Here is a 249941-nt window from a genome sequence, read left to right on the forward strand (position 1 = left end):
TTTTCCCACCTGCGTGGCCTTCACTACCTCTTTCCTCATCTCTATCCAGCATCTTCCCATTTTCCTTCGCCCTTACCAACTTTGATCCTCATGGCTGACCTGTCCAAAGCTTCATTTTCTCAACAGAGGTCATTTCCAACCCATAACATAGTCCCTGTGAGAACGGGGATGGCCAGCACATGACAAACAGGCATCTTAATGAACGTTGAACCACAGCACATGTGAAATTGCTCTGCTCTGCAGGAGTTTAAACCGTAAATAAAACCTTAACGACAACCTTACGTTTTCTTCTGAGTCTATGTTTTTCCCTCTCCCTAAAGGGGGACAACCATAATGAATAATGCTCCTGCTCATACTCAACGTACACAAATTTCCCCCTCCTGGGCCCTGGGTCCCGGATAAAACAGACATAGTCTACAACCTTGCAGTTTCTAGTGCAGCTGCGGGGGGTGGGGGGCGGGTGGACACAGGGCGGGTCTTCCGCACTTTGTGAGAAGCATGGTTTACTGAGGGAGAAAACCCAGGGGGCCCAGGAAGCAGAAAAATGTTACCTGGAGGACGTGAGATTTGAAGGGTTGGGGGTCCGGGGAAGACATTCTTCATAGGTTTCCCAGCAATGAGGAAAGGTAGGGCAGGAGGGAAGGAGAAGGGGGCGAGTGTGGTGGCGGTGGGCGCTGAGGTGAGGTAGGAGAGGTTAGCCAGTGCCCAGTGTGGAAGGGGCCGGAAGCTAGGCCAAAGTGTTTGGCCTTAGGTCCTAGGCTACAGAGAAATTTTAAGCATGTGAATCCTATCCTGAGGACTGCATTTGAGGGAAATTTCTCTGACTGCGAGGTGGAGAACAGATTGGAGGGGAGTCAAAGGTCTGCAAATAGACCGCTGGTGTGGTTTTCACTCAGTGATGCATTCTCTGTCACCCCCGGTACCAGTCTCCGGGTGCACGGCATTCGAGGGCTGACTGTCACCCCTCGGGAAAACATGTCTACAGCCCAGGCCTCTTGATAACTCAGCTGGTTGAAACCAACACGCGCGCAGTTTCAACCTTCTTTCTGTAGCCAGGACTGGCTCTGCGGGCATACATGTGTATAGTTGCACACAGCCCCTATCAAAAGGGTCCTTGTATTTGGCTCTATGTTCTGCTGTCACTATCTTGAAATCCTTTTTTTAAGAGTTTATTTATTTATTTTTTTTTTGGGGGGGGGGTACAAGCAGGGGAGGGTCAGAGAGAGACAGAGAGGGAGAGAGAGAATCCCAAGCAGCCTCTGCGCCGTCAGGGGAGAGAGAGCCCGACATGGGCTCTCGAATCATGAACCATGAGATCACGACCTGAGCCAAAGTCAAGAGTCAGATACTTAACGAACCGAGCCACCCAGGTGCCCCACCGTCTTGAAACCCTTAATTTTTGGATAAATGGCCTTGCGGTTTCATTTTTGCATTGAGCCCCTCAAATTATAGAGGGTGTTCTGCTTCCAGCAGTCTGGGGATGGCAGCCTTCAGATAATTCTTTAAACCCTGAGGTGAAACGGCCTGGGACTTTCGGAGTTGTCCCAAGATTAGACACAGAATGTCACCAGCATTTCCAAAGACAGAAAGGAGAGCGTCTTCCCCTATGCTGGCAAACAGACTCTTCCAGGCCTGCTCTGAACTGTCTTCCTTCAATGGCTCTGTAACACATCTGGACCGTGGCCAGAAAATGCTTCGGCTCACTGGGAGAGGATGAGGGCATTCTTGACTTTTTCAGAGTTAAACACTTGGAGAAACTTCAGGAAGAAAGCACTCGGTAAAAGGTAAAGCTAGGTGGCCCCTCAGCTCCCTGCCTGTCGCTCTGCTCGTTCACACTTTTCTTGGGTCTTAGCATGTTTATTCTCCTCTTCCCAGTGGCCAAAGGACAAGTTTAAATTTCTTATTTCCTCTAGGGAGCCTAGAGAAAGGCAACAGGCACCAAATACAGGAAATCATGTGGAGAGGATCTCTTATTTATTATGGTTCCCATATTACTTCCCCTCCCCCAGCCTCCGCCCCCACCTCCAGCCATACTCAGCCTTCCAGCTTTTTCCTGCAGCAGGAGGACAGAAGGCAGTTCACCTCTGCTCCCTAAAGTCTGTGTGAGTCCCGAGGATCTGAAGTCTGGTCTTGTGAAACCCCACCCTCCTGTGGTTGTGTGAACTCACCCTTGAGTTACACCTCACTTAAGAGGTTCCCAGGAAGATCTCCAGTACAGGGTCAAATTTCAGGAGCCTGCAAGCCACAGAAGAGAAAGGTAGGTCCCTGAATTATTTTGCTCTGTCTTGACATGAATCAAGGTGCTCTGAAGTAGATATGTATGTCCATATTGCTTCTCTAGCTGGCTGTGTGTTTTCAACATGTGGGTCTTGCTGAGACTGCCTGATGATTGGACCGTGAGAAAAAAATTGTGAGTGGGGAGATGACATTTGGGTTTCTTGGTTTTTGGTTTTTGTTTTGAATGTGAACATATTTGGATAAAAAATGCCAACTAGCATGATACAGAAAACATGAAGCTGATTCTTATTTTCTTTGGAGGGCAAATCTCATTAGAAGTTGCATTGTTTTGGCTTCTGCATAAAGGGGAAAAGCTTACCGCCTGCCTTTTCTTTTCAAATCATAGACCCTTACCATGTTTTGTTGTTGTTGTTGTTTTTACTTCTTTCTGAGTTTTGGGGGTTTTATTGGTGGGAGGGGGGGTGTTAAAAATGTACCAGAGTTTACAGAGGATTTTCTGACAGAAATAGAAATAGATGTTTCTAATTTAGGGTATCTGTAAGTCATGAGTAAATGAATAAGCATTTTGTTCAGATCTGGTGGACTTCCCTGTTATTTTCCAGATTTTGCTATGAAACAATTGCTCTCTCTGTGGTTTCCCGAAATTAGATGCAAGCAGTGACAATGTCTATCAAGTGATGGCTGACAGGCTGATTTTACTTTGTCCGTTTTGATAACTGTCTACAAGGATGATGCTCACCCCTTAACTGGTTGCTTTTGCTGGTCACTACTGAGAATCAAGATGATGTGTGAACTGAGACTTGGAGAAGGGTCAAGTTTTATTCAAATAACACTACATATTTCTCTGGATTTTTTTTTTTTTTTGCTTTTTGTTTTTAGTGTTTCATTTTTATCATCACAACCAGCCCTTCCTCTGGGAGAAATAAATTATGGTGACTTCACAGAATATCAGCCAATTTATCCCATTTATTGAACGTTAACTATTCTTCCCAAAGCTTCTTTCGTTCAGATGCTCGTAATTTCTTGCACTTAAGAATTCTACCTCAGCACGGTCTCTCTCCATTCCATCCTGCATATCCTGCCACAGAGGTCTTTGGGAAATGCAGTTCTGACAATGTCACTCTCCTCAGTGAAATGTTTCCTTTGCACCCCATTGCTTATCTCCTTGCTACCTAAGGGGTAGTCCATTCTGGGACCAGCTGCATCACACATCACTTGGGAGCTCGTTAGAGATGCAAATTCTCCATTCCCTCCCCAGACTTAGTGAATCTCTATTTTAACCAGGTTCCTGGGTGATTCATAGGCACATTACAGTCTGAGAAGCCCCGACGTAAGGAAGGCAGAGAAGACCTTCAAAGTTTGTTCCTTTTCATCCCGTCCATAAGTCTTTCTGGTTGTACTGAACACCTTCTGTTTCCCCAATATGTGAGAGCTCTAAAGCCTACTTACATTTCTGTGTGCTGTGTGTCCAGGAGGCTGCCATTAACCCCCTCTACCCAGCTACCATTGCGGCCTGATTAGTTACCCCTTCCTACCCCTCATCCAGTCCGCCGCAGACCGAGTGTCTCTCAAGTCTATGCCTTTATGGCACTTGGTGAAATGCTTCTGTCATAGCCCTTAGCACATTAAATTATGGTTGCTGTGCTTATTTTCATCCATGAGGGGTTATTGGTCTTTTATTTTTGAAGCTATAGCCCTTGAAACCATGCCAGGTGTATACCGTGTGTTCAATCAATGTTTACTGAATTCACGAACAAATGAATGAACAAATAAATGGATATATTGTTTGAAGAACCCAAATTAGTAACCAGACTGAGGTTTAAAGTGTGCGGTTTTCCAAGGAGATTGCCAAGCCCCGCAACATTTTGCCCTGCTATCTTTTACGAGATTTTGCTGAAATCGTTTTTTCCACCAAGGATTTTGAGTACCTACTATGTGCCATACCTTTCGGAATCTATTTCTTTATGTCTCTGTGGGCAGGCTCTCCCATTAGGTGTTTCTCTACCTGTGCCCCTCCTCCTCCACCACTCCAAGTCAGAGACTTACTCGGTTTTCAGCAACTATGTGCTGAGCACCTTCCACATATCAGGCACTGCGCCATGTGATAAGGATACGATGGCAAATGCAGATACAGATGCGAATACTGCCACCATGAAGCTCCCTGTACAGAGGACACGTTCTTTATTATTCTCTATTCCACTTCTTCCTGAAAGGGATTAAGAAAAACTGAAAGTCCGATCTGTAATAAATATTGGCATATGCAGGTGAAGGCATTGGGCACCAGAAGGCAGTGTGATTTAGCAGAAAGAAAGCTGGGCTGGCCTTTAGTTAGTCCTGATTTAGTCCTGCACCTGTAACTCACTTACCATATGAACTCGGGTGGGGCCACATCCATTCCCTGAAACTTGATTTTCTCAAACGGTGAACAGGGCACAGAGCTCTAAGGAGAAGTTCTTGCTTTCATGAGAGGCTCCAGGGAGTCTATGCAGTCACCTTCTCTCATGCTGCATGGTTATTTGAAGGACAATGCTGACAAAGAAGAGATCTTAAGGGAGTCATTGCATTACTGTGCCATGTGCTCAGCCATCAGGCACAGTGTGGCAATAGTTCCTAGGGAGCAGTGCCCTGCAGCTTAAAGAAACCCATTTGGCATTAGTTGCTGGGTATAGAGCTGGTTGAAGTAGGGCAGCTGAGGAAGGAGGCCATATCATCCTCAGGCAATCTCTCTTTTTGGAAAGCAGCCAGAAGAAGGGAAGACTGTAGCTCTATCAAGCAGTGAAGGAAAAATCTAAAAGCTTAAAGACAGATAGCCCATCCCTGACCCCCACTGTGGCACAGCTACAAGGATTCCCTTTTTCTTTTTTTCCACCCAAAGATGTATGTCTTAACCATATTTCACCTAGAATCAGATGTTGTGCAGGACATCGTAGCCTTTGTCCCCATAGTTTGCGCTTCCATGGGATGCGTGGACAGCTGGAAGGAAAGAAATACCTCCTCTTTGTGCCGCAGACACAACCACCGTCCGAAGCAAACCGCTTGGGTAATCTCGGGTAATGACTCTTTCCTTCTTCAAGCTTTCTTGTCTTGCTCCATCATCATCTGGAGCTTCCAAAGGAAATGCCGCCAGACTTTCTGAATTCCTTCTTGCTTCTTGTCACTCATGCACCTCTTTGCTTCCATACTCCCTGCACACACACACACACACACACACACACACGCACACGCACACACACCTTGTCTGCAGTTGCCTTTCAGGAGCCAGAGTGTTTTCTGCTGGTCATTTCCTAACCTCTCCAGGAAACTTTACTCTCTAGTAGTAAACACAAGTTACTTACTTGCAACAAAAGGGATATCAACCTACATACGAGATTCCTAATGACCTGTCAGCAGTCTTACAACGTACCTGAGATCAACCCTGGCCTGAGATCAATACCTGGTCAACATTTCTTGTTTAATCAGAGGCATGTGGTGGGCTAGAAAGAGGCGGCCCTGGTTTTGGGTCCCCCTTCTGCCACTTTTTAAAATAAGTGGCTGTATCTTGTCAAGGCTTAGTTTTGTTTCTGAAAATGCAGATAATCTTTGGCACACAAGGTTGTAGAGATTCATCGGCTTCAGTATCGAATATGTTGCCTCGAGAAATACATCAGATCTTGAAAGAGGAGGCTGGCCAAGATGGTGAAAATGAGAAAATTGTCATTTGCAGATTGGTTGAAGGAACCAGGAGATATTCGAAGTACAAAGTTGCCCTTGCAGCATGTGAAGGTTGCCTTCAAATCCTTAAAGATCGCTCTATGTGGGAAAAGAAGTCAACGGAAGACTGATGAGTGGAAATTATAGGGCCACGAGTTTTAGTTCCACGTGTGGAAGGGCTTACCCACCATCAGGACTGTCTGAAACTGGGTGGGCTGGCTGCCTTGCGGTGTGGTGAACGCCCTGTCCCAGGCAGTATGCCAGCACCCTGGAGGCCCACGGCCGGGGTGTTCCCAAAGGGATGCCCGCACTGGGTGGAGTCCGGGTGATGACCTCTCGGTCCTTCCTGCTCAAAGCCACCAGGAGTCTTGTGATGTCAGGGCCCCAGCCCAAACCACCAAAGGAGGGTTGCAAAAAAAAAAAAAAATCATCAGGCTGGAGAGTGATCTTAGCTGCATTTTCATTAGCTAGCTCTATACATCTGCAGCGATCGTTTCTAAATAGGTCCTTTGCCACAACAATAGAGCTACGGTGGACGTCCAGGAAAAAAAAAAAACAAAAGGAATGAGAACAATGAGGTGGGAAAAGTTCACCTCAAAGCGCTCTTCTTGGGTTACTCGCTAACTAGATTGTGGGTTACTTCTTGTGCTGCAAACACATTCTTATTTGATGGAAAATTGCCACATTCTGGTACTTTTCCCGCCAAACTAGAGTCAGGCAAGTAACAGCAAGACTCAGGGCTTTGTCTCCGATCTCTGCTTTATCTATAAAATAGAAACACTACTCTATGAATATGTATTCTTAGCTATTCAGAAATCTAATTTTAAGTGCAAACTAAGTGCTTCTACTCTCCTCTAAATTTCAGGGACCACAAGCAGAATACTCGACTCTTAGGAAGAGAGGAGAACTGGCTGGGGCTGTCTGCCTGCTCTGAGTTGAGGTCTTTAGCCCATCTTTCCATCCATCTTTCCTTTGCTAAATGAACCACAGCTGATAACAGCCTCTCTGCCAGTTAAGGACCTCGAGACTTAGGGCAGGGAGAATTTCGCTTAAGTGGGTCCTGTGTGTTTGCATCATCTATGGCTGGGTGGCCCTAGGCTTCTTTGCTAATACTTTATCCTTCCTGCACTCGGAAGAACTGGCTGACATGTGGTTTTGAACCCTCACATCTTCTGCAGTCACTTATGCAGCAACTCAGTATGCTATGCTTCTTCCGTCTTGTCGTGGAGTCACAGAACAAAAGGACAGTGGTCCTTCCAACAGAAATGGGTGTCAGAAAATGCTAACGTTTTGTCAAATCAAGATGAAACCGTGATATATTTTATTCTCCAGGTTTACCTAAAGGCTTGCTTTCTTAAAAGCCAAGTGAAAAATAAAACTCTTTGAAATATAATCAACTGTGCATGGCAAAATCATAGAAGCCCATGCAGACCAGTGTGTTTATTTTTAGATGCACATCAGCCTGGCCAGCATAGCAAAGCAACTGTCTAATGTCCAAGCTATGGCCCTGGGAATTTCCTCTAACAAGGCTGTGTTTCCGTGCATTGTTACAGTACAAAGGGCAGGAGGCCTGAGTGGAAGGCTCATGGTAACCCCGCCCAGAGAGAGATCTGGAACCTGTCATTCCCTTCGTCTACATGGTCCTGAATGCCGGGGTCAACATGGAGGTCGCCCGCCAGCTCTGGGCAGATGCAAATGAATAGACATGTATGATTATTTCATCTAAAAATACCCCAGAGATCAGTGATGGCATTTCAGAAATAAAGACTCAGCTTTCTATTGGCAGCTGAGGATCTAATCCTCACCCATGCCATGAAGTGGATTCTGGTCTAGCCCAGAAACAGGGATGTCATTCAAAGATCCTGCATTTGACTGCATTTAGTAAAGGGGTTGTCAAGCATATTATAGTAAAAAAAAGTTGGGGCACCTGGGTGGCTCAGCCGGTTAAGTGTCCGACTTTGGCTCAGGTCATGATCTCACACTTCGTGAGTTCAAGCCCCGCGTCAGGCTCTGTGCTGACAGCTCAGAGCCTGGAACCTGCTTTGGATTCCGCGTCTCTTTCTCTCTGCTCAGCTCCATCTACACTCTGTCTCCGTCTCTCTCTCTCTCTCTCTCTCTCTCTCTCTGTCTCTAAAATAAATAAACATTAAAAAAATTAAAAAAAGAAGATATTTTGAAAAAAAAGCATCCATGTACATACATACAGCTACATACACACATACACACACGTACAGAGAGCAGGTAATCAGAAATCTATCTGAATCACCGAGATCTTTGCTATTATCCTAGGGCCAGTTTCTGTTCCTTGATTTATTCATCTACAAAATGGATGCAACAAACCTCACGTCCTATTAGTTTGGGGAGGAATAAGGTGCAATATCACAAATAAACTGGCTCAAAGTAGACTCTGGCTCAAGGTTTTGCATTTGGGGCCTAATATGCTTTGAGCTTCTGACAAGAAATGACTAAAACTATTGACCATCAAGTCTGGAGGGCTTTTCGTTGTTGCTGTTTTGGAGGTCGCTGTTTAGTTTTTGTTTGTTTTATCCTTTATTATCTTTTTTGCCACTACAGAGAGAGAAGCCATTAGGTTTCTTACTTTATTGACACATTTTGCTAGTAGAGTTTTTATCTCTTGTCAGGCTGTCTCCACAGCTGGAGAAGGTCACTGCATTAGTACTCAAGGTTGCAACACTCAAAAGTTGTGTCTGGGGGTCACTAGGGAAGATGAAGGAGCAGGTCTCAGGTCTGTGCAGGGCGGTCCATAGCCACTCTGTGTGGGGTCTGTGACCTGCATGTTAGCAGCCCCGTGTGGGGACGAGGCCCCTGTACAATCAGGCCCGAGGGGCAAGGAGACCCGCACGTATGAATAGTAGTCCTGGGCAGGGATCCTTGGGCTCAGCTGGTAGGTGGATGTCCAGGCCCCCTCCAGGCCTGCAGATGCAGGAAAAGGTGTTCTAACTCTTTGGTGAAAATGCAAGAATGTTGTCAAAAACGCCTTTATGGATTGTTTTGTTTGCGAGTGTTTATTATCAGACACCCCCTCAGGGGTTCACAGGGCAGGTTGCGAATGTCCGAAGTGGGGCCTGGGAATTTCCTTCTACAAAGGCTGTGCTTCCTCTCTTTGTTAATCCTCAGAGAACAAGTGGAAGCATTACTAGAGATCCTTACTTAACCCTTTCTCCTGCCCACCACTCCTGTGTCCCCGCATCACAGAAGAATCACGTTTCCAGCCTTCTAAGAAGAAGAAAGATTTCATACTTGGGGTGTGTGTGTGCACCTGCAGGTTTATGTGTGTGTGTGTGTGCGTCAGTGTGCATGTGTGGGGGTGGAGGAAATGGGTGATAAAGCACAAAACATCTTATCTGAAAAGCTTTCATTCAGTATCACAGCATGCACCCAGTCGTTGTTCAGACCCGGGGAAATGTCTACTTTCTTTACCATATATGCCTTACAGAAAAATGCTGCCCCGATTTCAGTTCCCTGTCCCCAGGGTAGGACCCGCCTAGCATGACAGCTGCTGTTCTTGTTTGGAGTCTGCTTACTGGATCATGCAGGGCACCATGAGTTGAAATCATCCAATCAACTAAGTTATTTATTGAGCATTTACTACATACCTAAACCCTACTAGGCACGCAGGGAAAGCAGAAGTTCTGCCTGCAAGAAACTTCAAGAATATATGACAGTTACACATACACACACACACACACACACACACTCATATGTTATAAGTGAGGATGCAAAGAATCCATATAACTGTATAGTCTAAGTCTAGGGCAATCAAAAGAGACACATGAACCCTCGCCCAGCTGGAGACTCTAATTATCACTATTTTCACGGTGACTCCTCTGTCCACAAATCTCCAAGCCAAGTGCACGAGTGCAGGTAGACATAAATGGGTGCCTACACACACACACACACGCACATCACTCCCAGGGGACAGCTCGGCCTTCCCAAAGGAAATAACTCCCTTGCTTTCTCACCACTAATTCCATGAAAGGATCGTTTTCAACACTCAACTCTTCCTCCTCTTTTCCTGTCTCAAGAGAAGAGATGACCTTTCCCTGCATCCAGAGGCCAGCTCTCCTCTCCCTCCCAGGAACCTCCAGTGGCCTTGGTACTCTCCTCAGTGATTGGCTCTTTCCCATTATTATTGAGTTCTACTCAGGTCCTTCTTCTTTTTTTATTTATTTTTGAAGGAGAGAGAGACAAAGCACGAGTGGGGGAAGAGCAGGGAGAGAGAGGGAGACACAGAATCCGAAGTGGGCTCCGGGCTCTGAGCCGTCAGCACAGAGCCCGATGTGGGGCTCAAACTCATGAACTGAGCCACCGACCGAGCCACCCAGATGTCCCTACTCAGGTCCTTCTTAATTCAAAACTACAGGAACAGCAGATCTTCCCCACCCCACACTCCTCGTTCATCTTCCATTTCTCTCGCCAAATAAATTTTTGAAGAATTTTGGATGTGTCTGTCTTCAAGTCGTCACCAACCACGCACCTTGAAAACTGCTCTGTTCTGTCTTCCCATGTGCCCTCCCCCCGTGCACCTTGAGGAATGCTCTTGCCAGGATTCTCTCTGACCTCAGTGTCCCCGGACACATCTCGCTTTGTTGCCCACAGCAGTTGTTGACAACCACCTCCCTCAGTCTGGTCCCTGCCTGCTAGGACACTACGGTCTCACTCTTCCTTCCCTCGCTGGGCCTTCCCAGTCTTCTTTGTAGGTTCCTTTCGGTCTGCTCTCCCTACACCTTCCTGATGGCCATGATCTGGACCACCTTCTCCCCTCCATCTATACCACCTCCCTGCTGCCCTCCATTCCTCTGTCTAGAGTCCTCTTTTCTCCCTTCTCTGTCAAGTAAACTACTTGTCCTCCAGAACCCATTTTATTTATTTATTTATTTATTTATTTATTTATATTTTATTTGAGAGAGAGCACACATGCAAGCGGGGGAGAGGGGCAGAGGGAAAGAATCTTTTTTTTTTTTTTAATGTTTTTATTTATTTTTTGAGACAGAGAGAGACAAAGCATGAGTCGGGGAGGGGCATAGAGAGGGAGACACAGAATCTGAAGCAGGCTCCAGGCTCTGAGCTGTCAGCACAGAGCCCGACGTGGGGGCTCGAACTCGTGAACGGTGAGACCATGACCTGAGCCACAGTCGGACGCTCAGCCGACTGAGCCACCCAGGCCCCCAGAGGGAGAGAATCTTCAGCAGGCTCCACGCTCAGTGCAGAGCCTGATGGAGGGCTCAATCCCACGATGCCAGAATCATGATCTTGAGCTGAAATCAAGAGGTGGACACTTAACCGACTGAGCCACCCAGGCACCCCTCCAATCTATAGAGTTTTTCAAGAAGGCTTGGCAAATTGATTACCTTTTCTAAGCCTCCCTCTCTCAAATGGGAATCGCCAAGCAGTTCACAAATTGTGGTGAAAATTAAGTGACATTGTGCAGGAACAATTTCTTGAAAGGCACTCAGCACATAACCTGTGGTGGAGTTGCTTCCCTGCCAGAGCGGTGATTAATAATCACAAAATGTCATCAATGCCAACCCCTGAGGAACAGGGAGATTAAACTTACATAGCTAGTCAATGGTAGCGCTGGGACTTGAGCCTAGGTACTCTGGTGCCAGAGCCCCTGCTCTTAACCTCTTATAAGCACCTCTAATCATGTGCCGCCTGGAGGATTCATTCATAACAAACGCTGATTGAACACCAGCCTACTCTATGTGCAACACTGTGCTGGGTCCCAGGCGCACAACAGGAGACAGACAGGTCTGGCCTTGGGGGTGAGAGTCGGGGAAAGCGGGATCACAGGGCAGAGGAAGAACCCACAAATAGACCATTACAGTGCAGTTCAGGAAGTGCTTTGACAGAGTAGTGAGGGGCAGAGGTATACATGCAACCAGAGGGAGTCAGAGGCAGGTTCTTGGAGGGAATGACCTTGACTTGGGCCTTCAAGGACCACGTGGGGGCGTCAGGCAAGTGACACCTGTACCCCAGTGTTTCTCTGAATGTTTTGATACAACAGGCCTAGGCCTGGGAACCAGGCAACAGTATTTTTCTCAAAGTGAGAACTACTATGATAAAAAAAGAGAGAGAGAGAGAGAGAGAGAGATCATGCTGTATCTCAGTGGTTATTAAACTTTTGTGTGCCTGAAAATCACCTCTGGGGAGCTGATTGATCCACACCAATCTCTGGGCCTATCCCCCCGAATTTTAGAATCTGAAGGTCTGAGTAGTCTCAAGAATTGGCATTTCTAACAAAGTCCCGGGTGGTGTTCGTGCTGCTACTGGGAAGAATCTCTGATCATATAGCCAAGAACTTACACAAAATTATTTGGGTCATTCTTAAGCCGCATTAAAATTTGACAATTCCTGCCAGGATGCATGACTCTCTTACTTTCTTTGCTATAATGCTCCTTTAACTTCTAAATATTTCTGTAGTTGAAGCAAATTTAATCCAAATATTCCCCATATTCGGGCTCATTTTGCTCTGTAAGTGGTTCAAAATACGGTGACTTGTAGGTTTCTTTGGAATTTCAACAATCAACCCTTTGAAACTTCTGTTTGCAAAGCAGGAAGTCACTTGTTGCCCCAAGCAAACACTTAAGTCAAGGGTTTGTCCCTTTGGAGGGCTTTACAGCCTCAGCTTTTAAGCAAGTTTCTCTACCTTTGAAAACAGTTTGAATCTGAGTCTTTACGGAATGGCCTGTGAACAGTGGAAATAGGCGATTGGTTTCTTTGAGTATGGCCAGCTGGCTAAGGCCAACATATGTCCAAAGGTTGTTATTTCCTCCTCGAAAGATATGGCAGGAAGAGGCTGGGAAACTCAGAATCACCCCAAACAAAGGAGGGGTGAAAGGGTGGATGGAGAGGAAAGGATCCTGGAAGTTTAATGTTTCCTTTTACTTACAATAAAAAAAAAAGGTACATTTTTTACTGTCATGGTCACAAACTAAATTTTTACACCAAAGATCTAGAAGAAAAAGGTTGATGTGAACAATAGCCAGTGGCCAAATGAACAATCATTAACATAAATGAGTGATGAATCAAAGTGAGGCTCCCAAGAGCAGAAATAAAGACGAATCACAGAAAACCAAGTTTCTGTGAGGGTTTTATTACCAGTCCAGTAGCTTAAATTCCTCTATCTATAATATTAAAATGCAATTACCATTCTGAATATTTGGAAGCATCTGGACATCCTCATCCATCCAAAGTAGATTCAGTTCCATTGACAATCTCGGTTGCAAATGGAAGAAATGGGCTAAATACCCATTTTAAGATATTTTTTTTTATACTACCCCATTTTGCCCCTTCGTTTACCAGCGAAATTAGTTACCAGAGCTCTGCATTCTATATCCTCACAACAAAAGTCAGCATTCACTGAAAATCACTTTTGAGTTATAAACAATGAGCTCAAAGGGAAGTTACTAAAAATAATTGAAATTAACAGTAACTGTATAAAAAGGAAATAAGCAGAAAATGGCTTTCATTGAGCCCAAGAAACGATACGCTTGCACCAGAGTGCTCTATCCCCTCATTTATTTAATTTTCACATAAGGATTTTAGTCAAAGTCTCCCAAATATATCGATTTGGTTGTCTGCTTAGATAGTTGCCCTGAGCCTCCAGAAACTCACGGGGCAGCCAGTGCTCTCCCATTGCTCGATGTTGTCACACACCTTTGAGCTGCCTGAGTTCTAATCCCTGCCTAGACTCCATCCAGATACCTAGAGCTTGACCACTCAATTGCCCTGTTCAAGCAAGACTCCCACACCTACAGGCAGAAAAGATCCCTTAATTAAAGGAGGGAGCAATGAGTCCCTGAGACTTCTGCTTTGATGTGATCTGAAAAATGGAGAAAAATAAGGTGAACTTTGGGGAGAGGAGAGGGCTTACTATGGAGCTCTTTGTGGTTGAACATAGCTGGTTGTCCCTAGAACAGAAGTGTTCAGAGTTGATCTTATACGAGAGCCACCTAGAGAGCTTGTTAATGATGAAGATTCTGGACTCTATCCTGAGACACCGGACAAGGTCACATGCAGGGTCTGGAAGCCCTGGTCAGTAGACCCCCAAGAGCTTATCAAGCACTCTCCCTATGAGAATCACCAGGACCTAGTCTCAGGTGCTTGTTCACATCCACCAAGATGCTCCCTCTTATGGTGAGAAGAGCAGGTATGCTCCAAGGTTTCATCCATGGCTTGGGAATGTAGGGGAAAAATGGGTCCCTGGCTGAGTGTGAAAATTACACTGACAAAGACAACAGGACAAAGCATATACATTTATTTAACATAAGTTTTAGATGATATGGAAGCCTTTCTAAAGAAACGAGGGCCTGAAGAAACAGAACTGAGGGCCTTTGAGCCAGGTATGGTGGTGGATGGAGAGCCATGGAAAGATGTAGTAGGACAGAGTATGAGCCAAGTATAGTTAAAGGCGGAGACTCAGCAGGGCCTTCTTGCTCAGTCTTCTCAGTGTCCTTCCATCTTGGGTATGGGGGGTAGGGTGTACCTCTTCCATGAGGGTCTTTTCATCTGCTCCAGGGGAGAAGGGCTGGGGAAAATCAAGGGGATCTTCCTGCTTCTGCCATTTTCTCACATTCCTTCAGCTTAAAATATTCAATATGCCAAGATGCCATATTTGGAGGGTACTGAGTCCTGAACTCCATAGAAGAACAACTCCCCTCCCGTGGCCTCATCTACTTTGGCAGCAACCCCACAAGTTGCTCACTATCATCAGCCTCCTAGATGTTTGAAAGAACAAAAACTTACAGAAATACACAGAAATTATTTTCCAGTCAATAGTATTCATCAAGGGCTCTCAGAATGTGGGAGGGAGGGAAGCCATCAGGCTCAGCTCTGATTTTCTGCTCATGAAATGGCATGTGGGGGGTGGGATGAGGCCACCAGAAAGGCAGGGAAAGAGAGCACAGTGCTTTAGAAGGCACCCAGAGCATCATCATTCTTCCAGCAAGAACGTGCTGAAGAAACATTGGAACTTGTCCGGCAGGCTTTCCATGGTTAAAGAGCCTACATGCCTCCCAAACACACAAAACTATAAATTGTGTTAAATCATGTAAACTGTAAGTCATGTTTATTCAGAAACTACATGTTCTAGAAAACATTTACGGTTGTCAATACCTCCTAACATCACTTTGGAAGTAGGATGGTAACTGATGGAGGGCACTTTGCTTGGGAAGACTGGGACACACGCTGGGAAGTAGAAGCTGTGATTGGTCTGAACTGCTCTGTTTAAGACACATAAGGAAAAAGGACACAGCAGGAAACCCAAAAGCAAGAGGTCTGAGTCTCTGAGGCTAGGTAAGGGTGGGATAAGGGTCCGAAAAGGGATTTTCAATAACATGGAAGAAAGAGGGGCGTGATGCCACCCCCACCAACACACAAGCTCATGTGCATGTGCATACACGTGCGTGCACACACGCACATTTAAAAAAAATTTTTTTTATTGCTTATTATTTTTGAGAGAGAGAGAGAGAGAGACTGAGAGCAAGCAGGGAAGGAGCAGAGAGAGAGGGAGACACAGAATCAGAAAGCAGGCTCCAGGCTCTGAGCGCTCAGGACAGAGCCCGACGCGGGGCTCGAACTCACAAACCGTGAGATGATGACCTGAGCTGTAGTCAGCCGCCCAACCGACTGAGCCACCCAGGCGCCACCCCCCACCCCCCACCACACACACACTTTATTGCCCTTGCTGGGCTCTATGTTTCTACATAGCGTTTTTGCTCCTCTGATATATAACTTATTTTGTTTTTGGTCTATATTAAAAAGAAATGACATTGTCAAAAGCTACTTGAAAGAGGTAGAGGCAGTTAAGTCAACAGGGCACCAGCAGCATCAAGAAGACCTTGGTTGCCTCCCCTGGGGCACAAAGGGGCAAGAAGGTTGATGTTGGGGTGTCAGAGGAGACTGGCGCCATCTGTGGCTGGGGCGGAGGGAGCTCCCCAGAATTGGACTGAGGGTGGAGGAACACAGCCTCCTACCAAAACTGCAGCCCGGCAAGGAAAGGAGGGAGCAAGTAGCTGGCTCCCCTTTCTTTCCATCCTGCAGCCTTCTGCTGGGATTTCCCACCCTCCCGGTCCTGCCATCCCCTTCTGAGATGACAAGGCACCACGAGGTGTGGGGTCGGCCTCCTGGGCACACAGCAGGGCAGCAAAGGGCAGAGGGGGACCTGGAGGCTTGTCAGCACTCTTCCCCAACTAGAATGCGAACTCAGGGACAGCTGTTTTAGTTATCTGTTCTATGCTTGACTCCAGGGTCTAGGTTAGTGTCTGGTTTTCACACATATTTGCTGAATGAATGAATGAATGAACGAATGAATGAACGACGCACGACTTAGAAGAAGAGACATACGAAAAGAGGATTTCAGCCATGACGTAGAGTGCGTGATGCGAATCCACACAACGTCGCTATTACCATATTTAAATCCATCCTTGCATGTAATGCTTCCGTGGGAAGGGATATTCTGAGGAGCAGGTGCCACAGGCAGCAGACCCAGAAGAACAGAATGAGAAGGATACCTGGCATCTGATCCCACACGTATCATAGTAGTAAGTTATCCCGAAGTTCACTTCATGCGTTTCTAAATCTTGCTCTACGGGCAGCTAGGTTTGACTAACAACAGATGGGCCCCAGCGCTGTCCATCCAGCAGCACAACCACGATGTTCTGAGGGTCGTGCTCCAGGCCCCGCAGATGCTAGAGTCCCGGGAAGGCTCAACCCCACCCGAGGCAGGACACGGGGCCTCGGCCATGAGGCCGCTCTGCGTTCCATCCTCTCCAACTCAGCTCAGAGACTGAGTTTCTTGCCTCTAAAATAGGACAACAGTGGCTCCTCCCTTAGGCAGTTGTGAGGCTCCCTCGGGACTCGACCCACTGCCTGACAGGGCGTAAACACTTAGTAGTAACCAGAAGGATCGATTCTTGTGCAAGACGTGGTCTCTAATCTTGAGAGAGGTGTGGAAAGTGCTGCAGACGCTCTGCTCTCTGTGCGTGTTCTCGATTAGAGACAGGGGGTCAGGAGGTAATAGGACAGCCGGTCCCAGAGGACGGCTTCACCCCTGTCCTCAAGCAGGGCTTCCTGCTTCCTTCCTTTAAGTCAAGTGAAGCTGAAGCTGGTTTCCCTCTGACCCCTGATCAGAGCCACACACTACCTTTTTTTTTTTTTTTTTCAGGTGGCCTGGGGGCCTTAGAACTGTATTGAGAAAGAGGAGGGTGCAGCTCTTCCTTCCTCTGCTCGGGGAGAGGTTTCCAGATGGAGCTGAAGTGAGGAGCAGGTTGAGGCCTTGGGACAGGCAGCCTGGGATTCACATGGCTTTCCCTCTCCAGCTCTCTTCCACTTCCGTTCGCTCGTGGCTTCCTCCACCCCCTGTGGGTCTGTATCCCCGACAGAGCTGCTTCAAGTTCAAACAGATGAGGCTAGTGAACGAAGAGAGAACGGGCGACCCTCTGACGCCGGGTCTCCCAGGGCTTGCATGACGAACTTACAAGAAACCCTCTGGAATGGGTAGCCCCCGAGGGCGGGACGTGGTGACAGGCCCCCCTGGCTGTAGGCAGCAAGGTGGCACACTATCTGTAGAGAATTTAAAATCATTAACGAAACCAACAAAAAGCCTTTAAAAAAGCTATCAACACATACCAGCGATTTCAAACGATGTCAGTGACGAAATACTCTTCCTAAAAGGTCTTTTGTTGGTCTAAGTTCTGAACAATGGCCACCGTCCCTGGTGAATTTCAGTAATATAAGCTCCTAATTATATTTTCATTCCTTATTTTTCAATAAAGATTGTATTCTACATAGAACCTACTTTAGAAAACTCTGTAAGAGAGTGACTCCTGACACAAAGGGACTCAGCTGCATGTGCTTCTTTCAAAATAACTTCCTTGTAACTGTCTGAGCTTGTTTGAAGTGTCTCTGGCCCCTGGACATGACATGTCCTTGTCTTTGAACAGAGATTAAAAGTGAACAAGGTTGGGGCGCCTGGGTGGCTCAGTTGGTTGAGCGTCCGACTTTGGCTCAGGTCACGATCTCACAGCTCTTGGGTTCGAGCCCCGCGTCAGGCTTGGCTGACAGCTCAGAGCCTGGATCCTGCTTCAGATTCTGCATGTCCTTCTCTGCCCCTCCACTGCTTATCCTCTGTCTCTCTCTCTCTTTCAAAAATAAACCATGAACAAGGTTATGGGGCGCCTGGGTGGCTCATTCGGTTGAGCTTCCAACTTTAGCTCAGCTCATGATTTCACGGTTCTTGAGTTCGATCCCCACAGCAGGCTTTCTGCTGTCAGCACAGAGCCTGCTTTGGATCCTCTGCCCCCGTCTCTCTCTGCCTCCTCCCCTGCATTCACTCTCTCTCTCAAAAATAAACAAACCTTAAAAAAATGAACAAGGTTAATGGGGTGGTTGTATAGACAAAGAAACTGAATGGGAGTCGCTTCAATTCTGTTACTCTACGGGACCACACTGAGTTTTTATTCGTGTTTAAAATTTAAAACAGGGGCGCCTGGGTGGCTTGGTCGGTTAAGCGTCCGACTTCGGCTCAGGTCACGATCTCGCGGTCCGTGAGTTCGAGCCCCGCGTCCGGTTCTGTGCCGACAGCTCAGAGCCTGGAGCCTGTTTCAGATTCTGTGTCTCCCTCTCTCTGTGACCCTCCTCCGTTCATGCTCTGTCTCTCTCTGTCTCAAAAATAAATAAACGTTAAAAAAATAAATAAATAAAATAAATAAATAAATAAATAAAATTTAAAACAGTGAAGCCGAGTGCAGACTGCAGATTGCACTCTTTTCATCTGGCAGATACAAATTTTAGTTCCCCTTGAAATGTTGTATTGAATTTTAATATTTTCAAGTGAAACGTTTTCTTTTCTTAGTTGTTTTAAATCTGAATAATTTAATCAAGAAAGTACGGATTATTGCTGAAAATAATGTTCTCCTCTAAAAGAGGGAGGGGCTAGTGAAAGATCTGGTCCAGAAATCAAACATGCTGGATGTGCCCATGGTCCAAAATGCCCTGAGCTGGCTGCTACCTCTTCTCTCTGGTTTCGCAATGCGGAGAAGGAGGAGTGTGGCATGGGTATACGTGTGTGTGCGTGTGTGTTTGTGTATTAGTGGGTTTAGGGAACCAATTCTCTCTTGGTCATTTCTTGGTTCCTGGAAAATTTTGCTTTAAACATAGAAATATACTCAAATATTATTCCCGGTAGTGCACATAAATAATCCCGGGACAGGCACCTGATGTGTAAGGTGGCTCTGGCACTTAAGAAGGGACAGTGTGGGAGCATTTCCAACTTACTAGTAAGTGATCCAAAGACCAGAGGTCATTCATAAGAGGGCCCATATTTGGTGAGAGCCCAGCAGGTTCAACTAGAGAGTCCCAGACAGAAGTGCACCCTAACTGTGTATACATGCTGTCACGTAAAGCACAAAGCTCAGATCTCAATGGCCCTAAAAATGGAAAATTGAACATTAGAGGAATTCAGGAAAAGACTAAAAATAATATGTGGTTTTCCCTCTCTTAACGTTCCAAGTCAAATGAAGCAAATATAAGGGGTGAGGACCTGGAATAATCATGTCCTTGTTGATACGTAGCTGTGTTTTGTGTGCTATGTATGAGGTCTAAAAATAGTTTCGTGGTGCCTAGAGGCATAGTCTGACTTACAGAAGTAAGGTATTTAGGAGATGTCTTGAACTTGGAAACCTAGACCCCGCGTTGTCCTGGGATGGACCATGGAGCTGTGGAGAGATGGGCAGCTTCCATGAATCAGGGTGACCATGTGCCCGATGGTAGGCCACTTCAAAGGGCAGTAGCAGCCTCCATGAGCACCTTTCCCCTAATGTCTTACCCATCTATTTCTGAAAAAACTCAAAAAGTGCAGGCTGGAACCCAGAGCAACTCAACTACCGGGCCAACTAGAAGGTCAGACAGACTCTCGGTTTGCCATAATGGTATGAAACGGGAACAGATCGGTGAGTAAACAGGGTGCCAAAGCGATGCCATATCCGTGGCTTAGATTCGGGGACATGGGGAATTTAATAAATCTACTTTTAAGCCACTCGAAGTGAACCACTGATGGTTTCCCCAACATTAACACAAACAAGTTGTTTTGAACAGGAGCCATTTGACTGAGTAGTAGGGGTGATATCTGGAAATCATGTGTCCTTACCATTTTCGTTAAAAGTAATTCACTACAGGTGACATAAAACGTGGTGTTCTTGGTCTAACAAGATCTTGCTAACTATGGAATATTTGGGTTTCCCGGAGCTCATGAGCTCTGTCATTTTTCAGCGTTCTGCATCTCTGTGCTTTTAAAAGGCACATTCTTCCTTTCCCCAGGGAGTTTAACTTAAGAAGCTCTGATTAATTTTCATTTGTGATTCATTTTCCATTCTCAACACTGCTGCCCCCAATTTTATGCTTCTCCTCAACGGGGCTGAATTTCAGAGTCTTTGTTGTTCTTCACAGACACAGGCGTCGACCAGTCTCTTTCCGATTTCTTTCTCAAGCAAACACTGTCATTGTGCCTGACATATTATATATTCTTGAAAAGGCATTTAAAAAGGATGTGTTATTCTTTTGAAGAATTGAGAGAAGTGTTAGTTTAGAGCCATAACTGTTAGATGTGAAGCAGAAGCTGAGAGCAGTGACTCTGGAGGAGGTGAGATGTATACTTGGGGGGAGGGGTGGCAACTTTTGCCACAGAGTGGCCTTCTCTGGTTGACCAGAGCTGCTATTGGCCTATTAGTGTTACCTTCATATTGCGGGTCTTGGACATTTTATTGAGCATCTGTTATGTGCCAGGGATTTCTAGCCCTACCTCAGAAATTACTTCCACTGTTTGGCTAAGATGATGGAGTACCTTCCCTTTCGTGTAGATGGGCTCCTGTAACCCTAGTAACAAGCAGGGAGTCATGCAGGGGGCATTAGTGTGCACAGTGTATTAGCAAAACCATGCTGTGACCTTGCCTTTGGAAGTACTGAATCCCCTGATGGTGTGTATCTGGCCAGCTGAAAAAGACAGGATGATAAAACCAATCTCCTCTCGGTCGGTTTGTTCATTAAGCAAATATTAATTGAACACCTACCATGTTCCTTTTCACAGTTACCTAGTATTTTAGTTCATATTTTCTTTTATAATCCCCTCTGTAAGTTAGTCATTTTTAACTAATAATTTTTAAAACTAATAGTTTAAAGATAGTTCTTAAACTTTCAGTTCTTCAGTGTTCAATTTCCCTCTTTCTTAAATACATCCTTAACCTAGGTACATGGATGCCATATGAGTAAAATTGAGGGAGTCTGTGAACTTGAATGAGAAAGTACCTTTATTTTCACTAACCCCTGATTGAAATTTAGGACTTCCTTTAATTAGAAACGTAGACTGCACATCACTGTAGTATTCGCTGTACATACGACTTTGTCACCAATAAAAATTCCAGATAATTTTATATCACATCACTAGGTTGCAGATCCTTAAACTCCAGTTTATTTTCATTACCACCTAAAATTGTATAGTTATTAAATTTGCACCATTAAATCTTTTAATTGAATATATTAACAAAGAAGTCAGTGTATTACTAAGTCACATTATGTTTTAATATCTTGATAAGCACATTGCAAGGTAATTATTTTCCTTTGTAACCCTGTGTATTTTGTTTTATGCATTTATTTTTATTTTTGTAGTTGTTGTTTTAACGTATTTAAAAACATAATCCCAAGAAGGATCAATAGTCCTGACCAGATGCCCAAAGGAGTCCATGGCGCAAAAAATATTTTCACCCTATTTTTGTAGTACTTTCAGCCAGAGTCAGTGAGATGCAAACTTTTTCAGTCTTTATATGTCTAAAAAGATCTTTATTTTGCTCTTGTGCATGAACGTTCTTCCCAGTATGGAGCCAGATGAGGTTGCCTGGAAGAAAGCACAGGTGAGAAGGGACAGTGGGACCCTGGACCAAATCTGGGGCACGCCAACTTTTAAACGTCAGATAGAGGAAGAAAGGCCACGAAGGAGATTGAGAGGAGGAACCAATGAAGTAGGAGGAACGCCAGAAGACTGGGTGTCACAGAAGCCAGAATACTGGGTTTCAAGGAGGGAGTGGCCAACTCTGTCAAATGGTGTTGCGGGTCAAGGAAGGTGAGACCGGCCAATGGACCATTGACTATGGTGACGTGGAAGCCATGGTGAACACCGTGAAAGCCCCTTTGTGCAGTACAGTTGACCCTTGATCAACAGGGATTTGAACTGAACAAGTCCATTTATACATGGATTTTTTTTTTTTGAGAAATACAGTACATTACTATAAGTATATTTTCTTCTCCACATGACTTTTTAAAGAACATTTTCTTTTCTCTGGTTTACTTTATTGTAAGAACACAATAAATACTACATATAGCATACAGAATATGTGTTAACCACCTGTTTCTGTTACAGGAAGGCTTCCAGTCAAGAGTAGACTATTAGTAGTTAAATTCTGGGGGAGTCAGAAGTTATTTGCAGATTTTCAGCTGAGCAGGGGGTCAGTGCCCCTAAACCTCTACATTGTAAAAGGTCAGCTGTACCAGTGGAGGAAGATTGATTTGATTGAATTTGGGGCCAGAGAAGAAGAGTGAGAATGTGGAGACAAAATCTATGTACTCAGCTCTCTGCTCAAAATTTGCTATAATGGTGAGCAGGAAAACGTTGCAGTCAATGGCGACAGAGAGAGAGAGAGAGACATATGAAGAGAGATTCTGGAGCATGTTTGTGTGCTGTTGGGACTGATCCAGTGCTGAGGAAAAGGAAATGGGACCCAGAGCCAAGTGGAGGAAGAGGCAAGCCATCAGGAGGAGCAGGGACACATCCTCTCAACCCGGAGGGAGGGCCAGAGAGGGCAGTGCAGGTGCAAGAGGGTTGAAAGTTTGTGTGTGGGGGGATGAACATTCCCATTTGATTGATTCTGTTTTCTCAATGAAGTATAAGGCAAGGCTCCTGCAAAGAGTGAGGAGAGAAAAGAAGGTATGAAAAGCCATTTTGGGGATTGTCAAGCTATGTGATTGTAGCAATTCCACCAATAATTAGCAGAAGGTTGTCCTGATGTTATAGGTCTGCCCCCAGATGCAGATAAGAACCGCTGTCTGAAATACAACCTCCGTGTTCCCCACTTCTCTCTAGCTTCATCCCCCTCTGGTATCTTGAGTCTCTTCCATATGAAAGTTTCCTCTATGACCTACACTAATTCAAGCTTCTATACAACTCACTGGAGATTTTTCTGTTGCTTCTCAAATCCTGCCACAGTCGTGACAGCCTATACTACTGATGTCACCTGGCCCCATATATTCCAGACCACTACGGTGCCACTCACTACACTCTCAGTGCAGCTACGTTCCAGTTTGTTAAAAAGAACATTGAACTTTCAACATTGAACTTTCTTCCATGAAAGAATATAGGCGCTGGAAAAATTGGGCTGATTTATTTCAGGCACCATGTCAGGCACTCATTATGACGTGAACCAAACATCCTAAAGAAAAGTCTGCAAGTTTAACACAAGTTTAAGATCGTCTCTCTCTCTACTCAGGAATCATTACTCCATCCTGTATTGTGCAATTGTCCCAATTTAGGCGTAAGAGGAAAGATGTCTGTACAGTATCTAGCGGGGTCAGGGGAGGGGCAGGCACCAGGGCACAATGTTGAGAGTCCTGTATGGGGAGACAGAAGGCCTAAACTCCAGTTCCGGCTCTGACACTACTGGGTGTTATGACCTTGGTCGCCCCTCAATGTCCCTCTGACATCAGACAGCTGGAATAATGATCACTGGACTCCTTTTACTATGACATTCTTTGATTCTTACTTTTATCCTCACCTGGATAACTCTTCAACTCATATTTATCTAGTGGTTTTGGCATCATAGCTGTCTGCTAATCAACTTGATAAAATCTGAGGAAATTACCTCTGCCATCAGAGGCAAAAATGAGGGAAATTTTCTTTTGGGGTCAGGAGTGCCAAGACCCTGAAAACAGCAGAGAGCAATGGAATCTGGATAGGAGTTGCCCTTATGGGGACAAGATTTTGCAGGCCCAAACTTGGGCCTCCCACCTGTTTGCAGGTGGCCCTCTCTGTTACCTGAGGTCTACGCTGCCTGCTGATGCAGAGCAGAGCATGTGCCCCCCAGATACACAGTGAAGAAGCAGAGGTTAGAACAGGAGTGAGCGTGGACAGAACATGTGCACTTTCTAGTAAATGCAGCTGCTTTCTAAATAGATTCCTTCTAAGACCAATGGAAGAAAGAATCCCCGTGTCCTCAAATAACCTGTTCTTTGCCGTGATGCTGACAGAAGCGTTGAGGGAAGGACTGAAGGGAGAGGAGTCAATGACAAATTTGGTCAATCAATAACTGATGTCATGTGTATCACAGCTGCAGTATGTGGGTGACATATGTCATGCTGTGGGCATCTGCAAGGACTTTCTGCTCTATGAATCACATGTCACCTATGGGAACTGAAGGTGGAATCTGAAGGCTGGGGATGGCTCATCCTCTCCATTGATGGTCAACCCTCTCCAAGCAATGGTCAATAAAGGTCAAAGGAGGGCTGTTGATGACATCTCTATGGAGCCATGTCCTAAATCTGCCTCCACGTCTCCCATATGCTACCCTTCCCTCTTCTGGGAAAATGTAGGGAAAGTAATGATGGGTGTGGAGTGCAAAACAGGGTTCCATCTGGAGTGTGCCTTTGTGCTTTGCATTTCTGACAGAACCCAGAGCCATCACTGGAAGCATAAGAAGGTGGGTCCACTGGAGCTGTCAACCGTATCTAATTGGTTCAAAAGATGGAAGCTTTGGGATCTTCCATAGCAAACTAATCTAAGTATCTGAAAGACACGAACACAAAGAAGGTGTAATAACTCTATTGGTGGAATGGACCCAGTAACAGCACGTGCAGATTAAACCTGAGAGTCCCCAGCTGACTGTAAATCTGACCAACTTCAATTAGCAGAGACTTTGCCAAGATACACACACAAAAGATAAGAATAAGACCATTTGTATACTATAAAACTGACCGATTATTTGTTGGTTCCTTCCTTGCATAAGGACAGGTCAGTGCCAGAGGGGAATTTTCCTGGCCTTGATATAGAAACACCAAAAGAGAGCTGACCCCGGGCCGCACGGGGTCAAAAGGGTTACCAACATCTGGTTGTAGATTAAAAAACCAGGGCTTACCCTGCCAAGACATGAAGGTGGGAGTGTTTTGCAAGTTGAACCATTATGTACTTTTGGACGTACTTCTGCTGTGTATATAGTAATGCTGTGGCATTCATGACTTTGTGTGTGACCCTTTCAAGTACTCTGTTTTAATGAACAAAATAAGCATCCCTGCCCTCAAGGAGCTTACATGCTAGAGAGGGGGATGAAAGATGGAAACAGACAAGAAACACAACAAATAACTACGTTAGAATGCGCGAGAAGTGATATGTGATGCGGGAAAAAGTTGATCGGGGCGGGAGGATCGGAAAGGCTGAACTATGAACTATGACAATTGGCAGAGGCCCCACTACGAAAGCGCTGTTTGGACAAAGGTGGGAATGAGGTCGAGGAGGGAGATGTGAGGATATCTAGGCAAAGAGCATTCCTGGCAAAGAGTACAGCCAGTGCCAAGACTCTGAGACGGAATTGTGCCTGGCTCGCAAGGAGGAGCAATGTGACCAAGGGGAGAGAAGTAGGAGAGGAATTAAAGGAAGAAACAGTGGGAGGCCCACAGATGTGGGGGGTGTAGGCATTGCAGGCCACTGAAGGAACTTTCAGTTTGACCGTGAGAGATGGGAGCACAGGATTGCTGAGTGTAGCTGGGCATCACATAACGTACTTTTTGTGAGGATGATTCTAACTGCATTCTTGCACAGACACCAATTAAAGGCAGTGATAATAATGCGGTCAAGAGACAATGATGGCTCGATGAGAATGATAGTGATGCAAAAGGTAAGAAATGCCCAATCATGTGGATATTTGGAAGGTAGAGATGATAGGATTTGATGACAAATTATATAGAGTGTACGAGAGGGAGCTTAAGGATGACTCTTAGAGTTGTGGTCTGGACAACCTGGAAGGATGGCCATGTCCTTTACTACGATGGGAGAGACTGTTGGAAATGCTAGTTTGGGAGGGCAGATCAGGACTTTAGTTTGGTCATGTTCAGTTTGAGATCCTACTGGATATCCAGATACAAAGTAGGCAGTTGGATATATGGGTCCGGAAATCAGGAGAGAAGTCCGTGATAGAGATATGCATTTGAAAGTCATCAGCACAAAGATTTAAACCATAAAACTGCTGGAGATCACGTGGGGAATAAGTGTCAAAACAGAAGAGTTGCAAAGACAGGGTCAGGGAACACGCCAATGTTAACAGGGGCAACCAGCAATGGAAACCGAGGTGGGGAAGTTTCATTTTCCTTTTGCTTTTATTGATCATCTACTATATGCCAGCACTAGACTGGTTGCTAGGCATACAATAAATAATACTAGTCTCTGCCCTCAGGCTGCTTAAAGTCAATCCATCAAAATAATCATTTGGATGCAGTGAGGTAATTGCAAAAAGACATGTACCTGGTATTATGGGTCCAGGGAGAAGGAACATGTGTCCCAGGCTGGGAGGGCAAGGAGGGTCCTTGGAATAAATAACACCTATAACTTAAAAGGAAACTAGAAGTTACCCAGGTGAGCAAGAGGGAAGGGCAGAGCAGTGAAACTGCCTGGAGCCTGCTGGGAATGTGCATTAATTTGGGGCTGACATTTCTGCCTGAGAAAACAGCTCTGTATGGAATGAGGTTATACCCTCAAGTCCTAAGAGACATGTCATGCCAACAAACATATATAACATGACTGGTGAGTTAGTTACTCTGGCTGCACCACTGAAGAATGGTTGAAGAAGCTTGGGTTCATCTTTCCGCCAACTCCAACATCTTAGAATTCAGGAGAAGGGCTTCTGTCACAGCCGCTTGAATCCTTAGCTGTGACAGGGCAAAGTCTCCCCGTCGGCAGCTGATTCTGGGTTGCAGCCGAGACCATATGGTGGTTCCATTTTTTATTTGTCTTTGTTTTCATTGTAAAGTGAGTGGGGACAAGCACAGAGTGTTCCTAGCAACAAACGGGACTGTGGGTGAGAGAGGAATTGCTCCTCAGGGAAGCAAAGGAACAGCCACCTTGACAACGCCCCGTTCCATGTCAGAGAGCCAACTGTGCCCACAGCCCGCTCCCAACCCACCCAAAGCAGGAAGTCTTGGAGCATTTTAAAAGAAGCATTTACTGGGAGCTCACTCTGACAGCGGGTGTTTTTTAAATTTGTGTGTTGTTTTTAGTTTATTTATTTTGAGAGAGAGAGAGAGAGAGAGTGTGTATACACAAGCAATCACAGAGGGGCAGGGAGGGAGAAAGAGAGTCCCAAGCAGGGTCCACACTGCCAGCCTGAAGCCGAATGCAGGGCTCGAACTCATGAGCCATGAGGTCATGACCTGAGCCGAAGTCAAGAGTAGGATGTTTAACCGACTGAACCACCCAGGCGCCCCAACAGCAGGGTGTTTCTTAAGGTAAGATGGATGCAAGTCAAGCTCCCTGGTATCATTACTTGTTTTGTAAGTCTGAGGTCTGCAAACTTCCCTTTCCCCTGGAGTGGGCTAACGGGCCACCCGACATTTACTTCTAGCCTGCAATCCTTTTCCAAAGTGGTCAGCCAGTAAAATTCTTTCAGCATCCTTTATAACTACCACATCCACGTCCAGTTTCCTCCTATTGTTTCTTCATTCTTCTCCAACACACCTACATTCGTCCTAATCTACATTCAAGTCACCCCCAAAGGAACCAAATATCATGATGAAAACAAGATGTATACCAAAGTCCTCTTCAAAGTGCCAATCTCTGGGCACCTTGGGTGGCTCAGTCAGTTGAGTCTCTGACTCTTGATTTCTGCTCAGGTCATGATCCCAGGGTCGTAAGATCGAACATCACATTGGGCTCCGTGCTGAGTGTAGAGCTTGCTTAAGATTCTTTCTCCCTCTCCTTCTGCCTCTCTCCCCTGCTTGTGCTCTAGAAAGAAAGGAAAAAGAAAGAAAGAGAGAAAGAAAGAAAGAAAGAAAGAAAGAAAGAAAGAAAGAAAGAAAGAGAGAAAGAGAGAGAAAGAAAGGAAGGAAGGAAGAAAGAAGGAAAGAAAGAAAGAAAGAAAGAAAGAAAGAAAGAAAGAAAGGAAGGAAGAAAGAAAGAAATCAACGCTAGCAGAAAGCAAAGGAGAATACCAAATCCACATGCACAGCTATTATTACAACAAAAATTTCTTTTCAGTAGAGATAACAGTAGCCAACACTTACACCATCTCTCTATGCGCCAGGCACTCTTGCAAGCATTTTAATCTTCACGGCGACCCTTAGGTAGGTATTATTATTACTCCGATTCTATAAATGAGGAAACTGAGGTGCAGAAGGACTAATAACCTGTTGAGGTTGCACAGAGCTATTAGCAGATCTGGGGTCGGCACTCTCACCACCATCCTACTCTGGGCTTTCAAGACCTGGGCGCTTTTCCACTACGTACATTTAGTATTCTGGATTTTTAGTGTAATAAAGAATCTAGAGTATCTCTATCCATTCCTTACAGAAAAAGTCAATACTTCGAATATTTAGCATAGGAAATTAATTTGGAATATTTTAGGATATGATTTGAAGCTATTTGGCTCCATGTTTATGTGTTTTAATCCTCCTCCTAATATTTGCTTAGGCCAAGAGTAGTATTACAGATAGGCTCAAAAGATCTAGTCTTCATCGTGATTCACCAGGTTACGATTTTTAGCTTTTAGCTACAAATAACGGGAAACCCAACTGGAACCGGATTAAATAATAAGGGCTTTTATTGCCACACTAAGGGTGAATCCAGAGGTAATGTGCGTCCTCACTTGGCTTCGTGTCCAAGCATGCCCCAATGTCCGGCAAGGAGAATGAGATCCGCATGCTTTAGACCAATCACGATGCCCACCTGGCCCGAGACAGCCAGGTTGCCTTCCCTGAGTTCCCCAGCCAGCCTGGGCTGGCAGCAAGGAGGAAGTGGAGGGTCGACTGTGGCGGGCAAACGCCAAGTCCGCCCACGACGACGTGAAGCTAACTGGAGAATACAACTGAGAATCACTACCGAGAGGTAGAGTAATATTGTGACGGTTCATCTTTTGTTTTTGCAAGTGAGAGTCACAACTGTATTGGGATGTCCGATATTTCCTTGTTTGTTTGTTTTTAAGGTTTTATTGAAATTCCAGTTAGTTAACATACAATGTGATATTAGTTTCGGGGGCATGATTCAGTGATTCATCACTTCCACACAAGCCCCGGCGCTCATCATAGCAAGTCTATCCTCTTTTTTGGTCAAAATTGTTCACTTTTGTCTCAGGGCTGATTACTACTGGTAGTTGTCAACATGCCTACGGGTGATAGCTTTTTCTAAGCGTATTTACTTATTTTTTGAGAGAGACAGAGAGACCAAGCAGGGGAGGGGCAGAGAGAGAGAGGGGGAGAAAGAGAATCCCAAGCAGGCTCCACGCTGTCAGCACAGAGACTGATGCGGGGCTCAGACTCACACACCACGAAGTCATGACCTCAGCCGAGACCAAGAGTCGGATGCCCGACAGACTGAGCCACGCGGGCGCCCCAGGGATAGCTTTGACCAGATGGGAAGGTGGGCGAGAAGGAGAGAGAGATGGTGTGGGATAGGAAAAGAGTATGAGCTTGTAGGATTAGAGCCCGGGGCCCCAGATAGTAACAGTTCTCCTCCTCTATACCAGGCTCTCAACGGGAGCCTGTACGTTCAGCGGTGGTGTTAGCCACTTTCACACACAATAAAACCAAGTCTCAGCGACGTGCTGTCATGTGTACGAGGCCACATAAATAGAAACCCATGGGAATACAGTCTGAATCCCTACAGTCTGACACTGGCCGAGCCCAGCCCAGGCCTCGTGCTTCAGCCTTTCCACGGGAAGGGGTCCAGAGGAGGGCTACCTGAACAACATTCCCCACACTAAAGCATGAGAACAAGAGTGATAATCTATCACATCTCATCTGTGTTCTGACCGCGGGCAAGTCGCTGTTTCTCCCCGGCTCACAGGTGCCTGACTTGTAAAATGAGGATGGGTAGGTCACTTCCAGCTCAAAACTCTGATTATAATTCATCTTTAAACACAACAACCTGAATACAGCCTGCCAACCGGCCCTTTTCCATGTATCTCCTTATCTTTAAATATTAGTGCTGTTATCAAGATGATATTTGAAGCATCGCAGCATTGGATGCATAAGCATCCAGAGTGTTCCTGGAACTCCGAGAGAACTAGTTGTCCCCTTTTTTTAAATCTTTTTTTAAAATTAATGTATTTACTTTGAGAGAGAAGGAGAGCACAAGGAGGGGAGGGGAAGAGAGAAGGAGAGACAGAAACCCAAGCAGACTCCGCGCCATCAGCTTGGGGCCTGATGATGTGGGACTTGAACTCAGGAACTGTGAGATCACGACCTGCGCCGAGATCAAGAGTCGGACGCTTAGCCGACTGAGCCAGCCAGGTGCCCACAGTTGTCCCCTTAATGTGGCAGATTTGAAGTGCAGCTCTCCCAGCGCTGGGGCTAAGAGTATCTTTAGGTCTTTTCATATTCTGGGGATTTTTAAAAAAATTCTCTGACTTCTTGATGCTACCAGAAATAAGAACTCATCAATAATTCTACTTTCCTTCCACTCTGAAAACACAGTCTGATTTAGTGAACATCTTTCAAAGGTTGAAACAGTGCATCCTACACCGCTCCTCAGCTCTAACCCCTTTGGAGTTTGCTTTGGTTTCATTTTTCTGATTTTTTTCCTTTGGTGAAAGAAAAGCAAGAACTAGGGGCATTGGCCAAACAAGTCTGGCCACTCAGCGGAGAGGTTTCTAGATAAGAAGGATTTGAAGGACTTCCCATGGGCGTAAGGGAAATCGTGCACGCCATCCGGGGAAGAGGACCAGGAAATCGCTTCTTGTTTTTCAAACAGAAGTGAGCCTCTCAACGGATGGCTCTGTGAGCCTTGGAGGATCACTGCAGGGGAGGCACGGGAGAGGGGTGAGGCAGAGCTCGGCATGGAGCCCTCACAATGAATCCTGCTTGGCTTTCCCTTCATCGGGTGTAGATTTCCTTGGAGAGCATGGGGCCAATGGCCTCATAGTGGAAACCTGGATGATTTTAGACATCTGATCAGAGCAGAAGCCAGCCTGGGGACTGCGGTGCTGAACAGGTAACAGGCATTCTACTGTGGTTCATCTCCCTTTGTAGCAAGACCCTGGGGGTGCCTTGGTCCAGTTATGATCCTCTTTGCCTGACTTCCTTTTGTATAGCTGTCACATGTATGTTGCCAGCATAAAGCATATCTGCTCAAGAGCTTTGTTCAGGCTGTTGGCCAAGTTGACGAGGCTGTGCTTAGGAAGACTGAGTGTCGGCAATTAGATGGCATCTTTTAAGGGTTTCCTCTATAATGAAGAGAGTTTTCCTTTTTTTTTTTTTTCTTTTTTCTTCTTTCTTTTTAAAATGAATTTTCCCATCCCTGAGCCAGAAAATACCATAAAGACCAGAGCATGCATGAAGGCCGCCATGAGTATTTCCATGGCCGGGCATCCATGGGCCGTTGTGCTGCCAAGAGGCTGTACTGTGTCTAGGAGGGGGAGCACCAGGTAATCTCTCAGCTCCCAGGCAGTCCTTGGGGTAACGGGTGATCTCCAAAATGTTAAACTGTCACTTCCCGCCCATGATGGAGAGGAAAGCGTTTACAGTCAGCGCTGGGAAGGAAGTCAAGAAAAGTGCTGAGTTTAAGAGCTGGGCAGACTTGGCCTTGAGCATTCTAGAAGGAGGAAAAGCTCTTTGATGTGTGGCTTGCTTAAACCATGTTTTCTTACGCTTTGCAGAGAGCCAGGCCCTGCCATTTCACCGCCACTCCGTTTTTCCTTCCATAAAGGGCTGATGTTTTTGGTCTTTCATTTCTGAATTATATAAGTAGCACATGAATATATTCCTCCTGTAATAGAATATTTCTAACACCCTCCAGTACCCACTATGTCTTTCTCCTCCCCCAAATTATCCCATCAATAATTTGCTGTGTAACTTGTCAGTTGTTTTCTGTCTTCTCTGCTCTCAGGACAAGCCAAGGCACAGAGCACAATAAATTCTCATTGTCAGATTCATTTATCGATCTTTAACAACACCTTTTCTCACTGAAAGATAAAATGATACCTGGAGGTGTTGACAGCTCTTTTGACTCTCAGAAAAGTCCAAAAGAGTTTTTTTTCATTTTTGTCATTATTACCTTTGCGTTGATTTTGGCTTTGGCAATCACTATTAATAATGGCTTCCCATAGGCGGCTGGGCAGCTCAGTTGGTTAAGTGTCCAACCCTTGATTTCAGCTCAGATCTTGATTTCACGGTTGTGGGATTGACCCCCACACTGGGCTTCACACTGATTGTGGAGCCTGCTTAAGATTCTCTCTCCCTCTCTCTCTGTCCCTTTCCCCTGCTCATGTGTGCAATGCTCTCTCTCAAAATAAATAAATAAATAAATAATTTTTTAAAAAAATAAGAGCATCCCACAGATTAAACTCTGGATTTTCTGGAGGTTTGGCCTTCTTTCTTTGAAGGCCATCAAAGGCAGCCTTGTTTTAGAAATGAAAGGGGGAAGAAAAGGAAAGAAAAAAGAGGAAAGGAAAGGAAAGGAAAGGAAAGGAAAGGAAAGGAAAGGAAAGGAAAGGGAAGAAAGGAAAGGAAAGGAAAGGAAAGGAAAGGAAAGGAAAGGAAAGGAAAGGAAAGGAAAGGAAAGGAAGGAAAGGAAAGGAAAGGAAAGGAAAGGAAAGGAAAGGAAAGGAAAGGAAAGGAAAATGAACTTGGATAGATAGATGAATGATCAGCTAGCCAGCTAACTAGCTAGAAGCTAGTTAGATTAAGTGGTTGGTTCAGGGAAGATAGGATGAGGGTAGGAGAGATTCCCTTTTTATTTAATGGATAATAGATTAAAAAAAAAAACAGGTAAGTTCAGTTTCTACCTCTTTTGGCCCTCTGTGAAAAGGTAACCATCTATTTTCCCCCCCTGCACGATGTCATGAGACAAGTGAATAAGAAAAATTCCCTATGAACCAGTCGATATGGGTCATGGAGAGACCGTTTGGAAAGAAGTTACAATGTCAAACCCGAGAATAATTACAAAATACTTTCAGTTGCTATTTGGTATTTTCTTGGCCTTTCCAAAGTTTCCCTATCCAAAACTAGAAGGCCATTTGGCCCTGCTGATTTTGGACATTCTGCCGTGCGTCTTCAGCCTGGATCCCTTCTCCTGGGCTAATCAGAGTAATCACGTCACCGTGTCCCCATGCAGGGACTGCTGCTTCTTCCACCCCACCTCAGGGGAAACACATATCCTATCTCATTTTATGGAATACAAAAATGAAAGGTTCGGAGATTAAGCGGTTTGCCCAGCATCACATAATGGATCTTTTTGGGGCACCAAGATAAGAAAAAAACCCAGGTCTCCGGCTTCCCAGCCCCTCTTGGGGTCAGTAAGGTGAGAATAAAAGTCATGCAGAGGAGAGAATTAACGTGTGTGGCTGGATTCTGTCAGCTTCCTAGCAACATGCGTTCCCAGTTTTGCTGGGAATCTACAGACAGATCAAGCTATTGCCTGGGCCAGATTTTAGCAGATTCCAACACTTGTCCATTAGCATCACCATCGAAACTTAACAAAAAGACAACAATGCCCAGGTACTTCCCTGGAACAGCTAGATCAGAATCTCTGGGAAAGAGATCTGGGCAGGGCCTTTTTTTCTTTTCTCTCTTTCTTTCTTTCTTTCTTTCTTTCTTTCTTTCTCTCCTTCCCTCCTTCCTTCTTTCTTCTTTCTTTCTTTCTTTCTTTCTTTCTTTCTTTCTTTCTTTCTTTTCTTCCTTCCTTTCTCTCTTTCTCTTTCTTTCTTTCTTTCTTTCCTTCCTTCCTTCTTTCTTCTTTCTTTCTTTCCTTCCTTCCTTCCTTCTTTCTTCTTTATTTCTTTCCTTCCTTCTTTCCTCTTTCTTTCCTTCCTTCCTTTCTTCTTTCTTTCTTTCTTTTCTTCCTTCCTTTCTCTCTCTTTCCTTCTTTTTTTCCTTCCTTCCTTCTTTCTTTTTTCTTTCTTTCTTTCTTTCTTTCCTTCCTTCCTTCTTTTTTTCTTTCTTTCCTTCCTTCTTTCTTCTTTCTTTCTTTCCTTCCTTCCTTCTTTCTTCTTTCTTTCTTTCTTTCTTTCTTTCTTTTCTTCCTTCCTTTCTCTCTTTCTCTTTCTTTCTTTCTTTCTTTCTTTCCTCCTTCCTTCCTTCTTTTCTTTCTTTCTTTCTTTCTTTCTTTCTTTCTTTCTTTCTTTCTTTCTTTCTCTCCGAAACAATTCTTTTATATAGCTAGGGTTGGGAACCATGGAGTCCCAACTGTAAGAGAGAAAGTTGCCAGATGGAGAAGCAGAAGCAACACCTGTTCATGTGGCCAAGCATTTGGGGCCGGAAGGGCCAGCAGCTGTGAGCACATGAGCAATGTGCATTAGGATTCTGGCTGCTGCTGTCTGCCCGTGAGAGAAACGGACCCATCTCACACCCACGTGTGAGAATGCAGAGATTTCCAGTTCCCCCACCAAGGGCCCGGCCACACCCCTGACTTCACTGCAGATAGACTGGCTCCCTTGTTCCTTGCGAATTTTACGAACCCAGATTAAATGTTCGAGGTAAACAGGATGTGCTCTTCTGGTGCCAAATGATTATGGGGGTCATATATCTTATCCAACGGCACGTTGACGTGTGTGTCCCCACGTCCAGAAAAAAGGGAAGAAAGAAATACTAACTATCCTTTGCGTGATCTGCCGCTTTGTGGATTGAGCTAAGTATGGATAGACAATAAATCAGGGTTATTTTTTAATCATAAAATGTGCTCCTAGAACTATCCCTTCCAAGATCTCTCAATACAGTTCAAGCTAGAATCGCTCATGGCTGTCATGTGTGTGTATGAATGGAGAGCGTTAGGAGGGGCTCTGCCAGCTTTACGTCAGAGTCCAGGGTGCCCCTGGGTTTCGGCACAGAGTAAGTACCACCGGGCGGCTTGTTGACTGAAATGTCTGCATTGGCTGTGGGTACACTATGAATTCACAAGTAATTTACCAACACAGTATTTCAGCCCACATGGTGTGATTCTAGTCATAAAGGTTCAATAACTGAAATCTTGCCTATTTCCTAAAAATAATCCCCAAAGTGAAACCTTTGAAGTCACAGTTTGGTGAAAGCGTCTGTGCTGCATAGACTTGCTAAGTGCTATGGGGTTACCCAGGCAGAGAATCCTTTCCTTTAATTACCTTAGATTCTTAATAGAGGGCCAAACACAGGCATTGAGGGTTTTAATAGTACCTGACAATGTTTACTGAGTGTTTATTATGTGCCACTCTGCTCAGGGTTGTCCAAAGATTGTTAGCTCATGTAGTTATTCCAATAATCTTATACGTCTGGTGCTTTTATAATAGCCATTTTACTGATGAAGAAACACACAGTTTTAAGCAAGTTGCCTGAGGCACACAAAGCCAGCAATGGATGAAGTGGGGACTCCAGCCCAGGCAGTCTGACTTATGAGTCATGCCTAATTACTATGCGATGCTGCAAACCTCACAGGGCACTGCAGAAAGGTCCACACGGCAGATACATGCAGTGTATTCAGGAGAAAGATGCATCTCTGGAGGAGATAAGAAAAGAGGCAGGATGCTGTAAAGATTAAGAGCTCCAGCCTTGGCAACAGACTCGACTACTTTACCGTGTGACTGGGGTGTGTTATTTAATTTCCCCATGCCTCAGTTCCTTCATCTATTAAATGGGGATGATGATAGTTCTACCAAGGTAGGACCTAAGGATTAGATGAGCCTAGTTCATGCAGGGTGTTTAGTCTAATTCCTGGCATGTAGCCGAGTCTTGATAAATGATAGCAATTATTGCCATTACTAAGTGAATAGCGAAACCCCAAAAGACAGCTCAGAAAGGAGGAATGGGACATTTCAGCGGCCAGGAATGGTTTGAGAAGAAACTGAGAGGCAGCCATTCATTCAACCAAGACTTACTGTTAGTATTTATGACACATTTTGCCAAAGAAAGTACGGTGAAAACTTGTGAGTGGTCAGCCTATTTTGCAGGCAAGTTTTATGGAAGAAAAACATGGCAGAGCTGGGTTTATATTTAGGTTGTGTGTGCCAGGTGAAGTAGCCCAAATATTGCCTGGTCACTTGAGAACGTTTGAAGAATTTGAATGCGGTAGACAGCAATCTATGAGAAATCGCGTTCTAGGCAAATGAATCTGCCGATGGTGCGTTGGGTTATTGAGCAGGGCAGTGGGGGTGGGGTGGGGAGGAAGCCCATCCAGGAGATTGCTGCAATCATCCAGGTGCGAGGTGATCGTGTCCAAACCAGGTGGCAGCCGAGGGAAAGAAAACAGCAGCGGAGGCAGTGACAGGACTTGGTGGCTGGTCGCATTGAGTCTCCCTCTCCTGCCCTGGATTCTTGTGTGAGGAATACCTGTGCGGTGGTGAGCCTGGGGAACTGGACGATGAAGCCAGCTGTTGGGAAATCTTGAAAGGGATGGGTTATGAGGTAGCAGTGGGAGAGAAGAATGACATTCAGTCTTTGGGGAGCTGAATTTTCCACCCAGAGGGAAAGAGTGTGGTTGGGGAGATGCGCCTAATACGTAGCAGAGAGATCAGGGTGGAAATAAAGTTTTGGAATTCTCATGTAACTTGATAATGAAAACTATGGAAGTGGACAAGCTCTCTAAGAGAAAGGGTGTCGGGGGGATGAGCCAAGGACCCAGGTCCACAGTGGGGCAGTTGGGAGGAGGAGGGAAAGGAGCAAAAGCTGGAGTGATGGGAGAGGAAGGGGAGAGTGATGGAAGAGGAAAGGGGGCCCCGTGAACGAGGAGGCACTAAGGGCATCAGAAACCAAGAAACCAGGGAGGACGAGGACTAGTGAAGAATGGCACTGGCTAATATCAGACGCTCCAGATTAAAGAAATCTTGGAATATTCATGACTTCTCAGGGAACTGTATTTGGGGGGAAATAATACTTTTTTTTTTTTTCATTTTGAGTAGTACACACACCTTATTCTTAAAGTTTAACAAAATCCCTAGAAGGGAAAATGAAAATTTCAGAGAAATGAAGTCATGGGCCAAGGACAGCCATGCATGGTCTCAGGAGACAGAGACGATGAGGTCTCTGAAAGCGGGAGACACAGAGGGCTAAAGTGGCCCTGACAATCATTAAAATGTTGGAATAATTTTTTAAATGTTTGTTTGTTTGTTTTGAGAAAGAGAGCATGGGAAGGGCAGAGAAAGAGAGGGAGAGAGAGAATCCCAAGCAGGCTCCACAGTGCGCCAATCCCGACACAGGGCTCCAACTGACGAACCATGAGATCATGACCTGAGCAAAAACTAAGAGCCGGCCGCTCAACCGACCGAGCCACACAGGCACCCCTAAAATGTTGGAATATTTTAAACCATGTTGTAAATAACTGCTGCCCCTCAAGCCCCTGGAGTGTCCAAATGCCCTCCACCCACCTCTGCCTCAGCCACCCAGCCTTCGGACCCTCCCGCAGACCTCCGTACCATCCAGAATGAGGGCCCCTGGCCCCTGCTCCTGCATAGTGACCAGAGACTGCTCCAAATGGTCCATTACTTTTATGATTAACACTCCAGTATTCTTTTGAATACCTGATGGAGGGTAGGACCACAGATCTGTAAGGCTTGGCCCCACACCCAAGCCCTCTGCTGCTCAGTGCATCCCTACAGCCAACCACAGGGCTACCCTCCATCATAGCTGGAGCACAGCCCCGGCATTGTTTTGCTGAGACTTAGGGAACCCCTTCCACACAGTAAATGAAAGTAGGAAGATCGATGAGATAAGAGCAGAGTGAGGAACTTAATGTTTTCATAAAGATGGCAATCTCTTGCTTAAAGGCTCAAATTCTCCAGGGATTTACAACAGGGAAAGAAGTGTAAAAGGTTATCAATGCTGCACACACGGGCAGTGTGTTTTGGAAAACTTGACCCCATTGTGTACAAACAAATGTTCTTCTGTAATCTGATGGTACCGAGCCGCCCTGACACAATGCTGTTGCGGGACCTTATTTCAAGGCAAGGGAAAATTAAATAGAAAAAAAAAAAATGTTCAAGGCAGTCCTTTAATTGGTATTGTGTTTCGTGTTTGTGTTAAATAAATATTTAACTTATACTTCTGCATGTGTGAGGGATGAATCATCTAATTAAATAATGTCAGCAAAGATAAGTCTTGTCACCTCTGCCGTGGAAAATACAGATCTATGAAGGCAGGCTCTTAAGGTTATACGTGAGGATTTTTAATCCTCAAGTTCAGGAGGGAGGTTATGGCTGATACCCTGTGCCTCATGGAGATGAGTAATAATCACAGCAGGATTTGCAGTTGAAGCCCTCCTGGAATTTGGTGTTATAATTTAGCACCTGTCATCAAAAGGAATCTGCTCTGAATTATTTTCCAGGAGTAGAATGATGTATGTGCAGATCTATGTCCAGTCTCTCACCTGCTATTTTGATCAGAAGTACGTGTTTAAAAAATAACTACCTGAACATCTAGGCTGTTCCCCAGAACGTGCAAGGCAGGACACGGGAAGATATGCATGTGGCCTCTCTCAAAGGGGACGGTAACTTGTCTAGTTGGCCAGCCACAGGCCAAGGTCGAGTAAGAGGCATGGCTTCCCTTGATACAGTCCTCACGTGCAATACATTGAGTTCTTTTCTTAAAAAGAAAGTCACATGGGGCTCCTGGGTGGCTCAGTTGGTTGGGTGTCCAACTTGTCCAACTTCAGCTCGGGTCATGATCTCACCGTTCATGAGTTCAAGCCCCACGTGGGGCTCTGTGCTGGCAGCTCGGAGCCTGGAGCCTGCCTTGGGTTCTGTGTCTCCCTCTTTCTCTTCCTCTCTCCCACTGGCACTCTTTCTCTCTCTGTCTCAAAAATAAATAGACATTAAAAAAATTAATAAAAAAAAAAGAAAGTCATACATATAACATCACTACTCCATGCGACATGAGAGCCAAGCAGGTTACAAATGGGAGGAATCTCCACTCTGTCTTCCACCTTGCAAATCTCCTAAGTTGTATACACTCATTCGTCTTGCACATAGTCTACAGCTACCCCCAATGTGATTTCCTCCCTCCTCGCCCCAACGAGAGCTGAGCACATATCATGAGTACATTGCCCTTGCTGAGAACATATCATGTCTCCAAATCCCATGGGCAAAACCGGCCCCCTCCGTGTGGGCCTTTCAGCACCACTGGACACAGTTGTGACAGTCTGCTTCTTGAAACCTGGCTTTCCCTGGTTCCAGACTCTCTTCTAACCTTGTTTCCTTCCTGCCTCTCTGGTCTCTCATTCGCAAACATCTTCGCTCCATCATCTTCCTTGACAGGACCTCTGGTTGCTGGAATTTTCTGGGCCTCTGTTCTTGGCTGTCATCTCTACTCTCTCTACTGTCTTCCTAATCAATCTTAACACTCCTGTGGTGGCAATTACCCCGCCTGTCCTGGCTCCTGCTCACCTCACAAGCCCTCCCGTATACATCCCCTGCTCCTTTTGGTGTTCCAGCCACTCTGGCCCATTTGCAGCTCCTTGAATGTACCGTGCATTTTTTCTGCCTCAGGGCCTTTGCACATGATCTTTGTCCTACCTGGAACTCTCAACCTCCTCCCCCTCTGAACTCCCTTTTGTTTTTAGCTAATTCCAACTCACACTTCAGATTTCAGCTCAACTAAATACTTCCTTCAGGATACCTTCCACAGATCCCCAGGACTAGGTCATGTCCCTCTGTTAATAGATTTTATTAGAAAACTCAGCACAGTGGTGAAAAATACCGGCTCTGGAATTAGGCTTTTTCGGTTCACATTCTGGCTCTGCCACTTACCGTCTTGTGTAATTTGGGGAAAATTATTTAACCATTCTGTGGCTCAGTTCATTTGATATCATACTGTTAAGTAGATACTATACTAAAATCCCTATACTGGAATTGCAATGAGGATTAAAAGATTTAATACAGTCAATGCTCAGCTCTGCACCTGGCACATAGTAAGTGCTCAACAACATATTAGTGTCATGATTATTTTCCTTGGTCACACTTTCACGGTCATGGTCAAACAGTGAATTGAGTGACTGATCCTTTAATGATGCTCATCTACTCCATTAGACTCTAAGCTCCATGGAGACAGGGATCATTTGCTTGTTTTCTGCTCCTTTCTCTGCACCTAGCAGAGCACCTGGCACTTAGCAGGACTTAATAAATGTTTTCCCAGTGAATGAATACAGAAATGGATACATGAGTAAGGGAATAAATAGATTTGCTTCATGCTATGCTTACGACAACAAATATAATACAAGGAGGAAGGTTAAGGACCTCGATTAAGAGGAAGTAGAGACTATTTATAGCTAGGCAGATCAAGGAACCTCCAGCCAGGAGGCAGCCTTTTGCCTTGTCATTGAAGGATGGATTGAACTGGAGTATGCAGTGATTATCCCGAGGCCAAGGGGCAGGGAAAGACGGAGATTAACAAACCAAGTAAATGGTAGGATTCGTTTGGTTTTACCAAACATTCAAAAATAGTTTGACAATAATAACTGCTCCTCTCCACCGCCAGGATTGATTCTCAAAGATTAGGTTTTGCATTTTTACTTTGGCATGAACCCCAGAAAACCTCTCATTCTATTTTCAATTATGAAAAATCAGCCACCGTCAGTGATGAAAATCTAATAGATGCTTATTACATATACTTGCTCTGGAATATACAATCTAGGTCATGGAAGGCCTTGAGTATCAATGAAAGCAACTGCCTTTACTCAAAAAGCAATGGGGAGCTGAACAGGGAATAACATGTGAGAAGGGCACTTCTGGAAGGTTAATCTTGCGTCCATGTAGACAATGGGGTGGAGAGGGAAAGAATACAAGCCATTGCAATGGTGCACGAGAGAGGCGGTGAAGGCCTGAACTGCCTAGTAAGTCAGAGGTGGGTTGGATAAATACAAGAGGTCATCATGGTTAGGCTCAGAAGCCTACGTGAGGTTTACCTTGGATTTGAAATAAATGTGAGAAATTTTAGACTCTTTGAATAGTAATGGGACTTCAGAGGCAAACTTCAGTGAGCACCTAATAAATTACAGAGATCTATACTTCTCATCATCATCTTTGATGACAGTCACTATCCACAATTCTATCATAAATGGTTTGCCCGACTGTAGGACAATATTGTCATCTAGAATGTAAGAATGCTTGGTGGGGTCTCCTGAGGCACATAGTCCTTTCTAGGCCTTAGTTTTCTCATCTGAAAAACTAAGGGGAGCCCACACTTCCATGGAGGCAGTGCTGGAACTAGAGATAAATTCTAATTTGTCTTCTAATTCAGATTGTGTGTGTTCTTATGCTCTGTTCAGACACACCGATAATCCATTTTTCAATGTTCATCAAAAACATACTCAAAATAAACACTCAATAAATATTAAGCAACAGACCAGAGGGCCACACTTACCCTTTTTAAATAAAAAACGAATGGTATCATTTTTACTGAATTCGAATCAGTTTTCCAGGGCTGCCATAACAAAGTCCCACAGACGGGGTGGTTTACACAACAGAAATCTCTTTTCTCACAGTTCTGGAGCTTAGAATTGGAGATCAACATGTCAGCAGGGTTGATTTCTTCAGAGGCCTCTCTCCTGGGCTGGTAGATGGTCATCATCTTTCGGGGTCTTCACGTGGTCTTTCCTCTGTGTCTGTTTGTGTCCTAATCTCCTCTTCTCATAAAGCCACTGGCCGTACTGGATGAGGACCCACTCTAATGACCTCGTTTTAACTAAGTTACCTTTTTAAAGACCCTACCTTCAATTAAAGGTCACATTCCGAGGGACTGGGGGTTAGACTTCAACATATTAATTTTGGAGGGATACAACGCAGCCCAGAACAAGTTGCAATGAAGACCAGGCCCTTTCGTGCTTTGTGGGCATGATCTCTAATCTCCTCAGCAGCGGTGCCGCAAGGCGAGCGCTGGGATCCTTGCCATTCATATCAGCAAACTGAGGCTCGGTGGGGGTGAGTGTCTCACCATGGTTACCGAGCGGTGGAGCTTGAGTCAGAATACAACCCTGTTTCACTTCCAAAGTGGTGCTCTTTCCACTGTAGTCTACTACAGGAAAAAGGGAATCGCCTGAACTGTAATGCCACCAAATTCTCCTTCCAAGTCAGAGCAAAAATAGATCTGCCTTCTTTGGTGCCAGTAATTGTTCAGGAGAACAAAGCCCTCCTAAGGACCGTGGCTGAGCCTACTGCACAGCGGCCAGGCAAGCTGCTCAAGGGAACCTCCAGGAGGGGCTCAAGGGACTACTAAATCTCCCCCTTTGGGCTCTTGTTTCCTCTGCGTATGCTGTTCTCCTTCACCTGAGACTCTCTTTTCTTCCCTTGTTACACATGAAAGCATCACCCATCCTTCAAAGTCTGGCCACTGACCCTAATCACTCCCAAACTCGCCCAGCTTTCCCCCATCTTCAGTTCCAGGCATGCTTATCACTCGCACAGTGCAGCTCACTTGGGAGATAGGCCCTCGTGGGGGTGGATCTGGCTCTGTTACTCAACTAGCTGGGTGGCCTGGGTGAATTCTGCAGCCTCTCTGGGCCTTCATTTTCTCATCTATGAATTAGGATAAAAGTACCTACCTCACAGGGTCATCGTGACAGGGAAACTAAGTGCACTAACCTATTTACTGCACTTAGCAGTGTGCCTGGAACATAGTAGACCTTCAGTACATAGTGGTTTTTATGTTGATATTCTTTCAGTGTATGTTGTGTGACTTCCCAATGAGACTGGGAGCTTCCTGGGGGCAAGGACCATGGCTCACTTCAATTTATGCAGGCACAGCACAATTTGGGGACTGCAGAAAACACTCTGTATTTGCCAGTGCACAAGTGTGCAACACATTTGATAACTGTATGAGATGTTGAACACAGTCTCAATTAACGACCTTGGCTATTGGATTGTATCAAAAACTGGTGGGAAGATCACCTTGGAGCCCACACTTCCATTCGTTCGTTCATTCATTCATTCATTCATTCATTCATTCATAATTGACTGCTTCCTAAATGCATCCCCTCAAACTTCTGTTTCTATGTAAGTTCTTTAGTAGAGAGCGCTATAGGCTGGTGATAGAAGGTACCAACGTGCAAGGAAATGTAGAAAGGGCAATAGGTGGCCGAAAATATGGATCTGTAGACCTCAAACCTCCCTTGCATCAGAAACAGCTCTGGTAGATGGAGAATTTCAGCTTCCACCCCTTAGACATTCCAACTCAAGTGGTCTAGGGTGATTTTAAAATAACGAACAAACAAATGGAAAAAGGAAAATAAGAAACTCCCCAGGTGATGCTTCCGATGCACAGCCAGGGCGAAGAACCACTGAAGCAGATGATGTACAAATACTCCAGGGAACTTTTTCCCCTAGGCAATGCTAAGGGAGGCAATGTGTGTGGGACTAGAGCGGGGAGCAGAGCCCTGGTCACAGAGGCTGAGCAAGTGTGGGCTCACATTGTCATCTTACCTTCCTCCTCTCCAGAAGGAACCAGGAGAGTATCTGGGCTAGGGTCCCCAGAGGACAGGGGTTGAGGATACCAGAGAGCCTGAAAAGGGAGAGCTGTGTAGGACTTAGGAAATAAATCATTTCCAGAATGAATCTCACTCTTGCCCTACTTAGACGGAGTGTGGAAACACAACTTGGTGACATTGGGGCATCGAGCCTCACAGATGTGGCCATTTCGTGAACATGCTTCTAACCTTGCAAAGGCGTGCAAGGCCATTTACTTCTCCTCCCACTCCCCCGATAAAGTATGGGCCAGTCAGGGCTGATGAAGGGTTTCCAGGAAAGTGGGTGATTTTCAGATTTGGGAGAATAATTCCCTAATGTGTTTCAGGCCAGTCTCACAGTGGCAGTTCCTGATGCATAATCACTCTGCAAGAGAATGTCATTATAGACCGCTTCAAGGAAGCCAGACCCTCATCCTGCAAGTGCAGGGCTTCTGGGAATCCTGAGGACCTATTCCTGGCATATGATGTCAGGGTGCTTGATTTCCCTGTCCCTGTTCTTTAACTTCACAGACAGGAAAATAGGTCCAGAGAAGATCTGGAAGTTGCTCATCACCCCAGGGTTTGTACTGAGTATGAGATCATAGTTCCCAGTTGGTTCTGAGACACAGCCAGCTCATTCAGGTTGGTGAGTTTTAGTAGACAGTATCCCAGATTTATAATTTCAAAAGAGAATGAAATTGAGAACATCAGATAATTTTCTTTCTTCTCTGCCTCTGTTTGTCTCTGTGTTTCTTGGTTGTTGTCCGCCATTTAATCCAGGAATATAGAATGCATAAGAACCTCTAGGGGATTTACAATTAAAGAGATTCTGCTGAAGATATATTGCCTTGAATCTGGGGTTCTACTTCTTGCTTTTGATTGGGTGAATTTGGATTTTTCTGCCCATTAGCCGTGCTAAGTAACCCCCACAGTCTCCACTGGCCTCCTCACAGATGAAAACCAGCTGTGAGCTGGAGAGTTACTGAAAAATTATTGATATAGGTAAAGGAAGTTTGTCTTCAGATATCTCCCAAAATGTAGGACCCCCAAAAGCTGAACTGATCTTCAGCTGGTATCACTGTTCTGATTGGCCAGGCCCATACAAAACTGGTTGTCAAATACTTTTAACGTTACCTCTCCCTCAAGGTGGTGGCATTCTTCTCTTAAGTGGAGAACCCACCTCTCACCCTTACTGGGTAAGCAATGGCTATGTACCTGTTCTCATGCCCCTGCATCCAGGGAACATTCCCTTCCCCACGGTGGGGTCCTTTCGACATCTCTATTGACTTGTGATTTTGTTGTCACCAAATAGGTCAATAGATTGTTAATTTAATCAATACCTGTCTCTAGGGAGCTGGGAGAAGATGGGGACAATAGGCAGTATTGGCCAGTGGCCTATACAAAAGGACCAGATATGACCACTTGGAGACATTATAATTCTTGCTAATTCTGACAGAAAAGCCACCTCTGGGGAATGGTAAAAAGGATATAGAGTCAGCTCCAGTCCCTCTAACACCTGGGTCCCTCCCTGGCTGTCATGAGTCAAGGGAGGTTCATTAACCGTTCAGTGACTAAATCTCATCCTTTTGATTAACTGTCTCAATCCAGAACCAGCTAGCACAGTGCACGAAGGTGGGGCACGAAAAGGTTACATCACCTCCTGAATACCCAATTCATCCCGGGAGCAGTTGTTATCACCCCACTCAGTCTGCTCAATACCCACAAAAGCCTGTTCCCTTTGAACAAAGAATCAGTTGCTACAATTGCCCTACAGCAGATGCATCTGGTTTAGATATCTATTCTCGCAACCTAAATTGCAAAGCATTTTCCAAAAGCCATTGAGCTGCAGAATTTTAGAAATGTATTTGATTGCCAGATCTGCAAATTGGGTCACTTTTCCAGGGCCTTCTGCTTCCCCCTTTTCCACGGGGGAAAAGGAAAAGGAGGCAGTCAGCAGCTGGTGATTGAAACACAATTCTCCCTGGCATGTAGGTCTTGGCTATCATCTGTGTGTTATCCTGGCCACGATCCCCTGGCACTCCCTCGAACGCCTGGGCCAAGGCCTCCCCTTCCTGATGACTGCCCTCTGGATTCCACTAACAATCAGGGTGAAACCACGGCAGCCTGCACCCCTGCTGCTCTTCATGGCTTTTAACAGATTAACTTTAAAAAAAAAAAAAAGTTTATTTATTTTTGAGAGACAGAAGAGACAGAGAAGCAGAGAAGCTGAGGGAAAGAGAAAATCCCAGACAGGTTCCTTGCTGTCAGCACATAGCCCGACATGGGGCTCAACCATGAGACTGTGACCTGAGCCAAAGTCAGATGCTTAACTGACAGAGCCACCCAGGCGCCCCCAAACTTTTATTTAGCTTATTTATTTTTAGAGGGAGAGAGAATGGGAGAGGGGCGGAGAGAGGGAGGGAGAGAATCCCAAGCAGGCTGGGCACTGTTAACACCTAGCCTGGCTCGGGGCTCGATCCTATGAACCGTGAGTTCATGACCTGAACTGAAACCAAGAATCAGATGCTTAACTGACTGAGCCACTGAGACACCCCATGGCTTTTAATCATCTGAGCCTCAGGAAAGTCTGTGAGAAAATTAGAGGAGGTATAATTATCCCCATTTCATAGATGGGGAATATTGGGCTCAGTGAAAGTGAGTGACTTTACTCAAGGATACACAGTTTATGGTGATTCTGCATCTTAACACATATCTTCTGTCTCTTGGTCTAGTGTTCTTTTCATGAAAATACATGGCTGTAAAAAAGTTGGTAAGGAAAGGAATCTGTACGAAGTGGTTTGTCTGGGTCCACTTCATTGGACTGGGATTACGCAATGTGATATTCTTCTTTAAAAAAATTTTTTTAATGTTTATTTATTTTTGAGAGACAGAGAGCGCGCACAAGTGAGGGAGGGGCAGAGAGAGAGGGAGACACAGAATCTGAAGCAGGTTCCAGGCTCTGAGCTGTCGGCACAGAGCCCGACGTGGGGCTCGAACTCACAGCCTGCGAGATCGTGACCCAAGCTGAAGTCAGATGCTTAACCGACTGAGCCACCCAGGTGCCCCTGTGTATTCTACCTTTTAAATGCAGAGATGATTAATCTGGTCACCAAAAACTTCATCTTAATCACCAGCATTATAAAGAGGTTGATATCAAAAATCAATCCATAAGATGGGACATATTATATTAATATTCTGTGTTATTTACTGTAATACCATAAAAGACTATAAATTACAGATTATATTTTTATGGCTAAATCCAAGATTTTTTGTACTAATGGGTCCCACGCCCATTATTATGCATCATGAAATCAATTTAATGGGTTGCTACCAGAATTAAAAGGAAAAATAGGGTAAGGTAGGATAGAATACAATTGGAAATATCACAGTGTGTTGTATGTGGCAAAGGCAAGTAGTGTTCTCTGAATCCTTTTGTTCGTATGTTAGGTATACTGGATTACGATGTTTAAAGTATTTCTTGCTGAGAAGTCTTTCCTTTTTTCTTGCTTTGTTCCCTCCCTCGCCTGTTTCTCCTTTCTCCTTCATTCTCTGTCTCCTTCTCTATGTATATAGGAAGGGTACCCAAACATCCGCTCTCTGTCCTATGTACAGGTCCCTCCACAACCCGCCCAACCCTCATCCATCCTGACATGATCATATCCTCAGCCCTGGGTCTGAAGCAAAGACTCTCCTCTATAGTTGATATTTTCATGCTCCTTCTGTTCTCTTGTCTGTTTGCAAAGGTCCTTTGGTAGTGTGATGCTCGAAACAGGGTTTGCTAGTTCTTTCTATGTGTAATAAACAAATTCTTCCATCTCTAAACCATCATATTTACATTTCAGGCAAAGCACTTCAAACGTAAAGAAATGAAATCCCCAAGGAGAACCACGCTGTGCTGTATGATTATTGTGATTTATTTTTCCCAAGCTACACCGAACTTGAATTTAGAGTCTATTGTTCATCCCTTGGTGAGTACATCCATGTGTGCTATATTTTTCCCTGTCAAATTTTTCTGACTTCCTGGGACTGTTGCAGATGGAAATTGCTTTTAAAAATGTTTTTTGGGGCCTTTGAGAAAATGTTGCAAATGCGAGGAGGGGGTGGCGGACATACATGGATGTTCGTTTGTCTACCTGGCTACAACTTACCATACTCCGCGATTAGTGGTGATCAAGGGAACATCCCTCAGGCTTCCCTCCTTAAGTAAATGGCCACTTTGAGTCCTGAAACTCTACTCTGAAACTGACAACAATGACCAGAAGGCAGATTTTGAGGACTGGGGGCAGGACACGTTCTCAAAGCATTTATTTTAACGTGAGCATCAGACTAGAACACATTTCAAAATGTGTGTGTGTGTGTGTGTGTGTGTGTGTGTGTGTGTGAGAATCACAGATTGATATAGCTGAAGGGGCCGTCGATGTCATTTAAACTCTTTGCTGACAAATTATCCAGGTGGTTTCGTCTTGTCTTTGGGAAGACAAGACAGAGGATAATAAATACTCCCTCCTTCCTTATGGAAATTATTAGTTATTCCTTCCTTAGGCCACTTCGTGCACCAGAGACAGGGCACGTCACTGGTTTTGAAACCTTGGGCAACCGATGTAATTCTCTGTGTGGTTCAATTTCTTCACCTGTCTCATAATGAGAATAGTACCAATTTCCTGCTTGCTACGAGAATTAGGTCAGTTAATATGTGCGAGATGCCTTAGAACAGTGCCTGGCACACAGTAAAAGCTGTGGTGTTGTTTACTGCTGCTATTTCTCTACTGTGATGGCATTTTTTGCTACTGATTTTTTTAAAAGGTATTTTAGCACTGTTGTATTCAGTCCGTCACTATTGTTAAGAGTTTCACTGGTACTTTGTGGCATTATAGACTGTCTCGTTCGGTCTTCTTAGTACTTAAAAAAAATGATGTATTTATTTTTGAGAGAGACAGAGACAGCATAAGCAGGGAAGGGACAGAGAGAGAGGGAGAGAAAGAGTCCCAAGCAGGCTCTGTGCTGTCAGCACAAGCCTGACATGGGGCTTGACCGCACGAACCGTGAGATCATGACCTGAGCCGAGATTGAGAGTCAGGCACTCAACCAGTTGAGCCACCCAGGCACCCCTCTGCTTGGTACTTTTTAATTTTAATTCTTTGTCCCCTGTTTCCGTTATCAAATTTGTTTTTATATTCATGTTTGCCCAATCTTTGTTCTTTGTTTTTTGTTTAGCCTTTAACGGACCACTTTGTGTTGGAAGTCCTCTTATAAACAACATGTGTTTGAAGTTTCATCTTGTTTTTCCTTTTCAACAAAATCTGAGTAAATCTGACTTTGCTTGGGGGAGCATAGTTTATTCACATTTAATGTCATATAGAAGATGCTTGATCTTACTTTCAGGGTTGTGTTTTAGAACTTGATGCACTTAATTCCTCTTTTCTGTTTTTGTGTCTTTCATTTGACCTAGGTTTGCTTTGTCTTTTTCATTATTTCTGTCATGACTTGGGAGGTGTGCATTATGTGTCTCTTCTCCCAAACTCCAGTGTGAGGTTCCCCTTGTGTGATCATAGGCAGCAGCTTGCCCAGGTAAATGGGAGAGAAACATTCACACCTCCTATGACTTCATGGGGTCAGTGCAGAGTTCTAGTTACTCAGACGTGTGGGCAGAAAGCCCGAGGGTGAGGTGATCTCAGCAATACAGTCAGCTTGACCTTTATTCCAGAATTTCCTAGCACTCCTGGCCTCCTGGCTTCAGCTGTGCCCTCCCCCTAGACCAGGATGGCCCCCGTTGCTGTGGCCCCAATAATGCCCCTCCATCCATCTGGGGGCATTGGCTGGTCAAAGGATAAGCCAGTGACTTCCCAAGGCTTCTGGTTGGGTTCGAATTCCATCTTTCTAGAAACTCCCACCACTATCCCAGAGGTGTCCACTTTTCCTCTCTAGATCTGCCTTTGAGATATAATATCTTCACACAACCCAAAGGCCACAGACCCTCTCATTGGAGAGATACACCTGAACCTGCCTCATCAGCCTGTACTGCCCTAAGCTGCCCATCCATTCCCAAGGCTGACCTTCTACCATTTCAAATGCAACCCTGTGCTGATGGGCTTTAAAAAAATATTGTGGTAACATACATACCATTTACCATCTTAACCATTTAAAAAAATCTAATGTTTATTTTTTTAAATTTTTTTTAATGTTTATTTATTTTTGAGAGAGACAGAGACAGAGCTTGAGCGGGGGAGGGGCAGAGAGAGAGGGAGACACAGAATCCGAAGCAGGCTCCAGGCTCTGAGCTGTCAGCACAGAGCCCCACGCGGGGCTCGAACCCACGGACCGTGAGATCATGACCTGAGCCGAAGTCGGACGCCCAACCAACTGAGCCACCCAGGCGCCCGTGATGTTTATTTTTGAGAGAAAGACAGAGCACAAGAGGGGGAGGGGCAGAAAGAGAGGGAGACACAGAATCCCAAGCAGGCTCCAGGCCCTGAGCTCTCAGCACAGAGCCCGACGTGGGGCTCGAACTCACGAACTGCGAGATTATGACCCGCGCCAAGTCAGACGCTCAACCGACTGAGCCACCCAGGCGCCCTACCTTACCCATTTTTAAGTTCAGTGGCGTTAAATAGATCCACATTGCCATGCAACAAGTGTGCAGAACTTTTTCACCTTGCAAAACTGAAGATCTAACCCCGTTAGACAAGAACTTCCCATTCCCCCCTTTCGTCCAGCTCCTGACAATCACTATTATTACTTTCTTTTTATGATTTCCACTACTTTAGGTACCTCACGTAAGTGGAGTCATCCAGTATTTGCCTTTTCGTGACTAACTTATTTCACTTAGCATAATGTCCTCAAAATTTACCTACGTTGTGACATGCGTCAGAATTTCCTTCCTTGCTTAAGTCTGAATAATGATCCGTTGGACGTATATCCCACATTTTGTTTATCCGTCTACCCATTCATGGACACTTGGGCTGCTTTTATGTCTAGCCTATTCTGAGTAATGCCGCAGTGAGCCTGCGTGTGCAAAGGTGGGGTGGTGGGCTTTCAAAGTGTGGCAACGGAGCCCCTCAAACTTCAACGTGTGTATGAACCCACCGGCGCACCTGGTCAAAGTGCAGATCTCAACTCAGGAAGTCTGGGGTGGGGTCCGGATGTTGCATTTCTGACAAGTTGACATCGTGCCTGCTCCGGTGGCTGTGCTTTGAGCCGCAAGACTGTAGACACTCAGTCCCCGCATTGTTGCTGAGTGTGAAACCCAGCTCTGGTCAGCCTGGGAAATTTCGTCTTTTCTCCGTCTCCCTGAACCTGTTTCCTTTACATAGCATGAGAAGAAATGGCATCTCCTCCATCGCTTTGTTGTGAGGGTCAGACGCTCTCATACCAGCACAGGGCCAACACTTAAGATTTGGTGCAGAGTTGTTTACTTTTACTTTGCTAGCACAAGTAAACCTGTGCTAGGATGCCTTTGTGGGGTGATAATTATCTAACTGGAGGCAAAGATGTCAAGCTGGGGAGTCCAGCTCAAGAAAAAGAGGAGTGAGGGACAGGGCTTTGGCGAGGAGGAGAGAGATCTGACGACCCTGGAGCCTTTAGTCACCACCTTATTGTCATCCTGTTCCCTGGGATTTTTTTTTTTTTCACATAAAATGCCACCTCTCATTCCTGACTGATCGCCCATGATCACTCCAGGCTACCCCTTCCCCCACCCAAACCCATACACAATTATTTTAAAGTCATCATGTCCAAGAGGTGGGGCATTTCCTGGATTTGGTGACCTTGTGTCTTCTGGCTGAGACTTGGCCATCAGGAAATCCCCTTTGGATGGGGATGGCCATTGTCCTCAGAGACTCATCTGGGTACCTCTATATGGACAAGCAGGAGGAAGTCCCCTGGAGGTTCTGTTTTCTTCTCCGAAGTAAAGACTCATCTGAGAAGATCTATGCTCCCCTAAGAGTTCTCTACAGTACCCCATGTTTAAGAGAAAAGGCAAGTGCCAGAGTCACAGCAGTCCCTGAATGGGGGTGACACGAGGACTCAGGAGGGCAAGTATGGCCTCTGGTGAGTCCCAAGCCAGCCTGACACACAGACACATTCCACTGCCAGAAACCGTACAAGCAGCTGGTGTGCCTGAGAACATTGCTTTCCACGACGTGAGAAACTGAGCCTCAGAATGAGCGAGTGACTTTTCCAACCAGGAAGAGGGGGAGGTGGTGGGATTCGGTGCTTGGTGCGATTCTAACGTTTGCCTTGTTGAAATCCAGGCCCCCCTGACCTTGCAACCCATCTCTTGCAACCCTTTCCTGACCTTGAGACCCATCTCTTTGTACCTTCTCAAATCTGGGAGAGCCAAGGGTATTCACCACCACCCCCGCAGGGGACTCCTCAAAGACTTTATTGCTTTCAGTATTTTTGCCGCATTTGCCCCAACGATTGCGGGACTTAAAACAAAAAATGGGTTATTCTCACAAGAGGCAGTGCATCCTTGCTGGAAGGACGACAGAGGCAGTAGGTGACAGAGCTACAGAGGCGGTGCTTTGCAGAGATGTCCCCTGACAGTTCCCGATACTCACCATAAGAATGCAGGAAATAGTTAAAAAGTAGTGTTTCTCAAAAGATGGCCTCATGTCCAGAGATGTGCCCATTAAAAAGACAGTTTTTGTCACCGCACCCCAGACCTGCTAACCCGGACTGGGGGAAGCCAAGGGAAGTGATCCTTACGGTCACAGATTGAAATGCTATCTACGAGGGAATTGACTGCACCTGAATTGTTTTAACCTCAAGTCTTTAGCCCCTCCAGAAAATGGAGCAAATGAAATCGAGACCTTGGAGAGCTTCCCGAAGGTGACTGCCAGGGATCACCTTCTCCTGGGCCGAGTCCCCCAACCACAGCCCATGAAGAGTGGACGGAGAAGCCTTCCTGGTGGCTCCCCACTCCCTGTCCCTAGCCCCCCAGAGAGGATGCAGGCAGGAATAGAGCAGAAGCCCCTTCCCTTCTGCCTGGGCACAGAGCCAAAGCAGTCTCCGGGAGAAGCTGGACAGGAACCAGCCCTAGGCACTGACTTTGCTCCCTCTTGGTTGCTGCGCATTTAGGTACAGCTAAGATAAGCCCGCTGCAAACAAAAGAGCATTTGGGCTTCTGACCTTCCAATCGTCATGCATCGTTCCTCTACTTGCTTCTTCAAGAACATTTATGAACTGTCAGGCACACCACTCCTGTACAGATCCTCATGGCTGTTAACACTGTCATCGAAAAGAAGGAGGGGATAGGAGGAGGTGACAGAGAAAGAAAGGGTGCTAGGTAAGAGAGCCGAGGTCACGGAGACAGACCCACCGTTTCCCGGGGTATCTTCTGATAAAATCATTCAATGCCCGTGTGGACACGTGCAGACTCTGGAGCCAGGCTAGCCCGGTTGGAGTCCTGGTTCTGCCCTTTAAAGGCTGTGTGACCTTAGGCAAGTCATTTGACCTCTCTGCGCCTGTGCTTTCTCATCAGGGAAATGTGAATAATCATAGTACCTGTGCCTTAGATTGTCGTGGGGGTTAAATACCTAAGCACACGTCAAGTACTCAACAGTGCCCGGCACAGGAGTGTTGGATATATTTTAGGCATTCATATTTTTATAATTGTTATGACGGGAGATAACTAGAAAATAATGAGAACTATAACTAGAAAATAACGAGAACCACAGATGGTAGAATGAGCTTTGCCTGGGGTGACGTTCATGGATGTGTTGAGCTCATGGGAAAGGACACACCACAGAGGGTAGGGGCCGTATGGCTCTCCTGTTGAGCCTTGAAGGGAGTCTGGATTGGGAGGCACAGCCTAGCAGGGATGAACTAGGAAACCCAGGTCAGGTCAAGGTGTGGTTACCAGCCGCAGAATTGGCAGTGATCCCAACAAAGCCAATCCAAGTCAACTCTTAAAGAAAGCTGCATGATGACAGGAGAAGAGCTTTATAGAGACGAAGCGAGTGTCAATGTGTGGATGAAAGGGTCCGTGGCAATGGTGCTTCTAGAAGAGCGTGACGCTTTGTCCCAGAATAGCTCTTACGACGTCACCAAACTATTCTCGGTGCCTTACATTTGTTAATCATTTGATCCTTATGACAACCTCACGAGGCAGACTATTTTTATTCCTATATTATATATGAGTACGGAGGCACAGAGAGGTTAAATAACTTGCCCACGTTCACACAGCCACTTAACAGCAGAGCTAGGATTTGAACTCAATGTCCGTAGGGTCCTTGCTCTTAACAATTATAGTCTATGGTATAATTCAACTTCATTAAGGGCTTACTATGTGTCACATGCAGTTGACTTAATTCTTATACCAGTTCTATGAGGTCGGAAATATTATTATTCCATTTTACAGAAAAGAAGACTGAGGCTCAGAGAGGGTAAGTAAGTTCCCCCAGGTCACATAACTAGTAAGCAGCACAACCTTGTGCCCGGGCAGTCTGACTCCAGAGCTAGCTCTCACAGCCCCCGCCACAGAAAGCAACAATAGAACCATCCAGGAGAAAAAGGAACAAAGGAGGAGAAGATGATTTCTAAGCATGCATAATGTAAACAGCCCTAACGCAGCAGAAAGATTGGGGTGGGGACAGGCTGAGTGCTGAGGAGAGGTCATGTCTCAGACTTGTCTAAGACTCGTCACCGGAATGACTCAGGGCTCAAGTCTTAGGCAGAGAGCACAAGTTAAAAACACCATAATTTGTATTTCTTGACCCGACTCAAACTACGGGGACTCGGAGAAACTCAGATGTGGTGATTGGTTCCGCTCCTGGGCCTAGAGACCGGTCTATGAAAAGTGAATGCCAGCTCACATTCATAGAGTTCCCGCCATGCACGGGGTACAAGGTGCTCACCCGGAATCCGCAGCTCTACGCTCAGCTCCTACGTTTCAGAGCACATGAGCAGGAAGCCAAGGAGATAAGACATCTCTAACCCTCACTGACAGTCTCCTAAAATGTTCTTTCAGATTCTCCGGGAACATGAACTAGCGGGGAAGGAGCCGCTAAGGCAAAAACGAGCAGGTACGTAAAGCCTTCGCTTGGCAGTCTCTTCTAGTAAGCCCGATCAAATGACATTTGCTGTGACTTTTCAAACCCTGTGATCCCTATAATGCAGTCTCCGAGTGTATCAGGGTTCAATTTCTAGAAGCAATTACAAGGGAACTCCATTCCCTCCTCTACCTAATGACATTAAATGGATTTTAGCAGCACGTTACAAGCCCCTCACCTCCCCCCTCTCTGCTCCCGAGATCCTGAAGAGTCTGTCCCCAGTGGCTCTCTCCTCAACTCCCACTTCCTAGCCTTTCAAAAACACCAATCTGATTCCCCATATAAAATCTTTCATGGGCTCCCAAATGCCTTGGATCTCTCCAAGGATTTTCTCAAATCCAATCACCTGCTGGATTGTTAGTAGACCCCACGTGATTTTCCCACTTACTCTCCTTCTGTTTCCTTTCACATGGTCGCTGCCCACCCACCACCCTCCTTTGTTTGTCGGAGAGACTCCATTCACATGGGCTCCTGCCACGTAAGGCTTTCCATTGATTCCCCAGACAGGGAGGGGCCGTTTTCCTGGGTTCCCACTGCTCTTGTCACATTCCCATAGCACAAGATGCGTCCCAATGCTTTGTAATAATTTTACTTCCCGTTTGTCATCCCCAGTAGACATGAGTTCCCTTGAACCCTCCTCATCTCTGTAGCCTGGCACTGAGCCCAGTTTCTCAGTAAATGAGTGAACAAATAGAGAGCGTATGTCCCTGTCGCAGCTGCCCCTGTGTGAGTCGAGGGTGGGTTCCTACCGCCAAAGCTGCTGGCCCAGTGTCTGTACCAATTCTGGAGAAGGTAGAACCTCTTAACCCTCAGGATTATGACTGAATCACACCCACACATGCCGTGGTTTGGTCTGTTTGGCCTTGTCATCTGCAGGAGTCATAAAGCCGCCAAAGAGGGCGGGCTTTCGCGGGGGCCAGGATAAAGGTGTCTGTTGCAGCTTCTCAGAGCACCAACCAGATCGACCTCTGCCCGGTGCTTGAAATGACAATTCGATCATATTTTATTAAGGACTCAAAATGTTCGCTGGAAGGTCATACCTTCATTTTTTCTTCCTTTGCCTTTCTTTCCTTCCTTTTCTGTTTCGGCTTTGTTTTATATCCTTATAGACCCTCACTCTCCCACTCCCCTCCTTCCCTGAAGCGGTCCGAAGCACACAGGTGGCACTTTCTGTGCGTTTAAACAAAGCATCAGTGCAGGCACTCCCATCCCCTGAGCCCCCTGGCACCCTGTGACAGGAGCGGAGCTGGAGATGTCCCCATTCGGTACTTTGAATGATTTTCTTTTTAAGAACCAAAGTACTTGCGGGTGAGTTCCAGCTCCAGGTTTCTCCCAGGCTCCTGGAAGGCCCAGGCTGCCAGCCTCCTCGGGGACAGTTGGTGACCATACAGCTGTAAAAGTAGCGTCTTCCTGCGCTCCCGGGCCTGGCTGTCTGTGACCCGTGGTGACATCGTGAGACGTTAGCCTTTTGGAAGGAAGCCACGTCTGCATCTAAGGATTTGACATTCCAAAATTTTCCAGATGTGCTTTCACTGAAAACAATCATGATGATAATAAATTACCATAAAAATATATTTTCCGTTTATTATACATGATCCTCTGTGCGCTTAGGCTTTTAGAGTCGTTTTGGAAGGTGATAATGACTCAACTCATCATCTGCAGAAGACGGTTTGACCTTGGGGCTTCTACAAAATCACCAAAGTAAGGAGTGGCTATGGAAAGACTCAGAGGCTAGACCTCAGAGAGCTGAAATATAAATTGCAATGGAGAGCACCATCCTCGAGGAAAACAATGAAAGAAACCAACAGGAGGCAAACAAAGTTTCCAAGAAAAGAGAATTGTCGACAGGCATTTCCTTTTGAGGCACTGGATCAAAGCTTTAGGGTTTGGGATAGATAGAATCATCTTTAAAAGTAGGATCAGCACTCACTTTTATGCTCAGAGCACTCTGGGCTTCTTCCTAAGTTACTCTGGTCAGTTATAGATCTTCACTGGGCCCTGATATGCACACACACGTACATATATGTGTATGTGTATGTATATTACATACATCATACAAACACAGACATACGATTGCATGCAAGTATATATATGAGTTATTACATTTCAGAGTTGTTGAGACGATTAAATAATATTAGGTACATTTTATTTAAATGTTACTAGGGTTATCTAGGGATTTATTCATGTGTTTTTTCATTAAAAACAAAGATTTATTTATAGAAATAATATTGCATTTGAAAGAGCCTGAAATCCCTGGTGCAAAGAAGTTCCCGTATAGCCACTGAAGGCAGGAGAAGGGAAGACATGGCACACAAGTAGTGTTTTAGGAAAACGAATTCAGAACCCTGTTGGGGAAGAGGAGTCTGCACAAACGCTTAGAGGCCAGAGGATCAGAAGAAGGGTGGATCTGCCAGTTAGAGCAGACAGGCTACTGGGGGGCAGGGGGAAAATCAGAATAGGACAGAGCATCCAGAGTTACGTCCCGACGAAACCAGGAAGTGGATTCTAGATCGGCTGAGAGGCTGGCACACAGAAGGGACTGATGGAAGCCACCTGAAGTGAAAATTAGCCAGATGGTTATGGCTGAACGAATTAGAGGAAGAAGTCAGTGCTCAGGAGACCAGCGAGGAGGCTCAGCAGCGTGGATCATCACTGGTCCTGGTTCCTCGAGTGAAACGGGGAAGGAGAAAGGGGAACATTTGTGAAAGACCTTACAAGGAGCGGGTCAAGAAGACTTGGAGACAGACTTGACATAGGGTGAAGGGTAGCGGTGATCCACGTGATATGGTAGGAGCACACAGACCTGGGTGTCTGAGGGATGTGGAGGTCACAGGGAGAACCACAGCTGGAATGGGAATCTTGTCTCGGAGGTTTGCCAGGAAGCTCCAAAGTTACTCTTAAGGGCAATCTTCTCAGGGGAGTGCGAGTGGACGTGTCTTTATTGGTTAGAAGTAACACGCATGTGTTCTCCGTGTCGGTGTGGAAGTGCTCTCTGCCAGGTTTCTGAGCCCGATTGGGGAATATTCTTGGGTCCTGGGCTGAAAAGTCCTCGTGGGTTCTTCTTTGGTTTCCGAAGGAATGACTGAGAATGGACACCTTTTCGAGAAAGGGAGACCCAGGGTGTCCTAGCCCCGAGCAGGAAGGGCTCACATTTACGTACCTACCTAGTGAGGAAATTGGGCTGTTGACTGCTGGTGTGGGAATGTCAATCTTTCTGCAGACCTGGAGGCCCCAGTGTGTGCTCGCCCTTCATCTGGGTCCAGGAAATGCTGTGCATTGTCTAGGTTGAGGAACGTATTTCGGGGAGCGGGGGTTATGTTTTCGTCTTTCTTAGGATAACACACGGCATTTAGTGCACTGAGCAAGCGGAGGTGGTGGCAGAGTGAGATGGCAAGAATGAGGCGCTCTCGGCCCAAGGTCTGGGGTTGGTTTTAGGGTTGATGTTCCATGTGTTGGGAATGCTTTTTTCTTTTCATTTCTTTTCTTTTTATTTTACATTTATTTATTTTTGAGAAACAGAGTGAGACAAAGCGTGAGCAGGGCGGGTGCAGGGGCAGAGAGAAGGAGACACAGAATCTGAAGCAGGCTCTAGGCTCCGAGCTGTCAGCACAGAGCCCGACACGGGGCTCGAACCCACGAACTGTGAGATCATGACCTGAGCCGAAGTCGGACGCTCAACCGACTGAGCCATCCAGGTGCCCCAATTTCTTTTTTTTTTTTTTAATTAAAATAATTTTTTTGAGAGAGAGAGAGAAAGAGCATGAGCGGGGGAGAAGAGCAAAGAGAGAGGGAGAGAGAATCTTCAACAGGCTCCACACTACACTCAGCATGGAGCCCGATGCACGGCTCGATCTCATCGTAACCTGAACCAAAATCAAGAGTCAGACGCTTAACTGACTGAGCCACCCAGGCACCCCCCCTTTTAATTTCTGATTAGTGTCGTTTGTTTGTGTAACAGTCTCAAAGGGGAGACCATTGGAGTAGCATTAGCTTTTCTTGACCTACCAGGGGGCATCTGCCTGTAATATCATCATCACACTTACTATCATTAATATTATTCTTTCTACCTGCTGTTTCAAAAGGGCTACTATAGGCCAGACAATTTGCTAGGGGCCCTCATACCAACTCCTTAGCAGCAATTCTGCAGAGAAGATATCACTCCTTTTTTTACACATGGCAAAGTGTGGCTCACAGAGGCTAAATGGCCTGTCCAGGTAAGAAGGTATTCCGGGGGCGCCTGAGTGGGTCAGTCGGTTAAGTGTCCGACTTTGGCTCAGGTCACGATCTCGCGGTTCGTGAGTTCGAGCCCCACGTCGGGCTCTGCGCTGACAGCTCGGAGCCCGGAGCCTGCTTTGGATTCTGTGTCTGCCTCTCTCTCTGCCCCTCCCCTGCTCACGCTCTGTCTCTCTCTGTCTCAGAAATAAATAAAACATTAAAAAAAATTTTTTTGGAAGGTATTCCGCTGCCCCTCTCACTGGCTCCACAGTCCATGCTCATAGTGCAGAGTTAATAATTTTCAACATGTGTTTCTGGCTCCTGCCCATTAGATTCCATTCCACGGTTATTAGAGCAGCTTCACAGGGTAAGGAGTACAGAGCACCGTCTTCAACTTTGCGGGAAAAGAGTTTTCTACGGGTCTGACCTGGGTATGTGACAAACTAGTAGAACGATTCATTTCTCCAGACTTTACAGCCCAGCGTTCTATGACATGCCGAGATGCTCACCCTCTCTCCCATCCACACCTGCCGGTGAGCCATAGCCTGGGGCTCTGGTGGTTTTCCCCTGCGTGAACAAACCTTTCTAAAATCCAACTGGAGAACAGGATCCTTGGTCTATCTGTTGACAATGGTGCAATCAGAGACAGATGTGTAGCCAAATTGCTACCTACTAGAACATAGTAAGAAACAAGCAGAAAGACAGGCGGCTGTTAATATTTACCTGCTCCAGGGTGAGAAACAAGGGAGCCAAGCCTTCAGTGATCACGAAGCATCCTCCCTTTTTGGTCAAGAGAAAGATTACACCAACCTCCTTTCTCTTGGGAGATTGATTTAGGCATACTCAGTCTCCACCTTCTGAGAAGCCACAATTCCCATTAGAGTTGCCAGGCAAAAATAATATTGTTTGCTTAAACAGCTGGGATTAAGACCCAGAACTACTTGTCGCACTTTGTGGCCAACGTTCCAGAAATGTCTCTTTAAGATAAGTGCTGCGTGTCGGGCAGCGATTTATGGGAAAGGAGAAGGGAAAATCCTGGTGGGGTCGTACCTCTGGGCCTGCCCGATAGACCTCCGTCTGTGACACTGATGACACCTGGAATGTGCTACCTTCCACTTGGGGCATCGGTTGAGTCAGAAAAGTTCAGGCAAACGGCAGGAGGCCACAGGAGCCCAAGAAAAAGCAAACACATTAAACTCTGGAATCAGATGGTCCAGAGGCAGCAGAGAAGAACTTAAGGGCCTCTAAAAGGACACACAATGACACAGAGGTGGGAAAACCATCCCCTGTTCCTCCTGAGCCCCCTTGCAGCCTGGGGCAGATCAAGGAACATCACTCCCCCCAGCTCCAAAGTCCTCAGATTTGGGAGAGGCGAGGCAAGCAGGAGTTGGCATTTCCATCCCAAACTGTGGGTCTGTCTCAGGGCTGTGAGTACAGTGTGCCTCTGGTCCCACCCACCTGTGGGTCACAATGACACCTGCACATCAAATCAGACACTCCCCCAGGGCCATACAGGGACAGGAATGACCCAGATCCCGAGGGCATCTTCTGTTCCTCAGGCAGGCCATGGAAATCACTCTCGAGGCTTTGGTCCTGATTTTCTCCTCCTGGAGTAAGAGGCCCCGAATATGCACATGGCAATCTCCTCCTCTCACTTGCATCTTTGCTCAACGTTTATGGCTTTAGAAAGGTCTTTTCTAACCATTCTAGATGGTTAAAATACCACTCTGCCCGCACTCTGCCTGCCACTCTTTTTTGACCCTGCTTTAGCATCTCCATGCCCTTCAGAACTGCCTGACATTGAAGTTTCAGCCTACTTTTACCTCCCGCACGGGTGCAGGAGACCCATGGAAGTAGGTAGAGCTTTGCCTCTCTTATTTACGCCAGGTCCCCAGCACCTAGCGTCGTGCCTGGGAAGTAGGCACTCAGCCAACAGTAAAGTTACTTATGAATCGATAAGTCAAGAAACTAGGGCACAAATGAATAAACCTAGCTAGACTTAAGATCAAAATCCATGAGTGTCAATGAGGGGTCACAGTGTGTTTTTCCTCAGTGTGGATTTCTAAGACATTTATGATGCTGAAACAAATAGAACGATGTTTTAGATAATTTTTCCATTTATTATTAATAATTTTGCTCTTGGATATGCTTTTATTTTGAAATTGACTTTGAGAATTGCACACTAGTTCTAAAGACACATTTCATAATAATGCCTTCTTTGTGTTTTAGAGTACATTAGGGTTCACAAAGTGGTCACTTTCATTATCTTCTTCCATTAGAGTTGTGACAAGGAGTGGTTAAAAGAAAATGGACTTGGGGTGCCTGGGTGGCTCAGTCAGTTAACTATCAGACTTCAGCTCGTGGTCCATGAGTTCGACCGTGCATTGGGCTCTGTGCTGACAGCTTGGAGACTGGAGCCTGCTGCAGATTCTGTGTCTCCCTCTCTCTCTGACCCTCCCCTCCTTGCACTCTGTCTCTCTCCCTCTCAAAAATAAATAAACATAAAAAAATTTTTTAAAAAGAAAAAATAGACTTTGGGGCGCCTGGATGACTCAGTGGGTTGAGCGTCTGACTTCAGCTCAGGTCATGATCTCACAGTTTGTGAGTTTCAGCCCCACAACAGGCTCTCTGCTGTCAGTGCTTAGCCCGCTTCAGATCCTCTGTCTCTCTCTCTCTCTCTCTCCCTGCCCCTCCCCCACTCAGGCTCTCTTTCTCTCTCTCTCTCTCTCTCTCTCTCTCTCAAAATTAAATAAAACATTTAAGGGGAAAAAAAATAAAATGAACTTTGGAGTTAAGAAAATATGGTTTCAAATCCCAGCTTTAAATTTGCTATTTATGTGGCTTTAACCCATCAAGCCTCAGTTTTATCATCTGCAAAATGGGTATATGCATACTCTCCTCATGACCTCAGACCCTACTGGCCAATGAATAAATGGCAGCTGCTATTATTATTGTTACTTTTGTTATGATCACTTTTGATCCATCTGGTATGACCGAAGAAAGACATGCACAAATGCACTTGGAGGCCACCTGACTGTCTCCATAGGACCAGAAGCAGGGGGTGTCTGAAAACAACAACAACAAACAAAGCAAAAGCAAAAACAAAACAAGACAAACAACAAAACACACACATGTAAAAAAAACAAGTTTAGGCGCTAATATTGGCTTTCCCGGATTACCTTCTTGGTTTCCTCACTTGGATTAGAACATTAAATCCTAAACCTGCCTGATCCAGAATCACCAGTAGGAATTGAAACACACACACACACACACACACACACACACACACATTTCTGGACCTAATCCATGAAGATTTTACTTTGACTCACCTGGGTTGAGACTCCAAAGTATTCATGTGTGTTGAATTCCCTAGATGTACATAATCATCAGTCAAGTGCAGACCACTGGCATAGATGACTTCCAAGGGCAAGCCCCTAGCCCTTTGAGTTACTATTGGATTGTTGAGCTTGTTTTAAAGAACTATTTCCATGCTGATGGCATTTCCTTCTCTAGTAGAGGTCCCCCATCTTTATCAGCCTCTAGGGAGAAGTGGCACTCAGGAGTTCTGAAACTCCTTTAGAAGTTGTTGAAGAACATAAAAAGCAGATGAGGGGAGAGGAACTTAGAGGCTAGTGCTTTAATTACAGTTGCACGAATCCCATGGAAGAGAATTTGCTAAAACCATAGGAACTTTCCTCTTCATATTTTAAGCTTGTGGCTCAGTTCCCTGTAAGATCTCACTGGAAGGACCACCTTGGTTTCAGTGGGGAATGATGCCATTGATGAATCACCATGTGCTTTCCAGGCATTCGCTTGTTCTGCAACTGTGTCTGGAAAGGGCACAGAGAGGTGGGCTCAGGGATGAGCGGGAGGAATGGTGAGCCGGCAGGCATTGAGGCTATGGTGGGGGTCAGACCCTGGGGTGCAACAATGCAGATGAGGAAGTGGGGGATGTGGGATTGTTATTGACTTCACTCTGCTAAAAAACCCTACCATCTAGGATATCCTGTTTACATTCAAGGGAGGAGATAGACTGCCTACAGACAAAGAGAATCCTGGAGCTAGGAATGCGCTGGAGGGTATAAACATTGCATTACTTTTCAGGAAAAAGAATATGCTCCAAGGCAGACTTTATAAATATTATGCAGCCACCCTCCTCTCAAATGTTCCCTGTGGACAACCCACCGTGTCTAGAGTTAGGCTCACACAGATTAAGGTTAGCAATTCTTCCGGGAAGCCTGTTTTCATCACAGAACCATCAGAGAATCAGAAAGAAAACAGGAAATTTTAGGCATCGCTGTGGTATCATGACAGCCTGTGACTCTGCGTCGGGTTTTAAAAGCCTTTTTGCTCTGCTTGTAAATACATTTTTATAAGGAGGAAATATACCTTAAGATGCAGTCTTAATTTTGAGAGATAGACAAAGACTTTTTTCACAGTTTGAGTTAATTACAGCAAGTTGCAGGACGGATGCCAAAATGAAATACTTCTCAACAAGGTTGATGAGTAAAACCCAACTTCTTCTTATTTGTTTGTTTGTTTGTTTGCCTATTTTCTTCCAAGATTTTGTGTAAATTCAAATTAGTTACATGTAGGGTAGCATTGGTTTTAGGAGTAGAATTTAGTGAGTGATTCTAAAATCAACCTTCTAAGGCATAGTTTATAACTATCAGTTTACAAATATTACAGCTTTCTGTAATAAAAACTTATTCTGTAATAAAAACTGTGGGAGTTTCCCACAATGAACTTAACTCATTTTTAGTCCTTCACATCAATATTCCTTGGAAAGTTTTAAACAAATCTGGCCATATTATGGGAAAATTTTTTGCCCTTTTAGAAAACATAGAATTGATTTTTTTGGCAAAATATACATCATGCAAAATATACATCAGATTTGACTTAAGTTTTCAAGTAATACTTTTGCAAGTATTCTCTAACCTTTTCCTTCTTTGACTGACAAGATCAAATAAGCCACAATTTGTCTTCTCGACGCATCTGTGTAAAAATTTCTCCTAATCTTTGAAGGTTCATCATTAGCTATGAAACTCGTCCTTGGCTTCTGCTCCTCTTATGTATTTCAGCCAAGAATGAACCAAAGATTCGGGCAGTGATGGGGAGGTGAATGTGTGGCTCTCTTAGAGGGTCACAATTTTAATAAGAGCTAATTGGGCACATGTTTATTATGGGGTGAGCTCCATGCCAGATAGAGTCAAGCCATACAAAGTGAAAGAAATAGTTCCTGCCCTTGAGAAGCTTACAACTGGTGAACCAGACATGCTGTAATACAGGAAATTATGAAATGACATTCCAGTTTATATATTGTCTGGCTTGCTGGTGGGTGGGTATGTGTTGGACCAAATACATCTAGGATGCCAGACACAGAAACAGCCTGGAGACCATTTGGAAGGGCGATGAAGAGCTGGAGATATCTCTGATTTTACGTTCTCCTGGGCAAATTTTACTTTTGTTGAGTACCCATCATGTTCAGGACACCAGAGGTACACAGCGAGAACTAAGAGCCCATGCTATGTGCGTAGGCTAAGGGCAAAGGAAATTAACAGGATGACTCTTCCTGGAGGACTTCAAGCCATGCGTAGTTCAGATCTCAAAATATACGCGTGTCAGTTGAATGGTGTTGGAAACACCCTGACTCATTTCTCTGAGTCAGGACCGTGGCTTTATTGTCTGGATGTTGCCAAGGCCCCCTGCTAGATCTCCCTGCTTCTGTTCTAGACAGGTCCTGAGCTTAGCCTGTGAATCTCTCAAATGGCCAGAGGCCACTGCACTTAGACCAGAAAGATCAGTTGCCTTCCTTCTTTAAATGGTAAAGTCATAGACAGGGAGCACCATAAATGGGGCAAGGCTGATGTGCCAGCATCCACATAGTCCTGTTATTGCCTGTAAATGTGGAACTGTCCGCCATGCTCCCTCTCTGCCCACCACCCTCCCCGCCCTCCCCCCCTGCCCCCCACCGTGGTGAATTCTCACAGGTTCCTGTGCTTTCCTTTCAGTTGCCTCAAGCAGAGTTGCAGCTGAAGAGTACACTGTTGATGTTGAGATCAGTTTTGAAAACGCCTCCTTCCTGGAGCCTAGCAAAACTTACTTGAACAGCCTCAGTTTCCCAATTCAAGGGAACAGCACTGACCAAGCCACCACCACCATTTTAAGCATTGAGGTGACCACAGGTGAGTCAAAGACCCGTTGCTATAGAATGGAGGGTCGGGAATATCAGGAGAGGAGCTGTCCGAGCTCCTTACTGTCACAGCAAATTGCAATTCGTAGGCAAGTGACGTGACTCAAAAAGGCCTGATGTGTGATTTTATGACTTCACGGCCTTCCAGAATGCAGCCCCTCTTGGCAGACTCCATAGCCAGTTCCTTATCTCAAATGGGAGCCAAATGTTTGCTTGGTGGTTTGTGTATTGGTTGTCACAAAATGGTCCCAAGATATTTCCAGGTCCTTCACAACAGGCTACTTGGTCCCATCCATCTGGGTAGTCAGTGGGTACGGCAAGGACTGGTTCAGGTATTAATAAAGAGCAAGTTCCCTTCATTTTGACAGCATAGGTCAGGAAATGGGAACCAGGTACACACCTGGATTTGGCCGTGCGACGGGATTTTCTGGTCACTGCCTCCCTTTTGAGATTATGCGAGCTGTCCTATTTCTCAGGCACCATCACCTGGGATGCTATGATATGGGAGTCCCCCTTGTCCCAAACAAAGTTATTGCCTTGCAAACACTAACAGATTTGGGGTTTCATGATTCTAAAATGGAGGCAAGAATAAAATTCTTATCTTTTAAGAATTTTTTGAATTATATTTCAAATAGTTCATCAGCATCAGTCTATGTATTCCAATGTTTATTCCTTTGATTTTGAGAGAGAGAGAGAGAGAGAGAGAGAGAGAGCATGTGAATGGGGGAGAGAGGCAGAGAGGGAGAGAGAGAGTTTTAAGCAAGCTCCACACTCGGTGGAGCCACCCAGGTCACCAAGTGAGCCACCAAGCACCCCAATCCAATTTTTTATTCTTTTTTTTTTTTTTAATTTTTTTTTTAAGTTTATTTATTTTTGAGACAGAGAGAGACAGAGCATGAACGGGGAAGGGTCAGAGAGAGGGAGACACAGAATCCGAAGCAGGCTCCAGGCTCTGAGCCGTCAGCCCAGAGCCCGACGTGGGGCTCGAACTCACGGACCGTGAGATCGTGACCTGAGCCGAAGTCGGACGCTCAACCGACTGAGCCACCCAGGCGCCCCACAATTTTTTATTCTTAATATATGCTAGCTGAACCCGAAATGGCTGCTTCCTAGCTCCCTCTGGATGCCCTTCCCACCCATGCTGTAGCAAAGGACTACATCAGTGTCCACAGATTTACTAGAGCTTGGGTGCCTCTCCTATTTCAGGAACAGTGATCTGATGACTTTCCTTTGGGTAGTCACTCTTAGAATAGACAGCTCCCCATGACATGACTTCGATCGAGTTTTAGAAATAAATTCAAAGCGCTCTGTTTTCAGAGCATTTTCCAATGTCCCCAGTGGGATTAGAAAGTATTTGGTTTGTTTACATGTGACTAGAAATGTAACAGGCACAATTTTATTTGTACTCTGTATTTGCTGTTTAACAAATTACCCCAAAACTTAGCATCCTAAAACAACAAACACTTATCGTACCATACAACTTCTGAGGGCTAAGAATTCCGAAGGAGCTTAGCTGGGTGGCCCCGGCTCAGGGTCTCTTATGAGGGCGCAGTCAAGCTTCGGGCAGAGTAGCAGTCCTCCGAAGGCTCCACTGCAGCTAGAAAATCCCCTCTGAAGCCCACTCACATGGTTGTTGGCAGGACTCAGCTCCTCACTAGCTGTTGACTGGAGACTTGCTTCTCACCATGTTGGCCTCTCCGTGACATGTCCTCATGCAATGGCAGCTGGCTTCCCCCCCGGAGCAAGTGGTGAGAGACAGACATCACCGAAGGAAGCCACAGCGTCTTATATCCTAATCTCACGAGTGATATATCATCACTTCTGCCATGTTCTGTTGGTCACACAGACTAAGTCTAGGGCAACATGAGAGTGAGTGACAAAACGGTGTTAATAGTCAGAAATAGGGGTGGTCAGGGGCTGCCTTGGAAGCTGGCTACCATACACTTTGTGTCCAGAAATCTGTCTATCACATTATTATTGTAGGCATCCACTGTAACAGTCAGAGCAGTCATCCTTCAGACGGCCATACCTAATAGCGTGGTGATGTGTACGGGAATCACACGAATCTCACGTAGTACTGTTGAACTTCCCAAAGGGCAATGTGGAGTCAAGTTAGAATTTTCTACAGAGTATAAATACTTACAGTCTATACATGTAAAGGTGGCGAGCACCTTCTCTCTCCTCACTGTTCTGGTTGTTGATAGTCTGCAGACCTACCGGAAATGAAATCTGGTGCTCGTGTGAGACAGGCTATAGGTGGCCTCAAGAAAGGTGTCTCCACAATCTCACTTGTCAAGAGCATGATGGCTTCCCTGCAGGGCATCGTTGCAGTTGCCTTAAAGGACTACCTCCCAAGGGACCTTTTTGCCAGCTCCAGGGAGGTAAGTAACTGTTGATTAAGTGTTTGTTTGTTGGTTTGTTTGTTTGTTTGTTTGTTGAGTGACCGATATCAACTCAAGCAAATGTTTCTCGGTCCTGTGTGTATTCAAATGCTAACATGAGATTTTGAAATACTGCCCTGTGATTATTTCAGCAGATGTTACCCTAAGAATGTCAGTCCGACTCAATGTGGGCTTTCAACAAGACCTCAAGAACTCTTCCTCTGCTCTCTATAGGTCCTACAAGACTGACTTGGAAACAGCGGTAGGTTTTGACCCCAAGAACCTCTTAGCCAACAAGTTCTTTGGGCTGGACTGAATCTGTTGCATTCACCAAGGATAAATTCTGTCAGAGTTTATAAATATGGGCATCAAAAATATTCCTAGATATCTGGGATGATGAATTACGGAGTGTTCAAATCCAACAGTGTGCAGGGGATGATTTTACGTCATCTCGACCTATAGGTGGAACTTCCTCCCAGGGTAGAATTGATTCAGAGAAGACTTGGTGTCATCAACCCACTGAATCCAATTCAGGTCTAGAAGCACCTGGTGGCGCATTTCTATTTGTCTTCCCACACTTCACGGATGAAGCCCTAACGTCTTTTGGGTAGATCAGCCCAAGGCTGGCACCGTGGTTTCAAATCATTCCACATTAAAGGTCATGAGGCATTCTCAAGACAGATTTCAATTTACTCATATAAAAATAGAGAATATTCCCGGAGTATTAACTGAGTGCCAGACACTACTCTAAGTGATTTACACTGGATTAATTCATCTGAACCTAAAGGCTTTGCTTGAGTGAACTCATTTGTGATAGAGCGTCCCAGTTGGTGTGGTACAAATTATTACAGGGGGGCTGAGATAATGACTTCCCTTAACTCTCTGGGCAGCCAAGCCCCTGCCTCAGGCCAGGAGCAGCCTCTGCTTACCCTTGGAAGCCACATGAATGAGGTTTCATTTTCTGTGGGTGCCATGTTGCAGCGCCGAAGGGCTCTTGGACATCTGATGTGCCTATCTGGCATGTGATAGCGCTACACAGCGTGAGAAGCTTCCGCACACGCTGCACCCTCAATTATATGCTTTTGAGGGAAGAGAGAGTTCCATATTCATCTTTGGATCCTACCAACCCAGCTTCCTGGCACGGTGCTCTGCACCCACAGTGCTTTGCATGTTGCATCTACTGGTAAATGTGACTTGAATCAAAATGAATTCCCTGGGGTGGGTATTCAGAGAAACCTCCCCATTTTCTCTGCCAGGCATTTCCCTGAGCGAGATTTTTGGCACATTAAATCTGGTGTCTGTTTGCTTCTTGGAGAACCCAGGCTGACATAGGTCAAGAGGAATTACTTCTTCAAAGTTCTGTCAGCGTTAGCCTTAACAAAATATACAGGAGAAAGTTTTACCTGGGATGATAAGAAAAAATAATGTGCTTTCTCTCTGCTTTCAACCTTTTGACTTATCTCTCACTGGACCTTGATACATGACACTTGTCTTTCTTTGTTTTCCAGTTCTGGAAAGGTTACAGTATTTTACCGGGCTTCAAATTGGTGACTGTGACAGGGTTCAGGTAAGAAGCTGTAATCGGGTCATTCCTGCCCAACGGCAGAGACCACTACGTTAGTGAAGAAGAAACAACCCATTAGAGGGGCATCATCTAGAGCAGTTTGGTAGAAGTGGAGACAATGCTCGATTGGTAGGGCGCAAAGAGGGAGGCAATACTGAGAACGGAAACTCACTCCTCACAGATATACCCACTTAAATGGAAAATGAGCCCAAGACTTCTGTTTATTCTGTGCCTGCAGGAGTTTTGCAAACAGATAAGGGATAAGTCCACAGACTAGGGAGTTCCAAAATATAAAAGTGAAAGAATGTCATGCATGATGCTTTATTCAAGAAAAGTTGTCCAGCCAGCCACGGGCACAGAGTTGCACGCTGCTGTGTAAATGGCTCCGCCTGGAGTTGGGCTCCACGGCAGCCCTAAGGAGGTATGCGCAGTGTTTCAAAAAGTTAGATGCCAATTTTAACAACGAAGAATGTTCACAGAAACATTCGGGATTCTGCTTCAGTTGACATTCAGCATATCTGGTAACCTCGGGCCAGCATGGCTGTGTGACAACAGTCTCTGCACTGTGGCTGTGACCCTATGACCAACTTGTGTGATTCACTTCACTCATTCCCGTCCAGCCGTTTTGCTCACTTACGTTACCTGCCTGCAGACATTTGAGTGTGCAAGCCTTTGTCGCAGGCTTTCAGCTAGAGCCTGAAACCGGGTTGATTTGAGTGAACCTTTGAAGATAAAAAGTACCCAGGCTGTGCTTGCCATTTTGTTTTCCCATGTAAATAAACCATAAGGATCTAGACTCTTCCAGGTCAGTTACTGCCTTACTGAACTGAGTGGTCTCCATCCAGGCCCGGAAGTGTGGTTGTGACATACGAGGTCAAGACTACAACACCATCACCTGAATTGATGCGTAAAGCAAATGATCAAGTAATGCGGAACCTTAATCAGACCTACAAAATGGACTACAATTCCTTTCAAGTAGTTACTAGCAGTAAGTAGGACATCTCCATGTTTTTCCTATACATGGATTCTATTTAGCTATAGCAATGGTATTTATCATTATGCTTAAAACCAGGAAATTACATTACAGTGTCCTCCATGGGGAGAGGCTGTCTGGTTCCTGGCACAGAGGCTTCCCATCTGAGGCACCGTTACAGATCCTGCCAACCAGGCTAATGTCACTGCAGTTGGGAAAGGGGTTGCAGGGGGGAGAGATTTTGCAAGAGGGTCCCAGAGCCATCTGGGTCGATGGAGGGCTTTGTTTCGTTTCGTTTCGTTTTTAGTCAGAAGTCTGGGGGTGCCTGGGTGGCTCAGTCGGTTGGGCGTCCCACTTCGGCTCAGGTCATGATCTCACGGTCTGTGAGTTCGAGCCCCGCGTCGGGCTCTGCGCTGACAGCTCGGAGCCCAGAGCCTGCTTGAGATGCTGTCTCTCCCTCTCTCTCTCTGCCCCTCCCCTACTCATGCTCTGTCTCTCAAAAATAAATAAATGTTTAAAAAAAATTAAAAATAAAAAAATAAACACATAATCGGAAGTCTCACATCATCCGGGCGCCTGCGTGGCTCAGTCAGTTAAGCAGCCAACTCTTGATTTAGGCTCAGGTTATGATCTCGTGGTGCATGTGATCAGGACAGAGCCCTGAAAGCATGGAGCCTGCTTGGGATTCTCTCTCTCCCTCTCTCTCTCTCTGCTCCTCCCCCACTCTCTCTCTTGCTCTCAAAAAAAAAAAAAAAAAAAAAAGTCCCAAAACATCCAAAAACTAACATTGGAGTGGGGTTGGGACATTCATGAAATGCATTGATATTAAACAATTGATACTGTTATTTTAGAGAAGTAGTTCTTGAAGTATACCCCCCCCCCCAAACCAGCAGCGTCAGCATCCCCTGGAACTTGTTAGAAATACAAATTCCTAGGGCCACCGCAACCAACCAGGGCGATCTGTGTTTCCACAAGCCCTTCAAGTGATTCTAATGTGTGAGAAAGTTTGAGAACCTCTGCTTTGGATCCCACAGAGCAGTAGTGAAAATCCTGGGATTTTTAAATGCTTTCCCCCATTTTACAAATGGGTACAGAGTTGTGTTCTGGTGTGTTACCAGGTGGGTGGACCTATTGTCACTTGGGAAATAGAAAGGAGAGAGCCAGCTGGGCAGAGATTCGGCAGGCAAGAATTTGGAGGCAGATGTTCTAGATAATTCTAGTACGTGGTTCCAGAATAAAGTCTATGCCTCTTCAGAACCACACTGCGTCCATTTGGGGAGGACTCTGAAAGGTCAGTTGCAGGCGCCTCTGGGAGACAGGGCACAGGGGTTAGGCCGTCCCCACGACAGATTTACACTGCTCGTCTTTACATTCTCCGGTAGTTTTAGATGCCAGGTCATTTTCAAAAACAAAATGTTAAAAGAGATATGCACAGTGGTAAGAAAGTGCTACAACCGAAGCAAGGAGAAAAGAAAAATAACAATTGGAATAAATAAGGCAGCAACAACACAGGTGAAAACTGGAAAACTGAAGGAAGAGGAGTGATTGGCCTAAAATTCAGACTCCCATGGAAGGCAGCCAGCCATGCCACCCCTGCCTGACCCCCAACACCACCCCCCCAACCCACACAGGTTTTGCCTTGAGCAAGTCCCTGTATTTATGGTTCTGAGGGCCGAGGACAATATCGGCCTCTCGCAGAGGTAAGCTTTGGTTATGATTACTCTCTCCTCCAAATTTCAGTTTTGTTGAGGTTAGCCAGCCACTTAAACGAGTTTTACTGGTTAGTGGCTGACTGCCGGTCCAGAAACATGGTGTTGACAATGCAGTTCACAAAGGCACTTTGGAGTTTGTGCCTTATTCTTCCAAAGAGCAATGAAGCCATTGCGAACGGCACTTGACCCTGCTTCTACAGAGGGTTTACATCCAGAATGATCCTGGGATGTGCACGGACTCAGACCAAGAAACACGAACTTATGTCATGTGCAACTCCACGGGAGAGCTCAGACATCATCCTGCTTTCCATAGTGTTGGTGGTATTTACCTAGAATATAAATATCCAGAAGGTCAAGTGACTGGGTGTTTGTTTTTAACTTATAGTTATATTTGGAGGCAGAGGAGAGGAACAGAACCAGAAAGAAAAAGAGCCGAATGAATGAGTTAGTATCAGGAACTTATTTTAAACCTTTATGAACTGCAAAGGGCACGGGGCAATGTTCAGAACATTTCCATTTATTTGGTGGTATATTAATCCTCAATATAATCAATGTTTGGTTAATTAGCAGGGTCACTTAACCAGAATGTTCCTTTAATCACTGCCGATAGATTTACGGTCAATTCCACATAACCACATTCTGCTGGCAGTCTTACTAATCATTATTATTGGCGACAATGATAATGAAGAGAGACATTGTTATTGTGTCTTTCCTGTGTTAAGCCCAGAGGGTTACACATATTTTGTCTTCATATATCCTGTGAGATAGGTACTATTATCTCCATTTTATAGGTGAGGAAATGGAAGCTGAGAGAGGGTAAAGAATGTGCTCAAGAACACATAGTAAGTAACATAAGTTTGTATGACTTCAGAGTCCGTTCACTACATTAAATATTCACAGAAGGCCTGGCTTCTTAACAGTTAAATGTGATATTTTAAAATCTTATTTAATTTGGGAGCCTAAAAAAAGAGATAAGAAATATTTAGATACCTTGATATTTTGACTGGAACATCATAGCTCCCCAAATTAATTTTACAGTGTTTTGGTCCCATGTTTACAATATGGAAAGGGTCTGGCCTGAGCCTGACGCCCATGTAAAAGAGGCCTCATACAGCTTCTTTATCCAGCCCCTCTGATTCCCTCAACACGTGGAATTCATGAAGGACATAGAATAAGAAACACGGCTTACAGGGCATAAACTGCATGTTGTGTGAGCAAAGGACAGCCATAAAAAACACGCACAAAAATAGTAAATGTTGTGTTTTATTTCTACCCGTAAAACGACTTCATGCCATCGTTCTCCAGAATTTTACTGTGAAAACAGTAATAGGTACCATTCCCCCAGATCACCTCCCATGATAGCTCTTGCTGCTACTGTTTCCCAGACAAGGGAGCTGCGGCTCAGAGAGGCTTAGTAAATTCCCTAGGGCCACACAGCTATGTGTGGCACAGAACCAAAATTCAAATCTGGACCTGTATGTCTAACAAGCTCTCCTTCTTACGGGCCTGTGGGTATTGAGTCTTTAAAAAAAAAAAATCTTAACAGACTATTGCAAGAAATTATTTTTTCCCTGTTTATAATTCATCGAAGACATAGGACAGAGCATTCAGTGGTGTGGGGTATTTGTTATCAGCAGGAAGCTGTTGATATTATTGAGTCAGTAGCAAAGAAGTTTGATGTTTAAATTAGCTGGGGTGGCTTTTTTAGCAGCAAACGAGCAATTTTCCACCAGACTCTTTGAAATATTGAAAAGAGCTTTGAAATTCCTGTTACTACCATTGAGGGTTCTTACTACCATTTCCATTACTACCATTGTGCAAAGATTCTGAACTGGAAGCCATGTCCCCGGTATCTGGTAACTGGTAAGTCTCTGGGCCTCAGACACCAGCAATCCGGGCAAGGAATGAGGAGGATGTGTTGCCTCATTCCAGACAGCACCATGGACCCATGTGGTGGGGGCGTCTGGTGGGTAGCGTGAATTACATTCATTTGCTTTGACATCTTACTACCTTTTCTTTGGGTTTCCAGATGAAACTAAGTTCACCATCGTGCCAGAAATCATTTTTGAAGGGGACACGGTAACTCTGATGTGTGAAACTGAAGTTTTGTCCTCTAACGTGTCCTGGCACCATGTCGAAAGGCACTCCGACATCCAGAACAAAAGCAGATTCTCGGTTTACACCTTCGTGCTCAACAACATGACCTCAATATCGCGCCTCACCATTTACAACATCACTCAGGGGGACGCAGGTGGGATTTCATCCAATAACTGGTGCAGGGAAAGGAACAAAAAACTCATAAAGAAACAAGCCGTGGAATGTGTATATGGTGTTTTCCTCTCTGAAAAGAAGTCACCAGGCTCAACTTTTCAAAATTAAAAATGAATCCCATGGCATATGCGTAAGCGAATATAGATAGCATTGGAGACAAAAACAGGTTTCCACATTTACCAAGGGCTTATGAGTTAGAAAGTGAGAGGAAAAGCTGACTTTTGTTTTTAATTTTCAAAAACTCTTAAAGAGCTTTGTTGAGACATAAAATAAGCTGTACATACTCAAAACTTGTACAGTTTAACAGTTTAACAAGTTTTGACATATGTATAGACCTGTGAAACTACCACCCTCGTCAGGACCATCGCCCTCCATCACCCCCTGCCCAGTTTTCTTGCATTCTGTTGTAATCTCTCCTTCCCCCAAAACAACAGAAGCAGAAGTTTGAAACCTGACATTCTAGAATTTAATAACCCCGTTGTAACCCAGATGTGAATGGGGCAGTGGGGGCGGGTACCTCTTTTTCTCTGACTGAGAAGTTGGGTTGCAGACCCACGGGTCCTGTTCCATCTTTATTGATTCTGATTTTGCCGCAGAGTTAAATAGAATGCCCAAATCATCCACAGTCTTCTAACTCTCCTTGCTACCTCTTCCATCCCCACACATTTTTTTTTCTTACCAGCAAAGACTGAGATTTCTGCTCCTTCCTTAGAACATCTCTCTACTCATTTAACTTGCGGCATCAGAAATGATCTGCATTGACTTTCTGCACTTCCTGAATGTGTCTTCAGGGTTGTTTAGAGCAAGTCTTGGATGCTTTTGCAAACGATGTTTGGTGAAATACTGTCATGACACACGAGATGAGGCTATCATTCTTCTAAGGAAATACATATACATGGCCATAAAAAATGCATTTGTATATTCTATGCAGGTGAATATATTTGCAAGCTGACATTAGATATTTTTGAATATGAGTCCAGAAAAAAAATGGATGTTATACCCATCCGAATTTTGGCAACTGAAGAAATGAAGGTGACGTGTGATAACAATCCTGTATCTTTGAACTGCTGCAGCGAGATTAACGTTAATTGGAGCATGGTAGAATGGAAGCAGCAGGGGAAAATAAACATTCCAGGTAAGGATGTTAGATGCCCTTTTGCATATACACTTTTGCCTCTTGGCCAAGTAAAAATGGGAGAGGCACTGGGTAGAAGAGGAAATGTCAGACGGCTGTTTTTTCCCAAACTTCACACTGTGAAAAAGTACTAGGATTAATGCCAGCTCCAGCTTCGCTATTCTAGAACATTCCAAAAATATATGCATATAACTGTCATGCTTGGGTTGTAGACAAGATCCTGGCAGAGAACACCTGATGACTTTGGACCATAGTATCTCCCACTTGTAAAAAAGTCTGTCCCACCTTTTTCTCCTCTTCATCTTAGCAAAGAACTAAGGATGAGGTCACTGGCTTTGCTTTGGAGCCTGACTTGGAATTTCTCTTTTCTGTGTCTCTTCTCCTGGTGTCTGTCCTTCTCATGCCTCCACCTCTGTATTCAGATCCTTCAGTATTACCTAATTCTCTCTCTCTCTCTCTCTCTCTCTTTTTAAAATCTCTCTGTGTAGACCTGTGTGTCTCTCAATTGTTCCACGTCAATTTCTGATCCCCTACACAGACCCTGTTTTGTATAACACTTTATGATTAACCAGTTTTGAAAATCTGTTATCACTTTTAATCGTATTTAACCTTGATCACACACTTGACACTGGCTTTTTTGGCCTCCAATTTGCAAATAAGGAAATTGAGGTCTACAATGACTTATTCAAGTTTGTCACAATAAGAAAGAAAGAAAGAAAGAAAGAAAGAAAGAAAGAAAGAAAGAAAGAGAAAGAAAAGGAAGAAAGAAAGAAAGAAAGAAAGAAAAGAAAGAAAAGAAAGAAAGAAAGAAGGAAAGAGAAAGAAAGAAAGAAAGAAAGGAAGGAAGGAAGGAAGAAAAAAGAAAGAGAGAAAGAAAGAAAGAAAGAAAGAAAGAAAGAAAGAAAGAAAGAGAAAGGAAAAGATTCACCTCAGGTCTGATTTCACAAGACCGGTGTTTGCCTTGGCAAAACTATTTTTCCCATGCCTGATGAGCCAGTGCTGGAGTCGGCTGATCTGGCAGAGTTTGTTCTGAAGCAGAAGATTGCTTTTTGTCTAGAAACTTCATGTAACAAGATCCAGTCCTTCCCTTAAGAAATGACAGTTTTATGTGTTCCTTTTTAAACTAAAAAAAATCATTAAAGTAAAATGTGGTTTTACCCATCAGCGTGGCAAGGCTCTATTTTACAAAGCCTTTGCTACCAGATGGTATTAAGTTATAAAAAAAAAAGACAAAACGATGATGAATTTCCATGCACCTTTTCCTGAGCACATCTATTTGCAAAGCACATTTCACCTGCCCCATTTGTATTTCACTTTAAATACTCCCAAGAATGGGAAAGGCATCTGGTAACTGCTGAAAATGTTGACACATGATACGTTTAGTCACTTCCTTGATTTTTCAGGAAGAGGAGGTGTAGGCAGGCACCCTGGAGGAATTGCCAGATGGGAGAAAGACCTTGCAAAGTTCCCTTGGTACTGACTTCATAAGCTTTCAACTCTGAGAGGTGAAAAACCTTGCCCTCTGGCAGAGGAACCAGGAAGCCTGTAGTACAGATGCACAGGGACCTCTCTGTGGCCGCCACTGCTTCAGACATTCCTAATACCCAGTGCCGGTCCTACTGCAGAACAATGGCTTTCCTGCCACGGGGCTGGCCACCTGGGGACCTGTACCGTCTGTTCTCTGATGAACTTAGCCTCTGCCCTCAGCACCTTGCCTTCCTCCCCATGCCCCACTCCTGAAGTGTTCTCTCTCTCTCTCTCTCTCCACGAGGTCGTCAGCACCCATCTGTCAAGGTCAGTAGGAAACAGGCAAGCAAAATAATTCACTGGAACGCAGGTGGGACTGAAAGTACTGCCTCACGTCAGAAACAGGTGCATTTCATTTTCAAAACCCAAGGGATAAGACAGCAAGACAGTGATCAGCCTGGTAGAATTTCTAGCGTTAAGAAGGTGGTCTTCGTAGAACGCGGAGGGCTTTTTGGAGCTTTTCAACTCATCAGGCAGCAACTGATGATATAAATGGTAACGGTACAGAGGTAAGAGCATCAGTACTGCTCCTGCCGCTGGTAATAGTAAAGGTACTCACAGTTATTATTATCAGTGCAGCGTCTAGTCTGCCTGTATGGCCTGCATGGAAACCGATTGACAGGCTGGGGGAAGTGACGAGCAACAGACTTGGTAGCCTCACTGTGGCTCTTATGTGGTGTGATGACAAAACACAACGGAGCCATGGGGCACGTGGGTGGCTCAGTCGGTTGAGCGTCCAACCTCGGCTCAGTCATGATCTCGCCGCTTGTGAGTTCGAGCCCCGCGTCGGACTCTGGGCTGACAGCTCGGAGCCTGGAGCCCCCCTTCCGATTCTGTGTCTCCCTCTGTCTCTGCCCCTCCCCTGCTCGCACTCTGTCTCTCCATCTCGCAAAAATAAATGAACATTAAAAAAAAAATGGGAGCCTTAATTCCCTCCTGGCTCACAAGTTACAGCCATTCCCAAATGAGTTCATAAACTTCTTCGTGGCCCTGCCTACCACATCCAGTGGCCCATCACCATGCGGAGTATTTAGAAAAAAACTGAATCTTTATAGGAGGGTGCCAGTTCCCTCTTGGCTGACAGACATTGGATGACATTAGAGGGAACAGCTTTAAACTCCACAGTCCCCTTTCTTGTGTCTTTTCTTCTGATTGTTCTGCTGAAATGTTTAAGCATGTATTATTCTGTGTGCTTGTGTGCTGTCCCAAATGGATTTTATTTGGGGTTGTGTGTTTTGTTTGTGTCGTTTTGTTTTGTTTTGTTTTCGCACCCAAACAGGGCATCAGTGAGAGAGAAAGAAGGGAGACTGGTTGTTTTTCTTTACTGAGTAGAAACCAGTCTTGTGGCTTTGGAGTCCCTTCATGACGTGCCACTGAAGGTAGGCTGGCTTCAGGGTCTGAGGCAAGACCTATGTAGAGAAGCAGCTGGAAGTAGCAGATAGCATCATGGGTGGCTGTGCTCTCCATTCCTCTGCACGTGGGGTCACCCCAGGTGCCTGTGAAAAAGACCAGCTGTCAGGGCTCTACCCTAGAGCAATCGTGTCAGGATCTCTGGGTTTGGGATCCAGAGAGTGGCATATTTTCTTGAATTTTGCAGGAACTTTTGTTGGGCATAGGGGAGTGAGAACCGTGTCTTTAGCCTAGTTCCTCATTTTGCACACGAGAAACGGAGGCTTTCTGTGTGCTGCCCTGTGTCTCCCCGAGAGTAGCAAGGGATGCCCCATCTCACCAACTACTCTTTCTCCTCCATGTTTCTCTATGTGTTCCTACGGATGCCATGGACCAATCCGATTTTATTTTATTTTATTTTATTTTATTTTATTTTATTTTTATTTTATTTATTTTACAAATATTTTATTTATTTTATTTTATTTTTTTTTTATTTTATTTTATTTTATTTTATTTTATTTTATTTTTAATTTTTTTCATGTTTTTTAAATTTATTTTTGAGACAGAGCATGAGCAGGAGAGGGGCAGAGAGAGAGAGGGAGACACAGAGTCCAAGGCAGGCTCCGGGCTCCGAGCTGTCAGCACAGAGCCCGACATGGGGCTCAAACTCACAAACCGGGAGATCATGACCTGAGCCGAAGTCGGACGCTTAACCGACTGAGCCCCTCAAATCCGATTTTCAATAGTGATTCCTCTGCTTGTGGGAAAGCCCACAGAATTGAGTACAAGAAAAAGGGAGAACTTGAGCCAAGCCATCTGTCCTGAAAAAATCCTCCTTATGACCCGTGCTCTCCAGGACGATTATAACCTACTCCCGAAAAGCTGCAATCCCGTCTCTGCCGCGTGCCCTCTTCCTGACGCCGGGCAAGTCGGGTCACCTCACTGATCGCACTTTCATCTGTTAAATGGTGATGACGCTACCCATTTTTACAAAACTTTGTGGATGTTTGCAGTATGTAAGACAGTTCTGAGATGTTTCAGAGGAATAAGCCAGAAGATGTTTACAACTGAGTGGGAGTGGAATGTGAGGAAATGCAAGTAATTAAAGATGGCTTTAAGACCTTTAATTCTGGGAGCTGCCAATGGCAAGAGAAGAAACAGAAAATGTGCAGGTTTTGTCCAGGAGAAGAAAGGTCAGCTCTTAACTGAACATGTTGAGTTGGTGGTACCTAAGATGTGAAATCGATGCTTGGGAATCTGTTTCTAGAGTTTCCAACAAGAGCGTTTCTCTTACAGATAGAGTCAGGAGCCATCCACATGTAGAATCTAAAATAGGAATCGTGGGCTTGCATAGATCTGAGGGTTGATGTGAAAGAACAGGAGGGAAAATTCAAGTCACAAGGGAGGGGGAAAAAGATAAAGGATGGAATGAGGTCCTGGGAGAGTTGGGAGAAGTGGGTTTTCAAGGGCCAAGTGGAAAGGTGAGCCTTAGAGCTGACGCTTGTGCCTCTGAGCTTGGAGCTAATCCAATCAAGTGGGGGAAGATGGAGATCGGTTTGGAGTTCGGAACATTTGGGGGACTGGGGGTGAAAGCTGGTTATGTATTAATCAGAGTATTTCAAACATCAGTGGTCATCCAACCAAGGCTGGAAAAGATGCATTTATGCCGGAGCTTATCAGAAAGCTTATCGTTTTCCTTGGTTGTTGGATGATTGGACAGTATTTGAAGAAGCCTGATGAGGGTGTGGTGGTAGGCAGGGTTGGAGGAGAGGGATGGAAGGAGGGAGGGAGTTAGAGAGTCGTTAACAGGAAGTAAAGATGGAGAGAGAGAGAGAGAGAGTGCAAACCAGGGAGGGACAGAGAGAGAAGGAGACACGGAATCCGAAGCAGGTTCCGACCTGTCAGCTGGACACAGGGCTCGAACCCACAAACCATGAGATCGTGACCTGAGCTGAAGTCAGACGCTTAACCAACTGAGCCACCCAGGTGCCTCAGGCAGAGGAGGTATTTTGAAGGGGAAACAGCTGGTAACCCGAGAAAGCATGAAGTCGCAACTTCCACGGAAACATACAGACTCCTAAGAGGGTACACGTCATGATGAAACATTTCTCCAATGAGACAAATATCACAGGCTCCAGGCTTCTTTCTCCTTTCAATAATAATAGTCTAAATAACCTGACATCTTTTTTCCTTGCCGTTGAAATCATATCCAAACACCTTGCTTCTCTCTCTCTGCCCAGAGCAGTCTAGTGACTTTCTCAACACTACCCTGCTAGTAAGTGGTCACCACCGTAACAATCCTCCTTCTCCAAAAAGAAGAAAGCTGACTTAAATAATAACTCCTCGGCACTGATTTGGCCTCTTTGCTCCTAAATCAAATAGTCGCCCAGCGATGATAGCAAAACAAACAAACAAACAAAATGCTTGTGTCGCTGCAGGAAACCCTGAAACAGACACAGATTCCGGCTGCAGCAGATACACCCTCAAGGCCGACGGGAGACAGTGTCCAAGCAGACTGGGTGGAACGAGGGTCACCTATGTGTGTGAGTTCATCAGCGAGCACGGAGCCAGAGGCAGTAAGAGCATAGAAGTGACATTCACCTCTGTGGGTAAGGACTCCTTCACTAGGATCTTTGGCTTTGCACCTCAAGCCAAGGGCCATCAATCCCCTGGGAATATCGAGGAGCAATCAAGCAGGGCCTCCCCTGGTAGTGGGGGTGTGGTTGGGGTAAATCACTAATGGGAGACAGAAGAGGATTTCCCTGCCTACCATTTAAATGCAGATGAAGTCATGTTTTCACTCTTACGTGAAAGTGAAACTTTGGAAACTTAACAAAGACCATGGGGAAAGGGAAGGGAAGGGGCAAAAACAGTTTCAAACAGAGAGGGAGGGAGGCAAACCATAAGAGATTCCTAAATACAGAGAACAAACTGAGGGTTGATGGGGGGGCGGGTATGGGGAGAAGGGAAAATGGGTGATGGGCGTTGGGGAGGGCACCTTGTTGGGATGAGCACTGGGTGTCGTACGTAAGCGATGAGTCATGGGAATCTCCTCCCGAAACCAAGAGCACGCCGTATACACCGTATGTTAGCTAACTTGACAATAAGTTATATTTAAAAAAAATAAAAACTAAATAAATTCAGATGGAGTCTTTAAAAGAAAGGAGGATGGGGCTGTGAAGACATGGCTGCAGGGAAGGCCAAGGCCTGCATCGTCCTGATAAAGCAGGAAGTGAACTGGGAATACAGTTTCAGGCTTGGATTAGTTCTGTTTAATCACTGAATTTCTAATGAGGGTAGCGCCCCTAATTTTCCCCTTTCCCCCCATAATCCTATCCTCCCTCCCTTCCAGTAGCCTGGCTCACTGCCTACCACCCTTCACCTGCTCTGGCATCCTTCTCTCCCACTCCACCTGTTCTAGAGAGGATGTTGCAGAAAGCTTTAAAAATCTGATACTTTGTGGTTGTTTTACAGTTGTCATGAGTTTTTAGCCTTTTCACTGAGTTAAGCCTCTTAAAAGTGTCATTTCTTCTCCCCATGCAATAAAACGTGATAACTTCACCCCTATCTGCAAAAAAAGGGGCGGTCAAACTTGTTTTTCCACCCATCTCACACACACACACACACACACACACACACGCAAACCCAAAAAACTACTTAGGTCAATCATCAGACCCCTTTGAACAATTTGGAGAAAGGTTCATATGAACAATACTTATTAGTCTCATTCACATTCTCTGCTCTTATGACTTAGCATTTTTACAAAGATCAAGACTATGTTTATCTGAAAACATTACTGCCATGGATGAGTTCGGGGGTCTTTTGAGCAATGATTTGCAATTGTCTATAGTGGAAGCAGTTATACACTTCCAGTTTTGACTCGGAGTTGTATTGATTATGTGGGGTTCAGGCTGTCTTAGAAACGTGTTTAGACTTCACGGAAAACCACTGGTCCGGTAGTTTGGACCTCACCTGAGAATCAAGAGGAACAGATTCATGGTTCCGTGGATCCATGGTTCCTACCTTTCCATTCTCAGAAACCGCCAAACTGTAGAAAAGCATCTCTACCTGAGATCCCTACAGCCAATGAGGGCAGGGGGAGGGACACAGCAATCCATACTTATGGAACTGAGGGACTGTACCTGAACGTTGGGATCCCAGCTTCTAAAGGGCACAATGGGGAGCCCTGATTTCTTTTGATTGTGACCAAGAGTAAGATTTTACACTGATTGAAAAAGGAAGCTGGCATCAGTGGGCTCAAGGCATGAAACTGTTCGCTTATGGAAGATCAAAGTGAATGGCATTTTGAAATGTCAATGACACGCTCAAAGAGGAGTGGAAAGAGAGAAGCAGGGGCAAACACAGTGGAATGTTCATGTAAGCTCTTACATTTGTTAAGGGTCCGGTTAACATTTTTGTTGAAGAATTCCTCATGAACACATGGGTTAAGTCAACACCCCTAAGTTTGCAACCTTTTGCCCTGCTGATCATCAGGAAATAATTCCAGCCACAATGGGAAAGTGCACGAGCTCCTAAGGCATGTGATGGAAATGAGTACAGTTCAGAGCACCACCGGGAACAGCCTAGAAACCAGTAAAGCCCAGGAACAGCAAGGTACCAGTCCCGCATTGACACAAGTAGAGTGAGGACGGCCCACACTTTCTGTCTCTGTCTGAAATTTCACTCGCGTGTCAATGTCACCAGCAAGACTAAACATTGTGCCTGTTGTTGGTTTTTCTTTTGTCTGTTTTGTTTGCATTCTTTCAGCCAACCTAACAATAACCCCGGACCCAATTTCTGTTTCTGAGGGGCAAAACTTTTCCATAAAATGCATCAGCGATGTGAGTAACTATGATGAGGTATACTGGAACACTTCTGCTGGAATTAAAATATACCCAAAGTTTTATACCACGAAGAGGTATGCTGGTGGAGCAGAGTCAGTACTCACAGTGAAGACCGTGACCCGGGAGTGGAATGGTGAGTGAAAGACCCTGGACCCCACTCTGCTGCCGGGACCCCCGGAAACACCCTATGAGAGGCCCCTGGAGGGCCTATGTCATCACATTTCATGCAAGAGCCCTTTAGGGGAAGATGTCACTATCTCCATTTTACAGATGTGGAAACTGAGGCTCAGAGAGATTCACAAATACACCTAGGCTTCTACATCTTAAGTTGCAGAGACAGGATTGGAACTCGTCTCCAATTCAAGAGCCTGTGCTCTTGCCATGAAGTTAAGAGGACTGCTTTTAAAAGTAGTTTCCCCAGACTTTTAGAGTTTTTCACCCAATCATGATGTAAAAAAAAAAAAAAAAAAAAAAAAATCTAGGTAAAGGATTTATATGCCTGGTTCCAAAGAAGGGAGCATTTTTATTTCCTATTTATCGCTACACATTATTCATGTTGGAAAGAAATGCAAATATTTGGAGGGGAAAAAAGAGAATTTGATAGAATGGATGTAATAATAGCTGACATTTAATGAGTCCTTAGTATGTGATAGGCACAGTGCTAAGTATTTAAGTGGGTTAGTTCAATTAAAACAATAAACCTAGAGGATAGTGGTATTAGTGTCCCCATTTTAAAGATGAAGGAACTGAGGCCCAGTGAGTATAAGTAAAATACCCAAGGTTATACCTCTGATAAATGGCAGATCCAGGGTGAAACTGAGACTGTCTGGCTCCAGTGGCCAACTCTTTGTTGACCGCTCTACTCTGAAGCCTTTCATTAACCATAAAGTTAATCAGTCCAGGTCCTCCAAGTCCCAGGTCATCTCTATTTGTCCATATAAGGCCTGGGCAACATCGTAGAAAGAGCTAGTCATTGTTTGGTTGGCCTTGGTAGAATACAGTCAGGAAATGGGAGTATTTTTCTCTCACGCTGGACTTATATCTACTCTGTCCAACTGCTCGTTCCTACTGAGAAGCCGTAACTGAGAAGAAGCTATAGCTTTTCCAGTCACATAAACTATTTAGCAGTCCTATACTCAGGTACTAAAAAAAAAAAAAATCTATTGTCGTCTGAACTGACTACACTTTTATTTTATGTTGAATTTAAGCTTCCCTTCCTCCCAACAGAAATTGAAAGGGGTTTGTTCTCGGTCTTTGTTCTAGCTGTTTTTCTTCTGGCTAGTTGCTGCTCTGGCCACCCCAGAGTTGGGGCAAAGAGAGGGAATGTAAAGAAAATCAAAGGGTCTTACTGAGCTATAGGTACTGTTATAATCTTCCTGCACTGTCTTCATGGCACCTGTTCAGGTGGTGGTTCATCCTCTGATGGGCTCTGCCATAAAGTCCACTGGGAAAAGATCCTCTCCAGAAGCTCAACCCAAGTACTGTGCACAGTCTATTCTGCCTCACCAAGCACAGGGTCACAGGCTACTCCTGCTGTAGCCTTCCTTCTGTACTCTGGCAAAGCCAGCCAGCCTCTCATCGTTAGACTTTTCTAGATAGGAGTCAGGCATCATACATCTAACTCCAGAGCCCACAGATGAAGCTCCCTCAAGAATTTTAGCCTACCCCTGCCCCTCCCACACTCTTTAGTGGTGTCATGGTGCCCTGGAACCTGAGGAAACCACTCACTCAGAGATGGGGAGAGGAGACATCACAACACCTCAGTGCTCCATCTGGCTGACAACTCCCCTCAAAGAACACCCCATCTCAGCACACACCAAAACTCCCATCTTTCCCCCTGGGTTAATAAAAGAACTTTGGGGGTAGGTATTGGGAAAGAACCTGGCTTCAAATGCAATTCCACAGCCAACAGGCTGTATAACTTTGGATAAGCCACTTAATTTTATTTGGAGTTTTATGTAGGCTATTGGTTGGTCCTTCAAATACATAGAGAACCCAGGAGGAGAGGTGATCAAACATTCCCTCGTCCAATGTCCAGAGGAAGGTATGATGTGCCCTTGCCCGTGCTTGACAGGGAAATTTAATCCTCTTCTTAACCTTCCCAGCAAACGCTATTTTGGAGCAGTGACTACACTCCATCTCATTTTTGTTTCCTTCTACTCAGGAACCTATCATTGCATATTTAGATATAAGAATTCATACAGTGTCGCTACAAAAGATGTGACTGTTTACCCGCTGCCTCTGGAGCCAAACATCATGGTTGATCCCTTGGAAGCTACAATTCCATGTAAAGGTTCCCATCACTTCAAGTGTTGCATTCAGGAGAATGAAGACTACAAAGTCACTTTCCAAATGGATTCCCTATCCTTTCTTGCAGGTAAGACAGTAATTGCTGCATTGTGAGGCACACCTCCTTCATGTGGAGTCTAAACATCTCATCTTAAAAGAGAGGTAAAGAGATATGAAGACTGCATCAGAGACAGAACGTAACAGAGAGAACCCCACAAAACTTTAATACCTTCTGTTTTGCTGTGTGACCCATGGCTTGTTGGTTTGTGGCAAAATCTTTAGGGTCTGTGAGGGTGAATGAAGCCCATTGGTTTTACTGGGAGCTGTCGCAGACAGTGCTAGAATACTTTCACAGGCCTTCTACTTCCTCAGTACATCAGACTAGAAATTCTGGTAGTCCCTCCCCCCACGCTATGAATCAGCATGCTTCAAAAGTACCTCAAAAATCCTTTTAACTATGCACAGTTGAGCATTCAAGAAAGTAAGAGGCCAAGAGCATAAAGAAAAAAAAAATAGAAATGTTTTAGTACTTCTGGGCCTTCTCTGAAGGCATCTGCCAGTGTCAGAAATGCAGCACCTTGGGTTTTAAGGCTCTGAAGGACATTCCGGAAAAGGCCTTACTCTCTAGGCAGTATCTTAAGGCACCCTATATCACCAGCACAATGTCAGAACCCTCAAAGGGTGAGATGCTCACTCAGTAAGAGGATAAGCAGAAAAACAAAATTTGTCTGCCAGAGTTAAGAGCTTAGCCTCATTTCTGGGTGGGCAAAAATTTCCCCTAAGAATTATAACTGTCTTGCCCCCACTCAGGTTTGGGGTTTGAATTTATACTACCTATGGGGTCCAGGAATTCCACACTGAAGAGTGACTAATTTAAAGTGGCCTACTGGTAGCACCCAATGGTACCTGCCAAAAAAATGCAAATCTTCTAAGGTAGGATGTACCCTCAATCCATGGACCTCAGGATTCCTACAGATTAAGGTCAACCAAATCCAACCCCAAATCTCAACCCCAAATCTCACAACCCCAAATCTCAAAACACAGACACCTTCTTGAAGGATTTACAAGCTCAATTCATTCATTCGTTGAACAACTATTCATAGAGACATGCCCAATGCAAAACACTATAGTAGTCAATTAAAAGAAGACAAAAGAAGGTGGGGCACATATATTAACATCTAGCTGGAAGTGTTCATGTCAAAAAAGACAATGGATATAGCATTACATTTCTAAAATGAGCAACTCAGATCAAAAGAACACTAGAAGTTCAGAAAAGCAGGACCCAATTAAGATGAGAATTTAGAGAAGGCTGTATGGTAGGAGGGTCTAGAATCAATCTGCATACTGAAGTATTTAAACATTTCAACATTCTATGTTTAACATGCGTGCATTCAAGGCTCTCTGTGTGCCAAATACTCAGCTAGGCATTGGGAGATGCAATGATAAGTAAGACCAGATACCTTCTCTCCAAGACTTTATGGTCTAATGGAGGAGACTGGTCCATAAAGAGGTGATTCTAAACCAATGTGGTAAAGGCAAGACAGAATAAATGCACAGGAAATGCTGGGATTTGGACAGGCAGAAGGAGGAGAGAGAAGCTGAAAGGCATTCTGATTGTCCAAACTGTATGGGCACAGATTTGGAGTCATGAATGGTAGAGGTAAAGGTGAGGTGAACACAGTGTAAATATGGGCTGACTTACTTCTATGCTAGAGGCATTTTTAAACCCATATCAAAAAATGAATGTGGCACATTCCTTGGAAAAGTCTGGACACACATATCCATATTGGATTACCTGAAAAAAAAAATGTGTGCTTTGGAGACCCATCTTGTGACTTAATTCTTTCTATAATTCTATCTCAGAAAAAGAAGTTAATGGAAAGCAAGTGTGCTACAAATATAATTTCATGGCAAGCTCAGTTTCCCGGTGTCCAAAAAAGTTCAACATATTTTGTCACTTTACCAATGCTGCTAATAATTCAGTCCAGAGCCCCTCTATGAAGCTTAACCTGGTTCCTGGTAAGAGCATTTTAAATTATTTTAAAACATTATAGTCATGAGCAAGGTATTCATTTAGTCATTCATTCCTTCATTCATCCATTCAATAAATATGTATTAAGCACCTTCATGGGGCAGGCCTTGGGCTAAGGGTGGGGGATTTGAAAAGAACTAAGCCATGTTGACTGGCCTCAGGCATAGGGAAAAGATGGATGTGATAAAAAATGTTATTACATCTAACGCAGTAAGGGCTGAACTCGAGATGCTGTGGGCAGTCCAAAGAGGCTTCCAGGTTTAACTCTCCTAGTGATGGTAGGGAGCAAACAATCAAGAAAACCTTGTGGACGAAGCCCTATTTCAGTGGAGTCTGGGAGGCTAAGCACTGTACTGGGAAGTACACAGTATCTTTGAACTTTCAGCAAAGGAAAAGTGTCCCTATTAGGGCTACATGAAAAGAATCAATCTAAAAAATAGGCAACGATCTTTGTCATCCTTTGTCATCACTGGGCCAATATCACCCCACGTATTTTCAAGGTTGAAGGTCATGGTTTGTGGCCATTTCTGTAATGGCCCATGACCAAGAGCTCTCCTCAGGAGCATCAGAGAGGCAAGTGAATAAAGGATGGTCCTGGGCTTCTGCAAGAAGCAATCCCCTCCCCCAGAACCCTTCTCTGTAATAGCACCTCTGATATCCAAGGGATTCATAGCTCTATCACGAATCATGTTTGGGTTTACTTAGTGATTTGTGGTCATTTTCACGTGTATTGGTGACTGAGCCCTGGACATCAAAGTAGGAATTTAGAATTCCCCATCTCTCTGAGTCACTGTCCCCTGACCCTACTAAGCACACCTCTTCTTGGGGGGGTAACCAAGGCCACTTCTTCACTGTCCCCCATGCCGCATCTTCACCCAGGCATTGACGTTTTATTGACTTATCTTTGTTCTTCTCCTCTTTCCTCATCCCAGGTGTGATTCCACTTCCTTTTCCTAGTAGAAACTACTTAGTATTTCAAGATTTTATACAATGACTGAGAACTTAATGCTAAATTTGTAAGTTCGTGAGAAAGGGATCTGCTCATCAGAGAATCAAGGTCCCCTGGAGATTAGAGGTTCTTCAACAAATGTCATTTTCCCATGCAAGTCTGGTCTTAAGTAGACACGAAATGGAGTCACCACTAAGGGAAGCCAGAAGGAACAAATGTTTACAAATATTGCTTAGAATATTCAGGTCACGGGTGCCTGGAATTCCGACCATTAATTACATATTTGAATTAAGACAGTGCCTCTCAACCTTGACTGCACACTGGAATCACCGGGGAAAGTTAAAAAACTGCGAATGTCTAAATCCCAGCCCAAGAGCTTCCTATATTTGAGCAGGAGTAAGACTGGACATTGGTATTTTCCAAGATCCCCAGGTGATTCTAATATGCCAAAGTTGAGAATCCCTTGGATTAGGCATTATGTTCTTGAAGATTCCTAGTAACTTGATTATCTCTTATCTAGATGAGCACACATTAAGCTCTCATTTTTCCATGCTTTAGATTTTACAGGCAGCGGAGAGAAGATTCCTGCGGACTGGAGATGGTGATGAGGCACAGAGGAAATAAGTTCTGTTAGGAAAAGCAAGTGCAGATTAAAGTCAGATTTGTGTTGAAAGCACAAAGAGGGGTTTTGAAAAGTCAGGTGCAAAATAAAAAAGTGGGTAACTCTGAAAAGGTCATTGAAAGCAAAGAAAAAAATGAATTCCAACATCAATATTCTACCTAGGCCTGACCCTATTTCGGCTATCTTTTCTCCTCCTTTTCAAACAGTCCCTTTTATTTCCATGTTCCTAATGCAGGAGAGAACATCATGTGCCAAGATCCAATAATAGGTGTTGGGGAGCCTGGGAAAGTCATCCAGAAACTGTGCCAGTTCTCAAGTGTTCCCAGCAGCCCTGGAAGTCCCACTGGTGGGATCATAACGTACAAATGTGTAGGCTCCCAGTGGAAGGTGAAGAAGAATGACTGCATCTCTGCCCCAATAAATAGTCTTCTCCAGCTGGCCAAGGTGATCCTTAAATATTTGACTCCGAGCTCTTGTTGGGGAGATATTTCTAGCTTATCTTATTTCTCAGCAAATGGGCCTTGGGCTGGTTTGTGTTGCTCCCAAAGCGACTTTTACTTGTTTATTTCCAAAGAAGATGCAAACCTAGAAATGCTTTACATTTTTCTTACACACAAATATGGAGACAACAAAATATGCATTCTGCCCTAGGACCAACTGTATACCTTTTTACCTTGACTTCTCAGTGCTTTGTTTCTATTACCTCCGAGGTGCAGGTAGAATTATCCTCTCTTACCGATCCCCTTTGAATAATCTTGATATCAAGCAAGTAGCTCTAATCTTATCAGAAAAAGGAGAAACTTAAAAAATAAGGTTCATTGGCGCAAAAAATATATATACTTGGGCTTTATGCTTTTACAGGTCTGAGATTTTCTCAATCATAGAGGGAACCCTATAGTAATGGGAGATGTAACTAGCCTGCCTCTCTTACCTAGAAGAGAGGTTACTGCCATATGGTAGGGAAAAATTTCTTTTCATCAAAATAAATGTGACCTCATACTGAAGTTGCTTAGAGACTCCTAAAATGCAAATCCTAATGAATTACAATAAGTCAACATTGATGAGGCTACTCGTAGTTATACTTAGTGGTTATAATTAATGATATCATCAACCAAGTGGTTCCAAATGCTCTCACCATTGGAAGATGAATTAAGGAAAAGGGGTAATATTGATTTGTGTCTCCTCTGACCATCTTCTGTCTCTTTTCTTGCCTGACACTAAATTCATTAAAATACCTACTAGGCGCAAAGCATTATTGTAGGTGCTATCAGGGTAAAGAGACCAAATCAGAACTTGGTCTCTGATTTTCTAGAGAACATAATCCAGTTGAGTAGTTATATACACACTAATTTTGCTTAGGATAATCGGGAAAGGTCTGCTTGAAAAACTTGGCATCTGATTTGGGCCTTGATGAAGGATACATCAGCGATATAAATTTTCCTAATCAAGAAAGATAGAAACTCCCTGTTGGGCCCTGGTCCCAATTCTAGATACCTAGATACACTTTCAATGGAAAAGGGGCATGTTCGTCTATCATGCTTTATTTGATTTATCCATTCAATATATATTTATGGAATACCTACTATGCGCCAATCTATATGGCTTATGCTATGTGAGGCATTATAGGATATCAGAAGGAATATAACACATTTCATAATATTAAGGAGCTTATAATTTAATTGGAGAGATATTGAAATTAAAACACAAGATGACATTGTCACAAACAGAAATGTCACAAATGTAAAGTATGTAAAATAACAAACACTTTTGCATTCAGAGGAAGAAACTCCCTTAGTTTGGAAAACTCATCAAAGTTCTTTCTGGAGGAGGTAGAATTTGAAATCTTTAATTATAAGTAGTTTAATTAATTGTGTCATTATAATATAGGTAGTTGGCTAATTAGAAAACAGAAGTGTGATCACTATAGATAGGGTGACCATATAATTTATCATCCGAACCAGGATGCATTTTGAAAACAAAAGAGGGCACTAGTAATCACTACACTGGGACAGCAGATATAAAACAGAACTGTCCCAGGAAAATTGGGATGGACAGTCACCCCTCCAATGGCCAGCAAGGTAAGCGATGAGAAAAAGCAGAGTGGCAACGTGGCTTCCATACAGACCACCAAGTGACGATTTACTCAATTTTAATCTAGTTGTCTAGCAATCACATCTACTCTCCTTTTTTAAAAAAAACTAGCCATCAGATTAACATGCGTTTTACTGTTCCCTTTCTATGTGTGAGGACTTACGTGATATTCTAGTCTGAATGGCACACAGATTAAATTAAGAGATAAGTAAATTACCTTATAGGATGTACTTCTAGGAATGGAGAAAAGGAAACCACGGATGTAAGAGATTTTCATCATGGATGATAGATCAGCAGGATTTGATGACCAGACCAACCGGCAAGTTTTCCCTTTGTCTGTGTTGGCTTTTGTTTTACTAGGCTTTGATCAAGAGCCCCTATCAGGATGCGAAACTCCCGACGTACCTAAAGGATCTTTCTGTTAGCACAGGCAAGGTGAAACACGAAGTCAGCTCATTTCCTGGGAGCCTGGGAGCCATCATTAACATCCTTGATTTGCTCTCAACGGTTCCAACCCAAGTGAATTCAGAAATGATGACGGTGAGTTTGTCTGGGGCCTTACAGGAGCTTTGGGTCTCATCTTTTCACCCCCTGGGACGTGTAGTCAAGAAACATAACTAGCCCTCCCCCACTGCAGCCCCTTCTTTGTCTTCTCCAGAGAAATACACTGGATATTAGGGTCAGGTAGCATGCTCTGCCAGCCGTGGCTGTTAGGGTCACAGGGAGTGTTTCTAGTATTCATTTGGGGCACTTAAGAAGATTTCTTTAGTGAATCCCCATCTTAGTTTCTTCATGATGAATCCGTATCTGCTTCCTAAGAAAACCAGTCATTAAAGGTTTTCAGACTATGTACAAAGTGGGCGTCTCAGCGCTCTAGCACTGAACATGAACTTTGAAGCAGTCAAGGTTCCGAGAGGAAAGAAAATTCACCCAGGATTCAAGTGAAGAGTTCAAATGAAGAGGCTTTAATGAAAAAAAATACTTAAAGAGGTAAAACCAGGGATACAAAAAGGAAAGAATGGAAGACAGTACTACCCTGAGGACTAAAGGGGAAAGGAGGGGAAAGAGCGTAGCTACAGCAGAGGGAGAACTAAGCCTTAGAGGAGGAATCACGAGCGGTAGCAACAGAACCAGTACCACAGATGTGTTGAGGACAGCATGTATGTAGGGGCGAGGGCGTGGCTGCGGTGGGTAGTGGGAAAATACATTTCCGCCTCTTTCTTCTCCCACCATCCCATCTCCTGCCAGTGCTCCGTGATGTGCAACCCAGCCGGAGGCATCTGGAAAGCAGCTTGGGTAACAAGGGTCCAAGGAGGTCATGTGGACCTCCTGGGGCTACAAGGAGCCCCAGGAGTTGCCACAAACTGGGTGGCTCACCATGACAGGAACTTATTCTCTCACAGATCTCAAAGCTAGCAGTCCGAAATCAAGGTGTCTGCCAGACCACGTTCTTTCTGAAGTCTCCAGTGGGGAGTCTTTCCCTGCCTCCTCCAGCTCCGTGTAGTTCCAGCATTCTTTGGCTTGCAGCTGCCTCATTACACCCTCCGAGTTTGTCTTCACATGGCCTTCTCCTCTTCCCTATTTGTCTTCTCCTCTTCTGTGTCTCAAAAGGATACTTGACATTGGAGTTAGGGCCCACCTAGCTACTCTGGGATGATTTCCTCTCAAGATCCTTAGTTACATCTGCAAAGACCCTTCCCCCACAGAAGGTCACATTCACAGGGTCTGGGTATTGGGACAGATTATTCGGGGGGCCACCATTCGACGAACTACAAGGCTCATAGTTTCAGATTGAATGGAACGAGGCAAAGAAGGGCAAAGAAATTATATTGAGAGAAAGCACAAATGGAAAATGACAAGCCCGAGTTCATGGGAGAGAAAATCAAAATGTTCAGGGAAAAAAAAAAAAAAAAAAAAAAAGAATGATGCCTTTGCCAACAATTTGGTGCTCAGCATTGGAGAGGGTTTTTTGAAACTACTTTGCCCTTGCCGGTAAACTATCACCCTTTACAGGCTTGGGATTTAAAGGAAAATAAAACCACTAATAAATCTCTCCCAGCCTGCTAAATTGGTCTCAGTGGGTGTGTGTTGGGGCTGACTCTTGGTAAATATTTAACAAAGTCTCACAGCCTTGGGGACACATCCTCTGCTAACTCCCTGCCGTAAGAAGGTGGGACACAGGTCCCTACAGCCTGCGAGGCCTCATTTTTCTCTTCTCTTTTCCTCTTACCTGTACCCATGCAACCAGTTTCCAGGGAGATGTTCTTTTTCCTCCCTTTTATGATTGAAAGAATTTGATTGGTCTGACCCCATGCCATGTCAATTACAGCACGTTCTGTCTACGGTTAACACAATTCTCAGCAAGCCCATCTTGAGTACGTGGAAGGTGGTACAACAGCAACAGACCAACCAGAGCTCACAGCTATTGGATTCAGTGGAAAGATTTTCCCGAGCATTACGGCCAGAAGATAGCACTGTTTTGTCCATCAACCAAACTAATGTGCAGATGAGGAGCGTGGTGATAAAACCTGGCCATCCAAAAGCCTACAAACAGAGCTTTGTTTTCTCAGACTCAGACCTGTGGGGTAACGTGGCCATTGAAAACTGCCAGCTGGGAAACCTGCAGCGAGATTCATCTATTGTCACTGTGGCTTTTCCAACTCTCAAAACCATCCTCGCCCAAGATGTTCCAGGAAAGAATTTTGCGAACAGCTTAGTGATGACAACCACCGTCAGCCACAATATAACTTTGCCATTCAGTATCTCAATGACTTTTAAGAACATCAACCCTTCAGGTGCGGTACCGCGATGTGTCTTCTGGAATTTCGACCTTGCCAACCACACAGGGGGGTGGGACAGCAGTGGGTGTTACGTGAACAAAGTCGATGAGGACAGCGTCTCCTGCGTCTGTGACCACCTAACGTCATTCTCCATCCTCATGTCCCCTGACTCTCCGTACCCTGGTTCTCTCCTGGAAATACTACTGGACATCATTTCCTACATTGGTTTGTGCTTTTCCATCTTGAGTTTGGCAGCCTGTCTAGTCGTGGAAGCCGTGGTGTGGAAATCAGTGACCAAGAACCGGACTTCCTATATGCGCCACATCTGCATAGTGAACATCGCCGCCTCCCTTCTGGTGGCTGACAGCTGGTTCATTGTAGCCGCTGCCATTCATAACCATTATCACCCACTCAACGAGACAGCCTGTGTGGCCGCCACCTTCTTTATCCACTTTTTCTACCTCAGTGTCTTTTTCTGGATGCTGACTCTGGGCCTCATGCTCTTTTACCGCCTGGTTTTCATCCTGCATGACACAAGCAAGTCCATTCAGAAGACTATTGCCTTTTCTCTTGGCTATGGCTGCCCTCTGGTCATCTCGGTCATCACAGTGGGGGCCACCCAGCCCCAAGAAGTCTACACGAGGAAGAATGCCTGCTGGCTCAACTGGGAGGATACTAAGGCCCTGCTGGCCTTCGTCATCCCAGCACTGATCATCGTGGTGGTGAACATGACCATCACGATTGTGGTCATCTCCAAGATCCTGAGACCTTCCATAGGGGACAAGCCAAGCAAGCAGGAGAAGAGTAGTCTATTTCAGATCAGCAAGAGCATTGGGGTCCTCACGCCACTCTTGGGGCTCACCTGGGGATTTGGTCTTGCCACTGTGTTCCAAGGAAGCAATGCTGTGTTCCATATCATATTCACTCTCCTCAATGCCTTTCAGGTAAGTTCCACTCTACAGGGCTCTCAGGAAGTATCTGTCCTGGTGGGACAAATTAATGATAGCAACACAAACAGGGGTAGGAATGGGGAAGGATTTTAGTTCAGAGCCCTAAAGAGAAGTAATTACAAGCACTCGGTGATATAGAATGGACACATTCCTCAGCTCCCATGGAACCTCATACCTCTTATCACTGGTATTATAATTTAGTTGCATGCATGACTCTCTTTGAAAAGCCCTGATAAAACACGTAAGAGGAAAGTCCCTTCCCTACACAGGATTTTGCTATTTATCCAACATTATCAGGATGCCACCTATGATCTCCTAATTGAAAATACCACTATAAAACCAAGTAATCTCGCCAGTTAAATTTCTACAAGCATTAAATGAACTCTATCTTTGTGGGGTCAGGGATAACATCTATCTCACTTATTGCTGTATCCCTAGTAGTACCTAAAAAAGAACTTGACCCAGAGTAGGTGCTCGATAACCATCTGCTAAATAAAATGAGTGCTATGTACCACATAGTAAGTTCCCTAGAAACATTTGCTGAAGAAGGAAGAATGAATGTCCTATGTAAGGTAAACATTCTGCTGTATTATACTAAAATGAAAAAGACACACTCTTGGGGTGCCTGGGTGGCTCAGTCGGTTAGACGTCCAACTCTTGGTTTCAGCTCAGGTCACGATCTCACAGTTTCGTAAGTTCGAGCCCCACATTGGGCTCTGCACTGTCAGTGCAGAGCCCGCTTGGGATTCCCTGTCTCCCTCTCTCTCTGCCCCTCCCCCCACTCGTGCTGTCTCTGTCTCTCCCAAAATAAATAAATAAACTTAAAAAAAAAAAGACACACTCTTTGCTTTCCCATAGCACATAGCACATAAATAACTATAATATAAGTCCAATTGTTAGAAGAACTTTAGCAGAGGTACAGACAACAAGCGTTTGGAGCACAAGGAAGGCAATGCTTAATTCTGATTCAACCAGTAGATGGGTGGTAAGCATAGGTCCTCACGAGCTGGTGAGGGGGCAGTGGGTCTGGAGGTGAAGTTGAGACATTGCCCCGATGCTCATGCCAGATCCTAACTTCTGCTAGGCCCGTGGCCTCAAACTATATGGCTCATATCTAATGAAGTTTATAGTATGGCTTGACTACAAGGGATTGATAATGTCACCCCATGCTCCAGGTCCTCATCACAATTATGTGAACCCTACGGAGACGTAAGAGATGTACTTAACAGCATAGCCAATAGGACCTCCAGTTCACAAAGGGGCGGGGATAAGGAAATAGAATGATATCCTTATAACATTATAACATTTAAGGTCTCTTGGTGTGGACCTACTGAATCCCTTTGAACATTATTATCTACCAGACCCATTCCATAAACACAGAAGTGGGAAGACGTAGTACGAATTCATTGCCAGGGTAACAATACTTCCTATGTTGCCGGACAATAGAACACGATTAAAATCGTACTGAATTATAATCATAATTTTAAACCATAAAATCATAAGATTAAAATGTACTTCCTGCCAATTCTTTTTTCAGGGGCTATTCATTTTACTCTTTGGGTGCCTCTGGGATCAGAAGGTAAGCACAATCACAGTTTCGTGCTCCCAGAAAAGTCCAGTGTTTGTGGCATGTTGAACTTACCAGGGCTTCCTTTAAACAATTGCAGGTGCAGGAAGCCTTGCTGAAGAAGTTTTCACTGTCAAGATGGTCTTCACAGCACTCAAAGGCAAGTCCTTCCTTTGCAGGGACTTTGGCAAACCCTTCCCTCTCCACAGCCTGATTCACCATAGATCATTCCACTGCTTGTGCATCTCACCTGATTCTGCCTATTAAAGTCAGCCACGGAGCTTTCACTAAGATGCTGTCCCACATCTTTAAGTAGGGATCAGGTAGCACAGACAATACCAGCTGGAGGTCAAAAATCCAAGTTCAGTGAGAAACAAGAAGTTTTCTGGGGACATTGAAGACAATAGAGAACAGAATGTGAGGAATAACGCAGAGATTGTTGGTAGTTCGTTTTGGAAAATAACGATTGCGCTCAGGGTTGACTGTTTTCCCACGTCAGAAGACACTAAACCCTATAGAACAGTAAAACACATATTTGAAAGTTATTTTCCTAATTCTGGTGAGAGTCCGATGTTTCAAGGTGGCCCTCCTACTTGATTTGCTTGAACTTGAAACTCATGCTCTTTCAGGCTCACTTTCAAGCGGAATGAGAGATGCAGGCAGTGACCACTAGAGGGCAGCAAACAAACCATCAGAGAGAATCAAAAGAGGGCTTTGGTGGAGCGCCTGGGTGGCCCAGTCAGTTGAGCGTCAGGCTTTGGCTCGGGTCATGATCTGTCACAGTTTGTGAGTTCGAGCCCCGCGTCCGGCTCCGTGCTGACAGCGCGGAGCCTGGAGCCTGCTTCGGAGTCTGTGCCTCCCTCACTCTCCCCAACTCATGCTATACCTCTTTCTCTCTCAGGAATAAATAAACGTTAAAAAAAAAAAAAATTAAAAAAAAGAGGAATCAAAACAGGGCTTTGGTTTAACATTTGCTTGCTAATTGCCTTTTTTTCTTTTTCAGTCAACATCCCTCGGTTCATCTACACCAGTATTTTCTATGAGTTCTCCGATATCAAGAAGATTTAACAATTTGTTTGGTAAAACAGGTACGTAGTGACTTCTAGCTCATTCCCTGGGGTACTTAGTTTGGGTTGACTTGAGCAAATTTGCCCTGATGCGGACTCTCACACCCCTACTTTCCCATTTCATGGCGTTTACCATGAACAGCCTCATTTGGGCCGGAGGTTAAATACAGGAACTCGCTTCTATTTCCCAAACCACCAGCAGGTTGTAGAGAGAGCAACTGCCTTCAGCGGGCAACTGATAATAACTTAAAAAGGATAAGATTTGGAGAATCTAGACAAGCCTGTGGAGAGCTGTCAAAACTGTATCCACCACAAAAGTGGGAACTGTAAATTGCTAGCCTTGTCAAATGCGGAGTTCATTGCTATTCGCGTTAAATAAGAATAGGCAGGTCATGTTTATGGGTTAAGGTACGGCAAAAAAATATATTTAGAAAACTACTACAGGATCACATGCTGTGGATTTCTTTTCCCTTTTTTTTCTTTTTTTTGGGGGTGGGGGGAGTGTGGTTGTTTTACATGTGGGCATGTATAAAACCGTGCATGCATAGAGGAGGAATCACCCAAGTTAGCTATTCTATTAGAAACATGCACAGTTAAATTGCTACCTTGGAGGTATAAAATCAATAATGTGAATGACTTTAAGCAATGGGTCTCAGCTAGTCTGGCAAGTTGAAACCTCTGCCCGCTATGCCCCTACCCCCAGGAAAATAAGCACCAAAACTCCTTCCAGCTTCTTGAAACTGAACAGATCTCACAAATGCCGAATCTAGAAAAGCGTCATTATTCCAGACTAAGGCTCTTCCTATATAATCAATTGAGAATGCCTACCATTTGTTAAAACTCCGGAGGACTTGGTGTTTTTTTGCTTCGACCTGATGCGTTACTCATGAAACCGGAGGACCTTCACTTGCGATTTTGCAAGTCACCGATGGCACCTGGTGTGAAATTATCAAATCTTCAGGGTGTAGTACAACCACTGCACATGGCCAGCACTGTCGCTGGAACGTGTTGACTATTCGCGCTCGGGTTAAAACTCTGAGAAATGATTCTACCGAATCAGAATGACACAATATGCAAGGCCGATAAAATGTGCTCTTTGATTTTGAATCAGTCAGGTCAAAGGTGGAGTTGGGGCTCTGCTCCTGAGGTCCCAGGGCCTGAGATTTCCAGTCACTGCCATTCAATGACCCCTCGAAGGTCATTAACGCAGCGCCCTACTGGCCTACCTGAGGGTCCCGTAATCACTGTAACTTTGGTTTATGTTGTCAGCAGCCCCGCAGGGCCCCCCAGGCAGTGATGGAAACCTTGTTAGCAGTGGCAGCTCACCAGTCTGATGGTAGGGTGGGCACCGTGTCCCCTCCTTGCCCAACACCACTCTCACTCGTCCTGTGCTCAGTCCCCGCCTCCCGCTGACACCAGCCCCTGTGGTTGCTCCGTGGCTGCCCCCTCAGCTGCACTTTCATTAGCATCCCCTGACTTCTGCTTCTTTCCCAGTCCTGTCTTTTCTTCCCTTGTAATTTTCCCCTTTCTTTTCTTGTTCCCCTTCCCCACACCCAACCACCACCCTCACCTTTCAGCTCAGCCTCTGGCTCCCTCCCAAGTCACTCCCAAGACCTTCCCAAGTCACTCCAACCCCAGGGGGCCAGGGAGGTTCCCTCACACAGATGTCCCCAGGCCCGTGCATGTGGTGGCATGTGGAGGGCTGCCCAGAGTTCGTATCTCCCTGGCCTTTGTAGAAATCTGGCTGCTGGTTTGATGTGAAGCAGTTAGCGCTTGTCTCGTGGGCTGCCGCGCATGCTTGAGAACAACAGCTTTGTTCTCTGGCACTTCTGGGTCCTGGGAGGAGGGCAGGCATGGGTGTGTTTCCAGGCATGGCCGAGCTTCCCTGGCTCTCGGGCTAGAACTCCCCTTGGGCCATTAGGAGGGGCTCACACCTCAGTGATCAGGAAGTCTTGTCCTTAAGGCCGAGCTGCTGCTCTGTTTTTCAGGCACGTACAATGTCTCCACCCCAGAAACAACCAGCTCATCCCTGGAAAATACATCCAGTGCTTACTCGTTGCTCAACTAACAACAGGAAAATCCACCCATACGACTTCTTAAAGGACAGTGGATGCGCTCTGAAAAAAGTCCTTCCAAAGCCACGGGTAAACTGTTTTCTCCACAGGCTTCCTGGAGCGGATGCTGAAGAGACTGTTTCATTAGGGGAAGAAGCTTTCTTTCATAAGGACGGACTCAAAGTCATTGTTAAGTTTATTTGCTGCCCCACCCCCACCTCTTGTGTGATACTAAATGTGTATAGTATTTAAGTGAAACTCAAGTCCCCCAAGGCCCAATTTCCCTGTCTGTATTGTAAAATAGAATTTCAAAGAGGCATTGTTCCTTTTCACACGTTGGACACAAAAATAAGCTTTCCTAGGTACAAGGCTAATACCTAGGAACTACTTCAGTGAATTCTAAGAAGGAAGGAAGGAAGGAAGGAAACAGGAAAAAAGAAAAAGATAGAGAAAAACGTTAAAAACTGCATTACTTGTTAATTACATGTTAATGTAATTATTCAGACACTGCCACATGGAGAATACAAAAATGGCTCAAAACGGAAACTGAAATAAGCCAGGGGGAAAGTCTGGTACCTTCCTGGTATTTTCTTAGCTACGAGAGAGGGACAGAGAGAGAGAGAAAAAAAAAAAAAAAAGGACAGTGGGAAAAGACAGGGAGGAAATTGTAACATGAAGATGCTTTCAAGTGGATAATAATATTTATAAGAAATGCATGGAAGGAGATGTAATTCTCCTGATGCTAAACACACACACAGATGCTATTAGTTCGTGCTAAGGTTTGAGCTCAGTGGACCGAGTAGGCAGAGGAAGCGTGATTGAGGCTCTTTATTAGATCCCAGCAGACCCAACGGCTAATTGCATCTTCTAAAGTTTATCGGGAAAAGCCTTACATGTTGGTTTATTCCACTTTTTTGAAGGCCAAAAGTATATTTTTTTATATCCATCACTTGCCAAATGTGATATAATGTGATATAAGTGTGATATATTGCACTGAAAACAGATCCCACCTGTCATATACTGTATTTAACAGCTTTAACCAGGTACTTCTCTGGGCACAATAGAATAGATTTTAATAATCGTATGGCACGGTTTATTGTTCCTGTTGTTGCTACCGTGGATTTCGTGGCCCTTGGTGTGTTGTATAGCTCCCTATGCATTAGCTCTTTCAGTGCTTGAGTTCCGAGACCAATATATGTTAAGAGTTTTGCATTGTCTAACTTGTGTTTATTCCAACCACTTGGCAATCTTCTGGAAAGAAATTTTACAGCTGGCTCAGTCTACGCTCCTAATGACCCTTTACCTCAATGAGCAGATGGTGGAGGTTTGCACCCAAGGAGGTGATTGTTTATGAATTAGGTGCAGGTGTGTGTGTTTCTCGTGCTGTGTGCATTTCATAAAAATACAACTGTTATTCAAATCGCATCCATATTAAAGTCGGCTATAGCCACAGCAACCATACGTTCCAAAGTGAAGTCTGATCGCAGAGAGAGAGCAAAACACAATAAACACGTGAGGCTCCTCGGGAAATGTGGGCTGCGTGGTCTTCCTAAGGGCTGAGAACCAAAACAGGCCTCACCATCAGGAAGGTAGGAACCAAGAGGCTGTGACACAGAAACCGTTTATTTACTGAGTTCCGAAAGGAACTCAAGGGTTGCAAGGGTTTCTTTTTAATATTTTAACTCTTTGACATCCCTTCTTTTTATTTGTAGTTTAAAACTCTTACTTCTGCCTCTCTGTTCTTCATGGGGAGAAGGAGGTGGGACAGATAGAAGTCCCAATCACGTTTCAAGTAAATGAGCTCTTCATTTCTACGTGTTCCCAAATGGTGTAGACCTCTACTCCCATGCTTGCCTGGAAATGGTCACAAAGGAAATGATTCAGCTATACAATTCTCCAGGAATGGTCACCTCTGGGCAGAGCTCAGTCCTGAGGAGACAGAGCCGGAGGCTAGGCTCCAGGATGGATGGAAGGAGAATTAGAGATCGTAATGGCTTTGCCGGGGCTGTTTCCTGTAGTAATGGCAGGGATGATCGAGGTTTGGTTATATAGTACAACATGTGAGCATGGCCATCGTGACATGATCAGCCAAGGAAAGCATAGCACTCAGGGGGCGTTCAAAAACACAACGGGACAAGAAACATAGAACTTCCCCCCATGTCAGCAGGGATAACCTTGGGAATCATTGTGTTCATGGGGGAGATCCTCCAAAATGGCAGGAACCTTTGCAGAGTTCCATAGGATGTGGCTTTGGCCCTTTGCCCACATGCATTCACTGGAGCACGTTCCCTTACGCCCAACACACACACGTGTGTGTGCGTGCACTTTCCACCTTTCAAGCCACAATACCAGATCCAAATTCCAGAAAGCCTACGAAAAATAAAAAAAAAAATTAGAGCGATACTTGCTGGTTTTCTGCCCAACTGCAAGATACATAGTTCAACCGCTGCGGTTTGCCAAGATTATCCTAAAATAAACAATAGAATTCAAAATTGTAAGAGAGAGCAGCCCACGAATCTGGAAGGCCTATGGAAGCGGGAGCCCCGCCAGGCCCTGCGTTCACTAGTTTTCAGTCAGCAAGGATTGCAAGGGTTTGGCAGCAGATTTCTGAGGACGAGGGAGAAGGAATGTTGGCTCTGATGGGGCAAAGTGGGATGTGTGGTCCACTCAGCTCCCATAGTGTCTAGTGTTTGCCATGTTCCTGACCTCCCTCAGTGGGTAAAGTTCCATGGGCCAGGACTTGCTTGCATTAAGGGCCTTCTGGTAAGTCAGTTTCTTGCAAAGGGATCTGTGCTAATACTTCAGAGGTTCTGAGGTCAGAGCAGTCACAAATAGCAATTATTTGTGAATAATTCGGGCACCTGGGTGGCTCAGTTGGTTAAGCGTCTAACGCAGGTCATGATCTCACGATGTGTGAGATCGAGCCCTGCTGACAGTGCAAAGCCTGCTTGGGATTCTCTCTCCCCTTCTCTCTTTGCCTCTCTCTCTCTTCCTCCCTCTCAAAATGAATAAATAAATTTGAAAAAAAAAAGGCAAATGAGAAATTAAAATAAACTATGGAAATATTCTCTGGGAATATTGGTAACACATCACGTCTTGAATGACCCATGTGGCTACTCTCCTCTCCCCCTCCCCGCCCCGCCCATCTCTTATATATGGACAAAGAGGTAAATAAACATCCATGGGGTTTTCAGGATAGAAGTTGCTAAGAAACTGAGAAACGCTGGGAAGTGGGACACCTGGGTGGCCTGGTCGGTTAAGGGCCTGACTCTTGATTTTGGGCTCAGGTCGTGATCTCACAGTTTGTGAGATCGAGCCCCATGTCGGGCTCTGTGCTGACAGTGCGGAGTCTGCTTGGGATGCTCTCCCTCCCTCTCCCCTGTGCATGCCTGCTTTCCCTTTCTAAATAAATAATGAATGAATGAATGAATGAATTTTAAAAAAAGAAACACTGGCAAGTGATAGCGTTTTATGGTTTGTGTAGAGAACGGCAGAGAGATCAGGGTTGGAAGGCTAAAAAAAAAAAAAGTGACGTGGAGAGGAGGAAGCCGACAGTGACCAGTAAGAGCAGAAGCAGGGGAGGGAGTTATTCTGAGGTGGTGAGAGGAAAGGAAAGTCACAACCGATTTTGAGGAGACCAAAAGGAAGCAAGTCTAGTCACAGAAATCCCGTGTAGGCGAAATGCATTTTATTTGTGGCGTGGGAAGTTGATGTCAAAGGGCACTCTGCATCCCAAAGAGCATCGGTGACACAGGCCAGGGTCACCTGAGTGTCCCTGAGTGTCCAAAATAAAGGAGGGGCTTATGGTGGAGATTTATCTTCCTTGTGTTAATGTTTAAAAGGCCATGGAAATCGTGTTTCATCATTTGAAAACCGTTAGCTCTGAAACGAGATTCTATAGGCTTCTAATATTATGACTGGGGATATTAAATCGGGTCACAATAGTGTGTCGGCAAACTCTATGTGGGCTTTCCATGCTTGTAACAGGAAAATACCCAGCGAGGTCTCCTGGAACTCTCTTTATACAGATTGTCTGCTCTTTCGCAGTAGGTCAGTGCTGCGGTCTCAGGCTCCCCCACCGGAAATCCAACCAGAATTTAACTCCATTCTCCAGGCTTGGGGTGGGGGGCTCCCAGAAGCTCCCAGCAGAGCTCCATTGGCTGACAGCACGGACGTCTCCCATCACACCAGCCATACCCCGATGCAGCGTGTGAATCCTGGAGGCTTACGGAAGGCTTAAACACGGGACCTTGAAGTAAAGCTCTCAGCACCCAACTAAACAAATATCTATTCTAACAGTTGTGTGTGGCTTGGTTGGAATTTTCACCGACAGCTGAAAACAGCGTCCCATGAGTTCTGTTAGCAACAGGTATTTCTGCAACATGGGCCCATATGCCCTGTATTAATATTCTATTGGGGTGTAACATGTTACCGTAAACTTAGAGGCTTAAAACAGCACTCGCCTTGTTATCGCATGGTTTCTGTGGGTCAGGAGTCTGGGCACGGCTTAACTAGGTCCTCTGTTCAGGGTCTTCCCAGGCTGACCTCAAGCTGTCAGCCGGGGCTGTGGATTCATCTGAACGTTGGGCTTCTCCTCCAAGTTCATCGGTTGTTCGGTGGAATTCGTTCTTTACAGTTATAGGATTGAGGCCTTCGGCATCTAGAGGTGTCCTGCCATTCCCTGCCGTATGGCCTTCTCCACAACATGGTCGTTTGCTTCTGTAAAGTCAGCAGGAGGACTTCTGTACTGCTTCGAATCTCCCTGGCTCCTTCAGTTTCTGATCCTAGACCCTCTTTTAAAGGACTCACCTGATTAGGTCAGGCCCACCCGCGATAATCACCCTCGTGATTAATTCAAAGTCAGGTGACTAGGGGCCTTGATTACCTCTGCAAAATCCCTTCACCTTTGCCACATAATGGAATCTAGTCGTGGGAGTGATATCATATTTACAGGTCCTGATCAGTTAATGGGGGAGTATCACACGAGATATTTCATCAGATTGTTTAAACAAGCAAACAACATTAAGGACCCAACACTACTCCGTAGATTCTCTCTGAGGCATTAGCTGTGGATATGTGACCTGAAAATGTTTCTTTATCCATATCAGTAATCACACTTTACAGGGTCTCTCTGGCAGTGTCAGTAATAAAGCTCTTGTGACTCAAGTATTTCAATGTCGGGGCACCTGGGTGGCTCAGTCAATTGGGCATCTGACTTCGGCTCGGGTCACGGTCTCACAGTTCGTGGGTTCGAGCCCCACGTCGGGTTCTGTGCTGACAGTTCAGAGCCTGGAGCCTGCTTCAGATTCTGTGTCTCCCTCTCTCTCTGCCCCTCCCCTACTCATTCTCTCTCTCTCAAAAATCAACATAAAAAAAATTTTTAAAAATTAAAATAAAGCCAAAGTGCTCCTCCTGTGCTGGGCACTTTGTCGTCCTTCAAGGCTCCCCGTGCAGTGATGACACTGGGAGCCTGTCGTTCACATCCAGGACTGGGAACATCTCGTCCTCCATAAACCCCCAGATCTCTCATAGGCTCTTACGGGTCACAGCAACTTGTCTGGAGTTTCCTGCTCTTTTGCACCGAGTTTTTTCCTTTGTAAGAAAACGCATACATCTTTCAGAAGGAAGATTGTTTATTTTTGTGTTTTGAAGATTTCCCCCCGCCCCAGCTTTACGACGTTTATACTTTCTTCATATAAACAGGAAGAAAAGCAGGCTTTCTATGAACACTTTATGTGAACATGAACGCAGCTTCCTTTGAACTATTCGGTAACACCTTGTACGCTGCGTTGTCTAGAGGAACTAGAATGTGAGAATTTTGAACTTTTAGCGGCCCAGTTACAAAAAGGGGACTAGGTAAAATTAATTGCGATAATGCTTTTATGTTACTGAGTATATCCCAAACGCTGTCGTTTCCAGATGTCATTGATGTAAATGTGTTAATGAGACATTTTACATTCCTTTCTCTCTTTTTTGTACTAAGTGTTGAAATGCCAGTGTGATCTCACACTAACCAAATGGCTCAGCCATATTTCAAGTGTTCAACAGCCACCCGTCTCTAGAGGCTACTTCATTGGACAACGCAGCTTTAGAGCATAAACCAGAGACAAAGGCTTTCTGCTATTCTGCCTTGTGTATGCCGACAGGAAGGCAGCAGCATGAATTTAAAGAAAACCTGCACCACACCACCCGTGCTGGTCTGTGCAGAGACCCTGCACACATTGGGGCAGGGGGGAGGGGGCAGAGCTCCATAAGGCCCCAAACACCTCTCTTCCCTATCACCCCCGCCCCTCCAAGTTGGCCTGAAAGCCACACCCTTCAAAACTCCCCTCCGAGACTTGTGACAAGCATGGGGCATTTGCCTCCGAAAATCACAGCTCTGGGGTGCCTGGGCGGCTCAGGCGGTTAAGTGCCCGACTCCTGATTTCTGCTCCGGTCATGATCTCATGGTTCATGAGCTCAAACCCTGGATCAGGCTCCACACTGACAGCTTGGAGGCTGCTTGGGATTCTCTCTCTCTCTCTCTCTCTCTCCCTCTCTCTCTGCCCTTCCCCACTCCTGTCTCTCCAAATAAATAAATAAACTAAAAAAAAAAAAAACAAATCACAGTTACACCTCTTCCTTAGGAAGGAAGAAATGTCTGGAACCTCCATCAGCCTTCTTTCTTGGGGAAGGAGCTTGCCGTCTCGTCAGTATGGTGTAGCAGAAAGAACACGGCTCCTAGAACAGAAACACACGATTCCTCGCTCACCTGAGCCTCCCCTAAACCTCTCTGGTCTTTGGTTCGCTCACCTAAAACCTGGAGATCATTCTAATTACCTCCCAAGGCTGTGGTCAGGCTTACAAAGCACCGTTTACATAAAAACAGATTTTGTAAGCCTGTCAAGCATTCAAACAAAAGATTACTCCCAATATCTCTTTGAAAGGCAGATAGAGGCTGCCCACAGACAGCTGTAAGGAAGGGCATTAAGTTCTGGTGATTCTAATGGGGTTCCAGGGGCATTCTAAGCCCTGGTCATCTAGGGGGTTATCAGGAGGACCCTGGATCAGGAAGGTTAGGTCACAGTTCGTGAGGTACCTATGAGGAAATGAGTCCTGAACAACTTACTGGCTCCAAAGATCCCCTGCAAGCTAATCCTGTACGTAACAAGATGACTTTTCCTACGAGGGACCAAAGCACATATGTGGACATACCTCCACATAGACCGTCCACACTTCCCGGAAGAGTCCGGCCCTCTTCCTTGCCTCAGAATCTGGGTCACAGGTCAGGACTCAGTCCCTAGCACACACAGCGCAGAAGGCGGGTATGGGCCATCCACTGTCCCACGGTACAGGGAAGATCGCCGGAGGCCCAGGCCTGTCCCACCACCCCAGGGGCCTTCAGAACTCTGAGGACCGGGCTCCCCTGTGGATCAACCTCCCCCTGCAACTCCTTCTGGGCCCTTGAGCCGGGGCCTGAAGACCGGATGGTCCAGGAGGATGAAAGTTTGGGGAAGCAGGAAAGCTTTTTAAGTGTGATTAGTGGGTTCCCAGGGAAGGCCTGCTTTGAGTAACGCTTTCCAGCATCAAATGGGTCCATGCGGCAGACCTCCAGGTGCCTCTTTCCTCCAGGCCAGCCAGCAGCAGCAGCAAAATCCAAATACAGCCTGACCCCCGGGGGGAGGCTCCTATCGAATGACCCCTCGGGGCTGCAGATGCCCAGCAGTGGACTTTGAGAGAGTGGAACTGGCCCCCTGGGCCATGCCTGTGATGCATCCGCCCTTTCTCTCTGGTCCCCCTCAGCGATTCTGAAGGAGTGGGGCAGCGAGAAAGCACCCGATTGCTTCCCATTTACCAACCTCAAGGGTTAGGGTTCTATCCACTCACCCACCGCCTCCCCAGCAGCCCCACCCCATCTCTCCTTATGTCCAGTACAGACAGATACCTAAGTTTATCTTCTAGCACCTTCTCCAGACACCAATTTCCCGTGTGTGTGTGCCGGGAGGGGGGGCGGGGGGGGAGGGGCGTGGTCCCCCACAACGTAGCTACCGTCATCTTTGCTGCTTTCTAAGTGATTTTCTAGCTACCCATTCTTAACCTCTGACCTTTAAACTCTGGGATGAAGACTTGCAAGGGCGGGGCGCCTGGCTGCCTCAGTCGGTTGTGGGGGTTAAGGGTCCGACCGACCGTTGATTTCCGCTCAGGTCATGATGTCCGGGTTTGTGAATTCGAGCCCTGCACGTGGAGCGCTGCCAGTGTGGAGCCTGCTTGGGGTTCTCTCTCTCTCTTTCTCCCTGCTCCTTTGCCGTTCGCTCTCTTTCTGTCTCTCAAAAATAAATAAATAAACTTTATGGGGCACCTGGGTGGCTCAGTGGGTTAAAGCATCCGACCCCAGCTCGGGTCACGATCTTACAGTTGGTGGGCTGGAGCCTGACTTCAGGCTCTGTGCTGAGCTCAGAGCCTGGAGCCTGCTTCGGATTCTGTGTCTCCCTCTCTCTGCCCCTCTTTCTCCCTCTCTCTCTCTCTTTCTCTCTCAAAATGAATAAACATTTAAAAAAATTAAAATAAGTAAATAAATTTTATATTAAAAGAGAGAGTTGCAAGGTCACCAGGGCCCCCTCTGCACAAATGGGCGATGGGGTAGGGGAGAGGCGAGACGGATCATGCCCCAGGGTTTCATTCTTTAATGCAGAGCCAAGTCCCAGGGAGGCAGGCCGACGACTGTTACAAACCACACATAACACACCCAGGAGCCCAGGAAAAAAAAAAAAAAAAAAAAAAAAAGACGCTTTTTCTCAGCACGAAAAGCAACAGGAACTGATGGGGCAAGTCACGGGAAGACGGTCCGGTCCTGGCAGCTCACTTCCTCCGTTGAACAGCACCTCCAAGAGAGTCGCGGGCCCCGCCTTCTGGCACAATTTCCATTTTGTGCCATCCCGTGTCTTCCTCCTCCATCCTGCCAATCAGCCTCCACACCCCCCGGTTGTGGTGGAAAGAGGTGTTCGATTTTGCTTTCCCGAGGAGGAATGTTTTTCTGGAACAGTGAGCGGTTCCCAGGCCCAGGCCCGGAGGCGCTCTCCCGCAGCTGTCTGTCCGAGTCAAAGCGAACCGACAGGAATCTCCAGCTGGGCTCCGCAGTTGACAGACAGCTGGCCTCCTGCTCCGGGGTTTCCTCGTGGGGCCCGCAGGCTTCTGCTGAGGCTCGATCGCCACCTTGTGGTCCTCGGAGGGGGCGCCGCCTTACTGACCGAATCTTCTGTACCCAAGCAAAGGCAAAGCCAAAGCCAAAAGGCAAGCCCAGAAATCACCTGGCTTCCCCTTTCAGACAGCAATCTGTCTGGAAGGTAGTTTGAGGAAGACAGACGGATGCCTTCCGTTTTTTACAGGGCCTTCACGCTGTTCCCACAAATACACCTTCAAAAGGATGAACTAGGGTAGACCTGATTCCCTATTCTACTCCATCCATGGGAAATTACTGCCAAGCTGGGTTTTCATTTTCCACCCACGCTGGACCCACAGCTGTCCCAGGGCTCTCTGACACGCAGCCCACTGCTGAGGCCAGCTGGTGAGTTTTGGTCTAGTTTCTGGACACTCATTCAAGAGGAGGCTGCTGGCTTGGCCAACCAGAGTGTGATCCAAGAAAACCCAGAAGAAGTAAACAGTACCAATTGCTACGAAGGCTAATCCTTGGCACAAAGGAACATGCTGACCCGGCCTTGTGTAAGGGGGCAGGCAACTTCTGAACATGGGACAATGTCATATGCTTTGGGATGTTGCTTACACAGCCCCCACCCCAACCCCCTTCCAGAATAACTCTGCCACCTTCTCCCTTATGGGACATCCTTCTAACCGAAAACCACATCTCAAGGAGAGACGAGGCTTACCGTGCAAAAACCTCTGGGAGAGAAGTACACAGCAAATGAAATAAAATTTACCCTCCAATGCAACTGGCTGATAAGTATCTAACTATGCCAATATTTATTGAGTTCTCAGCACATGTTTGGTGCCCGTCCTGAGCTTTTAATGCATATAATCTCATTTAAGCCTTACAGCAACCCTGGGTTGAGTAGACGTTCTTTTTATTCTGCAGATGAATGAACTAAGTACAGGGAAGTTAATAACGCCCAAGGTCACACAGCTCAAGAATGGTGGAGCCAGGCACTGAATGCAGAGGGTCTGACCTGGAATATGTGCACTTGGCCACCTCTCTCTGTTGCTTCTTCATGCAACCCGATGCATGTACAGTCCAATAGCAGGGAGACTTCCGGGTACACAAAATGGGAGAGAGAGAGAGAGCAGTAGTGATGGAAAGCTTGGAGAACGGAAGGCGTCTCCAACCTTAATCTTACCTTATGATTTCACCCAGAGCCAGCCCAGGACACAATGATCAGTGTTCTGGCAGACTTGGGAGTTGGTCCACTTCCTTCTTTGGTCTCTGATGGAGCATAAAAGGATTCCCACCGTGTTGCTTTCTTGAAAGCAGATCTCACATTAGCCATCTAGTTGACTTCCCAAATGGAGCAGCCATTTCAATCTTGGGCTTCATGCAGACGAACTTCCATGAGGTTCCTGTCACCAGCGATGCTGTTTTACTCTTGCCAGAGATCCATCGAGCACTTTCGGAGTGTTGGGTGCCATTTAAACACACAGAAGAAAAGTAGAATTTCTCAGAAATGAAGTATGTTTCTAAGGTGGTGTTTAAATTTTTTTAATGTTTATTTATTTTTGAGAAGGGGGCACAGGGAGAGGGAGACACAGAATCCAAAGCAGGCTCCAGGCTCTGAGCTGTCAACACAGAGCCCGACGCGGGGCTTGAACTCACGAACCACGCGATCATGACCTGAGCTGAAGTCTGACGCCTAACGGACTGAGCCACCCAGGTACTTCAAGGTGGCGTTTAAACACAAGTGAAGAATTGAGACATTCGTCCGAATAAACTTGGCTACGTCGTGATTTCCCCTGTGATATGCAGACTGAAGCAGCTGCTGATTTGCTAAGTGAATTATTTGGATTCTCCGATTCATTTGTGAGAGCACTGGGCTGTCTTCAGGGCTGATTGACAGCCAGTTTAGGGAATAGAGAGTGGTGATCCCATGCTTCCACTCTGCTTTTACTCTCTTGACCAGACAGAAATCTTTAAATGTTCCTGATGATTTCCACTGAGCTGTGGAATCACACTTGGTTATAACTGTCCTAAATTTGTCTAGGCCCAAGGGAATCTGTGCCCAACACAAAGCCATGTCTCAATCCATTCTGGGACTGCAGAACCAGCCCTTGGCCAAATTGTGAAAGGTGGAGAAAGATGGGTTTTGTCTTCACTGTCTTCTCCCATCTTACTTTTAGCTGTGTCTCTTACAAACTCTAATACGCATGTACACACACACACACACATACACACACACACACACACACACACACATCACCCCTCCCCAAACTACTGGTCTTATTAAGTTTCCCTGGTAGCCTAAAGGGGACAATACCTTCTGCTATTAAAGGGATCTTTGACCCAACGAAAGCACTCATTCTCTCTAGAATCGGCCCACTTTACTCATGTATCTGAATGGAACCTCAGGATCCCTAGGTTTCCCCCAAGCCGTAAAAAGGATGACATAATTCATCAGAAAGGAGGACCTGAAGAAGAGGTGTTAGATTGTAATTTGCCTGCATGCAGGGCTGCATCGATATCGTATTACACAGGATACAGTATTCGGGTCACCTGTGATCCACAGCTGGAGGGGGTGAGACGCTTGTCAAAGTACTCTGCAACGTTACCATGGTAGTTAGCCTTGAAGGGCCCTAACCAAAAGACTGTACTGCAGAAATACATATGGTAAAACCTTTTCTCTTTTTAAATTTTTTTAATGTTTATTTATTTTTGAGAGAGAGAGAGACAGAGCACGAGCAGGGGAGGGGGGCAGAGAGAGGGAGACACAGAATCGGAAGCAGGCTCCAGGCTCTGAGCCATCAACACAGAGCCCGACGTGGGGCTCAAACACAAAAACTGCGAGATCATGCCCTGAGCCAAAGTCGGATGTTCAACCGACTGAGCCACCCAGGCGCCCCTCTATGGCAAAAACTTTTGAATATTGCTATCTCAAACCACACCAGAGGGTTTTCCTTAGTATAAAGGATAAACTCGTCTTTGCATCAGTAAAATGGAATTATCAAACAGTTATAGGTACAAAACTCTGGCAGGCCCACTGAACTAAATGTGGAGTAGAATCTCGGATTACAACTATATTTGGTTCTGATTTTCCTCACTTGAGGGAATATTCCATTGGCTGATCCAGTTAGATCCGTGGTTCTCCACCAGGATGATTTTAGCCCCCATGGGACATTGGGCAACATCTAGACACATTTTCAGTCTTTGTAACCGGGAAGGTGGTGCATCGATGTCTAGTGAGCAGAGGCTAGGACACGGCTGACATCCTACAATGCACGGAACAGCCCCCAGCAAAGAATATCTAGTTTAAAATGTCAGTAGTGCCCAGTGAGAGATCGTGAGCTGGACGATTCTGTTCCTGGCCTTCAAATTATTTGGTTGCACGTACCTAGAATGAACCTTTAATCTAAGATGCTCGTTGGAGAGCAACTTCACAGAGCAGACACTTCACTACATTTACAAAACAAGTTAGATGACCTTTGTGGGGCTTGATGGATGACAAATATGTTAATGTGTGACAGAATTTAGAATCTTGTTTCGTTGTAACATTTGAAGTAAAGGCATATAGGTCCTGAGCACTTCTCCCACCCACATGCTCCAGATATAACTAAAGAACTTGACATTGGTGGATGGCCAGATCGGCCCAGGCCACTTCACAGAAGGAAATGAGCCAGTTGGGGGAAGGGGAAAGGACCAGGGATGGGAGAAGCAGGGGAAGCACGAGACATTTTCAGATGTTCAAACTACTCTGCCTCCTTCCCCCTAAGACCAAGGAACCAAGCACCCAGATACAGAGAATTTCCTGCCTTCTCACACTGCCCGTCTAAATCGCATCCTGCCCAGAGGTGATGAAATGTGCATTTCTCTCGCCTGTCACGAATGCCTATTTTTTCCATCACCACCCCAACACCTCAGAAGAATAAGATATCTTCCAACCCTCCTGGAATGATTGAAAACTTCAGGCTCAAAGAAAAGCTAAATGCCGTGTCCAGTCCATGAGGTACTCAATTCTTAACCGATAGAAATGACCATCAATCATCAATGGAGATGCACCTATATAGTAGGTATGTTTCTGGTTATGAGAACCTACAGAGACATATCAAAATATTTGACCCTCACTCTGGTACCTTCTTACCGTTGTTTTGACGAGCAGATTATTTTTAAATGTTTATTTATTTATTTTTGAGAGACAGCCATAGAGAGAGTGTGAGTGGGTAAGGGGAGAGAGAGAGAGAGGGAGGCAGGATCCCAAGCAGGCTCCCCTCTGTCAGCACAGAGCCCAGTGTAGGGCTCAAACCCACCAAAGGTGAGATCGTGACCTGAGCCGAAATAAAGAGTAGGACGCTTAACCTCCTGCGCCACCCAGGTGCCCCGCGGAGCTCCCTTCTGAGGTGAGACACTGGGAGGTTGTGGGGGGAACGACCTCCAGGCCTAGCTGGAAAGGCAGTGTGGGTTCGTAGGCTGCAAAGCCCCTAGGGAAGAAGCTGTTTATTTTCAATATGGTTTTTGGAGATAGAAGTCTAGGCTGGTGGCTGGATACGGTCTCATCTGGTCTGAAAACTAAAAGGTAACATCTGCACGCATTCAACTCTAAAATACGTTCTGACCCATGATCCCACTTTATTACTCTGCACCCCGGGATGTGTTAGAGTGGGGTGAGAGGAGGTGGTCCACTATTACTTCCGTTTGACAAATGAGGAAACTAAGACCCAGAGCTTACGTGACTTTACTAAAACTGCACGGCTGGTTAGATGTGTCTAAGGTATCTGACGTCCGGACCCGTTTTCCATCAGAGCCGCGGTTCCGAGTGCCGTCCAGGGACCAGTAACAGTAATGTCACCTGGGAATGTGCTAGAAGTGCAGATTCTTAGACCCACCTTTGACTTACTGAGTCAGAAACTCTGGCAGTGGTGCCCTCGATCTGTGCTTTGACCAGGTCCCCGGGGACACCGACGCACTCAGACTGGAGAGTCAGTTCCCAAGAGGTGCTGTTTGCACCTGCTACGTACTCTCCCCACACCTTTCTATTCAAGGGATTCTTCTTAACCCATCATGTTTGTTTACAGAATGGCCATAAAGTGTGTACTTAGGAAGTTGGTACCCTAACTTCTGGACCACTCAGGCTCCTTGATGTATTTTCCTTTATTAAACATCCAGAGCCAGCCCTCTGTGGTGTCTGTGCCAACTGGGGATGGGAATCTCAGCTTTCCTTTGGCTTGACCTATCTTGTAACTTTCTTGCACCAGACAGTTTTATCTCCTTAGGAACTGCAGAAAGAAAGGGCGTCTAAAAATACTTCTTTAAAACTTTCTTGGGGTGCCAGAGTGGTCCACTCAGTTAAGCGTCCAACTTCGGCTCAAGTTATGATCTCGTGGTTTGTGAGTTCAAGCCCCACGTCAGGCTCTGTGCTGACAGCTTGGAGCCTGGAGCCTGCTTTGGATTCTGTGTCTCCCTCTCTCTCTGCCCCTCCCTGTTCACTCAGCCTCTCTCTCTCCCTCTCAGTCTCTAAAATAAATAAACATTAAAAAAATTTTAACTTTCTTCTACCAGATGCCTTCTGTTTGTTAATATAGTAATTTTATACATGAACAGTATATAAAATATACTTTAAACTTAAACAAATCTGAGGGAGCTTTGGACAACCCTCCCTCTCCACACACACACACACACACACACATACACACACAAATTTACATGCAATGCTGGACACACAGAAGGTACCGACTCAATATTTATTGAATTTATTAAAGACCTATTTTTAGAATCAGAGGAGGAAGAAAGCAAATGCCATTAAGTCTGCTGCAAGGAGGAATGTTCCTCTCACCCACGACACTATTGTGTCTGATGTACTATTGTGTATTGAGTACTATGGTGTCTGATGAAAAATAAGTATTTGATTTTAATATAAATGACATACAAGTATCACTGTATCTATTTTATCTGCAGTAGGAGTGAGAGTTTCTATAACTTAGCTCTTCATTCATTAGTATTTCATTCATTCGTATTTATTGAGTCCTCATGATGTGCCAGCCAGGTGTGCCCCCAGGCATTGGAGCTAACGTGATAAATGAGGGCCTGCCCACATGGAGCTTACAGTCTACGGGAAAGACAGCCAATTAAATAAGTGATTCGCACTGAAGTGTCGTGGATGCTGTCCCAGGACACGCTAGATCCCTTCGGAGCACACGGTAGGGTCACAGAACCATGTGGGAATCAGGGGCAGAAGAACCATTATGGCCGCACCGGAGGCTAGAGGCCTATTCAAAGCAAGGCTGCTAAAAATTGCCCCAAACTGTGCTGAGGCCCAGAAAGGAAGGTCTGAAGTAGCAAAGGTGCTTCTGTGATCTGGCTGCTGTCAGCAGGCGTGTCACTGCCTTGGCTTCTGAGACAGGATGTTGATGATGGTGAAGGTCAAGAAGAGCACGCCGGCTGTGCCTCCGATCATCAGGCCCAGGAGGCTGCCGTGCACCTGCATGGCTTGACAGCGGTCCCCCGTGTAAAAGAAGGCTTGGCTGGAGACGCACCTAGGGGAACAGGACACAGGAGGAGTGTGGGAGCCACCCGAGCCTCCAGCGGAGCGGCTCCACGTGCCTGGCCCCGTTCCAGGCTTTGCATGAGTCGATACAACCTTGTAACAGCCCTAGGAGGTGGTAGTTATTCCCAGGCCCTTCTTATTATCCTTATTATTATCCTTATTGTCTTATTACCCTTATTCTTATTATCCTGTCCTTTCAGGAAAGGTTAAATCACTTGCTCAAGGTCACACGGTTAGTGTTTCACACTTAAAAGCCTAATTTCCAGAGGTCTGTCTCCAGACCGGGGACTCTTGGCCACCACATGCAAGGCTTAGGAGGAAGGTTTGGGGTACTTGAAGAATACGCTGTCCACGCTGGCTCGGACTATAAGCTACAGGGGAAATTCTCCAGAAAGAGTCTGGCTCAGTGCATTGGTGGGAGCCTAAGATCTTCCAACAATATCAATTTGAATGTTGCTGTAACGTGAGCATCCTGTCACCTGTATCCCAGGCTGCCCTGAAATTTGCCAGATCGTGAGCACGTTGTGCTTATTGTCATGTTTGGTACGCAGTAGGCACACAATGGCCACCCCCTGGGTTTGCTTGTTTGTTTTTTAATGTCATTTGGTACAGAGATCAACTAACCTCAGAAGCAGGGCATTGAGGGGGATGTTTCATCCTTTCCATGGCAGCCATTCTAGCCTTTGTTTCAAACAATCTCCTCACCACAAAGTCTAATCACAGAGTGGAATGTGACAATCAGAAGTCACAGACTGCTTTTACTAATGCCGGGACTATTTTATCTTCCTCCAAACTAGACGTTGGCTTCTTAAAAATCAGTGCATAACAGCAAGTTCATTCAATCTTTCTTCTGGCCCAGTCCCCTCCAAATACAGTTTAATTAATTCCCTCGCATTACCTTAGAGGAGCTTATACCGCAAGCTGTAGGTTTGTGGAAAAGGCATCATTTGGTTTAGCAGAGGGTGACACACAAGTGGAAACCACTGGCTTTCCTTACTCTGAGGAGGAAGCCAGTTGGGAAATATGGAAATCTGGCATCCAGGGACCTATCAGCTAAGCAGTGCAGACCCATGGCTGTGGAGTCCTCTACAAGGAGGACATTCTCCAATAAAAGGAACCAGGGCTCTTTGGAAAAGCGGTTCGTTCCAGGGCTGGGACAGGGAAAGTAAAAGATAAGCCTGGAGTATCCTGTGGTGCCAGAAGGTAAAATTGTGTTCATGGAAAAATGAGTGTGTGCAAAAAGGACACAGGAGCCAGTCTGGAAGGACTCCCAAAGGCCAAGGCTGGGACAATATGAGCAATATAAGAAATACTGGCATTATGGAACTATAGCCCATAGAATAAAATCAACATTTGTGTGTCCCTAGCAATAGAAATAAGTAATTGCATGAATAAATGAATGGTGAGGAGTGGACAGTTATTCTTTACAGAAGAATGTCACTTAATGAATGCGGACGGATTGGGGGGAATGAGAAATCACCATTGGAATATTACAGAGGTATTGTTGCTGCGGTTTCACCGATGGGCACTGACATCAGTGGATGAGGAATTTAGGAAAGCAGGATGCTGCATGATCTCTGAATGTCTCTCCTAAGACATATACTAGCAACAGAGTAAGGAACGGACACCTCTTGGCCACATGATCAAGGTTAGAAGCACCAGGCATAACGCCCATTGGCATCAGGTGTCCCGACTCTTGCCAAAAATGTACAACCTCAAGCTACTCATGACAAAACATTAGATACATGCAAATTGAGGAACAAGTTACAAAATAGTTGACCAGCACTCTTCAAAGTTGTCAAAGTAGTGAAAGGGAAGGAAAGACTGGGGGATTGTCCTAGACTGAAGGAGGCTTAAGGACACGTGAAACTAAGTATGTTGTGGGGCCCTACGCCAGATCCTGGAACAAAAAAGGACATTGGTGAAAAGACTGCAGAGATCTGAATAAGGTCTGTGGTTTGGTGTAATGCTATTGTTAACACTATTTTGTTGCATTAATGTTCATTTCTTGGCTTTGTTGATTGTACTGTGGTTAGGTAAGGTGTGAACATTAGGGAATGGGGAGCTCTGCGGTATTTTCGCAATGTACCTGTAAATCTAAAATTATTTCAAACTAAGAGTTTACAGAAGAAGAAACAAAGTGGAGATTGAAAAGAACTCCGAAGAAACGTAGGTATTTTGAGCCGAGCAGACTGGTCGCTACCTCTGCTACTATCCCGCCAGATGAAATCGATGCTTCTGTCCTCATGTATATCCTCTCATGAAATATTTTATGCAAAAAACAAACATTATAAAAAGGACAATTAAATACAGCGAACTGTGCAGACAGACAGACCTGGATGCAAGTCTCAGCTTCAGGATTTGATGTCTGGGTAATTTTAGACAAATTATTTAACCTCTCTAAACTTCAGCTCCCTTAAGCACCAAATGGGGATAAGGGGGGTCCTTATGTCCCAGGGTGGATGTGACGAATAATTTAGAGCATGTATGTTTACTACTCAGGAGACCCCAAGACCCAGAGCAAGCAGTCAAAAAATATCAGATGTCCTCATTACTATTATTAAAAACATAGCTATAAAAATAGTACAACAGAACAGACAACAGAAATCATAATTAACAACATTGGCAGTCAGTAAACATAAGCTTGGCCCTAAGTCCCACTGAGGTAGGTCATGGAGTAGAAAGTCCCTGGAACTTTTGTGAGCGCTGCAGTGGAGTTCAAAATCACAACAGTCAAGACCCTGTTGATCACATCCCAGAGCGGGGGAAGGGATAAACATCAAGAGATAGGAGATGTGGGACCTCTCTGCCCTGGCAGGACCCCTTCTGTGCCCCGACAGCACAGGCCCACTGATTCAGAGCACAGCTTTGTGGAGTCAGGGACTGCCACGTCCAGTTGACCATCGGATGTAGTCATTGTCCTAACCTTTTACCAGGGGGAAGCAAATGTTGGGCTCACCTCTGCTGACCCACCGCCTGCCCCCCACCCAACATGGCCAGGGAGCCTACCTGCAGCTCGCCATCCCCTTCACGTTCACACAGATGCCTTCATTTTGGCAAGGGTTTGGGTCACATGGGTCTCTGAAGTACTGGGGCCAGTTGTGGTCTTCCAAGGGGCCTGTGTTTTCCACTGACCGCTTCGGTCGGCTGGGCTGCCCCTGGTCCAGGTTGCTGGGTAGGGCTTTCTCTAACAAGCCCTTTCCTGTGCCTTCTTCTGAGGTCTGCTGCTCCCGGCCCTGGAGAACGAGGCCTTGGGGAATCAGCCTTGTGTCTTCAATTTGAACTTCAGTCTGGAGAAGGTGGGTTATATCTTGAGGAATTAGACAAAGGACAGTGAGGAACATCTGTACTTAATATCTGACTACAATTAACTTCCACTTCTGGAGAAAGTTCCCTGGGCCACCTCTATCCCTCGTGGACATCACCTTCAGTGCCATGGAGAGGTGGCTTTGAATCCAGCTGATTCGCATGCTAGCTGTTTTTCTTTTCAAAGTAATGCAATCACATTTTTATTTATCCAGCTTGAAAAAGAAGCACCAAGCTAGCATAGATACACTGACCCAAACTAAACTGAAGTCAACAAACTGCCATATTTGATAAATTGTCAAAAAAAGATGACACTGAAGTTTTAGTTCCTCCCAAGGACAGTTAAAATAAAGATGAGAGTCCTTGAGCAATAGCTCTCCTAGAGCACATCTTTTTTTTTTTTTTTTAACCTGGTCCTCAAAACAATCCCTATCCCCCATGAGATGCTTAAAAATCGGTGTAAAATCAGTAGAAGCCCCAGAACATAGGTTTAGTTATTCAGGAAAATCAGGAAAAGTACCTTCAAAGTCCACAAAAATTATAAGGTCGTCATTTTTAAGGAAACTCTTCCTTTTTAGCATTTCGTGGGAGATAAAATTACTCCAGCCCCAGTCGATGCTTCTAAAACAATCACAGTCCTTATGATAGGATCCCACAATGGACGGCCTGTCCCAGATGACGGAGTCATTTATGGCTGCAAAGTTATAGGTAACATAACATCACATTACCTCTTTATACTTCACTCTCCAACTTGTCTTTAATGAGTATATAGAGCTTTCTTAGAGAAAAAAAAAAAAACCAAGTTGGAAAAAATCAGATTATTTATGCTTTCCAGGAGAATCAAAACTCAGAATTGGGAAGGGGGAGGGGCAGAGAACCAGAGCTCTGAATGGTCATTTGTCCATTACTAGGTCACTTCCTCAGTGAAGAGGGAAAGACAGGATGGCGATAGCCTCTTCCTTTTAAGGCTTAAGGTTCTTCATTTGAAAATTAAAAAGTCTGTGCATTTCTTACAACCTTGTTTCATTGACATGCTGACGATCACTAATATTTTAGGAGTCAGTGCATTAGTTCGGCACAGAGGCTAGGAAATTCTGAGTATTTGATAAATGATTAGCAGTTCCTGTTCTCTCATTCAGACTGAGTTAGACGAAGCAGGAACTGCCTGATTTGCTTCTATGCTGGGTACAGGGCACTGAGTTTGGCCCAGTGCACATCCTTAATAAATGCTTGAAGAGTAAATTCTGAAAAGAGAAGGGAGATACAATGACATTGAACATTTTCAGCTTACTATTCCCACATGACTATGCTGTTGATACACCCGAAGAGGAAATGTGAGAGGAGGTGTTGACCTCTTGTACACGGATGGGAACCACATCTGTTGGCCCTTTTGGGTCGAGTGGCAGATCTTAGAGCACCTACCCGAAGATGTCTGGGACTTAGAGGTAGTGAACACCATGCTTGAGGACATTCGATTCCTGGCATCGGGTTCCTGGTCGAGTATTGTCATTATCACCTGTCTGTTTTCCACTGGCCACTCCAGGATAGCATCATTCTCCCCACTGCACAGGTGAAAAGCAACTCCTAAGTAGCCAGATGGACTGTAGCTTGTTCTGCCATGAGGGTACAAAGTCAACCCAAAACCATATCCCTCTGAATTGTAGAATCGAGGACTCAGGAGCTTGTCCCCTTTAACTGTGCTCTGAAGGACCTGCGAGAAATTCCGTACTGTCCAAACGCCTGTGGGGCATGGGGTTTCCGTCAGGGTGATATCATCTAGGTAAATTCCCCCATTTGAGTTCTGGGGGTCACCTTTTGAGCCCTGGAAAAGGTAGCGAAACTTCGTTTCTTCTCTAAGTGTCACATGGGCAATTTTCCAATTTTGGTCCAAATCTCCTAAGGACAGAGAATAAGGTTGGTGACAACTGTGGCCAACATTTATTGAGCACAGACTATGAATCTGGTGCCAGGCCAAGAGATTTATATGAATTATCTAATGTAATCCTCATAGCATCCCTATGAGGTAGATACTGTTATAAACTGGTTAAGGAACTTCTCCAAAGTCACATACCTACTGAAGGAAAATAACTGTAAAAAGATACACTATAATTTATTTTCACATGCATATTCAAATCTTTTTTTAAGTTTATTTATTTTTGAGAGAGAGAGAGAGAGAGAGAGAGAGTGCAAAGGCAGAGAGAGAGGGAGAGAGAGAGAATTCCAGGCAGGCTCCACACTGTCAGCACAGAGCCCGACACAGGGCTTGAACCCACAAACAGCGAGATCATGACCTGAGCCAAAGTCAGATGCTTAACCAACTGAGCAACCCAGACACCCCTCATACTCAAATCTTAACCAGAATTTGTTTTCCATTATTATTAAATTCCATAGGTTCTGTGTTTCCCCATGGGTCTCATGGTATAAATGCACCCCAGCCCCTAATGTTTGCACTGAATACCTAAATATTAGTCTGAACCATATAAAACAATCATTTTGTAAACTCAAAGTCAAATAATGGCAACTTCATATGGTCCAACCTATGACTTGATGCTAGAGAGATATATGACAGACTCTACATTAAATGTTCACATACAGGACAAGCTGGATCTCCCCTATGCAGAACCGACTCACCCACTAACACCTAATTTTTTCTGTTTTCCATATTATCTGAAATTCCACCAAGTAGGGGATCCATCCTCTTTCAGGAAGCAAATAATACAATCAGGGTTGCTACTATCCAGATAATTCACATTCTAGTGAAAATTAGGTCTACTTGCTTTTTTCCTGAGACTGAATTGGAAGTAATAATTCTGAATAAAGAACTGAGTAAGAAGTGAGGTCATTCTAGAACATGGGGTCCTGTGCTGGGCAGCGTAAGAAACCAGAAAGGATCTTGAGGGTCTAGGACCTCTTGCAAAAGTGTATTTCAGCCTCACTTAAATTTTTGATGCTATTTCTGACTTCTGAGTGGTTAAAATATTCACTGAGGGGTTAAAACATACCAGACATTATGCTGGGCTCTTAGAAGAGCAGGTGGGGGGGGGTGGGGAGGTGCAGGAAAAGGGAGGAAGAAGAGGGAGAGGAGAAAGAAGAGGAGAAGAAGGAACAAAGAGGTGGGGGGGAAGGGAGCAACAGAAGGGGAAGGGAAAGGGGAAGAAGGAGCAGGATCCCAGATTTAAGCCAAATCAGCCCCTGCATGAATGTCTCTAGGTACCTTGGAAGGTCTGCACCTTGACCAGCTTGCGAACGCTGCCCGTGCTGTCATCCCTCTTGACCCAGATGACGAGTCGATCTGAAGGGCTTCCTGTCATTTTATAGAAAAATTGCAGGCACTGCTGCTTCCTCTTTGGGTAAAGAATCCGTGACTCCAGCAGGGCTGCCTCTTCTGCCACCCCCAATCTGGTGCTGAAGTGCATGAAGTAGCCGGCACCTGTGGCGAGAGCACCCCAATGACCCATCTCCAGCTGCCCACACCCCAGGCGGCCGTGGATGCCAGCCAAGTGAAATAGTGAACAATGGCCATCATCCAGGCAACACAAGCTAGAACTCTACTGGGGAAAATGAACAAAGATGGCTTGTCAGTAAGTCTCCTTTGTGTCTCCATGAACTGACTCCCCAGCTAAAGCCCCAGCTCCCCAGTGCCTCCTCTGATGCCTTTGTCCCCAGGCTTGTGAAATGTATACCTCTGACTTAAGGAGACATGGGCTTCAAGCAAATTCATCTCTGAGATGAATTCTATCTTCCTCATTGGCTTTCTTGTTTGAATTAGAGATTCATTCCAAGGAAAAGAGCTGACTTCCCGGTTGTATAACAAACTGTGTGCTCCTCATATTTGGAAACTGGAATTTAAATATTTATGATAATAAAGATTCAGTCTCACCTGTTTCTAGCCTGCAATTGGATGTATTATTGATGGTAAAGAATCACACTTACTGTGCCTTAAGAAGGGGCATTCGAGGCATATTAGGGAGACTAGTTGAAGATTTCTCCTGCCTGTAAGGAAAGCTTCGAAAGAACACTGAAAAGGAGGGTGCAAAATGTCTGTATTTGTAACTAGGCTGGGATTTGTCCAACTCCTAAAGCTTAGAACTCTCTCCCCCAAAAGAAGCAGGCAGCTCAAGGAATATGTCATATGGAAAATCAGCACATCAAAGTCAACCACAAAGAACAATTCTTGCATATAAAGAAGTCCTTCAAGCTGTACCATAGGGTTCAACTTCTTACCAAACATCCCACTCAAAATATCTCACAAAGTACAAACGAAGTGAGCTTCTAGTACAGTTCTAGGTACTTTGGCAATATGACTCTCCACTTCATCCAGCGTCATACATGGGGCACTGTACCTTCCCCAATGGCAGCAAGCATCAGTGGTTAAATAAGCTTTCTACAAAGCTTAACAATATCATAATGGCTTTAATGTTATATCGGGAAACATGATATTTTCTTGCATGTTCTTCTGAGTACTTGAACTTACTAGCCTGAATTGTCTGCGTTGTGAATTACTGAGTGCTTGGGTCAAATACAAGAGGTCACACGGCTAAGAGGGTCTCCAGGTGGTCCTTGCTGAGGAATTTCACCCAGGTGCACTGAGGGGTAGAAAATGAAAGTCCAATAACTCAGACTTGGGAATCGGGGCACCTGAATTCTTGCCCATGCTCTGCCACTAACTAGAAGGTGCCCATTCATCTCTCCTGGTTTCAGATGGGAGGTGGCTTCTATCCCAAGGGATCCTTTGTGCTCTTTGAGTCTATACATCTACCTTACCACCACCGGTGCCCTCTAGCAGAGGGAATACACTCCCATTAAATGTCCCCCGTGGAAGATGCAAAATGGCTTGTCAAGCTAACCTGATAAAACTTTTTAGATATTTCTTCTTTCCTTTCCTATTAAGGTGCTGGGACGTTGTTCCTGTTAGGTTACTAGGACCTCTCACATGAAGGTCACCCTTCTGTTTAGCCTGCAACTGTACATTGGCCTGTCAGCCAGCCCACGGGAGAGAGTGGGTGGGAAGCTCTGATGGGAATTTAGAGGGAACTTCAGACTTAGATTACCCTTTGGACACTTGAGATTATGTGTTTAGTAATATGATGTGTGACAGAGACTTTCACCCTTTGCCGAGGCTGGAGGGAGAGTGGCAATTGTTTACAACCTCTGAGCCCAGTGGCCTGGCAACTGAGTGTCAAGCCGGGTCCCTTCTGTGAAGGAAATATAACCAACTCCCACAGGCAGTAACAGTCTAGTCTTTAGAAACTGACTATAATCTATAGGGTTGAGATTTTTTTCTAAGACAGGCACAAACTAAAAGGCTGCTAAAGTAGAAATAAAAAAAAATGAATGGAACCTCTGGACAGAAAGGGAAGATATAAAAAAAATAGAGAGGGCAGCTGCTGGTCTGCAGCCGGAGGATTTATATGCATTATTTCCTTCCACCTTCATGCTTAAGTGTCAAAATCCTGGAATGCTCAGAGAGGCTGACAAAAGCGAAGACTTAAAAAAAAAAGGCACCAACAAAAACAACTTTCTGTGGTTACAATTAGCAAGTGGTGGGGCCAGATTTCCTGTCCGGGTCCGTCTGACTTTATGACTTTTTCACTGTACAAAACACACCTAAGAACGATCTGAAGCTGTGCCATCCAATATGGCGGCTACCAAACGTGGTATTTGAGCACTTGAATTGTGACCAATCCGGACTGAGATGTGCTACAAGGGTAAAATACACACCAGATTTCAAATACCTGGTACAAAAGTGTGGAGTAGCTTATTAATAACTTTAATATTGATAGCATGTCAAAATGCCAATATTTTGAATATATCGGGTTCAATAAAATGTGTAGCCAGCGACAATTTCTCGTTTCTTTTTTACGTAGCTACTAGAAAATTTCACATTATGTATGTGACTTGTATTATACTTCAATTGGAGGGCACTGTTCTAGAGACATGACCTTTATTGACAAAATCATGTATTAGCAACCACAAGTCTGTATTAGTGTTGTCATGACCTAAATGCATCTTTCTGTTGCACGCCCAGAACCTGCATGCTTTTTGTTGAGCTAATAATTAAGATATGAGAAATGTTCTTTGTGCTTGTTCAGGTTTCCATGTTGGATAACTAACATTGCAATTGAGACAAAACATGTAAGCTGCCATTCCCTAACTGAACCTGGTGAACCACTGTAGAGTTCCTACTTTCTGCCTTCACTCACCCGTGCATTGTCCCACCAAGGTGTGGTCCACTTGTCCAGGCTGAGAACTGTCCTCATGGACCCAGTCAGCATCATCTCTGGTCCCCTGAATCATCCCACAGATGTTTGCCTTCTCAAAAGCACAGTGGTCCAAAAGGGTGTGCGTTGTGGCTGCAAATGATATTTTTGTCACCTGATTTAAAGTTTAAGTCCTCTTATTTCAAATACCTGATGTCTTGTGCTAAAAAGACCTCATTGTTCAGATACAGCACACTTTCTTGACTTTTCTCAAATGCAAATTCTGCTGTCATCTATTACATCTTAGGACATCCATCATAGATCCAACCCTACCCACCTCACAGAGTCAGATGATAAAAAGACCTGTCATCATGCTTTGCTATAAATGCCAACCAAGAACTCCTTTAGATCAAGAAGGAGGTACCTAGTAGATCCTTGTATGTAGTAAGTCTTCTGTACATACATATTGAACAGAATTAAAGAATGTGTCTCTCAAGACTAGTAGAGTCGTTTTAGAAAACATCCCATCTCTGAGCAGTAGATTGCTCTAGAACAACTACTCTGGGTAAAGAATTTTGCAGGATAAAAAATACTTCCAAGCTTGTCCCCTATCTTGAGATTTACAGAATGATGCACCATTCAAAAGGATGCTAAAGAAGCTGGACAATTACAGCTTCTTACATCATTGGTCCAATACTTTTACTTTGCAAAACCCAACCACGTAATTGATTTTCATAACCATCCTGTGAGGCAGGTGTTACCATTTTTTCTAATCTAGCGATAAGTTAAGGTGATGTGGCTTGTCCACTGTCCTTCACTAGAACAGGAAAGAATAGTGAAGGGAAATATAGGGGAAACTGGGGGAGCAGAGGAAACCCTGTTGAGGTTCGATTACCTACTTCTCAGACCCAGCAGTACTCACTGCAATTATACATTCGGTTCAGCCTCTCCAAATCAGTGGCACTGAAGTCCAGGCGCTGCCCAATGATGGTGTTAAACTCAGGGATCTTGGCCGTGATGGTAGGAGCACTTTCATTCTTGTTAAATGAGAAAGGCTCATAGTGCATCAAAGACTCGTAGTCATAGGGCGTGTTGAGGTCTGTGATGAAGCTGTCATCGTAGGTGTTAAAGTTGTGCTCAAAACCTATCAGAGAGAGCATCGACAGGTCCTTTTTAGTTATATCATTTCCCCTGTCATGCCCCCTTTGACTAGATACTTAAGCAGAGACCACAAAGAAAAAATGAACATTTGATTTAAATATACATATATATATATACTTAACATATTTTATACTAGCATAATGTACATAATATCAATACATATTATTAATTAATAGGAACAAATAATTTTTTTTAAGTAGGCTTCATGCCCAGAGTGGAGCCCAACACAGGCTTGAATATCACGACCCTAAGATCAAGACCTGAGTTGAGATTTTGCTTAGGATTCTCTCTTCTTCTTTCTCTCCCTCCCCCACTCGTGCTCTGTCTCACTCTGTCTCTCAAAAATAAATAAATGTTAAAAAAAAAAGTCAGACACTTAACTGACTGAGTCATCCAGGTGCCCCTAACAAATCATATTTTAATTACATTAAAAAATATATAATAGTATATCCACTTATAAAAATTAAAAGTATATTTAAAAATAATATAAAAACACATGTTATAATTAATTTATAGATTTGCATACAATTTATTAAATATTTGTATACATTTACATAAAAGATTCATTTCACAAATAAATGAATAAATAAATGTGTGTGTGTGTGTGTGTATACGTATAAGCTTTTTTTTTAAATTTTTTTTTAATGTTTATTTATTTTTGAGACAGAGAGAGACAGAGCATGAATGGGGGAGGGGCAGAGAGAGAGGGAGACACAGAATCGGAAGCAGGCTCCAGGCTCTGAGCCATCAGCCCAGAGCCTGATGCGGGGCTTGAACTCACGAACCGTGAGATCGTGACCTGAGCCGAAGTCGGACGCTCAACCGACTGAGCTACCCAGGCGCCCCAGTATAAGCTTTTAAGAAAGAGAAGATAAAACATTAAAGTAGAGGCAGGTGTTCCAAACGGCAGGAAAAGGAAATTTGTGAATTCAGAAAAATATTCAGGATTGATACATCTTGCTAATAAGCAACTACCTCATCCACCAAAAGCTGTACCTGGTCAGCAATTCCATAGGTTAGAAAGTCAATTCAAGGGGCAGAAGGAAAGGTCAGTAGCTTCCAAGAAAGGGGCATCCTGTCAATCAAGGTTCACATCCTTTTCCAGAAATGGCCTCATGGACAGAAAAATAAAATAGGAAGCGCAAAATTGACTTTCCGTCCAAAATAGAAAAGGAAAATATTTTTATGAGATTAACACAAGTAAGATAATATATATTGCAGAGTGAAATGCTGGAATCAGAAAACCAATCAGATGTTCCTTTAATCCACTAGCCATCAGGAATGTACTGTTTCAGCAGCAATCATGAGAAGTTCACAGATTTTTAATTTCCTTCTTAGGGAGTGGCAGGAAAACTGAATGAGAAGGCTCATAACTCCCCCAATCGTGACTTCCTGTCTTCATGTATTTCTCCTTTTCTAGTTTCCCATCCAGTTGTTTTTAACTACCTTACGAAGACATCAACGTGGATGCATTTAGGATTGAAGAAGAGTGGCACAACGTGAAGTGGTCTAGCGAGTGCTGGAGGGAGTCTCTAAATGCTTTTGGAAAAGCCATGAACCCTGCTGATCAAAACTTGATTTTAACTGTAAATGAGAATACCAATGTTTCATCCTCCCAATTCATGGGATTTCATGGAGACTTAACCTGAAAGGGATCAAAGCATTTTCGAAGGTGGCACAGGACTGTAAGAAACAAATGAGCCAAACAGAAGGGGAAAGTAACTCCTTCCAGAACACTTGGCCCTAGGTTGTCCTACCCTAAGGGATAGAACTAGAAAGAACATCCAGCCAGTGTGAGGACTGAGGCTTGGTCTGGGATCTCCTGGTGACTTGTGATGAAATCTTAAGAAAAGCACTCTCAAATTCACCGGATAGGTTTTCCTTAACTTTAACTAAAATCACCGGGTTAGAATAGATCATTTCATTCTTTACTACTCAAGGATTCTTTTCACAATGCTTCACGACATAAATGTTTTGAGTAATTTTTTAAATTTTATTCAACACATTTTTGCTGTGCCTACTATCCATATCTGAGGAGCTATGCTAAGTGGTGGTGGCCCCTGTCAGTGAGTAGGATGGGCCAGGTCCTGCCTTCAGGGAACTCGCAGCTGAGAGCCTCGAAGAGGGAGCCATCTTGTACCCCAGAGAGGCCAGTCAGCAAATCTCTTGTGTAAAGGATCGGGCGGAAAATGTTTTTGATGTTGGGAGCCATGTGGTCTCTGTCACAGCTACTCAACTCTGTCATTGTAGCACAAAAGCAACCATAGGAAATAGGTGAATAAACGGGCATGGCTGTGTTGCCATAAAACTTTATTTACAAGAGCAAGTGGATATGACCCACAAGCTGTAGTTTGCGGAATCCTGCTTGACCTCAGAAATTGAGGTCTTTCCTTGGTGGGAGAGAAATGATCCAGAAAACACACTTCTGGCTTAAGAGACGGAGACGGAAACAGAGACGGATTTGGGGAGAGAACTACGTTGCCAGTATACTATCTTCTTAGGTTGAACAATTAGATAGTCATCTACGAAAGATGAGATGCAATGAAAGTTATAAATTACCCTGAGCAATAATAGTGCCCTCCCTTACTGTCTTATTAATTCGATGTCTCATTTGAGAACAGTTCTCCAGAGATAGTGAGCAATTTAGATATACAGAATATGAAAATATAGGGAGGAGATAAACAACATGTGTTGAGTAATTCATGTTCAGCCAAGAGCTGAGCCAGTCTGAAAATTACCCTGTCAAATGCGTTGGCTCCCTCTGAGAAAGAGAAATCATTTGGCCTAAAATGGTATTAAAACACTAACCGTTGTGTTCTCCAAGACTGAAAAATGTGAACGTTCTCTGCATCCTTATTGAATGTTCAGCAGAACCAAGTATATGTACAGGGAGGTAAGAAAGTCAAGCCTAGAGGCAAATACAGGCAGTCTACCAGTGCCCTGGACCAATGACCCCCACTCTCCTTTCCCTCCTACACAGACCCAGTTCTAACACACTTACATCTAGGAGACAAATGCATTAAACTTGATCTGTTATTTCATGTCCGGGTGAATACTTGCTAATATATCTCTAGATTGGACTGAGGGGCGAAGAAAAATATTACTTTAGCTCAGTGGTTGGGTGGTAGGATGGGTGGAAGTGTATGTGGGGTATGTGTAATCATGGTTCTGACGAGTCCCTCAGAGTCGAATCATTATAGACGCACTGCCGTATATGAACCCATATGTGAAACTGGTATCTAAATAAAACAGATAATTATAAGACAATTACTTGCTTTGTGAAAACCACGATTGGTAATGGTAAAGGCATTTTAATACATGAAAGTTTTATTAATCTATTGCTGCCAAAAAAGATGTTTTCCCACTTCCTGAACTAAGTCCTAATTAAAAACTAGATGTTTTCAGAAACACAGTATTGGCTTTCTTCCCAGCACATTGGGAAGCTGTTCGATAAAAGAGTGTTTTTCATATACCTAAGAGCACCATTTAGTTGTCTCAAACAATTAGGAAAGGTAATGCCAAGGAAGTCTAAAGAAACTACAGAACAGAACAGAAATTGTTAGAACAACATACCTGCATAACAATAAGTGAAATAAGACTGTATTATCCCTTGCACAATGTGGCTGGGGGCAGGAGAAGAGAGGTATTTAGTAAGAAAGAAGGAGGAGAAGGAAGGGGAGGAGGGGTACAGGAGGAAGAAAGGCCAGTCAATTTTGACTAACTAGAACTCAGATCATCAGCCAGAGTTAACACAATTGGGGAGACAATTTCAGATGAAAGAATTCATTTTTGTTGTTGTTTTGGTTTGTTTGTTTTTTTAATTTTTTTTTAATGTTTTATTTATTTTTGAGACAGGGAGAGACAGAGCATGAACAGGGGAGGGTCAGAGAGAGGGAGACACAGAATCGAAACAGGCTCCAGGCTCCAAGCTGTCAGCACAGAGCCTGACGCGGGGCTTGAACCCACGGACCGCGAGATCGTGACCTGAGCCGAAGTCGGCCGCTTAACCGACTGAGCCACCCAGGCGCCCCTGTTTTGGTCTGTTTTTAAACACCTATCATTGATTTGGTAAAGCACCAGCAAAGTTCTTGAGTATATATTAGAGTCATCTTTTGTTCAGCTAAACTTCATGCAGACTCCTAGACCTACATGAGATTTCACACCCAGAAAAATGGCCATGACATCCTCGGAAGCCTAATTCAATTTACGATGACAGGACGATAGCATTCTAGATGGATTTTCAACAAAAACACCGAAACAAAGCAAAAGCTTCCGATGAACTTTCAGTTGGCATTGAGTTAGCCAACACACATCACTCCCTAAGGCCCTTATCTGGGGTCAGTTAGGATCAGATGAGCAACACCCACAGAATAGGCCAACAAATAATACACTTTTCCTCCGCTGTGCTCTAGCTGAAGCTTCTGTCTGCACACCGGTGTGGCTTAGACATCCCAGGGTTGGTCCCAACAAGCGATCAAGGTAAATCCCCACCCAACTCCCTTGGGTCTGTACCCACCTGGAAGAATTTCATCCCACCAGATGTTCACATAGTCATCCCGGTCAGTTCTTGACTGCTCATGGTAAAATCCCAAAGCGTGGAGAATCTCATGTTCAATGATGGCCTTATAGTCACACCCCTGGCCAATGGAAAGGTTCTGTCCCACGTGTTGATCGCCAACCTCAGACCAGCACCTTTACAGAAGAGGAGAGGGAGATTTTCTCCTAAAGAACTCTCAACTGGCTGTAATTCATGGGGTTCCAGAACACAAATTTGAAGGAAGTTAGGTTTGATTTTAAAAAAGGAATTGTCAACGGCATTCTCATAAGCTAATAGTTCAAAATAGGGGACTAGTTAACTGAGCAACATTCCCTGCAGGGAATAACATACAGTCTTTGAAAGTGGTGGTCCAGTGGCCCCTGGGTGACTCAGTCAGTTAAGCTTCCAACTCCTGATTTCAGCTCAGGTCATGATCTCATGGTTTCTGAGTTCGAGCCCTGCATTGGGCTCCATGTTGACAATGCAGAGCCCGCTTGAGGTTCTCTCTCTGCTTCCCCACCCCCCCCAACTGCCCCTCCACAATGGTCCATGCTTGTTCTCTCTCTCTCTCTCTCTCTCTCTCTCAAAATAAATAAATAAAATTTAAAAAAAAATAAAAGTGATGGTCGATTATCAGTGTGATACCTACTCAGAGGCAAATCAATGCTAATAATGCACCAGGTAGAAAAAAGTAAAAGTTGGCATTCTTTCTCACCTCCACAAACTCAAAGGACATTCCACAGTATAACACTATTGCCTCTGTACCACAGTATTAAGTTGTCTCTGGGTCGTGGCTGTGGTTGATTTAAATTTTTCTCCTTTGTACTTTAATGAATTTCCAAATTTCCTATAATGAGCAGGTATCAATTTTACAATCGTGAAAAAGAACCTCATTAAAGAGACGAGTCTACTTCTTTGGCTGTCGGCCAATCTGCAGCACTACGAAAGCACAGGGCTGGCTGCCTACCAGTTCTAAAGACTCGGGGGAAGAAGGACCCATAACTTCTCACAGAAAGCAGTAGACTCAGCAACTGCTGGCAGATTCTCTAAATTCATCACGGTGCAGTCTCTTGCCCCTTTTTTTCCCAATTATTTTTTGTCTTTTCTCATAAATCCAACTTTCCGCCTCTAGTGGCAAATCTGAAGCTTTCCACGAATTGTCTCGTCTGCTTTAAGTTGTGGAACAGGATCTATACTCTAACCAGTGCTCAACAGAATAAGAGATCTGCTCATACTTTAAATTTTTTCTTAATGTTCATCCTTTTCTGAGAGAGACAGAGTGTGAGCAGGGGAGGGGCAGAGAGAGGAAAACACAGAATCTGAAGCAGGCTCCAGACTCTGAGCTGTCAGCGCGCAGAGCCCTACATGGGGGCTTGAACTCACGAACCTGTGAGATCAAGAGCTGAGCTGAAGTCTGAAGTCCAACCAACAGAGCCACCCAGGTGCCCCGCCCATCTTTTAAGTGTGACTAATGGATTAGAAGTTCTTTGATGACAATCACAATGTCTTACCCACCATTGTTGTCACCAAGATTGCTAACATCATATACCTTCAAATGCTAATGACTTTGGTTTCTACTCAAAGATAGATCTTAATTATCTTCCAACAACTTTTTAAGGTATAATTTACATACCATGAAATTCACCAATTTTAAGAATACAATCAATGCTCTTTTGTAAATGTATTGAGTTATGCAAGCATCACCATGATCATTTTGCATCTCTGACGGTGGCATTTTATTCCAAACTAGAGTTGACTCTGCAAAATACCCACAATCCAGAGGAAGTACTTATTTATCTTGTTTTTAAACATCCCTCTCCCAACAGAAATGTGTAAGTTGCAAAAATGCCACAACTCTGCCTGTCTGACTCTTTTACCTTATCTTTCTAGAAAGAGCCCAGTTAACTCCCCCACCCCCTTCAGGGAACCAGAGCCTTGAAGGTTTTTGGGCCCTTTGGTCCAGTTTTTTCACCATTCTTCCTCCTTTTTCCGTTCCCCTAACTTAAGCCACAGGCAGTAAGAATCTCCCAGACTCAGATTTCACAAGAAAGAACATCCCTTAAAACTGACCTTCCCCTTCATCAAGTGCTTGGGGATTGAGTTACAAACTGAGAAGAAGTCCAGAGAATTTTACTAGGGGAAAGAGAACTTTTGGAAAGTGATCGTATTAGCTTCATTTTATTTTTAAGAGAAAAAAAAAAAGAGAAACCGTGGTAGCTACAAATGGAAATAAAAGTGTTAAGAAAATGAACTTTTTTCCCTGAAACCTTCAATAAATAATTAAAGGTTTTGGTACTTAAAAAAAAATTTTTTTAAATGTTTATTTATTTTTGAGAGAAAGAAAGAGACAGAGTGTGAGTGGGGGAGGGACAGAGAGAGAGGGAGACACAGAATCTGAAGCAAGCTCCAGGCTCTGAGCTGTCAGCACAAGAGCCCAACCTCACGAACCCGTGAGATCATGACCTGAGCCGAAGTCAGACACTTAACCAACTGAGCCACCCAGCACCCCAGCTTCCGTACTTTCTTGAAGTGCAAAGGTTGCCAAGGGACAAAACGAACATGTCAAAAGCAGTGAAACTCTAAAATCCGTGTTCTTGGTGAGGTCCAAGGTGTACTTTACATGTTTTTCCTTCACAAAAAGAGGAACTGTGGGAACACTATTGGTTATCTCCACTTACATGACCCACAAGAACCTCAGAGCATGTCCAGGAACACATTCAGTCTCTTACCCTGATAGCGGTTCTTCTGGCAATACTCCCAAGCTCAGTGAATGAAGTAACCACCCGGCAGTCACTGAATCAAAAATCTTAGATTCCTCATTCTTCTTAACCCTTCCCATCAACTAGCCACCAGCTTTCGAGGAGTCCCCCTGTTTTCATTGTTTTGAAATTCATTCCCGTTTTTCTATTCCAACTGTCTCTTCTTTAGTGTGCGTCCATTTCATTTCTGTCCTGGACGATTGGGACATTCTTTCATTGGTCTCCCGCCACCAGTCTTGCCCCTACTTCGATTCTTTACCCACGGTTGCTAGAGCAGTCTTTCCAAAATGGAAAACTGAACATGTAATGAATCACGCACAGAAGAGGGCACTCCCGCACGCGTGGTTTGTCTATTACCAGGCTTCCGTTTTATCGCCTGGCTCCACGGCTCATCTCACTGCCCCTTACATGCCCCTTACATGAGTTCTCCGAGTAAGACACATTCGTGTTTATGTTTGCTTTTTTCTTGTCTCTCTTCTCTTCCTCTTCCTCTTCCTTCTTCTCCCCCCCCCCCCCCCCGCTTCTCTCCCTCTCTTCCCATCCCCCATTTTGTACCTCCCTCTCTTCTGCCTCTATGTCCTTCTCCCCTCTTCATTTAACAAGCAGTGTGGCTTTCCCTGATGCTTCACTACATGCTAAGTGAGAGTTCCTGCTTCTGCCCTCTTATGGCCCACGGCACTCCCCTTAGCATATATAACTATTGTTTTTCTCCACCACCCCCAGCTGCCAGCTGTAAACCTTGTGGGATCTAAGACCCTGCGGCATGCTTCTTTGTGTCTAGAGACTAACACACTTCCCGGCCCAGAGTAGGTGTGCATAAATTGCAGTTTTAATAAAAGTCCGAGCTAAGGAAAAAAGCACTCAGGTAAGTAAAGAACTCGTGTCTAAGTGGTCGCCACAATTTTTACTTTTTTCACTGCTATTTTTTTGCATATTTTTTTTTTCTTGAGAGGCTAAATCATATGCTAACTTCCTTCCCCATCTCCTATCCATCCATGATTAACAAAACCACCGTCAGAACGAGACAACCAAATCCAGGCAACACCTAGAGGCAGTTTGGGGAACTGCAGCATGAGGAAATGTGTCTGTGCTGAAAGACACAGAGGGGCCGTCACAGCAGATGACAGCTTGGCTTCCCCACTGCATCTAGCCCAGGTTGTTGACATAAATACCACTGGGAAAGAAGAGCTTGTTTCTTGATATATCATTTATTTCCTAGGAGAAATACAAAGTGAAAACTGTACATAGAACTTTTCTATGTATAGGTCCACCCAATAGAGTACTATAATTTAAAACAGTACCATAAAAAGAGTATAATTTATACTTTAATACACCTGACCTAAAAAAAAAAAAAAAACACTCCGCAAGTTAAAACATGACCTAAACCCAGGAAAAGAATTGAGATAAATCTCCCTGTTGCCCAGACATAGCCAAACGACTCATTCTTCATCTAGAACATTAAAAATACGATAGTTTCAAAATTCACAGAGCAAGACTTGATTCCGCTTTCCGTTTCTTTCCGGTTTCTTCTTTTGAAAGACATGTGTCGCTTCACACTTTGTAAAATTTCATACTTACCCAGAAAACTTCTGAAATATGATATATGAGCTCTCTCCTTCATAGGGCTTGAAATCCACACAGGACCTGAGGCGGAACATTTCAAAGGCGTAAAGAATGGCTCCTTTGGCGTTCAGCCCTGCAGAAATCAGTAAAAGTATCAATGAGCGTTACTTAAACCTTAGATAATATATATAACATGGTTCAGAGAAAATCTTGCCACCACATGAAATCCACAGAGGTCTATGGGTATATTTTTCGGTAGTTAGTAGATTCCTTGGAAACTACAACTATAAAACTAGTCCTGTATGTAAACATTAAGTGTTGGGGCACATGGGTGGCTCAGTCAGTTAAGCGTCCAACTTCAGCTCAGGTCATGGTTTCCCGGTTTGTGGGTTCGGGCCCCGCATCCAGGTCTGTGCTGATAGCTCAGAGCCTAGAGCCTGCTAAGGATTCTGTGTCTCCCTCTCTGACCATCCCCCACTTGTGCTCTGTCTCTCTGTCTCAAAAATAAACATTAAAAAAATTGTTTTAAAAACATTAAGTGCAAACTTTAAATATATAATGTAAATATAACTACAAAATAAGAATACACTCCTATGTATAGCTGAACAAAATTATAAACTGACTTCCTTATTTCCTCCCTTCCCCTTTCCCCATTCAAGCAGAGAGATCCTGAGTGCAATTGCCTGAGGAAAGTCCCGCTGCAGAGCAGAAGACTGCAAGCCATTTGTCTTCTGTGTGAATAAAGTATCTTGTAGAGAAGCAGTGAGAATGGTGCTCACTGCAGTCTAAAAAGATAACCTTCTTGCTGGAGGAAGACAGCAGAGTTTTGAGAAGTTTATTGGCTCTAAGAGCATGAGAAGCGCATATGGTATTTTACCTTGCTTCCCAGCAAAGCTTCTGGAGAGATGACAAGACTAAACAGCGCTGGAAACAGCCTTGGGAAAGATTTCCTTTTTTCTTTTTTTTAAGAAAAAAAATTTTAATATTTATTTTTGGGAGAGAGAGAGAGAGAGAGAGACAGACAGAGTACAATTTGGGGAGGAGAAGAGAGAGAGGGAGACACAGAATCCGAAGCAGGTTCCAGGCTCCAAGCTGTCAGCACAGAGCCTGATGCCGGACTTGAACCGCGGGATCATGACCTGAGCCGAAGTCGGACGTTTAACCAACTGAGCCACGCAGGTGCCCCTGGAAAAGATTTCTATAACCCAAACTTGGAACCAAAGCAGCAGAAGCCTAATGGACCTGAAGAGGCCAGCACAATAGATGCTTACTGGTAAACTGTAGGTTAGGACCAATGACCAAAGATCAAATGTCTTTCCTGTCCCCTAACAAGCACACATGCTGGCATTGCAAAAGATAAGCATGGGGTGGGGAGGAAAGATACTCTGGAGGAACAGAGATTATGTTTTTCTTAGTGTGTGTCCTTTTTTCTCCCATCAACTCATTGAAGGTAGGGCTCTAAGTTAAAAATTAAGCTATGTTATATCGAGTTACATTATATTTATTGTACATTTGCTTTTGTGCATTCTCTCAAAGAGTTTATAGTTCTTGGCAGTTTACTCAGTATTTACTTTATGGTTTCCTGACCCTATTTCATTTAATAAACTACCAAATTAGAGATTCACGGTTCAGATGTCATAAGATTAGATCAAGGTCATTAAATAAATAATCAATGGAATAATCAGTAAATTACAGTAAATTACAATAAAAAGCAACACAGGTAACAACAACAACATGAAAGATTTTCATGAAGTTTTACCTATCCTCTGTGACATCTGTAATATGAATATTTGTACTCAAGACAGCTTAGTTGTCACGAAAGTTGACACAAACTGGGACAAAATGTTTGCAAAATACATATCTGATGAAAGACTTGCATCCAGAATATGTAAAACACTCTTACAACTCAAAGAAGAAAGACAAATAACTAATCTTTTAAATGGGCAAACTATTTAAACAGGTATTTTACAAAGGAAGACATACAAATGAACAATAAGTAAATAAAAAAGAAAGTAAAATGACAATGAGTAAACTAAAACCACAATTACATACCACTACATGTCCACCAGTATGGCTAAAATTTAAAAAAATAACAGCAACGAATGTTGGAAAGTGGTGTAAATGAACTTTCATTCCTCATTTGTAGAAGTTTGTAAAAAGGTACAAGTACTTTGAAAGAGATCCAATGCTAAACCTATGTCTGTATTATAACCCAACAATTTCACTTAAAAAAATTTTTTTAAGGTTTATTTAGTTTTGACAGAGAGACAGAGTGCGAGCAGGGAGGGACAGAGAGAGAGGGGGACACAGAATCCAAAGCAGGCTCCAGGCTCCGAGGTCTCAGCACAGAGCACATCGCAGGGCTCGAACCCACAAACCATGAGATCATGACCTGGGCCAAGTCGGATACTTAACCGACTGAGTCACCCAGGCATCCCTCACTTTTAGATATTTACACCAGAGACATGAATATGAAAGCATATATTCCAAACAGGCATGTACAAGAATGTTCAGAGTAGCTTTAGTCATCATAGCTCAAACGTAGAATCAATGCCTGTTGTCTATCAACGGGAGATTGGTTTAAGCTGTGATATACTTTATTCACACAATGGAACGCCACTCAGTAATAAAAAGGAACAAACTATTGATAAACACAACAATATTGGTGAATCTCAAAGACATTTTACTGGGTAATCAAAAAAAAAACCCCGTAAAATATGATTCCATTCCTATGAAATTCTAGAACAGGCAAAAACAACAACAAAAAAGGAGTTGTTTCTGGAAGGGTGAGAAGAACTATAAAAAGCATGAGAGAACTTTCTGGGATAATAAAAGTGCCCTTTTTTTTTTAAGTTTATTTATTTGTTTTGAGAGAAAGAGAAAGAGAGGAGGGAGGAGCAGAGAGAAAGGGACAGAGTGAATCCCCAGTAGACTTCACGCTGCCAGTGCAGAGCCTGACACAGGGTTCAATCCTATGAACCAGGAGGTCATGACCTGAGCCAAAGCCAACAGTCGGAGGCTTAACCAACTGAGCCACCCAGGCACCCGATAAAAGTGCTCTTAATAGGAGTTGTATGAATATGTTTACATTGTAGAAGTGTAATATGTAAAACCCATTGAACTATACAGTTAAGACTCATGCATTTTACTCTCTGTACATCTTACATTAAAAAGAACTATAAATAAATATTAAATTTCAGTTAAAGATATGCATGCTCGGGTGTTTGGGGTAAAGCATACTGGTCCCTGCAAATTACTTTGAAATGTATCAAAAATAGAATGTATTGACAGAAGTTTAGAAAGATGGACAGGATGGATAGATGAGATAAAGCAAATATAGCAGAATGTTGTTTGTATAATGTAGGTGATGAGTATATGAGTGTTCACTGTACAATGGTTTTAGCTTTTTGTATATTTAAGTTGTTTCATAATAAAATGTGGAAAAGGATAATAATTACAACTTTAAAGAAAGAAAGAAAAATCCTATCAGCTTACATTCTATTTCCAGTAAAAAAAAAAAAAAAAAAAAGTCCTTCAAAATGAAGACAAAAAGGAGGTGATTTTGAAGAAAGAAGAGAATTTGTCACCAACAGTTTTGCTCTACAAAAAATGCTAAAGAAAGTTCATTAGGCTAAAGAGAGATGACACCAGCTAAGAACCCAGATCTCCAGGGGGAATGAACAGAACCAGAAATATCAAGTGTAAAAGTAACTATAGAGAATTTTTTTCATTCATTACTTTAAGAGACAACTGATTAAAGCAAAAATGGTAACACTGTATTATGAGGTTTATAAAGTATACAGTTGAAAAGTATAAGCCAACAAGAGCACAAAAGAAAGGGTTATAAATGAAACTATACTGTTCTAAAATGTTTACATTTTATGCAAAACAGCACAATATTAAGTCTAAGGATACTGTCACATATTAGGTCTACAAATTGTAATCCCTACTGCAAAGTCTCACAAAACAATACAAAGGGATTGAGCTGAAAAGCCACTACAGGCCCCAAGTGAAATTTTAAATTCTTGGATTTAACCAAAAGAAGGCAAGAAGAAATAAAAGCAAAAATAAAAGACAAATAATAACTGTTAGTTCTAAATCAAACGATATCAATAATTACATTAAATATAAATACACCAAATACTGTAGTTAAAATTCAGAGGTTTATAGACTGTATAAAAAAGTAAGACCCAAATATATACTGTCTGAAAAAGAGACACTTTAAATATAAAAACATTGATAGGTTGGAAGTAAAAAGTTGCACAAGATGCACAGTGCAAGCAATAAGTTTTATAAAGTTGGTGTAGCTAGATTTAAATTACACAAAGTAGACTTCAAAACAGAGAAGACTGCCAGACATAAAGAGAAACTTCTCTAAATGAGAAGAGTCAATTTAGCAAGATATGACAATGTGCTTGCACAGAAGAGCAGTTTCACGCAAGTGCAAAAAGAAGAAATAAACAAACGTGCAATTATAGTCAAAGAGTTTAACACCTCTCTCTCAGTAACAGATAAAACAATAAGTCCAAAACTCTATGCAGATATAAGTATTTGAACAACAGTCACCTTGACCTATTTGACGTTGATAAAATAACATGCTCCAAACCAGCCAAATACAAGTTCTTTTCCAGTGCACATGGAATAGTTACAAAGGTAGACCACAAAACATGTCTCAGTAAATTTCAAAAGATTGAAATCTTATACAGTATGTTCTCTGACCTCAACAAAATTAAACTAGAAATTAATAATAGAATAACTAGAAGAGCTACAGACATTTGTAAATTGAAAAGCACACTTCTAATTGACCCATTGATTTATTTTTTTTTTAATTTTTTTTTTAAGTTTATTTATTTTTGAGACAGAGAGAGACAGAGCATGAACGGGGGAGGGGCAGAGAGAGAGGGAGACACAGAATCGGAAGCAGGCTCCAGGCTCTGAGCCATCAGCCCAGAGCCCGACACGGGGCTCGAACTCACGGACTGCAAGATTGTGACCTGAGCCGAAGTCGGACGCTTAACCAACTGAGCCACCCAGGCACCCCGACCCATTGATTTAAAAAAATTGCAACAGAAATTAGCGCATATCTAAACTAAATTTTAATAAAGACACAACCATAGCAAAATTTGTGAAAAACAGTAAAAGCATAGTTTCCAATAAAATGTACAGATTTAGATGCCATATTATATATAGCATTATATTATATTCTAAAAATGAAGTTTTAAAATCAATGATATAAATTTCCACCTTCATTTTAAAAAAAGAAGAGCAGGGGCGCTTGGGTGGCTCAGTCGGTTAAGCGGCTGACTTCGGCTCAGGTCATGATCTCGCGGTCCGTGGGTTCGAGCCCCGCGTCGGGCTCTGTGCTGACAGCTCAGAGCCTGGAGCCTGTTTCAGATTCTGTGTCTCCCTCTCTCTGACCCTCCCCTGTTCATGCTCTGTCTCTCCCTGTCTCAAAAATAAATAAAACGTTAAAAAAATAAATAAATAAATAAAAAATAAAAAAGAAGAGCAAATTAAACTGGAAGGAAGTAGAAGAAAGGAAATAATAAAGAAAGCGAAAAGCAACAAAATAGAAAGCAGACAAACAAGAGAAAATTAACAAGTCAAAAGTTGCTTCTTTGAAAAGATTAATAAATCAATACACTGCTTAAAAAACAAACAAAAAAGGCAAGTCATAGACTGGGAGAAAATATTCACTATAATAAAACTTTTTAAAAAATCATGGTAAGAGTTGAACAGACATTTCATAAAAAAAGATACACAAATGGCCAATAGCACATGACAATGTGGGAAATATCATTGGTCATTAGGAAAATGCAAATTAAAATCACAATGAGAGTCCATTTTACAACCACCAGAATGGCTACAATTAAAAAGGTAAACATTGCCAATGTTACTGAAAATGTGGAACAAATGGAACACTGCTACATCGTTAGTGAGAATGAAAAATGGTACAGCCACTTCGGAAACCTGCTTGGCATTTTTATTGAAGTTAAACATATATTTGCCATATGATCAAGCAATTCTGTTTCTAGACATTGGCCCAAGATAAATTAAAAAATACATATCCACAAAGACTTGTACACAATGATCAGAGTCTTGTACAGAAGACTTTCACAAATGTGAAACAACCCAATGTCCATAAACTGAAAAAGGGATAAACAGCTGCCATAATACTGAGGAATATTTCTGAGTAGTAAAACAAGAATTAAGTATTGGTCCACAACAATATGGAAAATCTTCAAAAACATGTTGAGCAAAAGAAGCTGGATACAAAACAGTACATACTGTGTGATTCCATTTATCGGTAAACCAGTATACATTAGTAAATCGGTAAATCAGTATACATTAGTAAAACTAATGTATAAGGTAAAAGAATGGTCGTGCCTTTGTAGCGTGGGGTAGAGATTGGCTGGAAATGCACACAGGAAATTTCTGGAGTGATGGGAGCATGGGTTCCATAAGTTTATGCGTTTATCAAAAGCCACTGACTTTTACACTGATTTGTGAATTTCAGTCCATGTAAATTTAACTTTGATAAAAGAATTATAAACGAAAATGAAACTCTAGTAAGTTGGCTTTTTCCAACGGTTTGGGCCCAGGCATCTGAACTTTTTTTAACCCTAAAAGTGATTCTCCTGTGATACTACTTAAGAACCACTGTTGTATCTTTACTGTTGCTACCTTATTTCAGGCCATCTGTCTTCCAGCTTGCTCTTTTAATCTGTTACCTACATTACTGCTAAAGAGACCTTGCTACTCAAGCTGTGGCCGGCAGACCAAAAACATTAGCATCAGCTGGGGGACTGTGCAGCATCTCAGACCTCACCCCTGGCCCACTCTGCAATTTCACAAGATCCTCAGGGGGGCCTTACGCACATTAAAGTCTGTGAGGCACTGACTTTTGCCTCACCGAGGCATGGCGAAGCTTACATACAATATTAGGTGAAGGCACAGTGGCCAGCACATAATAGTGATTCAAAAATCATGTCCCTGTCTTGATGGAAGGGGGACAGAGCAGGTGCGACAGACAGGAAGAAAAAGTGTAATGGGGAAAATACCCCTCTCAAAAGTTGATGTTTCTTCAATCACATATCAATAAATATGGGTGCTCCATAAATTTGCAAACGTGCTGGCAAACACTGGGGGAATAAGAACTCAAATTTCCATAAATAAATAAATAAATAAATAAATAAATGAGGACAACAGCATTTGTTTATATCTAGCTCTTCTCCAGAAAAGGGATCAGCACTAATAACAGTGGTGGAAAATATTGAAACATAAGCTATGTCTCCTGAGAGTGGGAGTAGCCTGGCAGCCCATTAAGATAGAGCAAGCCTGTCCCAGCCTCCCCTCTCCTCTGACCTTCCCCCATCCATGAGATGGGCCGCACAGGCATTGCATCATCGTGGCTTGAGGTCAGGCAGTGTCCACACGTGGCTTCAAATATTTATTTATTTCCCCCAAGTGTTATTTCTAACAATGAGCGAACTATAACTTATCCAGTCCTTTATCTTAAGAGAGAAAAGAATTGAAATTATTACTTCTGAGGAGGAAGGGCTCTGAGAATGTGAAATATAGACTTTTCTATTTCTCAAAAGGATGGAGTGTTTGTTTTGCAACAACAGGGGAAGACATCAGTATGCTGACAATATATTTAGATTCACCTCTATTATTATTTAAAGTGTAAATTTTTCACTGTGGTGAAGCCAAATTATATTTTATTGTATTTTTGTTCTTTATGGTACTCTTGGTTTTATTAACATGATAATGTGTTGTGCATTTTTAAAATTGTTATTTGATATTCTGTAATTTTTAAAATTACCTCTTGTATCAAAAAAAAAGAGAACCACAGGCCAATATCCCTGATGAATACGGATGCAAAAATTCTCAATGAGATACTAGCAAATCGAATTCAACAGCATATAAAAAGAATTATTCACCATGATCAAGTGGGATTCATTCCTGGGCTGTAGGGCTGGTTCAACATTCACAAATCAATCAATGTGATACATCACATTAATAAAAGAAAAGATAAGAACCATATGATCCTGTCAATCAATGCAGAAAAAGCATTTGACAAAATTCAGCATTCTTTCTTAATAAAAACCCTTGAGAAAGTCGGGATAGAAGGAACATACTTAAATATCATAAAAGCCATTTATGAAAAGCCCACAGCTGATATCATCCTCAATGGGGAAAAACTGAGTTTTCCCTCTGAGATCAGGAACACAACAGGGATATCCACTCTCACCACTGTTGTTTAACATAGTGTTGGAAGTTCTAGCATCAGCAATCAGAAAACAAAATGAAATCAAAGGCATCGAAATTGGCAAAGATGAAGTCAAGCTTTCACTTTTTGCAAATGACATGATACTACCCATGGAAGACCCGATAGACTCCATGAAAAGTCTGCTAGAACTGATACATGAATTCAGCAAAGTCGCAGGATACAAAATTAATGTACAGAAATCAGTTGCATTCTTATACACTAATAATGAAGCAAAAGAAAGACAAATAAAAAAACTGATCCCATTCACAATTGCACCAAGAAGCATAAAATACCTAGGAATAAACCTAACCAAAGATGTAAAAGATCTGTATGCTGAAAACTATAGAAACCTTATGAAGGAAATTGAAGAAGATACAAAGAAATGGAAAAACATTCCATGCTCATGGATTGCAAGAATAAATATTGTTAAAATGTCAATACTACCCAAAGCAATCTATACATTCAATGCAATCCCAATCAAAATTGCACCAGCATTCTTCTCAAGCTAGAACAAGCAATCCTAAAATTTGTATGGAACCACAAAAGACCATGAATAGCCAAAGTAATATTGAAGGAGAAGACCAAAGCGGGAAGCATCACAATCCCAGACTTTAGCCTCTACTACAAAGCTGTCATCATCAAGACAGCATGGTATTGGCACAAAAACAGACACATAGACCAATGGAGTAGAATAGAAACCCCAGAACTAGAACCACAAACGTATGGCCAACTAATCTTTGACAAAGCAGGAAAGAATATCCAATGGAAAAAAGACAGTCTCTTTAACAAATGGTGCTGGGAGAACTGGACAGCAACATGCAGAAAAATGAAATTAGACCATTTTCTTACACTGTTCACAAAAATAAACTCAAAATGGATGAGGGACCTGAATGTGACACAGGGAACCATCAAAACCCTAGAGGAGAAAGCAGGAAAAAACCTCTCTGACCTCAGCTGAAGCAATTTCTTACTTGACACATCCCCAAAGGCAAACCTCATGAAGATAAAAAGCTTCTGCAAAGGAAACAATCAACAAAACTAAAAGGCAACCGACAGAATGGGAAAAGATATTTGCAAATGACATATCAGACAAAGGGCTAGTATCCAAAATCTATAAAGAGCTCATCAAACTCCACACCCGAAAAACAAATAATCCAGTGAAGAAATGGGCAGAAAACATGAATACACACTTCTCTAAAGAAGACATCCAGATGGCCAACAGGCACACAAAAAGATGCTCAACGTTGCTCCTCATCAGGGAAATACAAATCAAAACCACACTCAGATACCACATCACGCCAGTCAGAGTGGCTAAAATGAACAAATCAGGAGACTATAGACTCTGGCGAGGATGTGGAGAAACGGGAACCCTCTTGCACTGTTGGTGGGAATGCAAAATGGTTCTGCCGCTCTGGAAAACAGTGTGCAGGTTCCTCAAAAAATTAAAAATAGACCTACCCTATGACCCAGCAGTAGCACTGCTAGGAATTTACCCAAGGGATACAGGAGTACTGATGCATAGGGGCACTTGTACCCCAATGTTTATAGCAGCACTTTCAACAATAGCCAAATTATGGAAAGAGCCTAAATGTCCATCAACTGATGAATAGATAAAGAAGTTGTGGTTTATATACACAATGGAGTACTACTTGACAATGAGAAAGAATGAAATCTGGCCTTTTGTAGCAATGTGGATGGAACTGGAGAGTGTTATGCTAAGTGAAATAAGTCATACAGAGAAAGACAGACACCATATGTTTTCACTCTTATGTGGATCCTGAGAAACTTAACAGAAGACCATGGGGGAGGGGAAGGAGAAAAAAAAAAAGAGGTTAGAGAGAGAGGGAGGCAAACCATTAAGAGACTCTTAAAAACTGAGAACAAACTGAGGGTTGATGGGCGGTGGGAGGGAGGGGAGGGGAGGTGATGGGTATTGAGGAGGGCACCTGTTGGGATGAGCACTGGGTGTTGTATGGAAACCAATTTGACAATAAATTTCATATTTAAACAAAAAAAAGAAAGAAAAAGAAAATACTGACACAAACATAAAAAAAGTAAATTAATTAAAAAAAAAATAAAGTGTAAGTTTTTCACTGTGGTGAAGCCAAATTATATTTCATTGTATTTTTGTTCTTCATGGTGCCCTTGGTTTTATTAACATGTAGTGTGTTATGCATTTTTAAATTGTTATTTGATATTCTGTAATTTTTAAAATTACCTCTCGTATCTCCAACCAGTTAAGCTGCCCTGGTGTCAGTATAAAGTTATACATTCCGTTCCATGGGATAAAGAACCATCAGGACTTGGAACCCCTCATATGCAATGGTGTTACTCCCAATCTGAAGCTGATGAACAGGAGGAGTGGGGAGGGAGAAGAGTAAAACCCAAAGTGTCTAATTAAAACAATTAATATTACCCAAATTGTCAGCCAGAATGTAAGGGATGGGGAACTTCCATCTGGTGTTAGGGTCTCTCAGGCCATTTCTGGAGTTCTGTGGAAACAAGGCAAAGATGACCAGGAAGGCAATCCTTGAGGCCCCCCTGGCCTCCTCTTTCACTAAATTTTCACACCACAAACAACTTAATCACATTTGTCATACAATTCAAACAACTTAATCACATTTGTCTTCTGATGACCAAAGTGATTGAAGTTCATTACAGACAATTTGGAAACTTCAGAGAAATTATTGAGGACAAAATTTAAATGACCTACAATTTCTAAAAGTTGAGATAGTCACTTTAAGCATATTGGTGCATTGGGGCACCTGGGTGGCTCAGTCGGTTAAGCATACAACTTTGGCTCAGGTCATGATCTCACGGCTTGTGAGTTCAAGCCCCGTGTTGGGCTCTGTGCTGACAGCTCAGAGCCTGAGCCTGCTTTGGATTCTGTGTCTCTTTCTCTCTCTCTGCCCCTCCCCTGCTTGTGTTCTGTCTCTGTCTCTCAAAAATAGATACATATATTGGTGCATTTCCTTCTCTCATTCACTTACTGGGAAAAAATAAGTGAACATGTAATATGGTAATTATAGACTCTGTACTGTTTACTTATTTTTCATCTGTTTTTGTCATCATCGACCACAGTTGAAGCCCCTGTGGGTACAGATGATAGATTAGATTCTTTCATGTCCTCCACAGTGCCCATGCCAGGGCTGGACACAGCAGAGGCTCCCAGTCATAAAAAACAGCCAGTACTGAGGATCGTCATTATGTCCTTAACAGGTACTCACCCTTAGGAGGATGTCCCCTTGAAAGAGGTCCAAGCCTTCAGCTAGATGCAGATTTAAAAATATACATATTTGAGTGAGCATTACTAAAAGGCATTTCTCATAATAAAATTAATCTTTTCCATTGTAAATCTTTCAGTGTTCGTCTTCATGTGATAAAAGTCACTTTGAAATAGGCAAAATTTCCTCTAATTGAGTAAATGTAAACAACCCGTAAATATCATGTCTTATCACATCCTTGGTCTCATTTTGGAAAAAGAAACCTGGTCCAAGAATCTTAAAAGTAAGCAATGAATTAGAAGGCATCTTTTTGATCATTGACTCCAAATCTCTCATACTTGAGGAGGGCACAAGGGAATCTTGAGACAGGAAGTAAGGCACTAGGTGGTCAACAGTTGAGGGAGCTTGAGAACTCCTGACTTCCTTTTCAAGGCACTCTCTGCTATTGTTCCATCCTTCTTCATGACTGTAGGTAAATGGGTTGATTTTTCTCTGCCCCATGAATAAACAATGATACTCTCCAAAACCAAATTCAAGATAATGCCCTTGCAATAAAGACCAGGCAAATATGGATAAATCCACTCAAACTGTATCTCCAAATATCTATCAGGAGCTTAGCACGATAAAATTTCTCCCTGATGGTATCCTTTGAGTCTGGCCTCATTGTGTTTCTGAAAATAGGATTCTTAAAAGGGAAGACCCTTGTGGGGAAAATTATGAGCACGTAAAAGAATGTCTCTTCTTATCATAACACTCATATTTGATAAGCAGCCTCCCCTGTAAAACACAAAGGACTTCAAACAGGGTCGGTAGATTATTTCATTGTGAGAACAGTTCCTGATTTACAGCTGGGAAACCAAGCTAGAGAATTATCACCATAGCCTCACATGGTAACAGAGGTCCCATGTGACAAAGCTGATGGCTCATTCATGATAAAGGACACCCCTGGGGTTGTAGGTATTAGGAGAAGCTGTGGTTTCACTTCCTAATGACTAAGGCTACCCTTGTATCATCCCTTTCCCCATGCACACGTCTCTTTTTTTTTTTTTTTTTTAGTTTATTTATTTATCTTGAGAGAGAGAGTGTGTGTGAGCGACAGAAAGAGAGGGAGAGAGAGAAAATTCCAAGCAGGACCACACCATCAGCACAGAGACCAGTGCAGGGCTTGAACCCATGACCTGCAAGATCGCGACCTGAGCTGAAGTCAAGAGTCAGACACTCAACCAACTGAGCCACCCAGGTGCCCCTCCATGCACACATTTCCTAACCTCCATAAGCCTAACCTATGTATACAATCACAGCACAATTAAACAAAAACAAATAGCAATGACACGACTGCCTCATCGGCGTAGAATTGCCTTTTTGATAGGGGTAGTATGTGCTGATCTATCCCCTCTCTGTCTTAGGCATGTCATGAACAAAAGCATACATTTCCTGACACCTGGTTTGGATTAGGGATGCAGGTGAGAGCTGGACTCTTCCAGAGTGATATGAACAAACCCATTCAGACCTTGGCACCCAGGCTGGTCAGCATAGATGAGGTCATGGAGGTGTGAGAGAGTAGAGCAGTTGGGGGGAGGAATTCTCAAAGAAGCACATATCCCTTAAAAAGAAGCCTCAGGGGGCGCCTGGGTGGCTCAGTCGGTTAAGCGTCCGACTTCAGCTTAGGTCACGATCTCGAAATCTGTGAGTTCGAGCCCCGCGTCGGGCTCTGGGCTGATGGCTCAGAGCCTGGAGCCTGTTTCAGATTCTGTGTCTCCCTCTCTCTCTGCCCCTCCCCTGTTCATGCTCTGTCTCTCTCTGTCCCAAAAATAAATAAACGTTAAAAAAATAATAATAAATTAAAAAAAAATAAAAGGTTTAAAAAAAAAAAAAAGAAGCCTCAGGAGATTCACTACCCAAGTTGCTCGTGCAGCATATATTTATTAAGTGCCTAATGTGTCCTAGACTTTGTTCTACCTGCTGGGGATGTAACGGAATAAAACAAAGCCCTCAAGGAGGTGATATTCTTGACTGGGGAGGGAGGAGAGACACACAAATAAATGAACTTGAGTAGCAGATGGTGAAAAGAGCAATAAAAGAAAAAAAGAACAACAGGGGGAAAGTGTTGAGGCAGGGGAGGGTTCACATTTTATAAAGGGTGCTCAGGGGAGGCCTCCCTGAGAAGGTGGCATTTAAGCAGAAATCTGATGGAATGGGGAATAAAGGAAGAGTATTGAGGGCAAAGGCAACAGCAAATAGAAATGAGGAAAGCCTTGATGTCTCAGAGCAGCTTTCCAAACTTTAGCCTGAGAATCCCCTGAGGGCTTCTTAAACACAGATGGTGGAGCCTACCCTCAGGGCTTCTCAGTCAGCAAGTCTGGGGCAGGGCCCGAGAATTTTCAATTTTCGTTTCTAGTAAGTTCTCTGGCAATGCTAATGCTTCTGGCTGGGGGACCACACACTGAGAACCACCTTTGTAGAGGAATAGCTATGAGGTCAGGGTGGCTGGAAAATCCAAGTAATTAAGGGAAAAAAGTAGAAAAAAAAAAAAAGAGAGATCAGACGGCTGGCTAAGTTCAGCTCTTCTCAAACTCTAATGTGCAGGGAATCATCTGGGGTCTGTAAAAAGGGAGGTGGGGGTGAGACCCAAGACGCCGCATTTCTAGGAAAGCTCTTAGGTGGTTCAAGTGATACTGACCTGCAGAACACATTTGGGGAATCAAGGTTCCAGGGGCTTTATTCTGTGTTGGACAAGATGTCAACCAGCACTGGTCAGTGTTGGAAGATTGGAAGATTGGATAAGAGAAGTGACATGGCCCGAATCATATCAGAAGGAGAGCTCTGTCTACTTTGGCAGGAAGAGCCTTGTGCAGGGCGAGGGCAGGAAGGCAAGAACAGTTATGAGGCCACCGCAAGAACCTGGCCAGACCCAGATGCCTTAGACCAAGACAAGAAAAGGGAAAGTGCTCAAAAGTCACAACTCGTGATATAATTTGATGGTAGATCTAAAAGCATTTGCTGATAGATGGTGTGCATGTTGGGAGACAGATAAGAGTTGGGGCAGCTCTGAGGATCTGAGCCTACTGATCCAGACGGGGGGAATTTCTTTAAGTGAAATGAAAAGTCTGAAAAAAAGCAAATCTTGGGATAGAAAGGTTAAATTGTGAGGCATGGAGACAAGATAGGTAAAAAGGTAACAATTTCCAGTGTGTGGTTTCTCCCGAACAGTTTTTGTGATGTAGGATCTGGCTATGTAGCTAACCCTAACAATCCTAGCAGCTTGGTTGGAATGACCTAAAGAGAGAAAAAACCCACATGGTAAAATTTCTTCATTGGAGTCACACAGCTCAGAGCGGGTGGTGGAGATGAAAACAATGGCTCTAAGATAAAAGAATGATCTTGTCTAGAAAAATAAGGATGTGATAAGGAAAAAACTCTAACTCTAGTGCCAGCCCTGTTTTAAAATACAGCCGATCCTCTCAGGTACTTACACCTTGATCGCCTGACTAAAGAGAGATGATTTCATGTCTGGCTCTGAAGTCTTGGGACCCGTTCACCCATTTACCTTACCAAACTATTTCTTTAAAACTATTTCAAGCTTTTCCAATTATATGTCAACTAGCCTCCCTTTCCTGTAAATGGGACAAAGCCACGGAAATTCGACCTTTAGCTCTGGGTTTTTCCAGTTTTGTAGTCTGCAAATAGCACTGGGTTGAGTTAGAAGAACTGAAGTGAGCCCCATCATTGCCATCTGTGATCTGGGCAGATCACCTCCACCACAAGGAGCTTCCTGTCCCTTCTCGCAAAATGAAAATTAGCACTTACTCTATTACAGGATTTGGCAATCAGATAGGAAAGCTCTTGATAAGGTATTTAGGATCATGAATACCTGTTTCCCACTGATCCTAACCAAACATACCCAGAATGTAAAGGGCTTCTCCTTCATTTTAGAAACAGAACAAGAGAGAGAAAAGCTTCTCTCTCCTCTTGGTAACGGACCAGATTGCTGGAGTCCTTCAATAAAAATGTTTGTAGCCAAGATGTTGAAATGGAATACCTTTACACTCTTCTCTAAATCCTAAGCAAACAGGGGTTAATGAATATGACACACCAGTAGAGGGGCTGGGTCCCCCCCCCACCACTAAATATAGCCCTAGGCATATATTACATGTACATACAATATATATATATATATATATATATATATATATATATATATATGTATATGTATATATATATATATATATATATGTATATGTATATATATATAACAAGCAGAATAATCATCTACTTTTCTTTCCTTTTTTCAAAATAAAGACAGGAACACTGAAATTTTTGTAAACAAAAATCATGTTATATGTTTCTAAATCCATGGAGCACTCACTAGTTTCTCTAGAAAATGTGGTCTCTCATTTCCATTTTTCAGAAACGTAGCAAATTCCAATGAAACACCAATGGACATTTCTCCCCTAAAGTTACCCAATACTCTATCATGGAGATAAGAGCTGTTCAGCAATTGCATCATAAGATTTAAAATTATTTCAAGGCATTAATAATGCAGAAATTATACCCACCAAAATTGATTTCTGAAATATCCCTCTGTTCATCAAAATCTTCATCATGCACTGTTAAAAGTAGGGAAAAATTCTTATTAATCTTGCTGAACAAAAGAAAGTTCAGAAACACTCTCTATGCATTTCAATTGATTCTTACCATTTCCTTTGGAGAGATGTTTAATCTGGAAGAAAGAAATATACAGAAAATGGATAACATATACCAGAATTCATATTTCTGAACACTCATAACCGAAGAACTCTACTTACAGATACAGCTGCTATGTGGGCACAAAACAAGATGAAAGACAGAACACAAGTGGATCTAATCCAAATCATTGTTGCAAGTGAACACATTTAGCAAATACACCTTGTGATAAATACTTTTCGGACCTTGCCCTGGCCGTCATTTTAGAAACTTTGACCCTCACATATGTACTGTGGCATTAAAAAAAAGGAGCCAGAGGAAATGTCATTGATCCTTTTAAGAACAGATACCAAGTTTAACATAAAATCTCCAGCTCCCCAGACCAGGGAAAGGTTTGAAAAGGATAATATTGAGATGAATATATAAAAACCTGTAACATTTCTATACACCAGCAATAACATTCCTATATAGCAGCAAAAACTGTTCATGTAATATAACAGATAAAAAAACCCATTCCACAGTATAAATCAAAACAATCTATAAAATATCTATAAAGTACTTAAATCCAATAAAAATAATTAAAATTTTATGGAAATGTTTTGAGCAATTATCAGAGGACATAGATCTATTCATACACACACACACACACACACACACATATTTATATCTATAAAATATTCATGAATGGGAAGACTTCATGCAATAAAGATGGTCATTATTTTGATATTTGTCTACAAATTAAATGATTTTCCAATAAAAATCTTGCCAAGTTTCTTGTGAAACTTGATGAACTGACAAACCCTTTCTGAAATTTACATGAAAAAGTAAACTTCCAAAAGTAGATCAGAAAACTGAAAAGAAAGAACAAGGAGAAAGAACTGCCCTAATGGAATATCAAGAATTTTTTGAAGTTATAGTAGAGAGTGGGTTATTGCCAAAAAAGACAGAAAAATTAGTCTACAGAATGGAATAGACTATCAAAACAGATGCAAAACTGTATGGGAATTTCACATGACAGGAGCCAAAAAGTCCATAGGGAAACTTTAGTCTTTCAATAGTAATGTGGGGACAACAGCATTTCCATATGAGGAAAAAATTAAATTCATACACCATTCATACACACACACACACACACACACACACACACACACACACAAACTGAATAGATTAAAGATGTATATACAAAAATCTAAACTTTGAAAAAATATAGGAAAAAATGCTTTTAACCTTGAGATCAGAAAATATTGCTTAACAATAAAAAAAAACATATAAAGCATAGTAAGTTTGACTATATCAGGATTTAAAATTTTTGTGACAAAAGACACAACAGTATAGTTAAAAGATCAGCCACAGATGGAAGAAGACATTGATACTGCATATAATTGAGTGAGAGTAAGTTATCCGGGGTATATAAAGGAATACCTACAAATAAATATGAAATAAAAGAGAGAGATGATCCGAGAGAAACACGGGCAAAGTATGAACACAAAATTCACCACAAAACTCCCAAATGTCCAATAAACATGTAAAAAGATTTTCAACCTCACAAGTAATCAGAAAAATATCAGTTTTTTTTTTTAATGTTTATTTATTTTTGAGACAGAGAGAGACAGAGCATGAACGGGGGAGGGGCAGAGAGAGAGGGAGACACAGAATCGGAAGAAGGCTCCAGGGTCTGAGCCATCAGCACAGATGCCCAACGCGGGGCTCGAACTCACGGACCATGAGATGTGACCCGAGCGGAAGTCGGCAGCTTAACCGACTGAGCCACCCAGGTGCCCCGAAAAATATCAGTTTAAATAACAATGAATGCTACCTCAAGCTCAGATTGGCATAAATGAAGAAGGCTGGCCATACCAAATGTCAGCAAGAAAGTGAGGAAATAGGAAATCTTACACATTGCTGGCAGACCAGCAATCGATGCTATCTAGTAAGTTGAAAGGTGCATAGTTTACAAGCTAAAAACTCCATTTCCAGTTATATACTCTAAATAGAGATTCACAGACGTGTATACAAAGTACCATATAACGAAGTACCATATCATTGTGGGTTGTTTTTTTTTTGTTGTTTTTTTTTTTATAGTAAAGAACTGGAAAAATGTATTTATACTGGGAGAAAGAAAGTATCAGTCATACACGGATAAATGTTCAACAACCAGATCTCAGAAGGAACAAGCTTTTACGTGTAGCGTTTGTTGATTTCCTGGCTGTAAATATCCCTACCATGGTTAATTTCAAGCTACCAACACTATGCCACCGAATGCAGTGTGGGGAAGAGGTGTGCAGTATGGGCTGTACCTGCCCCAGCACAGGACTGCGTATATTTACATGCCCTCCGACTCTTGCATGCAGGAGGTATGAGAGTCTCTGATATCAGCAATCTTCAAGGTCCAGGGCCTGCCTGTCTCCATCTCAGACCTACTTTGTGGGCAGGCGGGCCAGTCCTGTGGTCAGAAGAGCACTTCCTGTCAGAAAAGCATTTCCTCAGGCAGAAAGTGGGCTTCCGGAGCAATAAAACAGGAGGCATGACAGCCCGGAGTCAGCCTTGGATGGGCAGAGATCTGCGACGGACTTCCTTGTCACTGCAGCCATCGAGTGTGCGGTCGTAAGGGCGGGTAGAGAGCCATTGCCCACACTCTTGAACCACGGGAAGCCACCAGTGTTCTCAAAAAGGACCCGAACTTGCCCAACGGCTAAAGATGGCTTAGGTCAGCAAATACAATCTTGATGATTAAAAAAGGGGGGTGGGGAGGGACTAGATAAACAGGAGACTTCATGAGAAACATAAACTTTGTGAGAATAATTGGCTCTGAGTATAAGAGAGGAAAACACAGGAGGCTTTAATTTCTTAAATGTATGGTTTAATTTTTCTCAAATTTTGAAGCAATTAAAAGAATGAATATTTGTTTGTTCTGAAGCCAGGAAGCAGGGGTTTAGGACTTTGCTATTTGTTTTCTAAAGAAAAGGGCAACACTCTTGCCTTGGTCCCCCTCCTGCTAAAATCTCTCCTGTTAGCTTTTCAAACAGGCAGTTGCGGGGCTGTTGAATTCTCCCCACCTTTCCCTGCCTCCCGATGTGCATTTATCGTTCCCTTCCTTCTTATCCTTATCTAAACGATATACTCTAACAACGGCTCTGGGAATCGGATGGACAGGAACTCAAATCCCACTTCTGCCATTGACTAGCTGTGCCATTTTGAGCACCTGCTTTTCGTGTGTGAAATGGACAGCAGTGCCTAGTTAATGAAGCTGTGTAAGGATTGAAAGATAACCTACGGAAACCACAGGTACCGGAAACCTAGGAAGCGCTCAGTAAGCTAGAGCTCTTTCCCACCGTACACACTGCCTTCTGGCAAAAGACAGGCCGTAAGAACACGAAAGCCCAGCATACTCCTTGCCCAGCCGAACATCCACTGATGGGATCATAGGTCTTCGGCAGACACAACCTGTCTCTAACGACTTTCTTTTCATGATCTTGACTGCGGCCGTTAATCAGTTACCAGCTGTTTGCAGTCCTAGGCACTTCATGTCCCGGAGTGTCAAGTGAGCAAGGCTGGAGTCTTAAGTCCCAGGTTTAAAGAGTTTATGGCTTTGCAGTTCAAAGCTAGATCAGGCGCTCCACGGGGCAAGGGTCACATTTTACTTTCCGTACCTGCTCCGGTGTCTAGCGCACAGTAGGCACTTTGTAATCGTGCGGGATGAAATACAGTAAGATGGGATTTTCTCTCAAGCTATTGGGTGCAGCGGTTTGCTTTGATCCCAGGGAGGACGTTTCATAAACTGACCGATTGAGAAAGTGCTGTGACGATTGGAAGCGAAAAGCCAGTGGCAGGTGGGGCCAGGGAAGCCGTCCCCCGTTGTCACACACCCTCTCTCCTCGTCCAAGCGGAGGCCAGGACGCCCCTCCAGACCGGCAAAGTCCTATCCCCCCAGGCCCTTCTCAGGGATGCTCCCTGCCCTCTGCCTCCTCCACGTGCCCCTTTCTGCTTCACTCACCGAGCTTGCCCTCAACAGACTATCAGTCCATCGGTTAACCTCTGACACAACTGCCTTTGCTGTTCCTCCAGGCGATCGACGTGTAACCGGGGCTCAAAGGTGCTCAGGGCAAGAACTGGCAAACTGTCGAAGTGAGCGGCAGCAGCAACCGTCGTGTCCACAGCTTTTACTGTGGGCCAGACGCTGTTCCGCGGATCTAAAGTATAGCTATTCCTTGAATCCCCACAACAATTCTGTGAAGCAGGCACTCCTCTCATGCCCATGGTACAGACTAAAACACCGACATAGAAAGATGGAGAAACCTGACCAAACCCACAGGGCTCCTGGCAATGTTCCTAAAATACCACCTGTGAGTCAGCTGTTTCTACCTACAGCTACAGCCCAGGCGAGAGGCTCGGCCATCAGGCCGCAGCATGTAGGGCCCCCATTCCAATAGCGTCCGTCTCCAACCTTTTACTAAGAAGACTTAGCCGCTAGGAAAACAGCTATAGTATCTTTCAAAAGCACCCTGGAAAGTCTTTTAAAGTACAGATTCCTGGGGCACCTGGATGGCTCAGGCAGGCAAGCCTCCGGCTCTTGGTTTTCGGCTCAGGTCATGATCTCGAGGTTCGTGAGTTCAAGCCCCGCATCGGGCTCTGTGCTGACAGGTGTGGAGCCTGCTTGGGATTCTCTCTCTCTCTCCCCTCTCTCTCTCTCTCTCCCTCTGCCCCTCCCCTACTTGCGCTGTCTCTCTCAAAATAAATAAATAAACATGGCTGGGCCTGGGACTTGGAAATTCTAATTCAGGTCAGGGGTAAGAGCCAGGAATCTACCTGAGGGTGAGAGCCAGGTAGTCTATGGAAGACACTTTGATAAACAGGACCCTGGGGAATTGACAATAACCAGATGCTTCCATTCTGATTGTGGTTAGTAGTTAGCTTACACCCGGTTCCTTTTTTATAAAAAAAAAAAAAAAAAAAAAAAAAAAAAAATCAAAAGATCATAGCAGCCTCCAGTTTTTCCTAGCAGGGACATATACAATATTAAGAATTAGAAAGATCTTTGGTGCAGAAATCCACTTCAGAACACATCCAGGAACAGCCTCTCTGGGGTGCAGCTTGAAATTTTGCATTTTTAATAAGCATGACGGTGAACCCTATATGGAAAATATGAGACCCACTGATCTGTGCAGGCAACTCCACGTTGCCCTGTACCAAGACCAATCCCAGTGGCCTCCAGTGGAGAGCCAAGTAGAGACGTCCTACTATCCTGGGCACTGAGACCCCTGATAAGCTACTCTCCGTATCCAGGTCAGCATTCAGTGGGTTTGGTTTCAGCTTTTCCTCCTTTGTAGGATCGAAAGAGCATACAGTCACCCATCTTTCATGCTGTGGGGAAGAATCAGACAAGAGACTTACTTTTCTATTTGCCGATTCCCTTCCTACGTATTGAAGTTGAAACAGACTCAGCGGAAAGATACAGGATTGCCCCTGATTTTAGGAAAAATCTATAACCTCTGCTAATTACAAAGATCATTACTGCCCAAGAGGCCAAGTTAGACCATGGCATCCAAGAGGAAGACCAAACACATGGAATTACTGAGTAAAGGGAAGACACTCTTGGGATGGGCTTTCCTTTAAAAGGAAACGTGATTCTAAAGAGGAAGAGTTCCGTTTTCTAGTGCCAAATGACAAAAGTAAAACAACTGAGCAATAAGTTTGATGTCCCTTATCCAAGGGAAATAATCCACAGATGGGGGTGGGGGGGGCACTGTGGCTCACGAACAGTGGCGTGCTCCTCCCAAGGGATTTTGGGCAAGAGCATGTTCCACAAAGCATTGGAAGTGGCAACACAGAAACAGGGCATGATTGACTGGGGTCGCATATCTGACCTTATTTAGATCGCGGAACAAGAAATAAGCATAAAGCCTGAGGTCGGCTTGTTGGCTGAGGACTGGTTGACTGGATACATTGCATTTCTGGTCATGTGGAGCATTTACAGGATCACAGAAGTTCTGTTTACTGGGCAAGAGTGGCTCCATCTGGGCTTGGAAATTTATTTCGACACTACTGTCCTTGAAGTTAGGGTACAAAGAAACAAGCTTAAATTGCAAAAGGGATGCTTAATTATTAGATACAAAGACCTTCCTGGTCATCTGAGGATTTGGGGGCTCTAAAGCGTTTTAAGGAGGGAGACAGTGTTAGTCATTGAGAATAACACCAAAGCTACAGGGTAGGGTGAGTCACGCGTGGACAGATGAAATTCTTCAGAAAGAGATGCTGTCGGAGAAAGAATGGGTGAGGCTTGGCTTGAGGATTTTTCTTTGTCCTGGGAGAGGTCATTCAGTTTCAGAGGTCATTTAATGGAAGCAAGATGATGGTAAGTCACACATGTAACTCAATCCAGAGAACAAGAAGGTCAATCGTTTTAGAAGACAAATGGGAATTATAATCCCATTTCCCCTTGAAAACCACAAAATTGTTTTGGGGACAGCAGATTCTCTTATGCAAGTGGCCATCCCCTATTTTCAAGGCCAGTCGCAATATCTGACACCTTAATAGGAATCTGAGTTAGCACAGGGGGAAGGTATCAGGAGGACCTATGTGGGGGCATTACTGGAAATTCTGAGAGTAATTAGTCTCAGTAAATAGATGAGCTAAGAGGTCTTCCTGACATTCATCTGTCAGGTCTGCTCACATTCGTATGCCAAATCAAATTTTTAAACATAAATTCGTCTTCTAATTACCAATGGCGAGAGCAGGAAGACTACAGTGGCAGCCACTTTGCAAAACACGCATGAGGACAGCTCTGCACAAACATGCAAGCAAGGATGCCAGTCACTGACGTCCTGTGAATGGATGGGCTAAGTGACGCTACATAACAGGAAAGGAAGAAAACTAGCCGTCCCTTAGATTTTTTAATAGAATTTCTGGGAAGAGCACTTTGCTAACTGCCTACAAAGTTTCCTACCTTGAGCGCCATTTCTTCTTATCCAAATAAGAGCAATTATGATGATACTAACCAGATGACTTATTAGGCACTTATGACCTGGCACTGTGTAAGATGCTCTACATAAGCCAATTCATTCAATTCTCATAGCAATCCCATAAGGTAAAAACTATTGTCCTCATTTTATAAGCCTGAGCTCAGAGAGGTTGTATATAGTACCCAGAACCTGAAAAATATCAAAATAGAGAAATGAGCTTAGTAATGTGGTTCTCTTTCCAGGGCAGTTTCCTTCTTAGCTGATTAGCTAGACCACCATATCGGGTTCATTCATTCCTTTGTTCATCCATGCATTTGTCCACAATTCCTTTATTGAGCACGTCCTCTGTGCCAGGCATTGTCTTAGGCATTGGGAAAACACCCGTGAACCAGACAGACACTGTCCTTGCCCTCATGGAGCTTAGATAGAGGTGAACATCATGGGGAGGCAAGCATCTCTCAGCGTTACTAGTAGACCCCAAAGTAAAGATGGGCCAAAGGGAAATAGATGAACAAATCATGATGTATTCATTGATCACATAGATCACAGCAGACTTCGACTAAAATAAAATAGAATGCACAATAAAACACTGTCACCATTGAGTACTCCTAAACAATAAAAAAACAATTGGACTATTGGCACACACAAGAACATGGATAAACCTCAAAAGCATGATGCTAAGCTTTCAAAGTCAGATACAAGACCATATGTTGTATGATTCCACTTATATAAAACATCAGAAAAAGCAAAACTATAGTAGTAGAATCCAAATCAGCAGTTGCCAGGGACCAAAGGATGGCAGTAGGAGACAGACTACCAAGGACAGAAAGAAACTTGTGGGAGTAATGAAAATATTCTATAGCCTGACTGTGTTGGTGGTTATGTAACCGTATAAGTTTGTTAAAAATCAAGGCGTTGTACACTTAAAATTGGCAGATTTTGTTGTATGTAAATTATATGTCAATAAAACTGACTTTAAAAAAAAATCAGGAACCCTGGTGTTCACATCCTATCTCTTCCACTAACGTACCAGATGACATTGGGCAGAATAGTCTATGTTTGGATTTATTCTTCAAAAATATGGGGCTAATGAGACGTGTTCTCCCTCTTTTACTACCAGGTCAAGGGAATTTTAAATGTGGAGAAATGTTTTACCATGTATCAAATGCTTTATAAATACGTAATTTAACTGTTATTGTTTCCGCACTGAGGACTATCTCCATGGAGGAATGCTATCTCCATTCTCAGAGGCCTAGAATGAATTTAATTTGATAGGTTTCTTAACAGCCTCTGAGCCTCAGGCAGGGTTTCATAGTCCTGAGTCCACATGTTTTAGAGAAGACTCAACCATCTGCTTTGGATTTGGACCATCAAGTTACTGAGCGAATGGAAACAACGTTGTTCTGATGCTTTTTCCCAATCACCACACATCCCTACGTAGTTAACAAGTCCGTATCCAGACAAGTCTGTCTGGATAAGAGACAAACGCTGAGGGTGGATCCCCAGATTCTGGCCACAAAACCAAAAGAGCAATTGATGGTTGGCTGTATGTTTAGAAAAGCTCTTGATTCTCATCCCGGGATCTATCGCTTTACCGCCAACTATTTTCCTGAAGAAACAGAACTGCTCTATTCTCAATTCTGAAAGCAATTCTTATGCTATTCATCTTTATTTATTTAATGTATTTATTTAGTTTAACATGTCACTGAGTTTGCAGTTACTCACATAGAAGGAACATGAATCCACCTTGACACAGTAACCATCCAGCTGGTATTTGATCCAGTTACCAAAATGCACTTGGGTCCATGGTGGATGCTAAGGAGAAAACCAAGAAGAACCTTGCACATTTTTGTCCTCAAGGCCCTTAAACTTAGCTTTTTCTGAGAGTTCAGCCTTTTCATTTACTGGATCAGGAAAAAATATATATTTATAGCGTGGTAACGCGTACATTATGAAGTATATAATATTTAAAGTTTAAAAATATATTAAAAAGAAGAGAAAAGTCACCATAAGTCTCACTTTTGACATAGTCAGTTATCTTTCATTTAAAAAAATTTTGTATAGGGGCGCCTGGGTGGCTCAGTCGGTTAAGCGGCCGACTTCGGCTCAGGTCATGATCTTGCGGTCCGTGAGTTCGAGCCCCGCGTCGGGCTCTGTGCTGACAGCCCGGAGCCTAGAGCCTGTTTCAGATTCTGTGTCCCCCTCTCTCTGACCCTCCCCCATTCATGCTCTGTCTCTCTCTGTCTCAAAAAAATAAATAAACGTTAAAAAAAATTAAAATAAATAAAATAAAAAAATTTTGTATATATATTATATATGTATATATAGTGTATATATATTATATATGTATATATAGTATATATGTATATAAATACATATATAATAGTGATATAAATTTTTATTCACTTAGTTTTTGGTCAAGATTTTCTTTAAAGGAAATATTGAGTTAGAATTTCATCTATTTTTGCTAAATTATCCTTCTTGAGAGCATATATCAGTGCTCAGTTTTCCCTCAACTGGCTCTCACCAATGAACAGCCCCACCCAAAACAACAACAATAACAACAACGAAAAACTGTGGCATCTTCAGATACCTCAGCTTTTGAAAAATAATATTTACTCAGTTTTGTTATAAAATTAATTTATAGTTACAAACTTATTAGTTTCTTTTATAAACTTAATTAGTAGTTATTCAGTGTGAAAGAATGGAAAACACTGTAGGAAAATGCTAACTGTAATCCCACTACCCAAAATAATCAATTAGCATCTTAGTATATGTCCTAGAATTTTCTCCATGCTTTCTTTCTTTTTTTTTTTTTTGTACGAATGCTAGTTATATTACATTCATAGCTTAGCTTATAAATGTTTCCCCATGTCAATAGATATTCTTTAACAAAATGCCTTTCCGGGGCTACATATAGTTCCATTGAATGGATATACTGGATTTAACTAATGAAGTTTGTGTTGTGGAGAGTGGTTATTTTCAGTTGATTTTGCTTATCATGGTCAATACTACAGTAAATATCTGCGTTTGCAATTGTATGTACTTCATGTTATTGCCTTAGAACAAATTCCAATAAGTAGAATTGCTGAGTCGATGTGTTTTATTTATTTATTTATTTTTGAGAAAGGTAATTTTAAGATAATCTCTAATTTCCTCACCCTCTGAAACCACGTCACAGAAAAGTGAAGGTGATTCAAAGTCCGTTAGCCAAAGACCCAAAGAATGCAGAATTAACTCTTTAGGAGGGAAACAGGACAGGACTTTTCAAGGCATCATAGAAAGATTCTGAACTCACCTTCTCCCACAGACACACTAAATCTACAACTACATATGGATCAATTCCCTCAGGAAAAGACCTAAAAACTAGCTGAACAACTCTTTCACAACAAAGAATAAGAAGTCTACATCCAGATGCATAGGAGTGACAGAGACATAGTCTCACCCCACACGCCACCCACGGTGTGGCAATGCACAATCAGGAAGTGTCTCATGAATCCGGAACTTCTCCCTGAGATCTGAGGGGTTTGTGCCCCACATCAGGCACTCCAGCCCTTGGAACCTGCAGTGAAAGGAGGAACCCCCAAAATGTCTGGCTTTGAAAACCAATGGGGCTCCTGTCCAGGAGATACATTTCTTAAAGCGCTTGTGCACAGACTCACTCACCCCAGAGACTAGTGCAAAAGCAGCACTTTAAAAAGTACCCAGGTTATACATGAAGGAGATTCATTTGTTGATCTTAAAGCATCTGCCAGAGGAGCAGAGGCCTGTTGAGGCTCTCTCCAGGGATGGAGGCAATGGCAGGAATAATTTTTATGCTCTCTCTCCATCTTGATAGTGTCAGTGGGCGTGCCCCAGCCCTGTGCTCTCCCACAATCCTGCCCTGCTAAAGGTGGTGGGCATGTGCAGCCCACACAGGGGATGCTCCTTGATTGCCTGGCTCTGGATCAAGGGGCTTGTATTCCTGGGCCCCAGAAGATGTAACTATAAATGGAGAGATAGTTTTTGTCAGGCTAACATCCGCACGTTGCTACATAAACAGCAGACAAAAACTATGCCCCCTTTTCTACGAAAAAGACCTACTTTCTTGTCTTGGAGCTTCAGTCTAAAAGGCAGAATTCAGGTTTTCCAGGTATCTAGAGGCTATGGAGGAGATCTCGGGGAATATAGGCTGGGAAGTGCCAGGTTTGTGATCTCTCTTGGCCGTGCTACATCTCCTGCTATCTTCCAGAAAGGAGCTTTTTACCCAAGGAACATCTCCAGCTCTCCTGATCTGGAGGCCACCAGGGGTGACTGTGGGACTTATCATGGTCAATCCTACAGTAAATATCTGCATTTGCAATTGTATGTACTGTATATATTTGCAGAATTGTCTATATTTGCATACTTTAAAAGCTTCTGCTAAGGTCTGGCTTCCAATCAACCTGAAACGAGGTGCTGACTGAGATATATCTTGCCCGTCCCTTTGAAAACTTGATAGGTCTTGGCACACCCTCAACAACTGGGACCTATTAAGAATAAATCAACCTGCATAGGCAATCACAAAGGTTTAAGAGACAACCAAGAGCTAGGGCAAAGTTGAAAGATAAGGCTCATCTCCTATACAAGGCCGTTCCTTGAAGACTGAAAGAGGTAGCTGTTTCGCCTAATACATAGAAATAAACACGGAGAGAAAAGCAAAATGAGGAAACAGAGGGATATGTTCCAAATGAAAGAATAAGATGAAACCTCAGGAAAAAATAATAATAATGAAGCAGAGAGAAGTAATTTACCTGATAAAGAGTTTAAAGTAGGGGCGCCTGGGTGGCTCAGTCGGTAAGCGTCCGACTTCGGCTCAGGTCATGATCTCGCAGTCCGTGGGTTCGAGCCCCATGTTGGGCTCTGTGCTGACAGCTCAGAGCCTGGAGCCTGTTTCAGACTCTGTGTCTCCCTCTTTCTCTGACCCTCCCCTGTTCATGCTCTCTCTCTCTCTCTGTCTCAAAAATAAATAAAATGTAAAAAAAAAAAAAGAGTTAAAATAATGGTCATAAAAATGTTTACCGAACTTGACAGAATGGATGAACACAGTGAGAACTTCAACAGAGATAGAAAACGTAAGAAAATACCGAACAAGTCACAAAGCTGAAGAAGACGATAACTAAACCAAAAAATACACTAGAAATATTCAATAGCAGACTGATGAAGCAGAAGAAAGGATCAGTTACCTAGAATACAAGGCAGTGGAACTCACCCAAACAGAGCCCCAGAAAGGAAAAAAGAATTTAAAACAGTGAAGATAGCTTAAGAGACTGATAGGAAAATATCAGGCGGAATAACATTTGCATTATAGGATTCGAAGAAGAAGAAGAAGAAGGAGGAGGAGGAGGAGGAGAAGGAGAAGGAGGAGGAGAAGAAGGAGAAGGAGAAGAGAAAGAAAGGGATAGAAAGCTTATTTGAAGAAATAATGCCTGAGAACTTCCTTCACCCAGGTGGGGAAGGAAACAGACATCAGATGCAAGAATGCCAGAAAGTTCCAAAGAAGATGAACCCCAAATAATTCACACCTGAACACATTATAATTAAACTGTTAAAAGTTAAAGAGAAAATCATAAAAGCAGCAAGAGAAAAAAGCTTGCTACGTACAAAGCAGCCCCGTGGGACTATCAGTAGTGTGTTTTAGCAGAAAATTTGCAAGCCTGAGAGAGCGGCACGGTGTCCTCAAAGTGCTGGAAGGGAAAAGCTTCCAGCTGAGAATACTCTACCCGGCAAGGTTATCATTCAGAATTGAAGGAGAGATAGAGCTTTCCGGGTTTAAAAAAAAAAAAAAAAAAAAAAAAAAAGCTAAAGGAGTTTATTACCATTAAACTAGCCTTACAAGAAATGTTAAAGGGACTTCTTTAAGCTGAAAAGAAAGGGCATTAATTAATAAGACAAAAACATGTGAAAGTATACATCTCACCAGCAAAAGTAAATATACAGTAAAGGTAGTGGATTAATCACTTATAAAGCTAGAATGAAGGTTAAAAGACAAAAGTAGTAAAAATAACTATAACCACAATAAACAGCTAAGGGATACAAAAAAATATAAAGATGTAAAATGTGACTTCAGAAACATAAAATGGGGGGAGGGGGTAAAAATGAAGAGTTTTAGAATGCATTTAAACATATCACTATCAGGGGCGCCTGGGTGGCGCAGTCGGTTAAGCGTCCGACTTCAGCCAGGTCACGATCTCGCGGTCCGTGAGTTCGAGCCCCGCGTCAGGCTCTGGGCTGATGGCTCGGAGCCTGGAGCCTGTTTCCGATTCTGTGTCTCCCTCTCTCTCTGACCCTCCCCCGTTCATGCTCTGTCTCTCTCTGTCCCAAAAATAAATAAAAAATGTTAAAAAAATAAAAAAAAAAATAATAAACATATCACTATCAACTTAGAATAGACTGCATATATTATAGGGGGTGAGCCTCATGGTAACCAGAAAACAAAAACCTATAGGAGATACACAAAAGTTGAGAAAGGACCTAAGCCTAACACTAAAGAAATCATCAAATCACAAGGGAAAATAACAAGAGAAAAAGAACAGCCAAAAAACAATTAACAAAATAGCAGTAACTACATACCTATCAATAATTACTTTAAATTTTTAAAAAATATTTATTTATTTTTGAGAAAGAGAGAGAGAGAGACAGAGCAGAGCAGGGGAGGAACAGAGAGAGAGGGAGACACAGAATGTGAAGCAGGCTCCAGGCTCTGAGCGGCCAGCAGAGCCCGATGCGGGGCTCGAACCCATAAACCATGAGATCATGACATGAGCCAAAGTCGGGCGCTCAACTGACTGAGCCACCCAGGTACCCCAATCCAGCTTTTAAATTCACCTGTGTCTGATGCCACAGTCCATGTTCTATCTGCTTTATCCCCTTCACTCTAGGAGGGGGAAATGGTGACTAGTTCAAGTGTGATTTGAGACACTATATTCAGCCCTTCTGGGCCCCAAGACATGTTCTTTATCAGATGTCTCAGTTCCTGAAAATCCACTATTAAACAATCTTGGTCCAGTGTTCCAAAGTCTTCTCCTTTGGTCTTGATTTTCTATTCCCCGCCTCTGTTACCATCCACCCAATGGCCCCAAACAAGAACGTTAGGAACAATCCTTGCCTTTTCCTTCTCCCGGAAATTAATGGCAGTAGGGGTGTGGATTCGCCTTCATAACCAACTCTCAAAACCATCTGCTTGCCACCCTTCCGGAGAGCCTCCACCCCATCTCAGTTGAGTATAACCACTCCCTTGCATGACCGCATCAGCCTCCTAACCTGCCTCTCTACCAATTCACTCTATGTGGGGTGGGAAACATCAAGAATGTTTAAGGAATGCAGAACAGTAGGGTATTAATAAACATTTTCACATTTGCCATACCTTCTATAGGTATTTCTCTTGATATGTATGCCTGTGTGGTTACTGAGCATGTTAACTCTGTTTTCATGAAAGGTCTTCATATCTTGTCAGGACATCAGGGTTTGATGCTTTATGGTTTGACTTCTTTGAGCTTTGGTTTCCTTATCTGTAAAATGATGTTATACCTTGATGATATAGCACCTCAAATTTGAAGGTTCTGTGATGTCTTAAATAAACTTAACCGCCCGCTTGCAAAATTTTATTTACTTTTATAATCCAATGCTAGGGATCCAGTGTGTACTTTGGTGAAGGCTATCTATCCTGTTTTGGCTGGAACTTAGTGACAGAAATCCCTTTGTTGTTCTACAGTCCACCAGGGGGCGCCGACTTTCTAGCAAATTGGACATCAGCGCCTTGACTTCACAGAAATCATCTCCTACATTTCAGGGACATTTCAGCGAGCACAGCATTATAAACAACTTAAGATAATTGTCAGTACAAATTGATTTCAATGTTTTAAAAAGAGCATCTCCACAACGGGTTGAATTTGTTATTTTCCCCATGATATTGGAGTCATGAAATATATGAAATTTGTATGAAGTTGTACTGGAGGTTCTATTCCAAACTCAAGACAATCTCCATTCCTTAGCCACGTTCCTACTTAATGTCTGTGTTTCCCACTTACTTCTGCTGGCTCTACCTTGGAGGGTTTCATGGAGATTAATTTAAAGGATATGAAAATGGCTACTCAAGTATGTTGCTATTAGGCAGGAGTTTATTGCCGAAAAACCAAGACTCGGGATGTGTGTTAATTGTTTTAACTATAATTAGACATATCTAGAAGAAAAAAGTAAAATGAAATCATAACAAATCCAGTGGGTTTTTTTTTCCTTGAAATCCATTCATTTGAAATCCCCATCGGATAGAAGAAAGGTACCCACGTAAACAGCATGTCTGTGTTCAGCAGCATCATGGTTTTGATGCTACAAGGTGGTTTAACCAAAATAAGGACATTGAGTCAAATACTTGCATTATAAAAATGATTCTGGACACAATTCTTCACAAAAACAACAAAATACTTTGGAGAGCAAATAAGCCGTTTTGAGGGAAGATTCTTCTAACCATTGAGAGAAGTTGATTCAAGGATGCATGTTTATGGGCTTTAGGTAAATTATAATGGGGTCTGGCGGTGGGGGTGCAGTAATGATGGAGGATTGGGCGAAGCGGGTAGGGATAAGGAAGGGGAAGAGAGAGGGGTGTGGAGACCAACGGGAGGGGGTCGGAGGAAGGCAAACAAACTGGTCAAAGGGACCCTCTAGGCAGGCAAACGTTGTTAGCACTTCAGACACGAGAGAGCAGCCGCCAAGCAAACTGGACACAACAGGGTTCCAAAAGGTCCACCAAAAAGCAAAGCAGCCACCCAGAAGGATGGTCAGGGCATTGGGAGAAGATGTGAGAGATGATGGCCATTAGGACTTGTTATATGACGTGGTACAATTAGTTGAAAAATATGGGCTTTTTCAATATGGGTTTGAATGACCTTGAGAACATTGGTTCACATCTCCAAGCCTCCGTTTCTTCAACTGTAAAATGAGGATAGTTAATACCTACCTCTCAGTGTTGTTGTAAGGATTTAATAAATTAACAAACATGAAGCTATACATGGCAAGTACTACAAAAACATCACCATTATCATGATCCTCTCTTTCTCTTTATCATCATTTTTATCTTTTTAAAAAAATTTTTTTAGTGTTTATTTATTTTTGAGAGAGACAGAGTATAAGTGTGGGAGGGGCAGAGAGAGAGGGAGACACAGAATCCGAAGCAGGCTCCAGGCTCCAAGCTGTCAACACAGAGCCCAACGCGGGGCTTGAACTCACAAACTGTGAGATCATGACCTGAGTCAAAGTCGGATGCCCAACCAATTGAGCCACCCAGGAGCCCCATTATCGTTTTTTTTTTTTTTTTAATAAGAGAGAGAGAGACACAGAGACAGAGAGAGAGGGAGTGGGGGAGGGACAGAGGGGGGGAGAGAGAGAGAGAATCTCAAGCAGGCTCCATGCTGAGCTCCATCCCATGACCATGGGATGATTACCTGAGCTCAAATCAAGAGTTGGGCACTCAACTCACTGAGCCACCCAGGCACCCTATAATTTTTATGTTTATCATTATCCCCACGTATTGTTTTCCTTCTAAGGCCTATTGACGAAAGCCTTTAAGTGGGTGTCCTATGTGCCTTCCCACACATGAAAACTAAATTGAAAACAAAACTGTTAACATTTAACACACACCTTCCCTGTGACCAAGCGGTTCCCCTCCCAGGTATTTGCCAAAGAGAAATGAAAATATGTGGAAATAAAAAGTCACATACCCAGTGTTCATTGCAATTTTTTATTGTAGTAAAAGCATTCAACATTAGATCTATGCATTTAGCAAAATTTTAAGTGTAAAATATTGTTAACGTAGGCACCATGTTGTAGAGCAGATATCTAGAACTTATTCATCCTACATAACTGAAACTTTTTCCCCGTTGAATAGCAACTCCCAATTTCTCCCTCTCCCCAGCCCCTGGCAATCACCATTCTACTCTCTGCTTCTATGACTCTGGCCAGTTTAGAGACCTCGTAGAAGTGGAATCATACAGTATTTGTCCTTTCGTGATGGCTTATTTCATTCATCACAGTGTCCACGAGGTTCACCCATGCTGTCACATATTGCAGGATTTCCTTCCTTTTTAAGGCTTAATAATATTCCATTATGTGTATACACCACGTCTTTTTTATCCATACGTCTATCAGTGGACATCCAGGTTATGTCCGCCTCTTGGCTGTTGTGAACAATGCTTCACTGAAGTTTAAGCATAATGACCTCAAACTGTAAACGACTCATATGTCCGCCAAGTAGTAAATTAATAAGTAAATTATGCTATCTTCATCCAGGGAATGAACCACTGACACAATCGATACCATAGATGAATGGTCCAAATACATCATGTTGAATGCAAAAAGCCAGACGTAGATAAGGCATACTAATGAGTTCCTTATATCACGTTGAATATGCCAAACTAATTTATGGTGACAGATATCAGAACAGAGGTTTGGGGAACAGGGACAAGGGTGGTGCGGTTGGACTGGAAGTGTGCATGCGGAAACTTTCTTGGGCAATGAGAATGTTCTAATCCTGTTTAGGGTGTAGATGTCACAAATATACACATTAAACAGTTCACGTAAGCTTTGTGCCTTTGACATATGTATATTAGACCTCAATAACATTGTAGTTCTTCAGAAAAATAAGACAAAAGCAAACAAACAAGTCCATGATATTTAGCCAAGAAGCTCTCACGAAGCAAAGCTGAGCTACCAAGATCTAGTGAAGGCAACACGTGCATAGATAGCTTTCCTGGCAAACAGACAGAAGCATATAGTGATGAATAAAGCAAGAGCAACTTTCCAGAAGAGTGAGCACATCCACAGCCATTCAGAAAAACCATCAGCTGACAAAGGCCACCCCAGCAAAGGGTTTCCCTGTGTGAAAGCTGAATTGTCATTGAGCATAATTGAGGTCTGTGAAAAGGGTTGATGGGGCACATCCTGAGGATTTGTCTATTGTCTATTAATGTGTCTATTTACCCTACCATCAGGTCCTCTGCTCTCCCTCCAAAGTATGCCTGTAATCTGGCTGCTTCTTACAGCCTTCACTACAGCCCAAGACACCATCATCTCTAGCCTGATCCCAGTAAACTCCATTACTGGTGTCCCTGCTCCCTCTCTTGCCCCTCTGCAACCTAGTCTCAGCACAGGAGTCAGAAATGTGGTTAAAATTCTGCAGTAGTTTTCCACGGCCCTTAAAACGAGATGCCCGATTTTCGCCGTGGCTCACAAGGTTGACATGAACCTGCTGCTGGCCGCCTCTTCAACCTCAGCTCCTTCCCTGAGGCGTCTGCCACCAGCTTCCTGCTCCAGCCATAGTGGCTTCTTACTGTAGCTCAGATGTTCTGGATTTGCCCTAGGTACTTATTTTTCCCTCCACCCAGAATGACCCTCCTCCATAGCATCTGGCTTTTACTTCACTTAGGTCACTGTTCAAATGGCTTCTCCTTGGAGGTACCTTCCCTGACTCCTCTTTATAAAATGGTACCCCTAGCTACTACCTTTACTCTTAACCTAGATGATAGTTAATTTTGACTGGGCCATGGGGTGCCCAGGTATTTGGTTCAACATTATTCTCGGTCTTTCTGTGAGGGTCTTCTTGAACGAAATTAACATTTAAATTGATAGATTGAGTAATTGATAGATTGCCTTCTTTAATGTGGGTGGGCCTCCTCCAATCAGTTGAAGGCCTGAATAGAAGAAATGACTGACACTCCCCCAAGTAAGAGAGAATTCTCCTACCTGACAGACAGCCTTTTAACTGAGATATCCACTCTTCCTGGTACTGCGACAACTGCCAACTACTGAACTTGAATTTAAACATCAGCTCTGCAGGTTTTGGATTTGCCAGCCTCTGTCATTGTGTAAGCCAGCTCCTTATTCCTTTTTTCTCCACACCCCCATCTCTATGTCTTCTCTGGAAAAATCCAAAGCTTTTAACCACATGGCTATGCTGCCTCCCAGTGGCATCTCTTGCCCAGATTATTCCAGCACTTTCCTAGCTGGTCTTCCTGTCTGCATTCTTGCCCTGCTCCAGTCTGTTTGTGATGTCACATGCAACCTTGCCTGAACCTCCTCAGAGGCTTCTTCTTGCCTTCAGGACACCATCCGAGCATCACACCATGGCCGACTGTGACCTGGCTTTATGTACCCTCCAAGGCCAACCGCCCTGGTCCCCATGTCCCCTGGCCTTCCCTGCTCCTTCACACAGATTATATTTTCAGCCTTGCCAAACCTGCTTGGGTCCCTCAGATTCAACACACATCCTCTATGTCTGGGCTGCAGAGTTCTCTCCCAATTCTCCTGCTTATCTCCAGCGTACTCTTGAGTCTTTCACTCATATGCCACTTCCTCCAAGAGGACTCCTCTGACTTTTCCAGGCTACTTTATGAACTCCAGATAAGCATTCCCAGAGAGCCCTGGACCTCCCCTTTCATAGACCATCAGCTTTTCTTGGTTTTAGTTGTTTTAACTTCTTGCCTTCTTAGCTGGACAGGAACTAGTCTGTTTCATTCACAAGCAACTGGTATGCATAATATACATTGGTAAGTGGTTGATTGAATCTGTGAGTAATATATTTATGATTACCAGCTCTTAAGAAGCCATCTACCCATTTGTATGATTTCTAGAAAAGGTAAATCTATAGAGAAAGAAAGTAGATTGGCAGTTGCCAAGGGCTGGGAGTGGAAATGGAGAGTGCCTGCCTAACTAGCAGGAGGAATCTCCTTGGTGTGATGGAAATGTTCTCAAACTGGACTGGGGTGATAGTTGTGCAACTCTTTCGGTTAACTAAAAATCATTGAACAGTAGGTACACTTAAAATGAGAGCCATGACAATGGCATGTAAGTTACACCGCAATAAAAAACAAATTTAAAGAATGCATCTAGGGCACTTGGATGGCTCAGTCGGTTAAGCATTAGGCTCTTGGTTTCGACTCAGGTCATGATCCTACAGTTCTTGAGTTTGAGCCCCATGTTGGGCTCTGTGCTGACAGTGCAGAGTGTGATTAGGATGCTCTGTTTTCCTATCTCTGCCCCTACCCCCCTCAAAATAAATAAACTTAAAAAAAAAAAAAAAAAGAAAGAACGCATCCAGTGTCTGCTCGCTCATTGCCAGCCAGTTCCAGAGATGTTTTTTCTGACGGCAGGAAAGCGATCCGAAAATCTGATGTAGCTTAACATTTTTATAAAAACGACGATATCCAGACCTCGCATTTCATTGTTTCATACACAACTTGAACTTCTCTGTGGAAAGTATTTTGCTACTTTAGATTCTTCAGGGTCTACAATCATCAAGTTTCATGGCAACTGATAAGGAAGCCCAGAATCATATTGCCATGAGAATTCCTGTACCAAACATTAAAGAAGAAATGTTTGTAGATTAATTTTCTCTAAGACTAGCACGGCGTGTGTCCCGGTTAGATAAGGCTGGAGAAATGTCCCCGTGTGAGCCGGCCAGAGATTGGAGAATGACTCAGACAGTAGAAGCTGTTTTCTCCAATTGCTGAATTCTCGGTGAAATGTTGCTAAATAGTCATGTGGTTCCCAAGGGGTAGAAGTTCTCTGATTTCCCTTCTGCAAGTTCAGCAAGAATTTGGAGCTGTCTAGCCCAATGTGGGGAGCATATGTGGGAACAGGCAGGCCTTGGGACCCCAGTCATATTCCAGTAGGACTGCTTCTTTGCCCTGATCTTGTCAAATGAGACCGGACAAGGAATGTTTTGGTAAGGGGCTGCAGCTACACCTGTGAAATTACCACATGCCCTGTGCCCCAGTGGGAGAACCACCGTGCTTCTCAGGCCCAAGATCCCTGGAGGGCTCAAAGCGGGCAGCTCCAAAATCTCTTGATGCCTTGGAATCTGGGACTGCCTGAGGGTAGATCAGCAAAACCACCAGGGGCGAGAACTCCGCCATTCCAGCCTTGGTCTGTCTCTTACTAGGCATTTGCTCTTTTGCATTGGGATTGATTGATGATACGTGATTGCCATGGAGTTGGATCATGTAATTCTATAAGATTTAAGAAACCAGTCTTGGGAGAAAGAGCGATTCAAGAGACAGATTACAGGACTGGAACACAGAAGATGTGAATTCAAATTCTGGTTCTACAACTAAGCAGCTGTGTGACTTAGGAGAAATCACTTTTCCCCTCTGAGCATCTGTTTGTCCATCTGTAAAATGAGGGTTTGGGATTAGTTAATTTTAAGGTGTTCTTGACTCTGATAAAAATAATAATAATAATTTTCATTCCCTAACCATTTTCCTAATCATAGGTGCCGGGTACATTTGCATTCCGTCCTAAGAGGCAGGCATGGTTCTCATTGTTTGTCATGGATGAAAATGAGGACAAGTCAGGCTAAAAAAATTGCTCAAGTTCATGGGGCGCCTAGGTGGCGCAGTCGGTTAAGCGTCCGACTTCAGCCAGGTCACGATCTCGCGGTCCGTGAGTTCGAGCCCCGCGTCAGGCTCTGGGCTGATGGCTCGGAGCCTGGAGCCTGTTTCCGATTCTGCGTCTCCCTCTCTCTCTCTGACCCTCCCCCATTCATGCTCTGTCTCTCTCTGTCCCAAAAATAAATAAAAAAACGTTGAAAAAAAAAATTGCTCAAGTTCAAAGTGCTTGGAAACAAAATTACTTGGACCTGCCCAAATCTGTCTACTCTACACTGGGCCCTAAACCCAACTACACAGTGGAACGTGAGGGAGTCGTTCCTCGTTTCCTGGCACCATCGACATTTCCAAAGGCCACTCACTGCTACAGAAAAGCCTCTTGATTATTTTCCCCAACATTGTATTTAGAGAACTTTTAAGCCTACAGAACGATTGAAAGAATTTTACAGTAAACACCCTTACACTGATTTTCTACTGGTTCTCACTGCTTACTTTGCCACACATCAAGCCAACTACCTATCCATCCCTCTCTTCCTCCATCCATCTTATTTTTTACGGAATCCCTTGATTTTGATCTTTGGAGAAAGGCTTCTCCCATCACATTTTCTCAATCTTTTCTCCCTGTCCACATACCATTCAATCATCACAAGAGCCAATGTAGCAGGTACAATCCCGCCTTATGGATAAAGAATGAGGTCATGAAGGTAAGCAGCTCACTCAGTATCGCTTAGCTAGGAAGCAATAGAGTCTATATTTCTCTTGGGCTAAAGGCTAGACTCTTACCCTCATGTTCTTATGCCCTCTGACATGGTACGTTTCCAAAAGTAGTCATTATGCCTTCACTTTGATAATCTTTGCTCATTTCCACTAGGGATTTTTTTCCATAGGCAATTAATATCTTTTACAGCCAAATGAAACAATAGCAACGATAAAAACACCTCATGGTTTATTCACTGTGCTATGATCAGAGCTTTAAATATAGTACCTTAGGGGCACGTGGGTGGCTCAGTCAGTTAAGCTACCAACTTCAGCCCAGGTGATGATCTCGTGGCTCATGGGTTCGAGCACTGCGTCAGACTCTATGCTGATAGCTCGGAGCCTGAAGCCTGCTTCAGATTCTGTCTCCCTCTCTCTCTCTCTCTGGCACCCCCGCCCCCCACGCCCACTCATGCTCCCCCTGCTCTCAAAAACAAACACTAAAATAATAAAAATAAATAATTAAGTATAGTATCTTAAAAGAGGATATATAAATTATGTGGCCCTTCTTCAGTAGAGCTTAACATTTACAGTTTGATTCTATGCGTGCGTTTGTGTGTGTTTGTGTACTTGTGTGTATTCCATGATAACTGTTGCTTTTACAAATCTATGCCTTTGCACCCAGTTCAGACCCTTGGCTGGGCTTGATTTCTTTGCTTCGTTTTGTCATGCTCTTGAAAGCATAGGTGAAGAAGAGGTCTCATCAGGTGCATATGTGGAAGTATCGTGATAGGGGATTGCTCAGATTTAGCTCAGCGGCTCTCAAGCCCCAGGCTTGTTACCCTCAACCTGTCAACTTGTGTAAAACAAGTAAACAAATTCCCTTGCCAACCTGATTGAGCAGAAGGGCGTTGTTCACCAGAAATACTTTAGGTGACCCAAAACCCAGTGGCTATTTGTATTTTAGACTAGTCTTCCCCTCTGCTTTTATTTAAATATGGGTGTGTCTCATTTATGGAAGTTATCACACTTCAAATCCAGAAGACTTACCATGAAAGTGCTTAAGTCTGTTGTGCTGTGAGCCCCTTTGGTCATCTGGGAAAGCACTGGACCTCTTCTAGAGAAAGTGTTTTTAAATTATTTTTTTATGTTTTTTAATTTCTTTGTAACAGAGAGAGAGCACTAGTGGGGCAGGGGCAAAGAGAGGGGGACGGAAGGTCCAAAGTGGGCTCTGTGCTGAAAGCCTCGAGCCCAAAGAAGGGTTGGAACTCACTAACTGTGAGATCATGACCTGAGCTGCAGTCAGAAGTTCAACCAACTGAGCCAACCCTAGAATAAGTGTTCATAAATGAATAAGATACAATGTAGGGGCACCTGGGTGGCTCAGTCAGTTGAGTGTCTGACTTCGGCTCAGGTCGTGATCTCACAGTCCATGAGTTCCAGCCCCGCATCGGGCTCTGTGCTGACAGCTCGGAGCCTGGAGCCTACTTCCGATTCTGTGTCTCCCTCTCTCTCTGCCCCTCCCCTGCTCATGCTCTGTCCCTCTGTGTCTCAAAAATAAATAAAAACATTAAAAAAAATTTTTTAAATAAAATAAAATGTAAAAGAGTATAAAGGAAACTAATTTTCTTAAAATGCAATTATCAAAATGTTAAAATAATAGCTTGTGATATAATATGTATGTTTTTAATGTGTTGTATAACTAGACACAAGGATAATTCTAATAGTTATCATAATTTCCAACTAATGATGAGTGTTATTGTTATTTCAAGAGGTTTCACATATCTAGATATTTAATAATCTGAAATACCATGATTTATATTATGTCAATATGTAATGAAAATACATGAGGTGTCTGTGTGCAGCAAAGTCATAGAAAATGCTAATATTTGAGTTTTGTTTTGTTTTGTTTTTTTAATTTTTTTTTAAGATTTATTTATTTCTGAGACAGAGAGAGACAGAGCATGAGCAGGGGAGGAGCAGAGAGAGAGGGAGACACAGAATCTGAAACAGGCTCCAGGCTCTGAGCTGTCAGCCCAGAGCCCGATGCAGGGCTCAAACTCACGGACCGCGAGATCATGACCTGAGCCGAAGTCAGACGCCCAACCGACTGAGCCACCCAAGCACCCCTAATATTTGAGTTTTATTACCCAACTCATAATTGAAAGAAATGCTAAATATCAGTATTAGTAAAGATTGTTTTGTTGTTGTTTTTTTCCACCAGAGAAGTTTACATATATTCTAATTTCTATGCAGTCATGGGAATGCTTAGTTTGGAAAGGACGTTAGTAATTATGTCTCAGGGGTTCTAAACCAAGATGGGCTTCACAACAATTTAGTGAATACTGAAGAAATAGAAATTCCTGGGACCTAGCCGTGACTTATTGAATTAGAATCTCTGAAGCCAAAGCCACGTACATTTTCTATAAATCCCAAAGGTGATTCTGTTGCACAGCCAATTAAGGAATTCATTGAACTCTTAGTATTTCCAAGGAATTTCTCCAAGAATTTCTGATATATATTCCCTTTTCCACTCTAAACTTTCGTGGACCTGGTATTTTGAAAGATTTATCTCAGTGTATGAGTTAAGTAGTCATTAATTCCTTCCTCCTATAAAAAAAGTATTTAAGATATAATTTGCATACAATAACATTCATACTTTTTCATGTATCGGATAATCATACATCCACAACAACTATCAAGATATGGAAACAATTATATCACCCTAAAATTTTATACAGGTAAAATTCGTAGACAGTCCTTCCCTCTCTCTTCCCTCTGGTAGACAGTCCCTGCCAACAACTGATGTGCTTTCTATCCTAATTGTGTCCTTTCCAGATTGTCCTACAAATGATTCATACAGGCCTTTGATCTGGCCTTCTTATATTTATCATAATGGATTTGGGGTTCATGCATGGTGTTTGTGCAAAAGTAGTTGATTCCCTTCTATTTCTAAGTAATACTTATTTCTGATATTGATGCACCAAGTTTGTTTATCCATTCACCAGTTAAAGGACGTTTGGATAGTCCCCATAATTTCTGGCAATTATGAATCAAGCTGCTATAAATACTTACAGATTGTATATGAATGTAAGTTTTGTTTCACTTGAGTGAAATCCAGGATTGGGGTTGCTGGGTCATATGGTAAGTGTATATTTAACCACGTAAGAAACTGCCAATTGCTTTCCAAAGTGGCTGTACCATTTTGCATTCACACACACACACACACACACACACACACGCATACACACACCAAACATGTTCATAACAAAATGAGGAGGGATACTTATGAGAATCACAGTCCTTATCTCTGAAATTGATCACATGGTCATAGCTGGTGTTTATTACTAACCACTTGCATTACCCACTGTGTATTTCCTCAGCTGGTCACGATTCTTGGAATACAGAGGAGAAATGAGGGTAAACATCGCTGAGAGCATTGCTGAGAGCATTATTTAAAATGGAGGGTGTTGAGGAAGTGCGTGTCTTCTGTCTCAAATTCTCAGAATTGTTGCGAACTCAGCTAAAATTCAGTTAACAGGTGAGGACTCTAGAGAAGTTAAGCAATCTGACTGAGATCCCAGAGCTTGACGGGTTAGAACGCCTTCCAATCCAGGCAGAATTTCAAGGCTATAGGAGCATTAGCCAGGGGCTTAGGGCAAGTCACACAACCTCTCAGAATTTCAGTTTGTGGTGTCACAGGGGGACAGTAAGACCTACTCTGCAGGTGGGTCATGGAGATTAGATATAATACATGCTTAGTACAGAATCCACATTCCAACAGAGCCCTCAGTGTCTTCTTCCTATTGCTTTCATTTACTATACACAGTCTGTTCTTTCTAGTGTCTCAATGAGACTAACCATGAACGAGGGACTCTGCAAGGACACTGGGAGGCCGTAGCAGCAGTAAAGGACCCTGAGAACACTTACCAGTTTGGTCCGGGTCTGTGAAGCTGATGGAAGACGGAAACTAGACCGGACGTGTTTATGGACTGAACAATGGGGGACCCTCAATTGACCCCTACAGAGCATTGTTCCTGGACCCCTTTGGGATTCTCAGGAGAAAACTGAGCTCACTCCTATAGAAACATAATAGCCATCACACCGACCTGTTAGAGTGCCAATGCCAGCATTAGGCTGCACATCTCATCTCACCCTCACTGCACAGCCCCAAGAAGTACGGATTATTTTGCCTATTTCATAGAGGAGGACATAAACCTAAATCTACTTGACTCCTAAGCCTATGATCTTAAAATATTGTCCTTTTTAGAAAAGATTTTTTAGAAAAAAAAAAAAAGGGGGGGGGGAGGGATCAATTCAATACGCTGTAAGCAAAAGAGGAAATATTATTATGAAAGTAGTTTTCCACACATTTCCTGAGTAAGGAACCAGAACTGGAAACTAGAAAGCTGTGCATGTGCGTTCTCAGTGAACCCCGTCCCCACCCTCATCCCCCCCACACCCCCCACCCGCCATCTTTTCCCTCAGTCTTTTCTTTCTCTCCGTGGAGCACCTCCCAACACTTCCTCAGCCCTGTGTAGAATTAGCCACTCCACAGTTCTGAGGTTATAGGCTACTGGCCCATCCTCTCATGAAGATTTCTTTTCCAGTTAGCAGGAGAAGAATCTTTTATTTATTTACATATTTATGTATGTATGTATGTATGTATGTATGACCCAGGTGTGAAATCTGAGGGGTGTGAAATCTGAGCTGGGCCACAGAAATTCTTGAGTCCAGCCCACTCGTATATGGGAGTCTTGTATACCCCCACAGTGTACTCACCTGTCTCAGTGTGGACACCTCCAGGACAGCCACTTTAATTGTGGGCGTCCTGGCTGTTAAAATATCCTCTTTTACACTGTTCTTACCTCCATTAAGTCTCCTTCATGGGGCCTACCAAGGCTGAGGGGCAGGCCTGGGAGGTGGCCTCAGCCCCATGGTTCGTCCCACCCCAGCCCCTGGGCCACAAGCTCCGGTCATCAGTGTTCCTCTGAAATAGGCGAGACTACCACCCTCCAGCTCCAACCTCTGGGCAAGATTTCCCTACTGGTTTTCAGCCCAGCACACGGTGGCTGGTGCTGAGGGGGACATATTGCTCCAGAAGAAGACCCATTGTGGGTTGCTCAGGGGCAGAGGCAATGTTGAGGCAGGGGGTGGTAATGGAGACTCCTCTGCTCCTGAGGATTCTCAGGGAGGCAGGGACCCCAGAAAGGCCCAGTCAAGAGGGGAGGCACAGAGCCCGACCCCGACCATGGCCCAGCTCAGTCACAGTCTCTGAAGGCGGTCTTTCTGAGGGCCTAGCCAGTGCTGTGGGTGGAGGGGAAATTGTGGACAGGGGGTTCTTTGAGGGGGGTGAGGGCTTTGAGATGGAGGGGGTTTAGTGAGAGGAATGAGGGTTCAATGAGGGAGGGGGTTCATTCGTGAAGGGTCCATCAGTGGTGGGATGGGGGTGACTGGTGAGAAGACTGGGTTTCGGGATGAGTGATGACAGAAAACTACAGGCATTTTTTTTCCCAACTTGGGGGAGTGGGGGTGGGGGAGGGGGCTCTGTTGCAGCCTGGGCCTTTTTCCATCCTACCCCCATGACCTCCACCTACAATCCTCTGTGTGTGTTGTGTCTTGAAGTGGAGGGAAGTGTGAATGAGAGAGAGAGAGAGAGAGACAAGATGGGCTCTGTGCAGACATCAAGGGCAGTGGGGGGAGGGGGGGGCAGGTGGGGTGGTGTCAGGACAGAGTCAGAGACACTGCTCCACCCAGAGCTTAGTCTCATACTCCAGAACCAGCTGGCCCAGAGCCTCCATTTTGACCCTCCTGGGAGAAGAATCCTATTGGACCAGCTTGAGTCAGGTGCCTTCCGAAGTTCATACTGGTTGAGGACCAACAGGATCAAGGGGAGCAGGAGCCACCTTGGTGCATTGCTGAGCAAGGAGAAAGGGGACTGATGCTCAGGACGGATATAGACACTGGATAGCGTACCCTCCACAGCTATGCTGCTTTCCTATAAGACGTTCAAGCATTTGTTCATTTCATGTAATTCAAACCGAGCACGGCCTGTATTAACACAAACATGAATTGAGGAAGGCGTAATGAAGACGTTAGATGCTTAAAGACACTGAGTTAGGCAGAGAAGCTAGTAAATCTAGAACGTACAGTAGCCAATTGGAGCGCCTCAGGCCATCTGCCCGGTGGAGGCTGTAAATATTTTCTGGTTTCTCCTGCAGTGCTGTCAGGAGGAAAAAAAAAAAGGGGGGGGGGGGGGCAAGCCACCTACGGAATTTTAAACATTCTAGCAGTCGCATATTTTCTTTTTTTCTTTTCAGTTTTTATTTATTTTTGAGAGAGAAAGAGAACACGCACGGGGTGGGGAGAGAAGGAAGGGGGGGGGTGGTGGGAGAGGATCCCAAGCAGGCTGTGTGCTGTCAGCACGGAGCCGGATGCAGGGCTCCAACTGAACTCACATGCCATGAGATCATGACCTGAGGCCCGAGACAAAATCAAGAGTCAGACGTTTAACGGACTGAGTCACCCAGGCACCCCACTGGCAGCCACGTGTTTCAAAAAGTGGATGGAAAAAGAGAAAATTCACGTTAGTAATACGTTTTATTTAACTCAATATCTAACATAGTATCATTTCACCATGTAATCAAGAACATTAATGAGCTGTTTTACATTTTTTCTAAGTATTCAAAATCTGATATATATTTTACAGTTAGAGCAGATCTCAATTTGGATGCAATATTTTCATTGGAAATACCTGATCTGTGTTCAGATTCCCTAAAATACACATTGCACAAGTAGAGCTGTATTCACATGGTCCACTATCCTTGCTACCTCTCATTTCTTATGTGGGATGAAATGAATTCTTGTTGGGGTTTCCGGTTATCGCTCACTGAGTTGGTCCATCACCCACACCGTTTTTCTTATGTGAAAGTGATCACTGATCAATGACCATGCTGAGATTGTGAGCCCCTACTCTGCAAAGAAACAAACAAAACAAAAAAAACTGGAAACTGGGAGCTACATTTGTTCACCTCCTTGCTTGGTTTACGTGGTAACAAATACCTTTTTTTTTTTCATAGATTAACTGAACTGAGTAGGTTGGAAATTATTGGGATTGTATTGTTACTTTTTTTTTTTCATTGAAACAATCCAGTTTCCTTAGGGAGAGCTCTTTGTTTGCCCCCTATAATTCAATAATTGCATATAGTGGGTCACGGGGTGCTGACAGTGCAAAGGACCCGTGGCCAAACACAAGCAGCTAACACTTGTCCCTTTCTGGCAATACTTGTGGACAGCTTGGATCAGCAAGGAGGCAACAGCTCCTGTAGGGAACACCCAGCAAAGCTTTGGGTTGAATGACAGGTCATGAGCTGCCGGTAGAAGGCCGGTCTACAGAATGGTCTTACAGAATGGTCTCTAGAATCATGTAAAGACAGCACAGATCTAACCACTCCTAGTCTGGTGCCAGGGAAAGCTCTTTCCGCAGTAAACATGGGTGCCAGAGCCACCAACGCTGTCCTCACATTCTCCTCTCCTTGGGATGGCTCAGCCTGGTGGGGCCTCGGATTTTTTTAACCTTTTTCTTATTAGTTTTTTGATTCGAGGAGGGAAGAGACAGCTCCAGCTCCCTTTTCTTGGCATCCCAGTCTTCGTCCCTCTGGTCCAGAGGCAGCCCCTTCTGCCTGGCAGTGCGGCGATGGTCCTGGCACTCGGGCTCGGCCCTGTAGAGGGGCAAGATGGCGGCTCTCAGTACCCGGATGGGAGAGCCTGTGTGGGCAAGATGGCGGCTCTCAGTACCCGGATGGGACAGCCTGTGTGGGCAAGATGGCGGCTCTCAGTACCCGGATGGGACAGCCTGTGTGGGCAAGATGGCGGCTCTCAGTACCCGGATGGGAGACCCTGGGCTGGCATCAGCGTGGGCGTCTCTTCCAGCCCTCTGCACACAACCTGGCCACCTCAGGAGTCCCGGAGGGAAAGAAGGGGGCCAAGCTCCAGCATCGCCAAGTGTACGCTTTGGGACCTCGGACACTAAAGAAGCTACTGAGGTGGAGAAAAATGGCATGCCCAGAATGGGAAGTTCATAGAAGGATGGGCGCTTAGCGTGTAGACGACACTGCTAATGCTGAAGGACTCACATTCACAGAGCCACCAGCATATTACTAGGATGCTGTTTTCCTTCGTTTCTTTTTCCATTGTATTTTTTCCTTAATTATAAAACCATGTACATTTGTTGTATAAGATTTTATTTTTTTATTAAAAATTTTTTTTAAATGTTTACTTATTTTTGAAAGAGTGAGAGTGCAAGTGTGAGAGGAACAGATGGAGAGGGAAACGCAGAATCCGAAGCAGGCTCCGGGCTCAGCTGTCAGCACAGAGCCCCACGCAGGGCTTCAACCCACGAATTGAGAGCATGACCTGAGCCAAAGTTGGTGCTTAACCATCTGAGCCGCTCAGGCACCCTTGTTGTATAAGAATTTAAAATATGGAAACATTTAAAAAAGAAAAGTAGTCATAATCACATATGTATTATTTGTATATAGAAGGATTTGTGAAAAGAATACTTACACGATATATAGATAGGTGGTAGATATGGAACACTAGAAGAGGTAAGAGAGGAATGGGTAAATAGATCATCATACACACATGGACAAAGAAAAGCAGACAACAGTATCGTTTGAAGTAGTTCAAGTACAAAGTTTTACAAAAAGCACAGTTCAATCTTTATTCAATTTTTATCTCTTTAGATAGCAAACCTGCTTGTCCCCTTAACAACAAGAAGTGACCGCTCCGTATTTAGACCACATAACATCATTCCTCTGCCCTGCTCTTTTTGGGCTTTGCCACCTTCTATCCCATAGTAGCACTATTTATGTCAACAAGTATCTCCCCTCTCACACAGGGAACTTGACATCCAACACTGTATCTGATTTATCTTTAAATCCTTTGTGGTATCGAGTTCAAAGCAATGGGCATGGTAGGTAGGGCTCCAAAATATTTGTTGAATGCACGGCTTAGAGGAAGCCGAACCAAAAGTTGAATTATTTCACTAGGACCCCTAGGATATTCAGCAAGTTGTCAAATACTGTCTAGGCTTTTTCTGAAATTCTCTTATATCCTTTCTTTTCGTCATCCTAGCCCAGGAGAGCACCTACTTGCAACATGAGGCATTAAGAAATTCCATGGGGCGCCTGGGTGGCGCAGTCGGTTAAGCGTCCGACTTCAGCCAGGTCACGATCTCACGGTCCGTGAGTTCGAGCCCCGCATCAGGCTCTGGGCTGATGGCTCAGAGCCTGGAGCCTGTTTCCGATTCTGTGTCTCCCTCTCTCTCTGTCCCTCCCCCGTTCATGCTCTGTCTCTCTCTGTCCCAAAAATAAATAAACGTTGAAAAAAATTTAAAAAAAAAAAAAAAAAAAAGAAATTCCTCAGTGACCTCCCTACTTATGGTCTGAGTGCCTCCAATCCTAGCTGCATACCACCCCTGCTGTCTCTTCCCCTACAGAAGGGACTTTGCTAGAGCATCTGTTTCCTCTCCTCAATGCCTAGATGAGTTCACACTCATCTGCTCGCCCATCCCATAATGGTCACCCACCCACCCAACCTTATTCTCCACTTCTCTCTAGCATGAGTGGTGTACTTAGCCAGGCCACTCATCCTTTCACTCCCCCTCCACTCCCTCACACGTATGCACAACCCCTGCACACTTCCGACTTGGTGCCCTTCTCTCCAAATCAAGAATCTTTCTCCCTCCTGCATTAGTCAGGCCTTAGCTATCTTTCAAGGTCCAGATTAATTTCCTCTTAACCAGGATTCCTTCTCTCTAACCCCTTTCAACTGTCAAAAGGGAAGTTCCACATGGAAGATGATGATACCTAAACATGACTTACACGTGACGTGGCTGATCGTTGTTGTTTTCGTCGGCTCAGCCCTGCAGGCCCACTTTTCCTGGTAATAGCACCCCACCCCCACCCCCACTATTTGGAGGAACCACCCATCTTCCACTTCAGTTATGCTGGGCTCATGTATCATGCTTATCCACCCACGGGTCACTAGGAAGGGGATGAGATTATGCAGAGAGGTTCAGCAGAGGACAGCCAAGGATAAGATGCTGAGGAATTTCAGCATCTAAAAGGCAAGCGAGAATCAGAGCCCAAGAGAATCATAAGAAGAAATGATCAGATAGGTGCAAGGAGAAATGGAAGACAGTAGCATCAGAGAGGATAAAAAGTTATCCAAGGAGACATGCCAAAAGAGAAGGGCAGTCAAATACCAAATTAAGGGAGATGAGAACTGATAAGAGGTCACTCATTTAGCAACAAGGACCTCCCCGGATGAGCACTGATTAAGACAACAGTGGGGAAGAAGCGCAAAGGTGGGTGAGGAAGGAGAGACGATTACACAGAGTAACATTCAAGTAGCATAGAAATGCAGGAAGAGAAAAGAAACAGCAGACAGTTAGAAGGACCTCTAATCGTTTGTGTGCTTGTTCCGTAAGATCTATTTGAACAGGTTCAAAGGCCAATGAGGACTGAAGGGAAGGAGTAGAAAAAAAGCCAAAAATACAGAAGAGAGGGCAAAAGATGCAACAGAGAGTATGGGAACGATGGCCCTGTAGGAGGTACAAAGATTTGGATCAGGGCCTATATGGAGAGGTAACACTTCTCCCAGAAGGACAGACAGGAAGGTAAGAAGGAACGGATGTGGTGTAGATACCACATGTAGGTGTAGGAGGTTGAAATACATATGCTCTTGGCTTCAATCTTCTCTATGAAGGGGAAAGCCTACTGTCTGAGGAACAGGTGGAGGTACGATGGGGACGTGAGTCATCAATGAAGGAGCAGGACAAGAAGGGATAGTCCAACTGTTCTGAGGGCTCAGCTAAAGACAGGAATCCCAGAATTTCTGATGGTACCTGTGTACGTCGTTGTGGGCTTTTCTCCACCAGGACAGGCACAGGAGTGGCGAAGACAGACACTGACTCAAGGGTGGGAATGCTGGGTCATATGGTACAGAAGGACAAACGGTTGGAAACTTAAGAATCATGGGAACAGAGTGGAAGAAGCAGTGTATCATGGCGTCCAGATGGCAGATAGATGGAAGATCGTGGAACCTTCAGGCAGACGACGGATCGGGAGGGAAAGAAGAAGCTGAATGTGAAGAGGTCTTGATGCATTCAAATCCCTGTGTGGTGATCCAGCAACTGGCAGAACGAAGAGAGGGAACCATGCCCACATAGTGATATGTTAAGAGTTTTTAAAAGTTCAGAGAACAATGCTGCAGATGCTGAGGTCCCCAATGGATGACGCTCACTGAATGTAGGGGATGATGCAGGATTGGGGAGAAGAGTCTTCGAGTCAGGACTCAAGGTTCTGTCTCTTTAACCTCCAAATCACCTCAATGATGATATTTATTTATTTATTTATTTATTTATTTATTTATTTTTGAAATAGAGAAAGAGAGACAGAGCACGTGCATGTGTACACGTGGCAGAGGGCAGAGAGAAAAGGAAAGAGAGAATCCCAAGCAGGCTCTGTGCTCAACACGGAGCCCAACACGGGGCTTGACCCCACAACCCTGGGATCATGACCTGAGCCAAAATCAAGAGCCAGGGGTTTCACAGACTGAACCACCCAGGCACTGCTTGAGTATTTTTTACTGTGGAGCACCTTCTTAAGAGAAGGTCTCTTTGGTTACTTCTACAGATATCCAACCTCATTGTAAGCAACTATTTTACTTTACAGATGGTAACTTTATCTTCAAGTTCTTAGAAGCTGATTTCACGGTCATCCCCCCTCCCCACCAGGAACTGCCCTGCCCTGGAGTCAGATTTGCTACGGATCTCATTTTGGTTTTCAGGCAATGCCACCGTCATTCTGTTACTTTACTGCCTCGTGTACGAACTACTGATTAACCCAACCGGATCATAAATTCCTAAATTTTATTTCCATGCCTCCCGAAGCTGTAACCGTCACGTGCATCACTGACACTTCATTCCATTTGAATGTGTGGGTGAGAGAAAAGATTAGCGAATGCTAGAAAAGTCCTTATGTTAGGTGAGTGTGAGAATAGAAGATTCATAGGCGAACAGCAATTTTAAAAGGTAGAAGGGACCTTACAGCTGATAGCCTAATTCACCAGGTTCATTTTTAATACGAAAACTGAGCCAGCAAGGTGGCTTAACTTGCCCAAGGTCACATAGCTAGTATGAATACCTTTCAAGAATCTGCAGGGGCTGCATGAATCTTGTCCCACATCCCATTGGCAAACTTGGTGTCTCACCTCTCTTATCTGAGATAATTTTTGTATAATCTAAAATAGTAATTATAGGGGCGCCTGGGTGGCGCAGTCGGTTAAGCGTCCGACTTCAGCCAGGTCACGATCTCGCGGTCCGTGAGTTTGAGCCCCGCGTCAGGCTCTGGGCTGATGGCTCGGAGCCTGGAGCCTGTTTCTGATTCTGTGTCTCCCTCTCTCTCTGCCCCTTCCCCGTTCATGCTCTGTCTCTCTCTGTCCCAAAAATAAATAAAAAACGTTGAAAAAAAAAATTAAAAAAAAAATAGTAATTATAACAATGAGATGTTGTTAACATTGTTATAAATATGTATCATTAAAATAACTATAATTTTGGTATAATACAAAAACAATAGATTTCACATAATCTGCAGCAATGTCGCTTCCACCTAAACTAGTCATTTCTGTGAAAAGTTAATAAAAACAACTCAGACAACTGTTATCTGAATTTGCTCATTCCCTTGGATGGGCCCGAGACCACTGAGTTGGCAGATATCTTGATCACAGGCTCCTGTTTCTCTGCCACTTCTCTAGCTGGAAATAAAGGAAACTTACTTCTCCAGAAACGCCACACAGGCGGTCTGCCCATAGATCTGTGCGATCCTCTTCGGTGTGTCTCCAAAGAAGTCGGGGGCGTCGATGGCCGCATGCAATGCATGGAGAATTTTGAGCACATTCACGTGGCCTGACTCAGCTGCAAAATGAGCTGGGGTCCAGCCCACATCAGTCACCAGGCAGGGCCTGGCTCCATATTCTATAAGGAGCTGCATCACCTCCACATGCCCTTAGATGTAACGGGAAGAAACGGGAAGAGGTTAAGATTAAAATGTCTCTGCCCCTGCGGAGGCCAGAACTAGCCTAGGTTGTCCAAAAGAAGGGAAGACATTTGCTGGGAAGCCCCTCCTCACCCTCCCTCTCCTTCCCCCGCCCCTTCTTACCAGGGACGCAGTGGCCCACTTCACCCCATGAACCTTGCTCCTACCAGAGGCCTGGGCCCTCCAACTATTCCCTCTACTCCCTCCCTCCAGGGCATTCCCTTCCCCCCAATCCCTTCCTAGGAATCTTGCTTTCCCTCCTAAGGCGCTGTACTCATGCCTGTAGGGCACTGGTCAGGCTCACTCAGCTTTTGTCAGTCTCAATGGTGATTGAAAAGCAAACATTTTGCAACAACAGGGATGGGCCTTGAGGGCATTACGCTGAGTGGAAATAAGCCAGAGAAAAAGAAGTACCTTAGGATCTCACTTGTACGGGGAATCTACAACAACAACAGCAACAGAAACCTCACACACACACAAACACACCAATATCACTGGTTCAGTGAACAAACTGGTGGTTGCCAGAGGTGGGGGGTAAGGGGTGGGAGAAACGAGTGAAGACCGGCAAAAGGTACGAACATTAGTTATAAAATAAGTAAGTCCCGACGATGCAATGTACCACAGGGTGACTATAGTTAACAAGACTGTGTTGCAGATTTGAAAGCTGCCAAGAGAGTAGATCTTAAAACTTACCAGAAGAAAGCTTTTTGGTAACTACAAATGGGGACAGATTTTAACTTCAGTTACTGTGGTGCTCATTTCGCAACACATAAAAAAATTTAGTCATTGTGTTGTTGTACCTCTGAAACTGATATAATGCTGTATATTAATTACACCTCGATAAAAAATATTTTAAGTCCCACCGACTTTATAGTTAGCACCAGTTAAGAGCCCAGGCTTTTGGGGACGACAGATGTGGGCTCATACCTGCCAGTAAATAACAGCTGCTAACTATGGCATCCCAGACGAGAATCGAAGGTGTGAAGCTCAGGTTTCCTCATTTGTAAATTAAAAATATTATCACCTCCCTCAGTGAGTTCTTGTGAAGTACAAATGAAACCACAGGCATAATGTATACAGCACCGTGCCCAGCATAAAGCAAATGTTCACTAAAAGGTGCTTCATTATAGCCACCATCACCTTGGACTTAAGTTTCTGCAAAATTCTACCAACTGATTTCTCTGCATCCAGTCTTGCTTCCTGCCAATCCATTCTCCATATAGAAGTCAAAACAAAATTTTAAAAAGCAAACAGAACACTCTCTTACTTGACATCCTTCCATGGTGTTCCATTGCTGAAGGCCTTGATAGGCCCATTGGCTGCTTTTGCTACTATTCTCCTTGAATTCTGTAACCGAGCCATGTGAGGCATGGGGGTTATAGCAATGAACAAGGCAGAGTCCCCGTCCGACCTCGGCAATGATGTTCCCTTTCTTGTTGGAGGTCAAGAGGGCAGAAGACTAATATCAATTGAGAGCAAATTATGGGCTGGGCACTGTACATGCATTATCTTAGTGAATCCTCACCACAAGATTCCAAGGTAGCATCAGTTTCCATTATGTAGATAACTCACTTAAGGCCCAGAGACATTAAATAATTTGCTAAAGGTGCTACAACCAGTAAGTGGTGGTGCCAGGGTTGAAATGTTCCATTTGGCTCTCAAGAAATGTTCTTTCTACTACCCCCACACAGACTGGTCACTTCACAAATGGTGGGCTCCAAAAGAGGGATTCTACCCAGGCACTGCCCACTCACCTTTGATTGCAGCCCAGTGAAGTGGAGTTCGGTCATTCCAGTCCACATCCTTGTAGTTTGGGTCACAGAGACCTTTCTTCAAAATCTTTTTCACTAAACTGTAATCCCCAACAGCCACAGCTTGGTGGAGCTTTGTCATGTCTGACATTTTGGTCGATTCCATGACTGAAATAATGGTGGGGGGGGGGGGAACATGCCCCTTAGGAAGTTCTCTACAGCTCTTTATTTTCAGTAAGTGATTCCACGGGATTCTTTACCATTTACTTTCTTTCTCAGCTCACAAATTTGCATGTGTGTGCGCTGCTGAGGGTGTATTTGGATCTCAGCCACCATGGTTAGTACATGCCAGTCCCTTACCTAAAAATCTATCGACTCTCCCCTCTGCCTCCAGACATACAGGCTGAATTCATGGGCTGGCATTTTCTATTTGGCCTCAAACCACTTTCCAGTGCTATCTCCAGTTCCCGTTCCAAAGTGCTGGTAGTGCGATTCTGAATTAGTTGTGGGATTCTGCGCCTTGGCTTTCTCATCTATAACCCGGAGACAACTTGCCAGAGTTGTTGTGAGGGTACAATGACAATCCGTGTGAAAAGTTTACTGACTGAATGCAGAGAAGGGACTCCAGAGAAAGTTAATACTGTTGGCACACCAATTCAGATGGACTAGATGTAAACATGCAAACAACACGGCTACAAGTTATCTACAACATTAACGCAGAAACCGACAGTTCTCAAACTACAGTCTACCGATGCTTAGGAATCTCTAGGACTCTTTCAGGGGATGCATGCAGTCAAAACTATTTTCATTATAATATGAAAATGCCATTGGCCTTGTTCACTGTGCCGACATTTGCCCTGAGGGTTGAAAAGCAATGAGGTACAAAGCTGCTGTTGCCTCAGCATGAAGCAAGGCAGTGGCATCACACACGGAGAGCCAAAAACAAAAGAAAAGGGGGGCACCTGGGTGGCTCAGTCGGTTAAGCGTCCGACTTCAGCTCAGGTCATGATCTCACAGTTCGTGAGTTCGAGCCCCGCGCCGGGCTCTGTGCTGACAGCTCGGAGGCTGGAGCTTCTTCAGCTTCTGTGTCTCCCTCTTTCTCTGCCCTTCCCCTGTTCATGCTCTGTCTCTGTCTCAAAAATAAATAAATATTAAAAAAAAAAAAAACCGAAAAGGTAGTTTCAACCAAGAAACTAAAGTAGTAAGAACTATGCATGTTGACCCTTAATTGCATGACTTCACAAAACTTATTTTAAAAGATTCTGTAACGAAATGTGTCAACATTTGGGAAGTCTGCATAACTCCGTGAACTGATGTCTTCCAAATGACAAGTGGATGATGTCACAAAATCATGCATGGGTAAAGAGACCCATTCAAGATAGACCTGTGGATTTTAGTGAGACAGAGGACAAAAAATACACTGAGGTTGTTTCAGATTCCAAGTCACTAAAAAACACAACCATGTGTCAGTTTGGGCACAGTATCAGAGAATATCTGCAGTTATCTGAAAAGGCTACAAAATACTCTTCCCTTTCCGAATTCCCTTTTCCAATATATGTGGAACGAGATTTTCTTTCAATATTTCAGCCAAAACAACAAACTGAATACAGAAGATCTAAGAACCCCCCTATCTTCTATTAAGCCACATATTATAGGGATTCAACTACATAAACACATACATACATACATACATAAACAATGTTACTCTTCTCATTTCTTTTGCTTTAGAAAATGTAATTATTTTTCATAAAAATATTTTTATGTTATGGTATATTATTGCAATGTATATTGCATTAATGCAATGTATATAAATGCCTGCATTTTAATTTCTAATAAGGCAAATTTATTATTTAAAGGTAAAGGTATTTAAAGGTAAAGGAGTCCTGAGACCAACAAGTTTGGGAATTACAGATATAAACAAAATAAGGGATTGGGATAGAAATTTTTTAAATGTTTACTTATTTTTGAGAGTGAGAGAGAGGCAAACTGCAAGCGGGGAAGGGGCAGAGAGAGAGGGAGACACAGAATCCGAAGCAGGCTCCAGGCTCTGAGCTGTCAGCACAGAGCCTGACGCGGGGCTCAAACCCACAAACTGTGAGATCATGACTTGAGCCGAAGTCGGACGCTTAGCCAACTGGGCCACCCAGGCGCCCCAGGGGTTGGGATAGAATTAAAGAATGAGGAGAGAGCCACTTGCGGTGGGGCCAGCGAGAATGTCTCTTTGATCCCAACATTTCAGTTGAGATCTCAAGAAGAATTTGGAGTCAGCCAGACACATTGTGGCCCAGCAGCAGCAGCAGCAGCACCTAGGAATTTATTAGAAATGTGAATTATTGAGCCTCATATCAGACCTCCTGATGTAGACGGAAATATGAGGACAGCCCTAGAGGGGGAGAGAAGTGCGTAACATAATTAACATGCAATGTCCTAAGTGTTATAATGGCAGTGATTTTTCTGGGGACAGAAGGAAAGGACATTTCCCCAGGCTAGGAAGTGAAAGGGACTTTTTTCCAAAAGTGACCTAAGCCAACTCCCCAAAGGATGAGTAAGAGTCTTCTCGGGCATGGCCATAGTGGAAGATCCAGCCCAGGCAACAGCGCATCAGGAGTGGGGAGGGAGGCACATTCTGCAAAGAGCAAGTGGCTCTAACTGACGTACAGACCAAGGATCCACAAATGTTTCCTATAAAGGGCTGGATAGGAGACTTCTTAGCCTTTATAGGCCAAGAGGCAAAACTCAAGGCGATTATTTAACGTTACCTAACTATTATGCAACAAGAGAAAACCTCTTGCCAGAGGCGGGCCATCCTGGGAGGGGAATGATTGGTGGTGGTGGGTGAGCGTCCTTTGTGCCACGCTCATCTGGAGACATTCTCAGGGCCAAGAGCAACCAGCCCGGGGAGGAGGGGTCTGGCTGAAAGGATGGTCACTTGCCCTTTACTCCAGTGATGCCCAGATCCCAGCATGCCCTCTCTCCTCTCCAACAGCCCAATCAGTTCAAGTTGACAGCTGGTGGGAGGCAAGGTAACTTGGCTGGACCATTCCTATTGCTCACTGCCTACAGCAGAGTCCTCAAAGTATAGGCGCTGACCAGCAGGGCCCTGGGCAGGGACTAGGCACAGCCGTGAGCTCAGCAGACAAGTGCTAAGAGCAGACTAGAGAGCAGTTAGCTCTCCAAAGCTCACCGTGCTTGCCCCCCGAGAGCCACCCTCATAAGTGGTGACCACATGCCTGGAAAAATGGAGTGAGCCACACTTGGCCCGTAGACCGTAGTTTACCAACCTCTGGTCCATAGAAAGCATCTGGGATCTTGTTAAAATGCAGATTCTGATTCAGTAGGTCTAGGAGGAGACCTGAGACCCTGCATCTGTAACAAGTCAACACGACAACTACCAGTTCATAGACCGCACTGAGTAGCAATGTCTCTGGCTACAAGGCAGGGGAGAGACCTGAAGTAAGGGAGAAGCAGTAGGGATGCGGCTGTTGTTCCTCACTGAAGGACTACGTGAAAATTACTGGTGAGTTTTAAAAAATAGATGCCCAGGGGCGCCTGGGTAGCTCCGTCGGTTAAGCGTCCGACTTCGGCTCAGGTCACGATCTCGCAGTCCGTGAGTTCGAGCCCTGCATCGGGCTCTGTGCTGACAGCTCAGAGCCTGGAGCCTGTTTCAGATTCTGTGTCTCCCTCTCTCTCTGACCCTCCCCTGTTCATGCTCTGTCTCTCTCTGTCTCAAAACTAAATAAACGTTAAAAAAAAAAAAATTAAAAAAAAAAAAATAGATGCCTGGGCCTCGGCCTGAAGTGCTTCAGAGTCACTAGATGTGTCGGACAAGGACATGCCTTTTTGCAGGAAGTGAGCGCTCAGTATATATTAGGTAAGAGAAGATGGCATGGGATGTGTTTCCTCTTTTTGGCTTGTTTGTTTTAGTAAGAAAACCCTTACACCGGAGGATTTGATCGATGATAAATCAAATCGTGAACAAGTACTGGAGGCTTTCCGACCTGCAGGTGTCACAAAAAACAAACCATTTTTAGAATCAGTTGTCTGGAAGCCTCTGCTTACATTTCACACCAACCTTTAACCAGGTTTGGGCTTAAGTCAACTCCATTGGGGTCACGTTTGTGTTCATACCAAGGAAATTCCACAACTTCCCACAGAGAAGTTGCAATTCAAGTAGAAGTTTCCAATGAGTAGCTACATTTATTTGCAGAGAAATTGATGAAGTGATCCTAAAACTTCATATGGAAATACAAAGGACTCAGAATAGGCCAAACAATCTTGCAAAAGACCACAGTAGGAGGACTCAAACTTCCAGATTTCTAAACTTACTATAAAGATACAGTAACCAAAAAACTGTGATACAAAGTACATTGTGTGGCATAAAAATAGATACAGAGAGAGAAAAGGGACAGAATTGGGAGTCCAGAAATAAACGCTTACATTATGGTCATTGGCTTTCAGCAAAGGTGCCAGGAAAATCGTAGTCTTTCCAAATGGTGCTGACACAGTTGGGTATTCACATACTCAAGAATTAAGTTAATCCTTTCCCTCATGCCACACACAAAACTTAAAATGAATTGCAGACTTATAGAAGACCTAAAACTAAAACATTTAGAAGAAAACATGGGAGCAAATCTTCATTACTTTGGGTTAGACAATGAAACGGTTCATAGACAGGACGGCAAAAGCACAAGAAACAAAAGAAAACAAACAGATAAATTGAATTTTACCAAAATTAAAAACTTTTTTTCTACAAACAATACCTTAGGAAAAGTATAAAAGCAAATATGGGAGAAAATATTTGAAAATTATATATCTGATAAGAGATTTGTATCCAGAATACATACAGAACTCTTACAATTCAACAATAAAAAACAAAAAGCTCCATTAACAATCGTCAAGGAGTATAAACAGAAGTTTCTCCAAAAGAATAGGCACACGAAGATATGCACAAAATAATAAGCACCTGAAAAAAATGCTCAACATCATTAGTCACGGAGGAAATGCAAATGAAAACCATACTGAAGCACCACTCACACCCTCTAGAATAACTGTAATCAAAAAAACAGACAATGTCAAGTGTCACTGAGGATGTGGGGAAATTGAACCCCTCACAGATGTGGTAGGGATATAAAATGGGGCAGCTGCTTTGGAAAACAGTTTGGCAGTGCTTCAAAAAGTTAAACATAGACTTATCATATGACCTGTAACTCCACACTTAGCTATTTACCTACAGAAATGAAAATACATATCCACCCAAAAACTTGTTACACACATGTTGTTACAGCAGCATTATTCATAATAGCCAAGAGTGGAAACAACCCAAATGTCCCTTAGTAGGTGAATGCATGAATAAAATGTGGGAGTTCATACGATGTAACATTATTTGACAAAGAAAAGGAATAAAGTACTGACACCTGATACAACACGAATGGACCTTGAAAACATGCTAAATGAAAGAAGCCAGGCGCAAGAGACCACACATTGTAAGATTCCAATTATGTGAAGTGTCCAGGATAGGCAAATCCACAGAGATAGAGAGTGGATTATTGATTGCCTGAACTGGGAGGAGGCGGGGGTAGGAAGTGACTACTAATGGGGATAGGATTTCTTTGCGGGGGGGGGGGGGGGGGGGGGGGAGGTGATGAAACGTTCTAAAATTAGGCAGGGGCAAGTGAGGCTTTCATAACTTTGAATATATTAAAAACCACTGAATTATGTACTATAAATAAATGAATTTTATGGTATGTGAATTATAGCTCAATAAAGCCGTTTAAAAACAATAAATGAGGGGGCGCCTGGGTGGCTCAGTCGGTTAAGCCTCCGACTTCAGTTCAGATCATGATCTCACGGTTTGTGGGTTTGAGCCCCGCGTCGGGCTCTGTGTTGACAACTCAGAGCCTGGAGTCTGCTTCCGATTCTGTGTCGCCCTCTCTCTGCCCCTCCCCCCCCAAAAATAAATAAGCATTAAAATTTTTAAAAAATAAATGATACTGCTAGAGGCTTTCTTTAAAAAAAAAAAAATTGTAGAAAACGTCCAATTCACTAGCCTGCAACTGACTACTGAAATTTAGCAAACTTTCCTTCACATGAATCTTCATAAATTTCATGAAGTGCACCTGAATTTCTGTCTTTCTGGTACAGGCGCCCAAATGTAAAGAAGTAGCCAGTAAATATAAGTTCTAATAATATGAATGATCCATAATAGGTGTAAAAAGCTGAAGGCAGGAGTAATATAAAAATACTTACTCTCTTGCTTGAGATCTGAGGCACCCAGCACAGGCAGGCGTCTTAGGGGCCAGAGGTTTGTTTTGTTCACACCATGGAAACTGGCCCCTCCTTCGTCAGTAAAGCCTGTCAATCAAGGTAGGCCTCCGGGAGGAGGTGCTTGCTGGAGGAAAGGGGACTGCCCCTTTGCTTCCACTGAAGCTGGTCAGCGGTCCTGGCCTGCTTCTGTAGTCTGAGTGTGGTCCTTGACAGCTTCTCTTCAAGTAGCATTTCATCCAAATGCATGAAAATGGAAAAACAGATTGCCAGTCCACAGGGCACTGTGAAGGAAACACGCTGCCCGGTGACCACCGCGGGGTGTCGTAGATGACATGCACCCCGCACTCTCAGAACCAGCTTGAGATCTTGTGCAAGACCCTTAAATTTGCTGAAACTCAATTCTCACCAATAAAAGGAAGTTTTAACACTTTTCTCATACGGCAACAAAAGATGCGTAGCTGAAATAATTGATAAAGCACCTGCTAACAGGGTGGAGGAAGGAGAAAGCCTTCAGTCAATTTCTCATGGCCTCCTTGTTTTTGATCCCTTACTCTAGCATCTCCTATCTTTATGGTGATGCTGGTCTTCCTGTCTCCCTTTTCTCTCTCTCTCCCTCCCTCCTTTCCTTCCTTCCTTCCTTTCTTCTTCCTCCCCCTCTTTATCTCTCTCCCCCTCCCTCTCTTTCTCTTCCCCCCTCTTTCATTCTTTTTTTTTTCTTTCTCCTATCATTTCTCTGCTACCTTTCTTCCCACATGTGTTTACTGAATGCCTTATATACTGTACTAGGCTCTGTGGAGAACAAGACTCGTGTTCCTTTCTTCTTCGAGCTGAGAGTCCAAAGTAAAAGACAGACCATGTTGAAAGCATTTACTACACAAATTCACTATTCCATTAGCAGAGTCTACTTCTTGCAGTGTACAAAGAATTGATATTGTTGCAAGATCAGAATTTATCTTCATCTTATGTTTATAAAGCTTTGTGTGGTATTTCTGTCAAAATTTTAATTTTTTTTAAAATTATGACTGAATGAATGCCTTCATCTGGGGTGAATGTCAATAATCTACCCTCAAGGGTCACTTGCTTATATTGTGATAGGACACAGAGGCCACCCGGCAACATCTGTGGGCCAGACATTGACCTTTGGTCACACTGGCTCAAGCACTGGGACTAGCATTTCTGGCTGAAGTGACTGCCGTTGAGTATCTTCTCCATAGAAGCCATTTTTAGATCAGGAAGGGACTTTAGAAATCGTGATTCAAAAATTCATTTAGAGATGAGAATGTTGCGATCCGTTGACATTATGTGATTTGATTAATTCACACAGTCACTGTGTTTTAATGCATCTCTTACCATCTCCCCCTGTCACAGACTTTGAGCCTGAAGTTCTCTCTTGTCCAGCAAGAGAGCGGACACAGAATTAAAATGTGAGAGAGGATGTAATGTCTGGGAGAAGACAAGAGCCCCAAGTAAGGGTCCTTGCTCTATTTTTATTAGGATCAGAAGGCCTACAAATATGACGGACGTGCGGAAAGAGACCATGAAACCACGAACATTAACATGCGAGAGAAAGGGGGTTTTGAAGATATCCTGTGATAGGGGTTTGGGTCAATACAAAACAAAATCCTGGCACTGGGCCGATGGTTGTTTACCACAGGCACAAGGAGAGCCTTCTGTTTATCTTAGCTCGCCTAGGGGTAAGACAGAGCATGAGTCCACAAGGCACCTTACTTTTGCTAATTAGCCCTACTCCAGTCAGTTTCACCCTACTGAGGTCTATGGCCCTGTCTACCTGTTTACCTATTCTGGACCTTCCTTCTTGTGAAAGCAGCTTTCTGCTTTTGTACTATGTTGGGGGCGCTTCTGCTCTGTTTACTTAATCTCAGATGCTTTCAGCCTAAACCTTCTTAACCCATTGGTGTAAGTTCAGGGAATTCCTAAACTTATTCCCCACAATCCCCACCCTAACTAAACTCAGGATATATAAGAGATGCTCAGTGACCACAAGTTCAAGGGTTGGCTGGGCCGCTTTGTCACTCCATTGTATATTTATTGCTTACTGTTGACCTCTGCTCAGAACACCATGATTTGATTTTCTTCTGCCTCCCTCCAATTCTAAAGAAGTTGATAACAACAAACCTACATAGACTTTGTTCTCAAAGCAATACTTGTGAGGAGGCAATACAGTGGGGAGGACAGAATGGTGATCTGGCATCTGGGAGTGACAGGAAAAAATGAGATATTTGTTGAATGCCTTTGTGCATCAGGCATTATTCTAGGTGTTTGGGATATTACTCATCAATCTTTTTTTAAAATGTATTTATTTGTTTTGAGAGAACAAGAGACAGACAGAGAAAAAGAGCACATGAGCAAGCAGGAGAGGGACAGAGAAAGAGGGAGAGAGAGAATTCCAAGCAGGCTCTGCACCCACAGCATGGAGCCCAATGCCGGGCTTGAACTCGTGGACCATGAGATCATGACCTGAGCCAAAACCAAGAGTCAAAGGCTTGCAATAATAACCCTCCTCTCTCTTGTCTTTCAACCCACCCACGTGACCAGTATTTCTCAGTTCTTCTTGGTTATTCATGTTATGTATGTATGTGTGCATTTACATATATTAATTCTCTTTCCCGCATACAGTAAAACCTTGGATTGTGAGTAACTTGTTCTGCGAGTGTTCCGCAAGATGAGCAAACATTTCTAATAAATTTTAACTTGATAAAGGAGCGGTGTCTTACAATCCGAGTGGTAGTACGGGATGCCGAATGTCACAAGATCACAACTGAGCCAATGGTTCTTGTCTCTCTCGCTGTGAGATTATGGGATGCCCAGATGCTTGGTCTCAGGCTGCGGTGTTTGGCAGAAACCGGTGAGTTTTCAGAACGTTGGAAGGCGCCACGCCTGGCACTAATGTATTTTTTGTCACTTCGAAACACCTATGGACAGTCCTTTGCTTTTCCATTCAAGAGGAAGCTGACGAATGCTTTGCTTCATTCTAGGTCAGGCTGCCTGCAGATTTAGACCCTTTCCTCTTACTGCCAGTTACATTAAATACGGTATATGACAAGAGTTTATTAACACTGTACCACAGTCAACATCCGTGTGAGTGTATATACAATGGCCCCCATGCAGAAAAAGGTTGAAAAGAAAGGCGTAAGAAGGAGATGATTGCTGTGGAGGTTAAGAAGGAAATCGTCAAGAAGTATGTACAAGGTATGCGAGTGGCCAAAATTGCAAGATTTTATAAGAAGTCTATATCTCCACCTCGTCTGCAGAGGAACTGAATCCCTCACTTCAAATGAGATTAGGCAGATGTGTAAAATGTGAGAAACAGTGCAAAATTCTGTGGGAAAGCACCACCCGAATAAGGCTGTAGCAGTGAGAGCAGTGAATCTGTTTAAGGACAAGGCGATGTCACGTTTCTGCGAAAGCCTCAAAGGGAGGCAAAACCAACATCATTGGATAGGTTCCTTGCTAAAGTTGCACAAAATGGGAAAGATTCCACTGAGCCAATAGACAGCAGTGATTCCATTAATGATAGTGAAAGATCTCCTACACAGTAACCCTCCTCTCTCTTATCTCCCTCACACCCTCCAGGAAGGTTTTCAAAGGTAAGTGCTGTTTATTTCTCTTTCTATTATGTATCTTCTTTATTATTTTGTATTATATTACAGTATTGTGATCATTTTTGTGTGAGTATTTTTAGGTTGTGGAAGGAATTGTCTGCGTTCCATTATTGCTTATGGGGAAATTTGCTTTGATATACAAGTGCTTTGGATTACAAGCATGTTTCTGGAATGAATTATGCTTCCAAACCAAGGTCTTACTGTACATATATATGTATAATGTGTATGTTCACATACATACACATACATATGTATTTCAAATGCTCACTCTGCTTGCCTAGTATTGTCCTAAGCAATTTACATGCATTATCCCTTTCAGTTCTTACTGCAACCTTGTGATACAAATACTATTCTTATTTCTGCTTTACAGATTAGGAAACTGAAAGGTTACAAGGGTACGGAAGTTGCCAAAGGCCTTGAGAGCTAGTAAAGGTAGAACTGGGTTCAAGCCCAGCTCTGTCTGACTCAGCCTTCTTAATTACCGCACTATGTATGGAAAAAATGTCAGGAAGATATGCACCAAATGTTAAATAACTCCTTCATGAAGTTGGGGTTGCGTGACCCGCCCGCTTCCTATGTTTGCAGTTTTGTTTAGATTTCTAACAACAGGAATGTATTATTTCATCTTAACTAGAAAAAAAAATCTCTTTTCAAATTAACATCAATTCCCTCATTTTCTCTGCCTTTGGTCAATCTGCTGTCTAATTTTGCAAGACCAGATAAGCCGCCACTCTGGCCTTGTTCCTGGAAGAGCAAACATCATCCGGGAATGCACATCACCAGACAGACTGACTCCATGACTAAGGAGTGAATGCCAGCCACCATGGGGCTCAGAAAGCTTCGAACAGCCTCAGACAGAGCCCAGGACCATGTCCCACATTATCACTCTCTTCATGCTTTACTGTTACCCAAGTCACAGCCATATCTCCTTCCTTTTCTTCTCCATCAACTATCTTAAAATAGTCTACACTCATTGTCTTTGCATCTGCATTTCTACTCCTTACAGACTCTGACTTCACCCCTCAGTCATGATACTGTTAGTTTTAGGGGTCACCACATCTTTCTAATTGCTAAGCCTCACGACCCTTTCCTCAGCCTTCATTCCTTCTATCTCATCAACAGTGTTGGTCATACTTACCTTTTAAAACCTCTTTTCTCTCTTGATTCCACAGAGCTTCTCTTTCCCATTTTCTATCCTTACTGTGACTAGCCTGTCTCAATTTCATTCATCAGCTTCTCCTCCGCCTACCGTCCATGACTGTGATGTTCTTTAGAATTCTTCCACCTCTGCTCTCTTTGCAAACCCTTGATGGCCAATCCCATGAGTTCTCAGCATTTTCACTTCCAAATAAATGACTTCTGCCCAGGTTTGAGACTGAGTTTCGGACCTGCACAACTAACGGCCCAGGAGATGGTTCCACCCAGATGTGCTAGCTCACTGGAAGAAAGGATCATTTTGTAGTGTTTGCTGATTTCTGTGACATGAAGCCCTCCCTATGGCTGATCTCAAGCTATCAGAGCGAAGTCACTGACTACAGAGCTGGAAAGAGATGTGCACAGGCAGGGGTTGAACAGGAATAAGTCAACTCCACACCCCCACTCGTTCTGCCTGGTATCCAAGGCCAAAGGCTCTCAAACATTATTTTTTAACATATGGTAGAAAACACATTCTGTGTCAGTTACCTGAGCATGTATACGATTGGAACAAAGTTGTTCTGTGAAACAACATAACCTTATTGCATGTGATATACTTTGAAATCTATCACGTTTCATTTCGTTAAAAAATGTGTCTCAACTCACCAAGTACATTTAATAAGCCATTAAAGGTTCAAGACTCACAATTTAAAAACATCGTCCTCGAGTCTTTCAAACTCAATGTGTACGGAACTGCATTATTATCTCACTTTCAACAACCTGTTCCTCTTCCTGCTTTTCCTTTCTCAATTAATGGCTCCATCATCTACCTGGTTTCCCCACTAGAGGTCTCGGGGCCATTTTGGACTCATCCCTCTGCTTTATCCTTTATACCTTGCTGATATCCCTTAAGTAGATCTTCCTACCTCAGTTCCCACTGTCACTATCCCAGTTTATATCACCACCTTTCACCCCCTAGCCTCCCAACTCATCCCCTGTTTTCAATTTCTCCAATCTCAATTTTTTTTAGTACAGTATTGTTTTCCAAAAATCTGTAATGCTACTGCTCTGCTTACAAATGTTGACGGTTTCCCATTGCCTCACGATGTTTTGCATTCATTTAAATATTCCAGAGGGCAACTAATGTGTGCTAGGCTCCGTACTGGATGCAGGGGAATAAAAATGACAGAGTTCTTGTCCTTAAGGAGCTCACACTCTACACCCCATCGCATCACTGGGAAGACTCTTATGGTAATCCCAGCTTATCTTGTCATCCTTAACTTCTGGCCCACCCCATCTATACACCTGATGCTTGCCACAGTGGGGAACTTGACATTCCCAAGGAATGTCATTCACCTTTAGGTCCCTGTGCCTTTGCTCATACAGTTCTACATTCTGTTCCAGCATTCTACGTGCTCTTGCTTTCTTTCTTCCAGATGACCTCCCACTCATTCACAAAAGCCACTCTCTGTGAAGCCTTCCTTTGGACAAATTCCTATTGTAAAAAGTTTTAAATATTTATTCAATGTAATCATGCACATACTTCAAATTGTTAAGGTGTTCTAGAACAGAAAAGTCAGACTCTTCCATCCCTACCCCAGTCTAATTCCCCAAAGATAATCAATCTTAACAGTGTTTCTTGTTGGATTTTTGGTGATCTCCCTGTGTTTCCAAAATAATACATGGTACTATTATTTCTTAGTGGATCATCTTAGGCACTATCTATCTAATTTCTACTAAGAGAGTGAGCATTTGGCTCACAAACACACCGGCCCTATCTTTTCTCTTCCCTGAGCCTCCTGATAGAATTACTTCTGTATATTCATGCTTGTTCTCTCCTCTGCAGAATTGCTATACATCCAGAACTTTATTTCTGTCCTACCAACTGTAGACAGAATCTCTCGATTTTCTAAAATGAGACCTTTAGTAACCCAAACTTCTCTCCACCCTCCTCCCCAGTTCTATTTCCTTCTACCTACCTACCTTTATTTTTACATTTAAAAATTAATCTATTTACATTTTCTTGTGTAATCATAGTTTATTCTACTTTGGCTTGTTTATAAGGTGATTCTAAAAGTTGAAAACCAATAAGCAATGTTCCCATTACTAGACTATCTGAATATTGTCTCCAATAGTCTAATAGAGCACTCTGCTCATACTTTCTTCTTTGGGCCACTCAGAGAGGTATATTCTTGGATTTCTGGTTTAAATGTAGTTTCTATATTTAGATACCACTCAGTAGTTCAAAATCAATCTATCGTAAGCTGTGTCATGCTAGCATTAGGCCTTTCCTGGACATTTCCTCCCTTGGAGCTCCTTTTATTTTATTTTATTTTTTAAATTTTATTTAAATCCAAGTTAGTTAACATACAGTTTAATAAAGATTTCAGGAATAGAATGTAGTGATTCATCACTTACACACCCAGTGCTCATCCCAACAAGTGCCCTCCTTAATGCCCATCACCCATTTAGCTCAGCCCCACCCCACCCCACACCCCTCCAATAACCCCCAGTTTGTTCTCTGTATTTAAGAGTCTATTACAGTTTTCCTCCTTCTTTGTTTTTATCTTATTTTTTCTTCCCTTCCCCTATGTTCATCTTCTTTGTTTTCATTTCACATATGGGTGAAATCATATGATATTTACCTTTCTCTGATTGACTTATTTCCCTTAGCATAATATATTCTAGTTACATCCACATTGTGGCAAATGGCAAGATTTCATTCTTGTTTATCACTGAGTAATATTCCATCTTCCGTATTCATCTTCTTTATCCATTCATTAGTTGATGGACATTTGAGTTCCTTCCATAATTTGGCTATTGTTGATAGTGCTACTATAAACATTGGGGTGCATGTGCCTCTTTGAATCAACATTTTTGCACTACTAGGTATTTATCCAAAGGATAATTTTTAAATTTTTAAATTTAATTAATTTCTTTTTTGTCATAGACTCTAAGTCTGAAGTTCTCTTTTGGCCAGCAAAAGAGCAGGATGCAGGATGAAAAGCAAGAGATGGCTAACGTCCAGGAAAAGACAAGAGCCTCAAATAAGGGTACTTGCCCCATTTTTATTAGGATCAGAAGGCTTACAAACATGGTGATGGGTGTGCACAAAGAGACAATGAATCTGTGAACATTAACTTGTGGATGTGAGGGAAGAGGTCTTGAAGATATTCGGGGTTAGGGGTTTGGGTTAATACAAAGCAAAATCCTGACACTGGGCAGTCGGGTAGAAGGTTGTTTACAGAAGACATGAGGCACCCCCCTTGTTTATCTTAGCTAGCCTAGGGGATGGGACAGGTAGGACACATGACCTCAGAATTAACAAGGCACCTTTTCTTTTGTTAATTATCTCTGCTCTGGGCTGCTTTACCTGCAGCACAGTGGTCTATAGCCCAATTTACCTGTTTACCTAACTTGGTCCTTTCTTCCTGTGAAGATAGTACTAATATCTAAGTACTAAGATAGCATCTTCCTGATGCTATAGTACTAAATTGGGGGGGGGGGGGTGCTTCCACCCTGAATACCTAATCTTGTTTATTTCACCTTTGTGCCCTTATTTTGGGGCCTTTGCCCCTCCCTCTCTATCCTGGGGGCTCTTCACCTCCCCCCCCCCCCATTCTGGGGGCTTAAGCCCCCTTTCTCTATCCTTATTCGCCAAATCTTGTGAGTTCAGTGTGTGGGCATCCTATGGCTTTGTATTTATTTATGCCTTGGTAACCCATTGGTGTAAGCCAGGGAATTTCTAAGCTTATTCCCCCCACAATCTTTTAATTTTTTTTTTTTTTTTTTTTTTTTTTTTTTTGCATTCTGTCACCAGCTAAGAGCTTCAGGGGTTTCCAAGTTCCCAATCATATCTTCAGTTTTATTGAATCCCATTTTCTCCTCTAGCTTATTATTTTCATCAGGATGGGTTGGCTTCCAGGCTAGGCCTAGCTGTCGTCTTGGGATTCCCTTTCTCTGCTCATTTGTTTCCAAGTCCCATGGAACCTACTTATACATATATATAAAGCTTTTTAGCTTTTGTTGTTTATCTGAAATTCCTTTTAACTGGGTATCTTGTTTTTATTTTTTGTTTTTTGTTTTTTTGCTAAATCTGGCAACCCTACACTGGATATTTTCTCAGGGCACTAACCTATAAAATGCCAACCACTGTCATCCCATCAGAGAATCTGATCTTATTATGATGGGAAAAGCATAGAGCTGGCTGGCACTGAAAGAAACAAATACAATATTTCATACTTGCCTTCCAGACCCGCTTTCAAAGCCCACCACATTTTTAGGTGTGATGCTGAATTTCCAGCTTCTTCATCAGGTCTTGAGGTCCTTAGAGATCTCTTACCTAGGGCACATGTACCCTTTTCCATGAATATTCTGGGACAGTTTGCTTCACAGGAGGTCAGCCCAGGAAGTACAGGAAAATGTCGTTAAGCTGATCAAGTTTTATTTAAATTTTCATCTACTGTTAGGTTTAAATAAGTGCCTGCTTCTTTAAAGATACTGATATGAGATAACAGTGTGACTGTTTCCCAGATGACTGCTCTGTCCTTGCATTTCACATGCACAGGCATTTCATTCTTCCAAGGGGCCGTCGACTGATGTGTTTTGATTATCTCCATTTTACTGGTGAGGAAACTGAGAAGCAGAAGGGATTTAAGGGAAAAAACAAAACAAAACCGTGCCCAGAGTCATTCCATCACCTCACCCAAAACCAAAAATCACTATTTTAAACGTACAGAACTTTTAATAACGCCACGCAGGAATTTCAAACTATTTTCCCTGAGTCTCTAAATGAAGTTTTAAATGAGTATGTTTTCATTAGAAAGCAGATTGAGGAGAAGGCATTGGGAAACGGAGGAAATGTCAGCTAAACCCCAAATAATTGCGTTAATTGAGCTACGAGATTGGCCCTTCTTACGTTTCCCGTCATAAATGCTCTTCTGATGGCCCTCCCCCGCATCTCCACGCAGAAATGAAACCGACACGGTGGCAGGCTTTCCAAACCTGAGCGCAGCCCACGTGTGTCTGAGTCGGAGTCGAACGCACAAGGGTCGGGAAATGAGGAAGGCGCAGGCTATTTGGGATTACAGATGGAAGCAGAGTGCCTGGAAAGTGAGCAGGACAGACAAGGTTGGCTGGATGCGGAGTGCAGCAGGGAGCGGATCTGATCAGGCCGGAGTCTGGGAACAGAAATTGGGCGGCACAGCACCCACCCGAGGCATGTTTGGGTCCATCCCTGGGGCGTGTTGCGTTATCCAGCGGGTGCGGGGTGCGGGACCCCTGGGCCGCGGGGAGGGTGCTGGGTGCGCCCGAGCGCGCTGGCTTCCCACGCGCGTCTGCCTATGGGAGGCCGGCGGCCACACGCTCCGCCCCGTCCCTCCCCACCCCCCACAGGGGCGGACCGAGGGCAAAACCTGCGCGCAGCCCACCCGCCCGCCGCGCGCCCCGGGGGAACTGCAGCGCTGGCGGCGAGGAGCGGTCCAGGGCTCCTGGTTCAGACGAGCAGCTCACTGCAGCGCCCGGGTGAGGAGCGAACGCGGGGCGCGCCGGGCTCGGACCGGACCCTCGCGGCCCCGGCGTGGGAGGCCGGCGATCCCGGAGCGGCCACGGCCACGGGCGTCGGGAGGGTGGGGGGAAGGTGGGGAGCCGCGCCGCGTCCTGCCCGGGGTCGGCTCGCCGTCCCTGCCGCCTGGCGACAGCGCGCTGGGATCTTTGCGGGGAGGGTCACGGAATTGGAGCCCAGTTCTCCCACGCCTGTTCCCCCCCCACCGAGGAGGCAACCCTCCTAACCTAAGAATTCGGTGCCCAGAGGGAATCAGGGGACACGGGGAGGTTTCTTATCTCTAAGTCTCCTGTGCTGGGACAAAACGGACACTTCTCTTTGGGGAGTGTGGCGTTTTCCAGAGCCCAGTTCCGAGTAGCTGCCGTACCACTAGGGTAATAAAAAGCACTACCTCTGCTTTGCTCACAGGCTCCGCGGGTCCCACGCCTCCCCCCGCCGCCCCCCCCCCCCCACCCCTTCAGACACCATCACCCCGGCTCTACCCAGAGTAAAGGGGAAGCTTGCTTGTAAAAAGTCACACAAAAGTCACACACAGCAGAGAGCATTCTCCTCCCATCATACTCTGGAGCTTCTGGTAGAAGGTTCTAGCCCCAGAGAACGAAAAGGTCAGGCTTTCATTCAGGTCTTTGGTTCTTGCGGTTGCTGCAGAGGTGATGAGGCAGGAGGAGGGAGAGGTGTGTAGGGTTCATAAAGGGGAGCTCACCATTTTTGAAGGACATGTGAGCTCAGGTTTGGGAGAGATTTGTGTGAACAAATCAGACTTGTGCAAATTACCTTCGACCCAAGAGAGAATCCTGAGCTGGGAGACTGGTATGGGAGTAGGAGCTGGAAAGCGTATCCCTTAAAGTGTTGACAATCCCAAAAGGCTCAGGACCAAATCTTGGGCTCCCCTTGAACTCAAGAGACCAGGGCATTAAGTATTGGCCACCACAAGGGACTGGTGAGCTGCTAGCACCCCACAGATCTCCTCAGGGAGGGAATTCTGGTGGTCCCCTAGAAGCTGGTGAGAACCTACCTCCTTGGATTTCCCAGCGTCCACTCATTGCGTGTGGGCACTGTAGGTTCTCTCCCTTCCCCAGACATTCGGGCAGGGGTTGCCGCCGTGGACGGCATGGTGATGCTCTTCGTTGAACTGGACCCTTTGTACTCAAGGCGGACACTATGAATTGTGAGGGATATTAATCTGGTTCAGCCACTCATTTTACAGTTGAGGAATCCTTTCCGAGGTGTCGAAGGGGTTTGCCCAGCACCCCAAGGCTTTCCTGTAAAGAGAGCCCTGGACAGCTGGTTCCTCATTTCCTGTCCATTGTATGTCTGTGCCCTTTGAACTTCAGTAGTGAGGAATACGCCTTCCCTACCCAGTTAGGTTTTACCATACTGTTTGAGAGTCTCCTGGTAGAGCATTGAGACAAGTGCTGACTAGGTACCTGAGCAACACGAGTGGAACCCTTGGGAATGTCACCGGAGCTTAGGAATCTGTATTCCTTTCAGTGACACCCCAGAAAACGGATTATTTCCTGGAAAGGAAGGTGATCATCAGGTTATTTATACTTTGATTCATCTGAAGGTTGATGAACCTTTTTTTTCCCCCCAAGATCCATGGTTATTGGCTAGACTGACCTCTGGAGGTATTGAGAAATTTACATTAAAGTGAAGCATTGAAGAGAAAGCATTGAGTGAAGGACATTTGAAGGGGAATGTCTGGTTCTAAAACTGCATTGTACCAGAATTCTGAGGAACCTTTGTGTTTTGAAGGGACGGGCAGCAGAGTCTTACCGCCTCTCTCTATGAAGCCAGGCACTTATTATGTACCTTCACTGTCACTTTGCTGCATTTTACAGGTATGACTCATAACACACTAATCGAAACAGTCTGATATATATGGGCTTGTCGTTTTTTTTAAAAAAGAAACTTAGTTGAGAAAGAAAAAAATCAGCTGTAAGAATCAATACTGATTGGATTCAATGGGCTAGTTGATTCCTCATACAAGTTTGTGCATTCCTTCATTGACGTCAAGAAATATTTATTGAGCACCTACTGTGTGCCTGGCACTGAGTATAGAGCAGTGAATAAGACAGATGTGGTCTCTGTTCTTAAGGAGTTCACCTTCTAGAATCGAGGGATGAGCAAGGTAAATTCAGATACCACTAGGTGTTTTAAAGCAAAGGCAACAGAGTGCTGTGGTAGAGTACTGTGATGAGTGTGTGTGTGAGAGAAAGAGAGAAAGAAGGAGGGAGGAAGACAGAGAGAGAGAGACAGAGACAGAGATGGTGGGAGAGGCCCAGCTTCTTAGATTGGGTTTTAAGGAGAGATTTTTCTGAGAGATGGCCTTGAGATGAGCTCCCAGAACATTGACAGATTGTTCTGGTGAAGGAACCGCAATCACACAGCTCTGACCACGAGAGCTCAGTGTGTTCCAGACATAGTCGGAGGGCAGCGTGGCTGGAACAGGGTGAGGGAAGAGAGCGAAGGTTGGAACAGGGTGAGGGAAGAGAGTCAGGGTGAGGGCCAGGGGCCAGGTCATGCAGAGCCTCTTGGGCTCCGGTACACTGTCTGGACTTCAAGGGCAGTGGTAAACCAAAAGCAGGGGCGTGCCATAATAGACTTAACGTTTCCTCAGAAGTTACTCTCGGTGCCTTGTGAAGAATGGGTTGCAGGGAAAGAAGGGCAAGAAGGAGACTAGCCCCAGGCTTTTTATGGTGACCTGGAAGATGATGGTAGCCGTAGGTGGGCAGAAGCTGTTTGGAGAAGCAGAGTAGGAAGTTCCTTAATGTTTTTGTCTCAAACTTCCCTTCTACTTGGTGGGGATGCCATTGCTACGTCTGGTCCACTTAGCTTGTAAAAATAAATAAGCTAGCGATTGATTATGCTCTTAAGGGTGAGGTAAGACTTCATTACCGGCATTATTTGCTAATGCCGCGTTACTTGGAATTTTCTGTGCTTCGTTTTCAAAAAGTTTACCATAGATTTCATTCTTTTCACTTACTTTATCCGTTACAATAAATTATGTGTATTGCACATAAAAAATACTTTGATCTGCTCAGAAGATTGGAATATCTCAACTAAGAGTTACCAATTAAACGCGCCATCTCAGAGTGGAGTAAAAGGATGCTGGCGTAATAACTGACTTACTGTGAGGAGTCGAAAGTGATCGGGTAAAGTTCAAAACAGAGTATTTGAATCTGAAAACAGTTCACAAGGAAGTTAGCAGATTTCCTTTTGTCCTGGATAGGGCTGTATGCAGAGATCTGAGTGCAAAGGTCTGTTGATAATTGAAAGTCTATTCGTGGCCGCAGAATTTCTGGAGAGGGCTGTGACCCAGAGTTGAATAAGAGTTGCTTCCCTTAGTGAAGCATTCTCTCTCAGAGGGGACTCTTGAACTTTCCCTGATTGATCACTGACTAAATATTAGAGGGCCAGGGAGGAGTTTCAAAGTTGTTTACCAACTGGGGTAGGGATGACCGTCTCAGGGACGGGACAACTAACTGCCACAATGAGGCAACCCTATTTCTCTTTCCTGCCTCATTTTGACATGCAACATACTAAGAGGAGATGTATCTGTTTACAAGGAAATAGAAGTCCTTCCTCATTTACACTGTGTGCAGTGGGGGATTCTGCTCTGGGAATGGGCTGTCATTTATCTTCATTTGCCAGACCCCATTAATTATTTTTTTAATGTCTATTTATTTTTGAGAGAGAGAGACAGAGCACGAGCAGGAGAGGGGCAGAGAGAGAGGGAGACACAGAATCGGAAGCAGGCTCCAGGCTCCGAGCTGTCAGCACAGAGCCGGACGTGGGGCTTGAACTCACAAACCGGGAGATCATGACCTGAGCCGAAGTCGGACACTCAACCGACTGAGCCACCCAGGCGCCCCAGACCCCATGAATTATTTATTGGCTGGGGCATCTTATTTTAGCTTGAAGTGGCCAGTCTGGTGATTCAAACTGCAGACAAAATATGACAATAATTGTGGGATCTGTATCTCCCCTTGGGGTTGGGAGTAATGGGGGCATCTTTGAGGGAGAGATTATAGTTTCTCCTAGAGACGAGTAATTATTCTCTTTGACGTCCGTAATGTTTTGAAATGTTGAATTAGCCGCTATCCTTTAAAAATCAATAGAGTCAGTAGATTGTACATAGAAATATGGTTTCCCAGCTTTTCTTGGAAAGAAGAAGATCTAGTACCATGGAGCTATCAACCTTACATAACAGCAATCAACTGGAACAGGGTGGTGGTGTTCCTTTTCAGCTGGTCTTGTTTGCCCCTGTCCCCACCACTGTTTTTTTCTTTCACACACGTCCCGTTTAGCTCATCTGAGTTACCTGGCTGGCCCTTGCAGACTTCTGATCTTAAACCTCAGGTTTAGGGTTACCTAGCCCAGCCTGTGCATCCCATTTCTACCTGTAGCCAATGCAAGAGTCCCCTTTTCAGTGTCTTTGCTAGGAGTCCCCAGACCTGCATTTACATTGCTCCTCTGATTGAACATGGTAACTGTTGAAAGGCTGCTGATACAGAGTTCTCCAGTCTGGGAGTATATACAACATGTCCTCTTTCCATGGAACTGTGGCGGCCATGTGCCATCCGTGTCTCCCCCAGAGTAAACATCCCTGGTGCCTTGAACAGCTCTTCTTTTGATTTGTTGCCTTGTTCCCTTATCAGTCTGGTTATTGTTCAGCGATCGTCCTGCTGCATAGACTGTCATTTGTTGAAGTCCTCAAAACCTGACCAGTTCAGTGAGGTGGGGTTTAACCGGTGTGGAATATACCGATATGCTTCCAGCGCGGCCGCAAACTGTCCAGCGACCTTAGGTAACTGTTAATATTTGTGGCCTGGAAGCCATGTAGGGCACCAAACATTTGGAAACCAGATGCAGGTGAGTGCACATTTTCAACGTGTGAGTAGAATCAGGTCATCGCGTTTTGTTTGCAGCTGTTCAGTGCTTACGCTTATGAGCGTGTGTTTTATTAAATTACTCGCACAATAGGAAACTGCCTCTTATCTTGCTTTTTGGAATCTATTGTTTTTCTTGGGTTGTGAAAGGATTACACAAGAGTTGTGTCTGCTGTGCCCAAGATAAGAGGCTTTAGAGACTTTGCAGAAGTCCCTTGAGAGTCCTGCATTCATTTGAGACAATGTCCAGATGAAGTGTTGATTCCCTTAGCTAAAACGGCAGAGCAAAATGATATTAATGGATTAGGTACTATCTTTTTTCTTTTTGAGTTTCAGTACTAGCAAGTCTGAGGCAAGAACTTTTTACTGACGCTTTTATTTTTATTTTTATTATTTTTAAGTTTTTTAAAACATTTTTCTAATGTTTATTTATTTTTGAGAGATAGAGTGTGAGCAGGGGAGGGCCACAGAGAGAGGGGACACAGGATCTGAAGCAGGCTCCAGGCTCTGAGCTGTCAACACAGAGCCCGACGCAGGGCTCGAGCTGACAAACCCCAAGATCATGACCTGAGCCGACGTCAGATGCTTAACCGACTGAGCCACCCAGATGTCCTTTTGCTGATGCTTTTAAAAGGAGTCCTATATCTTAGAAAAAGATGGAACCTCGGAGTCCAGCCAGAACAATGCATCGATCCCTTTTCCAGTGTCCCTGGCAGAGGGCCAGTTAGCAATGCTTGAACCCTTCTCATGACAGAGGACTCTCTCCACACTGTAAGGTATACGTCACAAACAACCTGATCATTAAAAAGTTCTTCCTTGTGTTGATGAGGCATCCACCTTCCTCTAGCCGGTTTCAGAATGAAAGAAGTATCTTCCTTATTAAATAAGGATATAGTTTCTCCAGTCTGCCTTTAGACCAGGGTTCTCAACCACAGCATTACTGACCTTTTGGACCATATATATATATGGTTCAACCCCGACACAGGCTCCAACCCATGAACCATGAGATCATGACCTGAGCTGAAGTCAGATGCTTAACTGACTACGCCATTCAGGCACCCCCTATATATTAAAAAAAAAAATTTTTTTTAATGTTTATTCATTTTTAAGAGATGGGGAGAGACCGAGCATGAGTGGGGGAGGGGCAGAGAGAGAGAGAGAGAGAGAGAGAGAGAGAGACAGAATCTGAAGCAGGCTCCAGGCTCAGAGCTGTCAGCACAATGCCCAAAGTGGGGCTTGAACCCATGGGCATTGAGATCATGACCTGAGCCAAAGTTGGACGCTTAACTGACTGAGCCACCCAGGCGCCCCTCCCCCTATATTTTTCAAAAGTTTATTTATTATTTATTTGGAGAGAGTGAGTGGGGGAGGAGCAGAGAGAGGGAGGGAGGGAGAGAATTCCTAGCAGGCTCCACGCTGTGAGTGTGGAGTATCTCATTCCGGCTCAGGTCATGATCTTGCAGTCCTTAAGTTTGAGCCCTGTGTCAGGCTCTGTGCTGATAGCTCAGAGCCTGGAGTCTAGTACGGATTCTGTCTCTCTCTCTCTCTCTCTCTCTCTCTCTCTCTGCCCCTCCCGCACTGGTGCTGTGTGTGTGTCTCTCTCTCTCTCTCAAAAATAAATAAACATAAAAAAAAAAAGTACTAGATTGCTTAGAAATCAGGGCTGGAAAATTGACAGTCTCCTGCCTTCATCCTATTGTAAAAGATCCAAAGCAGATTTTATCTTCTTCAATCATTCAGTCTGATATTGGGTCAATTTTGAGATATTTAAAGCACTTTTTATTTTTTAACTTTGGTTGAAAGTGAATCAGCCTATATTTGTTCTCTGCTTTCATTCTGTAGCTTTATGTGCTCTGTGAGTTTTCTATTGCTGCTGTAATGATTTATCACAAATTTATTGGTTTAAAGCAACCCAACTTTATTACCTTAATGTTCCATCGGTCGGAAGTCTAACACGACTTCCCTGGGCTAACCTCAAGGTGTCTTTAGGGTTTCATTCCTTCCTGGAGGCTCTAGGGGAGAATTCGTCTCCTTACCTTTTCCAGACTCTAGACGCTGCCCGTATTCCTTGTCTCATGACTCCCTTCCTCCATCTTCAAAGCCACCAGTTGTGGGTTAAGTTCTTCTCACATCTCATCACACTGACTTCCTCTTCTTCCCGCCTGTTCCACTTTTATTTATTTATTTTTTCAGATCCTAAACGCCGTCTTATTCTCTTAAAGATAAACTGGGAAGTCAAAGAGATGAAGTATTTCGAGATTAACTATTCCCAGCTGATTAAATATGTCTAGCAAAGCCATACCAGCTGTACTGGAAACGCCCCACAGGCCAGATGGTTAATTTGTACTTGTCTAACATCTAGTCTTTCAAAGGAGATAATACCGAAATTCCCATTACAGCATATTTGCTTTCCCACTGAAGAATCACAAGAGTTCTTAGAGGCACATGCTACCCATTCATCTGGCTGTGTAGGTAGATGCTTCCTGGGAATACCAGAAAGAATGCCCTGAGACACAGTTTCTAGAAAGTGCTCAGCATCTTTCTTTTTTAATTTAATTTAATTTAATTTAATTTTATTTTATTTTATTTTATTTTATTTATTTACTTACTTAGTTATTTATTAGTAATCTACACCCGGTGTGGGGCTCAAACTCACAATCCCGAGATCAAGCTCTACTGATTGAGCCAGCCAGGTGCCCCATAAAGTGCCCAAGGTCTTTTTGGCATTCACGGGCAACGGGAGATGGCAGTGGGTGGTGGACGCTGAGAAGTGTTCAACTATGGCCGGGGATAGGACTTGTACACATGTCACGGGGCCACGGGGTGTCAGCTCTTCAAATATGATGAAGGAAACGTATAGCCCCAGTTATGCCGTGAGTTCATAAACTGAGCAGTGTTAATAATGGCAATGATGACAACCGTCAGCAAAGCCCAAGGAGGCCCAGTCCTACCGGTTCTTCCGTTGGACCTGGCCCCCCCCAACTGACCTGCTCATTTGGCATCGGCAGTCTCTGGCCACCTCAGACAGACGCTGCTGCTCGTTGGGGATGGGACTGAGGGAGCCACAAACCAGGAGCACCACTAGGATTTGGCTCATCATCTTGTCGGATGCATCCACACCCACTGCGGTGGTCACCCTGCGTGTGTGTCTCAGGCATCCACAGAGGCACTCGGAGAGCCTCGAGGGACTGCCAGGGACTGGGGACTTCGCTGTGTTGAACCCAGGGTTCTTGGCTTGCACCCAAGGACCGCACAGCATGGTGCCTGGTCTCGAGACACAAAGCCCTCTTTGGCCACCTTCCTTCTTCACTTTTATTTTTTTATTATTATTTTTTTAACGTTTATTTTTGAGACAGAGAGAGACAGAGCATGAATGGGGGAGGGTCAGAGAGAGGGAGACACAGAATCTGAAACAGGCTCCAGGCTCTGAGCTGTCAGCACAGAGCCCGACGCGGAGCTTGAGTTCACTGACCATGAGATCATGACCTGAGCCGAAGTCGGCCACTTAACCGACTGAGCCACCCAGGCGCCCCCTTCTTCACTTTTAAAGACACATGATTACATTGGGCCCACCTGGATAATCCAGAATAATCTATTTTTTTTAATTTTTTTTTTCTTAACATTTATTTATTATTGAGAGACAAAGAGAGACAGAGCATGAGCATGGGAGGGGCAGAGAGAGGAGGAGACACAGAATCTGAAGCAGGCTCCAGGCTCCGAGCTGTCAGCACAGAGCCCGACGCGGGGCTCGAAGTCACAAACCGCAAGATCATGACCTGAGCCGAAGTTGTACGCTCAACCGACTGAGCCACCCAGGCGTCCCCAGAATAATCTATTTTTTTCATGTTTATTTATTTTTGTGAGAGAGACAGAATGTGAGCAGGGGAGAGGCAGAGAGAGAGGGAGACACAAACCTGAAGTAGGCTCCAGGCTCCGAGCTGTCAACACGGAGCCCGACACGGGGCTTGAACCCGTGAACAGTAAGATCATGACCTGAACCGAAGTCGGACGCTTAGCCGACTGAGCCACCCAGGCACCCCCAGGATAATCTATTTTAAAGTCAACGGATTAGCCACCTTAATTCCATATGTAACCGTGATTCCCTTTCGCCACGTGAAAACATATTTACGTGTTCTGGGGATTAAGATGTGGAATTTGAGGAGTGTCGCTATTCTGTCTGCCTTATACCCCCATTCCAGAAGTTCATCAGAAAGAATCTGAGGAACAGAGTACTGGCACTTGTGAAAGAACCATTTCTTTTCTCTTTACCAAGAACAGTAGAGTTAAGGCCCATGCCCTAATCTCTCATCAGGATTGGGATTTACACAGGTTTACCTATCAGCTCTTGACATAAATCCTGGACTCAAGAGTGGACATCTTGCTTACTATTTTGGTTTGTCTTTTGTTTCAAAAAGGGAAATGATGCCTGATAGGAGTTTACCGATAGGGGAACAGAGGGTTAGCAGAGGTCATGGCATTATATAGAGATCTCAGCTGAGATTAGAAGGACAAGTAGGGGACTGTGGCTTGAGGGACAGACGGAAGGAAGTACAGAAGAAAAGACAGTATCAACTTTTTTTTTTTTTGTTAAGTAATCTCCGTATCTACTGTGGGGCTTGGAGTCATGACCCTGAGATCAAGAGGCATGCTCAACCAACTGAGCCAGCCAGGCGCCCCAAGAAGGTATTAACTTTTAGATGGATTTAGAAAGAATATGTTCTTTGAGCTCTCTTTAAAGGGTCTTCTTGATCTATCAGCATGGCATTTTACGTCATGGTCAGGGCGTCAAAATTGAAGAAAATGCTTCTCAGGTTTTATTATTTTAAAAAAGTAGTGATTTTTTTAATGTTCTCATTGATTTAAGATATGGGCCAAGAGAAAAGTAGAAAGGATAGAAAATTACCTTCAGTTTTTACCTATACAAAACTCTTCCAAGAAGGTAAACTTTGTAAATGTTTGTTATTTCTTTTATTGATTTTGGGTCTTCTTCTTGTTGTCCCGCCGTCCTCCCCACCCCCCCCCACCCCACCCGCACTCCTTCTTCCTCTTTTATGTATCTGAGATTGTGGGTAATCCTTTTTATTTTCCACATAACAGTTTACTTAATATTAAAAGTAAACACTTTTCATGGTCATACCAACTCTACTAAATATTCTTTTAAAATTATTTGTTAGGGGGCACCCGGATGGCTCAGTTGGTTAAGCGTCCGACCTTTGATTTCAGCTCAGGTAATGACCTCGCCGTTCGTGAGTTCAGGCCCCCGTTGGGCTCTGGGCTGGCATCTCGGAGCCTGCCTGGGATTCTCTCTCTCTTCCTCTCTCTCTGCCCTTCTCTCACTTGTTCTCTCTCTCTCTCTCTCCAAAATAAACAAATCAACTTTAGAAAAAAATTAAATTGTCAACAATAAAGCATTATGTTTTATTGTAAAAGAAAATATGAAACTTCATGGGAAAATCACATAATTCTATCACCCTTATTATATCAATAGTCTTTTTAGTGTGAATTTTTACACAGCATCGTTTTATTTTTTTTTTCAATCAAAATTGCATTGTAAAGAGTTTCCTAAGTCATAATGAATTGTTTTGTAAATATGTTGTTAGTAACTGAATAAAATCCCATTGATGATATTCTCATATTGCTTGAAATCCGTAGGGTTTCCATGTGTATATGTGCGGGTTGGCTCTCATAAATGGAATTGGAATGAACACCATAGTGCATTATATTTTTAGGCTTTTCCTTCCCTGTGAATAAGATTTTTTTCGTGTGTGCTGATCTCAGGAATGAAGCGAAAAGGTCCAAGGATATGGACAACTTAAAGCTTGCCAAATCGCCTTCCAAAAGTCAGAGTACCTATTTATACTCCCGCTAGAACTGCTGACTTTGCTTTGGTAAATTTCACAGTGTTAAAGAAAAAGGTAAATCCTGTGTTCTCCAGCCTTTGGCTTACCAGTTACTGCTCTGCCTGGCCAGGTACATCTTTCTCAATGAAGATTTCGTATTGGCTGGCGCCGTTAGTAACGAATCCTCAAACATTATGATTAGTAAGGTTGCAGGATCAAACGTTTTAGCACTGTCGCTTTGGATTCTCCAGTTGTAAATGTCCAAAGTCAATATTAGACTGTTCAGGGCCCTCGTTTTCAGATGTAAATACATTTTTAGCTAACTCAAAGCCCGCGGTTGGGAAAAAGGTACTTTTCTGTGGAAGGGGAACCATGACAGCTAACAGACTCCTTATGAATTATCCCTCTGTTTGGATTCAGAGGCCTCCCTAGTCCTCTTCTCAGACATCTCAATGGCCATCAGAAGATAAAAGAAGCCAGTGTTTGAGAAAGCCAGGGACTTGTCGCCGGTGACAGTAGCCCTTTGTTCAGAAAAGCAGAAGCACTTTTCTTTTCTTTTTCTTTTTTTTTTTTTTTTTTTGGCACTTTTCATTTTAATAATATGGGAACTGGGAACTGTTTGGTCATATTGATCTAAAATGGGTAATACCTCCAGAGAGGATTGGTAGTTGCTTATAATAAAATCACATGAAGCAACAAAACAGCTCATGTAAGAAATAAAGCTAGAGAAATGGACTAGAAACCAAAAGAATGTATTGTGAAGGTCCATAAAACGGTGAAATTTGAAAAGGTGAAGGATACTGGACCTTTTTCAGGAGCAGCTTCAGTCTATTTGGGGTAAGAAAAAGGACACGATTTTTAAATGTGACAAAGTGACACACGAATTAACTGCAACGTAATGGGATAGAGTGAGCATGGTTTTGGGGTGCTGAGGAGGCACTGGGGGAGCGGATGTTACCGTTAAGGAGCTCAGATCCCCTTGATGAGGAGGTGTGGGGCCACAGCCTGGGACAGCGCCGGGGGGGCGGTGAGCCGTGGTCTGGAATTGAATCGAAGGCGGAGAGAAAGGCTCCGGAGGGAGTGTCCTCCTGGGGTTTCCGTTTTCCTTGGGGAAGCTTTCACATCTTCCGTTGTAGGGAACAGGAGGGCAGGGAGAAGGAGAGTGCATCATTTAAGGGAGCCACGATTTTCACCTAGCAGGAAGAAATGAGCTAAAGGGTCAAGGGGCGGCCGTGACATCACGGGGACACGAGTCGTAGACTGAACTGTGGCCTGGGGACACAGCTGTGCTCAGTGGCTGTGCTGAGGCCCCAGAGCCCTGCACTTTACATCCCCTGTAAACCCCAAACACACACACGTGCACATGCATACACACATCACTGGGCTAAGGACACCCACAGACAGCACTGTGCACTGCCCAAGTCATTCCTGTGTTAATTCAGCACATCTCATTGGTCACCTGCTGGTTGAAAGGCCCTCACTGCTGGGTGCAGCGGGAAGTATCACTACGTGTAGGACAAAAGTCCCCCCTGAGATGCACTGTTGTAAGGGTCTCTGTGCTCTGGCCCCTGCCCTTGCCTCCAGTCTCCTAGCATCTTCTACGCCTCACCGATTCCCAGGCTGCATCCCCACAGTGCCTTCACTTACAGCCTCCTCTGGGGCATGCCTTCCGTCTCCTCATCAACCCAGGCCAGTCCGCTAAGGCGTCCTCCTCTTGGGAGCCTCAGCTCCAGCGTGACCTCCTCTTCTAGGGCTTTCCACACCTCCCGGCATGCCCACCCCCTGAAATTGACCGTCCTCCTTGGTGTCCGCACCGAACCCACTTTTATCAAAACATCTCATACTCCAAATTGCATTTTAATAAATCCTTGACTCTCTCTGTGCCTCCTCTGCATTTAGCCAAAGCAGGGTTAAGACCTTTAGAAGCTACAGGTGTTGCAAATATACTACAGCGTCCCCGTCCTCTACCTGTAATGCAAGATGAAGACTATCCTAAGCCAAAAATCACACGTAAAACCTGTGCATATATTAATTTAGAATAATTCGTTTATAGACTTTTTGATTGAAATATAATAAATAAATTTATCAAAACTGAAATTTTCTCCTAGCTTTGGAGCCCTTGCCACACAATTTCCCTTCATAGGGTTTGGCGTGCTTATATATATAGATAGATATAGATATAGATATAGATATAGATATAGATATAGATATAGATCTATATAGATATAGATCTATAGATCTAGATATAGATATCTATAGATCTAGATAGATCTATATCTATAGATATATCTATAGATAGATCTAGATAGATCTATATCTATAGATATATCTATAGATAGATCTAGATAGATCTATATCTAGATCTATCTATCTGGATCTATAGATCTATCTAGATCTATAGATCTATCTAGATCTAGATAGATCTATATCTATAGATCTAGATAGATCTATCTAGATCTATAGATATCTATATCTAGATCTATAGATCTAGATATATATAGATAGATCTATCTAGATCTATAGATCTAGATATAGATATCTATAGATATAGATATAGATATAGATATAGATAGATATAGATAGATATATATCTATCTATATCTATATCTATATCTATATCTATATCTATATCTATATCTATATATCACAGGGTTTGGCGTATAGGTGCCAGCCATCCATTTAGCTCTCAAGACCGGGCACAGTGATGGTGCTTAGGAAATGCTTGAGTGGAAGGATGGGCCAACGGATGGCCTGGCATAGAGGCTGTTGTGGCACGGTGCATTGTGGGGGAAAGTACACACCTTTTGGGAGGAACAAATATGTGGGCACTGTGGGGAGGGGCAGGTGCCTCCGCTCGGGGAAACCATCATGGGCATCTCGGCAAAAGATCCCCAACTAGACTACAGGGAGAGTAAGATGAAAGGCAAGTGTGAGGGCGCGTGCATATCACAAGTTGAATACATTACTGAAGAATTCACATCTCTTAGTAAACCTAAACCTAAACCAACCACCCAACCCTATGTTTACTGTTAGATCAACCTACCTGCTTAGCAAGAGGGCTCATACTGAAAGTTCTTTCTCTTAAAATCGATGGTTTTCAACTCTGGTCTTTATTGACTATGTGGTTTTGCCCCATCTCCTCGGTAAGATAGGCCTGTCTTTTCCTTCGCCCACGTTTTTTTTTTTTTTTTTTTTTCGAGAGAGAAGGCGCAAGTGAGCGAGGGACAGAGAGAGAATCCCAGGAGGGGCAGAGAGAGAGAGAGAGAGAGAAGCGGGGCTCACCTGAAGCAGGACTCGTATTTTACCCAGAGTGGGGCTCATGTTCACCTAAGTAGGTAAGATAGTCATTTACACCTCGTATCCTTTTTAAAATTTCTTAACCAGTAATCAGGTTTTGGATTCAGGAGAACCGAGTTGCAGTGAACATACTTCTTTGTTTATCTTTAGAGTTTCTGCGAAAAGTCACGTAAACCAAAACCAAAGGCAACAAGTTGAGACACTGGAAAACTAATCTCCAAGTCTTTTCTCAGATGCCTACGATATGTTAATCAGGAGCATTGCCAGAGACTTCCAGAAGCATGCTTCAGCAAGTCCTTCTCCTGGGCCAGGGAGTTCTCATTCAGGTTTTAAGAAAATGTAAAACTGGGCACCTGGCTGGCTCAGTCTGTAGAGCATGTGGCTCTTGATCTCAGGGTTGTGAGTTCGAGCCCCACACTGGGTGTAGAGATTACCTAAAAATAAAATCTTAAAAAAAAAAAGAAAATGTAAAACTGATTAAAATGCATTTAAAAATGTGTATCAAAATCCTCTTTCTTATTATCTTATTACTTCTTTAGCTTTTTTCATAACATCACGAGTTTGTTTGTTCTTTTATTTGAGAGAACGAGAGAGTGTGCTCGCGAGCTGGGGGAGAGGGTCAGAGGAAGACAGAGAATTTTAAGTGGGCTCCATGCTAAGCACAGAGTCCAAGGTGGGGCTCCAGTCCACGCCCCCGGGATCATGACCTGAGCTGAAATCAAGAGTGAGCCACTCAACAGACCGAGCCACCCAGGCACCCCTCCCTAGTTTAGTTTTAAAAGGACTTATTGCCCAGAATTGCCTGTTTCACTACTAAACCTCCTAAGAGAGTACTGGCTGATACTGTCCCAAATACAGAGAGAAAAGAATGGTTTCAAAAAAACCAATTTTCCCTTTTTTTTTTTTTTTTTAATTATGAGAAGTTGCATCCCAAGAACAGAGCTGTTTGTACCCCTTAAGTATTGTCTGTTACCTATCACCTTCAAACACAAAAGTTACATCACAAACTATACTCGGGACAATTTAGTCCCCTAGTTTATAGAGTGTCTCTTCAGTGCCGTACCGAATGGTAGAGCACAGCTCGCTCTTGTCTGAAGCTTGGAGGCCAGAGGGTGCTGGGGTAGCCAGAGTGGATTACTGAGCACAGGATCTGACTTGCAGGACTTTGAAAAGCCTTTTTTTCCCCAAAGCATTTCTTCCCAATAGCTTATGATTCTCTCCTTGGGAGTAAATCTTCAGGGGCTTTGATAGATTGCCTCCGGGAGAGCTTGGCTAAAGGAAAGGGCTGTTATTTTGGAAGTCGATGAGGAAAGCCCCCATGAACACACCAGTACCTTGTAGCAGCTTGCGAGACTGGGGAGCTGTCACTCCGAGAAGCCACGTGAGGAGCTGAAAGGTGGAACATTTGAGAAGTCTTAAGAGGCAGGTTGTAGATCATAAGAAGCGCGCAGGCATTATGGGGGCACCAGCAGCCTGCAGAGGGGGAGAAGGCCAGTGAACACAAAGTTCCCCCAGAATTATAGGGGAGATGCTAATGACAGTGTTTGGGAGATATTGGAGCCCTTAATGAAACCTAGATCTATTCAGCAGAACCACCTATGGACAAAGGGGATGATGACCAAGCATGACTTCCTGTTTCTATCTCAAGGTCTCAATTGGCACACTAGCTTTTATTTGGATGACACTTATTGAGCAACTCCCTACCTGGGAGTGACCCATGGTGCTTGGAATGCAAAACGAGTATGCTAATGTTTGCATCTAGCTCCATGCAAAAACACTGTGTTACGCATGTTAATCACTTAACCCTGGGTAATATTATTATCATCCTCAGCCCCATTTTACGGATGAGGGAATAAGGCAGAGAGGGATTCCATAGTTTGCCGAGGGTCACACTACCAGCGTCCAGGCTGGGATTCAGACCCAGGCAGTTGGGCTCTAGGCACTAAAGCCCAAGTAATTGACCCCTACCCACTGTGGTGTATTGAGAAGTCACCCCTGGTGTGAAATCATCTGGGAATGTGTTTCTGGGCTGCTTGGTAGCCCGCACCAAAAAGAAAACAGGATTCTTCATCCTCATTAAGGAAGTATTTACTCATACTTGCTACATACTGGCCCCTTTGTAAGTAGTAAAGAGGTAAATGAGACCAATCCCTGCCCTGGAGGAGCTCACAGGCTAAGGGTGAAACAATTCTGTAAACAGAGCATTGTACTGGAGGCTGCAAAGTATCCAAAGGAGGACGTGTATAGAATGCTGCCAGAGGGGCGCCTGGGTGGCTCAGTCGGTTGAGCATCCGACTTCGGCTCAAGTCAGGATCTCGCAGTTCGTGAGTTCAAGCCCCGCGTCGGGCTCTGTGCTGACAGCTTGGAGCCTGGAGCCTGGTGCGGGTTCTGTGCCTCCCCCCAACTCTGCCCCCCCACCCCATGCTCATGCTCTGTCTCTCTCTGTCTCTCAATAATAAATAAACATTTAAAAAAAGTAAATAAAAAAGTTAAAAAATAAAAATAAAAAGAATGCTACCAGAAGGGGGCAGACTTCTGTGTTGGCAGTGGCTCCACGGCACAGGAGCCCCTGTTCTCTGGGGTGGGAAATGCCTTCTTCCCTGGTGTCCTTGAGGAGCCAGGCCCAGAGAAGGCCTCCTTTCCCGACTGCAGGGAAACCTTGGTGACGATTGTCCACTGCTTTGGACCCAGCTGTCTTGCCATCAGCTGGGGACAGGGTTGGCATATCGTTTCATCCCACAAAGCACACCAGCAGGAGGCAGCAGGGGAAGGCAGTTCATTCTGTGGCACGGGGAGCGGGGGGGTGGAAAGCAGGGAGGACCCATCTGGATCCTTCTATCACTTGGTACACGGGGGCCAAAGGAAGAAGACCCGCCGTCCATTTCTGGCCGCAGACAGTGACTAGGTGACCTCAGGCCGGAGCCGGAGCCTTTCTGTGTTTCCTTGACCATCTTCCCCCAAAAGGAAAAATCAGGTGCTAAAGTTTGCTTCTCCTTTATGTCCACTAAACCTTTATTCCCCCTACATTTTGAAAATAATCTGTTACGGCATTTACCACAATTGTTTGAAAGTCTCTCTCCCCACCGGAATTTTTAGGATAAAAAAAATCACATCTATTAAAAAAAAAAATTGGATTTAAAAGGCATTTTTTTCCCAAACGTGGGCTGACACATTGGCGCTCTTAAAATTGAGTGCATGAGTATGTGAACAAATGAGTGAGTCAGCCAATCATTAAATTATTTAGAGGCTTACTCTCTTGAGGATGAGCTCAGATAGCACATTATAAGAGGGTGGTGAAAACCTCTAAACAGGTAGTAAGTACTCTCTGGGCGCCTGGCTGGCTCAGTTCGCAGAGCACGTGTCTCTTGATCTTGAGGTCATGAGTTCGAGCCCCATGGGGGGAGTGGAGATGACTTAAATAAAAAAATAGTGAGTTAATTAATAATACTAACTGAATAGTACTCTTTTCGTCCCACTGCAGCAGTTTCCAAATGCTACATTCTGGGAGTGGCTATGTTGGGATCCCTCAAGAGCTGAAGCCCCAACGTGATGCCCCAACGTGCCTTCTAAAAATTCCGAGTCAGTAGGTCTGGGTGGGACTCAAGAAGCAGTCTGTTCTGAGGTTCCCCAAGAGCCATTGTAGCTTAGCATGAGGTCAGGGTGGGAACTCTAACGTGCCATTTCACCTGGCCTTCAGTCTGTCCTGCTTCACTCTGAGGACCGATGGTGATGGCGTTGGAACAGTTCTGGTAGAAACATGGGCGGGGGGCAGAGCACCCCAGTCCTGCGTGGAGGACCTGGCGAAGCCCTTCCAGCAACTGGCCGTCTCTAACTCTTCCTGAGGTTGTTAACAGGGAAGCTGTCATGAGTACCACAGAGCTGTTGGCAAGCTAACTTTCTTTGGGTTAGTCCAGTGTTCCTAAAACTCTCTGTTGATCTCCTTGTGTGTTTCACGTGGCCTTCCTTCTTCCTCATCTTCATCCCCAGTGATTTTCCAGATGGCCAAATGAAGCTCCTCTAACTCAGCCATGGGCTGGAGCACCAGGGGTAGAATTTTCTAAAGCCCTCTGCTCATGCCCCTGTAAATACTTTCTGCGGATGGTGTCATTTGGTGAAAACCCCAGTTGTGACGGTATAACAGAAGGGTGGTTGGTGGAGGCTGGGGAGCGGATCGCCTGACTTCTGTTCGACTTCATCTGCTGCTTATTTGGGAAACTCAGTAGCTATTTCTCTGGATGCATACACAGCACTCTGCCGTCTCCAAGGGTTCTAGCATGTTGCTCCAAATATGAATTAGGGCAAGAACGATGAGACAGAGTCTCCTCTCTTTAGAGAACAGTTTCTAGCCCTTTATTAAGTCATCTTTAAAAAAAAAAAATGTTTAGGGGCACCTGGGTGGCTCAGTCGGTTAAGCGGCCGACTTCGGCTCAGGTCATGATCTCGCAGTCCGTGAGTTCGAGCCCCGCGTCGGGCTCTGTGCTGACAGCTCAGAGCCTGGAGCCTGTTTCAGATTCTGTGTCTCCCTCTCTCTGACCCTCCCCCATTCATGCTCTGTCTCTCTCTGTCTCAAAAAAAATAAAATAAAAACGTTAAAAAAAATTTTTTTTTTAAATGTTTATTCCTTTTTGTAGGGGGGAGGGACAGAGAGAGGGGGAGAAAGGATTCGAAGCAAGCGACAACACAGAGACTGATGTGGGGCTTGAATCCATGAACCAGGAGACCACGACTTGCGCCAGAGTCGGACCCTTAACCGACTGAGTCACCCAGGCACCCCTATTAACCCCTCTTTTCAATCCAGGAAGTTCCTAAACACATTAGCGTCATTAAAATAGGCATTGTGTTCGTTAACTTTAGAAGATTATCATTTTAAGGTGAAGAGAAATGGGTGCCGCCCAAAGTTGTGGTTAAAAGCAGGGCCTCAGATAGTCTGGGTTCAAGCCCCGCCTCCAGCCCTTGCTAGCTGTTTGATCAGGACAAGTCAGTTAAATTATCCTTGCCTCTGAAGAAGAATGAAATCATGCCATTTGCAACAACGTGGATGGGACTAGAGGGTCTTACGCTAAATGAAATAAATGAGTCAGAGAAAGACAGGTATCATATGTTTTCACTCATATGTGGAAATTGAGAAGCTTAACAGAAGACCATGAGGGAAGAGAAGAAAAAAAATTATAATCAGAGAGGGAGGCAAACCACAAGAGACCCTCTTTTAAAAAAAAAAAAAAATTAATGTTTATTTACTTGTGAGAGAGAGACAGAGCATGAGCAGGGGAGGGGCAGAGAGAGGGAGACACAGAATCCGAAGCAGGTTCCAGGCTCCGAGCTGTCAGCACAGAGCCCGACTCAGGGCTCCATCTCACGAACTGTGAGATCATGATCTGAGCTGAAGTCGGACACTTAACCGTTTGAGCCACCCAGGCGCCCCATAAGAGACTCTTAAATCCAGAGAACAAACTGAGGGTGAAAGGGGATGGGGAAAATGGGTGATGGGCATGGAGGAGGGGACTTGTTGGGATGAGCACTGGGTGTTGTATGTAAGTGATGAATCACAAGAATCTACTCCCGAAACCCAAGAGCACACTGGATACGATGTATGTTAGCCAACCTGATAAATTATATAAAAATTGTTTTTTCCTTGCCTCAATTTCCTCATCAGTACAATGGGGATACTTAAATCTCCCTCACAGATTGTTTTAGGGCCAACTGAATAAGAAAACACATGCCAGAAACTATGAAAAATGCTGGGCACATAATAAGCCTTCAAATGTTGGCAATATTATCATTTGTTTAGTGAACAAGCTTTTTGAGCAACTCCTAAGTGCCATTTTACATAAAAAGACAAACTATAGTGCCATATACTCATATGAAAAGACTCTAACCATATTATCAAATTAAAAGTGTAACTTGAGGGTCACCTGAGTGGCCCCGTCTGTTAAACGTCTGGCTTCGGTTCAAGTCATAATTTCACAGCTTGTGAGTTCGAGCCCCGCATCAGGCTCTGTGCTGACAGCTCAGAGCCTGGAGCCTGCTTTGGATTCTGGGTCTCCCTCTCTCTCTGCCCCTCCCCTGCTCATGCTCTGTCTCTCTCTCTCTCTCTCAAAACTAAATAAACGTTAAAATAAATAAATAAAAGGGTAACTTGAAATGAAGTTCTGCAAATAAATTTTAAGAGTATAGTTTTACATATTGATATTTATATGTATGTGTGTATTTATAGCTATGTATGTATTCTATGCATGTATTCAAGCATAGAAATACATCTGAAAACAAAAGTCTGTCAGCAAGTTACTACCAGTGAGGAAACAATTCAGTTTTATGAAGGGAGAAATTCTAGAAGGTAAAGATGATGCACAAATACAAGATAGGCTTTTGCTAATAAGATGTTAGCATAGCGCCTAGTTGTAACATCATTTGTTATTATCATGAGTCTAATATGCCATGTGTTGGACTACAATCATTCTTTCACAAATTCTGTAAACATTTATGCAACACCCACGGCATGCCAGGCCCCTGGTAGGCAGTGGGAAGAATACATAAGGCCTGACCTCGCTGCCTCTGGGAAGGTTTCAGTGTGGAAGAGGCATAGAGATCACCAAAAATGAAACATCATTTCTGCAGCAATATGATCATTTTATAATTGTGACGGAAACATTAGCCAGAAATTCCGGAGTGTTTACGAATGCGCTAGATGTGTGTGGACATTATTGACTGCCATCTGTGATTGCTACAATTATTCTATTTTGATGCTATTCTTTATAACCAAACTAGACTGCTACAGAGTTAGAGAATTAGTGACCAGAAACCTAATATGACTGCCTCAAAGTGTTATTTCTACGCGCTATGATATGATCCGGCATTCCCAAGGATTTGGCCACCTTGATGCCTTTCAAAAACCCGGCCCAGAAAATGCATATTCCATTTTTTTCCAGGGGGTTTCTTCCCATAATTGTATGTAAAATCATGTTGCTAGTGCCTTAATCTCCCTGATTTGTCAGCCTATTAAAGTCCTCTTGATTGCATGTGTTTTTTTTTTTTTCTTTTAATAACCTGCCTTGAAGAAGGTTAAGCTGAAACCACTCCTCAGCTTCCAAGATGTTGCCATCCAAATTGCATGCGCTTTTCTGCCTCTGCAGCAGCCTCGCACTGGTTCATCCTTTTGACTGGAAAGACCTAAATCCTGTTGCCCATATTAGATCATCAGGTAAGAGGCATCTTTGTTCCAGGGCTTGAGCAACTGATCTGTGGCCAGATTCCACGTGGCCCCGGAGAAGTTGCATGTGTGGACTTCTAACCAAGTTCTATTACAAAAAGGCTCATGGAGACCTGTTCTCCTGGGGTCGGGGAGAGAGCCTCACTTTCTCCTCATTGCACCTGCAACTGAAGAAGCGCCTGTCTTCTTCAATATCATGACTGCAGGACAGAACCAAGATGAGGCATTTTCAGACAGACTGGAAGCTCAGCTGGCAACCACTGTGGAGAACTTCCTCAGCGTGGCCCCTTCTGTCCCTCACTGCCCTAGCCCGCTCTCACTCAGGCGCAGTGACACAAAGCCCCTGGAGTTCGCTCAGAGGCAACCTCAAAACCTGCTCCCATGAAGGTGAAGGAGAGGCAGGTGTCTTGATCAACAGGTGTAGTCCTGGTTAGTACTGGGGTGGGGGGGTGATGTGAGAAGACGACCATTTAGGCTCTTGGGGTCCAGAGGGAAACCATGTTTTCTATGTTATCACAAGGGGAAGCAGGGACCAGCTGAAGAGCTCCAGGGGAGAATGGATGCACATCTCTTGTTCTCTCTTACCTTGTGGTGGGAGGGAAGGGGAGGAGGGGAAGGTTTAGTCAGGCCCAGAAGAGGTGGCCAGAGTGGGACAGCCACCTCTAGAAAGGTACATCTGCCATCACCGAGAAGGACCTGTATTGCAAAGAGATTGCTTCCGGAGTTTTGTGGGTTCCTGCGAATCCCAGAGCATGGTGATGCACGGTCTTCTCTGTCCAGCTTCTCCTCAGGTGAGCAGTGTAGGTGGCTTCTGAAGCCACAGACCTGGTGACTCTGGATCTAGCTGTTCAGGTTTGATGGGTGACTCCTTACTGTAACATTTACAAAAGGGCTTTCATAACCCTGCACCTGATAAATACTGCCTTGCTTTGTAGTTGGCAAAGCAAATGCATCGGTCGGACAGACTATATGTTGTATCTGTATTTACATAGGAAATGGCATAGTATCTCACAGGTGCATTCATTCAACAACACTTATCAGGAAGTTGAGTCATCGCTGATACACCGGTGACTAAGACAGTGAGCTTGTGGTCAAGCTCAAGGACCTTCCAGCCTAGTGAAGTTAATTTTCCCATTACCTTTTCCAAGGATTGGAAATGAGTAACATCTTACCCGACGGACAGATTATCAGCTAGGAGACATTTACATCATGCACTTTTTATTGGCTCAGGGTGGGAATTTCAAAACATGTTTTATATCCCATGTTTGAAAGTCATGGGAAGGCTGTCATTGGACTGGCAGAAAGTTAAGAACAGCGACACTACATTATTTATCTTTTGTAGTCCCACAGTCAAGGCGAGTGTCCCATTCAGTCTTGAGCAACCGAATGCATACATATTTTGTAAATTGTTAGAAATCCTTGATTAAATAAAGGATTAAGATAATAGGCGGTTGTTCATATCCTAACTGAGTATGTAGAAAACATGGTTATGCAGGTAAAGTATGGGCTAGAAATATCCTTTTTTTTTTTTTAAATTTTTTTTTTTCTCAACGTTTTTTATTTATTTTTGGGACAGAGAGAGACAGAGCATGAACGGGGGAGGGGCAGAGAGAGAGGGAGACACAGAATCGGAAACAGGCTCCAGGCTCCGAGCCATCAGCCCAGAGCCTGACGCGGGGCTCGAACTCACGGACCGGACCGCGAGATCGTGACCTGGCTGAAGTCGGACGCTTAACCGACTGTGCCACCCAGGCGCCCCGAAATATACTTTTTGTTAATGGAGGACATAAAGCTGAATAAGAAAATGTAATGTTCCTAGCGTGTATACAATCCATCTCAAAACCCAGGAGCGAGTATCAGGAATATTTGACAAATGAACACCCCAAAAAATGTATCGTAAGATTAATAGCCTATCAATAGTCCAGAGGTTCCAACGCTCCTATTAAAATAAAGTTGAAGAAAAACAAGGAGTGACATCTATGAGTTCTGAACCACAAACTGTATCATCTAGAGGATGGACGCTCAACCTGATAAGACTCCTCATTTCTCCCTTCATGATGAGTCCTGATCGATGATTGGAGAACAGGAAACCGGGGACAGTGACTGGATTACCTGCAGGCTGATGAAACTTTTCTGTACCCCCCTGGCACTGAACAGCCACAGGGCTCTGTAGACCTACACCCACACCTGGGTTAGCTCCAAGATTCCTGAGGGGCCGTCTTCAAATGGGCAGAACTGTAGACTCACCTTGACCTGCGGCTCCTGAATGCTGAGCGAGGGGGCTTTTTGGTAGAGCAGGATTTAGAGAACCAGGGCACTCCTAGGTAATTGGAGAAGGTTCCCAGAGCCGAGGTGGAATTGAGATCTCACAAGAGAAACCCTGTGGGCCTTGGAACCTCCCATTACTCTAGAACTGAACTCCTAATTTCCAGAGGTAGAGTACCTCCAAGGCGGCTGTGCGTTCTCTGGGCTCCTCACCAAACTCCATGAGCCGTAGCCCTCCCCTTCGATGCCCGTACCATCACATCATGGCTGATGTGGGTGGGGGCACAGCCAGACACAGCCTGCCCCTCACAGAGGGAAAGGCAGGGCTTAACATCTCCCTGTTACACCACGAAGCCTGACTTGGTAGACAATCTTAAATGGGAAGGAAAGAGCCTTTTGTGATTCTAAATAGCACTGAAACCGTTAGCCTTTACAGGTAAAGTGGCTTGTTGTTGTTGTTGTTGTTGAAATGTCTGAGGAAATACTTTGGATTTTGAATCTGCCCAAAGGGAAAATAGTATGGTCTAGTCTCCATCTGCTCAAACTCTTCTGAGGGCTTGAATTTGGGCAGCCAGAGTTAACTCCCTCTAGGTAAGGGACACACAATGTCAGTTGTCTGCTGCTGATGTGTTCTGTGCTAGGCCCTTGACTTCCACCATCACTTCATTCTCACAGCTGTCCTGCAGGTTGTCAAGTGCTTTTTTTCCCCCATTTTACAAATGAGAATAAGAGAGGGGAGCAACTTGCCTAGACCAGAGCACCATAGTTTCTCAGGGGTACAGCTGGAATCCAAAATAGGATTACCTGGCTCTAATACCCCAGGCCATTCATCTCACTCCCACCTTCCTTGGAACTAGCTCCTACTATTGGACTATGAATGGCAGATCAGGTGGTCTGGTACCTTCGCCTAGTCGTTTTGCAAACTTGAATAGGCACAGCTTTTCCGATTTAGTAGAATTGGGGTACGGCTGAAGATCCTGATTTCCAAGCTCCCAGTGATGCTGATTCATGGACCAACTTTGACTAGCAAGCCTCGTGTATTGAAGGGCTCATCGCTGGCAAGTGCTTCACACATTAGTCACCGACATGAAAGACAGGCTTCTTCTCAGACCTCAGAACATTTCTGGGTGATGCCCCATGATATCGACATAAGTTCCATACCTAAAACGGCTCCCTGTGTCTTAGTGGCAGAGGCGGAATGCGATGGAAAGCTTGAAGGAGTCTGTCGAGCAGTGAAATTGACTCGCACGATATCAAGTAGGCAAGCTCCGAAAGACAAATAGAAAAGTGAAAGTCTGGCTATAATGATAGTTGGACTTACCATCTTACCAAGTAAATACGGATTCAACTGGGATTCAGAAAGGAGGGTAACAGGTAAAACTGCAGATGTGTCGAAGAGTTTAGGCACCAAAGAAGGAGAAACAGTTTCAAGAGTGGGTGGGTAAAAGAATATATACCATAAAGGGGTTGATGCAGATGAGAGCCTGGTGAGCCGTAGAAAAGCTCAGCTCAGCTTACTTTCACAAAGATTTATGGAGCACCAGCTGTGTGCCAACATTAAGATCTGAAGATACAAAAGTACACAGCTCTTAAGAAATAGCCTAGTGTGGGAAGCAGAGTATACAAACACATAATTTTAATATGATAGGAAAAAAAGAATGATAGAAACACATAGAGGGAACTGATTTAATACTGAGAATGAAACAAGTCTGGGGAATGAGGGAAGGCTTCGGAGAAGACCTGACATCTGATCAAGATGTTAAAGGGCGAACAGGAGTTTGCCCCGGGGATTTCAAACACAAGGAATAGAATTTATAAAGGTGCCGAGGCGTCGAACAGCTCCGTGTATCGCTCAGGAGTGCTGGAGCCCATGGAAGGCAGGTAAAGAAAAAGCAGAAGAGTACAAAGGCAGTAGACCTTCAGATCACTGAGGGTCTTTCTTACAGTGCCCAAGAACTTGGGATGTAACTTATGCGCCTATGAAATCTACACATTTCAACTCCAGAACATTGGAAGGATAGGCCACATTTGTGCCTCAAGTAGCAACGGAAGTAGCTTAGGAAGACGTGTAGATTTAAATACCGCCTACAAACTGCCTTCCAAAAAGATTCCAATATATTCCTCATTCAGAAATAGCCACTTAGTGATAGGAAGCCATTGACAAATTCTAAGAAGAGTAGCCTGGTAAAATGTGAAGGATGCATTTGAAGGTTAAGATCCAAGATGAATAGGACAGTTAGGAGAGATGACAACTGTCTGAGACCTTGAAAGTGTAAATAGACAATTAGGGGATCGGGGCTATACTGGAGAGGGAATTTTAGGCTAAAAACAAAATGTTAAAATTGAGACTCGTTGGATGGAGGGGTTTGATGAGAAGGACATAGGAGGAGGGTTCCCAGGTTTCTGACTCGGGATACACGAGCTAGGAAATGCTGGAGCTGCGGGGTGTGCAGTTGGGGGATGAGGAAGGAGAGTTGCGAGATGGCCATTCAATCTTATTTTGGACCATTGGCCTTGATGTTCCTCAGGGAAGGATAGCAGGTAGAGGCACCCAATGGGAAGTTGTAAGCCCAAATCTGAAGTGTGACATAAGGTTCCTGTTTGGGAAAAACAGTCGGGGGAAGGGGCTTTTAACATGATCTGGATCAGAGCAGAGGCTAAGGGCAAGGCTATAAGTGTTAGGAGGTGATGGTCTTAAGCATCCTAAGAAATGTCTACCTCTATCTTTATGCCCCACAATACTTTGCTTATATCAGGCCTTTAATAATTATTTGTATATTTTACTAGCTAGGTAAAGAAATGAAGGAGGCCAAAAACTAAGGGGTGTAACTTAATTCCCTTGGAATTTCCTTTTGCATGATGAAGTCTGGGGTGTAATGGATGACAGTGAGATAATATTCACTTTTTTTTTTTTTTTTTTTTTCAGCATGGGTCAATAAAATACAAGCTCTGATGGCTGCTGCAAGCTTAGGCCAAACTAAAATTCCCAAAGGAAATGGCTCTTATTCTGTCGGTTGTACAGACTTGATGTTTGATTACAGTAATAAGGTAATGCTTTGATTAATAGCACTAATCTTTATGTTCTGACATTGACTGTTCCTGTGGTCCCCTGGAAGGTTTTGAAACTTGCTCTTGCCCTCACCTGAGAATGACTCATGTTGTTATTTATGTTGTTGCATAAGAAGCCTTTTGCTACTTAAGTCTTTCCCAGATTTGTTGCTGTCATCTGATTTATTTATCTATAAGCTCTATTTTCCCCTTCCTTAATGGTTGAAACCAGTCTGCTCGTGCTTTCTTTTCACTCAGGAAGCATGTTTCACCTTCTCTTTCCACTGTATTCAGGCACCACAGCAGCTTAAAAAAGTTCTCTCTGGACCTCCTTGTGAACAGCCGAGGTTTCCCCTCTAATTAAATATGCCAAATAGCTGTTGGGACATAATGGAGAAGCAACTTCACTAAAAGTACATTGATTTCTTTTCCTCTCCAGGGCACCTTCTTGCGTTTGTATTATCCATCCCAAGAGGATGACCACTCTGACACCCTTTGGATCCCAAACAAAGAATATTTTTTTGGTCTTAGTAAATTTCTTGGAACACACTGGCTTATGGGCAAAATACTGAGCTTCTTTTTTGGTAAGATTTCTGTTGATCCTGCTTTGGTAGGCTCTAGAATATAAGAAAACCTTGAAAACAGCAGAAGTTTCTGGCAAAGATCAAAGTAGATTTTCTCCAGTCTAAACTTCTAAGATGACAAATTGCTTCTTAAAAGCCCAGGCAACTGTCAGAGAAACAGGGGTCCTCGTTTTGTTCGTTTTGCATATATCGGGGTATATGGAGGTAGGGAAAGTGCCAGACTTAAAGGCGGCTGTAATATCTGCCCATGGCAGATATTCTTTGATATTCCTGCTCATATACTGCAGGGAAGCAATAATCTGGTAAGTGCCCACTTCCCTTTTGTATGCTTTGTACGAAAGTGAAAACTAATTTCTCACCCGTCATAAATGATGAGACTCTGCTCTCATTCTCATCTCCTACCCGCCAAGGGACCAGCCTCCCTCACCAAGACAATCTGATGTGCATTCCCCACTTCATTTGTCTACTTAAAACGAATATAGACGTTTCCTTCCTTATCTGTTTGACCAGACACTACTGTTGGGCCGGTGTTAACTACATCTTCAAATTTCCCTCTCAAAACTACCTGCCACTTTTGGCATTCTTTGAAACATCTCCTTGGAGTTTTCCTAAAAACCACCTAATAACAGAAATGATGGAACCGTAACTAACACCTCTTTATGGTGCCAAATAAGTTACAGATCACTTCCACGGCAATCATCACGTTCAAGCTTTATGACTGCCTCTCCATTTTATAAATGAGAAAATGAAACACAAATAACTCATGGTGATAATGACAATAGCAATGGAGAAGTGAAACGAGGGAAGACAATGCCTTCCACGTTGTGAGCCCTTTCTTACGGCACGAGATAGGCGCTTTACATATGTTGCCTACTTAGATAACATTCTCACAAAAGCCCTATCAGGTATCATTTCCTCCATTGTGCAAAAGAGGAATCGGAGACTCGGAGAGTTCTCGTTACTGGCTCAGGGTCAATAGTAAGTGGTAGAGCTGCATCCAAAGGCACATCCGGGTATGAAGTCAGTGGTCTGTCTTGATCATTACCAAATTAGCATGGAATGAAAGGAGATTTGAAGATTCTGGTTCTCAGGGTAACGCTCCTAAGGTTTATTCGGTAGTTTGGTTTCAGAATATTCCCTTTGAAGTTTCACCAAGACCCGGGGTTGGTGCTCAGGAACAGCCTTCTGAATACACCTGTAAGGGGTAAAATGTCTCACCCTCAGTTCAGAGCTGGCAGTGAAAACTGGTAATTCATGATTTTACCGTCTTAGGAAAAACTACATGCTTCAGGTCTTTGGGTGTTAAGCATCTAGCAGCAGACTTTTTAATGAATTTACTATTAGCACATAAAAACATAAGTATAAATTCCATGAGTTAGGATTTCTACTAAGAAGATGCAAATTAGGCGGCAACATTCAAGTCGGAGCAAACACTAATTATAATCTCTCATTGTTGTCTAGGTTCAATGACAACTCCTGCAAACTGGAATTCTCCTCTGAGGACTGGTGAAAAATACCCACTAATAGTTTTTTCTCATGGTCTTGGAGCATTCCGGTAATGTGTGAGAGGAAAACTGTTAACCCCTAAGGCCCAATGGCAATGCATTCCCTGCCCTCCCCCCGCAAAAAGAAGAGCAGAGTTTGGAGTATCATGGTCACCCCCGTCTTGGAGGAATTGGGGTTCCTCAAATGTTGGCCATGGTCTGTTGATCAGTCCAGCCCTATCTGGTCAAGTAGTTTGTTCTCTCCTTCCAGCTCATGGGGACTAGCCTCATGACGAGGACAGAAGAGGTGGCATTTGGGGCTGTCACCCTTCTATAGTCCAATACACTCTCAAAACCATCCCCTGGATTAGCTCAGGCCTTCTGAGAAGCGTGCACCAAGATTGGATTGGCTATAAAAGACATTTATGGAGAGAAATGCCCGTGAAGGATAGAGGGAACAGAGAGGAAAAGACAGAATCTTCAGACCATGATGCAGGTTGGACACTTGGGAAGGAGATGGGGAATGGAGAGATTGGGTGTAGAGAATCCCAGATTACAGCACAGTTCTAGCAGAGACTGGACCAGGCCAAATGAGAGAGTGCTTAACTCGAAGTTGCTCATCAAAGGAGCCTCGCATCTCACAGGAATGGGTCTCCATTGGTACCTGTGCCATGCCCAGTCACTGGGCACAGCCCACAGGAAGCTTAGCTGGTGGTGGTGGATCCAAAGGGGAAGGGGCTCGGTGGGGTCTTTAGTCAACTATGCTTTCTGTGGCATGATCTCAGAGTGGCACGTTTTCATGACCGCCACACCCACGCCTCCTCTGTTTTCTCAACTGCCTACCTTTCTTTCTACCTCAGAGGATTATAAGACTTTCAGAAAATAAAAGGTGACTTTTAGTTGACCAGAAGTTGGGTAGCTTCTACAATAAGAAATTATCTTCGGTACTTCAGTTGGAGCCATTTCTTTGATTTCTACCAGACCAGTGGTTGGCACGTTAGAATCTGAGGACCAACTCTAGCCTGCTGCTCAGTTCTATAAATAAAGCTTTACTGAAACACATCCACACTCATTCGTCTTTCGCATTGTCTGCGGCGACTTTTGTGCTACGACAGCAGAGTTGAGCAGCTGTGACAGATATCGTATTGCCCACTGAGCTGGGAATATTTACACTCTGGCCTTTTACAGAAGACGTTTGCTGATCCCTGTACTAGACCCATTTCCCCTTCCTGGGTAGATTGCGTATCTTCAACAATAGGGGACATAGTTCCCACTACCTCTCTTTGGTTCTCTATTGCCATTTCCTATTGAATGCATGACACGAGAAGATCGTCCAGAATGAGGAACTGGAAGGGGTCAATGCAGCTACTTAGCACATGATTGTTTCCAGTCATTTAAATAAATAACAGTTGACACGTGTTCAGCCTTTCCCCTGTTTTAGATGTGGTTATAAGCACTGAAAACATATTAATGTACTTAACCCTTACAAGAATCCCACCAGTTATCATAGTGTTACAGAGGACAGATAAGTGACTTATCCAAAGCAGACAGCTAATAAGTGGTGGATTAAAATGTAGTGGTCAGACAGCAGGTCGTGTTCTCTTAAGCACCACACTACACTGCCTTCCTACTTATGCTGTCTTAGCAAAACCTTCTAACTGTTCTAAAGCAAAGGCTTTATAAAGTCCCATTTTACAGGTGCAGACAAAGATCTGGTAATGCAATTGCCTAAACTTATATACCTGATCAGTGGTAGGACCAAGATTAAAATCCAGTGCTCTCAAAGGCAATATTTAGAATCACTGCATCACGGTTTCTCAACCTCAGGACTACTGACATTTCTCAGAATTTCTCATCGTGGAGGGTAGCCCTGTGCACTGTAGGATTTTTAACAGCATCCCTCTACCCACTGGGTGCCAACAGCACCCTCTGCCCGGTCATGATAATGAAGTTCCCTCCAGACATTGTCAGGTATCCCCCGAGAGGCAGAAGTGTGCCCCCTTTGAGAACCACAGCTCTCTGGTGTACCCCTGGACACTACCACAGGGGTGTGATGGCTTCCACATTCCGAGGCTCGTTAGTGGACCCCGCCTTTGCATGACAGCTATTTCAGTGCTTCCTGTTTGTTTGTTTGTTTTGTTTTGAAGGACAATTTATTCTGCTGTTGGCATTGATCTTGCATCTCATGGGTTCATAGTTGCTGCTGTAGAACACAGGTATGTCGCCTGGGCTCTAACTTCCAAGAAGATTTATAAAAAGAAATCAATGAAATTGTCAATTATGGTTACGTGATGAGGGGAAAAAAGGGGACTGAGTTAAATTGTCAAGAGTTGAAAACCAGCTAGCATTTCTAGAGTTGTCATTGTGTGCCATGTTCCTACATCATTTAATCTTTGGAACAACCCTCTGAAATGGTTACTGTTATCACTCTTTTAAGGAGGAGGAAAAATGAAGCTGGGAAAGGTTGAGTAACTTGCTGTAAATCACACAGTGAAAAAATGGCAGCACTGGGATTGGATTCCACGCATGAGTTTGCGAGGGGGCCTCCTAGAACAATGACGATAGGACGGGTTGACTTGACCTGCAGCGATGGCTCTTTCTGAGGACTCCCTTGGGGGCCTCTTTGGTTTTATTTTTATTTTCATTTATTTTTAAAATATAATTTATTGTCAAGTTAGCCATCACACAGTGTGCTCTTGGCTTCGGGAGTAGATTCCCGTGATTCATCCCTTACTTACAACACCCAGTGCTCATCCCAGCGAGTGCCCTCATCAATGCCCATCACCCATTTTCCCCCTCTCCTCCGCCCCTCCGCCCGCAACCCTCAGTTTGTTCTCTGTATTTCAGAGTCTCTTCCGGTTTGCCTCCCTCTCTGTTTGTGACTATTTTTTTTTCCCCTCCCCTTCCCCCACGGTCTTCTGTTAAGTTCCTCACAGTCCACAGACGAGTGAGAACGGTTTTAAAACAAAGGTAGAGTGGAAGAAGAAAGGGAAGTCGGAAAGATCAGAGTGAAGTGCGGGATGGGGATGAGGAAGAGCGAATGTAAGTAATTGATTTGTTTGTGTTGTAGAGACGGATCTGCGTCTGCGACTTACTATTTCAGGGACCAGTCTGCTGTAGAAATAGGGAACAAGTCTTGGCTCTATCTTAAAACCCTAAAACCAGGGGACCAGGAGGTGCCTCTACGAAATGAGCAGGTACATTGCAGCAGCAGGAGGAGGCGTGGTGACTAAAAATCGTATGCACGATGATGATGCTTGCTGATTTAATTTGCACATGGTAAGGTCTGCTCGGAGCTCTCCCATTTCCCATTCCCAAAAGGCCTGTGGGAAGATCTTCAGAGTGATACAGCTCCCTTGATGAAAAGTCTGGATCATGGTAAAAACAAAAGACCAACATAAAAATCTTGAGAGATGACAGTAGATATTCAGAAATCATTGGCATCAGAACTTCTCTAATTTTAGGGGCGCCTGGCTGGCTCAGTTGGTTGAGCGTCCGACTTCGGCTCAGGTCATGATCTCACGGTCCATGAGCTCGAGCCCCGCGTCAGGCTCTGTGCTGACAGCTCTTGCTTCAGATTCTGTGCCTCCCTCTCTCTCTGACCCTCCCCCGTTCATGCTCTGTCTCTCTCTGTGTCAAAAATAAATAAATATTTTAAAAAATTAAAAAAGAAAAAGAACTTCTAATTTTAGAATCTCAGAGGTGCTAGAAAAGGAATCCATAAATACCCTCGCTGCCAAGGCAATATTAAAAGCACTACTTTTCGGAGAAGCAGTATAGGATAATATTAAGAGTCCAGGCCTTAGAATCCAAATTTCTATGTTTGAATCCTGATGCCCTCGCTTCCTAGTGGGATGATCTCGATCAAGCGACTTACTCTATTTTGCTTCTGTGTTTTACCTGTTGCAAAGTAGTGAATAATAACCGTATTTGGCTCACGGGGGAGTCTGGAAGATAAGTGATAGACGGCACATTGGCTTCCACCTTTGTGCCAAGCTTTACTACCATGGGCGTTTTCCATATGTCATTGCATCTAACCCCGCCCACATTTCACTGAGGTAGGCATTATTACACAACAAATGGGAGCTCCGGAAGTTAAGGAAACCGTCTGAAGTCACACCGTGGGGAAGCAGCAGAGACAGGATCTGGGCTCAGCTGTAACTACCTGCAGGGCTAAAGCCTGTGTCCTTACACTAGGTTGTGTTCCAGTCACTAAACACTGAGACATTTGTAGTTTATAAGCAATCAATCGTCTTTCCCACAAGCAACTCGTACACACTCTTTAAAATAAGTATCGCAGCTTCTTTACTGGTCATTTCCTTGTTCTAATAATCACACCAGGTGCGCCAAAGGGCAAAGGAGTGTTCCCAAGCTCTCGATTTGATTCTGGACATTGATCGTGGAAAGCCAGTGAAGAATGCATTAGATGTAGAGTTTGATGTGGAACAACTGAAGGTGAGCTTGAAAAAGTCATTTCCGTTGTCCTGTAGTTCTTTATTCCTTATCATCTGCTTTTCTGCTGTAATGCATGGAACCGTGTGACAAAAGGCTGCAAATTAAAAAAAAAAAAAGTGTATGTGAAGTATTATAGTGATGAGGAATGAACTAGGCTGAACTGTAGATGAGATTGCCCACAGTCAGCTTTGAGCTACAGAAGCAGCCGTTTCTGTGGTTCAACTCAAGAGCTCCAGCAGAAGTGTCGTCATTTCTCGGATGGCTCCTGCATATTGTTGAGCGTGATCCTGAAATGGTGGCCAAAAGTTTTAAGCAGAATATGGACAGGAGGTGGAAGAGTATCAAAGTGGACGGCATGCACAAAGACCCAAGAGTGTGTATGGAGGACGGAGGACAGGGAGTAGAGGGGACTAGGTAGAAGGGCTTCAGCCTGGGTAGAAGATGATTCTCTGTTCTCCTGACACAGTGAAGAGTTTCTTGTCCCTCGACCGTCTACTCCCTCTCCTGTCTCCATGATTTTGTACATGTTTTCCCCTTGGCCTGACACATTCTTCTCCCTGAGTCCTGCTTAATCTTCATCTCAAGTCAGGCATCACCTCCTCCGAGAAGCTTTCTTGGACCCCATTGTCATCCCCGCCCTGGACTGGCGAACTATCACCCTCCTAGCTCCTTGGCACCACCCTGTTGTATTTGCATCACGTGTCCATGTCTCTTTCTTCACTGATAGACTGAGAGCTCATTGAAAATGAACTACGGTGCCTGGCACAGAGCAGGTGTTCAATAGATACTCATGAAATGAACAAACTAATTAAATGTGGACGGAGGGAGAGGCAGAAGTCAGCAATGATGCTGGTGTTGCAAGTGTGGGTGCCTAGGAAGATCATTAAGTTCACTTCTGAACTTCTATGAATGCTCAGTGTGTGTGTGTGTGTGTATGTGTGTGTGTGTTATTTGTGTATACGTATATACATATATGTGTACATACACGTGTATGTATGTGTGTATTTGTGTGTATGTATGTATGTATTTCTTTTATAAGAAATCAAGGTACTTAACCATGCCCATGAAATTATTAATAATTTTATAATTTAAAAACTAATTTAGTCTATTCTAACAACCTGTGAGATAGTTATGAATATATATCATGCTTTTTCATATAGGACTCTATTGACAGGAATAAATTAGCAGTAATTGGACATTCTTTTGGTGGAGCCACAGTTATTCAGACTCTTAGTGAAGACCAGAGATTCAGGTAAGAGGAGGCAAAGAGAGAAAACAGTAAGCTATTGGAAGAGAGGAAGTGAGAACCCATGTGAGATAGAGTATTTTTCAAATTCTTAATGAGGAAGGGACCCTTCAGGGCTTATAAGTCTGTTCTTTTGCCTCCGTAAGTACTCTATATGAATTTTCCTAGACAGAAATAATCTACTTCTTTTGCTATCATAAGATCTCCCCATTCCTATATATTTTTCTTCATCATTCTTATTTATCTGCTTAAGGACTTAACATTTTCACTTGGAAATTTATCTTGATACATCATTGTATTTTATTATTATTATTTTTTAGTGTTTGTTTATTTTGGGGAGAGAGACACAGAGCGTGAGCGGGGGAGGGGCAGAGAGAGAGAGGGAGACACAGAATCTGAAGCAGGTTCCAGCTCTGAGCTGTCAGCACAGAGCCTGACGTGGGGATCGCACCCACAGACCGCGAGATCATGACCTGAGTCGAAGTCGGACGCTCCACCGACTGAGCACCCAGGCGCCCCCGTATACATTTCATATATGACATATGATTGTGATGCCAGTAATGCGTCTTGTAGTATTTCTAGACTTCCTCAATATGCAGGGCATTTTTAATTTTTTTTTTTTTTCCCATCCTTAAGATGGACAGAGGTCTTAAATTACACTTAACTTGGGTGAGAGTCAGGACCAGACCCCAGAAAAAAATACTTTCTTTCCTGAACTATGTCATCACAGACTAATGAGATCATGTAGAGCCAACCAGTTAGAAAATGGGTAGGATCATCTCTGAAACTTCATCTCACATTTCTTCCTTAAAATCGGTTTCCATTTAAGGGAATTATCTTAGTTTGCCCATTTAGCACATAAAACCGAGTGTCCAAAAGGTCCAGAAACAGGATAAACTTACTTTTAAAAAGAAAGTTACATTTTCGAATGATACGCCCCCTATGTTTTTCTTCAAGCCCCACTTTTTCAGGTGTGGTACCTCAAAGCAAGTGGTCCAACGGTTGCTCTGAAAAAGGCATAATAAATCAACCACAGACTGGCCGTACGTGCTGGCAACAGGGGCAATAGTGCATGTATTGTATTTCTTCAGACACCCTACAGTTCTGAAGAAATCGTTACTTGTTCGAGAATGTATTTTGAAGACCGTAACAAAAATGAAAACATTTTAAGCATATTATATCGTTCTAAAGGTCACGATTCCTAAATGTCTCCTAAAGAAAATGATTATGTGATGCCAAGTCGACCGTCTTATGAAGCTAATCATATTCCCTTCCCACACTGAAGTATAGTACCAGTGAGATTAACCTGTAATGAACCAGTGTGGTGCATGTCCATTAATCCTGGCATCATCAGGAACGCTGTATGTCGGCCAGCGTGTAACCAGCTTTCTTTTATCATTGTCGACAAACACCTGCAGGTGTGGTATTGCCCTGGATGCATGGATGCTTCCATTGGGTGATGAAGTATATTCCAGAATTCCTCAGCCCCTCTTTTTTATCAACTCGGAACGGTTCCAATATCCTGCTAATATCATAAAAATGAAAAAATGCTACTCACCTGACAAAGAAAGAAAAATGATTACAATCAGGTAAGTATTAGTGATTTATTTCATCCTCTGAAAAGAAACTTGAAACTTGGATAAGCATCCCAAGATACCATTGGTAGCCGTCCCAGAGTTGTTAAATTCACTGTTTAGACTTTCACTAAGGGAGAATATTAGATACTTTCAGGGTCTAAGAGCCTTTGTGTTTACTCTTTAAAATGCAAATGTTTTGAGCAGTGTTAACATATGTCGTTCATATATTGATCATTAAAATTTGCATTAGGATACATGCTATTTTTATGTAAACACAAGAGCAGGCTTATGCATTTGGGGGGGCGAGGGTAGGGAGAGGTATTGTATCATTAAGCCAGGCTGGGAACTCTTTGGAAAAAAAGTCAGAGCATCTGTTGAGATCGGCAATGTGTTTACCTGTTTGGAAAGAATTTTGAAATTCCCAAAAGCTATAATGGGGCCCCCTTGAGCATCTGTGATACGCGTATATCATGAATGTGAAAAAGAAATCCCAAAAGAGTTTTGAACTCACAATGTGATGTTATAAGGTAGGGGGCATTCCTCTTCTATCTGAAACATGGTTTATTTCAAAGAAGACAAGTGGTGGCAGGAAGGAAACCACAAAGAGCATAGGTGATAAACGCTGTGATAGGGTCGGAGAATGGAGTCTTTTCTATCTGATGTGGTCAGAAGACACCTTGGAAGACACAGGAATAGAATTGGCCTTGAAGGATCAAGAGACATTAAACAGATAGTGAGGAGGGTCTAAGGTGGTTTAGTTAAGGACCTCAATTTAGCTTCAAGTTAGTTAAGGACTTCAATATTTGTGTGTATAAGTCTAATCCTAAAACAGAGGTAATGCAGAACGCCTAGCCTCCCTCAACCCCACTTCCTTACTAGGCTCTTCACCTTTTTCATCCTTTCTCTGCGAGGAGCCTGGAAAGAATAGCCCGTACTTAAGAGCTCATCCTGACTTCCATTTCCACTTTGACTCCTGTGGACCAGCTTCCTGAACGCCACCAATGTACCGAAATGCGTCCTGTGGAGGACATAAAAGGCCCAGCAGCCTATTCGCAGCCTCAGCCTTGCTCTCTGCATCCGTTACACACTGTGGACTCCCCCTGTTTCTCCTCCCCTGGTTACCACACCCCTACTCTTTCCTGGTCCTCCCTCCATCTAGACCGCACCCTCCCTTTCTCCCCGACCCTCTCTGTCTCCTGAGGCCATTCCTCCACTGTTGATAGCATCCAGTTTTCTACTCCCAGCCCTCTCATGACCCGGTTCTACCTTCTGACACTCACGTTGTGTTTGGAAGCAGGGAAGAAGGAGCAGGAGGCAGGTGGCTCTGGTTTGAGTACAGATAACTGAAAGAGTGGTGTTTGCTTAGAAGCAGCAGCAAAGTGAAGAGGAAGAGTTGCACCATTCAGGGCTGGAGACATATGTTTTCATCTCGGAATTTCTTAGCTTGGGACGGGGAAACCAGAGTAGAGATGTCTGGCCACAAACCGGGCAGGACAGAATTTGTGTCTTACACTTGAAACCTTGGGAGTAGATAAGACCACCAAGTAGGGGAAGAAATGGTCTGAGAGCAGAATATCGAGGAATGTCTATATGTATGTGAAGAGAACAGAGTTGTTACGGGAAGAAGGGAAGGTACAAACAAGGGAAACGAGATCAAAGAAACAAAAGGAAAAAAAAAACGGCGAGAAAGTGTCAAATGTCTTAGAGGCAGTGGAAAGTGATCACCAAAAAAGGCCGTTTACTTGATGTTAGGTAGATTTAAAGAGCAGTGTAAATGATATCTGTAAGGTGTTTACAGCTTAAATAATACAAGGAAAAGAGGTTCCCCCCACCAAATATTTAATCCAAGGTTTAGTGCAGTGTGTTTTGAATGGCATCACATAGATACGAAGTTAAACAGTGTTGGTAAAGGCTTCTGGCTCTGAGTATATAGTCCCTGCAACACGTAACACATTTTGTCAGCTCAAATTGGGACTACTCTAGCCCACCAAAAAGCTGGAATCATTTCTTCTAAAACCAAGATGCCAAGGAACTCAGGAATCTTTGTTTATCTAGAGGGGAAGATGTATAGATACTAAGATGCACAGCCTGTGACCCACAAACACATCTACAGAGATCAAATCTACAAGTTTTGTTTCCTTAGTTTTCACTCAATAGGCTACCTAGACCAGTATCCTTCCTGCACCCTAAGTACCAAAATAATTTTGTCAAACAATGTGATTTATAAACCTCTCATTTCTCTTTCAGGGGTTCAGTGCATCAGAATTTTGTGGATTTCACTTTTGCAACTGGCAAAATAATTGGATACATGTTCACTTTAAAAGGAGATATCGATTCAAATGTAGCAATTGATCTTAGCAACAAAGCTTCATTAGCATTCTTACAAAAGCATTTAGGTAAGAAACTAAGAGTGTTTCATGACATAAACCAGGTGCTTCTTAAGACAAAACTGCTTTATTGCAGTGTGAGTCCCATTTTAACTGTCTCCAGTTGGTTTACAATGTCCCAGAACAGTAAATCAGTTTGAAGAAAGAAACTTGAGAGATTGAGTTTTGCTGCTTCTCATGCTACATATCATAGATAGGAAGTCTACCTGTTAATTTATCTTTGAGGCAGAGCATGAGCAGGGGAGGGGCAGAGAGAGAGAAAGAGAGAGAATCTGAAGCAGGCTCCAGGCTCTGAGCTGTCAGCACAGAGCTCAAGGTGGGGCTCAAACCCACAAACCATGGGACCGTGACCTGAGCTGAAGCCAGACACTTAAGGGACTGAGCCACCCAGGCGCCCTGGAAGTCTAGCTTGTTAAAGGGAATAGTCTTTCTGTGCAGACTTGGTGGCCGTTTGTGGTGTAATTTGTGAGGCTGTCCTGCCACCTAGAGGCACTGAGCTGTCTCATACTCTCCAAAGCTTCATATTCTTGTTAACATTTTTCTCTTCCAGGACTGCAGAAAGATTTTGATCAGTGGGATTCTTTAATTGAAGGAGAAGATGATAATCTTATTCCAGGGACCAACATTGACACAACCAACCAACATGTCACTCTACAAAACTCTACAGGAAGAGAGAAATAGAATTTAGATCAAGAGCACTTTTTAAAAAGCTGTCTAAAAGTGTGTGTATGTGTGTGATTTTAATGTTTGTTTGTTTTTTCTCAAATAACTCTATTGTAAAATGTAGACTATATCATAACAGTGATTGAAGCTTGTACTGGAATTTTTTTCCTTAAATGTAAAGAACGACTGCTATGTATAACAATCATACCAGCCTAAATTTTTATTTTACTAAAATGATACTTTTTCAGTGCCAAAATTAATAACTATTTTTACATTCCTTTAGTGGACAAGTATATCAAAACAGGCACAATGCTAATGAAAACATGTTGCAATGACATAACTCCCCCCAAATACAATAAATACAGATTTTTTTTTTTTTTTTGCCTCTCTTTTCTATTATGAGTAGAATTGAGTTTTGGCAATTTGGTATTCTAGGTAGACTTTGGAAGCACTCCCCTTTGACTTTTGGTCATGGTGAGAAAAATCAGATCACACAGATGATAAAAGCACTGATTTATCACAGGATTAGGGATACTGTACAATTTCAATAGGAAAACTAAATTAGGGGAGTGGCCAAGGATAAGAATATTGGAGACAAGGCAAAGGCAGCAGATTAAAATGGATTAAAGAGAGTTTATAATTTGTTTGCATTTACTTAATGCTTTATCTCTGATGGATTCCACCTACTCAAGAAAGGTGCACGAGACCCGGGCCAGGGATTCCAGTTATAACATATTAGTTATGCAGCCGAAGGCTGTGAACGATAACAAAGGAAACAGAATTGCTTTTAATTGGTTTGTTTTTCCAATTGGCTTTATTTATGTTTTAAATTGTGTATGCAGTGGTAGAAGTGGAATAGCACAACACAGGCATACCTTGCTTTATTGCACAGGGCAGATACTGAATTTTTTACACGTTGAAGGTTCAAGACTTCCGTGGAGGAAAGAAGTGCGTGCAGCTGTGGTGGAAATAGCAAGAGAACTAGAATCAGACGGGGAGCCTGAAGATGTGCCCGAATTGCTGCAAGCTCATGATCAAATTTGAACGGATGAGGGGTTGCCTCTTACGGATGAGCACAGAAAGTGGTTTCTTGAGATGGAATCTACTCCTGGTGAAGATGCCGGGAAGACTGTTGAAATGACAACATAGGATTTAGAATACAAGGTGCACTTAGTTGACAGAGCAGCAGCAGGATGTGAAGGGATGAACTCCGATTTTGAAAGAAGTTCTACTGGGGGTAAAATGCTACCACACGGCATCACGTGCTACGGAGAAATTGTTCATGGAAGGAAGTCAATGCGGCAAACTTCATTGTCTTTTTTTTTTAATTTTTTTTTTTTTAACGTTTATTTATTTTTGAGACAGAGAGAGACAGAGCATGAACGGGGGAGGGGCAGAGAGAGAGGGAGACACAGAATCGGAAGCAGGCTCCAGGCTCTGAGCCATCAGCACAGAGCCCTTCGCGGGGCTCGAACTCACGAACCGTGAGATCATGACCTGAGCCGAAGTCGGCCGCTTAACCGACTGAGCCACCCAGGCGCCCCCTTCATTGTCTTTTTAAAAGACGCTTTAAGTGTTTGTTTATTTTTTAGAGAGGCAGAGAGAGAGGGGGACAGAAGATCTGAAGTGGGTTCTGTGCTGTCTGTGCAGAGCCTGATGCAGGGCTTGAATTCATGAACCGTGAGATCATGACCTGAGCTGAAGTCAGGTGCTCAACTGACTGAGTCACCCAGGCGCCCCCATTTTGGGTGCCACAGCCACCCGAGCCATCAGCAGCCTCCTGATCAGTCAGCAGCCATCAGCATGGAGTCAGGACTGTCCACCAGCAAACAGATTATGACTCACTGAAAGCTCAGATGATGGTTAGCATTTTTATAGCAATCAAGTATTTTTAAATTAAGGTATGTACGTTGCTTTGTTTAGACATGCTATTGCACATTTAATAGACTACACTCTAGTGTAAACATAACTTGTATACACACTGGGAAACCAAAAAAGTTATTTGACGTGCTTCATTGTGGTGTTTGTGGCGATCTGGAGCCGAACCCACATATCTCTCAGGTATAGCTGTAAATGGAGGTAAAAAGCTGGCTTAAAACTTCACACGCTTATACATCGGGCGTCATGGGAAATAGTTTGTTTCCCGATGAATATAAAAATTTATGCCACTCATAGTTAAGTATATTTTGGCTTATGGTCTGGCTCCTATGAATTCTTCACAATTAAGCTTGTTTAAGCCTGTGTGAACAGGATAACCGGGACTTCATAAGCAAACCAGGTTAACTGTAACTATTCCATCCCTACTTATTTTGCTCAGTTAATAAGCAACGGTGTGTTTTGATTTGGCACTTCGGGCTATCCTAATGTTGTAGGGTGCAAAATCGCTCTTTTTGAGAAATTTAATTTCTCCCAGCCTATAGCCATTTCCGATTTTTAAAATTTTTAAGAGTTAAACTCTTTAGCAGGACACTGAAGCCTCTCTATCATCTGGCCCTGATGCATCTCCTCTGACCTTTTCTGCCAGTACCCCACAACTGTATCTCCTACAGGAGTGAACCAAACTTGTCTATTCTCATCCCAGGAACAGGTAACACGCTTTCTCCCTCAGCTCTGTTCAACGCAAAACCCTCTCCTTTCTACTTATTGAAATTACACCCAGCTTTTAATGTCCTTAGTTCTCACCATTACCCCATCAGGCTTCAGGGTCTGGTAATGTCTCGGAGGCAGGGATCTTTTCCCCGCTCACGGAGCAAACCTCCCTACTCATTTTAGAAATGGATGGTCCTTCCAATTGTGGTGATGGCCCATTCGGTAGCATCTTTGTGGGTGGTACATGCAGGTGCTGACAGGAGAAAGATCCAATGAGTTAAAGGTTACAAATACAATAATGACCTAGTGCGCGCACTGAGTATCTTAAAGGGAAAAGAATACTATTTCTAATCTTAAAAACACTTTGAGAAAGGTTTTATTAACCCCATCTGACAAATGAGGAAGATGAAGCCTCAGAGAGATTGTATAACCTGCCCAGGTCACATATCTAATCAGCAGCATATAGCTGAGGTCCTAAAGCTGGGACCTGTCTCACCACCTACACAAAACCATGTTTTCAAAGCATGGGCTTTGAAGTTAGATCGGTCTGGGTTTGATCAGGTTTCTGAGACTCTCCAGCTCTTTGACCTAGAGAGGTTATTTAACTTCTCCAAAAACCTGCAATTTCCTGTGGCGCCTGCGTGGCTCAGTCCCTTAAGTGTCTGACTTCAGCTCAGGCCATGATCTCGTGGTTTGTGAGTCCGAGCCCCGTGTGGAGCTCTGTGCGGACAGTTCGGAGCCTGGAGCTGCTTCGGATTCTGTGTCCCCCTCTCGGTGCCCCTCCCCCGTTTGCATTCTGCCTCTCTCTCAAAAATAAATACTCAATTTTCTCACCTATAAAACATGGATAATATTAATACGCCCTTCGGAGTTCAGAATTGAAGGAGAAAATGCACTTAAAGTACCAGCGGAGTGACTGACACATAAGAGCTAATACTGACTTTACTATTTCCCCCATTTTTAGAACTGTGATTCCATTACTACAGATAATCCAGAACCACAGATATTCCACAATCGTATTTCCTATTTGTTTTAGACTCTCATCACCATTTATTTCCGATTTTTTAATTTTTTTTTTAAGTTTATTCATTTTGAGAGAGTGAGAGAACAAGTAGGGGAGGGGCAGAGAGAGGGCCTGACACGGGGCTCAAACTCACAGACCATGAAATCATGACCTGAGCAGAAAACAAGAGTTGGACACTTAACCAACCGAGCCACCCAGGGGCCCCATTTCAGGTTTTTTACATGAACAATGCTAATGTGAGTTTACAGGGAATTTTTCTTTTCTTCTCTTTTTTTAATTTAAATTCAAGTTAGTTAGCATATAGTGTAGTATTAGTTTCAGGTGTAGAATTTAGTGATTCATCACTTATGTATAATACCTATTGCCAGTCCCAACAAGTGCACTCCTTAATGCCTATCATCCATAAATCCCCCACCCACCCTTCCAGCAACCCCAGTTTGTTCTCAGTATTTAAGAGCCTCTTGGGGCACCTGGGTGGCTTGGTCAGTTAAGCATCCAACTCTTGATTTTGACTCAGGTCATGATCTCACAGTTCGTGAGTTCGAACCCGCCTCAGGCTCTGTGCTGACAGCGTGGAGCCTGTTTGGGATTCTCTCTCTCTCCCTTTCTTTCTGCCCCTTCCCTGCTCTTTCTCTGCCTCCCTTCCTCCCTCCCTCCCTTTCAAAAAATAAATACGCTTTTAAAAAAAGAGTCTCTTATTGTTGCCTCCCTCTCTGTTTTTATCTTATTAATTTTTTCCTCCCATATGTTCATGTTCATCTGTTTTGTTTCTTAAATTCCACATATGAGTGAAATATATTTATCTGTCTCTGACTTACTTCGCTTAGCATTAGACACTCTAGTTCTATCCACGTTGTTGCAAATGGCAAGATTTCATTCTTTTTGAGTGCCGCGTAATATTCCATTGTATATACACATCTTCTTTATCCATTTATCAGTCAATGGACATTTGGGCTCTTTCCATAATTTGGCTATCGTTGATAGCACTGCTATAAACATTGGGGTACATGTGCCCCTTTGAATCAGCATTTTTGTGTCCTTTAGATAAAATCCTTATAGCGCAACTGCTAGGTCATAGAGTAGTTATATTTTTAATGTTTGTGAGGAACCTCCATACTGTTTTCCAGAATGGATGCACCAGTGTTCATTCTCAGTACAAAAGGGTTCCCCTTTCTCTGCATCCCTGCCAACATCTATTGTTTCCTGAGTTGTTAATTTTTGCCATTCTGACAAGTGTCCTCACAACTGTATCTCATTGTGGTTTTGGTCTCTGTTTCCCTGATGATGAGTGATGTTGAGCATCTTTTCATGTGTCTGTTATCCATCCGGATGTCTTCATTGGAAAAGTGTCTGTTCATGTCTTCTGCCCATTTCTTCACTGGATTATTTGGGTTTTGACTGTTGAGTTTGATAAGTTCTTTATAGATTTTGGATACTAACCCTTTATCTGATGTCATTTGCAAATATCTTCTCCCATTCCATCGGTTGCTTTTAGTTTTGCTGATTGTTTCCTTCACTGTGCAGAAGCTTTTTTTCTTGATGAGGTCCCCCAAATTCCCCTTGCCTCTGGAGACATACCTAGTAAGAAGTTGCTGTGGCCAAGGTCAAAGAGGTTGCGTGTTTTCTCCTGTAGGATTTTGATGGTTTCTTGTCTTACATTTAGGTCTTTCATCCATTTTGAGTTTATTTGTGTATGGTGTAAGCAACTGGTCCACGTTCATTCTTCTGCATGTCGCCGTCCAGTTTTCCCAACACCATTTGCTGAAGAGACTGTCTTTTTTTCCATGGGATACTCTTTCATTCTTTGTCAAAGATTAGTTTGCCATATATTTGTGGGTCCGTTTCCGGGTTTTGTGTTCTGTTCCAATGATCTATATGTCTGATTTTGTGCCAGTACCATACTGTCTTGATGATTATAGCTTGGTAATACAGCTTTAAGTCTGGGACTATGATGCCTCCAGCTCTGGTTTTCATTTTCAACATGACTTTGGCTATTTGGGGTCTTTTCTGGTACTATACAAATTTTAGAATTGTTTGTACTAGTTCTGTGAAGAATGGTAGTATTGTTTGGATAAGGATTGCACTGCATGTGTGGATTGCTTTGGTTAGCATTGCTATTTTAACAATATTTGGTCTTCCTATCCATGAGTATGGAATGTTTTTCCATCTCTTTGTGTCTTCTTCAGCTTCTTTCATAAGCATTCTATAGTTTCAGCGCACAGGTCTTTTACTTCTTTGGTTAGGTTTATTCCTAGGTATCTTACGGGCTTTGGTGTAATCATAAATGGGATAGATTCCTTGATTTCTCTTTCTGCTGCTTCATTATTGGTTTATATAAATGCAACATTTCTGTATGTTGATTTTATATCCTGAAACTTTGCTGAATTCATGGGCCAGTTCCAGCAGTTTTTTGGTGGATTCTTTCAGGTTTTCCACAGAGTATCATGTTGTCTGTGAAGAGTGAAAGCTTGACTTTTTCCTTGTCAATTTGGATGCCTTTTATTTCATTTTGTTGTCTGATCGCGGAGGCTAGGACTTCCAGTACTATGTTGAACAACAGTGGTGAGAGTGGACATCCCTGTCGTGTTCCTGACCTTAGGGGGAAAGCTCTCATTTTTTCCCATCGAGGATGATAGATATTAGCTGTGGGTCTTTCGTATATGGTCTTTATGATGTTGAGGTATGTTCCTTGTATCCCTACTTTCTTGAGGGTTTTTATAAAGAAAGGATGTTGTATTTTGTTAAATGCTTTTTCAGCATCTATTGAGAGGTTCTTATCTTTTCTTTTATTAATGTGATGTATCACATTGATTGATTTGTGGATATTGAACCACCCCTGCAGCCCGGGAATAAATCCCAGTTGATTGTGGTGAATAATTCTTTTAATGTATTATGGGATTCATTTTCCTAGTACCTTGTTGAGAATTTTTGCATCCATGTTTATCAAGGAAATTGGTCTGTAATTCTTTTTTAGTGGGGTCTCTGGTCTGTAATTCTTTTTTAGTGGGGTCTCTGGTCTGTAATTCTTTTTTAGTGGGGTCTCTGTCTGGTTTTGGAATCAAGGTAATACTGGGCTAATATAATGAGTTTGGAAGTTTTCCTTCCATTTCTATTTTTTGGAACAGTTTCAAAAGAATAGGTATTAACTCTTCCTTAAATGTTTGGTAGAATTCCCCTGGGAAGTCATCCAGCCCTGGACTCTTTGTTTGTTGGGAGATTTTTGATTACAGACTCAACATATTTTTACTGATTGTGGGTCTATTCAAATCTTCTGTTT

At 43.9% G+C, this 249941-nt stretch overlaps 4 protein-coding genes across 13 annotated transcripts; 2 read left to right on the forward strand and 2 right to left on the reverse strand.

Moving 5' to 3' along the window:
* The first annotated feature begins 2037 nt into the window (after positions 1 to 2037).
* Positions 2038 to 100453, forward strand: ADGRF5 (adhesion G protein-coupled receptor F5). 6 transcript variants are annotated; one of them, XM_019457351.2, is made up of 23 exons: positions 30902 to 31180; positions 47425 to 47550; positions 54552 to 54606; positions 64860 to 65033; positions 67246 to 67422; positions 67575 to 67684; positions 68931 to 68989; positions 69832 to 69974; positions 73701 to 73922; positions 74874 to 75077; positions 80432 to 80602; positions 82488 to 82607; positions 82761 to 82970; positions 85002 to 85214; positions 86990 to 87145; positions 88965 to 89173; positions 91181 to 91360; positions 93150 to 94544; positions 96088 to 96129; positions 96218 to 96277; positions 97121 to 97205; positions 98457 to 98520; positions 99173 to 100453. In XM_019457351.2, exons 2-22 carry the CDS (start codon positions 47449 to 47451, stop codon positions 98516 to 98518), a joined length of 4149 nt encoding a protein of 1382 aa, XP_019312896.2. In that variant the 5' UTR covers positions 30902 to 31180; positions 47425 to 47448; the 3' UTR covers positions 98519 to 98520; positions 99173 to 100453. The 6 variants fall into 6 exon arrangements, with proteins under 6 accessions (XP_019312893.2, XP_019312896.2, XP_019312892.2 ...); XM_019457348.2 differs by lacking the exons at positions 30902 to 31180; positions 98457 to 98520 and adding an exon at positions 2038 to 2257; XM_019457347.2 differs by lacking the exon at positions 98457 to 98520 and having other exon boundaries at positions 30905 to 31180.
* A 13645-nt stretch (positions 100454 to 114098) lies between these two features.
* Positions 114099 to 171504, reverse strand: MEP1A (meprin A subunit alpha). Its single transcript, XM_053905331.1, has 16 exons — positions 171347 to 171504; positions 161967 to 162087; positions 155774 to 155981; positions 154635 to 154885; positions 150494 to 150608; positions 145941 to 145981; positions 145130 to 145205; positions 134457 to 134574; positions 130099 to 130274; positions 125344 to 125565; positions 124425 to 124574; positions 121436 to 121651; positions 119644 to 120117; positions 118742 to 118915; positions 117925 to 118225; positions 114099 to 114904 (listed from the first exon to the last, which is right to left on the reverse strand). Exons 1-16 carry the CDS (start codon positions 171502 to 171504, stop codon positions 114748 to 114750), a joined length of 2958 nt encoding a protein of 985 aa, XP_053761306.1. The 3' UTR covers positions 114099 to 114747.
* Positions 171505 to 179252: 7748 nt separating this feature from the next.
* On the reverse strand, positions 179253 to 193826 carry ANKRD66 (ankyrin repeat domain 66). Of its 3 annotated transcripts, none has more exons than XM_019457345.2 (4): positions 193769 to 193826; positions 187526 to 187690; positions 185512 to 185740; positions 179253 to 180392 (listed from the first exon to the last, which is right to left on the reverse strand). In XM_019457345.2, the coding sequence occupies exons 2-4, from the start codon at positions 187686 to 187688 to the stop codon at positions 180191 to 180193; spliced, it is 594 nt and encodes a 197-aa protein (XP_019312890.1). In that variant the 5' UTR covers positions 187689 to 187690; positions 193769 to 193826; the 3' UTR covers positions 179253 to 180190. The 3 variants fall into 3 exon arrangements, with proteins under 3 accessions (XP_019312890.1, XP_053760929.1, XP_053760930.1); XM_053904954.1 differs by lacking the exon at positions 193769 to 193826 and adding an exon at positions 190804 to 190961; XM_053904955.1 differs by lacking the exons at positions 179253 to 180392; positions 193769 to 193826 and adding exons at positions 180407 to 180526; positions 190804 to 190987.
* Positions 193827 to 203642: 9816 nt separating this feature from the next.
* Positions 203643 to 243429, forward strand: PLA2G7 (phospholipase A2 group VII). Of its 3 annotated transcripts, none has more exons than XM_019457344.2 (12): positions 203643 to 203761; positions 225191 to 225333; positions 230534 to 230655; positions 231095 to 231239; positions 232701 to 232794; positions 234871 to 234939; positions 235794 to 235920; positions 237065 to 237178; positions 238339 to 238430; positions 239843 to 240013; positions 242249 to 242397; positions 242939 to 243429. In XM_019457344.2, the coding sequence occupies exons 2-12, from the start codon at positions 225225 to 225227 to the stop codon at positions 243067 to 243069; spliced, it is 1323 nt and encodes a 440-aa protein (XP_019312889.1). In that variant the 5' UTR covers positions 203643 to 203761; positions 225191 to 225224; the 3' UTR covers positions 243070 to 243429. The 3 variants fall into 3 exon arrangements, with proteins under 3 accessions (XP_019312889.1, XP_019312886.1, XP_019312887.1); XM_019457341.2 differs by lacking the exon at positions 203643 to 203761 and adding an exon at positions 203953 to 204066; XM_019457342.2 differs by lacking the exon at positions 203643 to 203761 and adding an exon at positions 203955 to 204066 and having other exon boundaries at positions 225194 to 225333.
* Positions 243430 to 249941: the final 6512 nt, after the last annotated feature.

This window comes from Panthera pardus, unplaced genomic scaffold (genome assembly GCF_024362965.1).
Source record: "Panthera pardus isolate Hobbes unplaced genomic scaffold, ASM2436296v1 HiC_scaffold_17, whole genome shotgun sequence".
NCBI lineage: Eukaryota > Metazoa > Chordata > Mammalia > Carnivora > Felidae > Panthera > Panthera pardus.

What these genes read in the sequence shown, in the direction of transcription:
- ANKRD66 (XM_019457345.2), bottom strand. Translation starts at nt 187,688, where the DNA reads ATGGAATCGACCAAAATGTCAGACATGACAAAGCTCCACCAAGCTGTG. An exon ending in TCACTGGGCTGCAATCAAAG is followed by an intron (nt 185,741 to 187,525) that starts GTGAGTGGGCAG and finishes GTTACATCTAAG; the next exon opens with GGCATGTGGAGGTGATGCAG. An exon ending in TGTGTGGCGTTTCTGGAGAA is followed by an intron (nt 180,393 to 185,511) that starts GTAAGTTTCCTT and finishes GCCCCTCTACAG; the next exon opens with GGCCGAGCCCGAGTGCCAGG.
- PLA2G7 (XM_019457344.2), top strand. Translation starts at nt 225,225, where the DNA reads ATGTTGCCATCCAAATTGCATGCGCTTTTCTGCCTCTGCAGCAGCCTC. An exon ending in AATACTGAGCTTCTTTTTTG is followed by an intron (nt 231,240 to 232,700) that starts GTAAGATTTCTG and finishes ATTGTTGTCTAG; the next exon opens with GTTCAATGACAACTCCTGCA. An exon ending in CATGGTCTTGGAGCATTCCG is followed by an intron (nt 232,795 to 234,870) that starts GTAATGTGTGAG and finishes TTTGTTTTGAAG; the next exon opens with GACAATTTATTCTGCTGTTG.
- ADGRF5 (XM_019457348.2), top strand. Translation starts at nt 47,449, where the DNA reads ATGAAATCCCCAAGGAGAACCACGCTGTGCTGTATGATTATTGTGATT. An exon ending in AGTGACATTCACCTCTGTGG is followed by an intron (nt 80,603 to 82,487) that starts GTAAGGACTCCT and finishes GCTGATCATCAG; the next exon opens with GAAATAATTCCAGCCACAAT. An exon ending in CTCTCCTCAATGCCTTTCAG is followed by an intron (nt 94,545 to 96,087) that starts GTAAGTTCCACT and finishes TTCTTTTTTCAG; the next exon opens with GGGCTATTCATTTTACTCTT.
- MEP1A (XM_053905331.1), bottom strand. Translation starts at nt 171,504, where the DNA reads ATGGCGGAGTTCTCGCCCCTGGTGGTTTTGCTGATCTACCCTCAGGCA. An exon ending in GGTTAACCGATGGACTGATA is followed by an intron (nt 150,609 to 154,634) that starts GTCTGTTGAGGG and finishes TGAAATGCATAG; the next exon opens with AGAGTGTTTCTGAACTTTCT. An exon ending in CAAGGTGCAGACCTTCCAAG is followed by an intron (nt 120,118 to 121,435) that starts GTACCTAGAGAC and finishes CTCTGTCCTTAG; the next exon opens with GAGATTTGGACCAAAATTGG.